Genomic DNA, 288,358 nt, shown 5'->3' on the forward strand with positions numbered 1-288,358 from the left:
GATAAAATGAAAACTATTACGCTCAATACCGCCAAAGCACACATTCTGAAAAGTCAATGTTGGATAACACCATGGTTAACTGAGAAGGTGTTTGAGCTGGCAATAAAGTAATTCAGAGTGAAAGAGAATGGCTTGGAGATGGAGAGAATATAAGGAATTGAGCAGATAGTATGGAACTTGAGAATTATAAAGAGAGTAATAATATAAAAAGTATTTCATAGTGGTGAGACTTCTCACTCACCAAAAGATTTTCCCTGCAATCAAACATAATAAAAGATCAAGATGCCAGAGTCCTCACTGAGGGGATGATATTAAATGCAGATGGAGAGTTTACTGTGCCAATCTGTATGCCTCAGTAAAGCCAGTCATATTACAGGACAATAGAAAAGAAAGTACAAAGCCCAGCCATCAATCCTGCAAGAAAAAGTGGTAAATGCTATTATGAAAATGAAACCTGGAATAGCACCAGGGGAAGAGAATGTGTCTGCAGAACTTAAAAAAGCGATTGATGAGCATGATGCTGATCTTAGGTGGAAAATTTGTAATGATGTATGGATAACTAGAAATTGGCTGGAGGACTGTACAAAGCAAATATTTCTGTCCTTACCGAAGAAGGGAGACACAACGGAGTTTAGTATAGACTCTGCATATGAGCAAAGTTCTGCTCTACATCATCCAGGATTGCATGGAACAAAGGATAGAAGCAGAACTACCTCCCCAATAAGTTGGTTTGTTAGAAGAGCCAAGGTACATGTGACCAAATCACAAATATCCAACCATCCATTGATCATGTGCTTCACTGACTACTCAGAATCATTTGATACCTTCCCACACGTCTGTCTTTGGTGGATAATGGCAGACATGGGGGTTCCAAAGCAGTTCATTGAACTTACCGTAAGTCTTGACCACCAACAACCTTCACATTATTTAGGATAAAATGTGAGATCAAAGTGAACCTTGTTATTTATGGTTCCCATCATGGAGAAATTTGCCTCATTAACCTGATAAGATGCAAAGGAACAGGGTAGATAATAATTGCATTGTTTATAACAAAGAACTTCTCTTTTCACATTTTAATCAAAAAAAATTGGCAACTAGCTACTCACAGATTCACTGATATTAATGACAGAATTCAGCCTTTCCAAACATTTCTGACATGTTTATTAAAATTCTTTTCATCATTTTAATAGCTAAAATATTCCCTATAGTTAATTAAGTTGCAAGCAGCAGCATAAAGTAGCATATTGAACTCATCTATTGTTGCAGACTGGGGGAAAGAATGAAAATATGTAATCAAACTACAGTTTGTATAAACTAAAGATAATCATACATTAACAAAAGACATATTGTTGTATATAATGTGTACACATACTAACACATTGGTAAACTTTTTTGCTCAATTAAAATTCCTCAGTTCAACATTTATTGAAACCATTCTGAACTCATCCCTTTTATTTTAGTGTATGTGGGATCCTAAAGGATCTAAATGCCAACTAATATCTGACCCTGTGCACAAAAGAGGAGAGTGGTAAGAACTTCCTTTGCTGCATTCCCCTGTGAATGAGGCAAATATCAGAGGAGAAGAAGGGAACCAGGCCTGCTGTTGTGGGCATGTATTCCCACATGTATTCCGGAGTGTATCCCTGAAACATAAAGCTTCCTCAAGCTCCCTTTGGGGGTGGGGAGGCTCCACATTATCCCCAACCTAGGCCTGTATGTAATGGGCACCATCTGGCCCGAAGTACAGGTGAAATGGAGCATTTACAAGATGCAAACCCTGCACCCGCCAATCTCAAATTACACGTGTGAGTTATTCCATTGGTTAGTAGTTGCATGACACGGTTTTTCTTCTCTGGGTCAGAGTGCAAGCACTTTTTGCATGAGCACTTGGGTGTGCCAATGTAAATGCTGTTTTTTCCAAAATTCATGCAAGTGTCTCTGAAATTCTTTTTCTACAAATATTTGTGGACATACAACTCAATTGCATGAATGCACATGAAAAGGAAAACAAATGGAGTGGAACATGGCCAGAGTTAAATCATTTAAACAACTTGAGTGAATACTCACAGAACATGTTTTTCAGTATTTGCTCAAGGGTGTTATTGAGTGGTACCAGGGAGCATTGCTGCTCTTCATCTGCTTTAGAGCAATCTCAGAATTACATTGAAGTATGACCCGCACACCTGATTTTCAAAGAGCACATATTATTTACTGAGAGTCAGATTCTGCTTGGCCCTTATGAAGAGGCCCAGTAGGTGTAGAGAGTGTAGGAGCCCTTCCTCTCCTTGTCTGGCCTGCATAAAGGCTAGACTGGAGAGCACAGGAGCTGAGCCATCCCTGCTTCCATGGTGGAGCATGGAACTCCAAAGGGGTCCTGGATGGTTAGACAGGAGGCAAGGCCATGGCTCTACCGACTCTAATGTGATAGGTTCTGACTGATCTGGGAAGGAATAAGCTACCTCCCACAAAAGGTGTAAGGGCAGGCACATACAGTCTGTGTGCCCTGGGCTTCAGTAGACACACTGTCTCCTGGTCAGTGTAATGAAAGGTACCGGGGCTCAAGAAATTGTTTTACTTTCATAATTGACGCGGAAAGCCAAGAGGTGCCGAGACTATGAACTGCCAAGCCTAGAGGTGCCGGGGCTGAGCACTGCTCCTAGTGTTGTCCCTGGGGCTCTGCAGCTCCACACAGTCCCTTATTGTGGGATGTGCCTAATACCGTGTTTCTCAAATGCAGCTACCATGGCTGCATGCAGCCACCAGAGGCTTTTCTTGTGGCCACAGCCCCCTGGGCAGTGATGGGGGAGGGAAGCAGTGGCCCCTCCCAGGGGCTGCCAGCAGAGGTTGGGTTCTGCCCTCCTCTGGAGCCACAAATGCCAGAGGAGCAGGCAGCTGGTGAGTTCCCCACCTTCCCAGGAATGGTGGAGCTCAAGCTTCCAGCTTCAGCCCTCGGGTGGCAGGCACCATGCCCCAGCAGCAGCACTTCAGGTGCCATCTCCCAGCCGGGGAGCTTTTAGCTCCAGCTCCAGGCTCCCCCACACACCCATTGCCTGTGGCCCCCCACTGCCTCCCTACACACTTTTCCATCCACAGCTTAATTGGTTCCCTGGCTTGCTAGGGCTGTGTAAGTCTGCTGTGAAAAGTGATATTTGTATGTTTTGTTTTCCCTAAAGTTAATAAAGTATTTTAGGAAAAATTGTCAGAGCGGCCACCAGCAAGAATTGGTGCCTGCACTCTAAGGCCACCAAAAAATTTCTTGTGAGAACCCTTGGCCTAGCATGTATGATCATGCCTAAGTGGTCAGTTACAGATTACTAGGATAATATGTGCAGTAGCTCCTTTTCAAAACCCAATTTCTTGTCCCGTTTTTAGGTTTGTTTGGGTTTTTAATGCCCAAACCTCACAATGTGGGATAACAGACTACAAAAAATACAGTCTACAAAAGTAACACAACACAAGAAATCACGTGAAACCACATAACATATTTGTAATTTGTTATACTTTCTCTGACAAAACAGCTTATAAAATGTAATAGTTTAAAAAACATCATTCATTGGCAGAAATCTAGTCTTTTATACTAAGCTTAGCCGGGAGGGAATTTTTAAAGACAAGTTACTACCCCTTTAAAAATAGTGTTTACAAAGAAAGGCACTATAATAATGGAATAATGTAACAGGATGCATATTAGCCAGCTCAGCTTTAGAAATATTTGAAATATGTAAATCTTTCAAGCACATACTGATATAACATATTTCTAAATAATGTCCTAGTGTACAATAAAGGGTGGTTTAAAGCTAACTGCATGGCATAGTTTATTTGGAATTTAGTCTCAGATTGCTACAATGCACTTTTGCCTATCCCAGGAAAGTTGCATATGCTGTCCATATTACGAACTGTAAGCATATACCACACCTGAGCATACCCTAAGAACCATACAACACAATATGTTGCTTCTTATTGGCAGTTTTTTTTTAAATAATAGGAGGCGATGAACTGGTGTAATTTCTGTAAATTGATTTAATGTTCTTTTAAAATGTGCATTGTGTAGTGTTTGTTTATGATCTCTCACTAGCATACACTGCACATCCTTTAGTAGCACCTTCCAAAGAAAAAATGTTGGGTTCTAGAGCACCTCAGGATGTAAGATGGAGCCAAGGCCCCCTTATTCCAGGAGTGTTAAGACAAAGAGCTATCTAAGATATTTCATATTACATTGATTTCAGATTTGCTGTTTGTGGAGATCCCTGTTAGCCACTAAAATCTGAATTAAATAAACTGTTACTGAAAATTAGCTTTCGCTATGTTCTTGAGCTTCTGTCTGACCTCATTAAAATACGTGGGGTCAGGCTCAGCATTGAATCAAAGTGACTGCCTCTTCACTAAGACTTTTAGGAAAATCTCCCAAGCAACAATGGGAGGGGTAGTATAGTCCAGCAGCCTGCTTTTTTATCATTGTGTTATCTAATATTGGTTACAACACATGCTTTTCGGTTCCTATCAAGCTAAGCTAATTTCAAACCAATGACTTTCAGGTGACCCTTGCCTGACCTATTGTATCATCCACTCCCTGTTTTCAGATGTTTTGAAGACTGTGATTACATGTGAGAGTAAAATATTAGATCTTAGTGCTTTAACAACAACAAATCTAATTAAAAACACTAACATAAAATGGCAATCCCTGGAGGATTATATCATTTATGATCAAGCTGCAGAATCTGTTTTTCACAATGAGAACTGTGCTCTAGGAGCAATACTAATATTAATGTAGAGTAGCCTTTATCCAGCTAATACACACCTGTTAATGTAAGCGGGGGAATGGTCCCGCTATTGTGGGGAACTTTCCTGGCTTCTGCACTACCCCGGTGAAGTAGGCTAGCGAAAGGATCTGAGTCCTCGCTCCCACTCCCTTTACCCAGAGGCCTCCCTGCCCTTGAGGACTCCCCTTCCACTCTCCTGTCTGGCAGAGTCCTCGTAACCCCAACAAGGCTGGGCCCAGGATTCCTGAGGGGCTCGACCCCCAACCCTGCTGTGGTCACCTAGGTCAGGGGCTAGGGTGTCCCCACTCCGGGGTACTCTCTCTGCACTGGGCACCTCCCTGACCCACTGATTATTCCATACAATTTAAAGCAAATACAAGTTATTTAATTAACAATTAATCTAAATAAAAGAATAAGGAAAAATGGGAAAGGTTAAAGGGAACATCACAAACAGTGTTTCTGGACATCAGGGCACTTCACAGTCTGTTCCTTGTAGGTCCCAGGTTTCCTTCTCAGGCCCTGGCTGTGCTGCAGGGATGCTGCGGGTTGGACACTTGCAATGGTGGTGGCCACACACCTCTGGGCTTTGAGTGGTGGGACCCTTCTTCCCAGCGTCAGCCCCCCAGCCGTCAGGTTAAGGTCCCCCTCCCAGTCTGACCTGCAAGGACCTTGGCTAGGGGTGTCTTTCTGTGCTGGGCCCTTTGGCTGGCCCCACTTGCTCACCACACCTGGCTCTGTGTCTGCAGCTCTGCTCCCAGCACAGGATCTGCTCTCCCTGGCCTGCGTTTCTGGCTCTGTGGCTGCGTCTCTGCTCCCAGCACAGGATCTGCTCTCCTTGGGCTGTGTCTCTGGCTCCTCTGGATCTGGCACGGTTCTGCTCTCCAGCTCAGCTTGGGCCCCTGCCTTCTCCTTAGCTCGGCCCCACTCAGTCTGACCCAGGCAATTCCAACTCACACGGAGGACGGGACCCACCCTGGCCTCCTGTCATGCTGCCCACCCTGTCAATCAGGCTGACCTGGAGCATTGGCCTCTCGCCATTGTTCCTGGGGACTGTCAGTCTCAGGGTCCTGATTTCCCATCGACCCCTCCCCTTTTAGTGCTGGGAGCTAGCCAATCAAAACACCCCCACTGAATGTTAATAAGGGGCAACAGTCCCCTTACATTAACATTAACAGAAGTTAAATATGCTCATTGATTAGGGAATACATCCTTTACAGTGTAATAGTGTAATTTCCTTCCATCTCCAACTTTATAGTTTCCAAATGCATCTGACTCAATTAGAAAGGAATTTCATACAGCAAATAAAAACATCAACTTTATACCTGATACAAATGCTTAAAATATGTCATTTGGGCCCTGATCCAAATCCCTTTGAAGTTAATGGAAGGACTTCCACTTACGCGAGTGGGCTTTGAATCAGGGTCTTGAAGGACTAGACGAAAAAAACAATGATAGAAAAAAAGGGTTAAGGCAAAAAGGTACATAAGAAAAGATGAAAGAAGGAAGAAGTGTTAAACTCACTCAATTTCATACCACTTACTGTGACTCCATCAGGACCTTTAACCAATTAAACTAATTAAAAGTAAGAGTTTCTCTTGATCATGAGCCATTAAATGACAGAGAGAATCTATGAATGCTGACCAAGAGTTTCAATAAAGTTCGGCTTCTAAATCCAGTTGTCTAATACTCAAAAGTGTTTAGCACTCAGATGCTCCCGTTGACTTTAGTCAGTAACATGTATGAGGTGCCTATTAGCTTCTAGGACTGTACCCAGGAGTGCAATGCTGAAGAACTATAATAAGTCACAACTGCAAAGAAGAGTTAAACACTTTTTCAAATGTTATACCATTCTTTAGTTGGGTCTCTTTTTACTGATCACTTTCTCCTTCCAACTATTATCATTTAAATACATTTTAATGGTTCTTCAATAGCAATAGTTATAGTAGCATTTCATTTTCTAATCAGCTTTCTTCCCTTCTTCACTACATACTAAGACACCTATTACATTAAACTTCACTCATTTTTTTTAAGCCCCACAATTTGAAATGTCAAAGAATATGTGCTCCACATAGAGAATAAACTGTGTAATGAATCTGAAAATAAAACTTTTAATCACAACTGGCCTTTTTGAATATAGTACTAGTAGGAGACATCTTACTAAGACTAGGATGTCTTTTGTGATGCTGGTTGGGTAGGGGCATTACTAAATGTAAGAGGTTGTAAGTAAGTGCTAATCTATGTAAAAACTGGTAACGAAATTAGATTAATGGTTAGGCCACTATTTTCAAAGCAAAGTATATTGAGCAGCATGAATACATTTTTATGGCCCTTTCTGAAATGCCTCCATGTAGAAAGCTTGGTGATCGCCTGTCTTGGTGCCTTTCCAAATACGTGATTTGTACACATCTATCAATTTATGTTCATAACTTAGGCTTCTGCAAAACATATGTGACCAACTTTGTGCATCTAACCTTGACATTCTGACCCATTAAAACGTATTCACTCCTCATTGCAGTTCCAATTTCAAAGTTTTAATTCTGTTCCTAGATATTTCTCTCTTTCCCAGTCTCTGACTGCTATGTACCAATTCTATGTCTGGGCTGCATGTAGGAGTAGGATTTTATATTTGTATTAGAGGTTATAATGATTGACGGCTATAATAACATAGTATGTATTAATGTATGATTTGATTTCATCTTGCCAGCCTCCCTTTTTGATTTCAAGGCAGGAATAGACCAGAATAGTCATTATGGCTGATTATGGTCACCTTTTGTTTTAGGATAAGATTTCATTACAGTATTTGCTGTAAGGTCTTGCTTCTTGTATGCATTGCAAACTAAGGGTATGTCTACACTACGGGATTAATCCGAATTTATATAATTCGAATTTGGAAAACAGATTGTATAAAGTCGAATGTATGCAACCACACTAAGCACATTAATTCGGCGGTGTGCGTCCATGTACCAGGGCTAGCGTCGATTTCCGGAGCGTTGCACTGTGGGTAGCTATCCCATAGCTATCCCATAGTTCCCGCAGTCTTCTCCGCCCATTGGAATTCTGGGTTGAGATCCCAATGCCTGATGGGCCTGATGGGTGGTTCTCGGTATATCCTCCCCCCCTCTCCAGGAAGCAACGGCAGACAACCGTTTTGTGCCTTTTTCCTGGGTGAACAGTGCAGATGCCATACCACGGCAAGCATGGAGCCCGCTCAGCTCAAGACAGCAGTCATGAACATTGTAAATACCTCGCGCCTTATCGTGCAGTTTATGCTGAACAAGAACCTGGAAAACCAGGCGGGAGGAGCAGGCTACGGCAGTGCGGCGGCGAGAGTGATGAGGATATGGACATGGAATTCTATCGAACCGCAGGACCAGGTGCTTTGGAGATCATGCTGTTAATGGGGCAGGTTATAGCTGTGGAACGCCGATTCTGGGCCAGGAAACAAGCACAGACTGGTGGGACCGCATAGTGTTGCAGGTGTGGGATGATTCCCAGTGGCTGCAAAACTTCTGCCTGCGTAAGGGCACTTTCTTGGAACTTTGTGACTTGCTTTCCCCTGCCCTGAAGCGCCAGAATACCAAGATGAGAGCAGCCCTCACAGTTGAGAAGCGAGTGGCAATAGCCCTGTGGAAGCTTGCAACGCCAGACAGTTACCGGTCAGTCAGGAATCAATTTGGAATGGGCAAATCTGCTGTGGGGGCTGCTGTGATGCAAGTAGCCAAAGCAATCACTGAGGTGCTGCTACGAAAACTAGTGACTCTGGGAGATGTGCAGGTCATAGTGGATGGCTTTGCTGCAATGGGATTCCCTAACTGTGGTGGGGTGATAGATGGAACCCACATCCCTATCTTGGCACCAGAGCACCAGGATACCCAGTACACAAACCGCAAGGGTTACTTTTCAATGGTGCTGCAAGCACTTGTGGATCACAAGGGACGTTTCACCAACATCAACATGGGCTGGCCGGGAAGGGTTCATGATGCTCACGTCTTCAGGAACACTACTCTGTTTAAAGGGCTGCAGCAAGGGACTTACTTCCTGGACCAGAAAATAACCTTTGGGGATGTTGAAATGCCAATAGTTATTCTTGGGGACCCAGCCTACCCCTTAATGCCATGGCTCATGAAGCCATACACAGGCAGCCTGGACAGGAGTCAGGAGCTGTTCAACTACAGGCTGAGCAAGTGCAGAATGGTGGTAGAATGTGCATTTGGCCATTTAAAATGTCGCTGGCGATCGCTACTGACTCGCTCTGACCTCAGCCAAAGAAATCTCCCCATTGTTATTTCTGCTTGCTGTGTGCTCCACAATCTCTGTGAAAGTAAGGGGGAGACCTTTATGGCAGGGTGGGAGGCTGAGGCAAATCACCTGGCTGCTGATTACGCTCAGCCAGACACCAGGGTGATTAGAAGAGCACACCAGGAAGCGCTGTGCATCAGAGAAGCTTTGAAAACCAGTTTCATGACTGGCCAGGCTACAGTGTGAAATTTCTGCTTGTTTCTCCTTCATGAAAACCTGCGCCCTTTATTGACTCATTCATTCTCTGTAAGGAATCCACCCTCCCCGTTCCCCCAGCTTTCTTTCAAAGGAAATAAAGTCACTATTGTTTAAAAATCATGTATTCTTTATTAAGTGATTATAAACATAGGGGGAGAACCAACAAGGTAATCTGGGTGAGGTTTGGGAGGAGGATAGGAGGGAAGTAAAAGGCCACTGAACAAATTCAATATACCGGTAATGACAGCCTTTTGGTTGGGCTGTCCACTGGGGTGGAGTGGGAGGGTGCACGGAGCCTCCCCCCCCCGCGTTCTTACAAGTCTGGGTGAGGAGGATATGGAACATGGTGAGGGGGGAGGGAGGTTATACAGCGGCTGCAGCGGCACTCTGTCATCCTGCTGCCGTTCCTGAAGCTCCACCAGACGCCGGAGCATGTCCGTTTGCTCACGCAGCAGCCCCAGCATTGCAGCCTGCCACCTCTCATCTCGAGCGTCCCTCATGACCTCACGTTCACTGACATCTTTCCTAAATTTAGATACAGTGTCCTTCCACTCATTCAAATGAGCTCTTTCATTGCGGGTGCATTCCATTATATCCGTGAACATGTCGTCTCGCATCCTCTTTCTACGCCGCCTTATCTGAGATAGCCTTCGGGACGGAGGAGGGAGGCTTGAAAAATTTGCAGCTGCTGGAGGGAGGGTTGAAAAAAAGGAGAGAAGTTTTTAAAATGATACATTTTACAGAACAATGCTTATACTCTTTCATGGTGAAAAACACTATTCACATTACATAGCACATGTGATTTCAGTACGAGGTCGCATTTTCCATATTGAGTGCCTGTGGCTTTGGTGTTAGAGATCACAGACGCAGGTCCGGGCAACAGAATTCAGCTTGCATGCAGCCATGATAAGCCATTGTCTTTCGGCTCCTGCGCCCTCCTTTCCCACATACCAAGCAAAGCCTGTTGACTGCTGCGGTTTTCCTGTTAACCTTCAGCAGCAGAAAACAAACTAACCCACCACCCCATCCAATTCTCTGGGATGATCGCTTTATCCCTCCCCCCACCGCGTGGCATGTATCAGGGAAGATCCCTGCAGAAACCAAACTAACCACCCTGCCCCCCCCTCCCGCCATGAATTCTCTGGGATGATCGCTGTACCCCTCCCCCCACCGCGTGACTGGTAACAGGGAAGATCCCTGCTAGCCAAATGCGAAAGGGCCAATTCCCCCCGCTGCTCTTGGCTAACTGCAGGGAAGGATTTCTTTTCAGCCACAGGCAAACAGCCCAGTAGGAACGGCCACCTCTGTCCCCTTAATTAAGTTCCTGTATTTCAACCAGGTTACCATGAGCGATATCACTCTCCTGAGGATTACACAGCAAGATAAAGAACAGATGTTGCTTGAATGCCAGCAAACACCGAGACCATACACTGCCAGGCTTTGTCAGGTAATGATACCAGATCACTTGCTGCAAGCATGGCGTGGTCAAGTGTCCTACCATGGAGGACGGAATAAGGCTGCACTGCCCAGAAACCTTGTGGCCAGGCTTTTGGAGTACCTCCAGGAGAGCTTCATGGAGATGTCCCTGGAGGATTTCCGCTCCATCCCCAGACACGTTAACAGACTTTTCTAGTAGCTATACTGGCCGCGAATGCATCCCAAGTCCTCAGGGCACACTAATCATTAAAAAACGCTTGCTTTTAAAACAAGTTTGATATTTTAAAAGGTAAACTCACCTGAGGTCCCTTCCATGGGGTCATGGTCTTGGATACTGGCTTGGGAGGGTTGGGAGGGTACTTCAGTCAGGCTGAGAAAAAGATCCTGGCTGTTGGGGAGAACAGAGTGCTGGGTGCTCTCTGCAAGCTCATCCTCCTCCTCCTCCTCCTCTTCCCCATCCACAGAATCCTCAGGTGTAGCTGATGAGACTATCCCCGACCCGGAATCCACGGTCACAGGTGGGGTAGTGGTGGCGGCCCCCCCTAGAATTGCATGCAGCTCGGCGTAGAAGTGGCATGTCCGTGGCTCTGACCCGGAGCGACCGTTTGCCTCCTTTGATAGGCTTCTCTGAGCTCCTTGACTTTCACGCAGCACTGATCTGAGTCCCTATTGTGGCCTCTCTCCATCATGCCCTTGGAGATTTTTTCAAAAGTTTTGGCATTTCGTCTTTTCGAACGAAGTTCTGCTAGCACTGAATCCTCTCCCCATATAGCGATCAGATCCAGTACTCCCGTACGGTCCATGCTGGTGCTCTTTTTCGATTATCGGCCTGCATGGTTACCTGTGCTGATGAGCTGAGCTATCTGTGGTCACCTGTGCTCTCCACGCTGGGCAAACAGGAAATGAAATTCAAATTTTCCTGGGGCTTTTCCTGTCTACCTGGCCAGTGCATGCGCGTTCAGATTGCTGTCCAGAGCGGTCACAATGGTGCACTCTGGGACAGCTCCCGGAGGCCAATACCATCGAATTGCGGCCACACTAACCCTAATTCGAAATGACAAAATCGATTTTGGCGCTACTCCGCTCATCGGGGTGGAGTACAGAAATCGATTTTAAGAGCCCTTTATTTCGAAATAAATGGCTCCGTTGTGTGGACGGGTGCAGGGTTAATTCGATTTAACGCTGCTAAATCCGAATTAAAGTCATAGTGTAGACCAGGCCTAAGGTGTAAGGTTCTTCTGTGAGGTTCTTTTGTAATCTCTTTAGTAACCATATAATCCTTTCCAAAATGTTATTTTTGCAAGTATTTTTGTAAGTTTTGCAGCCACTGGGGATCCTATCTGAAGATCTCTGTAAAACACTGTTTGTGTGAATGAAGAATGTATGTATCAGGAAAAGATATGGTTTGAAGGCCATTGTTATAGCGAGATGGTCAAGGAAGAAGGAGTGAAGAGACTTAACGACACCAGAGAACCATCAACGCCCATCCATAATGAAGGAAGGGCAGATTGACAACCCTGAGGTGGAGGCTGGCACCCCTAAAGACAAAACAATTGATTAAATTGAAACCAGGACAGGATGACCCTCTCGGAGGTGTTTTGGAATGTTAACATCAAAAGATAACACCAATTAAGGAATAACCGATCACAAACTGACATAGCAAAATCTATAGACTTCAACAGAGAAAAAAGATACAAGAACAGGGTGCGTGGCCATGGAACTTTGGGTTCATTTTGCCACAACTCCAGGAGCATCGGATCGCGACCAACAGAGCCTGGACCAATCTGGCTGGCCACTAGATTGATCCAGACTCTGGACTGGCAACTATAAACATTAATTGGCAGGACTGTGTGCATGGTTTGTGTGCGTGTGTGTGTGTGTGACTGAAAAGCATATGCTAACTGCTGTATTCTCAATAAGTGCGGCGTATTGCTTTTTTCCCTGAAAAAGATCCCATGTGCTTCTTATAAGTATAACATGCATATATTTAAATTTTTGTATCTTGACTGTGATTTTTTCTTGAGCTCTTTCAAAATATGTTGAAGAATTTTCATCCTGCATTATAAATAATAAAATACACCCAACCGTGTATGTACACCGAGCTGTAATTTGATTTCAAGCTTCTTTGAGGGGTAACTCCCTCAAAACTGTACTCCCATGATTTATCATGTCTAAGCTCATGAAACTCATTAATAGACCTAGGATTATATTGTTTTATATGCTGTGTACATGCAAGACTGAATTAATTGGGCAAATTAGGATTTTGCTTAAATAGTACTTAAGCAGTTACAAAGATTTAATAATTAGATACATTGCTTTATTTAGTGTGATTTCTTAGTTGGCTAAATTAACCTATCACTGTATGTCTTTGCTTGCAGACAAATCATTTGACAGGGTGGAATGGAAATATTATTTCAGGTTTTGAAACAGTTCAATTTTTGTCCATCCTTTATTAAGGGCTTGATTCAAAGTAATCAAAGTCAATGGAAAGACTCTTATTTGGATCAGATCCTAAATGAGCTGATTTGTTTTACTGAAGCATATCTGCTAAAACTATCTGTAATGGTAAAATAACTCTGAGCAATAAAGTTGGCACATGGAACATAATAAAACTGTGTATTGTCTCCTTGGGTCTCTATTATGGCTATTGCAATAAAATTGAATCCAGCTATCAAAGAAGAGTAACATAAAAAGATGTATTAAGTAGATGACATATTGTTACTAATGAATGATCCAGGGTAATCTGTCAAAGATTTGATGAAAATTGTAGAAGATTTTGGACCACTCTAAGGCTACAAAATAAACTGGACCAAAAGTAAGATGTTCTCATTCTCATAGTATTGCCTCGGTGCAATAATGAATGCATATAAATGTTGTTAGCTCCACAAGAGAATGATGTATGTATATACTGTTCAGTAAAAGACTGCAAAATATTTTATCAAACAAATATATCTACTTTTCACAAAAACTTACCTATGTGCAGGAACTATAGATATATTTATGGGAGAAAACTCAAATAATAAAAATGGTAGTAGGACTGTGAATTTATTAAGTTCTTGCTATGTTACCCTTAATATTTTCATATTCACATTCTAAAGCAATAAATAATATTGTATGAATATTCTTACTGGATTGTAAGAAACCCTAGTAGATGTTAAAAGCTGTTACATATTCGGTGCCTGGATCCCGTGTTTATTGGTATGGTATAAGAACCTGAAAAAAACCTTCATCTTATAATTCAGTGGACCTAGGCTCCCATTTTTAAAATATATTACTTAACACTAGGTAAAGGGTACATATCATATTAACAGTGTGCAAAAGTGAAAATACAATAAGATGAGAGACAGCAGAATCACAATGAGCTTATACTTTTTCTATATTACCATTATCTGTAAGAGCTTCAGCCAGGTCTACACTACAAAGTTAGGTCAACATAAGTCACCTTGCATCGACCTAGTTGTGCAAGTGTCTACATTCAAATTTGTCTTCTGCCAATGTAAGCACCCCACTATGGTGACACAGTAACACCACCTTCTCAAATGGAGTTAAGCCATGGTAAAGGTACTGTGATCAATGCAGTGCAAGGGTAGATACTGCGCAACCTATATTGACCCTAGAAAAACAAGGTGGGTGAGGTAATACCTTTTCTTGGATCATCATCTCTTGGTGGGAGACAAAAGGTTTCAAGCTGAGGGCTGGTCTACACTGGGAATTTACATGGGCAGAGCTACATCTCTCAGGGGTGAAAAATACACACCCGGAGAGACATAGCTATGCCAACCTAACCCCCGGTGTGGACAGTACTAGGTTGACAGAAGAATTCTCAGGGACGTAAATTATCTACTCCGATGGGAGAACCCCCAGTGTAATGTATATACTGAGGTCCTACAGCTGCGCTGCTGTAAGAGTTTAAGTGTAGACATACCCTTACATAGAGCTCTTCTTCAGGTCTGGGAAGTGTCATGGCTAAATATAAGGTGGGACAGATTGTTTTGCATAAGTAGTTAACATATCTAAAAGAACCATTTAAGGTGAAATGGCCAGCTAACACCTCTCCAGTCATATGAGTGAAAGAGGAAAAAAAGGCTAATATCTGGGGCCATCATGGCTACCGAAACACTGCATATAACAATGGAAGATACTGAATTTTGCTGTCTGAAATGGAAATTTCACAACATGAAGAAAAAGGAAGCAAAACTTATCAGTGACATCTATTTCCCCAGCAAATGTGAGAAACAAAACATGATCCCCAGAGTTCTTACCATGTATAACCCTCTGACCACTACATGCAACTGCAAACATGCTGAACTGACACTCTGCAGAAGGATGTCAAAAAAAACTGAGGAGTTAATTATTGTACCTCACATACTCCAGAAGGAGCCACATGTTCCCACACATTGAAAGAAAAAAAATCAGGAAACTAACCAGGAAATCATGCAAGAAACCCGGAACAACTAACAAAAAAACCTTATGAGAGCCATCCAACACAAAAACAGAAAGTGGAACCAACTACAACAACTCCACAACCCACAGAACACCACCTCTGAGAGAAATCGTGGAAGCATGACTCACCATATGAATACTACACAACACCCTGACATCATCAATTTATCAAGACTGACCCTACCCAGAGCTGAATTATCTGTACTCTCCAAGGGACAGAATTTCTGCCCCACCACAGAACCTGACACTATATTAATATGTGGAGATCTAAAAGAATTCTTCCACTGACTTCCCCTCAAATAATTTTTTCACAACAATGATACATCACACACATTTACCATGTCCCCACTGACGGTCACAAGAAAAAAATCATCTGACTGGATACCCCACAATGGACAACACTATATTTTTGATCATTGCACTGATTGCTTCAGGAAAAAAATTGACTGTGAAATCCTTAACAAACATCACTTCCACCACAGTCTCTCTAACACCAAAAGGACATCTATACATTCCCTGAAATCCAACCACAATCCAGTAGTGATCAATCCAGCAAAGGGGGCACCATCACAGTCCTCATCCATGACTATGTTAACAAGGCCAACTGACAACTCTCCAACACCATCTACTATAAAGCTCAAACAAGACCCCATGCCACAATTTAACCTGGAATTTAAGGATATCATCTTCTTCCCCAAACAACTCCAAGAGAAACTTTCCATCTCATCCCCCATGAACCCACCCCAGATACCTTCTACATGCTTCTCAAAATACACAAACCAAGGAACATATCTATCCATGCAACTCTAAGGCCTGGTCTACACTACGGGTTTAGGTCGAATTTAGCAGAGTTAAATCGAATTAAGCCTGGACACGTCCACACGACGAAGCCCTTTTTTTTTACTTAAAGGGCCCTTTAAACCGGTTTCTTTACTCCAACTCCGACGAGGGGATTAGTGCTAAAATCAGCCTTTGCGGGTCGGATTTGGGGTAGTGTGGACGGAATTCGACGTTATTGGCCTCTGGGAGCTATCCCACAGTGCTTCATTGTGACCGCTCTGGACAGCACTCTCAACTCAGATGCACTAACCAGGTAGACAGGAAAAGCTCTGCGAACATTTGAATTTCATTTCCTGTTTGCCCAGTGTGGAGAGCACAGGTGACCACGCAGAGCTCATCAGAACAGGTAACCATGATGGAGTCCCAGGATCGCAAAAGAGCTCCAGCATGGACCGAACGGGAGGTACGGGATCTGCTCGCCATATGGAGAGACGAATCAGTGCTGGCTGAACTCCGTAGCAGTAAACGAAATGGCAAAATATTAGAAAAAGTCTCAAAGGCCATGAAGAACAGAGGCCATAACAAGGACGCACAGAAGTGCCGCGTGAAAATTAAGGAGCTAAGGAAAGCCTACCACAAAGCCAGAGAGGCAAACAGAAGGTCCGGGGCAGAGCCACAAACATGCCGCTTCTACGCTGAGCTTCATGCCATGCTAGGGGGTGCAGCCACCACTACCCCAACTGTGTGCTTTGACTCCATCAATGGAGAATCACGCAACAGGGAAGCGGGTTCGGGGTACAAGGAAAATGATGATGAAGACAATGAAGGAAGGAAGCAAGGAAGCGGAGAAACCGGTTTCCCCAACAGCCAGGATATGTTTATCACCCTGGACCTGGAACCAGTAACCCCTGAACTCACCCAAGGCGTGCTCCCAGACCCTGAGGGCACACAACGGACCTCTGGTGAGTGTACCTTTGTAAATATTACACATGGTTTAAAAGCAAGCGTGTTTAATGTTTAACGATTAATTTGCCCTGACAATCGCGGCCAGTACAGCTACTGGAAAAGTCTGTTAACGTGTATGGCGATGGAGCAGAAATCCTCCAGGGACATCTCCAGAAAGCTCTCCTTCATGTACTCCCAAAGCCTTTGCAAAAGGTTTCTGGGGAGGGCTGCCTTATCCCGTCTGCCATGGTAGGACACTTTACCACGCCAGGCCAGTAGCACGTAGTCTGGAATGATTGCATAACAAAGCATGGCAGCGTATGGTCCTGGTGTTTGCTGGCATGCAGACAACATCCATTCCTTATCTCCCTTTGTTATCCTCAGGAGAGTGATATCATTCATGGTCACCTGGTTGAAATGGGGTGATTTTATTAAGGGGACATTCAGAGGTGCCCGTTCCTACTCGGCTGAACAGAAATGTTCCCTGCTGTTAGCCAGGCGGTAGGGGGGAGGGGTGAAGTGATCGTCCCAGAGAATTGGGTGTGGGGGTTAGTTGGGTTTGTGCTGCATGTTAACCCGGAAACCGCAGCCCCTCCTTTTACATTGCAAACCCATTTTAAATGGCCAACCCAACGGGTGCTTGGTATGGGAAATGAGGGCGCTACTGTTTGAAACCATTCCCACCATGTTAAGAAGGTTAAAAAAGCCAAAAGACTGTGGCTTACCATGGCTACCTGCAAGCCAAAATCTGTTGCCTGGCACTGCGTGAGTGATCTCTCACACCAAACCGACAAGCCCTCAATATAAGAGGAAAAACGTAACCTTGTAACGAAAGCACATGTGCTGTGTAATGTGAACAGAAAAATTTAACGTGTACCCATTGTTCTCTAAAATGTGTCTTTTTTAACCACCTCTCCCTTCTCCTCCACCAGTTGCAAATGTTTCTCCTTCGCAGAGGCTACTGAGAAAGGAGAAAGGAGAAGGAGAAAACGGCGGACTTGGGATGATATGTTCTCGGAGCTCCAGATGTCCTCCCATGCTGACAGAGCACAGCAGAATGCATGGAGGCAGTCAATGTCAGAGTGCAAAAAAGCACAATATGAACGAGAGGAGAGGTGGCAGGCTGAATCGCGGGCTGAAGAGAGCAAGTGGCAGGCTGAAGAGGATAGGTGGCGTCAGCTTGCTGACAGAAGGCAAGAGTCGATGCTCCGGCTGCTGGAGAATCAAACTGATATGCTCCAGCATATGGTTGAGCTGCAGGAAAGGCAGCAGGAGCAGAGACTGCTGCTACAGCCTCTGTGTAACCAACAGCCCTCCTCCCCAAATTCCATAGCCTCCTCACCCAGATGCCCAAGAACGCAGTGGGGGGGCCTCCGGCCACCCAGCCACTCCACCCCAGATGATTGCCCAAGCATCAGAAGGCTGGCTTTCAATAAGAGTTAAAGTTTTAAAGTTTTAAAGTTTTAAACTGCAGTGTGTCCTTGTCCTTCCCTCCTCCCCCATCCCACCCGGCACGTCCCTCCTCCCCCACCCCTCCCAGGCTACCTTGGCAGTTATCCCTCTAGTTGTGTGATGAATTAATAAAGAATGCATGAATGTGAAGTAACAATGACTTTATTGCCTCTGCAAGCGGTGCTCGAAGGGAGGAGGGGAGGGTGCTTAGCTTACAGGGAAGTAGAGTGAACCGGGGGGGGGAGGGTTCATCAAGGAGAAACAAACAGAACTTTCACACCATAGCCTGGCCAGTCACAAAACTCGTTTTCAAAGCTTCTTTGATGCGCACCGTGCCCTGCTGTACTATTCTAACCGCCCTGGTGTCTGGCTGTGCATAATCAGCGGCCAGGCAATTTGCCTCAACCTCCCACCCCGCCATAAATGTCTCCCCCTTACTCTCACAGATATTGTGGAGTGCACAGCAAGCAGCAATAACAATTGGAATATTGGCTTCTCTAAGGTCTATCCAAGTCAGTAAACTGCACCAGCGCGCTTTTAAACGTCCAAATGCACATTCTACCACCATTCAGCACTTGCTCAGCCTATAGTTGAACAGGTCCAGGCTGCCTGTGTACGGCTTCATGAGCCATGGCATTAAGGGATAGGCTGGGTCCCCAAGGATAACGATAGGCATTTCAACATCCCCAACTGTTATTTTCTGGTCCGGGAAGAAAGTCCCTTCCTCCAGCTTTTGAAACAGAACAGAGTTCCTGAAGACGCGAGCATCATGTACCTTTCCCAGCCATCCCTCGTTGATGTTAGTGAAACATCCCTTGTGATCCACCAGGACTTGCAGCAGCATTGAAAAGTACCCCTTGCGATTTATGTACTCGGTGGCTTGGTGCTCTGGTGACAAGATAGGGATATGGGTTCCGTCTATCACCCCACCACAGTTTGGGAATCCCATTGCAGCAAAGCCATCCACTATGACCTGCATGTTTCCCAGAGTCACTACCCTTGATATCAGCAGGTCTTTGATTGCATTGGCTACTTGGATCACAGCAGCCCCCACAGTAGATTTGACCACTCCAAATTGATTCCCAACTGACTGGTAGCTGTCTGGCGTTGCAAGCTTCCACAGGGCCATCGCCACTAGCTTCTCAACTGTGAGGGCTGCTCTCATCCTGGTATTCTGGTGCTTCAGGGCAGGGGAAAGCAAATCACAAAGTTCCATGAAAGTGCCCTTACGCATGCGAAAGTTTCGCAGCCACTGGGAATCGTCCCATACCTGCAACACGATGCAGTCCCACCAGTCTGTGCTTGTTTCCCGGGCCCAGAATCGGCATTCCACAGCATGAACCTGCCCCAGTAACACCATGATTTGCACATTGCTGGGGCCTGTACTTTGTGAGAGGTCTATGTCCATGTCAATTTCCTCATCACTCTCATCACTGTGCTGCAATCGCCTCCTCGCCTAGTTTTGCTTTGGCATGTTCTGGCTCTGCATATACTCCAGGACAATGCGTGTGGTGTTCATAGTGCTCATAATTGCCACAGTGATCTGAGCAGGCTCCATGATCCCCGTGCTACGGCATCTGGGCTGAAAAAAGGCACGAAACTATTGTCTGACGGAGGGAGGGAGGGAGAGAGGGGCGAGTGACGACATGGCTTACAGGGAATTAAAATCAACAAAGGTGGCTGTGCATCAGGGAGAGTAACAAACAACTGTCACACAGAATGGCCCCCCCAAAGATTGAACTCAAAACCCTGGGTTTAGCAGGCTGTTGATTTCACGGAGGGAGGGGGAAGCAAATGAATACAGAACAAATCTGGTCCATCTATTTTTTACATCTTAAGCTGGCAGCAGATGGTGCAGCATGACTGATAGCCATCGGCATCTTCTGGGTGCTTGGCAGAAAATGCTGTATTACGACTGCTAGCCATCATCGTCAAGATGGTTCAATGGGACTGTCGGCCGGACTGAGTCTCCAGGAGACAAAACATGTCTGCCCAGGTGCCTCTGATTGAACTCACTGAGGAATATGATGATGATGGATATCAATCATAATACACCATCCACTGCCAAAAGGCAAGGAGCTGCTGCTGTGTAGCAATGCAGCCCCACGTCTGCCAGCACCCAGATAGCCGATGATGGCTACCAGTCATACTGCACCGTCTACTGCCAAAAGGCAATTAGCTGCTGCTGTGTAGCAATGCAGTACCACATCTGCCGGCACCCAGATGACATATGGTGATGGTGAGCTGAGCTGAGCTGAGCGGGCTCCATGCTTGCCATTGTATGTTGTCTGCACAGGTAACCCAGGTAAAAAGGCGTGAATCGATTGTCTGCCATTGCTCTGATGGAGGGGGAGGGGCCTGACGACATGTACCCAGAACCCCCCGCGACACTGTTTTGCATCATCAGGCATTGGGATCTCAACCCAGAATTCCAATGGGTGGTGGAGACTGTGGGAATTGTGGGATAGCTACCCACAGTGCAACGCTCCGGAAGTTGACGCTAGCCTCGGTACTGTGGACACGGTCTGCCGACTTAATGCACTTAGAGCATTTTATGTGGGGACACACACAATCGACAGTATAAAACCGATTTCTATAAAACCGGCTTCTATAAATTCGACCTAATTTCGTAGTGTAGACATACCCTGAATGAGGAAATAGTAGGACTCATAGAAACCATCCTCAAACCACTCTGTATCCACAAAAACAATGAAGAGTCCAGTGGCACCTTAGAGACTAACAGATTTGTTTGGGCATATGCTTTTGTGGGTAAAAAACCCACTTCTTCAGATGCAAGGAGTAAAAATTACAGATGCAGGCATTATTATACTGACATATGAAGAGAAGGGACTTACCTAACAAGCTGAGAACGAATGTTGACAGGGCCACTTCAATCTGGGTGGATGTAGTCCACTCCCAATAATTGATGAGGAGATGTCAATGCCAGGAGAGGGAAAGTTGCTTTTGTAGTGAGCCAGCCACTCCCAGTCCCTATTCAAGCCCAAACTAATGGTGTTAAATTTGCAAATGAATTTTAGTTCTGCAGTTTCTCTTTGAAGTCTGTTTTTGAAGTTTTTTTGTTCAAGAATAGTTACTTTTAAATCTGTTATAGAATGTCCAGGGAGATTGAAGTGTTCTCCTACTGGCTTTTGTATCTTACTATTCCTGATGTCCGATTTGTGTCCATTTATCCTTTTACTTAGAGACTGTCTTGTTTGGCCAATGTACATGACAGAGGGGCATTGCTGGCACATGATGGCATATATCACATTAGTAGATGTGCAGGTGAATGAGTCCCTGATGGTGTGGCTGATGTGGTTGGGTCCTCTGATGGTGTCGCTAGAATAGATATGGGAACAGAGTAGGGACTCTCAGGATTGTCTACAATATAGAGACTACACTGGCTTAGCTACTTCAGGATAGCTATGCTGGCATAACTCCACAGCATAGGTACAGCCTACACTGATAGAAGGGGTTTTTCCATCAGTGCAGGAACATCACCTCCCTGAAGCATTCTTCCATCAACATAGCTGCATCTATATCAAGGGTTAGGTCGACATCGCTATGGAGCTCAGGTGACCAATGTACACCTTCACCAATGTAACTACATTAGCCTAACTTTTAAGTCTACACCAAACATCAGTCCCAAACATTTGGCTCTGTGAGTGAACTTGTACATGACCCCAGTGGTCTGTGGCTCTTTAGATGGGTTTCTAAGGGCATGCATCCCAAACTAGGGATTTCGTCAGCTTCATGTCAAAGAAGAACACATTTTTTTCAAAGCAGTTTTAAAATGTTTTCACCCAGTCCACACCGGCTACTAAATTTAAGCACAGTTTCTTTATTCAGTTTGAATCCCAAGGCAGGCAGGCTTTTCCCCTGCCCATTCCCTGTTTCCCAACCCAGCTTCCAAAAGTCCCTCACCAGCACATACAATGGAGATATCACACCATGCTTCTTTGAGTTTCTGACAACTTGAAAAAGTCATAGACAGACACTTTTATTTTCCTGATCAATGATACTGTACCTCAGAACAAGCCGTGCTGCACTATGAGCTGATCTGTGCCATAAAAATGCATGCATGATATATATATATATTTCTATTCTGAGCACAGAGGATGAAATAATTCTGCACCATGTCCCATTTTTGTGGTCTTAAGGCATACTGTTGTTTTGCAAGCAAAACAGTAGATCTTTCATTTGCCAGTGACATTCCACAAAGTGTTTATAATTCAGTGTTAGCTTATCAGCCGTCCAATCTCCCACTCTAGGGAATGTGTCAACCATCAAAAGGAGTGGAGGAGGTGTGCTGAATGCTAATGGCTTCCATTTCATCAGACTCACTTTCTTAAGGGCATTTAATCAATGAGGACAAGTAGTAGGCAGATTTTTAAATAAATGTGTCACTTTAGGTTAATCCACAGTATTTGTTTATGCGATTCCCCAAATATGTTCCTCTGCTGCTCAACTGAATTTATAACCTGTAAATCAAAACATGTTACAAGTAGATTTAAACTACCCCCTGAGCAATAATTTTATTTGACCTACTAGTATCTAAGACATCCAGAAGCTTCAGGTCCAAGGGTGTTTAATGTCAATGAGGCATACGTAGAATGGTTTCAAGCAAACTCTTTCCCAAGTGAGTAACATTGTTTTCTGGCCAGCTTATTTTTAAGAGACCATTTTTAATTTAAAAAAGATATCAAAACATTAACCAGATGTTGAAATACTGTAAGCATTGCATATAAGTGTAATTTATTATATATTATTTAAGAATTAAGGTAACTATGTGATAGCACAATGTACCAAACTAAAATGCTATGTTCTTTTGACACTACAAACACACTTGCCTACATATACATAAATGGAGAAGGGTGTATTTTTATATACATATATGGGCAATGTTTGGAGACATGTTAATTGTCTCCAAATTAAAATATATGATTTGTTTTGCCTTCTGGCTAATAAATATATTAATTAGAGGCTATCATGGTGAGAATGTAATTTATGCAAAGTTATTATAAAACAAAGTTTCTATTATCATGTATAAGTATATACAGGACTTTGTTTACTCCATGAGAAGCGGGACCTAAATTAACGGCAGGTGCTGTTACTCTGATGTAGTTATACTGGTGTTGCACTGAGGAAAACCACTGTACCAGTGACTTACACTTGTTTACACTAGAGATTTGCACTGGGGTGTAAATATTACATTGGAGTGCAATATTGGTGTAGCAATTTCTGCTATCGAGATCAGTATGTGTGACACAGCAAAGAGCACTTATGAAAGGCTGCTTGTGTTACCTAATATAAACCATTTGAGTGAAGGCAACCAACCAGAATATAGCTATCCCGCTCATGTGAAAAGTTCTTATTGATTGCTGAGAGTGCTTCACACAGAGAGAACAGTAACCAAAATACCCTGCATATACTATATATAAAACCAACAAAAATAGACGATTTTAGGATATGTCTACAGATACACTATGGAGCATTGTTAGGGTTGTAAGGTCGACTTCTGGTGCAATCCTTCAGGGCCAGAATTGCTCTGTTTCAGAGCTATTCAGCACAAGAATACACAAGTCATAGGTGAACCTATAAACATACATAATGGGTGCTTTCAAATGTATATTCATGTGCTAATTTGCAGTACAATTCAGCTCTTTCCAGTTCAAGGACAAATTAAATTATTCTTGTGCAGCCTGTTAGTAATTAGCTTCCTGAAACAGCAATCTATTTTTTTCCTCCTAATATGCAGGAGTCTTTGAAAATAGTAGGTAAAACCTCCATAGTCCCTTTAAGAAGGGTCTTTAATATGGATCTCAAAAGTCACGTAAATCAAACCATTTTGTAAACTATGTCTCAACCTTTTTACACATATCTCCATGTTAGCTTTAACATCATTATGTCCCATTGTGATGAAAATGGACTTTCTGTATCCTGTGATAATGAAAATAGCCACTTTATGCAGTTTCTGCCTGCAATTATCCAGGCTTTTCTCAGACTCTAGAGAAATCTAAGCTAATTGCTTTGGGACTTTTGCTACATTTCCATAAATTCTTTGTTAATTTTTTATGAGAAACTGTTATTTCAGTTGGCCTTAAAGTTCCCATTGTATTCAATAATGTAAAGAAGTCATTATGAAAACATAACCAATTCACCAGTGCTTCCATCAAAGCTGCACTCTTTTATCTACATGTATTCTCAGGTGAGGCTGAGAAACCCTTCATCCAAACCCTTCAATGTCTCTTTTTTATTGTGATGCAAGCTTTTCTTCATCTGAGCTTACTCAAAGCAAATCTAAAAGTGGTTCTATGTGGTGCTCGACCTTGTCATTATAGGACATGAAATGAGTTTGCTTTATCTGACAGTTTGCTTTGGAATTGCTTTTATACCTACTCATCAAGCCAAAGACAAAGAACTCAGTTTTAAATGACACGGTAGAAACAACGAGGCACATTTCCCAGGGAATGCTCTGCAACTTGTGATGTTGTATTTGATTTATTGATTGTTTAAAACTGAAAGCCAGAGTTTCCATGGACTCTGAACAACAACAAAAATGAATCTGAATCCATTTTAGAGTACTTTGTTTTATTTTGTTTGCTTTTTTCAGAAGATTTATAATACAAACCAAGGACCCAATCCTTCAAGGTGCTGAGTACTTCTGGGAGATGCCATTTACTTTATATTGCAGGATTGGACAGGACACTTCTGTAGGTATTTCTATGTCATGTTTCTTTCAAAAGTACAACAGTAATTAATCTGTTTTTTTTCTAGTCTTTTACTATTATATTATTAATATGTAAACTCCCATCAGACAATAAGAAATACTTTATTTTGAAAGGGTTTAATAGTGATATGCCGTTTGTCGTAAACTCCTGCAATATGAACAGCTCTGAATATCAATAAATTGGCTGCAATCAATCAAGCACTTTCCTTTCAAACAATTTATGAATTAGAAAATGAGAACTGTCTAGAGCTCTGATCAGGTCATTTTACTATGCAAATAGCTGTCAATATCTTCCTCTGAGAGGTGCAGTGTAGCAGGTTTTGAATGAATTCCAAGGACAAGATCTTCTATTGGCATCAATCAGCATATTTCCATTGACTTTAATGGCGCTATGGCAATTTACATGAGCCATAGATCTGGGCCTTACTAAGTCTATAAGTGATCTGTGGACTGCTCTGATATCACTGGGACTCTATTTTAAAAATCCCCAGGCCAACAACTGTACTTGGCCTCCCTCCCTAGCAGTCCCAAAAGACAACAAATTATAACAACAACAAACCAACCAACCATAGGCATACAATATATATTAAAAATAAGATAATTATTCTCCCATTAAAACAGAATCCCTGCATCTTTCATACAGTATCACAGATGTTCATCTCCATATAGAGCTTTTTATTCTGATCACAAAATATTGTCCTTTGGTAATATATCTACCCGCTCCAACCTTTAAGCAATGTCTGCAATTAGTAAATGCAAGAGCTACTTATCCAATGATTGTTTTCCTGCAAGCTGCAATAGTAGAAAACTACACTTCTAAGATCTAAAGAGGGTTTTTTAAAAACGGGGGAAAGAGTGTTCTCGCCAATTAGGTAATATGATTTATGAATCCCTAAAACACATTTTCAGCTGATATTAATATTAGCTTTTCTAATTTAGCATTGAATCATTTAGTAGCTTCTCTTCCCCCAAAGCACTGTCAATTTATGAGTTGCTGAAAGGACCAAGATATTCCTATTAGCTGTGAGCAAACCTCAAAAGGCTTGAAGGTTTGACTCAGAGAAGCACTCAAAAAATCCCAATGCTTATCTTAAGCTTTTCTGAATCTCTTTGGTCTAGAAATGAGATTGGAAATCATGTGTGATCAGGCCTCTCTTATGCACATTCTAGTTCTTCCTAAATTTGATGGGAAAGAAATACAAAAAGTACAACATTTTTTGTGGTATTTTGGTGCCTCAGATTGGTTTTCTGAGCAAAGTCAGGAAGCATGAGGTCATGGAGAAATTAAAAAAAATATATGTTAACCAGAATTTTCTAGAACTTCAAAAAAAGTGTAATGCTGGGCCTGGTTTCAGTTTAATGAAAAGACTCAGGTTTCCTTTTGTTTTGTTGTTACTTGTTTTCCTATCCTGATTACTGTTCATTTACGGCCCTACTTTGACACCCTTCTCGGGATCAGTATTACCTTACTCCCCAAGGAATCCCACTGAAGTTAATGGAGTGTTTATTTGCAGAGTATAGCATTACTCAGCATGTGTGAGGGCGGCAGAATCTGGTCCCTTAAATGAGATGCACTCCTTTTTGCTCTAATTGCCATCTGCATTACAGACAGGAATAGATTCAGGATCTCTATGAGATAGTGACTGCATTAGCTTTGCTTTCCTAAAATTTCCCACCATTGCTGGTGCAGTTCCACTATTGGTAACAAGGCAGAAGCAATATTGTAGACTGGCTGCTATTGTTTTAACTACAAAGTTGTTTAACTCTGGACTGGAAAAGTCTATAGTAGATATGACTGCATTATCTCAATAACTGAAAACATCATATCAGCACTTTATCCCTGGTGGGAAAATGATGACTTTACTGCTGGGCCAAGTTTCTCTACAACATGTCTTCCCTTCAAAATCTGTTTCAAATGGTAAACTCAGCTTAATTTGTGGGAAAGGTGAAGTGGAGTTCTTGGACAGGGATATGAAATTCATGGCAATAGGCCTGGACTGTCATACATGAGGCAGGACCTTTGAACTCATATCAGGGATCAGAAGTAAGTCATGTGGAGTGAGAAAATGGACTGGATAGTTGTCTACAGGTTCTGGGGGCAATGAGATTTGAGGGGATGGAATTGTATTTAGGAGGTGCTGAAGGAGAGGGGTGGAAATTGAATTTGGTGGAATGCTGGCAGCCAGGTTACCCATGTAGGGAAGATTTGTGTGTGTGTGTAGGATTTATGGTAGGAACGAGTGTGGGGTTTGGCAAGTACTGAAAAAGGAATCAGAAGGTGCAAGGATAAGGTGTGTGTGAAAGTCTTTATGTCTGGGTTAAGAGAATACTACCACCCATTTTTTCTAATATGGACACTGCTTAAAGTAACATATGAAAGTTGACTTTGAACTTCTGGGAACTTACTGAATGGTTTGATTATGCTTGCGGAAGCAATCAGTTCTGTTTTGTTTGCTTTGCAAGTGATAATTGCAGAAGGCTTTATCACTATTAGCCTCCTTACCTAATGAAAAATTCTATTCATACCCCTTCACGTCCACCAGACCAGGTTTGTTTTACCAATCCATATGCTCACAACTACACAAATGGGCTAAATAAATCCTACTCAGTTTAAAGATGCTGATGAGAGAGCTTTCTATAAGAGTTCTAAAGCAAAGTGGGATGTTCATTTGCATTTCAATGCTTTTCCAGCTTCTAGGTATTTCATAGCCAATCTTGTGATTTTGGGGAGTCTGACTCATGATTTTCCAATGGTGAGGGTGGCAACACTGAGAAGTTAAGGATTATTATTTAGCATTTACATTACAGTAGGTTTGGGGTAGGGGTGGGAATCAGAATCGGGACCCCTGTGTGCCAGGTGCAGCACGACACCTAATGCCTTGTCTTGATCTTGCAAACCAAGATACATGGAACGTAGGCTGGGTGGGGAGAAGTCTATGTAACTCATGCAGTGGTTGTGTTGAGTCTGAACTTTTGATGAGCTTAAACTTAACCCAGACTTGATGTCTGTCTGAACTTTTAATCAAAGCTCTGACCTGCGAACTACTCATGACACCCCCCTCCCCTTAAGTAGTCATCTCCCCTTTTCTCTTTCTGAATTTACATTTTAACCTGTTTTATCCTGTAGAATCTTGATTGATTATACATGACCATTATGATCTGTTAATCACTTTGTTTACTTCTGTGTATAAATATTGATGCTCACCCCTAATAAACTTGCCACACTTACTCTGAAGCTTTTCAAGCTAAGGATAGTGTGAGCCCGTTGATCAACGAATTGGTGTCTGGTCTCTGACAGATTGTGAGCCCCATACCAACTCCGCACGAACTCGGGTGCTGGAGAGGTGAGTGAGGACTTGCTTTTTACCTAACAATTTGGGGGCTCGTCCGGGATTTCCTTCTGGTGCGGTGCCTCTGTCCAGTGGTCAGACCACTCATATACGAATTGGCAGGCGCCACGGGAGATTTCTCCCAGCCAATTCAATATTGAGGGGTCGTGTACTGGACAGCAGGGTAAACGCCAGTTGGAGGGCTCCTGTCAGACACCATGGGTCAAGGGACTAGCGTGCCTCTTGAGAGTCCGTTGGGGATTGTAAATAAGTTATGGAACGAAGGGAAACTCCCAGTACAGACAGGAATGTCTAGGAGGAAGCTGTACACACTGTGTGTAAAGAATTGGACTGGGTATACCGCGGTATTGGCCGACCCGGAGATGAGGTGGCCTTCGTATGGCTCTTTCGAACAGGCTGCCTTAAGAGGAGTAAGGAGCCAGATCGAAAAAGACCATCCGGGACAGTTATGTTACTGGTTTTGTTGGGACACAGCAGCAGAGCTGTGGAAATCTTTAAAAATTATGGCAGTCAGGTATTCTCCCGAGAGTGAACCCCCCTCCATGTTATTTCGATGAAGGGTGTAAACCACGGCGTGTTTTGACTCGTCAGTTGGTCCCCACTGCACCTGCCCCTATTCCTCCGCAGGGGGACTCTCTCCAGGGCGCAGAGGGGAATCTGCAGGACTCCAGATCGGAATCTCTGCAGAGGAATAAGGGGGAAATGGAAGGGCACACCTCGGGAGGAGTAATTACTAGGCAAAAGATCAAGCAGATGCAGCAGGTTGCATACCCCTCCCCTGGGGACGCCCAGAGGGTCCGGTCACATCCGCAGATACTTACACCAGGGACGAATACATCCCTGCACCACCAGCTCAGCCCGTTCCCCAGGCCTGGATCAACTACGGGCAACAGCAGCAGCTGCAGCAAACTCAGCCTCCTCAATGACGGTACCCCGGGGGCGAAGGCAAACAATGTGATGGTCTTATTTCCTTAATGTCTTTAGCCGGCTCCTTCCTCACTTTCTCCCCTCCCAGCAAAGAGCCTCGTCTAACCCTTTCAGTTCAGGGACTGCCTGTCTCCTTCCTCAATGATACTGGAGCTACTTTCTCTCTTTTAAATCATGCCCCCTCTCCCTGGCTATCCTCTGAGGTTAAAACTGCAACTGGGGTGGAGGGCAACCCACAGTCTCTGGGACTCACTTTGCCTCTAAATGTTATTTATGCTGATAAATGTTTTTCTCACCATTTTCTTTTTTCCCCAGCTTGTCTGATCCCTTTGATGGGCCGGGATTTACTCTGTAAGCTTGAGGCTACTTTAACCTGCACTCCTGAAGGGGTAGGATTATTGATGACAGTGTTAGGAGATTCGGCCCCAACTCAGGGTAATTGGGAACCCCCCCCCCTCCCCTGACCTCACTGACTTGCCTTTAACCCTCTGGGGAATTTCTGACACTGATGTTGGCCTGCTCCTTTCGGCAGAGCCAGTAAGGATTCAAGTGAAGCCCTCCTTAACCCCCCCGTCAGTCCCTCAATACCCCCTGTCGCTGGAAGCCCGGGAGGGCATCCGCCCCATTATCGAGGGATTCATTGCACAAAAGCTAGTCCGCCCTCAGCGCACTCCCTGTAACACCCCTATACTGCCTGTCAAAAAGCCTCCTAAAAAGGATGGAGACCCTATTCGTTGGCGCTTTGTACAGGATCTACGGGTTGTTAATCAGTAGGTGGTCCCTCTTCATGCAGTAGTTCCTGATCCAGCTAGTATCATCAGCCAAATCCCCTGGGATGCTGAGTGGTTCACTGTTATTGACTTAAAATCAGCCTTTTTCAGCATTCCTGTGCACCCAGACTCTCAGTATCTCTTTGGTTTCACCTGGGAGGGACAAAGTTATGTCTGGCAACGACTTCCTCAAGGCTACAGAGACAGCCCCATGATTTTCAGCCAATGCCTCCGCCACGACTTGGAAGGCTTCACCAGTCCGCAGGGATCCACGTTAGTCCTATACGTAGATGACATCCTATTAGGTAACCGCGAAGAAGCTGCCCTCCGCATCGATGGTAAGACACTTTTATTATACCTACACACCAGAGGCCACAAGATAGACCCTAACAAGATTCAGTGGGTCTCACAGAAGGTCCGATATCTGGGCTTCCTGTTAACCCCAGAGGGGAGACAAATGGACCCAGTCCGCATAAAGACTATCCAAAACTGCCCTCTGCCAAACACCAAGAAACAACTTCGAGGTTTCTTAGAATTAATTGGCTTCTGTCACCCCTGGTTGCCGTCCTGCGGGGAGTTAAGCAAACCGCTCCACTGACTCACTGCTAACCTTGCTCCTGACCCTTTGCAGTGGTCCCCGGACACAATCCAAGCCTTTCAGTTACTCAAGGACAGTGTGGCCTCCTCCATGTCTCTCCGACTTACAGCAACCCTTTCACCTTTTTTGTCCACGAGAGGGGCGGAATTGCTAGTGGCGTCCTTACCCAGCTGAGCGGGCCCCACCATTTCCCGCTTGCTTTTTACTCTCAGCAGATCGACCCTGTCGCTCAGGGAACCCCATCCTGCACCCGGACTCTGGCAGCAGCTGCCCTGCTGATCACAAAGGCAAAGAGCCTGACCCTGGGTCATTTTACCACGGTTTGGACCTCTCATGCCTTGTCAGCCCTTCTGCGTAGGGGCACAACCCAAGTCTTTTCGGCCCATTGTCAGCAACAGCTAGAGGCCGAACTCTTAAAAGACACTAACCTAATTTTTGAAAGGTGTGGGCCCCTTAATCCAGCTACCTTGCTTCCTGACCTGCCAGTCCTCCAGGATCAGCACGACTGTTTATAGCATCTTACAAATAAGGGACCTGGCTTATGCCGGATGGCTGAGCCTGCCTCCCTCGCTCCACATACCCCGTGGCAGTTAACTGGCACCATGATAAGGGGGGTCACTACGGCACGCACGCCCTTGTGGACACCATCGCTCACTTTTGGTATGCTCCAGGCATTCAACCCTACTGCCTGTTAATAGTGAAAGCATGCAGCACATGTCAGCGTAATGGACCTGCTCCGCCTCTTAACAAAATTAAGGGTGGAAGACCTCCGCCTGCTGCTCCATTTCAACATCTTCAAATTGACTTTGCAGATATGCCAAAGGCTTTTGGGAAAAAGCACCTCCTTGTTTTGGTTTGCCCTCTGACTTCCTGGGTCGAAGCTTTTCCTACTGCTAATTGTACTGCTGCCACAGTGGCGAAGATTCTCCTTAGAGACATTGTACCCCGTTTTGGCATCCCTCTCGTGCTTGACTCAGATCGCGGACCTCACTTTACTGGTCATGTCCTTGGCCGTTTAGAACAAGGACTGGGCATTTCACACTCCTTTCATACACCCTACCACCCCCAGTCTGGCGGGAAAGTTGAGCGTATGAATAGGGAGCTTAAGTTTACATTGGCTAAATACTGTCAGGAAACAGGGTTAAAGTGGCCTCAGGTACTTCCCTTGGTCCTGTTTCACCTTCGTACTCGCCCAACCCATGTATTGGAATTATCCCCCTTTGAACTGCTCTATGGACACCCCCCTTTCAAAGGCGGGGTGCTACCACGTGCTGATGTTTCACTATTGGGAGGGGATCATATGACCGCGTGCCAGTTTCTCTCCCTACGGGCTCGCCTCCGTACCCTTTGGAAAGCCTCGCAGTTTTCCCAGACCGTGCCGCTGGAAGAACAGATCCACCTGTTCCAACCAGGGGACTTCGTCTGGGCCAAAAAGTTCGTTCGTGGCGACACCCTCCAGCCGAGGTTTACTGGACCCCACCAGGTTCTTTTAACAACCCAGACTGCAGTGTTCCTGGAAGGACGCAAATCCTGGATCCACCACTCCCACGTCAAGCCAGCCGTAGTGGACCACAGTGACGGACCAGCAGCTCTTGCCACCACTGAGGACACTGCCTCCGACCAGTGGACCAGCTTACCTCTTTCAGACATCAGACTTAAATTGACTCGGCAAAAATGAGAGGACCTTTTATTCTGACAACTGTATGTTTTTTATTATGTCTTTTTAGTTTATTTTCTACTTATGAAGATAATGCTTTTATTAGATATTCCCATGAGGTTAAAACTCGTATTTTAGGAAATAGAAGTAATTGCTGGGTATGTACTCAATTTCCAGTAAATGCAGAACAGGGACTACTAGAATCTTTAACCAATGAAACTGCGACCCTATTTGAGAATCAGGCCGGGGAAATGTCCCAGCTGCGCCAGTTAGCTTTGCAAAACCACATGGCTTTAGACATAATGTTAGCAGCCCAGGGAGGAACTTGTGCCCTCATAAATGAAGAATGCTGTGTTTTTGTAAATGACACCTACACTGACACTTTTCAATGTACCAAACATCTAAGGGAAATGGCTAAGAACTACTCCTCTGGCCAGCCACCTTATAATTGGTGGGGAGCCTTATGAAATTGGCTGCCTGGATTTGGGTGGGTTAAAAAAAACTCTTGGTGGGTATTGTTGGGGCCGTAGTAATTCTTATAATACTGTGTTGCTGTATTCAGTGTGTCCCCTCCCTCATAGACTCATGTGGGTCAGTTTATTCTTTTCCTACTTCAGCCAAGGGCCTTACTCTCTTCGAGTTGGCCCAGGCTGAAATTGCCAAGCGGCCCTTGGCTCCTTAAAATGGGGTGTAGCTTTTGGTAAATAGTTATCCCAAAGCTACAAATGGAGGAATGTTGAGTCTCAACTTTTGATGAGCTTAAACTTAACCCAGACTTGATGTCTGTCTGAACTTTTAATCAAAGCTCTGACCTGCGAACTACTCATGACACCCCCCTCCCCTTAAGTAGTCATCTCCCCTTTTCTCTTTCTGAATTTACATTTTAACCTGTTTTATCCTGTAGAATCTTGATTGATTATACATGACCATTATGATCTGTTAATCACTTTGTTTACTTCTGTGTATAAATATTGATGCTCACCCCTAATAAACTTGCCACACTTACTCTGAAGCTTTTCAAGCTAAGGATAGTGTGAGCCCGTTGATCAACGAATTGGTGTCTGGTCTCTGACATATTGTGAGCCCCATACCAACTCCGCACGAACTCGGGTGCTGGAGAGGTGAGTGAGGATTTGCTTTTTACCTAACAGTTGATATACGTGTGACCTCAAATATTACTAACCTCCCTCCCCTCCCCCAAAAAACAAACAATCAAACAAAAAACCAACCAAAAAACCCACCCCCCGAAGAGACCCACAGTCTGGAAAGCATTTGTTCCTCAGACTGTTGAAAAGACTCACAGCTTTTTAAACTACTGTCTGAGCTCTAGGAACAAAATAAAATGTTTGTGTAGGCTACTGAATGCACTCTGTTCTTTTTCCTTTTCTTTGCTACAATATCTAACTCAATTAAGCTAGAGTTAGACAAATAATTCCCTGAACTTTTCAAAGGAATAAACGCACCTACACACACAAATAGTAATAAAAAAGGCAGACTTGGATTTTCTGCTCAAGATCAGAATCACAGGTGTTTGGATGCAGTTCATTTGAACATAAATCCAGAAGCTTCTTCAGGGAATACATGTCAAAGAAGAGCATTTGGGCTATTCTTTGAATGGTTAGCAGGCCCTAAACCTGACCACCAAAATAAATGCAAAAAGACCTTTTATTTCCTGAAGGTTCATTCTTTCCTGATTGGCTAAGTGCATGGAAAAATCCCTTGCCACACACAGAGTACCTACTGTTCTATAAGTGTAGTGTTATCACATTCCAAATCTGTTAGTGCTCTGGGAAGACAACTGGGTCACTGAAAGCTATTAGGAAGATAAACTTCATGTGCCTTAAAAAAAAAAAGAAGAAGAAAACAGACAGTGAAGGTTTGACTATTAAAGTTCATTACGCATTATGCAGTTCTTTACTTCGAGAGAGAATCTCACAGATAAGCAAAGTTACAATAACAATGCATAACATTGCTTTATATGGTGCTTCTTTTGTGAATACCCTGTGGCTAGGGCATTTGAATCCCAGACTACATAGAAATGAAGTGCATGTGTATCAGCTTGTTCTTCATTGCTCACGTTCTTCTTTGTGTTGACTAGAAATTTTCAGTACTACCATGCAAGAGGGTGCTTTACTCAAAGATACTCCGTTATGTTAAACAGACAGTATTGTCATTATTTATCTGCCATGGTCGACCGTGGATGCAGCCCTGTTGATTTTATTAAAGGGGCTGTCAGGATCTATAATTCACACATCATTAACCACTTCATTAAGACTACAGCTGCCCCGTGAGCCCTAAACTTGTAGCCGTTTCAAGACAATACAAGTAAATGCTCACTAGCTGAGACATGCAGGCATATCCAGTGACTTGTTCACTCCATAGTTTAAAGGAAGTACTGTTTTCTAGGAAATGCTTTTCCAAACTATTGAGCTTAAATGTGTAAAACATGTTCACTTGAAATTGATTTGATTTAAGTTAAAAGCATTACTTTGCAATGAGGTGCGCACTCTCACATCAATCAAAACAAAGGCAATAACAAACCTAAATGTACAATTATTTAAGTATTTGCATATGTCTTAGACTTTCTTTTCTGCAATATGAAGCAGTCTGTACCACTGAAACATGAAGGTGAATTCTAAAGGACACAAACAATTATACTCCTTTAAAAAGAATTTTAGATGAAGTATGACTTATACAGAAATATTTTCTTTCTCCCATATCTGCTTCTTTTCCCAAAATTCCTGCTCCTATTTTCACCTATTTCATGTTTTTTTCCTCTTTTCCCCTCTATACATCTTTTCCTAGTGTCTTCTAAGCAAGACATGAACCCCGTAACATTTGTGTTCAGATTGAGTTTTGAACTCACAATATTTGCATGAAATTGAAAGCAAGCAAAATTGCTTTTAACCCCCTTCTCCAATTATTTAAGGTCTGGTTATGAAACCTTTGCATCAGTGAGCCCTGACAGGAAAAGATCCTCTGACTTTAAGGGGGCTCTTGGTAGGAATGAGTGCCCATCATTATGAATAATGGTTCCATAATCAGGTGTAATTTTTATGAAGTAACTGTATATCTTATGATTAATGTCAAATGACATATTAAAACATAACCAGACACAGGCTTTTGGGTTAAACCTCTTTATTTCTGATACTCGCAAATATAAACCTGAACCAAACATACTACTGGACAAAATACTGCTTCGCCACTGTTAGCATCCTATTTAGCTTCAGAGGCTCTTTGGTTTTCAAAAAGGCCCTTATAAAATTATTCTAGCTTTATTGTTTTGAACACAATGTCTTACCATTGATTCACTATGGTTTTGGGAACCATTACTGTAGAATAGTGCAGTGTTTCAGTGGTTCTATAAGGGTGTCCATGCCCTTACTCCCATCTATCGCTTTGTCTGCACTACAAATACAGGTATGGTTGTGTCTCCACCTTGTTATAATATGGTTTGATTTTGCTTGTGTAGATCAGACTAAATCATGTTACAATCATTATTAGTATTAATTATTATTATTTGTATTACCATAGTGCCTAGGAGCCCTAGTGATGGACCAGGACTCCACTGTGCTATAATAAAAGTAATATATTACAGCACAGAGTGTAGACATGGTCTGAAACTAGTTTACTGTCTGCTCCACAGTATTCTTCATATCCAGCCTTGGCAACCTCATTGTCCCTTCTTTGTGAACTTTCACAGATGGGGGTTGCTCTGTCTTTTGTGCTGCCCCATCTGTGTGAACCTCTCTCCTTCTTTGGAGTTAGAGAGTCACTTCCCCCCATTAAATGTTACCTGGGAGTCACTTTCTCTGCAAAGTGTTTTATGATACTCTGTTTGAAGGATGTTAAATAAAATGAATAGTACTGTACTGTATTATTTTATACTAACCTAGGAGCACCATGAAAAGTGTAATTGATTGATGTTATGCCAAAAGTCCATTTGAATTGTGCTAAGTTAATTCATTGTAGCTTTGCTGGCAATTTGAATAGTATATTCATAAAGCAAGTCTCTGGGTAAACATACTATCGGGAAAGATACAGTATATTCCTTTGAGCTAAGATGTGAATCTCTATTGACATTTTGGTAGAAAAGTAAGTCAAAATTTTATTTTAAAAAGGTGGGTTTTTTTCCTTTTCTGCATTTACCTAGAGATATGTACAGATAGCTATCTGCTCAATCATGTTAGATTCTTTCAAGGTTAAATCCCAAGTCTCCATGGGAATGTATTATTCTCTCTGTTAGAAAATGTCAGTCTTTAGCAGAATGTTCTAATCAGGAAAAAATCTTTTGCTGACAGCACAATGCTGATAACTAGTTTTGCTAGGGCTGGCAGTTTGCATATAAGTTGCCAATTACAATATATTTTTCCTATGATTCATTGGATGGTGGTGCTAAAAATTGTGGTTGGTGCAAAGATATTATTAACCTTCATTTACTATTGCAGTTTTCCAGCCTTTGTCCTTAGTCCTGTACAATCACATGTTAAACAACACAGGACAACGCTGGCCTTTGTGAAAGGGAAATGAATAAAGAACTCCATGTTTTTTTCTATAATCACCTTTTGGTGAGTATTTGTGTTCTCAACAGTAAACGTGCTGGTCATAAAATGAACTGGACAGTCATGTACAAACTGAGTGGATTGTCATTGTGCAACCAGCTAGAGGCCAGTGACCTGTCAGTTACCCCATCCTTGAGGAAGAGTGTTCTTGTCTAGAAGTGAAACACTAGATGTTTCTATCCTGGACAGAATGGTGGCTTTTGCTTACATTCCTGTTTTTTTCTGGGAAATTAGCCCGACTTGTCCATGTTCATTTCATTTACAAAACTTGTGCTTCAAACTGTGAACTCTAAAAGAAAGGACAAACCAATCTGAGCAAATGGGGTTCCTACACAGCACAGTTAACACATACTGTTTAAGTTCAAAATTTACTCCCTTCCTTTATTCACAAGCTAACAAAAAATGAATATAAATTCCAGCCCAACCATTTTCCTCAGGTTTGGTTGTTATTTTGTTTCCCCCTTTAGGATGTTCAGGTCCAGAACCTAAAAGTCAAAAGGATGATATCCATGGTGAATTAATGAGCTACACCTGCCACATGAAATGAGCAGAGCTTAATTACATATATCTGCAGGGTACCAACACCAGCTACCTGGGTGGATCAACAGTAAAATATTCATTAAAAATCCATTCTGTTTTCTGACTGGCCATACTGAAGATCCTGCAACCCTTACTACATCTCTAACAGCCTCATATGCATATTGAAAAAAAGGAAAGACAAAATGAATACCTCTGGAACTCAGAAGATTTATTATCTCTGTGGACATTAAAATTACTGAGTACAATTAGCCTCAGTAAGTCCAACTCCATAGCAGTGAGGAAATGCCGTAACTCATGTAGGGACTTTGTAATGCATTGGGGTTATCAGTACATAAAAAATAGTCCCCGTCTCAGGTTATCCTGTGACTCGTATCCACAATGAACATACTTTATTTGATCCAAGTTATGGATGGAAGACCTGCTGAACTTAATATATAATGGAAATAGCACCACCATATCTCCATTATCATACCCCACTGGTTAATGACACACACAGAATATCTGTCTGGCAGCACTTGTAGTATTAGAGGTCCAGTAGTATTATACAATAAGGTTTCAGGTTTCAGAGTGGTAGCCGTGTTAGTCTGTATCAGCAAAAAGAATGAGGAGTACTTGTGGCACTTCAGAGACTAACAAATTTATTTGGGCATAAGCTTTCGTGGGCTAAAACCCACTTCATCAGATACATGAAGTGGAAAATACAGAAGGAAGATATATATAGAGAGAGAACATGAAAAAATTCCTTCACAAAAAAGGGCCCCATTCTCAGGTAAATCATAAATAGTGGATCCTTGTAGTAGCCTAACCTTCTCCGAAATAGTTACAGGCAAATGTAGGAACTGAGGGACCCAAAATCTCACAATGCTTATGCCCAGCAGGTACAATTAATCCTGCCCTGTCCTTATCTATTACACAGGAATTGAGGGATCCAAAATCTCAAAACACTTACTCACAGCAACTTAACATTTCAAAAGCACTAATGGTACCCAGGAGTCTACATCTCATTTTCAAAAGTGACCTAGGAACACATGAAAATTTTCACTTTATGAAAATTTTACTCAGCCTCTATAGTACCATGTACAGCTGACCGAAGGGTGACAGCTCTGTCTTGTGGCACCTTTCAAGTTTTCCAATGTTTTTCCCTCATTGGTGGCAGATTGACTACACCTTTTCTAAACTCAATCTGGATTCCTTTTTGTGAACCTGGTGCATTATAAGATTTGGGGTGAACTTGATGATGGTGATGCCTTGCTGATCCATGTGTAATTGTTTGGGATGTGTTTCTTTATTTCTGTGTGTATATAGTATTTTATAACACTGTTCATATATTTTAAATGTGATTTTATGGTGAATAGAGGTGATTTTCATGTCTCTCCTTCTCTCTCCACCCCAGACCCAAAATCTTTTCCAATAAAACTTTCATGGAAACCAATATGTTTCATCAAAAATATTCTGACCAGCTCTAGTAGAGTCTGGGCTAGTCACATATGCTAGTCAACATGCAGACATAATGTGAGTAAAAGATAGAGGGTCAGATCCTCAATGCCTCTTGAGTCCACTTTGTTCCACTCCAGCACTTCAAAGGGACTTAAAACTTCTAAGGCAGCAACTGAAGATTCTCCTAATGCAGGGAAAATCTTCAGATGGTGTGGGGCTGGCATACTTCCTCTGCTTCACCTTCAATTCCTAAGCAGAGGGAACACTGGTTGGGGATGTATCAGTGATGGGGCAGGAACACACTATGCACAGACGGTCTTGATTACTGGATCATTTCCTTTTGGTGGCAGATACCAGTCCTCAGGTTAGAGTATCCTTGAAGGTCAGAGTGGCGGAAACCATTCTTGGGTTCATAGACTACAGGTCTTTTGCACTTGGATTCTAATACATTGTGGCCCAAATTTGGGTTTGTGAGTATACAGAATTTGCATGTGCACAATGTATTCATGAATACCGATCAGAGATTTACATATGCATAATGCACTGCACACACATGTATATATCTGAAAATAGTTTGGAGTACTCACTTTTTAAAATGTTGTCCTCTATCATAAGACTGACCTTATTGGGTCATACCAATGGTCCACCTGGCTCCGTATCCTGTCTTCCAACAGTGGCTAATGCCAGGTGCTTCAGAGGGAATGAACAGAACAGGCAATCGCACAGCAATCCATCCCCTGTCATCCACTCCCATCTTCTAGCAAGTCAGAGGCTAGGGACCCCAGTGCAGGGAGTTACATCCCTCACCATCTTGGCTATGAACCATTGATGGACCTATCCTCCATGAACTTATCTAATTGTTTTTTAACCCAGTTACACTTTTGGCCTTCACAACATCCCCTGGTAACGAGTTCCACTGTGCGTTGCATGAAGAAGTACTTCCTTTTGTTTGTTTTAAACCTGCTGCATATTAATTTCATTGAGTGACTCCTGGTTCTAGTGTTATGTGAAGGGGTAAATAACACTTCCTTATTTAGTTTCTCCACACCAGTCATGATTTTATAGACCTCTATCATATCCCTCCTTAGTCGTCTCTTTTCCAAGCTGAAAAGCCCCAGCATTATTAAATTCTCCTCATATGGAAGCTGTTCCATACCCCTAATCATTTTTGTTGCCCTTTTCTGAACCTTTTCAAATTTCAATACATATATTTTTGAGATGGGGTGACCACATCTGCACGCAGTATTCAAGAGGTGGGCATACCATGGATTTATATAGAGGCAATGTGATATTTTCTGTCTTATTATCTATCCCTTTCTTAATGATTCCCAACGTTCTGTTAGCTTTTTTGATTGCCGCTGCACATTGAGTGGATGTTTTCAGAGAACTATCCACAATGACGCCAAGATCTCTTTCTTGGGTGGTAACAGCTAATTTAGATCCCATCATTTTGTATATATAGTTGGGATTAAGTTTTCCAATGCCCATTACTTTGCATTTATCAACCTTAACTTGTGGCTTAACCTTATTGGAGTGCGATTAAATATTAAAATTTCTAATTAATAACAAAAAATGCTGAGCAAAACTCCATAAAATACTAGGTAGACTTTAGAGAAGGGAAGTTGCCATTGGCTTAAAAAATGTTTTTTTGTCTTGGAAGTAATGTCAAGGCAACTAATCCAATATGATCATGATAAAGAAAGCTGATAATGTATTGTAGCAGAGTGCTGTATGGACTTATCAAACCAAGTATGTCTCGTAAATTGTGTAGAAAGTGATCATTTCAGAATTATGTAAGCATTTCTTTTTATCAGGAGGTGATCTACATCTCTAAGGCTGTAATATGTCTGCAAAAGAACTTCAGGGCAGACTTTTAAAGGTATTTAAGCATTGCTGCACTCAGTGTTTCAATGCCTAACTGACTTAGGAGCAGTGTTTTCAAAAGTAACTTAGGTCCAGATCCTCAAACGAATTTAGGCACCTAACTTCCACTGATTTAAAATGGGAGTTAGGCCTTGGCTACACTTGCAGATGTACAGCGCTGTGAGTTCAACCTGACTTCGTGCAGCTGAGTAGGGAAAGCGCTGCAGTCTGTCCACACTGACAGCTGCCCAGCGCACTGTCGTGGCCACATTTGCGGCAATTGCAGCGCTATTGGGAGCGGTGCATTATGGGCAGCTATCCCACAGAGCACCTTTTCCCATTCTGGCACCGTGGGTTGTGGGAAGGGGGCGTGGGTGCGGGGGATTCTGGGTCCTGTCCCAATGCCCCATGATACATCGCTTCGCATCCCAGAAATCCCTTTGTTTCCATCCACCTTTGGCGCCATCTTTCAACGGTTTCTGTGCAGCGTGATCTGTCTGCGGGAAATGGAGTCCGAACTGCTGAGGCATATGCTGACAAGTCTCGCCAGCACGTCACGTTTGGCTGTCGAACTATTCCTTAAGTTCCAGAGTGACAGTGACAGTGAGGGTGAGGAGTCCGACGATGCTATCGAGCCGCGTAACGTGTACGACACGAAATTGCTTGTGGCATTCACAGACATGCTCAGCACCATGGAACGCCGCTTTTGGGCTCGGGAAACAAGCACCGAGTGGTGGGATAACATTGTCATGGAAGTCTGGGATGACGAGCAATGGCTGCAGAACTTTCGGATGAGAAAAGCCACTTTCATGGGACTGTGTGAGGAGCTTGCCCCCTCCCTGCGGCGCAAGGACACGAGATTGAGAGCTGCCTTGCCAGTGGAGAAGCGGGTGGTGTGACGGGTTGGATCACAGAAACCCCCTTGGGAGCTGCCATTTGATGTGCAAAGACTACCTCTGCTCCTGTTTTCCCTGCCAGGTCAGGACTCCAGCACCCTGTCTTGCTGAGCCAGACACTCCCGTCTGCTCCAACACAGACCCAGGGTCTGAATCACTTGTCCCAAAGCTGCAAGTTTACCTGAAAACAGCTCACAGAAGTGTGCTTGTCTTTAGCACTCAGATGCCCAACTCCCAATGGGGTCTAAACCCAGATAAATCCGTTTTACCCTGCATAAAGCTTATGCAGAGTAAACTCATAAATTGTTCACTCTCTATGACACTGATAGAGAGATATGCACAGTTGTTTGCTCCCCCAGGTATTAATACATACTCTGAGTAAATTACTAAATAAAAAGTGATTTTATTAAATACAGACAGTAGGATTTAAGTGGTTCCAAGTAGTAACAGACAGAACAAAGTAAGTCACCAAGTATAAGAAAATAAAATGCGCAAATCTATGTCTAATCAAACTAAATGCAGATAAGTTCCTCACCAGTTCCAGAATGTTCCCTTTTACAGGCTAATCTCCTTTTAGCCTGGGTCCAGCAATCACTCACACCCCCTGTAGTTACTGTCGTTTGTTCCAGTTTCCTTCAAGTATCCTAGGGGGGTGGAAAGGCTCCTTCCTTAGCCAGCTGAAGACAAAATGGAGAGGTCTCCCACGGGTTTAAATAGACTCTCTCTTGTGGGAGACCCCCCCTCCTCCCTCCTATGCAAAGTCCAGCTCCAAGATGGAGTTCTGGAGTCACCTGGGCAAGTCACATGCCCCTGCATGACTCAGTCTTTACAGGCCGAAGCCATTGTCCACATGGTATCTTGCATGTCTCCAGGAAGACTTCTTATGTGGATTGGAGCATTCCAAGATGCATTGTTCCCCAAGTGTTTCCTGATCAGGTACTTAACCTGGCGAATTCCTTCCTAAAGAAGCTGACCAAATGCCTCACAAAGCTTACTTAGAAACCAAGCAGGCATACAGCCCATATTCTTAACCTCAAGTAGAATATGATATATATGTACAAATAGGATGAATAGATATAGTAGACCATAACCTTTACGGAGATATGTTACATGGCACAGGCAGCACAAAACATATTCCAGTTATATCATACATACATTTATAAACACCCCCCCCCCATAAAGCCTTATGGGGTATGCTGTCACAGGTGGCTATTGCAATCTGGAAGCTGGCAACTCCAGACAGCTACCGGTTGGTCACAAACCAGTTTGGAGTGGGAAAGTCGACCGTTGGAATCGTGTTGATGCAAGTTTGCAAGGCCATTAATCGCATCCTATTCAGAAGAACCATGACTCTGGGTAATGTGCAGGAAATAGTGGATGGCTTTGCACAAATGGGGTTCCCTAACTGTGGAGGGGCGATAGATGGGACGCACATTCCTATTCTGGCACCACCCCACCTAGGATCCGAGTACGTTAATTGGAAGGTGTATTTCTCTATGGTTCTCCAGGCACTTGTGGATCACCATGGACATTTCATTGACATTAACACAGACTGGCCCGGAAAGGTGCATGATGCACACATCTTTCGGAACACTTGGCTGTTCAGGAAGATGCAGGCTGGGACTTTTTTCCCAGAGCGGAATATCGCGGTGGGGGAAGTTGAAATGCCCATTGTGATCCTTGGAGATCCTGCTTACCCATTAATGCCGTGGCTCATGAAACCCTACACAGGGAGCCTTGACAGCAGCAAGGAATGGTTCAACTACAGGCTGAGCCGGTGCCGAATGACTGTGGAGTGTGCCTTTGGCCATTTAAAGGGCAGCTGGCGATCTCTGTATGGGAAGCTGGACTTGGCCGAAAACGGCATCCCCGCGGTTATATTCACATGCTGTGCCATCCATAATATTTGTGAATGGAAGGGTGAAAGCTTCACTCAGGCATGGACCTCCGAGGTTCAACACCTGGAGGCTGAATTTGCACAGCCAGAGAGCAGGGCTATTACACTGGTCTACAATTTTTGAGAAGTCGTCTGCTTCAGAGATAAAATGTGCTATTTATTATGTATTTTGATGTGCTGAATTCAAATATGACAATTAAAACAACTGATTGGCTACTGTTCCTAAGATATTTAAGTTTTTACATTTTATGTCTATGAATATTGTGTAGATAGTAGAGTTTTAATCATAAATTGTAAACCTAGGTCTTTTCATGTGTTTATGGTTGCTTTACATTATAATATTTCACCTGTCCTGTTTATGTAACACTTTAAAAATCAGCAAAAGGATTATATAAATAAAATTTATTATGAAACAAAAAACTATTATGTACATAGTTTAGTCCTATTCAGTGTCTACTCGGTGCTTCTTGGCTTGTCTCTTGTATTCATTAAATGGAGCATCTCTTGTCACTGTCCAGCAATAGTCTACAAGCATTGATGAGCTCCATTTGCCTTAATAGCGTTTCTCCATTGTTGCAATGTCCTGGTGAAATCGCTCGCCGTACTGGTCGCTCACTGCTCCGCAGTTCGGTGGAAAAAAAATCTAGATGAGAGTGCAAAAAATGTATCTTTAGTGACATGTTGCAACCAAGGCTTTTGTATGCCTTGAGGAGGTTTTCCACCAACAACCTGTAGTTGTCTGCCTTGTTGTTTCTGAGAAAATTTATTGCCACTAACTGGAAGGCTTTCCATGCCGGCTTTTCCTTGTCACGCAGTGCATGGTCAAATGCATCATCTCGAAGAAGTTCACGAATCTGAGGACCAACAAAGACACCTTCCTTTATCTTAGCTTCACTTAACCTTGGAAATTTTCCACGGAGGTACTTGAAAGCTGCTTGTGTTTTGTCAATGGCCTTGACAAAGTTCTTCATCAGACCCAGCTTGATGTGTAAGGGTAGTAACAAAATCTTCCTTGATTCAACAAGTGGTGGATGCTGAACACTTTTCCTCCCAGGCTCCAATGACTGTCGGAGTGGCCAATCTTTCTTGATGTAGTGGGAATTTCTTGCACAACTATCCCATTCACAGAGAAAACAGCAGTACTTTGTGTATCCAGTCTGCAGACCAAGCAAGAGAGCAACAACCTTCAAATCGCCACAAAGCTGCCACTGATGTTGGTCATAGTTTATGCACCTCAAAAGTTGTTTCATGTTGTCATAGGTTTCCTTCATATGGACTGCATGACCAACTGGAATTGATGGCAAAACATTGCCATTATGCAGTAAAACAGCTCGTCTTCGATGAATCAATGAACAGTCTCCACTCATCTGGATCGTGAACGATGTTGAGGGCTGCCATCACACCATCGATGTTGTTGCAGGCTACAAGATCACCTTCCATGAAGAAGAATGGGACAAGATCCTTTTGACGGTCACGGAACATGGAAACCCTAACATCACTTGCCAGGAGATTCCACTGCTGTAGTCTGGAGCCCAACAGCTCTGCCTTACTCTTGGGTAGTTCCAAATCCCTGACAAGGTCATTCAGTTCACCTTGTGTTATGAGGTGTGGTTCAGAGGAGGAGGATGGGAGAAAATGTGGGTCCTGTGACATTGATGGTTCAGGACCAGAAGTTTCATCCTCTTCCTCTTCCTCGTCTGACTCAAGTGAGAATGATTCTTGTGCATCAGGAACCGGCAGTCCTTCTCCATGGGGTACTGGGCGTATAGTTGATGGAATGTTTGGATAACGCACAGTCCACTTTTTCTTCTTTGACACACCTTTCCCAACTGGAGGCACCATGCAGAAGTAACAATTGCTGGTATGATCTGTTGGCTCTCTCCAAATCATTGGCACTGCAAAAGGCATAGATTTCCTTTTCCTGTTCAACCACTGGTGAAGCACAAGTGTTGCAGCATATGTGTGGGGCCCACCTCTTGTCCTGATCTCCAATTTTGCAGCCAAAATAAAGGTGATAGGCTTTCTTAACCATAGTGGTTATACTGCGCTTTTGTGATGCAAAAGTCACTTCACCACAAACATAGCAGAAGTTATCTGCACTGTTCACACAAGCACGAGGCATCTCTGCTCACTTTGGCTAAACAGAAATATGTCCCTTTGCAAAATCAAACACGGACAAATAAGAGAGCACAACACTGTATGATTTCTAGAGCTGATATAGGGCAATTTTTTCAGCAGAGTGATGTAAGCTTCGTTATGATTGCATCATCCATGACTTCTAGGAATAACATGATGCAATTCATATCATGTATGACGCAATACCAGCTTCAGATTGTATCATTCATTGTTTTGCCTAAAAAGCAAGTACTGTCCAAACCCAGTCATAGATTTATTCATAGATCCAGTCAAAGATGTATTTTAGTCATTTCTGGTGTAAATTGAGATCCCTTCCCCTTATAACTCACTTATCCTCTGCCATTCCCAAGTCAAGGGTCGTATATACTGACCCAATAGCATATCTTGAAAACTAGAGACAATCAACAATTTTAAGCATAATTTTCGTTCTCAGTGACCCAGAATTAGTAAAGTTTGACTACATTTATTTCAGAAGCATTTTGGCTCTAGAGCAGTGTTACAGGGGCCCAGCGCGGGGCTGCAAGGATTAGGGATGCCTTGAGGGAGCAATTTGAGGCTGAAAACCAGCAGTGATATCTGGTGCCCTGAACGGGAGTGAAGTGCAGTAGTTCCAATCTTTAGGAATCAGTGTCTGCTTAGCAGACAAGCAGACTTGCAGTGCCTGTTTATTTCCTGGGCTAAGGAGTCTTTTACTTTATGCAATAATAAAGAATGTTTTCAAAGCCAAAGAATCCATTTATTGAAAAGAAAAAAAAACATATTTATTGAAAGGAAACAAGGGGGTGGAGTGGGGAACAGTGCAATCACAGATTCGTGTATGTCCTGTCTGGTGTGCTGTGCAGTGAGTGCTGCACTTTAGGGCAGCTATACTGCATGGGGGTTGAGTGCAGAGGGTAAGGGTCGTGGTCTTCAGGGTTGGGTGGTGAAGATACTGGTGTTGGAGGCAGCGGGTGGCGTGAAGAACACGGAAGTTGGGGAAAGTGGGTTGGAGGTGACAGTAGGGCACAACGGAAAGAGTTTTGGGACAAGGGCTGTAGGGGGGGTGGCGTTTGCGTTTTCGGCACTGCTCCTCTTTCTGCATGGCTACCAGCTCCTGGATAGCATCTGCTTGGCGCTCCAGGATGCTGATGAGACTATCAGTGCTTTGCTGCCGGTGCACAGTGCTTTGCCGCCGGTGCGCTGCGTTTTCCTGGCGGATCCTGCTTTCTCTCTCCCTCCAGTCCTGTGCCTTCTCGTTCTCTTTAATAGATTGCCGCATCACTTCTTGCAGCATATCTTCTTTGCTTTTTCGCGGTCTCTTCCTGAGTCTTTGCAGTCTCTGAGCAGGCGATAAGAGGGACGGCTGAGGTCTCAAGGTTGATGCAGCTGTATAGGCAAAATGCAACATTTAACAGAGGCAGCATTGTTTATATCAGACAGAGTAATGATTCCCCCCGCACTTAAGGAGTAGACAACACACAGGGTCTACACAATAGCATAATTTTCCCGTCTGAAACAGAGCACACATATCCCACGGGAGCCTCAAAATGGTGAGTAAGGGGGACTGATTGTTTCAGGGCTGCACTGTCCTCTGGGTTTCTGTGCCTTGGGGAGAGCCAACAGCTTCAGGGGGCACCTACACTGAACACTGTCCCAACATTTTCCACAGGAGTTCGTCCTGGACGATATCTCGCTGCTGAGGGTGACCTGGGAAGCAAGGGAGGGTCTTCTACTGCAATGCAGCTTCCGCCCTGGCCCATATGCAGCTTGCCTGTGTGCAGCAATGGTCCCGCCGTCCCTTGTGGCACAGTGGCACGGACGCGTTAGCCCGGCTGGGACAAGGACCACGGTAGCTCTCCCGATAAACCTGCACAAGCGCATTGCACACGTTCTGGATGAGACATTCAAGGAGATTACCGAGGCTGATTACCATGATGTGATAAACCACATCAATGCACTATTCCGCATCTAGGCATGCATGCCTAACCCTCCTCTCCCAAAGAGCCCGCACCGAAAAAATTCCTTCCCGAAAAAAAAACCCGCTTACCGGAAACCTGCTCTTCTGTTTGTCCTCCACCAAGTACCGGCCACGGTGACTGGCTACCATCCTCCTGGCTCGAGAAGAGCTCCTGGCTGCATGGCTCCAGAGATTCCGGGGTGTCTCCATCCGGCCCACCACCATCACTCCCGTTTTCCTCCTACTCCTCCTCTTCCTCCTCCCCCCCCCACACCGGCTCTGAAGTGTCCATGGTGGTGCTCGGAGTGGAGGTGGGGTTAACCCCAAGTATCGTATCCAGCTCCTTGTAGAATCTGCAGGTCATGGTGGGAGCACCCGAGCGGCCGTTTGCGTCGTGGGCTTTGCGGTAGGCACTCCGCAGCTCCTTGACTTTAATCCTGCACTGCAGGGCATCCTGGTCATGGCCCCTTTCCATCATGTCCTTTGATACCTTCTCGAAGGTATCGTAATTCCTACGGCTGGAGCGCAGCTGGGACTGGACAGCTTCCTCCCCCCAAACACTGATGAGGTCCAGCAACTCGCCATTGCTCCATGCTGGGGCTCGCTTGGCGCGTGGAGGCATGGTAACCTGGAAAGATTTGCTGATAGCACTCCACGCCATGCCGGGCTGAGCAAACAGGAAGGGGATTTTTAAAATTCCCGGGGAATGTAAAGGGTTGGTCACATGGTTGGTTACTTGAGTCCAGGGCAGTAGAGTTTGAACTGATGACCAGAGTGGCTAGAACAGGCATTGTGGGATACTGCTGAATAATTCTGGAGGCCATTCACAGCTCATTGGGCGGCCACACTGGCGCCGCAGCGCTGCAGCGGCAGCGCAATACTTGCTATTCCTCTCGGAGAGGTGGAGTACATGCAGCGCTGCAACCAAGGAGATACAGCGCTGCAAATGCCTTGCCAGTGTGGACGGGGCATGAGTTACAGCGCTGGGGGCGGCTTTACAGCGCTGCAACTCGCAAGTGTAGCCAGGGCCTTAGACTCCTAAATACCTTTGAGAATTTGGGCCCAAGTGCCATGGACTTTCAATGAGACTTAGGAACCTAATTGCCTTATTGAAAAGCCAGTGGCCAATGGGACCAGAATGTGGGTCCTTCTCCCTCCATTTCCACATGTTCCACCACTGAATGAAAGGAGAAGCACTGCTAAACAATCTCAGGAACCTCTGAAGAGCTTTGCTTTGATTTCTGCACAATACAGTCTCTCAAATATGATAAGAAATTACTTCTTAGCAAGGTCTTTAAGATACTGAAAGAAATGTATCTTGTATTCCATTAGTTTAATTATGACACAGTTAAACAGACTCGAAGGATTTCAGTCCTGTAAACATTTGCCCACAAGAGACATGTAAGCCCTGGCAGTAGCTCTTAATCACATTCCTCAGTCAGGTGTCAAACAGAGCCAAGGCACAAACACACATGCAAGTTTTGTTTAGAGTACCTCAGAAAACCAGCCAAGTGGCAAATTTGGACATCTGTGCTAGACTGTGGCCGTACTGTTTTTTCAGACTAATCTGTCAAGATAACCATTTCCCCATTCTCTTAAACAAACACAGACTTCCTTGTTTAAACACCATAACAGGTCTAACAGAACACACAGCTTTTAATCATTTCTGTGTTAAGTACACTAGTGAGAGACTGAGAAAGGAATGAAAATATCTTAAATGTAAACTGGTTGATTTTGCTCCATTGTAAATCACTGAGAATAGAGGAGACAAACCTAAAATTCTAGATGGACTGTAAATAATCTTTGTAAGAGAAAAAAGACTTTAAAAATTGGTGTCTGAGAAGACATCAGCTTTTTTGTGTCTTCTAACTGGAAGAGCAACTGAACTCAGTTCAACTCCCAAAGAATAATTGAAGTAATGAGTGTGGTTTTCTCATTTTTCATTCAATAAAGAGTATCTTTTCCTATAGTTTTAGTAGAAGATTCCTTACTAGCATAAGAATAAAAGAATGGTGATACTGGGTCAGACCAGTGATTCCTCTAGTGCTGACAGTGGTCAGTGCTTCAGAGGGAATGAACAGAACAGGGCAATTTCAAGTAATCCATAGCAGTAGGAGGTTTAGGGACTCCCAGTGCATGGGGTTGCATCCCTGACCATCTTGGCCTCTAGCCATTGATGGACCTATCATCCATGACCTTATCTAGTTCCTTTTTGAGCCCAGTATTACTTTTGGCCTTCACAGCATCCTATGGCAGTAAGTTCCACAGCTTGTGCATCGTGTGAAAAAAATACTTCCTTTTGCTTTAAACCTGCTGCCTATTAATTTAATAAGGTGAACTCTAATGTGATGCTGTATGATTGAAATGTGACCATTTATGAATTAATATTGCCACTGTTAGACAATTGCAACAAATCTTGTACAAAGTAGATCATGGTAGGTATCAATGGAAAAGTTAGAATCTATCAAATATGATTATCCTGTTTGTATGCATGTATCATCTTTGTATCTAAAGTTATGAATATTGACGACGTACCAGTATTTCAAATGTGTTTGCTCCTGGGATAACACCCACAAGGTAGTTTACATCCAGTCTAGCCAGCACATTGTGGATTGACCATTCAAGTTGATGACACATTAAGGAACATAATGAGCTATAGAAGAAGCTTGCCCCTGCCCAGTGAGTCTTCCTGTGGATGCTTTAGCCAGAATATGGGTAATGGCTGCTCCTATGAGTCATCAAAGCATGCAAGGGCATGGGACTAGTTTATGTGACCCTGGACTCCATCTTGTGTCTGTAATTTTCCACAAACTAAGATTGAGAACATTCCCTCCACATGGGAGAAGGTATAAAAGACTCTGGAAGCATCTCTATTTTACCTCTTTCCTGCTCAGATCTTTGGACTATGAACTTACACTAAAAGGAGCATTCCAACCAATGGACTGAGGACCTTCCAATCTTTTGGATATTACCAGAGACTTTACAAGCCAGCGGACTGTATATCGCTGCTACAAACCTGATTCAAGAACTTAGCAAGGATTGTATGTATATGATTTTTTTAACCATTTTAATGCTCTTCACATTCTCTTCTCTTATAAATAAACCTTTAGATATTAGATACTAAAGTATTGGCAACAGCATAATTATGGGTAAGATCCAAGTTATATATTCACCTGGCTATGTGGCTGATCTCTTGGGATTAGAAGGACTCTTTGATTAAATTGGTTTTAAATAACCACTCATCATTAAGTCTAATGTCTGAGTGGTGAAACAAGGCCTGGAGTGCCTTAAGAGATTGTAGTTTGGACTTCTTGTTAACCAGTGTGGTAAGGCAGAAGTTTACTTTTGATTCTGGCTTTGTATATCTAATAATAGAATAACCACCAGTTTGGGATAAGTATTTCTCAACAGTTCATCCTGAATTTGGCATCCTCAGCTGTGACCCACTGAGGCACAGCGAAACGTAGTACTTGTATTATTTGGAAAGGGTAAATAACATTCCCCAATTCACCATCTCCTTACCATTTATGATTTCATAGACCTTTATCGTATCCCCTCTTTGTCATCTCTTGGCTAAACTGAACAGTCCCAGTATTTTTAATCTCTCATCATATCGAAGCTGTTCCATACCCCTAATAATTTGTGTTGGCCTTCTCTGGATCTTTTCTAACTGTGAGATGGGGTGACCACAGCTTTCAGCTTCCAAGACAACTGGGTCTGAGCAGTGGCCAGACACACTCTTTAGTTCTGACCTCTCAGGCCACTCCCAGAGTGAAGACACCCTGTCTGATACCCCCTTCTTGGGATGTGGAATCCTGCAGTCCAGGTGTCCTAAACCCTAAGACCCATACTGAACCCCCAAAATCTCCCAAGTAGTTTATGCATGTTCCCCCAGAGCTCCACTCTCAGGGACACTTCCATTTAGATTTTAACTGTTTAGAGACCATGTGACAGTTAAAGCAAAGAAACTTCTTAAACACATACACACACTTTACTCTTAGTCCTTGTCTTCATGGTGAATCAGTGCACAGCAAACCAGCGTGTGAATTTATAGTGCACCAGCTTGCTGCTCATTAATTTGCTATGTGTACCCTGTTATGTGCAATAAAAGTCCCAGAGTGCAGCTTAGCGCCCACATGGTGAATTAGTGTGTGGCAAGCTGGACTGCTGTAGATCCACAACCTGGCTTGACACACACTAACTCACCATGTAGACAAGACATGCAAATCTATGCAAAACCAACAAACACCTATATACTGTCCTCCTGAATCTATGCTCACCTTCTCTGTGAGTGCTCAGGCCCAGTATATGTGTGAAGCAGGTAGGCCTCTCCTTTCCTTTTCTTCCTGCAGTCCTTCTGCTTCCTGGCAATGTTTAGCCAGTGAGAGACAGCAGGTCTGGTGTCAAATCCCATGTCAGGTGACTAATGTCCCAGACTCCTGGAGAGAAACTGAGAGAACCAGCTTCCTTTAGCCTAGTCCTTCTTCTTTAACACGTCCATGGTTCTCATAGGGAAGATTTGTTCAAAGTTGATGAGTCCTTGATGTTGCTAACATTTAAGATCTGATACCTAGGCACCTCTCCTCCTAATAGAAAAGTAAGATGCAGTCCAACACAACAGTTACAGTTTATGGTGAAGGATATAATTAAGGTTACACTCAAAATGGAGGCTGAACTACAATATGTCCCAGGAAATCTGTAAGGGTGCCCAGTACACACTGCCAGATGTCCAGTGTGGTGGACTTAGGATCATCCAAAATGTCCATTTTTGTTGTACCTCACAGGTGGCAACAGCAACCCTACTTGGGTGTTGGGACTGAAAGGTGGGTTGGGAAGCAGCTCATTACTGGCAATGAGGCCAGTGGTTAGTCATGGTGGGCAGGAGCAAACAGATCAAAACAAGATGGATGAAGAACTGAAGTCTGGCTAGGGGATCTGCAGGCCAGTACATGATTGCCTCTGGGAGGGAGTTTCCCTGGCACTATACTGAGGAAAGCCCACCTTTGTACTACTGGACTGGACTGCCCTTACTAGCTGAGTGACAAACTGTTGCTTATCTTTAGCTTGTAATCAAAAGTAATCTTGCCTGAGGTATTGCAAATATTATTTCTAGCAGCCCTTGTAAAGAAAACCTAACTGTTACTGAAGTGTGTGAGCATTCTTGGGGACCCATCAAGGGCTAAAGCTTGAAGAGCCCACTGCTGGGAGCACTGAAGGCTACCAGAATATTACCAAACAACACCTAGAGATTGGTGTACCACAACATCAGTAGCAACACCCTGCAGTGAGGTCAGTTACATTATAGAGAGCCTGGGTTGCCTCTTCTGCCCTCATGTTGGCTTTCTTAATTTGAGCTCCCATTGTGTTTCCTGTTTTGTGAACAGAGGCAACAGTGCCAGCCCTGAAAATGATGAGAGGATTGGCTTTGTTGGCCCTAAAGGCCAGGCTGGGAGGCTGTAGTTAGGACCAAATGAATATGCTGTTATTTTTTAAAAGAAAAAACATCATGACCCATTTTACTTTCTAGTCATCAGTTATATTTTGAAAGTTTTCTTTACAGTGAACTGGGCTTTTCCTTTAATAAAACACTTGGGCCTTGAAATTTAAAATGGCCCAATATTGGGGGGAACCTCAGTCTGGGGAAGAGCAACCTGGGAAAAAATAGAATAGGGTAACCATCAACACTAATTATATCAACTCCTTTCTATTGTTCAGTATGCCAAGTAATCTCAACTACTCTGTCTGTCTGTGTAGAAGGTCCAATAATACAAATGTTGAGGTGCAGGGATCATTATTTCTAATCTAAAGAGTAATGAGATTTTAGAGAAAATTCACTCTTTAGGAGCTGCAGACCTCTGGATATTGGCATGTTTTTCAGGCTTTGGCTACATGTCATCAAAGCAAATTCTATAGGCTGGGAGAAAAAAATTAAATAAATATAATTCTTATACTTTCCTCTTTTAAACAGAATGAATTACAACATATATGTTCCAATGTTACCCCATGCGTACCTAGGTCCTTTCTGGCTGCGAAGTCTGTGACTCTATTAATTACATAAAGCTATATAGTTTAGCATATCTTTAAAAAATATACTGTATTTGCAATTTCCCTACCTATCTTTGGGCCTTTTATAGACCCCATCATCATAGTGTCTTCCAAAATAAATTAGATCTGTACTGAGAAGTCTCTAGGGGATTTCATTGAGTCTTCTGTTATTCTTTCTTCCTTGGTGCTAGAAGCTCTGAAGCATATATATTTATACAGCGTTTCAAAATGCCTTTTAATCATTTGTAATGAATCTTAAAAAAACTTCTGCATTGCAAAAACCAGGTTCAGATTGGCTTCAATACTTGTCCCCATATATTGGGCAATGAGCGGTTTAGTTAACAATTTTATAAGCTACAAATACTGAGACGGTTTATTAGCCACAGTTTGGAGGAATTACAATTTTGGGAATGGGTTAGAGATTCCAGAATCCAGAAATTAGTAAACATTGAGGTTATAGGATTAAAGGATTTCATCACAAAGAGAATATTGTCCAGGAGATTTAAATGTCAGCCATTTATTAGGGAGAATAGATGTGACCATCCCCAGCATTTACAATAAAGGAAGCTTTGTTAAAGGTATGTTTAAAGGGGTTATGCTGAGGAGTTCAGGGGAAGAGAAAATGGATGATATGATTCTGCAACCAAAAATGGACAAGGACAGAGGCAGGAGGCATCAGACCAGACCAAGCAGGCATGAAGGTAGTATGATGAGGAAGTATGAATAACAAGGAATGAGATTGCGGAGAACTTGGAAGCTAATTTTCTGAGGAATAGCCAGAAAAACAGAAAGTTGGCTGAAGGCATAAAAAGGCAATGTTGACTTCAATGGGAATTGGATTGGGACCATTCTACATGGCCATTCATTAGAATTAAACAACTTCTTACTTTTTACAAGATAGGAAAAAAGAGATGAGTTCAGGGAGAGACATTATTCTTTACATAACTAAAAACAAACAAACAAAAATCATCGTTAGAACCAAATCTTCACCTTAAGCTCCTTACTGCTGTGTATACTGGCTCAGTGCTGAACTGACCGATCATGGCTGGGTTGAAAGGAGCCCAGAAGGATTCTCTGCACAGTTCGTGTTTGGAACCTATGAAGAGCTGAGGCAGCTAAGTACAGTGGGGGTGGAAAGCTAAGGCAAGTAAGTTCCTCAGTTCCTAGATAGCTCACTGCAAGTCTGATCAGAGGCTACTGCATACCTAAGGCTGCAGCAGGAATCCTCATGGAGCTATCTGGAAGAGGAAGGCAAGAAACCCAAGATGGGAATTATAAATATTTTTTAAATGTACTTACCTGCTCAAAGGCAACTAAGGGTCTGATGGTGCCGCTCTGTCCTTTCCCTAGTGTTCTCTTATATTTGTTTCCATTCTAATTGAGTTTGTGTGTATACCATCACATGGTATCTTAGTGCCTTCCAATGCATTAAGCAATGTGACTAGCATCTGTCATGTGTGGTTCTTGCTCTAATTTGGTTCCCGTGTGTGTGTGTGTGTACCAGGATGAAGAAGTGCTTTGACCTTATACCTTAAGATCTTTGTCTTGATGGGCACTGTCCCTTACCAGAACCCCTTTAAAACAACATATTTCCAGTGCACTAAAACACAAAATGTAACAGAATGTTCATTTGATAAACTCCATAGATTTGATACCTGGATACATTTTCTGTGAAGCCAACTAAATGTCTCGTAAAACAACTGAACCTTATAATGAATATTTGTTGAAGGAAGAGTAGATTGTGTAGAAGAAAACTACTGTGAAAGACTAAGGTTATTTCTTGACTGTATTTCTAGTGTAGTACATTTCTCCTCTTATTGATAGGCATGATAGTTCCATCTTTAAGCACTGCTTACCAGTCTACAGAGTGTAAATTTATGCCAGGCCTTGCCAGGGCTGAGCCCCGGCACCTCTAGGCTTGCTTTATCAGTTATGAATATAAGAAAATTGTTTAAGCCCCAGCAGCTAATTGCTTGAGCCCCAACACCTCCTTCATTACAAATTAAGCACTGTTGGTAAGACAAACGTCAAGGAAAGGGTTGCAATGTTTTGGGGTTTTTTTGAGAAATGTCCGCTGAAGATATGTGCATATGATACTGATTCAAGTGACATGCTGGCAGGATCAATATAGTTTTCTGAATACTTAGTTTATCAGAGTCGTAAATAATTAATTCAAAATGGGTCCTTTTAAAAGACAATTTGCTAAGCCATCAAGTGAAACAACTACAATACACCAATTAAATCTTTAGTGAGGGGCATGATAGAAAGAGATTTATTTTATTAATTGTTAAATAAAAAATACAGTAATAAAATCATTTTTCAGTTCATTTGCATAATTCTCTTTGCAAATATTTGTGACTATGGAAAACAAAGGAGGACTAAGAGTTGTTTTTTTCCAAAAATAGTTATTTGTTTTTTAAAAAGAAAAGAGATATTTCCTATCTAAAAAAGATGGTAAATTAATGTATTACTCATTTCACAATGATTTACATATTGTTCAATAATTAATGTGCTGCTTGTGCTAAAGTGGTAATATAGAGAAAAACTGATTCAAAGGCAATTAGTAGCATTAGTTGAAAGTTTTGCTTTGGGGACTTTTATTATTTAGAAACTATCTTTTATCATTAATTTAAACTAGATAACTTAGGTTTAAGCTAATGCTGCTGCAGCTGGGCCCTGAATTTCAAACTGCAATCTATTCTTTTAACCAGTTTTACAAATCACATATAATAATTCCAAAATGGTCATGTGCACTCAAGGTACGCTCTGGGTGTGCACACATTTTTAACCTCACCCCACCTCGCTATTGTAACTAAGATATAAAGGAAGAATGCAAAGCCTTGTCATTGTCTCACATGCCAATCCAAGGAAGAGGCAAAGGTTAAGACTGAGGAAAATGAGACAGACAACCCTGTGTGGGCAAGAGAAAGATGTGCTGTTCTGTGGGGACCAACTCCCCTCACATAAATGGAAGAAAGGCCCACGAATGAGATCATTTTTACTTCCTTTGCTCACATGCTAATGGGGGCATTCTTTCCTTTAGTTAAAGCAGGTCATCCATGCACCAGGGTTCAGTGTTGCATTGTACAGTGTTTCCGAACTCCTGGTGACTGTGCTGTGACTCAGGTCTGAAGTACGTGACACAAGCATGCTTTTCCTTACTTTGCAGTGAATGTATAAGGGCCTGGTAGTCAGAATCCGCCTTTTGTTTCCAGTGAAATCTTAAGTTAAAACTTGGCAACCAATGTGGTAGATAGCAAACATGGTAAGTGGATTTGATTTTAAAACAGAATACTTCTTCAGGGCTTATTAAAATGGTATTTGTGTGTGCTCTGGCCTCACTGATAGCAAATCAAATTTTAATGGGGAGTAGTTCTGGCTTTCAGGAGTGCCAGCTGTTGCATACCAGCCCCAGTGATAAGATTTCACAGCGACATTCTTTCTGTTTGTCTATCTTATTAAAAGGCAAAGTCAGCTCTGCCATAAGTGGGAGCAACTCCTGTTAATTTTTATGGGAATGGCACCAGGCCTGAATTTGATTCATTAGGCCAAATTCATCCCTCCCATAGGCCTCGTCTACACTTAAAAGTTAGTCTGCTATATGTTCAGGGGTGTGAAAAAAAATCTACAACCATGACAACAATAACTATGTTGACCTAACCCCCAGTGTAGATGCAGCTATGGCAATGGAAGGATGCTTTTTTTAGCATAGCTATCATCACTTGGGGAAGTGGTTTCCCTTCAGTGATGAACCCACTATTTTCCTCCTCCCCACATCGGTGTAGGCTGCATCTACACTACAGAATTACGCTGGCATAGGTATGGTGACGTAGCTATGCTGCTATAGTCTCGGTAGTGTAGACATACCCTTACACCAGTGTATTTGTATTGAATTCCCTGCCATTACTCAGGATTTGAACTGATTAAGTGAGGGCAGAGCCTCTGGCACTGTGAGTGTAAATCTGTGTAATTTACATGCTTGAAGGACAGATGGGTGGGGTTGTAATAGGATAAGCAACCAATGGAAAGGGGTAAGAAAGTACAAAATAAAGTAGGACAATTTACAGTTTTATCCTACATCTTCTTTCAACTTCCTTCTGGTCATATCTCCTTCTACAACCCACCTCTTCCACCTTCTCACTGTGTGTGATACATTAACATAGTCATTTTAATTTCATTAACGTAAGGGTCTGCACGGGTAGCAGGTGTGCCTGAAGGGAGATTGGAGTGGATGCAAAAAACATACAAGCACCAGTCCCAAGGAGCCCTTCATTCACACCAAACTGGGCAATGCTACCTGGGGAGAGGAAGACTTGTCAGGGTAATGTGCTGGAGACTTAGACCACGTCTACTTTAGGATAAAAGGTGTATTTTAACATAGATTAACTAACCCATGCTATCAAGTATCAGGGGGTAGCCGTGTTAGTCTGTATCTACAAAAACAACAAGGAGTCTGGTGGCACCTTAAAGACTAACAGATTTATTTGGGCATAAGCTTTCGTGCATCTGAAGAAGTGAGGTTTTTACCCACGAAAGCTTATGCCCAAATAAATCTGTTAGTCTTTAAGGTGCCACCAGACTCCTTGTTGTTTTTAACCCATGCTAACATCCTTATTGTAGACAAGGCAATAATAGTTTTAATATCTCGAGGTAAACCCTAAGTGGGGAGCCTAGGGCTCACCTTGAAAAGCTACAACTTCCTTTGTCTACAATAGGCTTTTAACAGGTTAGTTAACTAACGTGTGTTAAAAACACACCTTTTGTTCTAGCCAGACAAGGCCCTATTGTAAAGCTTGCCTCCCCCGATGGAATCCCCAATAGCAATTGCAAGTTACACAGTACCTGCTCTCAAATGGAGGTGATCCCTTATTCTACTGCAGCAGTCCCTGCTGGCTAAGGGGGATCATTATACCAATGGTGATGGATCCAGTCCATTGAATCAAATTCTACCCTGGCAGAAGTGTGACTCCAACTGAAGCCAGTGGAACCTGGGTTTGTTTGTACTGGGGCTTACTTTAGTCCATTGATTTATATGAATGTTCTTCCACATCTAAAAAAAATTGTACCTGGTAATGAGATTCTTTAATCCCCACCAATACAACACCAAAAAAAATCCATCAGCCTCTACATGAGTGAAAAAGTAAATTACTACAACATGTGCCTCTTGAAAATGTAACGTGAAATTCAGCTGTGTGAAAATATCCAAAACATGATGACAGTTTAGAACAAACTATGCTGACTTAAACACAAATCTGAAAATAGTATTTTTAAAAGTACTGAAATATCCCTAACCATGAAATTAAATCTAACCTTAAGCTTTTTAATGAGATTTCATTCAAGCAAACTTGCCTCAGATATAATTTTCTCCTCATTTTCAAAAGAAGCCTTTACAGACACAGTATCATATAACAAAAACAGTGTGAGAGACTTAAATCCTGGTGAAATGAATACATTAGTCAGGCTAGGTCAGGTTTAGCAATAACACTGTCAAGGACAGCCTGTGCTTGTCTTATTTTTCTCATTGTCCAGATTTGCTTGAAGTTGTCTTGTATTAATAGTACTGATATCTATACAAATGGGATAAGACAATACACAGGAGTCTTATTAGGATCTCTGAAATGTATAAATCCAAAGGTAAATATTCAGCTGCATGGCTAAATTATTACATGTGACTTTTGTAATTTTTATTAGTTAATGGACCAAATTCTGGTGGGTGCCTTTAGACAGACATGATTTCTTGCCACACAGGAACACATGCTACAAATGCAGCACTAATGTGAACCAGCACTAATGTGAACCAGGATGAAACCAGCTATGTGCACACATGCACAAGACTCTCCTGTGATCTATTCCTCCTAGGAATAGGGAAAATTTGAATGGGGAAAAAAATATTGCTAGGTGACAGAATCTGTGTATAGAGATGTAGACCATCCTCCCAAATTTTATGCCACAGGCAGTCATGTTCTTCCACATTTCCTGTAATTAAGTGAAACTTGTGTTTTTTTAAGAATGTCAACATAGGGTTGGCCAGCATCCACTCAGTGTTTGTCTACACTGCATTGTAAGCAGCAGCGGCACCAAGCACCAGCGCTCCAAGTGCAAGCCTGGGGCGGCAAGCCGCAGAGGGTGCCCTGCCAGTTCCTGTGAGGGCGACAGTCAGGCAGCCTTCGGCGGCATGCCTGCGGGAGGTCCGCCAGTCCCGCGGATTCGGCGGCAATTTGGTGGCAGGTACGCTGAAGCTACGGGACCGGAGGACCTACCGCAGGCATGCCGCCGAATCCGCGGGACCGGGGACCTCCTGCAGGCTTGCCGCCGAAGGCAGCCTGCCTGCTGTGCTTGGGGCGGCAAAAAAGCTAGAGCCACCCCTGAATGTAAGTGCAGGGTTAGTGGGACTTGAGTCAGCTGACCCTGGGTTAGAAAACCCAGAGCTTGAGCATTTACACTCATTGTTAACCCTATCTTAAGAATTTTCTACCCAAACCTGGGGCTCTGGTGGCAACACTACAGTAAAAAGACTCAAGTCAAACCAGCCATATCCCAGACTCCCTACTGCCCTCCCGAAATGTGGCCACTTCAGTGGAAAAATTGACTGTCCACCCTGCACAACACAGGAAGTTTGAACAGTCCACCAACACATCCTGCTGAGCAGTCATTTTGGTCCATGCACTCTCAGCTACTGGAGCCAGCAACCTAGAGGACGTGCCTTTTGAAGAACTCTTGCTTGAGCTTTCACTCCTGTATCAAGAAATGGGCAGAGCTTCCATGAACCACTGATGGCCATTTCAGTGGCATTTTCCGACCCACCAAAGGCACCTGACAGAGTTTATGAAGGAGCAGAGGGAGGAATAAGAGTACACAGGCATGGCTGGCTTGAACTGGCTAATGCTGCTCAAGACAATCGGTATAGCCTCTGATGCCCCCTATGTAGGCCAACAATTCTGATGCAGAGTCACAAGCAGACTGGTGGGATCACAATCATATGGTCCTGGAATGGGTCCAGAACTTTTGCATGAAGAAAGTTAAATTTCTGGAGCTTTGTGTGCCACTTGCCCTGACCCTCCAGCCGTAAAGATACACACATGAAGGCGCCATTGCTGGTCCAAAAATGGGTTGCTATAACAGTTTGGAAGCTTGCTACCGCAGACTGCTACAGGTCCATTGCCAAGCAGTTTGGTGTTGGAAAATTGACTGTTGGTAAAGTGATGGCAGAGGTTTCTGAGGCAATCAAGCATGTGATTTACCCCAAGATGGCGGGCACACAAGAAATTCCTGAAGGCTGGCTTTGAGAGAATGAAGTTTTTGAACTGTGTTAGGTCATTGATGGGACTCGTGCCCATAGTTTGCCCTACTTAAGGAGCACATGAGAACTTAACCACAAAGGGTATTAACGCCATTGTTATGAAGGCCCTCCTGGACCAGAGAGACCGATTTATGAATATCAGTGTGAGTTGCATGATGCCAGGTTTTTTCACTGATCAGAAGTCTACATTCACAGACAGGCTGGGTCACTATTCCCACCAAAAGACATTGTCATAAATGGAGTTACAGTCCCCACCATCAATCTGGGGGGCCCTGTGTACTCCCTTTTGCCTTGTTTTATGAAACTGTACCCTGATCTATGAGGCCCTGGCAATAAATGGTATAATTACACTCACAGCAGGTGTGGAATGGTTGCTGAATGTGCTTTTGGCAGATTGAAATCCAGCTGGTGATGTATACAGACTTATTTGGATGCCAATGTCATCAAAGCTATGTGCATTAATGTGGCTTGCTATGCTATTCACAATCTTTGTGAAGCCAGAGGTGAGCCATTTCCCCCTGAATGGACCTATGACAGTGAGGGGCTGGTGAATCGGAACATTCAGCCAGAAAGTGCACCTACCATAGCTGGAGCTGGATGCACCTGGCATCAGAAGACAGGGATGCCTTGCACATTATGGACTTGCATGACCCAATGGAAGAGGGGGGATAATACTTTGGAGAATGTGCTTGTGGGGTTGGTGATGGGGCTCATTGGTTGTGGGGGTTTTCAGTATCTGGGCAGGGTTGGGGAATAGTTTGCCATGCAATGTACTTATGAATGACTTGACCACTTTTGAATGGGGTAGGAGAGGGTTAGAGTGATTTAGGGAATGGACTGATGTAACTAACTGTAGAGAGGAATAGTGTTTGCTTACAAATTCCTAATTGACTCTGGCCCATCTGTTTTCCTTTATTATTTTAAATATACATTGTATGATGCAATGCAGTGATAGCAATAAACTTTCTTGATTAAAATAAAAAGCTTTATTTATAAACATGTATTACAAAAGTACAACATTCACCCATTGCTAGGCAGGCGCCCTGCCATTGCCAAAACACCAGTAACAACAGAACCTTACAGAAAAATAAATAAATACATAAATGAAAAGGTGCATGAACAAGTGCAAATAGTGAAATCATGTGCAGGACAGAAACCCTCAACTGTTGCACGTTCCCTGCCCCCCCCCCCCAGCTCCTCCATTCTCTTCTTTTCCTATTTGATGAGCTTTTGATGCTGAGGCAGGCCAGTGCAGGCATCCACAGAGGGGGGTCAGTATGGAGGTTTTCAAGAGGCAAAGTTGCCCTGCCTAGTTGCTCATGGGCCCTAATTGTATGGGCCATCCAGCCATGGAATTTTCCAGGCTATTGCTGACAACATCACAGGGTACTGTGCAGGGGACTCAGGCCATGATGTGGATGATGCAGCAGGAGCTGGTATTCTAGTGGCCACTAGTGATATAAGTCACTCAAACAGTTCTTTCTGCTGACTCCATTCTCTTCCCTTAGCAGCTGTTCCTGTTCCAGGAACTGTGAAGCAAGTGCCTCTCCCGTGCTGAAACCCTGTCCTCAAGCTATGCAACCAAGCTGAACCTTTCCTCTTGCCTGCAAACACGCCTTTCCTCTAGCCTTAAATCTCTGTCTTTGATACTGGATGTGCTTGTTGGCCTTATTCAGAACCTCAACCATAAGTTCATCCTTGGAAACACTTCCTCTTGGAACAGTCCATGAAGGTACTTTGGCCCAGGCTTTGGGGTGGGGAGAGGGGCTGTGGAGGTGCTGTAGGCTGTAGAGGCTGAGGGGCCTGGAATAGGATGAGACACAGACTGCTATTGTCTCAAATAGCTCACGGCAGGAGCACAGAAAAAAATCCTTGTGGAATTTCAAGCGCATAAAATGATACTTCAGTATACTGTGAGAGGGATGCTTCAGTGCACAAAGCCTGGTTAACTGAAGTGAAAGCAGTGCAGAGACAATGGTAAGTTAAAAATTCAGAGCTGTTTTTGGATTTCTAAAAACTGCAGAACTACGTGGTGGCGGAGTGTCATCAAGGACTGTGCTACAAAAACTTTTTTCTATCATTTCAGGACTTCCACATTTTGGCGGACATAACAAAGGATGCCCCAGTGGCAAAGGGAGATGTTATTCCAAACTGACAGTGAGAAACCAACAGTGTATGCAACCAAAGTATTCAAATGTGTAGTTACTGAACAGCACATCTATGAGTGGAATGGACTGGTCAGCTACCGACGTAGCCCTGGAAAATACGCCCTTCCCCGAATCAACAGAATGGTGCATTAGCTGCCTCATGGCTTAGACTGTTATGGCTGCATGCAAACACTCAGAACTCACAGCCTTCCTCCTCCGCTGCCCCCTCCAGCACATTTCTCGACAAAATTTCAAAGCCCGGTCATATTTGGGACGAATGATTTTGTCACTTTTGGATTGAAGGGATTACCTTTAATTGAAATGGAGTAGATTTGTAAATAAAACATATTTCCACCTTCCTCCCACTCCACAGTTTGCAGTTTCCAAGCATCCCAATAGACCATTGAGTGGCTACAGAGTGGCATATTTACAAGCATGGCAATATCAGGTTATTATTTTTAAGAAACAGGAATGGCCTTAGCAAAAATCTGCACCTTTCCAGTCAAAATTCACTTTCAAGGCAATTTTTACTGTTTGCATTTCCTGGTCGGCATTTTGAACTCCACATGGTGCGGGAGGAAGCCAAGTCACTGGCATACAATCTGCCTTTTTGGATAAACACTGCTAGTCAGGGCTTTTAATAACTTTTGCATTGGTTCATAGAGCAGGAATTCCACCCATTACTATATCAAAAACCACTAAAATGGAGCCAGAAACTTACCAGGTTCCATGGTGGGTTGTTCCTTAGGGAGGCATCAAACAGCTCCTCAGAGTATGGCCCCAGGATGTGCTTCTTCTGCACCTGCTCCAAAGTGTCCTCTGGGACCCCTTTAAATAACTGTCACTTCATTGTCCTCACTTGGGACCTGCTGCTGGATTATGGGGCCAGCAAGTCACCATCCTGAACTGACCAGGTTATCGTGCACCACCATCGTGCTCAGTACAGTGCCCAGTACTTGGTCAAAATCCTCATAAATGGGCATGATGTCGGGAAGCTGCTTGAGGTGTGTTTCTGGTCCCTGGTTTTCCTGTACTCCTTCTTAATCCACTCCCTGCACTGATCACTGGTCTGGGAAATTTGTAACTTGATCATTCCTGATAGTAGACACAAAAAGTAATTCTTCCGCTCTACTCTGCGCTGATTAGGCCTCAGCTGGAGTATTGTGTCCAGTACTGAGCGCCACATTTCAGGAAAGATGTGGACAAATTAGAGAAAGTTCAAAGAAGAGCAACAAAAATGATTAACGGTCTAGAAAACATGACCTATGAGGGAAGACTGAAAAAATTGGGTTTGTTTAGTCTGTAAAAGAAAAGACTGAAAGGGGACATGAGAACAGTTTTCAAGTACATGAAAGTTTGTTACAAGAATAAGGGAGGTAAATTGTTCTTGTTAACCTCTGAGGATAGGACGAAAAGCAATGAGTTTAAATTGCAGCAAAGGAAGATTCAGTTGGATATTAGAAAAAACTTCCTAACTGTCAGAGTGGTTAAGCACTAAAAAAAATTGACTAGGGAGGTTGTGAAATCACTATCATTGGAGGTTTTTAAGAGCAGTTAGACAAACACTTTTTAGGAATGGTCTAGATAATACTTAGTCCTGCCATGAGTTCAGGGGCCTGAACTAGATGACCTCTCAAGGTCTATTCCAATCCTATTATTCTATGATTATATATACATAAATCATTATGTGATCTTATATATACACAGTAGAACTTCAGCGTTATGAACACCTTGGATTCCCAAGGTGTTCATAACTCTGAAATGTTCATAACTCTGAAGAAAAAGTTATGGTTGTTCTTTCAAAAGTTTACAAATGAACATTTACTTCATACAGCTTTTAAACTTTAGTATGCAGAAGAAAAATGCCACTTGCCCTTTTTTTAGTAGTTTATGTTTAACACTACTGTACTGTATTTGCTTTTTTTATTTTTATTTATTTATTTTAATTTTTTTTGGTCTCTGACGCTGTCTGATTGTGTACATCCAGTTCCAAATGCGGTAAATGGTTGACTGGTCAGTTCATAGCGCTGGTGTTCATAGCTCTGAGGTTCTACAGTATATATAAAATAAGATATGGTTTCTATTAATATTTTTTGTTATTGGAAGTTAATTTTGCTCTTAAAAGTATATGTGCATGTACTAATTCGTGGTATATGTGTGTATTTTCAGATTTTTTCATGTCTGATCTCTTTTCTTTTGTTTTTTTTTTCATTGCAAGGTCAGAAGCTGTAAGCACATTTTTCTGTTCCTGATTAGGTAGGGGTGGCATTTTGCCTAATTCAAGGATGTATTCCTTTACACTTTGAAAGCAGATTATTAGTTGCCAAACTCTTATCAAAGTCAGTGGGAGTTGTATGACTAAAACCTTGTGCTACCCTTTGAAAATATATCCTTCTTCTTCTTTACTGATGGGGCTAACCTTCTTTGATGTCCCAGCCTGCCATAGCTTCTGAGCTGATGTGCAATGCACCAGCTTCGAAGTTGCATACCCCATATTTGGAGCAGTACCTGAAATGCTGTTTGTCACATCCACCCATTACATTGCCTTTCATTCAACATCAATCAAAATGGTTAATTTGATAGCCAATTATCTGATCCTGCTGAGCGCTCTCTGAGCCTGCAAAATGCCTCCTCAGTTGACTTCATTTGGAGCTGGGAACTCCTTACCTTGCAGAAGGTTCTGGTCACATCATAGGATTGAGCATTAGAATCTAAATCCAAGGTTATGGTTGTGAAGGAGGAGATGTCAGAGAGATTCTCATGGTCATGCTAATATCTCCAGCCTTGGCAGAAGCAGACCGTTTACAGTATCCTTGAACATCTTCCTTGTGTTAGAGTAACATCAGCTCAATATTTTGAATAACTCAAACCAAAATTAAAGTGTAAAAAAGAGATCTTCAATAACATGGCAAAGAGGATGGCAGAGATGGGTTAGACCAAAGCGCTGGGACCAGACTTCAGAAAAGTTTAGATACAAGCTTAGTTGCTGAGTGCCAGCTCTAGTTAGAAGGTTTTGTTATATCTTGCTAATTAAATTGAATTAAAGTAACTCTCATGCCCATGCACTTTCAAGCAAGGGTTGGATATTTCTCTCCTCTCTGTTTTAACTGAAGGATCAAACCAGAAGAACAAATAACTTGTGCCTAAAATTAGATTAACAAAATGGCCCATGTGAATGGGAGCTGTGAGAGTTCAGCATCACTTATGTAGCAGGTCACTTATTTAGGTGCTTTAATATGAACGTAGGTGCATAGAATCATAGAATATTAGGGTTGGAAGAGACCTCAGGTCATCTAGTGCAATCTCCTGCTCAAAGCAGGACCAGCACCAACTAAATGATCCCAGCCAGGGCTTGGTCAAGCCAGGCCTTAAAAACCTCTAAGGATGGAGATTCCACCACCTCCCTAGGTAACCCATTCCAGTGCTTCACCACCCTACTAGTGAAATAGTGGTTCCTAATATCTAACCTAGACCTCTTGCATTACAACTTGAGACCGTTGCTTCTTGTTCTGTCATCTGCCACCACAAGAACAGCCTAGCTCCATCCTCTTTGGAACCCCCCTTCAGGTAGTTGAAAGCAGCTATCAAATCCCACCTCACTCTTCTCTTCTGCAGACTAAATAACCCCAGTTCCCTCAGCCTCTCTCATAAGTCATGTGCCCCAGCCCCCTAGTCATTTTCGTTGCATAGCTTTAGACCCCTACATTTGAAAATATGGGCCTAAATTTCTGGATTGATCTCTTATATGCCATGATTCAGTTTATATCAGATTTTTAGAGCACAATTTTAAAATCCTAAAAAGAGATGTTCAGTGTAAAATCCACTGGCACAGCCTCAATTACAGGTATGTAAACTCAGCAGTGTATTACAGATATGTTCTCCGGCTGATGTTTCTTAACACTGAATGGACCTGTGCATAAAAGGAAAAAAAGATCCCAGCAGCCTCACCAACCTAACCTGAACATTAGATTATTCACTTTCCCAACTAATCAATAATTGTTATAATTAAAATTGATAGCTGCAAAGAACATGATAAAAGGCTGCTGCCAGAATACTGATTGTGTATTTGGCTTGAAAAGATAGGCAGTAGTGTGAAACACTTATTTTCCAATTTGCTTGTAGCTGTGTGCAAATTGCTTTAGCTGTATACAGCTGATTTAGACCTTGCCTGGAGGTACACTAGATTAATTGGGAGCCACACATTCATTGCTTACAGAATAGACATGGTAATGGGTGAAATTTGTTAGTGCCAGTAATAAAATAACTATGTAATTCTGTTTTTTTAAGTTGTCCTTTCATTATTCTTTCAGGATGGGGGGAAAAAAACAATTAGAACCTTTCAGACAATTGAGATTGCTTTCAAGTCTTTATGTAAAACCCAATGTGACTTTGGTCAATATTTTATGCAAGCAAACATTAGTGTGAATATGGTATTGATTTTTTTTCAAAAACGAAAAGCACTTCAGTGTACATAAGAGGGATTTTTGTCCTTGTTGTGACTGAACTTTAGATAATGAAACCATTATGTTGTAACTACCATTGTCTTTTGAAAATTACTCTTTGTTCTCTTTTGTGTCTTAACTACCTTATTATTAAACAGTAGACAAATTCATCATTGCTTGTGGGCAACCGAAAGTTTTTTTTAAAAGTATAGTTGTAGATTTTCTTAAATGCAGTCTCTCCCTTATTCGTGTGTATATGTAACAAAGACACCTAAATCCCACAGCAAAATACATTTTCAATATGCACGACTGAAACCCCAGGGAATATGTGAGCCATTTTAATTGGAAGGCACTTTACATTATGGAGCCCCAGAACAAACATGTAAGGCTAAATTTGCATATATGCTTGCCTGAATGGCACCTGCAAAATTTGTGTCTGTACCAGCTGCATCCACGTAATCCAATTTTACATGCAAAATATTAAATTGTGTCAAACTGGACACACAGTTACCTATCTCTATAATAGGCTGATCCAAAGTTATGGATAAAAAATGTCCTGAACTCTGCGGGATTTAGGAGACAAAAACCAGATTTTCACCTAATGACCCAACTTTATTCCCCTTGTTATTCACATGTGCACAGTAAAAGTATATTAATAGCACCGATTATCTTAGTTCAGTGAGCCAAATTCATATCTAAGGGCATGTCTACACTTACAGCTAAATTGTCACTGCTGCAGTCGATGCAGCAGTGTCGATTTAGCAGGCATGGTGAAGACCCGCTAAGTCGACGGCAGAGCTCTCTCTTGTTGACTTCTGTACTCCAGCTCCCCGAGAAGCGTGTTAACACAGCGCGGTGTAGACACTGCGACAAGTCAACCTAAGTAACTGAAGTAGCGTAACTTAGGTCGACTTACAGCTTTAGTGTAGACCAGCCTTTAGTTACACCAGTGTAATCCCACCTTTCTTAAAGGAGTTTTTCCTACTATAATAAACAGCAGAGTTTGACCTATTATTTTCAGTGACTTCCAACTGATTATGTTAACTCCTGCTGAACCTTCCTTCCCTTTGGAGCAATGAATTACTACTCCAAACATTGGATTAGGTCCTAAGATGACATAAAGGGAACTACGGCCATTTACACAAGCTGAGGATCCAACAAACAAATATCTGTCTCTGATAAAGAAAACCGTAGAACTAAGCAACTCATTTTGAAGCGGGATGATTCTGAATTAGCATAGCAGAAACTGGAGGCAAGAATAAGCATTAAATTAATATGTTACAATAAATGGAGGGGAGAGGCCTATCACGCCATTGATTGCTAAGCAATCTTTTCATTGGGGAGTTCTGTTTAAAAAAATCAATGGCATGATATGGCCCAGCATTACTTAAAGATTTACTCATTTAGGCTCAGCTGCAGCAGCGACAGGCAGGGCAAGGATACAAAAAGCCTCCCTCCTCCACCCGCGTGCAATGAATAAGTACAGCCAGAATCCCTGCTTTCACACACACACCCCCAGCCCAGGATCTGCTATATCCTACTGTACCCTGGGAAACAAAGCAGCCAAAAGGGAGCAGAGAGGAGGTAGGGCCAAGCCCCCATAACCAGCTGGTTAAGAAGCAGGTTAACCAGAATGCTGTATTCTCTTAGTGAGCTGCCCCTAGAGCAATGAGGTTTCACGATGCTCTCAGTGTGATCCAGTACCTAAAAGGCACAACTGAGCCCACAGAGCATGATCCAGCTCCCATGAAAGTAAATTACAAAACTTCTCTGATTTTCAGTGCTCCATACAAAAAGGAAATAATTTGGCCCCCAAAGTTACTTCTACCCTTAGTAAGATGATCTTTTTGTAGCTGGGCATGCTAACCATCAAATCCAAGTAAACCATAGTATCTAGACCAGTGGTTCTCAAACTTTTTTTTCGTGGACCACTTGAAAATTGCTTAAAGATCTTTCCAAATGTTGTTTGTACCGTTAGCTAACTATTGTAAAGCACTTTGGATAAAAGCACTATATAGGAAAAAAAAATTAACTTTTTTTTGTTCTACAAATAAAAGCACACAGCTCATATTTTAATATCAGTAGTCTTACCTTTCTAATGTGATGGATGTGTCCTCTCTCCTCTGCCTCTCTCCTCTGCCTCAAGCTGGGGCTGGGAAGGAGGGAGGTCTTTCCCCTGCCACAGCAGCCCCCGAGCTGGGGCTGGGAAGGAGGCCGTCTCTCCTTGGCAGCCGCAGCCCTGAAGCTGGGGAAAGTTGCCTCTTTCTCTGGCTGCCGCAGCCCTGCACATCCAAAATTCACCCCACGCCCTCTTCTCACCCCACTGACCCCTCCCACCTACCCCCATTCCTCCCAAGGCCACCACCTCCCCTTACATGTGTGTCTTCTCCAGGGTCCAGGCACCTAATTAGTGGAGCCCCATCTACACGACTCCACTAATTAGGTGGGTGGCCCTTCATTCTCTTGTGTGCAGCCACCCAGGCGTGCACCTTATAGGGAACTATCTGTGGACCACCTGAATGGAGTTCGCGGACCAATGGTGGTCCACGGACCACAGTTTGAGAACCTCTGATCTAGACACTTACATAAAGTATCACACTAGAGAGAGGTGGAAAATAAGCAGAAAACTCTGAATTTATACAGCAGCTCCTTAACAGTTGGGCAGATTTTTCAACCAGAGAATTCCAGGACATTTTTATACAGCACTTCATGTTTATTATCCAAGCAGAGTTTTATTTAAAGTACATAAAGACAAAATCACTTTTCCCCTTTTACACTTAGCTAATGCTACTCAAGAAAGTGTGTTGCTGAAGAACATAACCTGCAGTGAATTCATAGAGATTCGCAATATATACATCCTTCTATTAGAAAGGTAGCCTGAAAATAGACCCATGCTAAAAGAATCCGTACAACTCTGCTCACAAATCAAAAAAGAAAAGCAGAAATCACTTACTGTATATTTCACAAAAACAATGTTTAAAACTTTTTTCCCCCCAGGATTTAAATTGGCTTTCAAAGAGTCTTTATTTCCTTATGTTTAACTGGAATTGCTATGCCATTTACTTTCATGAACAAATAATGTAACGCTACACTGGAAAAAATAAATAAGCACTATTCTAGCATCAGCAAACTCAAATAATGGAAATCATATAATTAAGGTACAATGTTATATAATTCAAAATGCTTGGAAATGGTGTTGAAAGGACTATATGCATGAATCCACTGATATAGAACTGCATGTATTAGCTCGGTGTTTAAAGGTTCATTCACCTGTAATAAAAACTGCTTCTGAAAGTCCCCAATGCACATTTATATAGTATTATGGTGGAAATAACAAGTTTTCTGAGTGATTAACACCTTTAGACTGTAAGTAATAATTATCTTTGCTAAATCCTAAAGTTTGCTAACGTATCAGAACATTTAAGAAGTTTCAGAGTCGCCACTGATGTTGAAAGAATAACTTAGCGCATTCTGCATAAAAATTACTAACAACCATCATGAGGATTTTAATGGGGTCTAGCATCCCATCACTGCACATGTTAATGGCTTTCTGTGTGCATCAATGGTCCTTAAAGAGTCAAATAAGAAAGTGAAACATTCACTATCTTTGTAGTTTTTCCATAATGAAGCAGATTCAACTTGTAAAGATTGTATACACAAAAAGGGGTCATTTGCTGCTCTCACTGGGGCCAATGAGAGTTGCAAAGTGAATCAAGGGAATGGTCCAAAGTTGGAATGAGCAATTAGTGCACGAACTAATAGGTAATAGGGTACCCCATTTTCCCAAAGCTCAGTGAAAATACGTATCTGCAATATTTTTCATTTCCTGTATCGAAAGAAAATGAAAAAGGATGAAGTAAAAGTACAATGAAATGCATAGGCTTCCTCGATGTTAAACTAACACAGATAGTTTACTGTACTTACCTAGAGTCGTACCTCTCTGCTGTCTGATGCAGTCATCTTAGGTTGCTGGTTAACAAGTAATAGAAACATAGAAAGGCTCCAACAAACAAAACAAAACAAACAAACTATGTTTGTTTGTCTGGGCGGGTGAGTGTTTCCCCCACATTATCTCCTCTCTTCATTAATTCTTTGGAGTTTCAGCCTTCACATAGCTGAGACAGAAGTGTATATTGTGCCTGACTGTTGATGCTTGGCAGCATGGCCACTTCCTGGCTTTGGAAGATGTCAACCATGCTTACTCCTTCTAGCAGTTCACAGTTGCAAAGCATGCAAGATGTTAGTCCCTCAAAGTGTTAAAGCCAAAGGAAGGCCACAGAGAAGGAAGAACAGATTAATCCTCAGTGGAGGGAAAAAAATGAATGGCTTTGGCTGCTAGCCTCTCTTACAGCCTAAAGACTGTAATGAAACCCTGTCATTAATCATCTTTTAAACAGCTGCTTACTCTATATCAATCAGTGTAATTCATTCTGGTTACTTACGGACACTCATTCTTAAGCCACACTAAATCAGAATCACCAATAGTGTGAATGTACAAGATCTATTTTGCTGTAGAAGCGTTAAAGGCAAAGGCTGCAAATCAATGGCACATTTCAATACAAAACCAATTGAAATTTTAATGTAGAAGTAATACGACACTTATTTAAGTGGTCAAGAATTCTGTATTTGAAGGACACCGCCCTCCCCAAGGAATACACCCTTTTTTCCCCATTTCTCGATTAAGTTAATTTGAACTATGTCAGCACTACAAGCTTTCCACATACGTTTAGGACCAGATGATAAGAGCAGCCCAAAGATGAGTAATGTATAGTAAAATCAATAAACCTTATTACTAGCCACTAAGGGGGCTGATTTTATGTCCATAAAAGTAAAACAATTATAGCAACATTAATGGCAGATTCATCAAAGTAATATAACAAATTCAAGTATGCTTGTCTGTTGGGAATCTTTAATCCACCCATGTGCATTTAGTATCCACTAAGCAAGAAAAATGGTACCCACTTCATATACAAGCTCTGACCTCTGGCAGTGCAAGTTGTCATCAGAATAAAGAATGAGAGTTCAAACACCCCTGTATTTGCTGATGAATGTATCAGTGGTATGCAATCAAGGATAAAATTGACACCCAAAATAACCTGGCTAACCATCTGTTTCTTTCATGCATTAATTAGTGTCCTTTTATTATCATCTTGTACGCTACTTACTGAGGTGGAACAAAACTATCGGACAATCATAGAATCATGGAAATGGAAGGGATCTTGAAAGGTCATCTAGTCCAATCCCCTGAATTCATGGCAGGACTAAGTATTATCTAGACCATTCCTGACAGCTGTTTGTCTAATCTGCTCTTAAAAATCTCCAGTGATGGAGATTCCACAACCTCCCTAGGCAATTTATTCCAGTGCTTAACCTCTCTGTCAGGAAGTTTTTCCTAATGTCCAACCTAAACCTCCTTTGCTGCAATTTAAGCCCATTGCTTCTTGTTAATGCAATAACATGTACAACATGTTCTTGAGTAGTATGGGTAGGAACATTTAAAATAAAGGTGGGCTAGTTCTGTCCACAGGTACACACAATCAACTCCACACAGTGGGGCTGCACAGGTTAAATCCAAAGCAAAGTTTGGCTAGTGTTTCTAGTGCACACAGGCAGTCATTTCTCAGCTGAAGGTATTAGTGGTTTAAGTATCAGAAAGATCACTCAGGGGTACTAGGGACCTGATCCAAAGCCTACTGAAGTCAATGGAAAGACCTCCTTTAACTGCAGTTTTGGCTCAGGCCCTATGTGCCCAAAAGGAAGAAGGGGTAAGGTGAAAATGGAACAGGTTGGGCATGGAGGGTGTGGATTCATGCTTCACCTTATTCAAGGATAGCATAGCTGCCAAACTGGTGAGTACTGCCTGGGAACCAAGCCAAAAGTCCTTCTGGGGACACTGGCAGCTGTATAGTGCCTCCAGAGTCTGTCAAACATACCTATTGGTAACTAGGACACAATCTCTTTCTAAGCTGGGCAGAGGAAAGCAAGATGAGACAGACGCCAAAAAGTACAAAAACAACTTTTTTTTTTTATTCTGATTGCCAAATTATTTAAGGCAGGTATAAAAATGAAAGCATTCAATATACATTTTACATAAAATAAACTAGATTACAGCATAAAACAAGTAACCAGGCAATGGCATTAAAGTCTCTCTTCTAAAACTGGATAATTGTAAACATTAAAAAAAAGACTGCAGGACTATTCAAGTAATAGAACAATCACAGATGTCTTCTGGTATGCAGGCTATTGGGTTATTTGCCATTCAAGATTATCAAAAAAAGACATTTCATTATTCACAGATACTCATTATTTCCCCATTTAAAATCTATACATTATGTACAACACAGTTTTTGTGGTACTGGCAACCCCATGCCTTCCAAATGTATATTTTTCACAATACACAATTACAATGAAACAGTGAGTACAGTAACATTTTACACTGATGCATCTTAACAGGAGCCACCAAATAGACATCTAAATTGTACCAAAGTGTCATCATCACAGTTAGCCTCTCTGAGGGCTTGTGGGCAATATTAGAAGGGTATGCAAGGATCAGGCACACTGATACATAATATTATTTATTTACAATTAAAAAGCAAAAAGAAAAGAAAAACGGCCTTTTGTGGTTAACATTTTTCTAAACAAGACAAATACATTTTTCCTTTATTGTGTGGTTTGCAACTTAGCAGCAGACCCTGTGTGCGAGCCTGGTTACCGATACAAAAAAAGTAAAGAATATATATATATTTATATATATATATGCGCATATATATATATATATATAAAAAAACAGAAGTCTAATTACAGCAACATTTGTTACTCTGTGATAAAATCTGCAATTTACAAAAATGAAATGACTGGTTTTTGCCTGCCATTAAGGCATTTCAAAATAACACCATGGAACTGATGTCTGTAATAAAGCGCTTCCTCATGTGATCCAGTCACATGACAATGTACATTTCCAAACTCCTCATTCTCTAAAAAAACAAAAACAAAAAAAGAGGTTTTAGTATGATATCCTTTTCCATCATTTAACTCTGAACTCTTGAAATGCACAAAAACTATGAAACTAACCACATCTAGTTAGTAATTGCCAACCCCAGCCTCCTGCTCCAAACCATGAGATTTTAATAAATTGAGAGGGGGAGAGGAATAGTGTGTCTCTTCTAGTTTCTGAACCTTTAGGGTGCACTCGGGTCATGTGCTCAGGCACTTCTCTGCAACACTGAGTGCTAAAAACTTGCTTTTTATTCAAATGAAAGCTGAGATTCTCATGTAATCACTTGCCTCTGGGGGGTTGCGACTTTAAGAAAAACAGCATATATCACGGGACTTGTGATAAAATCATGGAAGTTGTTAATTTTACTGCATAAGATTTATCCTGGAGGTGTTGGTGGAGACTCCACTGTTAAGGCAGAGTTGAGCTTTTCACTTAAGACAGAATTTTTATTATATATAAGGTTTTCATTTCCTTTAGAGGTTGAAAAGTAAATTCTATTTAAAAGCAGGTAAATAGTTTAAAGGCAAATATATTTGATTCCTAGGTAACTTTAAAATAATATAATCTTTAATGCACCTTCTAAAAATATTTTATTTCCAATAAAAGTATCTGCAAATCAGGAAGCCAGATATACTTGTACTTATACATAAGAGCAGAAGTTTACTCAACTTTAGATGGATCTACTCCAAAATTAATCCCTTACTTGCCTTTTATGAAAACATTTTGAATCCTAATTATATACTTTATAATAGATTGTTTTACTTTAATAGTACCAAGAGGTAAAGCATAGTCTCTGAAAATCTCAGACGACAGGCAGTCTATTTCATTGATTAATTATCTACATTATGATTATAGTATGAGCGTCAAAGACAAGTGTCTTGTTAGGAAGAATAGAGCTACAATTAACTAAAAAAACCCTATAACCCCTCCCCTCTCAATAAAAGCTGCTGTCTATAGGGATGCAGACCTCTAGTCTTAGAAACCTATAATTTGCTTCCTCCCTCCCTATTAAGATGTCTATGTAAGTATAATTTAAGGTTTACAAGATATTTACCTTCTTTGTGCAGGAAACATACCAGATGCAGATGCCTGAGCAGCCACCTGCTGAGTGGCAACAAGGGCAGCAGAGGTCAACCCTGAAGGAAAGAAGAAACAAAAGACTGTGCATATACTTCTGGATTTTATGGTGTTCAGAGAGACAAGTATAGTCGTCAGTGCAAAAACCATAAATAGCAGCCAATCACTTTTTGCAGGATGCATATATCAAATATTTCAGGCAAGAGAGATAAGACAATTTGCCTGGTCTGATCAATGTGCCTTAATAGAATGTACTGAATTCTCCTTAATAGGCATTTTACAAGAAAATATGGCATTCTACCTTACTGTGTTTCTTTCCAAGCACTACACTGCATGGTGCTAAACGGTTTGTATGAATTCCTGAATCCGAAGCTCAGTCGAAATAATGGGTAACAGGAAACAACAAGAATCAAAAGTCACAGTGAATTACAAAAACGAATACTAGCTGCTTGGAATACAATACTTCCATAGTAACTTATTTTTAAATTTCTCCCACTGAATGAGCATAATGCATCCCATAAGGCGTATGGAATCACTGAATCAATTTTAGAAATATTTAAGACTTTTGCATAGGAAAATGACTCTAAGGCACTGAGAGAACACAATGAATTAATGTCATTTTAGCTACAAACTGTACTCATGTGTACTTCACTGCAGGAGGAAATCTTTTAATTCTGCTAGAACTGTGTCAGAAAAGGAAGAAAAAATGGTGTAAATCAAGGGGAAATTAATAATCTTTCATGCATCTCTTCTTGTGGTTCTTTTTCCTTGACTGCAACAATATGTGCTGTATTCACCTAAATAAAAACAGATCATGTGCTATTTGAGAAGCTGTAGCTGTGACAATCTCAAGGTTGACTGCAGAGTCTCTGCTGTACGTAAAATTGGTTCAAAATTAAAAGCTTTTCTCTTTGCCATGCTCTCTCCATTGTTTACACAAGACTAATTGTGTAAAAAGGTTTATTTTTTTACCTCTTTCTAATCAGTTACTGTCAGTTTTTATTATGGTTGAAAATACTCATTTGAATGATATCCTAGCTGACAAGTAAAAATTTAATAATTTACTGGCAATCAGTGGTGAGTTCTAAAACAGTATTACTCAAGCATGAAGCTGTAGTGTAATTTGGTGTTACCAGCTTAGTCCTTGCTGCGTGTTTTCAAGCTTTCTCCCTAGATATAAACTATTTTTTCTGGTTTCCGTAAAACATGGGTTTCTATTAAAATAGCTTCACATCATACTTGTAACATCAATTAAACAACTTTAAAAGACACGTAGATCCTACAGTCAGAAGCCACAGCTCACCTTGAAATGGGTCATATTGCCCGGGTATAAGTGGGTAGCCCATTCCAACGTGTGTGTGGTGGTGTGTATGAAGGTGCCGCTGGCTAAAGGGGGAGTGGCGATCTCGCTCCCTCTCTGCTTCCCGCTCACGCTCAGCTGTAGATTTTTCCACAGGCTGACAATAAAAAGGTAAAAGAAATAGTATATAATATTTTTTAAATTGAGAATATCACAACCAATACACTGACTCTGTGTATTTAGCAATGGACATTTAAACACAAACTATGAGATTGATTCTCCAGTACACTGGAGTGGATTTGCCTTGCTCCCCAGAATACAAAGCTGCCCTAAAGCTGGTGTAGCCATATTCTCAGGATAAAGGGATCCTCAGGCATCACATAGCAGCCACAAACCACCTCTTCTCCCACCAAATCTGCAAGGGGGGTGGGGGAGGGATGGCCTAGGCTCCCTTATGCCAGGCTGGTTCCCGGCTGCTCTAACAGCCTATTTGAGCTGGTGGCAGCTGGTGTAAATCAGTCCTTGGACTTCTTTCATTTGCACTGGGAACTGAACCAACTCTCAGGATCAGAGAGCTATTTCAAAACTATCTTTAGGGTCAGCAACTTGCTTTCATCAATTAAAACTTTTACCCTCTTATCTGAAGGCAAAGTAACACTGTTTACTCTGACATGGAAGTCTCCAAAACAGGATTTTAGTAATTTGCTATTCAGAAGATAACAGCTCTGCAGCAAATATATTGAAGGGATATTATCAAATCCCATAGTTCAACTTTTTAATCTCATTATCTGTTTTCAAACAGGAGCTTCTTGGTAAACTGTAATAAAGCATACCATGTACCAAGAGCTATCTCTGAATCTGGATTTCCATATGAATCTACTACTTCTATTAGAAAGTATATTAGCAAGAAACCTGTTATACTTGTCACTTCCAGTATATGCCAGGGAAGCACCCTGATTTTAAATTACTTTTGATTTAAATGCTGATATAAAAAACATCTTGAATTCATAGCTTGACTATGCACATTTTTGGATGATGTTCTCTGCCCTTTCTCTACCCAACCCCAAATGTATTGCTGTTCAAGAACAACAGATAAGCCTTACGGCAGGGGACTTGCTGCGGTACTGGTTGGCATGCTGCTGGAGCAAATCCAGTGCTTTAGATTCAGTGGTTGATTTTGCGTTGATGCTAGGGCTGGTATTGACTTTCTCCGCCTCTTCTCTCCCTGACATCTTCCCATAAACAGGATAATGAAATCCTGGCGAGAGATAGGCCCCTGCAGATAAACAATAAATGCCACGTCAAGTTACTGTTTTTACATTTGGTTATACCAATGTAGGGTGGAGAGATTCCTATACAGTGGATTAAATCAAAAATGGATCATGTGACTATAAAATTGTATCTTTGTTCTTCCATTTTTTCAGCTAATTCACCCTGATGAATGGAGGTTATAAAGAGGGTTGAGCTTACAGACATTTCAGACATTTATGGGTCCTCTTAAGTGAAAGGAATAGTAACTATAATGGTTCTGACAGTAAGTGCTTAGAATATTTTTATAGGCAATAAACTATCTGTCAGTCTAACAGCAACAGCAGCCTGTCAGGGGTTGTGGAAACTGTAACTGGGAACTCTGACAGTTCATAAAAGGAACATCTTGTATTAAATCAGTTTAATCTGCAGAACTTTCCCTAGCATAAGAACAAGCAAAACAAATGTCATTCGTGAAGCTGCTAACAGCCAATATTAAAATGTAGGTTTTACTGCACTGTTAGTGTGTAAATCTTTACTAGTGTACAATGCCAGTTACAGAACACGTACCAGGATAGCTGTGCATTAGAACAGGAGAGACTGCACGGTATGCAGGATGGTTGGGATCATACATCTGTGGGTAAGGATAAGCGTGCAAGTACTGTATATATGACTGATGCTGACTCATTGGTGAGGAAACGGCCACTCTAGCACCCCGAGAGTCCTTCCAATTTACAGGAGTCTTTCGATCATCGTTTTTGATCTTGCTCTCCTCCAATGACTGGGAATCAGAACGCTTGACCTCTTTCGGTTCCTCTTTAATGCTTGTTAATGAGACAGGAAGGTTGGATATGGAACCTTCCTTATTAGGTGTTTTTCTAGGGCTGTCTTCTTTTAGTTTTTTCTCCCGATCAAGTTCTTCTGATTTTTGCTGATCAAGGTATTTAGGCTGGTAGACATAATGATGCCATGTTCTTGAATCTGCGTCCTGATACGAGGAAGAAATACATTTTGTTCTAAATGCACATTGTGAAACAAGATAGTTATTGATATTTGTCATACTTCTGTAGATGTCTTTTTTTATAGAAGTGTTAACAACACACCCAGATTATGTATATTATAGGACAGACATGCTTCTTATAGGTTCAATATACTTTTAAGCTCAAACTCCAGCCAACATTACAATGTAATAGCAATAAACGTCTATCATAATCTGATTGAATTATTTCATTTTATATCCTTTCCCATGCCTTTAACTAGTTTAATCACAAATTACATACATATTAATTTTAACACCTATGTGATCATACTATACATGTATTTTGATTAATGGCCATAGAGAGATTTTCCTATCTGTGAACTACAACATTGCTAATGCTACGTCAAAGGACTTTGATAACCTGCAATGATGAACCTGAAAAATGGATCTTGCTGGAAAGGTGCTTACCTTGGCCTTGATCCTGCCAACATTTGTATACTTGAGTAACTCTGTGCATTACAGTCCCACTCAACTCAGTGGGACTGTTCACATGGGTAAAGTTATAAAATCACTGTTCACAGGATTGAAGTCAGGGTTTGAGAAATGTGTGTAGAATATGTCTAACTATTATAAAACAGTTTATAAACATGTTAAAGAGTGGGTATGTGGTTTCTTTACAGGGTTACATAAAACAGCACTATCTTTACTGAATAGCAAAAGAACATTATTTTTTTATGAGATGTACAAGGGCTAATTACTATTATATTACTTTAATGGTCAATGTTCACAGCATAAGAAATAGTAATAGGTAAACTGGATTAGCTTTGGTTCAGATACTCATCATTGTCCATAGAAATCTTCTCCTATCCAGACTTGAACTATCCCACTTTCCTTCTCATTCCATGACCCTCAGCCTTACTTTGAAAGATGGCTTATTAAGATGAAATCTGGAATGTGTCAAATGCCAGAGCATGAGGATATTCAGTGTGGGAGCACTGGATCACAGCAAAGAAACAGTAACATGTCTTGGTAGGGGTATGGATTGGAAGGCTGTCTAAGATGTGGGAAGACCAGGAGGAGCCAGAGTGGTAAAACCATCGTTGACTTCAGTGGGGCCAGGATTTTACCCATTGTGTGGGCCCACAGAGGTCAGGAGCTTACTGAGGACAGATAGGGAAGGATGTCCCCTTCACAATTTTGAAAAGGTCATGCTGGATTAGGATAAAGAGTTGAGCATCAAAGAATCTGCTCGCCCTTCTTTAGCAAATGTCAGCTGTCATTAAAAAACAAAACAAAACCAAAAAAACCCCAAGCCATTTTTCAAATCTACTTTGCACTTCATTCATAGCGAAAGGTGCTATTTCTTGAAATTTCACTCTGCTGCACTAAGCAGAATGACTGAAATTTACATTTAAGAGTTTTAATTTTACTTGTTTCTATATGAAAACATGAATTCTGATAATTAAGATTAAAAAATTTCTAATTAATTTCTTAAACCTGGATTCTGTCACCTCTACTCATGCTTGGTTTCCCCTCTTTCAAAAGCCACACTGAAAGCAATAGATCTACTCAAGGAATAAGGTACTACTCAATGTCAGAAAGGGTGGCAGAGTTTGACCCTTTAGGTAAGATAGAAAAATACAACAAAATCGTGTCAGTAAAACCTTAAGAATAATTCAAGATTATCCGTGTTCAAGTTCCAGTGGCCTCACCTGTTTAAATCTTGTGGTAGGATCTACTCCTGTCTGTTTCATTGAGTCCATAACAGATTTCATTTCCACAGCCTCCTTTATAAGCTGATGGTTTTCCATTTGTTTGGCTTTGAAACTATCAGACTGAAGCTGCTGCTGATGACTGGAAAGAATCTGTGATTTGCTTGTCTCTTCAGCTTTGCTGGGGACTGATGACCCTATTTTAGTGTTATTTTTGCTTGTCTCTGGAACTGAAGGAGCCTTTGAGATAGTAGCAGAGGGGATATTTTTCTGCTTGTTGTCATCCTTTCCTAGTTCCTTCAGTGAAGGTTCGCTCTTCCTTTCACAGTCTCTCCCAGTTTGTGCCATTTTCTGCTCTGCCAGTCTCTGGTCCTCATAATATTTTTCATACTGCTGCCTATAGGCAGGGTTAGAGGCCATTAAGGACTTTTGGTCCATGTAAAGCCCATAGGCATACTGTCCATAATAAAGTGACTGGGCAAGTGCAGGATGTCTCTGAGTTATTACTGACTGATGCTGAGGCTGTAAATTAATGGAATTAGTATCATTTTTCTTGGAATCTGATGCTTCTGTCTTGTCTTTCTTTTCAGCCTCTTCCTCGGCCTCCTTTTTGATCTTCAGTCCCTGTGAGGTACTGCTGTTCCCAGCTGCAGGGGTGCTGACTTGTCCAGAGTGCATGTAACTTGGAGAATAATAAGGATCGTAGCCATGGTAATAGGGAGAATGGGACTCTTTTACTTGTGATGATTGTGCTGTGATTGAAGAATGTCCTTTTACAACACTTTCCTTATTAGAAATAATATCTGAAGGAGAGCTGGCCTTTGACCTCATGTCCTCTGACCTGCTATCAGAACCACCATCATCTGCAGCATCAGAAATATCAGAGTAAGCTGGGCTGTTGGTTTTAGCAGCTGCACTATCTGCACCATTTTGTGTCAACACATGCAGTGGCGCCAAAGAAGATTGTCCATTCACCAAAGTGCTGCATTCCATTCTGGAGGCACTCCCTATAGAAGGGCTGGGTGCATTGTCTGTGAAAGTGTAAACCTTATCCGCTTCAGCTTTAATACTTGCCATCCTGCTCTCTTGAGACTCTGACAGTCCATTAGCTAACACTTCATTCTTGTTGAGATGGTCCTTTAAAAAATGTCCAGATAAATCTTTCCCAGACCCTTTTGAATCCTCTAGCTTTCCCAGCTTAGAATCCATTTTAGGACTTCCAGTCTCTTTGCTTTCTTTGTCCTTCAGCTTTCTCTTCTCCTTTTTCTTTTTGTCTTTGAGTGATGTGAGAGCTGGGTTTACAGTGCTTGGCTCTCCCATAATTGTGGGCTTTGGTTGAATAGGTTTTAACGGAGGGCTCTTTGGTGTAGCCTGAACAACAGTGGTTGTGAGTGAGGGCAATCCTGGTATTGTCCCTGTAGTGGTGGTTGTAAAGGCTGTAGTGGGTATAGCTATTAATTGGGGAGGAGTAGGAGCTGGAGCTGGGGCAATGGGCCTGGCTGTTTTAAGTTTTGACAGATTTTTATCCACTTTGCAAGTATTGGCTTTTTTGCCCTTGTCTTTATCTCCCACATTTTTCTTGTCTACTAATCCTTCAGCTTCCAGTTTGGGCATTTCAGAGGCCAAACTGCCATCTGCTACTGAACAATTGTCCAGTGTGGCTGCCATATTAGAAATTACAGGAAGGCTGTTCAATTCACTGTTTGGGCCCTTCTTTTTACCAGAATTCTTGCCAGTTTTAGAACTGATGATTGAAGTTGGGCCATTATTGGTCAACTCCCTTTTCCCCTTGGGTGTCCCAGGGGTATTAAGAGGGCAAGGAGATGTTGGTGCTTTTAGCTGATCAAAACTTGATATACTTGTGCTTGGCTCACTGCATTCAAGGGCCACATTACTTAATGCTTCCTCACAGTCTGAAATTTTATCTTCACTGTCAGGCTCAAACTCCAATTTGTTTTCTGGATCTAAATGTGCATGAGCCTGGTGGTAACGCAGTCCATTAATGTGCTTGTACTTTTTGTTGCAATTGGGGTGAGGGCAATCAATCAATACTGGAGAAGAGCAGCCTTGGTCCAAAAAAGTAGTCTCAAGTTTCCCCTGTGGGGTGGTTGGAGTGCTTCTAGAATTGGTGCGAATGCGCTTTCCAGATTTATTGTCCTCTGAACTGGAGTTCAAGTCTAGCTCCATTGGAGGCTTATTTTTCCTCTTATTCGTGGATGAGGGGCTGGCTTTGACATCGTCCACTGCACAATTTGGAGGTGTCCTGCGTCCACTTGAATTAAGGCTGCCTCGCCTCCCCTTCCCATTGGCACCACCCCTGTTCTTGTTCTGCAGTCCTCTTGACTCTGTAAAGCTAACATCATTTCCAGGTGCAGCTGCAGCAGACCTTGCTCGCTTTCCTCTCCCCCGACCTCCTCGCATTTCCAGGTCACTTGTTGGCGACTCACAAAACCTAAGTTAAGAAGAGCAGATGTCAGAACAGAGACTAAAACATCACCACCAGACACCATCAGCTATTTCAACCATTAACTGATATTTCAAATATCAGAACGACACGGCTTCATGTAACAGAATCTGCAATGCTGTTAGAGGAAAGGTGCTCTTTCAAATAGGAACGTCATGAAAGAAAAAAACATTTGCTTCAGGAATATTACTGACAAAGAGAAAAAAAGTATTTCTTAGTGTCCAAGAAAATATTTTAAAATAAACTCAATTTCAGTTTAATTTCAGATATTTTTTCAGTAACATAACAATTAGGAAATACAAATTGCCAGCTCAACGTCTGCATTTTGCAGTGTGTAAGAGAATTACTCATTTCTCTTCTGAATGGTTTCATTTATATACAGTTGTTCTTTATTAATCTCTGTACAGTTTCTTGCCAAAGATTTTTGGGGGGGAGGGGAGAGGAGGGGAAAGAGTAGAGAAAACACAGTCCCAGAATGACTGCCTACCTGGGAGGGGCCCAATCATGCTTTGTACAATCCAGCAGGGTCCCGACATAAGTCTTGTTCCGCCATGTAACATTTACCACTAGGACACCTGTAGGAGGAAGAGAAACAAAATATTATCACAGTTACAACAACTTTAAAAAAAAAAAAAAAAAAAAACGAACAGAGCCCCATTCTTATTTGCTTTCAAAAGCTGTGGTCTACACTCTTCCTCTTTTCTGGTTTCAGTGACCTCAAGTTAAAAACCACAGGAAAGAGTGTGTGTGTGCGTGTGTGATCAAGATACAGCTGACAGAAGGAAATGGTTTTTGCCATGTCCTGCTGTAAAACGGCAACATTCACCTCTTAATTTTGCTATTACTGCACATAATTGCTTTCATTTGGCAGGCAGCCAGCATAAACTGAGCACCAGTTACCAGTGCTTAAATCAGTAGGTGACTCAGAAGAATGTGCTTTGTTTTCAACAATACTATAGTAGTGATATTATTTATTTGAAATGACCAATATCCAAATCACCACACACACAAGTTTTGTTAGATAGGGATATCTACAAACCCTCCATATTATTTGCATTCTCTTTCTCATTGTGAGCCTTCCATTAACCTGGCCTCCAACCTAAATTGAGGCATTTAGGAAGACAAATAATAATAATAAAAAAACCCCAATGTGCTGTTTCAATGTTAATGTCTTCATCGTTTAAAGCCTTGCTTTAAAAATACTTCTGTTAACATTTAAATAAATCCGCACAATAAATGCAGGCTTAAAATTTTGTTTTATCTGAAAAATCAATGTATTATTAAGTATGCACTGTTGGGGCTTCTTTTAAAAAAAATTAATGGAGGGTGTCATTCAAACTCATTCAGATTTCTCTCAACACTTTTTCACAGAGAGACAATTTATAATCATGTTTGTGGACTAGTCAACATAATTACCCCTTTAATTCATTAGATACTGTAGATAAACATAAGGTAATATTCTGAATCAGTTATCATTTCTCTTTAGAATGCATGCTGAAAAGATTAATTTCACCTAGGCAGAAGAAGAGGCATGGTGCAAAATGTTAGCAGATTCACAGAAATTAATTTTAAAGAACTAATATTTTAACTAAAACTACACACACAAATCTTATGGTTTGTATTTCTCTACACTCTCCTTGTTCTAGCTAGATCTAGCTTTCCTACAATGGAAAGAATAATGGCACTGTGCCAAATACGTTTCTAGCCTGTCTGCTTGCTTTGTGTTACCAGAGTGATTTCTAATTTTACACTAAAACTATCCCACTCTGAAGCACCAATGTAAAGTAAACATGTAACCTCCAGCTTATTTCCTTAGGGCCCTTTTAACAGCAGGAAAATATTTGAAGTGCTGTTAGCTAAAGTACTAGGGAAGAAGGGATTTCCTTGAAAATTCTCAATAGCAGATTTGAAAATGGTTCCCCATATGGTTTTAAGTTGCTATTATTATAAGTTGACAGTAAAATACCATATATTGTGGTAACATGGTCTAAAAGACAAAAAATAAATCACTCTTCAACCAAGGTTAAAAACAGGCTCCCAGGGTATAAAAGATCAGGCTAAAATTCCTATTAAGACAATCAGTTAAATTAAATTTATTTTTTTATCATCTATGCTTTGACATTAACAAAATGGAATAGCTGGGGACATACATTTTATCCCGACCCCCTTAAAATAAAAAACAAACACCTGACAAAGCTGGTGTGTGTGTGTGTGTGTGTGTGTGTGTGTGTGTGATGTTTTTCTCATCATTTGCTCTCTAGGGCATCGTGTGTGGTGTCAGAGACCTTTCCAGCTGCTTAAAATTCTTCAGCATGTCAGCTATATTTACAGCACTGGAATATATTTGTATTGCCAGAAGGTTACTGCATTTTAGCTTTAGATGCAATAGGCTGAATCACTGTGTTTCAAAGTCTCTGATGTAGCACAAATGTATAATTAAAATTGCTTGAAAGGAAACATGAAAGAAACAACAAACCCTCCATTCTTAGAGTAATAAAATTAAAACCAGGAAAAGTCTGCACAGACACTTAACATTTGTCTGCAGTGAAAGGCTTTTGTTATTGCATTCCCCTAAGGGTTTCACGTTTCCAGCAAAAGCAGGCTTTGGATTGGCCAACTCCTGCTGCGAACATTACTATCTGATTGGCTGGGCTGAGCACTGCAGCACAGCCACAAAAAGCAAGTGCCTCAGATAAATGAGCTTCAAAGGGGAAAAATGATGCAACACCACAGAACAGAGCAGTGAGTAAGTGAGAGGGTGACTGACTGAGTGAGAGAGACTGTATATGCAGAAACTGTTTTATCGGGCAGGAATAATCCCAACAATGAGAGAGGCTTGCCTAATGCTTCTTGACTCTGTAAATCAAACACTGGTTTGTTTGCACTAACTAGGCTTGTCAATGTGACGAAAAGGTTACTGTCTGCTAAACTGCGTTGTGTTTATACACTGAGACTCATGTCATTGAACTGTTTAAGATAGCATTCAAACCTATTCAAAACTGTAAGAACTGAATTTGCTCACAGGAAAACAGGATTAAGAAAAGGATTATTTTAAAAAAAAGAATTAATCATTAATCATCTGGCACTGTTTAAGGCAGGGTAAGATTTTATAAATACTGGCCTAAATAAAGCTGATACCTCCAAATAGTAAACCATTCCAATCTGTTATCATTTATAGAAGCTTTAGTTGAGTGGTCAATAAAACCAGAGCAATATTATATTGTGATTGATAAAAAAAAACAAATAAATGAGGTAGTTTCATCTTCAAGAAGGAGGAGGGGAGAGAGAGTGGTTATACCCTTTGAGGAATCTCATCCATCTACAAGGCTCCTCTGCATAGGAGCTTTATAATTGCAGACTGATACTCCTCTATAAAAATATCTATTTATAACCGTGTCTGTAAAAATTGAGCAAACATATCAAGAGTTGCTTTCATATAAATCCCTGTGTGGATTGCTCTCATATAGAGAAATGTACATTCAGACCATATATGCCACTAGAGCCAAATGAGAATGGCAAGTTTTGGCTTTGGGAAAATAAATGGTATAGCATTTTACTCAAGTGCTGAAATCATTTAACATTTTGTGATCCCTGGACCTACTCAAGTGAATGGGCAAAAACTTAAAAGAAGGAAGAAAGTGCCATATGATGAAAATTAATGATTTTCACTGGAAAATTTGGTTTCTGCAAACTAGAAGCTCCAAACTAAATGTCAACTCTAAATTTCTGAACCATGGGGATACATTAAAATACTATTTCAATGGTAATGTTAATGCTTTCATCTAATTTTGTTCTAATGACCATAACCCTCAGAGTGGAAATCATAGATCTTTCCCATCTTTAAAATTCTTTTATGCTATCTAGCCCATCTCTCTCTGCTACTACAGAATTGTTCCCTGAAGTACATTTTCAGTATGTTGTCCAGTCTTGTTCTAAATGTACAAAGCAACTGGGCTTCTACGTCTTCTCTTGGGAGATTATGCCAAAGCATTAGAACTCTCTCTGTATTTTCCTAATATTCTGTCTAAATTTAACCTTAGTTAAATTCATTTTGTTACTTCTTGGTAAAACCACATGTATCATCCTAAATGATTCTTCTCCCTCTTTGGTGTTTATAGACTTGTATACCATTATATTTCCCTGTACTTAATAATGTTAAATATATATAGTTTTTATATTGTGTATATATAGAGTATGTGTATGTTACATGTAAAAAAAAAAAAAAAGAAAAAAAAGCACAGAGACAGGCATCAGAAGTAGGCACAAGCACAGAATAATTGAAATCAATAAGTAATTCAATAATTCTTAGAAGACATTCAAATGACCTTCAAGTATAAGAAAGTCAATGCTGTACATTTAAAATAATAATGTGTCAAGCAAACAGGAGTAAGTTTCCTTATAAATCAGTTCTACTAACATCCTACTCATTTTTGTTGGTCATTTCTAAGGCATCAATCCTTAACTTTAAGCATGTATATAGTCTCACTTCAATGGGACTGCTCACATGCTTAAGTTAACGATGTGCTTACGTTTTTTTGCTGGAATTGGGTCTAAAGTTCCTTTTAATTTGACAATATCTTTTTGGTAACAACATGCCCAGAATGAAACAGAATGATCTAGGTCACCTCTGAGACACATCTGTAGAAAGGAAGCCTTCGCTCTCTACTCTTTAAGAAAGGTTATGGAAGAGGATGAATTCTCATTCCTTCATGTACAGAATACAGAATCTCTTTAGCCACAGGGAAGTCCTCTAAGAATGTGCAGTGAAGGAAGCACTTTTAATCAACTAAAATTATAACAGACATGGTTTGAGTGAACAGAAACAACATGGGATTTTAGGAATGCCTCATAAGGAGACATACAACTGGAAGGCTCACTGCAGCAGAGCTCTGGAAGATGAAAATGGATGTGATCAAAACACTGGATAGCTAGAAAAAAAATGACTTGTTGACTCTAGTTAAGATGTATCATAATTGGCTCCTTTAGTCCAAATCTTTATCCTGGCACACAACTCAAGTAACAGAGCTACATAACCGGGAATTCACTGGGGATTGAGGGGGAAGGGATCTTCTTGCCAGGTTTCAGAAGCATTACATGGCCAGTAACCTCTAATCTTGCTGCATCTGAATCCACATGGAGCGTACCTGCAGATCCACTGGCCCTTCCCTGATCTCACCCACAAAACTCCCCCGTTTGCTGAGAGCCCATGTGCTTTAGTGTTTACAGACTCTTGTGTGGTTCTTCACATCCTGACAGATGCTGCTTCCTGTTCAGAAGAAACTCAATTGACAGAGATGAAAAAAATGTCTGTGTGCACATCTCATGAGTCATAGAACTACTACAAATTACGCCACTCTGTGAATGCTTTCGCTAGGTATTATCAGATAAATGGTTTGGCCTGTCTGGAATTGTGGATGGAAAGCTGGTGAAGACAAACTGTTAGAGGTGTGTCACAGTATCTCACCTTAGGTGTGTGCCAAGGTATAGGAAACAGCTGTAAAAAATGGTTACCTACCTTTCCATAACTGTTGTTCTTCAAGATGTGTTGCACATGTCCATTTCACTTTAGGTATGTGCATGCCTCGTGCACAGTTGTCAGAGATTTATCCCCCAGCAGTACCTGTCGGGACAGCATGAGTGCCCTCTGGTGCCTTGCACCATTGCAAGCAGATATAAAGGGCCCTGCTGCCCCTGAACCCACTCAGTTCCTTCCTAACAGAAATACTCCGATAGAGAGGGGAAGGAGGACAGGTTGTGGAATGGACACGTGTAACACTATCTTTTAAGAACCACAGTTACAGAAAGGTAGGTAACTGTTTATAGTTCTCCAAGTGATAAGCACATGTCCACTCCACTGTAGATGACTCACAAGCAGTTCGAACTGGAGATGGGTGTGAAGTCTATTTGAACAGGGATTGCAGCACCACCTGTCCAAATCTGGCATCATCTCTAGATTAATGTGAGATGTCATAGTGAAAGGCAAATGTATGGATTGATGACCAGGTTACCACCCAACAAATGTCCAGTATGAGTACACAAGCCAGAAAGGCTATGGAAGTTGCCTGCGACCTGACTGAGTGAGCCACCACTTTGGCTGATATTGCCCCTCAGGGTAATCAGTAGCTTAAATGCATACAGCTGGAAATCCAGGAAGAGATCCTCTGGGTGGATACTGCATGGCCCTTTACTCTTCTGAAACAGCAACAAAGAGCTGAGACAAAGACTTAAAAGGCCTACCGATCAAAGTAAAAAAAAACAAGGTTCTTCTAACATATGAAGTATGGAACTTTTCTTTATTCAAATGAAGCTTTGGAAAGAAAGTCAGTAAATAAACTGCTTGATTAATGTGAAAATCGGAAATCATTTAATTTTGGGTGTGAGGTCGAAGGAAAATGGTGTCCCTAAAGAAAATTGTATAGGGAGGCTCCTGTACTCTCCTAACTGAGGTTATAGCAACCAAGAAAGCCACCTTCATAGACAGGTGCAACAGAGAACAAGTCACTAGTGGCTCAAAGGGTGAATCCGTCAACCTTCGTAGAACTAAATTTAAACTCCACTGTGGAGGGTATAATCTGAGCAAACATTTTAGAAATCTGAGGGACATTGAGGTTTGAAAAAATTGATCAGTTACACACGGGAGGGTAGAAGGTTGAGTTAGTTCCATTAGAGTCTGGTGGCTAAGTGCTAACCCTTGTTTCAGAAACAAAAAATAGTCTAAGATACAGCAAACTGGAGCCTGAGCTGAAGGGATGCCTCTTAAAAAGGAACAAATGGACAATCTCTTCCATTTAGCAAGATAAGTAGACTCAGCTGAAAGCTTCCTATTATTTAGAAAAACTTTCTGCATCGCCTTAGAGAAAAACTCATTCTGAGGTTGTCAGCCATAAAACTTCCACACTGTCAGGAGGAGGTCCTGAATTTGTAATGAAGAGACAGCTGTGGAGCTCTGACGGATAGGGCTAGTAGAGTTGAAAACTAATGCTGATGGGGCCATGCTGGGACTATTAGAATAAGGTAAGCAGAATATTTCTTGACTTTGGACGTGACTTTGGGAAGGAGTGGAACTGGAGAGAAAGCATACAGCAGACCTTGTGACCAGGGTAGGAGGAAAGCATCTGTCAGTGAACCCGGGCTGTGATCCCCTTGCGAACAAAAAAGATAACATTTTTGTTTGCTATTGTTGCAAACAGGTCCACTTGGGAAGTTCCTCACCACTGGAAAATGGATGTGAACACATGTGGATGAAGAGATCACTTGTGGTGACCTGTGAATGACCTGATCAGGTGGTCTGCCAGAGTATTTTGAACTCTCAGAAGGTAAACAGCTCTCAGGTTGATGGGATTGGTAGCAAAGCCCCGGCCTTTGTAGATCCAGAGCTGCCCTAATAAATTCTGTTCTTTGAAAGGCAAAAGGATAGATTTCTTTGTATTGATTAGGAGCCCCAGAGAGTGTCAAAAGTGGACTGAATAGTGGCTAGGGTTGAATAGTACCAGAGACCTGGCACACCCTCTTAGTAGCCAGTCATCCAAGTAGGGGAACATATGGACTCCCAACTTTTGCAGGAATACCACTACTACAGCCATGCATTTTGTGAATAGGCTAGGGCAGGAATTGGCAACCTTTGGCACGTGGCCTGTCAGGGAAATCCGCTGGCAGGCCGGGATGATTTGTTTACCTGCAGCGTACAGAGGTTCGGCCAATCGCAGCTCCCATTGGCCGTGGTTCGCCGTTCCAGCCAATGGGGGCTGCAGGAAGCGGCGTGGGCCAAGGGATGTGTTGGCCGCCGCTTCCCGCTGAAAGGCAATACTGCAGATTGGTTGTGGAATCTGTTGATCACAAATCTGAGAAACTGTCTGTTAATCTCCATGTGAGAAGCAGCACCGCTTTAAGTTAAGAGCAACGTACCAGTCCCCAGGATCTAAGGAAGGGGTAATAGACACTAGAGCAGGAGTAGGCAACCTATGGCACTCGTGCCAAAGGCGGCACGTGAGTGGATTTTCAGTGGCACTCACACTGCCCGGGTCCTGGCCACCAGTCCGGGGGGCTCTGCATTTTAATTTAATTTTAAATGAAGCTTCTTAAACATTTTAAAAACCTTATTTACTTTACATACAACAATAGTTTAGTTATATATTATAGACTTTTAGAAAAAGACCTTCTAAAAACGTTAAAATGTATTACTGGCACACAAAACCTTAAATTAGAGTGAATAAATGAAGATTCAGCACACCACTTCTGAAAGGTTGCTGACCTCAGCACTAGAGTAATCATACAGCCTTTTGTTTTCCTTGTTTAGCTGCCTTAGATCTAAAATAGGCCTCAGAGCACCCCTCCCTCTCCTACTCTCCCTCCCTCGCCCCACACGCTTTGCCTTCAGAATTAGGAAGTAACAGGAATAAAATCCCTTCCACTGAATGACATGGGAGCTTCTTGTATGGCCCCCATGAGAAGGCGAGACTGGACCTCCTGATGTAGGATGCTCTCATGAGAGTGATCCCTGAAAAAAGACAGGGAAGGAGGTAGAAAGGGGGGACAGAAATAAATTGAAGCGTGTATTCCAGTTCCACCGTGCTTAAGACTCACTGACCCATGGCAATGCGTGTCAGAACACTTAGGAAGTGGGATAGACAATTGGCAAAAATTGGGGTGGAAAGAGATGGTTATCTGGTGAGTGGTAGACTGCTCTCAATCAACAGGTCGAAATGATTGTTTATAGAGGACCCAGTTTGCCTATAAGAACTGGTAGCTGCAGAAGAGGAGGAAGGAGGAGGATGCCTCTTGTAACTTCTGCTCCTTTTTTTGGACAGGTCTTGGGAATGCGGCATGAAGGACTGAAACCATTGGGACTGCTGTGAGAGCAACAGCTTTCTTTTTGTTGCTGGTATATAGCTCTCCAGAGACTTAAGGGTCTCCCTTGAATCCTTAAGACTATGAAGCCTCTCATTGGTCTTATTGGAAAAGAGCAAGGGACCGTCAAATGGGAGGGCTTGGATGGTTTGTTGCTCCTCTGGGGGAAGACCTGATGACTGCAGCCAAGATGAGCATCACATAATGATGGCGAAAGCCATAGCTCGAGCCACAGAGTCCACTGCATCCAGGCTTGCTTGCAATGATGTTTTGGAAATTAATTTCCCCATCTCCTCCATAGCACTGAACTCCTGCTTTGCCTCATCAGGGGGCTTGTCTTTGAACATCACGATACTATCCTGCAGGCTGAAATCGTAGAGACCCGGCAGAGCCTCTGGGTTCAGGATCCTCAACTATAAAATTCCTCTGGAATAAAGCTTTCCGCTTTATCAAATGGGTCCCCCTTGTTTGTTTACACAGACCATTGCTGCCATTTTCTATGAATACCAACAAATTTTGCCCCTTGATATGCGGAAGGAACTCCACCCAAGCTAAACAGATGGTTCAATGCTCCCTTGATATTTATATGGAGACATAGATCCTGAGGCAACCAAGGTCTAGCTTTTTTGCTTCTTTTCTTTTCAGGGTAGAGTCCTGGTATCTCCTCCTCTCTTTCTGTTAGCAGCAGCAACTACCAGGGACCCTGGATGAGGTTGGTTATAGAAGCGCTCAAATCCCTTTTCCATCCTTTTAGCAGTGGGAGGCAGGGAAGATGAGGTTCGCCATAAAACCTTGACAGGTTCCAGCTTAGCCTCATTAATAGGGACAGCTACCCTAAACAGTCCTGCAGAGGCTAAAATGTCCATGGGCCTGAATGACCTTTGCTGCACCTCATATGGGTGGAAATACAGAGCTACAGCCACCCCCTCAACAAGTCTTGATGAGCTACTTGCTGTCTGGTCACCCTACATGCGCCTCTCACAGATACCACTCATTGGATACCAAATAGCAGGCCTGAAATTTATTGGCTACTGAATATAAATCTAGATAATAAAATATGTAACACAATTTTGGTGGGGGAAAAGTCTATGTTACTTCAGCAGTGATTTAAAAACAAAATCAGTAAAAGTAAATATCATAGCAGTGCTATATATGCTAAGCATTACAATACATATACACTAAATTCTTTCTTGGTGTTAACTACACTGTATACAACTCAGGAGACCGGTTGTGACATTAGTAAAAGAGAGAAAGCATAAATACTGTCTACACTGTTCACCACAAGGATTTCAACTGGGCACTGGGGATCACCAAGGTAATGGTGGCAGTAGGGAGGGAGTAATTCTTCTCCCCCAGACTGTAGATTAGGAATGGTGCCACCTCAAGCATAATGCTCTGAGTACCTTCAGAAACCCTTGCAGTCACCCCAACAACCCTGCAATGGAAAGGACTAGACCGGGGTAGGCAACCTATGGCACGTGTGCCGAAGGTGGCATGTGAGCTGATTTTCAGTGGCACTCACACTGCCTGGGTCCTGGCCACCGGTCCGGGGGGCTCTGCATCTTAATTTAATTTTAAATGAAGCTTCTTAAACATTTTAAAAACCTTATTTACTTTACATACAACAATAGTTTAGTTATATACACCTCTACCCCTATATAATGCTGTCCTTGGGAGCCAAATTTTTTTACCGCGTTATAGGTGAAACCGTGTTATATTGAACTTGCTTTGATCTGCCAGAGTGCGCAGCCCCCCCCACCAGCACTGCTTTACTGCGTTATATCCGAATTCGTGTTATATCGGGGTAGAAGTGTATTATAGACTTATAGAAAGAGACCTTCTAAAAACGTTAAAATGTATTACTGGCATGCGAAACCTTAAATTAGAGTGAATAAATGAAGACTCGGCACACCACTTCTGAAAGGTTGCCGACCCCCGGACTAGACAATACACCTCTACCCTGATATAACGCGATCTGATATAACATGAATTTGGATATAAAGCAGTAAAGCAGTGCTCGGGGGAAGAGGGGTCTGCGCACTCTGTCAGATCAAAGCAAGTTTGATATAATGCGGTTTCACCTATAACACGGTAAGATTTTTTGGCTCCCGAGGACAGTGTTATATCGGGGTAGAGGTGTACATGTAAGGTTACGAGAATACATTATTTGCTTTTATAGTTCTGTTAATAAATCATAATAAACTTAAGCCAAGATTTGTTGATGCCAGTGCTCAAAAGTTTGAAAATTAGGTCACTTATTTAGGTTCAGAGTTAACAATTTAGGAGCCTAACTTTAGGCCCCAATTATTGAAAATCATGACTTTATAAAATATGTCATACTTTCAAAGCACTGCACAAGTAGCCACTAAATCAATTATAATAGGAGAGCAATTAAATGCTCACCGGGGATATAGATCACAGCAACTCGGAGCAGAGGGATAGCTCAGTGGTTTGAGCATTGGCCAGTTAAACCCAGGGTTGTGAATTCAATTCTTGAGAGGGCCATTTAGGGAACTGGGGTAAAAATCTGATTGGTCCTGCTTTGAGCAGGGGGTTGGACTAGATGGCCTCCTGAGGTCCCTTCCAACCTGATATTCTATGATTCTAACTACCAGAGAAATGCTAGTTTACTTATGAGATCAACTCTACCTATCTTCCTAAATAACTCAAGGGCTGGATTATAGGGCCAAATTCTCTGCTGGTGTGAATGGGTGCAGCATTGATGCCACTAGTGCTGTTTACTTCGGCAGAGAATTTCGCCAGTAAAATTAAGTCAGGAGGTTTACACAAATATCTTCCAAAGGTGAGAACCATTTTTTTCAATCAAATGCCTAAACATGGGTTAAGTGGAGTTCTACTTGCTTAAAATATCTATCTGAATGATAATCAAGCCTAATTGCTTTGGCATGCTGGTGTACCGTGGAGACTTTTCCACTTTCAGACAGTTTTTGCTCACTCGAAGCCACAGAGAAAAACTTCCAGACAGTAAGTACTGCACTTCTTTTTTGTCATTGTGTCCCAAACAAAGTCAAATTGGAGAGACTTTTATACCAAAGCTTTTCTGATTTAGCAGCTCTTGACTGTCGAGAGACCAATCGCAGGACTTCGAAATGGCATATCACCACATTGTCACTTGACGCGCACACACACAATCGTACAAAATCAATTCTGAATATCTTCACTATCGGTGAATTTGTAAATGTGTACACAAATCAAATTCAAATTGGTATTTGGCCCCTCTCTGATGAATATACATAACACAGATACATCTAAGATTGCCATAATTTGGGCTAACTGTCAGCCATGAAATAAATTGCTGCCCAAGGATTAAACTAGCTTTATTCTACACTTGTGACCATCAAGTAAGTTCCGCTCATACCTATTTGACATAATTGTGTTCACAGTAACTAAAGTATTTCAAGTGTCAAAAAGTATGGGAAGGAGAGGAGAAGGAAAAGCCATAATTTAGGAGACTAAGACTCATATATGGTCTGAACTTTTTATTGTCACTCATTTTGGAGGACCAGTATAACTCCTGTGCTCTATAACCAGTCAACCCAGACTGGTATTAAAAATTTTATACCACAGCATCATCCATCATATAACCCTCCATCTATCCATCCATGTACAACAAAAACAAAAACCCTTAAACATTTTCATATTATATTTTCAAAGCTAATTGTACACTATTTTTTTCGTGTTCCATGACTTCCAAGTATTTTTTCAATAGCCTAAAAGCCACAGGAAATGCTTACAAATCTACACTGAAGAGTGAATTTGTGTTATAGTGATCCAGAAACTCTTATATTTTTCACTAGTTTTATCATGTAATACACGTAACACCACTTAAGAATCTCACCAGCTACAGCAGGTACATATGTTGCAGAAATCAAGATCAACAAGTTTGGAACTGTAATGATTGTCAGGTGACAGAAAATGCAAGATGGGGGATTTCCGCCCCCGAGAGCCCTACTGCTGGTTCGAATGTTTGAAGAGTCACTTTACTCACATCCTGTAATCAAACCATCTGGAACACAGATCTGTGATTAGTCACCCTGAACATTGGGCTTTATCTGAACAAATGTACAGCAATGGAGCAGAGGAGATAGGGCAGCATTAACAAAGAGAACCGTAATGAAACACTTTATGCCTTAGTGCGCTGCTGCTACAGTCATAAACCTTTGAAACACATCACTCTAGTGTTAATGTACTACTTTATGAAAGCACAGTGATCTTAAAGATTAAAGGTCTGAAGAAGGACTAAACATTTCTGGTTTAGATAGTGTTGCCCTGTCAATGGCTAGGGTAGATTGGCATTACTCTATCCACATTAATTTATAGCCTCATCAACAAGGTACCAGACTCAATTCATTTTCATGTGATTTCCAGTAGGTTTTGAATAATGTCAGTTTACATTTGCCAGGTGTTTAATCCAAATACTGTGCCTTTTTTATTTCTCCCTTAACTATGAAGTCATCACCACAAGTTACTTAAAACAACAAGCATCTTGACTTGAAATGATTTGTTATTCATTTGGCTAGTTGCAACATTTACACAACAAAGATTATTTCTTGTAGCTATTGTTTCTGGCCATCAAGAAGACAACCTTTTTATCCCATGTAAAAAAAACTCACAAAAAACTAAAGATTTCTCCCAAAGCGCACAGAATAAGCATTGAAAACCATAACTGAAGAAAGCCCGTTTCCCCATGGGCCCGCATGCTTTAATTCACAAAAGAACACACAGCCACTTCCATCACTGTCACATCCCCTGCAGCCTTTGTTCTGAAGCCTGATGAGCTGTATTGATTTGGGAAAATCGTTGAGCTTCTTGGAAAACTAGACTCTAGCTTATTCACCACCATCTATTTCTTTCTCATGAAGACAGTTGGTCAATATTCAGTTGACTGGTCAGCCAAAAGAAGCTCTTGCTGCTTTTCTTTTTCTTGCCTCCCTAGTAACATTATCCTTTCCCAGCTCTAGAATAAAATACAACAGCATGTTAGAAAGGCTTGTTGCTAAGGGTGATATGAAATGGTAATGTCTGCGTGCACAAAGCAACCACCTAAATGCTAATGTTAGTGTAGTTTTAGAAGCTAGTACAGTGTAAAAGCCAAGCCCTAGTATACCTTATCGACTTTTCTGTATTATATTTTCACTGTAGGTTTCCGTTAAATAATTTTTAAAATATGCCTTGCTTAAAGTATAAGTGAACTCTATTATTCTATTTCCACCATCTACATGAGAGTGGATAATTAGGATCTTCTGCATTATCAGTTAATTAAGGGCAAAATCCTGCATTCTTTTCTTAGGCAGCAAAAGACTTAATGAAGAGTGAGAGTTACCCGCAACAGGCACTGCAGATTGGCCCAAAATGATTGGTAGACTTAATGCAAACTGAATAATTCCACGAAAATATGAGCCACTTGGAAGAATGGTTTCCAAAACTATGAAGCCACAGCCACCAACAAAGATAGTTGTTTCTTCTGTCAAACTGACCTGAAAATGGTTAGATCTTCCCAGAATTAGGAAAGATTTTGATCAATTGCTGCTACGCTCTTGCATTTGTTTACAAACATTAGTCCACCCTTTGCATAGTTTACAGGGAAAAGTGCAATTAACATCACTCTAAACTAACTACTATTATCTGACCTCCAGAGTACAACTAGAGATTTATTGTTTTTAATCTCTATCTTTTCCTTGGTCAGAGCAACTGACCCACTTCACTGTTCTTCTAAAGTTTGAAAACAAAGCTGCAGACCTAAGGTTTCGGTGCCAACTGAAATATACTTAGTTGAAAAATCTTTTAATATCTGCATATTCTGAACAAGATCAAATCTGTTTCAGAAAAAAAGTTAATTATTTTTTCTCCAGCAGCACTTTTTGTTCTTTAACTACAATAATCACAATTTGTTATTCATATTCTCGAACATTAAAAAAAAGTCATATGGTAACAATTTTGGTATGGAAAAGGAAACGCTCTTTTGTAATCTCCCAAATGTACCACTTGTTTCTCAAGGAGAGTTATTTTGGTCAATGGCTTTCCACACTATGTTATTGCTTTGTGGAACACATGGCCAGTCTTCTGCATTATACTACAGAGGAAAGAAAAAAAAATCCACTGTCTTTGCTTATACTCCCAGCACCACATGTCACTTGAGATAAGCAACAGAATGCAAGGCCTTTCAACTCATCTGTCACACTCACTTCCTGCAGTCTATATTAATTACAGGAGCTCTTCAGCTAGTTACTCCTCCCTCAAATTCTTTCACCTTAAAAACCAAGTAAACAGAAAAGCAAAACAAGATTAGAGGAAAAATAGCAATAGTGTTTAAATCAAAATAACGTAAGACACACACTGTCAGGCACTCAGGAGTCCTTTAACAATTATCTGCCTCCTTCCTATTCTCTCTCAGATGTCAGATCACAAAAGCGCTGTTTTCAGCAGTAAACTATTAAGAAACAGCTGAAGAAATAGGGAAGCTCATTATTTAAAAAAAAAAACTGCCAAAAGAGCTCATAGTAATAAATAAATAAACAAATAGCTAGCTAGCATTAACACACATCAACAGAACTTTATTTTCTGGCTCTAAGTTGTGCCTCTGTAGGAAAAACGCACTGGAAGTGTAAATGCAAAAAAACACCAAACAACAATAAAACTTCAAGTGTCTTCAGTGATTAGTCCCCTATTGCTATCTATGGTGATAAAGGGTTGCCATGTGTGAACACTGGCACAATTATTTGTCGAAAGTGTGGAACAATTAATGAAACATAAGCCAGCAGAGAACAGGAGTGAAGGAAACGGAGTTTGGGGGAAGAGAGGGGTAAGGATACAAACAAACAAAACCCCCACAAAAACCAAATCTGGACTGCAAATACCAAAATACAGTGGGAACAGGCTGACAGTTCAGCTCAACCTCAAAAAGCTGCTGATGATCCATGTATCTCGTTGGGACCAAAAAACAGAGCCTGATATAAATTATGATGCTTTATTTAAAGTCAAAACGTTTATTTGCTTTTGTGCCAGCTTTGGAGCCTTTTCATCTCTAGGTACCAGGCCCAAGAGAGCACACATTCCTATAGCTCTGTTTGCAGCCAGCTGTGGCTTCACTAAATCATAAAGCCTCCTAACAAGCCATTCTTTACAAAGGCCAACAGCAGTTACTAGACATGATCACTTCTCTATTATTTCACTCACTGGAATTTAAAACAGCAGCTGAAAATACTGAAAGTCACTGAACTGCATTCTACCAGCGTGCGTGTCTGCATTAAGTTTCACATATCGTTTAAAGGCTTCATTGTCCTCAGTCTGGGGAAAGGGTAAGTAATGGGGAAAAACACCTGAGCCAGATGCGCTCAAGACAAACGGGGATAGAGTTTGTATGGGATTTCTTTTACATGAGTCTCTAAGGAGTTCCTATTACAGTTAATAAAAGACCAGTTCCCTATTTTTATTTGTCATGAGGCTTTGGCCCACATCTTACATGTCTGTGTGGGTGAAATCTTTCAAGCTCTTCAGGCAGTAACATCACATAATGAAATGTCACAGTAAAATAACCAAAGCTAGGAAATGATGAACTCTAGCTAAGAACAGTCAACAATAAAATGTACACTAGAATTACCTTAATAATTTCCAGTTACAATGGTTCCAGTATTACAATGATTCACAGTGTTAGCCTCCTAACACTGCGAATCATTGTAACTGGAAATTATTAACATTACTCATCTTCCAGTTTGCTGTTTTACTCCCCCAACACCACTCCCCCACACCCTCTTCAGATTTATTAATTCCGATTAGTACAAGATAAACATCTCTCACCAAGAACCTACTAAGCTTGACCTGTTCCATCTCCTGGACTATCTAGAAAAAGGGGAGTGGGAGGCTTGTGAATTTGAGGACATCCCTTATGTAAAATTCCTTACAACCACCAGCTCAGTTTGGAATTTGAAGCAGTTATTGCAAGCCTAATGATGCAACAGCCAGCAGTTGAACACCACACAAAAGCTTTACCTGAAATCTATTTCTCCACGTTCTAGACTACCAAAAAAAAAAAAAAACAACAAGCAAGCAAACAAACAACTAAAAACACACACACACACACACACACACACACACACACACAAACTAAATATTATGGACTACCATGAATCCAGTAACCAAGCTCTCAAGAAGGGCTCTAGGAAAAAATAAAGATGGTTAAATGCTAAATAATCTTTACAGTTCCCCTCTGACAAACCAGTTTTTCTAGAAAATAATAGTGGTTTTCTTGCCACCTTCCCCTACTGTCCACATTCCAAAATTCTTGTCTTTTAGTAGGGGAAAAGAAGCCCAACACAGTTACAAGTATTTCAATAATATGCTTAGAGACCAGCTTTTTTCTGTAAACAAGCCTAATGAAGTGTGACTAATAGTGTTCTCCTTGAGCAGAGGAAAGGCAAAAAGGGCCTTTGTTAGCATTTACTGAAGCAAAGTAGGCATTTTGCTGGGGCAGAACAAAAGTTAGCTAGTTATTGACTGATCAACCTCAGTAGGTGTTATAATCCAGTTCAACTTTTTTCTTTAAATTACCCCACAAGTGGGTGAAAGTGGTACTCTCTGATTAACCAGTTGGCTTATCCTAGCTGTTCACCAATATTGATGGAATGCAGTGGGAAGCTATCAGTAAATCAATTTCCCCTTAGTGATCAGTACACTTTGAGGTAAGTATCTCTTCTTTTGACTGTGATTGCATGGACAGTTTTCTTAACACTCCCCTTTGTGCAGAGTATCCCAATTTCTCCATTTATTAGTAAAAGACAGGCTAGCTTTCCTTGACCTGCTGTCCATACAACTACTACTTGTAGTTGTACTCTGCTTGTAAAGCTGATCCACCTTTGACTTTCATAGATTTAGAAACAAAACTGTGTTAGACACTGAGCACAGGACAATCATACCCAAAATTTCAGCAGAGTCTTATAGTTTATGTGTTAGTTGCCCTAATATAATCAGCTGAAAAACTCCACAGACCATGTGAGCTGGGAAGCTTTGCCCAGATAACCCTACATTTCTCTCGCTCTCTCTCCTGTGAAAATGTCACTGACACTATGATAGAAGCATGTTTCAGCATTAATGAAAACTTGCTTGGCTTCAGCAAGAGCAGGAAGAGGCTGAACTTTCAGCCATGACTTAATTCTCACCTTGGTCAGACAAACAAAGTCAAGATAAAACTTGCCTTACTTAAGAATCTATGCACTAATTTCTGTATAAATTATTGGCTGAACTTTGGCCTCATCTGAAACACTGGCCCCTCAGGCTGATAAGCTATGACCCCAGGTGGCACATCAAGTCCTCTCAGTTGAGGCAGGAACATTATTGCTTTGCACAGGGGACTGCAGCGTGAGAGCCAATCAATCAAGCTCCTTGACAGTTTTTACAGCCTCCTAACATTAGGCCTAAGTCAAACTCCACAGATCCTATTGTTCACATTATTATCTTTTTTTCTCTGCTCTGATGAAGTTAGGGCAAGTCCAAGGCTTCAATGAGAAAGAAGGCTATTATGAGTAGCTCAGAGTTTATTGACTCTGATCTGTGGAACAATGGCCAGGAAAGTAACACATTCTTAATTGCTAATAATAGTCGGTAAAAATAATCTCTTAGATACATCCTCTCATGAAGGGATAGTAATATAAACAAGTCAGACATCTCTTCTGATAAGTCTCCATTTATTACACAGCACATTCCATACACTAACCATGCACACAAATAAAGACTATAAGCTTTCAATCAGCTACACTGACTTGCTGTAAAAATACTGAATGTTTAACAGAATATACCTAACACACACACACACACACACACACACAAAACCCCCCAAAAAACACAAAACCCTATAGAGACTAAAAATAGAATATGACTAAAAAAGCAAATGTATGTCACATTATGCTAGGTAAACAACAGACAAAAGGATATTTTTTTTCTGTTAAGACTTGTGCATTTTAAGTTCTATACTATCCTTTGCTCAAAATGATGTGGGGAAAAACAGTTTAGGAATGATTTGATGGTGTTGTTATTTCCTTCTAACATTCTTCATGAAGGTCTAGATGTCTTTTTCAGATTAAAACACTTTCAACTCTTATATGGAAGTAACTGAATTTGTAGTTGAAGCACATTATGCACTAATATTCATTATTTTTGAGTACCAGTCTGTCACTCTAGCTGTATGTACAAATCTTATTACCAACAGGCTGTAGTAATGATGCATCACAGTTAAATCCTGTATGTGACCCCCTTTTGTGTAAGGATTTCAGTCTTCCTTTACAAAACTCTAATTTCTATTGCTGGGGAGGATTCATCTGTAAATGAAAAATTGGAAAATATACTTTCTTTTCTTCTCATCAAATTTAGAGCTGGAACTCCAAAAATAATAATTAAAAAAGGGTTGTTCTGGTACGAATTAAACTCTTGATCATAAGGATAGAAATCAGATGAAGTAATTCTATGAATCAATTCTGCTGGATGCTGAAGAAACAGAAGAAACAGAATAGCTCATTTTTATCTTTAACTGTAGCGTTAGATGATTCTACCGTAAAATCTCCATACTTTAGGAAAGGATTATGTCATTTTAAATTCTAAAAAATTCTAATGTGTTTTCAGACAGTGCCAAACACAGAATTTAACAATTATTTAGAAAAACATCCGAATAAATTGACCACAGTCAATGAAGCCCTAGCCTTTTTAAAAGAAGCATAACAGAAATTGGAATAAGGCAGGCCTTTCTAATTATTGATGTAATTATTGTAAATAATGATGTTGTTTTGTGTGTGTGTGTTTTTAAAGAGAAATAAGAGTGTTAACAAAAAAAAAAAAAAAACACGCATCAAGAAGGAAGCTTCTCTTATCAATTTTCAGCTGAGGGATAAAGCATTCAATGTGAGTGCTATGTTTTAATGGATGCTCCATAAAGCAAGTAACATACAAGTTAGAGGAATGAACATTTTTGCTGATCTTTCCAAAATAAAAACCTATTTTAGTTTAACAAAACAAAAAGACTGTTGAGGTGCATTTGTCTCTCACCTGATGTATATGCACTAAGTACAGCCCACAACCCACCTACCCACAGCAGCTCCAGACAGTTAGCCTCACCCACAGCTCCTTGCAATTTAATGAACAGTCATATCCAACAAATCTCTTTCCAACAGCCTGACAATAGTTATTCTCTTAGACTCTGGGCCCAAAAGAGAGATTTGTCATTGCTTAAATAAATTTTACAGATGTAATAGATAAAGGCAATAAAGAAAACAGGGCTTTTATAAAACAAAAGTCGACAGAGCAGAAAGCTATTCCTCTATAATGTGCATGTCTGTGTGTGTGCGCACACGTGTGCTTGTGTGTACCAAAGGGAAATAGACAATGAAGGTTAGGAAGCATGAAATGACAGCATTCTTTGCCTTTCAGGGAACGTAAATTTTATTTGCAGAATGTAAATCTTGAAGCCATGGTTTTCAATCTGCATGTGTGATCACCAGAAATTGATTTCAAGGAGATTTAAAAGTATGTAACTTATTATTCAGAAATGCAAATCCCATCCAACACATTCATTACTGTAAAACAGAAAAATCTAGGTGACATTTGAGGACTCTGTTTACATATTGCAGTTTTTCAGGCACATACAGGTTATCAAGCTTTCAGTTAAAATTAAGCCTGCCTACACTAAGGGACAAAATGTATATGTTCAGTTGGGTTTAAGTCAGTTTAATTCTGCTAAAGGATAATACAGTTAAATTCAACCAGCTTTAGAACACATTTTTAAAAACACTATTTAAACATGGTTATGCCCCATCCACAATGACCAGCAGAACATAGTTTAAAACTGCTTCAGCAAACATGGTACACCCTAGTGAGGATGAAGTGCTATTGGAAATGTGTAAATATAGCTCTTGTCTTCAACATGTGACTTCTGAGTCTCCACAGTGACATTCTTAGTACAAACTGTAATGTAAACTTCAAAGTTTACTACTAATCCCAGAAGCTAGAAGAAGGAATTAACTTCAGAAATCCAAAACAATGTGTTCCTTCAACATAGTAGGTCTGCCTGGTATTCAATATCTCTGACGCTAATTGCTGCTTCTTCCAACAGGAAAAAAAAAAAAAAAATCTACTCTGGAACACAGATGAGCTTCTTGATTTGCCTGCACTTAAAACACAAAGAAAAACGGGTTCATTTTGATCTCAATAATTTTTACAAAGCAATACAAAACTTTGTAGTACATGCTGAGTGTTTTGTTTCACTTCCTTGTCACATAAATTGACAAAAAGAGTTTTCTTCCCCAAAATGCTTTCTCCAAACTAACTCAATTTTACACTAAAAAGCAGGGCCGGCTCCAGGCACCATCTTAACAAGCAGGTGCCTTGGGGCGGCCAAGGGAGAGGGGCAGCACCTGCAGCAATTCGGGGGCGGCAGGCCCCTCACTTCCTCTAGGAGCGAAGGACCTGCTGCTGAACTGCCGCCGCCAATCGCGCCTTTCCCCCCCCCCCCCCCAATTGTAGCCGCCCATCGCGATCACGGCTTTTTTTTTTTTTTTTTTTTTTGTGCTTGGGGCGGCAGAAATACTGGAGCCGGCCCTGCTAAAAAGTACCTTTGCTGAATACATAAAAAACTGAAATCAATAGCCCTCAAAGACTAAATTCTCATTTCCATTCCCCATTCTCAAAGATTTTTAAAGTATGGTGAGGTAGTATCTACACTTCTTCTTATACTTGGACATATTTCTGAATGAATTTCTGAATTAATAGTAGTTCAGTCTAATTATCTTTAAAAGACTGAAATCATGTTTTTTAAACTGAGTAAGTTTAGGAAGATCATGCCAGCACAATCTCTATTTCTAGACAACTGTTTGGAATCCTGAAAGTTCTGCCTATATTTTCAATTTTTGAGATTCTAGGATAGGAGCATAAGAAAAAAAAAATGTATTGTGATATGTTTGGGTAGGTACAAGGAATGGTAAACACTTCAGACAGATTAATTATATGTCTTTACTGAATGATTTATTGTCATTTAAGTTTTCCCTGACCACACAAGGAAAGCGGCTTTTGACAAACCATGATTTGTTCCCTCACGGCAAACCCCATGATGCATTCATTTTCTGACCTCTCTCCAAATATAAAATTGCAGCTCACTCCCTACATGATCATCTTTGTCAGAACAACTTCCACTCAGACAGCAGCTAATCCACTGCAGCTAATGGTTTCTGTCAGGAAGGAAGCCAAGGAGATGATGCTATCATTATGCTATATAGAATCTTCCACATATCTCCTGGGTAGCTCTCCTTTCATCGAACGCAGGGTGATAGATCAAGCGCATAAGGAAACTATTTTTCTTAACAATAAAACGAGCAAACACATTTCTCCCTACTCGTCAATATATTTACACATGGTAGCTAATCACAAGAAGAGCGTTTTGCACCCCTCTCCTTCATCTTGGTCCTCCTATTATGGCTGCCAAAAAATCCTAAAGCGATATGCCTATCATGTCTACCTTGCCTTATAGAAAGCAGCCTCTGTAAGTGTTTCAGCAAACAAGACCCCTTAGGTGGCTTTTCTGAAGCTACAGAATCATAGAAGAAAAAGAAGAAGAAGAAGAAGAATTAGCCAGTAAGAAATACAGTAACTTGTTTTCTCTGTAATTTAGTTGCTTAGGAAGGATGATGATCCTGGGCAACTGGTATGTAAAGAAGCCTTCAAACCAATAGGTGGTAGGTGGTTTTCTCAGGCATGTAGCCTTCAAGGTAGTGCAGAATGTCTTCATCCCAAATTTTAGTGATTTCACTGATTTTACCGTTTCAAGTGCAATATTGAGCCTTGCTAACCCACTCTAATAATTTTGGGACTCACAAAACAGTAGGAGTCAGATTGTCGGGATACCATTCTTTAGGAGAAAAATGAGGAGCCCGGGGGCACCTTAAAGACTAACAGATTTATTTGGGCTCTGTTAGTCTTTAAGGTGCCACCGGACTCCTTGTTGTTTTTGTGGATACAGACTAACACAGCTACCCCTCTCATTCTTTAAGAGAAGAGAAATGTGAGAAATGGCCACTTTTGCTGCAGGAGGGAATTCAGAGACCTCCACATGTCTTTTGCTTTGCACAGAAAGAGCCAGCTTGTTTGTAGCAATTTCCTGAAAAGCCTGGAGTCTCTGAAAAGGAGACTCTGGTCATTCTCAGCTCTAACAAAGTCATCCCATTGGCCAGATCTAGGGGCTTTGAAAGTCATAACAGAGTTTCCTGCGTTAGAGGCCCTGATTCCAAGAGGACTTGATACAGTCAACAGTGGGCTGTGGTACTGAGGTTACTGATGGCAAAGACATTTGACAGAACCCTTGAAATCCAAAGGAATTTGGATTTCAGACATCCATTCAATAGCTGCCATGACATGTGTTGAAAATTGCCTGCCCCAAACTCAACATTTTTTCTAACTGTACCGCCCTCTCTTTCCCGTCTGGTGGATGCATTAGAAGCATAGTTGAATCCAAGGATAAGTCAGGCTATCATTACTTGAGGATCTCTTTTCTTTGGGGCTTTTGGATTAATAAATTATTCATATTCTAAAAGGAAACACTTCTAGAGAGATTTGGGGTTTCTGTACTGACTCTGAGCAAATTTGCCCTTTCCGTTGACAGAGATTCTGAAGAGAGAAAGAAATAGAATCCTTTACAGTGAGTTTGCATCTAAGTTTCTTGGGGTGGCAGAGGAAGCAAATATGCACGAAGCCCACTCCCTGGCCAGCTGTGGATCAGTTTCAGGATGGGAGATTATGTGGTGTGCCAACCCATAAAGTCATGTGAACAATTTAAACCTGACTAACCCAGACAATGGACATCAGTGGCCCAGGGCTGTCATACTTGATGAATAAAGGAATTCTTCTTGTCACTAATTCTTGGTGCTTAGATACCAAAGTTCTTCATGCCTCAGAAATACTACAGATTTACAGACAGATTAATGCTGGTTTTTCAGGTACCTGGAAGGATGTTTGCCTCATGATTTGCATTTGGGATAGGTCTGCCAGAAATGATTACTCAGTATAGCTATATGTGCTGCTTCTTTGATCCTGATAGTGGATGTAATAAATGACTGCAGAAGGAACCAAAGGATTCCATGATGAAAAGGAAGAGTTTTGCTGCACCGAGCATGTTTCATTCTTCTCTCTCTCCATGGTGCTGGAACTTGGAGAAAGTAATACTAAGAGAAAACAAGATGGTGACTGAGACCCACCATGAGCTGCCTTGACATGAGACAGGAAATAACTGAAGGAACAAGAAGCGTGGAAAGAGCTGGAGTACATAAAAACCTCATCATATGATTGACTGCCACTTGCCTTACTGATGTAGAGAGAGAACACCTATTGGCCTCAGTAAAACATACTAGGTTACGTCTGAGAGACCTTGGAGGGAAATGTTTTCTCTGGTCCAATCAAGACTCAAAATGCAGCCAACACAACTAAAAGAACAGACAAACACCAACAAATACTGCTGGTGCTTTCCAAAAATATCCAGTTGGAGATAGTCTGACAAGCTAAAGGAGAACAATAAATTCCACTCATCCTGCCAAATGAAAACTAACAGCCATCTTCACTGAGCCTAGATTAGTATTATTTATGTGCTTTGCTCAGAATCAGCAGTTCATTTCTTAGATATTAATATGGGCTGCCATGTTTACAGCTCTGCCTTCTTCTACCATTTATAACATAACTCGAAAAGGTTATTTTACTTTATTGAGAAGGGTGGATAACTGGGGAAGAGTCCTTCAAAATTTATGAGACACGTACTAACTTGATGCTGGCATGAAAGATGATGGCCCGATCAGGGGCCAGGCGCAGCATTCTAGTAGAAATACCAGCACCCTCTCCCTTCCCAACAGCCACAGGGAAAGGACAGATGGGCTGTTCATCAGTGTGTTGCGCACAGAAAGCGGGGTCTTATTTTTCCTATCAGCCGCTGGCTAGTAGAGTAGATATTCTGACTGGTAGGTATCTAGTATAATTTTCATGCTCTGACTTTTAGCAGTCTTTACACCTAGCCTTTAAGTATTATAAGCCAAACTCTCTTGTCACACCCTCTAGGAGGGTTACTGAATGTCAGGCCAACTGCAGACTAGTATTCAGCAAAACAACATGCTTATACCTAACATAAAACAGACCACTCCATTTGGATTCTACTGGAATTTACAGAAAAAGAGGGAAGTGATGGAGAAAAGCACACATTCAACATTACATCTTTTAGATTTTTTTTTTTAGACTTTTTTTTTTTTTTGGTAAGCACACTGGACAAAATGCTGGCCCTCAGAAAGAAGTCACCATGGCAAATAGTGTGGGGCCAAAGTCTAGTAAACACATTTATTACCTTCTATCAGTGTGACTAATGTAAGAATGAGAAATCCTTTGTTGTAATTTGTGGTCCACATTAATCTATTAAGAATTTTTAGCCATATCTTTCCCATTCTATTTAGTTCACAATAGTGTCATTCTTACATGCATGCAACCTCCCCTCCACCAATGTTGTTTTAAATGTGACTAGTTTTAGGTCTAAAAAAAAAAATAATAATTAAGGATTACATACTAACTTTACAGCGATTCCTTGTATGACAAAGGAAAGTGGAATAAACCAACTTCAGTTTATCACAGGGCCTTCTTAGTTCAGAAAATTCATCTAGATCTAAATTAACTTTATTTTTGTTTATTGCAGTCACATGGTAATGAATGCTTTGCAAAAGAAATCTATGAAAAGCAGATTTACAACTTCACATTTTAACATGCACTTTAAATACTGTGATAATTCTTGATACTCTTCTACCACTGTACTTTCCTTCATCTTGTTTGATTACAGAAGACAAGGGTCTAAATAGATCATGGGGCAATATAATGATTAATTAATTAAGCCCTACTAGAGGCAGGGAGATTTATTAGTCACCTCTCCACTAAAGTATGTTTCCTGCAGGTGTGCATCTCTGGCTGAGCTGGAGTACAACTTCTGTCTTCACCATAATCACCCTATATTAGAACTGCAGTTAACCCTTTTTCACTGAGTTTATCAAAGAGCTTTTCCTTTAAAGGACTGAAGGGGAAAGACTGTTGGCTTTACTGCACTGCTTAACCACAAAACCCTCTTGTGAGGTCTTCAAAAATAACAATTCAGCAAAAAGTGAGAGTGTTGCAGCCACTGAGTCAGTCCCTATAAGCCCTTTTCTAAAAGACAGCTTTCAATGAATCCATTTTCAATGTTTTTTTCAGTTATTTTTATATAGAAACTTCCCTCCCACACCCGCTTTCTCTTTGGAAATTTGGTAACCATAGTTTCTGTATCCTGCTGAGACTTGATATGTAGAGCTGTATTCTACCTGCTATTAAGCTGCTGATAGCAGTGTTTCTGTTGCAATTTATGAGAAATGTCAGTTGAAGGCAGAGAGTATTGTACACACTATATTTTCCCAGCTGGATACCTCCGTGAATGGAAAGCAAAAACATGAGTACACATGCACTGTAGATTTGAGGGGGGAAATGAACAAAAACACTGCAGGTTAGATCTGCTGGGTGGTCTAAACCCACCATAGGGTAAACACATGAATGGGAAGATGCAACTAAGATTATCAAGAAACAGTGGAGACATCCAACACATTGATGCAAAATCACCTCTTCTACGATCCATTATCACCCCCCATCTTTTTACACATTCTGCTTATCTGCTTGTATTTACAACATAAATTTGTTTGTCTGGCTGACCTAATCTTCAGGGTTTTGTTTAACGTTTTAGTATGAAGACAGACATTTTAATCCTAAATGCAGGCATCTGCTTCCATATTAATCTCACTTTTTTATAAAACGAGTACTGAGTTGCTAGCCCCAGGAAACATGACCACTTTTCTACTCCCCCTTCAAGATCAATTTTGCCTACTTTTGTTTTGTCAATCTGTTTGCTAACGAAAATATTTTAGCCTTTCCTGGCAAACAAATATCCCCTGTAAAAGCTCTTGGTTTCCTCATCACACAAAGGAGGCAGTTGAAGGTAATAGTCCTGACAGCACAGTGAGATGGAAGCCCAATTCAACAAAGACTGGATGAAGAAATAATGAGTCAATGTCTGCTATATCTGTCTTCTGGAAATATGGACCTATAATCTTTTCCCCCACAAGTATTGGGGATTACAGTAGAAAACACTGACAAATGATTATTATCTAAACATTGTCAATCTGAACCAGATTCAAAGTTCTGTGGTCCAGGTTTTGCCTCTCCAGAGATTATTATATTAGACTAAATGTTTTAAGGCAAATGAATTGATCAAGTTCCGTGGTTTGTGCTTACCGTACAGTCCACAATATATGAAAACATTCAGTTGTCTGAGAGAAAACTACTCCAGATGTGAAACTTTATAGTAAAGGAGAGACAGATGATTACAAAAGCAGAATCATTTACTTAAAAACACGTGTTTCTCAAAGAACTTGTGTGCCTTACCAAAAAGCTGTCAATTCCTACCACAAATTTGTAGTAGTAGAAACTGGCTCCAAATTTGCAATTAGTCTTTGTCAGTTCCCAAATCACCCTCTCTATCAGAAACACAAAACTGAAATAATGAAAGTCCAAAAGCTGCTAAACTTAAAATGCTCATAGTCAAACTGAGGATAGAGCCAATTACCATTTAAATAACAATGTGAAACTCTTTGAAGGAAGGGCCTTCTGATCTCAAAGATTCAAATGCTGAACGATGAGAATCTGCGTGCTTTAGATTTCCAGGGAAAAAACTATAGAAAGGAACTATAACCCAAGCTGTCTGTCATATGCTAAATTCCTAGCATATTTTAGTGTTGAAACGTAGGGCTCTTGGCTTGTTCTTAATGGCAATTTCATTGTCAATACCCTAGTTATCAAATGTTTATTGCTTTTTAAACAGGTTTTGGGAGGAGGGGAATTAGCAAATATTAAGGGTGAATAAAGTTAGGTTCATTAACATCTTCTTGCTCACCCCAAAGTTTCATGAGGGAGTCACTCTTGCTTTTTGTGCCAATTTTACACATTTAATGTTTTGTTTTATTTCATATTCATAAAATACAGATGGTCAAATAGAATTACAAGTTTATGGCAGAAACAATGATCCCAACCCTTTTGAGGAGGAGGAGAATCAAACAATAAAACTGTGGTGTACTGTAGCTCTGAATGCTGTCATTTTTGTATTTCTTTTCTGAAAAAAAACATGAACAGTTGATGCCCTTGAAAACTACTCTAGCCTTTGACAGCTTATGGAGTTTGCTGATGTCACGCCTGGTAATTGACACAATGCAAGGTCTGCATGGCACATTGCTACAACATTTGTTTTACAAGTGCACATTTCACAGGAAACCAAGGATTAATTTTCCCAAGACTTACAGACATACACTTCCAAAAAGAGAAAAATAAAACTGTTACATATCCATACAAATCAAAAGTCATAGAATGGTGGCAGGCAGCCAACCGAACTATTTCAGGTCTGCTTTCCCATCTGCTTGGCCTGTTAACTATTGTAAAATACAAGCAAATTGCTTTTTCTCCAACTAATTCTCAGAAGAACTCCTTAGAAAGCAGATTTCATGATACAACTTTAATAAAACAGGATGCCTTATGATGATCAATAAACCTTCTAGCACTGAATAAGTTAGGAAAACCATCTCAACAATGAATAGCAAGAAAAACTGTTCCCTTCCTCCGCCATTAAAAAGGCATTGTGCCAAGAAGCTACCGCAGACCAGGAAACAGTTTTATCTTGATCCCTCTGCTAGCAAACTGAAAGTTATTATCAATTCATAGTAAATTACAGCACCAATATACATTATTTAATTTACTACAAGTTTTTAATTTATAGATTAAAAATAAAGTCTTGCATAGCTGTAGGCAACTTAGCACTGCATCAATATACAGTAATTAATTTACTACAGGTTCTTAATTCATAGATTAAAAAATAATTTGCCTAGAAGCATTTTCAACAGCTGCCCATAAATCAGCCCCTTCTGCTTGTAAAGTTGAACTCTAGAGTTATTGTGTCTATTGTGCATTTTAAGGTTCAAAGCAAGAATTATTATTGCATTCATTTATAGCCAAGAATGTATTCCAGCAATGAAATTTACTCTTCAAGGCTGACCCAAGCTTTACCATTGGACTGACTAAACAAATTAATTGCTCAATAATATGCTATCTCCCTTTTCTAAAGACCATTTTTGGTAAGCATATCTAGGATTATGACCAATGGTATGTAATAGCACAAATTCTAAAAATGTAAACACTTGCTATCTACAAACAATGCCAAATTGTGAATAATGGGAGTATGAACAAACCTCCCAGGATACAGTTGGGTTCTAAAAAATGTTTGAATTATAGGGTTATAAAATGAGTTTGTGGAAATGGGGGGACGGGACAGAAAATGCACTGTAGACTAAAGCAAAGGTATTATTTGCAGAATGCCCCTATGTGAAATATGCAAGGTATAAATAATGTCGCCAACACAAGGTGAACAGGAGTACTTGTGGCACCTTAGAGACTAACAAATTTATTAGAGCATATAAGCTTTCGTGGACTACAGCCCACTTCTTCGGATGCATATAGAATGGAACATATAATGAGGAGATATATATACACACATACAGAGAGCATAAACAGGTGGGAGTTGTCTTACCAACTCTGAGAGGCCAATTAATTAAGAGAAAAAAAAAAAAAAACTTTTGAAGTGATAATCAAGCTAGCCGAGTACAGACAGTGTGATAAGAAGTGTGAGAGTACTTACAAGGGGAGATAGAGTCAACGTTTGTAATGGCTCAGCCATTCCCAGTCCTTATTCAAACCGGAGTTGATTGTGTCTAGTTTGCATATCAATTCTAGCTCTGCAGTCTCTCTTTGGAGTCTGTTTTTGAAGTTTTTCTGTTGTAATATAGCCACCCGCAGGTCTGTCACTGAATGACCAGACAGGTTAAAGCGTTCACCCACTGGTTTTTGAGTATTTTGATTCCTGATGTCAGATTTGTGTCCATTAATTCTTTTGCGTAGAGACTGTCCGGTTTGGCCAATGTACATGGCAGAGGGGCATTGCTGGCACATGATGGCATATATCACATTGGTAGATGTGCAGATATATGGTATATATGGTAGATGAATTTGTTAGTCTCTAAGGTGCCACAAGTACTCCTGTTCTTCTTTTTGCGGATACAGACTAACACGGCTGTTACTCTGAAACACAAGGTGATAGTTCTGTCGCCTCTCCATACCCAGGAACTGAATTTTCCCCTCTTTCTGTGTGAGGTTTTGTTATTAGACACAAGCTAAGTGTGTTTTCATAATATACCATCAAGTCAGAATAGTCCTTATACAACTTCTCCATGTCCTTCAGAATGAGGACTCTGGTACAGCAAATTCAGTAAACATTTCAGCCTTTCCTAGCTACATTAATCCAATGCAACTAGACTGACGATTAAGGAGCAGGGAAACAATTACACTGTGTGCTACTGCCAAGGATGCAAAGACTCTAAATCTCCTTGAAGCTGAAAACAAATTAGCAGTTTTCCTTGTATCAAGCTGTCTGTCCAAATGGAGGCTGCTTTTCACAACGACATTACTAACTGTGCTCCTCTCAGATAACGCTTTAGGGATACAAAAACATTTTCTCTAGCTTATTTCCTGTCATTTCTTGTCTAGACCAACAGAATAGTTTGTAACCCAATCATCACCTTCACCCCTGGAGCAACACCAGGCTGGGAATTCCTACCTCCTCTGAAAAAGCCCCCCACTTCGTTTCTACTAATCTAATAAGGACACTTGGTCTGGCAGAATTAAGATAAGAATGAAGAAATGGGTTAACTTAGTTTCCTGTTTCATAAAAATACACCATCAATGGAAAAATCCAGACCTCTGAGAGTAATCATTTGTCACCTTTTACTTTAATCTCTATCTCAAGAAGAGACTGTCTACCTATTCTTGTGGGAAAACCTCCAGGCTGAAATCAGGAAATAAATGACTGAAATGTTTCACTAACTCATTTCTGTTGTTAATAGAGAAGAGTTAGCAGTAAGATAGCACAGTCATTCAAAACATTGGTTAGACGTCATGCTGGGGCCCACTGCTTCATCATGCTGGAGCTCACTGCTTCTCTAGTCAGCAGTTTGAAACATATCTCAGTTTAACAAAACAGAACCTTCGTCTGCCGGGGAAAGAAAAAGTTAAAGATACCAACTGGAGCAGCTCCTCAGATGGAATAATAGGCCTCTGAGACACTACTGTCAAGTAAGATATGAGAGTTTTGCTGCAGATGTCCATAGTAAATTTGCAAATGGGCTAGTTTGTTGGAAAGTGCCCCGTGCAGTGTGAAAGGCTCATATTGGATTGGGAAAAGCAGGGTGGGGATGCTTTCGGACTTGTGGTGGTGGTGGCATTTGTGCGGAGAACTATTTTGCTCTCTTTGGCTTTTTCCACATTAGAACGAATTAAGGAGCAGTGTTTCAGCTTTGTTCCAGTTAATATGGTTTCGAACAAATCTTGGCTAGCCAGCATGGTTACAAAGAAACTGGTAAAAAACGTATTGAAAAACCATGATGTTTATCTCCCATCTTAACTAGCTTCTTGCTATAAAAGAAGTGAAGCCCAGTTGCATAGTTGTAAACTTTCAGCAAGTTTAGCAAGGGACAGTTACCCAAATAAGCTACATTTCTGAGGCTGTGACTGGAAAGTTCAGCGATTGGAAGGTTACACGGCCATTCTGATGTGCTTACAAACATTAAATTCTTAATAGTCACAACACTCCTGGGAGGCTGGGTGGATCCCCTTTATACACTAAAGAAAAAACAGGCAAAGAGAGGTTTAAGCAAATACTTCCAAGCTTGGATGTACACAGTTAAGTATGCAGGTCTATATTTTAGCACCAAGTCAATGGAAGCTTCTGGTTCTCAACATCTCAGTATTTAGATGCCTAACATCAAGGACCCAAGTTTGGAAATACTGACCTATGTGATAAGTCTTTTGTTCTCAGCATCATGTAGCACACTGCCCATGGTGTCTCTTACTCTACTGATTTGCCACTTCTTATGCTCATATGCAGGCAGAGGAAGGTTGTAGAGGCTCCACTGCCACCAGCAGTAGCTTGGGCACAAATGCTCCCTGCAGATGTGAACTGATCTGGAGTTTTCATTAAAAAAATGCAAGGGCCCAGATCCATGATTCTTCTAGACTCCAGACACCAGTCCTGGAAAATAATTTGTGAACCAACTTGTGAACTTTATGAAAAAAATCAATGACAAGCTTTCAAACTTCCCAAGGAAAAGAGTTTGGAAAAAACACTCGTTTAATTAAATCTGAGATTCTCCTTTATATTTCTAGGTCCTCCAAATGGAGGTTGCACAGATGCACTGAAAAGGCTAGCTCTATTTGAATGGAAGCTCCCTTTACACAAAAGCATATGAACGAGTCTGGTGGTAAAGTCAATCTCAGCAAGGGAAAGCAAGCAGTAAACCCTAATAAAACCTCCTATCTAAGGGCAGAAATTTTAAAGTAAAATTTTAAGCACCAGATTAATTGAAGATTTTTCTGGACTTGTCTTTGCTTGTAACCATTGTTTCAATGTTAAGCACAAGATATGGAATCACTATCTATTGACAATTAACTTCAGCTCAGTTTTATGAATGGAGATCTTCATGCTACTGATAAAGTCTCCCTTTTTTGTACAGCTTGACCTACTTCTGCTGAAATGAAAACAAACAAACAAAATACATCCTACAGCTGCTTTTGAATTAGTCAAACTACTTAAATACAGAAAAACATAATGCAATGCGTTCTGTCATTATCTCTCTCTGACCTTCCCTGAAAAGCGACTATTTAGCAAATAAGTCACACACATTAAAAAGAATGGCAGCTACAAACGGTATGGGAAAAGAGATTTTAAAAATACTTTTTTCCCTTTATTAAAAAATGGAAACTTGAGGACAACTTCCTCATTTCTGTATTTACATTCACTTAAAAAAAATCTATATGAGATTCAAAAGTCTGCATCAAGGTAAAAGTTAAAAGAAAATACAAACAAACCCTCTGAGTTTTGATGTAAATAAAAAACCTTCAAAGCTGGTTAATGCTTTTTTAGAACAAAGGATTAGAAAGAATTTTAGTCATACTGGAAAGAACTGTGGATTAATCAGATTTTATGTAGTGGTTTTTTTTCACAAATCTAGAGGAGTTTAGGATAACAGACTTGATGAACCTTGACTGAAGTTTCCATTGCAACGTTAATTTTATGAGTGAAATTGTAGAATGGGTTGCTTGTGATGGTAGGGGACAGGGCTCAACAGCCCCAAGGCTCACTTCCAGTGTATGTCTTTTGTTTGTAAAGGTCATGCTTCAGGGTTTCAGCCAGCCACTAGCCGGGCTCAGGAAGGGCTTCCACCCTCTTATCCCTCAGGTAATCTGGGAAAGTTATTTTTATCTCCTTCTGAAGCATCAGGGATGGCCACAGCTGGAGATGAGACATGGGGGGGGGGGGGGGGGGGGGGTTGGGCTTTGAGGCCGCACCCGAGTATTCTCTCTCTCTCTCTCTCTCTCAGGTGCTTGGCTGGCTGGTTTCTGCTCACATACTCAGGATCTAATTAGGTGGGGTGAGGAAGGAATTTCCCCCCAGGTCATATTGGCGGTGACCTTGGGAGTTTTTCACCTTCCTCTGCAGTGTATGGGTGTGGGTCACTTGCCAGGATTGTCTGGGTATATTTCACTGAGTCATTCCTCTGCTATTGTAGGGGCACTTCTCTGCCTGTGTCACTTAATGCTCTAGTCTCCTGTGGGCTGTAATACTTTGGTCTCATTTCAGTTGTTGGGTTTAGTGTGCAGGTGCAGGGTGATGTTGGTGTCCTGCGATATACAGGAGGTGAGACTGGATGATCTAATGGTCCCTTCTGGCCTTAAACTCTATGACTGACTAATAAAACTAGACCCAGTTTTTCAATCCAAATCAAAGCAAGCCGTTTCCCTTGAAATTTTCTTCAGTTGATATTCTCTCTTTCTCCACCCCATTCACCTTTTTTACACTCCCTCTTTCAGAACAAAAACATAATCTGAAGGCCAAAGATTCATCATTATTTTAAAATTCTGAACTGAGTTGTCCCTCGTGGTCTTTGGATATTCTTTTGTCAGCAGTAGCGGTTCCTGCCAAGTAGCAGTTACTACCAGATTCATTATTAATATGCCCTAAAGCTTAAAAAAAATTCAATAGCTAGTTGCCGCTAATTCTAAAATATTAGGGGCCAAACTCTGTTCACTTCACTGCATGCAAAGCAGTCGCTATCCTGACAGCAAGTTTTGGCTACATGGCAACAACAACAACAACAAAAAAGGGGGGGGGGGGGGAGAAAAAAAACAACAAAAGGAAAAGTTCCTATTCTCTAGTGCAGAGGTTCTCAAACTGTGGTCCACGGACCACCAATGGGCCGCGAGTTCCATTCAGGTGTCCACGGATAGTTCCCTCTAAGGTGCACACCTGGGCGGCTGCACACGAGAAAATGAAGGGCCACCCACCTAATTAGTGAAGGCGCACAAGCGGGGCTCCACTAATTAGATGCCTGGACCCTGGAGAAGACACACATGTAAGGGGAGGTGGTGGCTTTGGGGGGAAATAGGGGGTAGGTGGGAGGGGGCAGTGGGGTGAGAAGAGGGGGTGGGGGAAATTTGGGACGTGCAGGGCTGCGGGGCCAGAAAAAAAGGCGATTTTCCCCAGCTCCAAGTCTGCGGCTGCTGGGGAGATACGGCCCTCCTTCCCAGCCTCAGCTCTGTAGCTGCTGTGGCAGGGGAGACCCCCTCCTTCCCAGACCCAGCTCGAGGTCTGCCGCAGCAGGGGAGAGGACACATCCATCACATTAGAAAGGTAAGACCACTGATATTAAAATATGAGTTGTGTGCTTTATTTGTAGAACAAACAAAAAAAATTTTACGAAGGTTTTTTTTTATATGGTGCTTTTATCCAAAGTGCTTTACAATAGTTAGCTAACGATACAAACAACATTAAGTGATCTACCGAGACCCTCAGCAATTTTCAAGTGGTCTGCAAAAAAATAAAAAGTTTGAGAACCACTGCCTGTATGATCTACATACTAATTCATATTAGTAATAAGGGGAACCAAATTTGTTTCTCCCTCCCCCATTGCCTACTGTAACCCAACACCAACAGCATAACATGCATTTCAGAAGAGATTAAACGTTCCTAAAGGTAGCCGAGATAGTTGAAACACTTGCAAAAAATACTGTATAGTAGTGGTGATAATAAGTAATTTTTAAAGAAGTTGTTTAATCTCTGTAACAAGTTAGATGCATATGGTACTTCAGCTATGTTTCATTCCTCTCTTTGATAATATTCATTAGTTTAAAAAATACCCATGCACGTTAAAAATATATTCTTGCTTTGCAGTCACTCTGCCCTGATGGCCTGCTATAAACATGAATAGAACATGCAGTGAGTACTTTATAATGAAATGGTGTCAATCGTAAAAAACTGCTGCTGTGTGATTTTGCTTTAGAATACTGACTGGCTTCTTGGTCTTAAAGGAACTGCTGTGTTCATAACCTCATTGGTGGAGCAGGCTCAGTTTCATGCTCAAATAGCTCCAAGCCAATGTTTCCAATCTCAATCATCCTCCTTCCTCTTTCTAGGCACCCTCCCCACCCCCATATGTTTGTTTGAACAAGGAATAATTTTCTATGTATGTATGAGCAGAGCAGGGAGTCTTGCACTGCAGCAGTCTTGCAAGAAGCAGGTTTTTATGTAACTATTGTCTGTAATTTGCTAGCTTTTCACATTCTGTGCCTTGGGTTATACCCATTTAGCTGCACTTAATCTTTTCACTGAGCTGTGAAAAGTGGCATTTGCTGGTTCCCTTTAAAGAAGCTGGCCTTTACTGCCCTTGCTAAATAAGACACCTTAGATATTCTTGGTCAGCTATTTCAAATACAGTCAGTAAAAACTGCGGCTATGCTCTGCTTAGCGTTACATCTGCATCAGTCAATATGAATCATATGAATATGAATCAGTATGGATACACAACCTGCATATTAAACAATGTCATATGGATTTCTTTCTCTAGTATAAATTGGCTGAAGGAGAATGAGAATGCTAATGAGAAGCAATATTTTGAAGTTGAATTTAATGTATTTAGCAATAATGTGGCTACGCATGTTTCTTAAATACTTTTCCCTTAAAGGTGACTAGTCAAGTTTAAAAAAAAAAAAAAAAGCCACTGCACTTGTGTGCGGTTGGGTTTTTGGGGAGGTTTTGGAGTGAGGAGGGATTTATTTATTTATTTATTAATATAGCACAAGAAGAAAGCATGAAAGGTTTTTTCCTTTTAAAAAAAATGTTCATTAGGTATTCAGGTCTTGTCTAACATGTACAATGGTATAGTAACTAGAAAAATAGCCTTGTGATGATATTACAAGACTCAACAGACTGAAACCTGGGCAACCGAGAGGAGAAAGGAATTTTAACTGGCTGCTTAAAATTTGTATTGACTTTTTTGTTTTTAACACTAATTTAATTTTAATGACTGAGTATTTAGAAAAGCACATCTTTGTTAGAGACTCAACACCCATAATGAAATTATGAGAGGTCAAAATACACAGTTCTGGTACACACAGAAGGGCTCTTCCTGCTACTTCAGGGAAAACCAACTTGACATTTTGGCCATTTCTATGGTTAAAAAACTCAAGCAGAAAAAGCAAATTAAAAAGGGAATTTTAAAGAAAAATACACCACCACACAAGAAAAAAGGGCACAAACACAGTTTTTAAAAAATGGAGGTCATCTTTAACAAAGAAAGAAAGAGATGGGGAAAAAAAGTAATTTAAGGAAAACCATGCATTTTTATAACAACCCATCAAGTGGTTCAGCTTGGAAAATGTACTATGTTACTGAAACACCTTAAACTATGCTGTTAAATCAATTTATTTACACCCATGATGTGCACTAATTTTTAGTCAATAACAAATACCAGCAATGGGGGCAATGCTAATGACCGCATTAACCAGATGTCACACAACAGAAACCAATTTTGGCTTTATAAATGGCCTGGATGGCTCTCAATTTTGGTATGCAAAGTTATATCATCACACACTAAGATGCGATGGGCTCTACAGTTAGTCCTGTTTCAAATCGCTGCTGGGGGAATTAAATTGCGGGCCATATGCGATATGGCTAAAGTGTACGGCACCACCACTATTCTCTGCTTCCTAGGCAATACTGTCTCATTCTTTCCATTTGTTTGTATCCATCTGTTATCTGTCTTATATTTAGATTGTAAACTCTTACGGACAAGGACTGTCTTTTTGTTCTGTGTTTGTACAACACCTGGCACAATGGGATCCTGGTCCAATACTGTGGCTTTTAGGTGCTACAAGAATACATATAATAAATAACAAAATTATCCCGCTCTAACAGATCTTCCAGGCTTTGCCTTTAAACATCAGAACACTGCACATCTATCTCCCACTGAATTAATAATTTTATACTGAAAATTGGGAATAAGCATCACAGTATTGATGAGGAAGAGCAAGGAAAGCTTGGGGTATTCAGTAACTTGGCATTGTGCATCACTGAGAAAAGACTGCAGTTAAAGAGACACAGTACTGGGATATTTTGATTATCACTTCAAAAGTTTTTTCTCTTACTTAATTGGCCTCTCAGAGTTGGTAAGATGACTCCCACCTTTTCATGCTCTCTCTATGTGTATCTATCTATCTATCTCTCTCCTCAATATATGTTCCATTCTATGCATCCGAAGAAGTGGGCTGTAGCCCACGAAAGCTTATGCTCAAATAAATTTGTTAGTCTCTAAGGTGCCACAAATACTCCTGTTCTTTTCACTGTTGACTTAACTGCCCTTCTGGTCTATTGTTCTTACACGGAACCTAAGCAGGGCCGTCCCTACCCATACGCAAAGTATGCACCTGCGTAGGGCACCAGGAAATTTAGGGCACCAAATTTCCTGGTGCCCTACGCAGTTGCATGCTGCTTCAGCCTCTGCTCTGCCTCTTCCACATGGCCGCCGCCCCAGCCCCGCCTCTTCCCACCCCTGCTCCGCCCCAGCCCTGCCCCCACTCCACCCTTTCCCCAAAGCCCCTGCCCCTGCTCCACCTCTTCCTGCCCCTGCTCCACCCCCACTCCAGCCAGCCCTTCCCTGAGGACTGCAGGAGGGGTCAGGCTCCCTGCACTCACCAGCGGCAGGAAGTAGAGCGACCTGGCCCCAGCCTGCTCTGCTCCCCTGGCCGGCGAGGAGCCAGGGGAGCAGAGCAGGCTGGGGGCGGGTCACTCCACTTGGGGGCCGGCCCCTCCCCCACCCCACCCCCAGAGGCCTGGGACCAGCTCTCCCCTGCATGGAGGTCTGGGGCCCTACACAGCCCCATCGCGCGGGGGGAGGGGGAGCAGGGCTGTGTAGGGCACCAAAATGGCTAGGGACGGCCCTGCACCTAAGATTCCTCTAACAAAGAGATCAGAGAAACAAAAACTTATTTTTCTTTATTTTTTGCATTTGATTACTTGGGCATACGACAGTACTTTCAGTATCATGAGTTTCACTGTTCCACTGTAGTCAAGTTTCCTCTGTATTTGTGAGTTTTTCACATGTGGGTCTTGCACACAGAAAATAAGAGAAAACAATTTTTGGAAATTGCTAAGGGGATACAGGGGCAGGTAAACAACTTTTACATTATATATATATTTCAACTGAATAGATTTCAAATTGATTGTGTCCCTTTAAATACGGTTGTAAAACCAAAGCCATGTGGGAAGGGAATTCTCAGTCTCAGTTCTGTATAGTAACTATATTTTTCAAAACTGTACCTACAATCAAAAGAGTTGGATGGGGAAGTTGGAAAAGCCTTCTATAATAGATTTGGGAATGCCTATATGTGAATGAAGGTGTTTTCTTATGTGCTCTTCTGCAAAGTTATGGCAGAACTGGCTGCAGAATAAACATGGAAAAATATTTAGCCCAATTCCCTATTCGCAGACCCCATTTCATCTCTAAAGAACCAGTATAATGAAATGAAAACAAACCTCAGATTCCTAGGGTTTAAATTTGAGAACAAATCTCAATTATAAAGAGAGCATGCCAACGCTGACAACAGAACTCTTTTCAAAAATACAATTCATTTCTCCATTATTTATTATATAATGACAAAAACAAATTGTACCCAAATTCCACAAAGAGGAAGACTGTCAATCCAGCAATGTGAAAACTTGAACACCACATGTCGACAGCTTGTTCTGTACACAAAGGCAGCAAGGTGACTGATGGTTGTTTCCTGATCCATTTTCAGGCAAACAAGTAATCATCAGTGTAAGTACTTCTCACAGTGAAGGGCTGACTCCACTACTAGATGCAGGACCAAAAGCAGGACATAACCCAGGGCAACTGACTGTGAGAAACAAAATAATAAAAACAACCTCTAAGCAGTTTAGAAAGTTGGTAAGTGGTTTTCCCTTTCTCTTGGTGATTTTTATTTCCTCCAAGCAGTATGAACCAAGAAGCCCAGTGCCTTTTTGCACTCTTTAGAAGCATTTTAACAGAAGTCAATTAAAGCTTTCAAGGTTAACCTTATTTCTAAATTTAAAAATACTCCCTCTTAACAGTTGTTTCCAAGGGAAAATGCCCAATATTAGATACAAACAAAACAAAACCACATTGCTGTTTATCAGTGATTCTTAATGTTCCTATAATTGTAGTTTATAGTATTATAGTATCAAATATCCATATCAGCTGCCAAGTTTCAGGTTGAGTTGCCTATAAATTATTCCTCATACCACTACTAAAAAGTAGCCCCACCAGTTCCTCCTCTTTTCTTTTTCCTCCACAACAATTAAAAACACATTGAAAACATTCCAAGTCCCAGCCAAACAATAAGATTATGCAGATGGGAACAGTAAATGCCTACAGTACACATGTGTGCAAACTGAACACCCTTAGACCATTTAAGAAATACCCATATGATAATCATCATTTGGTAAAAATTATATTTGGTGAAATCACAGCCACATTTAGTTACAAAGACCCATTATAAAATGTGACAGATTTCAATTGTCTGCTTCCCACATCCTAAAATTGAAACAGTCAGAGGAAAAAATGGTCTTATGTTTGAAATCTTCTTATCAAACTGACTGGATTGATTGGCCTGGGATAAATGAAAAATAGGATAACAACAACTCTCTCTTTGTATCAGCCACAATATTGCTTGAAATCCGATGTGGTTTTTTGCTTTGGACTGGCTACCCTAAAAACTAGACTTATAAAACCACAGCCTTCTTACGACCTAGACAAAGAACAAATGCAGTAGTACATGCAGAATGTGACATTTTGTATAATGATCCTAAAAGGGAACCAGTTATTTCAAATATTAGCCATCTTCAAAACATTAATTCCCAAGTATACTTCCCCTTGTCTAGAAAAGTATGTATTAGACTTAGCAAAGAACTCCAAATAAAATATCAACTCATCTCCTTTACCAACTGTAACTGTTCTCATTATAGCTGTAACCGCCACATCCTCTCTGTATTTGCATTCCCACAGCTAGTGTTTGAAAGCTCCTCAGCGAGCACATTTGGTTCATAGTTCCCACATGCAGAAGGATGTAGGATGTGCAGACATCCTACAAGCACATGCTGATCATTAAACAACTCATTTTACCAAATGGCTATATCACACACAAAATTATTCAAATTTCTCATAATTTCTGACCTTTGCCAAGTTCTTACACCTTAGTCTGTTACAACTCTTTTATCGTGCCCTGAAAAAGCCACATTGTAGGTTTTTATTTTTTGTAATGGGCTTTGAAGCAAAGGGGAAAGAAAGCTGAAAAAACATAAGAGGCCAGGGCGACAAAATCCAAAATTCAACTGTGCATTATAAGCAATGGACCAGAGTCTGATCTCAGTTATACTGGTGAAAATTCAGAATAACTTCATTGACTTCAATGGAGTTCCTCTAGATTTAAAGCAGTAGTGCAAAAGGTCAGGCTTTGACCTAATTAAAAGTCAAAATCATAACTAGAGAAAATAGATACCTGATAATAAACCCAACGTTAAAATTAAATAAAAGGCCCATGTGCACCCTGCATTCATAAAAGGATTGTGACAAATTTCAGCACACATGGATTCATGCAAACTATAATATAGACCTTCTATGGAAATGTGAAATTTGAGCAAATTTGAAAACGGCTAAATACATGCGTGCACCTGTGCTCTAAATGTCAAAACTAAAATATAAAGGAAAGTTAATCATCTGTAGGCAATTTTTCATAATACACTGTTGTGCTGGTACACTGTTTTGGGAAAGGGTAAGAGAATAACCAAACATCCAGATATAGTAATCATATATTCCATTAAGCAAGGTCTGATTTTCTTTTTTTTTTCCCCTAGAGCGAACCATACAAATTATCTTACTCCTTTCACGCAATTTAGGCTCAAGCTACACTACCATTGTTGAGTTGCTAGTATTATATAGAGCATAACATTATTATTAATTATCATTATTCTAGCAGTATCCACAATCTGTTAGGCACTAACATGAAGATGCTGCCTCTGCCCTGGAGAATTTACATGTAAGAGCCTGATTCTCTACTTCCTTGCACTGCATGTAGTCATTTATCCCTGCAACCCTATCACATAATATCCGTAAACCCGTATTAAGATTCATAGGCATTCAAAACTATTTCACAATTTCATTGCTTCCTTAATTGTTTTAGAAGAGTGTTTTATGCAGGATGAAGAGAGATTAATGATATTTGGGCATTAATTTTTAATAAACAACAAGTGCTTTAAACTGGTAGAGCACTGAGAGAATGCAGATGGAATGTCATCCTTGCAAGTGTGCTTGAACTTTATAAAATACCATATTTCTGGCCCTAGACCTTTAACAAGGAGGGCTTCTTAAAGTCATTGGGGGTCAGAAGTTTAGTTTATTCAGCAAGAATAACACTATTAAGAGCTACTGCTCTTTCATGTCACCACAGTTAACACCCACACATTTCAACACTGGTTAATGCAGACCAGTAAAGGGAAGGTTGGAGCTGCTAAGGACAGCCATCTCTGCTGGAATATTCTAAAACAGAATTTACACTATGCTTTACAAACAATCTAAAAGGATCAATCTGCCTTATGAATCTGTTGTAGACATACACAGAGAGAAAGATGGATGGATGAGAGCATATAAAAGCAGGTAAATCTGACTCGCTATATTGATTTTTCAGAGGACACTGTAGAGCACTTTGTTGAGCTCTTATATATCATGGCAAAGGACCAAATGCCATTGTACATATATCTCAAGGATGTCAGGATATATTATCAACTGATGCACTGTTGTATTATTTCATTATGTACTTTTATAAATAATCTGGTTTTCATTGCAGAGGAAGTTAAAACCACTACAAACTGAATAAACTCAAAACAAACAGGAGACAATACTCACAATAGGATCTTTTAGTAGCTTTTAGCCATAATTTGGGAAATACCTTATTATTAGTTATTACATCAAAACTTGCAATGGTTTGAAGTACACATACAGTATTTCTATACAGAAGCTTCCCGACTTACGCAAGCATTCCGTTCCAGAACGCCTTGTGTAAGGCAAATTTTGTGTAAGTCGGGAACATATCTCCGACAATTACACGCGTCTCCCCCGCCCCCCCCCCCCAAAAAAAAGCTTACAGAACTTTTTCCATAAGTCGGGTTTGCGTAACCCAGGGAGCGTCAGTAATTAACAACAGGAAGCTCAAATTTTAATAATGAGCTTTTAAAAACCAAAACGGAAACATCTGCATATCGCAGCATAATCTTCTCTCTATTTACTTCATTCTAAATCACCAGCCAATCAACATCTCATATTCCCCAAAGCTCTACAGCACTCCTATATGACCAAGTACCATCTAAGGATATTGGAGAAATCAGACTGGGTTAGCTAGCACTTCTGCAACCAATGGAACATTCCTTTTAAAACAAAAATATTTTCTCCTTAAAACAGGTTTCAAACAAGCAAAAGACAAATAATTGATAACATAACATAGGAATAATTTTAATACGGGTCTTTGGAATAGCTTTTATTATATAAACATGCAGTATTGATCAAGGTGCCTGGGTACCAGAATTGCTCCGTTTTATAGTTTTCACTTGTACCACTCATAGGAGCACACTCATAATATACATACCCCTCAAGAAAGACACAAAATAAAACTCTATTTTGCTAATGAGTTCTTAATATTATGATTAACTACATCATTAATTGAACATTCACTCTTATACAAAGTCAGTTAACACAACACTTTAACAATAATGTTTTTAAGGATATGAACAGGCACAGGGCATGGCTACACTGGAAACTTAAAAGCGCTGTCGCGGGAACGCTCCCGCGGCAGCGTTTTGAAGTGCGAGTGTGGTTGTGCACGAGCGCTGGGAGAGCTCTCCCCCAGCGCCCCTGGTAATGCACCTCCACAAGGGGATTAGCTCCCAGCGCTCAGAGCCTGTTTACACTAGTGCCCTTAAAGCGCTCAGACTTGCTGCACTCAGGAGGGTGATTTTTTACCCCCCTGAGCCAGCAAGTTAGAGCGCTATAAAATGTAAGTCTAGACAAGCCCTCAGTAACATTTATAAAACTGTGACAGACACTGCAGGTGATGGGAGTTGAATAGTCTTGAACCACCTCAGACAGGTACCACAAGGTAAGTCCCCTAATATACCTATCTAATATAGAAGCCTAATGAAAAAAACAAAACAAACAAACACAATTTACCTTCTTCGGTTTCATGCCACACAATCCCTTCCAAGTTCACACTGGTCCCAGGCTCACAGGGTCCAAGGCATTCGGGTTCTGTTACTACTCCAACCTCGCAAGTATTTACACCCACTGAACGAGTCCGTACCAAAAGCTGTTCAACTGGTGCAGCAATATTGGATGAAGAGGAGGAAAAGTAGGAAGGCAGAATCTGAGGCGTGATACTGCTGGAAATCGGAGGTGGAGGTGCAGGCACTGTAAACAGGGGGTCAACCTGAAAACAACAGACAAACTTACTATAATGGTGCTGAGATATTTTTTTTTTAAATCAGTTTGCTTAGAATTGTATCAACTTTAGAGTACATAGGTATTTAGTATATCATAGGATGATTTCAGTCTTGCACTCTCCATTTTTTTTACACGGATCCCACATGCTGCATATGAAAAAATTATAGAAAATCTGTCTTGCTAAACAAGACAAAACACTGAAGTTCTAAAAGAATATTCCCTGCAGCCTTAGACTACTAGCATGAAATAAAAAAAGAATTAAAGCCACTGTTTTTCTTGCCTCTGGCAGAAGACTGATTTGTGGATGGAAATTAGTTTTGCAAAATGGGAAGAGCATTTTTCTTCCTTAAGAAAAACATTTATGAAGACAGTACAAAGACATAGAAATGCCATGTTCTTCTGTACACCATACTGCACTGATGTACATGGAACAACTCAAATACCCTATGCCATGAAACATGATCTCTTGTCACTCAAGCTTTTAAAACACATTAGACTCATCCAGCTGATAACACTCGGACACAATTCTATCTACTATCTACGCACTTACAATATCAGAGATTATGACTTTTTAAACAATCACAACTATCCCGCTAATTTATAAGGCTTATCAACTCATACATTTTAGAAGAATGAAATTAGTTAGACAGTTACACTATATGCCGATTTAAAAACAGCACCACATTTTTGCAGTTAATTATACCTGTGCAACAGGAGATTTTTCTGCATGTGGGGCTTGATCCTGCAAGGTGCTGAGCATTTTGGTCTAACCTAGCAAAGTCCTTAGTCATGTGATGGGAATTTGTTTTAGTTTTCCATTCTGCATGCTCAGTCATATATTCACCCTTAAGCATTTCAAAGCTCAGTACTTTACCGTGGACATAATGTTCTCTTCGTCACATAAAAACGGAAATAAAAGAGGAGGAAATGAGCTCCCAGTTAAACAGCTGAACCAGGCATCCTGTCAGCTTTTTGTTTATGTCAAGTAAACAATCCTGTATACAGTTGTACATTAAAAGGATAAACTAATGTTCATTTGGTACATCTGAGCCAAGACTCAACCAAGAAACACTTCACCCATTTGAATGTTAAAAGTTTCTGCTTTCAAACTTGTAATAAAATTTCTTTACCTCTATGTTCCTTCACTGTTCTGCATCCCTGATAGTAAAGGCATTTACAAGTTACATCCCTATATGTTTTGATTTATGTTTCATGTAAATGCAGCTTAAAGCAGATCAAAGTTCACATTGATGGTTACTCTTTTAAAGCCAAGTTGACAAATGTACAGAGAGGGAGGGAGATTACAGAGCACATGCTAATATCTATATTCTTTATATCCCAGAATTTTCATGATGAGAAAAATCTAATGAAAATATGAAATGACAAAAAACTTCTCAAAATTGTAATTTGTTCCACTCTAACAACAAAGACAGCCAATTTCTCGTTTAAGCACCATTCATACAATTGAAAATTGACACTCTCTAGCTGTGCACACAACTCTGAATATATATGTAAGCACTGAAATTATTTCCTTAAAAATCACTTATTCTTCATCTTAATTGTTCATAAACAAATAGGAAGGAAATTATGATTGCAAGAGCACGAACAAGATGAAATGTAAAGATAACTGTTGGATTCTCATCTCAGTTACACTGGGGTAAGTGATGTAATTGAGATCAGATTCTTGTCCAACATACTTATGACATTAGGACTAACAACATTTCTGAGCTAAAAATAATGGACCAAACTTCTGAAAAGCATAGTCTAAATTTTTACCCACAATTCTGCATGTATAAATTTTTTGCATGTAATTGCATTTCTCAACATGTGTTAGTTATGTATATGTAAAATGCATTTGCAGGTACAAGCAGCATATGTAATGGTCTGACCTACATGCACAAAAGCAATTTGCACACATTTTTTTTTTTTTTTTTACTATTATACACTATTTAGTTTCTTGCAGTAATGGTTTAAAAATTAATTTTGTTTCATACAAGATAACATTACACATGGAGAAAAAAAAAATCAAAGAATGCAAATATTACAGCAATTTGTAAAACTGAAGGCCTGATTCTCCATTTCATTACGCCATGTTTACACCAGGGTGAGTCTACTGACTTCGATGGAGTTATTGTGGCATAAAAATGATGTGATACAGTACAGAATCAGAGCCTAGCATCCTTACACTTATCCTTCTGCCATCAAAGTTGCAGAGGTAGGCAATAATAAAAGAAAGCTTTGCAGCATGGGCTGAAGCAGGCAGCTGAAATACCAGCTGACTCCCCAACAGCTGATCATTGCAAGATTTTCCTGAACTAAATATGAAATAAAAGAATACCTATGTATTTACAGCATTCAAGAGACACTGATTCTGTGCTACACAGATCCTGACAGTAGCTTGCTAGCAGAGAATTCCCTGGTGGTGGGGAACTACTAGCTGAGATAGAGCACATGGAACTGGCTCCTGTCATGGCAACCCTTGCCATCCGAGTGTAGCTCTGCATGGTAAATCTCCACTCCTAGTATAAGATGCCTTAGGGATCATATACCATTGACATAAAGTAGAGGAACTCCTAAGATGCTCTAACTCACGCTGGCACAGAACCAGAAAGTCATAACTGGCACAGGCAAGACTCTACTTATTTCCCTCCTAAGCTGTGTGCTGCAGAGGACAATTTGAGCCCTGTGCCTTTATAAAATTAAAAAAATGCTAAATGAATTGCCGGACTGATGATTTGCAGCGGGGAAAATTCCTGTGTCATAGATGACATCATTTTTCTATAGGATAGAGTTACCATATCTCATAAATAAAAAAAGAGGACCCTCCACGGGCCCTGGCCCCGCCCATTTCCCCACCCCCTAGCCCCGCCCCCACTCCTCCCCTTCCCCACCCTAACTCCGCCCCCTCCTTCCTCCCACTCCCAGCCAGGGGGAAAGGGCTGCCCCAGCCCTACCAGCTTCAGGGTTTGCCAGGCAGCCCCCAGACCCTGCGCCCCCAGCCGGTGCTTCCCCAGCACAGCTGGAGCCCGGGAGGGGAAGCGCCCAGCCAGGGGCGCAGGGTCTGGAGGCTGCCCGGCAAACTGTGAAGCCGGTAGTGCTCGGGCTTTGGGCAGCCCCTATGCCTCCGGACCCTGCGCCCCCAGCCGGGCACTTCCCCTCCCGGGCTCCGGCGGCGCAGGGTACGGAGGCACGGGGGCTGCCCGAAGCCGGTAGCGCTCGGGCAGCCCGGCTCTTAAACAGAGCCGAAGAGTCGGGGAGGAGCAGAGCCGCCATTTTCCCGGACATGTTCGGCTTTTTGGCAATTCCCCCCGGACGGGGGTTTGACTGCCGAAAAGCCGGACATGTCCGGGAAAAGGAGGACGTATGGTAACCCTACTATAGGATGTACTCATCACAAAGAGAGGAGAAACACTAAATATTTGCTTCTGCAGAGCTAGAAACAAAAGGACATATGTGACAGTGTACCCCATAAGGCTTTATGGGGAGGGGGTGCTTATAAATGTATGTATGACATAACTGGAATATGTTTTGTGCTGCCTGTGCCATGTAACATATCTCCGTAAAGGTTATGGTCTACTATATCTATTCATCCTATTTGTACATATAGATCATTTTCTACTCGAGGTTAAGAATATGTGCTGTATGCTTGCCTGATTTCTAAGTAAGCTTTGTGAGGCATTTGGTCAGCTTCTTTAGGAAGGAATTCGCCAGGTTAAGTACCTGATCAGGAGACACTTGAGGAACAATACATCTTGGAATGCTCCAATCCACATGAGAAGTCTTCCTGGAGACATGCAAGAGGCCATGTGGACAATGGCGTGGGCCTGCAAAGACTGAGTCATGCAGGGGCATGTGACTTGCCCAGGTGACTCCAAAACTCCATCTTGGAGCTGGACTTTGCATAGGAGGGAGGAGGGGGGTCTCCACCCACAAGAGAGAGTCTATTTAAACCCAGGGGAGACCCCTCCATTTTGTCTTCAGCTGGCTAAAGAAGGAGCCTCTCCACCCCCCGCCCCCCAGGATACTTGAAGGAGACTGAAACAAAGGACAGTAACTACAGGGGGTGTGAGTGATTGCTGGACCCAGGCTAAAAGGAGATTAGCCTGTAAAAGGGAGCACTCTGGAACTGGTGAGGAAATTATCTGTATTCAGTTTGATTAGGCATAGATTTGCGCATTTTATTTTGTTTTGCTTGGTGACTTACTTTGTTCTGTCTGTTACTACTTTGAACCACTTAAATCCTACTGTCTGTATTTAATAAAATCACTTTCTGTTTAGTAATTTACTCAGAGTATGTATTAATACCTGGGGAAGCAAACAACTGTGAATATCTCTCTATCAGTGTTATAGAGGGCGAACAATTTATGAGTTTGCCCTGCATAAGCTTTATGCAGGGTAAAACGGATTTATCTGGGTTTAGACCCCACTGGGAGTTGGGCATCTGAGTGCCAAAGACAAGCACACTACTGTGAGCTGTTTTCAGATAAACTTGCAGCTTTGGGACAAGTGATTCAGACCCTGGATCTGTGTCTGGAGCCAAACAGGAGTGTCTGGCTCAGCAAGACAGGGTGCTGGAGTTCTGAGCTGGCAGGGAAAACAGGAGCAGGGGTAGTCTTTGCACATCTGGTGGCAGCTCCCAAGGGGGTTTCTGTGATCCAACCCGTCACAACATATTTTAAATGGACAAAGACAATATGGCAGACTTTGTAATACTTTGGAAATGGGAAAAACAAACAATTGAAAGGGAAAGAAGTGCATATTTGATACTGTTCCCCTTTAGCTATTGTTATAAATAGTTTTATTCAGTTTTAGTTTCTCTCCACTTACTAATAAATATTTAGATTTTATTGTTACAAATACAATTCAGCCATAAGGAACCAGGAGGAGGGGGGGGGGGAAGCTGCAGTGAATATTACAGTAAAAGGAAAAAGATTGCTCTGTGGAATTAATATAAAAATAAATCATTAGTAGAGAGAAAGATTTTACTGTCCTTCTGAGTTTGTGCCTGAAGTGAACATTTCCTCACTCATAATAAAAGTTGTGTGTAGCTTCACTAGTGCTCCAGCTTCCAATATTTTAAAATTATTTAAAAAAATTGCTTGATAATCATAAAGTGATAGTTCTCAGTGATCATTGTGGTGTCACAAGTGTTTTTTTATGAATGCTCAAAAGGGAACTGGTGTAATCTATTAGAGTTAAAAAGAGAGGCAGGAAGGCCGCCATCTCCAGTGGAAAAAAGGCACATAAGTTTCACATCTGGTGGTGGCAGTCTGTCAACCTGAGGAAAGTTAACGTCAAGAACAGACGCTCTGCCGTTTCTCACTGTTATTTTTGCATGATTATTCCCAGGTGCTGGTACATGCTGAGCAGTAGCCTTGCTATTTATCACACAAGAGATTCCAAGGGGCGGTGGGAGTTGAAACACAGGAAGGTTATTTACACAGATCGTAGCTCTTAATGTACATAATCAAAGGGCTTAAAAAAAAATCTACAGAAATATTAAAGCAATATTTTCTACATTCACCTTATTTCAAGGGCTTTTGAGAGCTGATTAATAATGAAGGCTACAAAACTGGAGTGTTGTTTGTGGCAGCTTTCCATTACAGAAAGTTTGATTGTATCAAGCAGTGGTGGTTCTCAGGACTAGAAAGCTGACTGCAAATGAAGAATGTCTGCCAATGAAGGGATAGTAAGTGCTCCAGTGAGCACATCTCCATCTGAAGATGACAAAAAGATGGCTGCACTATGGATGCGTTGGTGACTGTATTTGGGTGGGAGAGTTTTAAGAGAGAAGAAATGTCATCTTAAGTGGAAACATGTGAGGATCTTAATGTATGCAGATTTCCTTCCATTTCTCATTAGTTTTATTTTAGATACTGAAATTAAGCTCTGTGCATGACAGCCAGTCTTTCTGATGCAGTCACTAATCTCTAGAAGTACAGTCTTGGAACTTTAAAATTCTGCCTCTCCTACAGGTAGGTTTCCTGACCTGCAGGGTGGATTCCATTGAACAACACTGAGTTCCTGTAAAAAAAGATAAGGCCTTCTGTCCTGAAGGAAGGAAGCATGTCTCCAAGGGCCTCACTACACTTTTGGAAAACCCATGCTGATGAAAAAAATAATCTGGACTGTACACAAACCTATGGATCCTGGGGTTGTGGTGACTGAAAAGTGATTTAGAATTTTGTTCTAATAAAAATGTTCTGACCTTTTCAGAGACTGTAAATAGATTACTTTAAATTATTAAATATGTCTTTGCTGTTACCTGGATATTTAGTTTATTTATTTAAACGTATTAAATATTTTTAAAAGGTATCTTGCTGAAACTCTAGATGTTCTTGACACAAATTGCAAAAGCAGGATAAATTATTAGCAGCCATAAAATAGCCAAGAAACCTTCAACTATCAGCCCTGGTCCAGCAAAACACATAAGCAGGTTCATACTATAAGTATTTAAATAGTCTCACTGAAGTCATGACAACCGTCTTGCTGAATTAGGATCCACAGATCATGCCCCCCCCCACACACACACACACTTTTGAAAAAGGCTGAGTGAATAGATGTCCTTTGGAGAATGCTCTGAAGATCAACAGAACTGAACTATTTCGGACCAAGGTAGAGAAGTAGGTTCCAAGCTGAAAGCCCTTTACGGAGAACACTCTGCCACCAAACCTCCTCTTCTAAATCATAATGAATCTAGCTTGAGCACTTCTAGCTAATGCGGTCTTGGGATGCATTAGGCGAGGTATTTCTAGTAGGGATAAGGAGGTGCTGGTTCCGTTATACAAGGCACTGGTGAGACCTCATTTGGAGTACTGTGTGCAGTTCTGGTTTCCCATGTTTAAAAAGGATGAAGATCAAACTGGAACGGGTACAGAGAAGGGCCACTAGGATGATCCAAAGAATGGAAAATCTGTCGTATGAAAGGAGACTCGAGGAGCTCGGTTTGTTTACCTTAACCAAAAGAAGGCTGAGGGGGGATATGATTGCTCTCTTTAAATATATCAGAGGGATAAATACCAGGGAGGGAGAGGAATTATTTCAGCTCAGTACTAATGTGGACACAAGAACAAATGGATATAAACTGGCCGTCGGGAAGTTTAGGCTTGAAATTAGACGAAGGTTTCTAACCATCATAGGGGTGAAGTTTTGGAACAGTTCAGAGGGAAACAGTGGGGGCGAAAGACCTCTCTGGCTTTAAGATTAAGCTTGATAAGTTTATGGAGGGGATGGTTTGATGGGATAAAGTGATTTTAGTCAATAGGTCAATAACGTGCCATCGCTGGTAATTAGTAACAATGGTCAATGATGGGATATTAAAAGTTAGAGAACTTTTTCCAGAGTGTCTGGCTAGAGAATCTTGCCCGCATGCTCAGGGTTCAGCTGATCGCCATATTTGGGGTCGGGAAGGAATTTTCCTCCAGGGTAGATTGGCAGAGGCCCTGGAGGTTTTTCGCCTTCCTCCGCAGCATGGGGCAAGGGTCGCTTGCTGGAGGATTCTCAGCGATTTGAAGTCTTTAAAACATGATTTGGGGACTTCAACAGCTGAGTCAAGGGAGAGAATTCTTCCAGGAATGGATGGGTCAGCTTTTGTGGCTTGCATCATGTGGGAGATCAGACTAGATGATCATAATGGTCCCTTCTGACCTTAGAGTCTATGAGTCTAGTGATAACTGCAGCAGCATTGCGGGGGGAAAGAGACATTTTTTTCAGGCACAAAAGGTACCAAGACATTTTATGGGTCATTTTATGGCATGCCTGGAAATGAAAGCATCACCCTTCCCAAAACACACCCTTCATTTTAATTAAAAAAAGGCCCGTAAGGAGGACTGCAATGTACAAGAAAATGCCAGCGGCATTCACCTTTTTTTACAGATTTATGAGCTCACGTTTAATGAAACCACTGGTTCTCAAGTAGGGTTGGGGGAGCTCGAAAAATCTGTCCTTCAAGCAAGCTCTCCTTTTCTCCAAGTGGCTTTCCAAGATTTCCAAGGCCAAGCAGAGATTAATTTGGTTTTACTTTAAAGTATGCCTGTCCTCCCTCAACGGAGCACTGAAACAAAGGCCCTAGAAGGCCTGATTCTAATCCCATTGTAAATCAGAAACTATTGAAATTAATGGAATTAAATTATGGGAAAACAAGTGTGAGAGGAGAAACTGACCAAGAATTTATGGATACAGATCTAAAAACCAATGCTCTCCTTATTCTCCCACTTAACGAAACTGACCATATGAAATAATTCCTTCACAGAAGAATAATCTCAGGCTCATCTGAAAAATCTCAATTTAATTTCAGTTCCCATATCTCATACTTAAATAACTATCAGCCTTGTAACTCTCAATAATCCATCCAAATTTACTGGTCTGACACAATAGCTCAACAGAATCGGGTACCAAATAACCAAATGTAAAGTGCAGCTGCTTTTTCAATCATTTTGAAAGCTTTGGTCACTACTCAACTGCAGTGCTATCTAAAGACAATGTAAAACAAACCAATATTCTTCTCAACATTGAGAAAAATGTCAGAGCAGCATGAAATATGAAATACTTAGGACGGAAGAATCCATGCACTGCTACAGACTAGGGACCGAGAGGCTAGGCAGCAGTTCTGCAGAAAAGAACCTAGGGGTTTACAGTGGACGAGAAGCTGGATATGAGTCAACAGTATGCCCTTGTTGCCAAGAAGGCTAATGGCATTTTGGGCTGTATAAGTAGGAGCATTGCCAGCAGATCTAGGGACGTGATCATTCCCCTCTATTCGGCACTGGTGAGGCCTCATCTGCAGTTTTGGGCCCCACACTATATGAAGGATGTGGAAAATTGGAAAGAGTCCAGCGGAGGGCAACAAAAATGATTAGGGGGCTGGAGTACATGGTTTATGAGGAGAGGCTGAGGGAACTGGGATTATTTAGTCTGCAGAAGAGAAGAATGAGGTGGGATTTGATAGCTGCTTTCAATTACCTGAAAGGAGGTTCCAAAGAGGATGGATCTAGACCAGAGGTCAGCAACCTTTCAGAAGTGGTGTGCTGAGTCTTCATTTATTCACTCTAATTTAAGGTTTTGCGTGCCAGGAAACATTTTAACCTTTTTAGAAGGTCTCTTTCTATAAGTCTATAATATAACTAAACTATTGTTGTATGTAAAGTAAATAAGGTTTTTAAAATGTTTAAGAATCTTCATTTAAAATTAAATTAAAATGCAGAGCTCCCCGGCCTCGTGGCCAAGGTCCAGACAGTGTGAGTGCCACTGAAAGTCAGCTCGCGTGCCACCTTCATGCCATAGGTTGCCTACCCCTGATCTAGACTGTTCTCAGTGATACCAGATGACAAAACAAGGAGTAATGGTATCAAGTTGCAGTGGGGGAGATTTAGGTTGGATATTAGGAAAAACTTTTTCACTAGGAGGGTGGTGAAACACTGGAATGGCTTACCTAGGGAGGTGGTGGAATCTCTTTCCTTAGAAGTTTTTAAGGTCAGGCTTAACAAAGCCCTGGCTGGGATGATTTAGTTGGGGATTAGGTCCTGCTTTGAGCAGGGAGTTGGATTAGATGACCTCCTGAGGTACCTTCCAACCCTGATATTCTATGATTCTATGTATGGGAAATATAAAGAAATCTTTTGTAAGCGACATATGCTGCTTAAAATCCTCAGTGCTGTACAAGTTTGATATTGTACAAAAAGGGTCAATTTCCCCTATCTTAAAGATTTACTGTAACAGTCCAACAGCTGGGTTATAGTTCCTCCCAGGTGGCAAATAGATACAATACACAAAAGTATTTTGATGATAACATATCCTCATATATATATATATATATATAAGGCTCTAACTGTCTCTCAGATTTGAGATGAACACTTCAAAAATTGTTCCATAGAAACTGGACTGAAAACATAGGAAACCAACTATGTTAATGATAATTCACAACACGAACTAAAACCTTTCAATAAATTCTAATGCAGAAATGAACTTGAAAAATAGATGCTAATCTACAACACTGCAAGACCTGTAGAGAAGATCTTGGGGGGGGGAGGGGAGAAGAAAGAAAAGAAAAATTAACAGGCAATGGTAAAAAAAAATCCTCTTCTTTCTTTGATCTTCTATACAAGTCCAGATGCTTGGGCTTCCCAAAGCAGCTCACTCCTTTTTAGGATGGGACAGATTAGCATTTGACAGCTGCCTGCAATATTCTGCTGCCAAAGACTGCATCTGCAGAAGCCTGTTTGTCAACTCCAATGTTTGGCAGAGGCATGGGATGATGGCCAGATGGCCACCTTGCCAATTTCTAATAAAGATACTTCTCCTGTCCCAACCAAAGAAAATCCCATTGATTGGGATGAGTACCCCTTAAAAGTCTCTGTCACAACCTTTCTCCACGGTAACATAAGCTTTCCTGATCCACTTCAAAATGGTCACTTCAGGCTGCCTGACTCTTCTTTAGACCTTAGTGCAAAATAAACAAACAGTCTCTGAAACTCCCTAAATCTAAGGATATGTCTTCACTACCAACATTAAAGCACTGCCGCAGCAGCGCTTTAACATGGCTACGTAGTCACGGCACCAGCGCTGGGAAAGCCATTAAAAAAAAAAAAAAAAATCCATCCCCACAAGGGGACTGGCTCCCAGCACCAGTGCACTGTCTACACTGTCACTTTACAGCGCTGAAACTTGCATCGCTCGGGGGGTGAGGGGGAGGGGATGTTTTTTCACACCCCTGAGCAAGAAAGTTTCAGCGCTGTGAAGTGCCAGTGTAGACAAGCCCTCTGGAGACAGCAAGACAATGAGTCTACCTTTCTTTTTACTGTTTGGGTTTGGGTGTATAAAATAAACTCCTGTTTCATATGGAAGTCTGATGATATCTTGAGTCTGCATTATGGAGAGTTCTAAGCACAAGCTTGTCCCAGTGAAGGATCAGTTACGGTTCTTTGCCAGAAGGTGCCTGGAGTTCTGTAATCACTCCAGATAAGCATTCCACAACAAGGAAAATAAATGTACATAGATATTTTCCTCAGAGGTCTGAAGAAGGAGCCTTCAGGATGCTAATCGCCAAGTTCAAGTGCCATTCAGGGACCACGCAATGCACTACTAGATTCAGTTTATGAAAAGTCTTCAGAAAGCTGGAATAAATCAGGGTCCCTGCCTATGGAAATGCTGCTGTCCAGCCACTGAAAGCTGCTACTGCTGATGATTGAACCTTGAAGCAGCTGGTACTTAACTCCACGTCCAGCCTAGCTTGTAGAAACTCCAGATCTCTGGTACTGTGACATGGAGTGAATACGTCCTTGCTCTGTCACATCACCAACATAAGGTTTTCCAATCTCAGGTACATATGTGAAGATGATGGCACCAGGATAGTAATAACCTTACCTGATAAGCTTGTCTTCTTCAGGTTTTCACTCTCAATATCCAGGGTTACAGAGCAAATCACCAGAGATCTTCAAGGCAAATAGGCCGTTGGCACACTAGTTCTCTTACTGGAAGTCAAATCCGTTACTCACTGACATGATTGCTGTATCCTGGGACAGAGGTCTCTTCAGCCAGTACAGAGCCAGTGAAGATGCTCTATGACTCAGTAATCGCTCACAGATTCATAGACTTTAAGGCCATATGGAACCATTATGACCATCTAGTGACCTCCTGAATATTGCAGGCCACAGAACCTCAGCCACCCACTCCTATAACAGACCCCCTAACCTCTGGCTGAGTTAGTGAAGTCCTCAAATCATGATTTAAAAAGACTTCAAGTTACAGAAAATCCACAATTTACACTAGTTTAAACCTACAGTGATCCGCGCCCCATGCCACAGAGGAAGGCGATCCCCCCCCCACCTCCACCCCCACCCCACCCCGGGTGTCTGCCAATCTGATCCAGGAGGAAATTCCTTCCCAACCCCAAATATGGCGATCAGTTAGACCCTGAGCATGTGAGCAAGACCCATCAGCCAGACACCTGGGAAAGAATTCTCTGCAGTCACTCAGAGCTCTTTCCATCAGCAGCTGATGGAGATATTTGCTGCTAGTAGTAGCAGATTGCCTACAATGGCATGTAGCCAGTCTCACCATACTATCTCTCTACAGGATCCTTTACTGGGGTAATGATGTAAGTGAGGTTGAAGCCTCATAGGATAGCTACAGAATCTATTTTAAATCTGCTCTGGCCTCCTTAGCATCCACTAAATGCATCTGTACTTTTCTGTTATTTCTGGGCATCATCGGGTCAACTTGTGGTCTGTGCCCCACTTTTTCCCACATTCAGTCAAACACTGTGATTTAGCTCCTAGTCTCCTCGATTCAGATGTGTCGTCAATTCAGGTGCATCGTGTTATTTTTATTTCCTGCAATGTGGATTGCCAAAACGAGGGTTCTATACCGTTGGACATTTCATGACTCCATGTGCTCCCCCGATGTATGCCACAAACTTCGCATTGTCTGACTAGATCCTTACAGATGAGACTTTCAATATGTTCTGAAAATGCTATGTCTTGTTGTCTGGTGTATTTATGGATCACTTACTTTCTTTTCGTGCCCATTGGCAGTGTCCTAATTAAAAGCTAGATATTATTATTATATATTATTATAAAAGCTAGATATTAGTATTGTCATTATGTAAATCATGACACATACTCATAAAACCACCACATGACAAAATAAAGTACAACAAAAAATGTCCTCTCTGTTTTCTTTCACAATCTGGTAGTTCTAATCTTGAAAAGGGATTTGTATAATTACTATCCCACTATAAACTTGAATAACCATAGTTGAAAACAAATAGATAACAAAATACTCTTTTTTTCCCCCAATACAGTTTGCAGTATTTAAGGAACCTTAAATTATCATAATGATCAAATTCTGCTTTCAGTTACACTGGTGTAGATCCATAGTAACTCAACTGAGGTACAACAGAAAGCAGAATTTGGCCCACTGTGTTTGTTTTAATTGGCAGGGAGGAAGTTAGTTTTTCAAGAGATTTTTAAGGGGCATAAAAAACTTTTGAAAATAATCCAAGCGCAGTGAAGATTTTGAACTGGAAAATAATATATGTGAGAAAGAAACTGCTAATAACCATTCCTCTCCAAGATGTTTATTTTCTCCCTCTTTCTAAATTGTATTTTGTGCTGACGAAAAGTGCCATACTGATAGCCCTAATCCACAAAGATAGCTACACACACCAATGAAAGCTTCCCCACATTTACCTATCAGTATGCCTCAACTCTGAGCTAGAAGAACTTTTGGGGGGGGAGAACGACACCTGAGATTCTGTTCCCTTTTAATTCTTTTTCTCTCTGATGTAAATACCAATAAGGCTGTCAATTAATGCCAGGTGTAATTATAGTTTTATATGAAGACCATCTGTCCACTAGTAACTAAGATCACCAGATCATTTGTTTATAGGTCACTGAACAGACAGCTGATCGCCAAAGCTTTTCCTCACTATGCTGAATTCAAAGCAGTGGCCTGTCCTAGAGTAAAGGCATTGGAACCCATTAACCCAGTAGTTCTCAACCTGAAGCCCAATCAGCAAATAGCTACAGCCCAATCATGTGACCTCCTCATGGCCACACGGCTAGTATATATATTGCGTGGACATGGCCCATATATATTGCGTGGACATGGCCCACATAACACACAGAGAGCTGCATATGTGGCGCACAGTGGTAATTAGGTTGAGAAACACTGCATTAACCCATGCCACCCAGTCTCTTTCTCAAACATGTTCCATATTTCTAATGTTTTGCTTTTTCACTGATACTGTCAAGGTGCTTATACAACCTCATCCCTATAAAATCTAAGCATCCAAGTATTTCTGGAGTTTATGCTTGCAACATTCCTGTTAGGGCATTATTATCTCCACTTTTCAGATGCAGAACTGAGGCACAGGAAGCCTGTGGTAGAGCCAGAAATTTAACCCAGATCTCCTAAAGCTCAATCCAGTAATTTAACCACACAAAAAATCCTTCCTCCTTTCTTGCATTACTTCATGGACTATTTTTATCAAACAGTGTGATAAAAACTAATGCAAATGGAACACCCGTCTTCCCCACATAAGAAAAGTCCTGTTTTGGGTAATTAATTATATTGTAAATTTCTTGTACAATACGCCATCATCCCATGCACCTTTTATTTCCTTCTCTCCCTTTTTCTATTTAGCTCACTCTGTGATCAATCCATTACAAGAACAACAACAAAAACACTTATTTACACTTGGTAGAAATTCAAATACTTTGCCCAAGTGAAATGAAAAATAAACATAATCCTAACTGTCATAAAATCATGAAATGCCTCTGGCAGTTCTATCAAAGTATGTAGACCTCCAGACCCTTTGAAGAAATGAAACTGCAGTTTATCAAGTGTGATTTATAAGCAACACTGATTTAGCTAGGAGATAACACTGCTGTCTAATCATTAGTAGTCAGACAACAGCCATGTGAACACATCAATTATGGGCCACTGCCAAAAGCCCTTGAGATCCTGGAGATTAACAGCCAATCCTCTGTTTTACAAGCTCACATCAAAAAGAATATTAATAAGAGGAGGGGCAACGTGAAAGCTTGTCAGAGTAATTCAGCCACTAAAACAAGGCTTTTTTTTTTTTTTTTTTTCCTTTTTTGCTCTGCCTTGAACAGGTCCATGAAAGAAGCTGGCATAAGCTACAAAGTGAGGAGCTGTCAATTTCTCAGAAAATGTTTTTCATTAACATATGAGAAGTTGCAAATGGCCACAAAAGCTCTGTTTGGTGTATAATGGCGACAACTTCTAAGTCCCTATCTTTAATGCATCCATTATACAAGAGCAATCATCATTCAAATATTTGCAAATTAACATCCATACACAGAAGCACTCACTGGCTTTTCCCTTCCCTCAAAATCAGAGATACTTGTAATCATAAACAAATTAGTCAGTCTCGAAGACATCCATCTAATAGACCTGACAAGTGAATTAAAATAACTACGAATGCTAATAAATAGTCATCTCCATATTCATTTTTTTTCTTCAAATGAAACAAAACATGGCACTTGGCTACTTGTGGAAAAATCCCATGATTGTTCCTTTCTTATTGAATTTTCTCTTATCCAGGGGTGGCTGAGGAAGCCCGACTAGATGTCTATTCTCATTATCATGTAAGGGAGGTGCATCGAGAGAAGAATACACCTCCAAAGGGAGAAGTAATACAACATTTATTCTTTCACAAAAATGTAAACATTCCCTGTGAGACAAGTTTCAACTGCACATTACTGGCACTTAAATAAACTAACAGCAACAATAATACTGTAATAGGCACACTCTTACAGCTTGATCCACTGAAGTCAGTCGGACCTTGTCTAGACTAGGATAAAAGGTGTTGTTTTAAATAAAATGTGTTAGCTAAACCCTAAGGTTCATTTCAACCAGCTAATCCATTTTAGGCTTTGTCTTCACTATGGAAAAAAGGTGCGTTCTTAACTCAAGCTAGCTAGAGTTACATGAGTTAGCGGGTTTCAGAGTAGCAGCTGCGTTAGTCTGTATTCGCAAAAAGAACAGGAGTACTTGTGGCACCTTAGAGACTAACAAATTTATTTGAGCATAATCAATTGAGATGATCTATCATCAGCAGGATGAAAAGCTGATGATAGCTCATCTCAATTGATTGGCTTCTTACAGTTGGTATGGCTACTCCCACCTTTTCATGTTCTCTGTATGTATAAATACTGCATCTTCTTTCTGTGTGTTCCATTCTATCCATCCGATGAAGTGGGCTGTAGCCCACGAAAGCTTATGCTCAAATAAATTTGTTAGTCTCTAAAGTACCACAAGTACTCCTGTTCTTTGAGTTAGCGGGTCAACTTAAACTCAACCTGCTAACTCACGTGTAAAACTACAAACTGGCTTTTCACTATAATTGTATCCTAATTTAATTAATCTGAGTTAGCAAACTCAAATAAGATTTATTTATTTTTTTGCAGTAAGGACAAGACCTTAAAATACAACTTGCCCACCTACACTCAGATTTTACAGTCTTTTAGTTAAAATGTGCTAGCCAACTTTATTTATTTATTTATTTAATACCTGTTATCCCAGTCTAGACAATGCCTGGGAATATTTCCATGGGAACTGGATTGGGCTCTAGTGCTAGGAGTTCTCTTACAATCCCTTCCAAAAGTCATCAGGACCCCTCCAAAAAATAATACATTTTTACTTCGGAAAGTTTATTGTTGCCTTTGTTTCTATATAAGCCACCCATTTTAATATTTAGCTGTTTATTTTAAAGACAATATCTTTGGGAGAATATCTTTAAGTCAGTTATATTTACAGTGGCAACTCTGCTTGTGTTACTTCTGCTCTGATAAAAATCAGAAATGGTTCAAGCATCATGCACCTGCTAATGACAAAAATGCCTTCTCATAGTGGTCAGAAATATATATATTTTTTTAATTTATGCTTGTTTCAAACTTGTAATTTAACAACAATCTGCCTCAAAGGATAAAATCACCCAAAATCTGAAAATAATTGTTAATAAATGAAAAACCTTAATATTGAACCAATAAAGTTTCCTATACAGCTAGTGTGGCTATGTAATTGACATCATAACATCACATTAGGGTCCATGACACTTAAATTGTACTGTATTAGAGCTTATTTTATCAATTAACAAGCAAAATTGGGTCCAGAATACAATAGCCAAACTATAGAATGACTGCTGGTTTTCTCCAAATCTCCATAAATTCAGCCTCTACTAGAACCAAAACAAGTGACACGTTAAGAGCCAGATAATGGCTGGCCCTTGCATGGATTTGGGAAGGTACAAGAAGCCTTCCCTCCCTCACATGGTGAACCCAGTACAGGGATCAACCACAGTTGCAATCCCTGCGATCTCTTCAGCCAGTACCACTTGGGGTGCAGGGCTGGTATTACTTGGGATACAAAAGGGATGGGAAGATGGTATTGCCTCATAACTCCCTCTCCGGCACCTTCAAGGAGCAGTGGGAGATGTCCAGGGTTCTCTGCTCCGTGTCCCCGTCAGGTTCCCTTTGTTTAGCCCTGTGATCTCACTCCCATTCCTGTTATATCTTTAGTTGCCCCCGCAATCATTTGGAATCCCGGACCTGTGGATCCTCCCCTTAGGCTGGGGGGAGGTCTTTTAGCAGTGCGCGGGCTCTGCCTGCCCACTTCCTGGATCCCAACACGACTACTTTACTATAGCCATCTGGCCTTACCCCATCATGGTATAGACATCTGAGAGGTTAAGCAGATTCCTCCACTGATTTCCTCTTGTTGCCCCTATTACCCAATTGTAACTCCCTCTCCTAAGCAGGAGAGCTGACTGGCTGCAGAGGGGAGTGCAGCTGGGCAATGCAGCTTCACCCCACCCCGAACACAGGGTAATTATGACCCTAAAACTAACTGATTGAACAATTGATAAATTGTTAATACTACCCATAACTCTGTCACCCATTGTGTCCAAGAAGATTTCTAGAACAGGATACATTCATCTGCCATCTGGTTTTTGTTTAGTTGTTTGGGACAAAAAAACCAACTTCTTTACTTTCTCTAATGATAACTGTTTTCAAGTTTGAATGAACTAATCCAAATGAAGAAAAAATACTGAATATTTAAAAATTGATCTCAATGGGTGTATTCATTTGAATTAGTTTAGCAGAATTGAGCTCTCAATGTATAGCAAATCAGAAATAGAATATTTATCCATTTTTACAATAACGTTAAAATTAGGGAGGAGATTTTCCAATAGTGACCAATAATTTTGGGTTCTTCAATTTTTGTGTGCCCAGCCTTCTGATATTTAGAAAGTGTTGAGCACTCACCCTCAGCTGTCTCAAGTTGGGCAACCAAAAGTTGAAGTCCCTTAAATCATTAATCACTACTAAAAAACTTGGTCTAAGAACATGAAAAATGGATTTAGGACCTAGTCCTTTGGAGTCAATGGAAAGATTCTTATTGACTTCAGTGGGCTTTGGATCAAGCCCTTTTATGCTCCACCAACTCCATTCTTTAACAAATTTAGACTCTCATACCAACCAATAAAAATGAAGTCTTTATCAAAGTAACTAGGGGTGAAAAAAGACTAAAATCAATCATTTCAATCAATCCACTGCAATTCTTCATAGGGTGTGTGTATGTATATATAACTCTTTTAGAGGTAAATGCATTTTATGTATAATGAAGAATCAAAGTTATGTAAAAATTCACTGTATTGTAAAACTGAAGTGCATTATAAATCAAATGTAAATCATAATGAGAAGCTAATGAAATTATATGGTCCCAAAACACAGAGACCATGATGGTGCATAGTTTCAGAATCCTTGTCTCAGACAATCCCAGTTACTCCTTTTCACATTCTCTATTAGCAAGTAGCTGATATGTAGGTTTTCAGCACCAATTGTGCTAGGCATTTAACACTTATTTGATTTAAGTCAGTGTTAATGCCTTCGCCAGTCACACTTTTTTATAGTTCTACAAAATACTGTGCTGTAAAAATTAAACTGCTGTTGATTATACCTCTGCTTCCTTATACTTGCCTACTTATTGCATGGACTCTTCAATTAGTTAAAGCAAATACTGTACTACAATAAAGCATATACAAATGTACATTGGGTCTGACAGCACTTCCGAAGATATAAGGCAGAGAGTATATTATTTCAAAAACAGCTGTGCTGTTTTCAGATAATAGAAAGAATGATACATTTATTATTCTATTTGGAGCAGAGGGGGTAATTAGGTATAAGACCACGGATACTGTCAAGCTTAAAATCAAACAGCCTTCCTTGTATTATTATTAGCATCTTAGATTATTTAAACTGGAAGAATTTTTAAACAGGGTGGATAAAAATCAATGATTTAAAAAAAAAATTTAATGGATTTTTTTTTATTTAAATTGGGTTTTTTTGATAAAATGCTTTTTGACAGAAAAAACCTATCAAAGATAGTTTTAATTAAGATACATTATAGCTCAAAGATATCTCATCATGGAATAGGGATTATAAACTCTAATTCTATAGTATGAGACACTATATTCATATAATCTTTAAGAAAAGTTTTGTAAATGAGTTCCAATAGTTCATGGATTAGGGACCCAATCTTATGGAGTTCCAGGGACTTCTGTATAGATTATTTAGGTTAATCTTTCTATCTATCCAATGGGACTCAGTGTTCAGTCTAGAAGATACCATCAAAGATGCTTAGGCCTTGGCTACACTTGCGAGTTACAGCGCTGTAAAGCCGCCCCCAGCGCTGAAACTCACTGCCCGTCCACACTGGCAAGGCATTTGCAGCGCTGTATCTCCGTGGTTGCAGCGCTGCATGTACTCCACCTCCCCGAGAGGAATAGCGAGTATTGCGCTGCCGCTGCAGCGCTGCAGCACCAGTGTGGTCGCCCAATGCACTGTGAATGGCCTCCAGAATTATTCGGCAGTATCCCACAATGCCTGTTCTAGCCACTCTGGTCATCAGTTCAAACTCTACTGCCCTGGACTCAGGTAACCAACCATGTGACCGACCCTTTACATTCCCCGGGAATTTTAAAAATCCCCTTCCTGTTTGCTCAGCCCGGCGTGGCATGGAGTGCTATCAGCGAATCTTTCCAGGTGACCATGCCTCCATGCGCCAAGCGAGCCCCAGCATGGAGCAATGGCGAGTTGCTGGACCTCATCAGTGTTTGGGGGAAGGAAGCTGTACAGTCCCAGCTGTGCGCCAGCCGTAGGAATTATGATACCTTCAGGAAGGTATCAAAGGACATGATGGAAAGGGGCCATGACCGGGACGCACTGCAGTACAGGATTAAAATCAAGGAGCTGCGGAGTGACTACCGCAAAGCCCGCGACGCAAACGGCCGCTCAGGTACTCCCCCCCCCGACCTGCCGATTCTACAAAGTGCTGGATGCGATACTTGGGGTTAACCCCACCTCCACTCCGAGCACCACCATGGACACTTCAGAGCCGGGGGGGGGGGGGAGGGGAAGAGGAGGAGGAAAACAGGAGAGATGGTGGTGGGCCGAATGGAGACACCCCAGAATCCCTGGAGCCATGCAGCCAGGAGCTCTTCTCTAGCCAGGAGGAAGGTATTCAGTCGCAGCGGCCTTGGTGGAGGACAAACAGAAGAGCAGGTTCCCGGTAAGCATTTTTTGGGGGGGAGGGGGGGAAGCAATTTTTTCAGTGCGGGCTCTTTGGGAGAGGAGGGTTAGGCATGCATGCCTAGATGCGGAATAGTGCATTGATGTGGTTTATCACATCGCAGTAATCTGCCTCGGTAATCTCCTCGAATGTTTCATCCAAAACGTGTGCAATGCGCTTGCGCAGGTTTATTGGGAGAGCCACCATGGTCCTTGTCCCAGCCAGGCTAACGCGTCCACGCCACTGTGCCGCGAGGGGCGGCGGGACCATTGCGGCACACAGGCAAGCTGCATATGGGCCAGGGCAGAAGCCGCATTGCAGTAGAAGACCCTCCCTTGCTTCCCAGGTCACCCTCAGCAGCGAGATATTGTCCAGGATGAACTCCTGTGGAAAATGTTGGGACAGTGTTCAGTGTAGGTGCCCCCTGAAGCTGTTGGCTCTCCCCAACAGAAACCCAGAGGACAGTGCAGCCCTGAAACAATCAGTCCCCCTTACTCACCATTTTGAGGCTCCCGTGGGATATGTGTGCTCTGTTTCAGACGGGAAAATTATGCTATTGTGTAGACCCTGTGTGTTGTCTACTCCTTAAGTGCGGGGAGAATCATTACTCTGTCTGGTATAAACAATGCTGCCTCTGTTAAATGTTGCATTTTGCCTATACAGCTGCATCAACCTTGAGACCTCAGCCATCCCTCTTATCGCCTGCTCAGAGACTGCAAAGACTCAGGAAGAGACCGCGAAAAAGTAAAGAAGACATGCTGCAAGAAGTGATGCGGCAATCTATTAAAGAGAATGAGAAAGCACAAAACTGGAGGGAGAGAGAAAGCAGGATCTGCCAGGAAAACGCAGCGCACCGGCGGCAAAGCACTGTGCACCGGCAGCAAAGCACTGATAGGCTCATCAGCATCCTGGAGCGCCAAGCAGATGCTATCCAGGAGCTGGTGGCCATGCAGAAAGAGGAGCAGTACCGCAAACGCCACGCCCCCCCACAGCCCTTGTCCCAAAACTCTTTCCGTTGTGCCCCACTGTCACCTCCAACCCACCTTCCGTGTTCTTCACGCCACCTGCTGCCTCCAAAACCAGTATCTTCACCACCCAGCCCTGAAAACCACGACCCTTACCCTCTGCACTCAACCCCCATCACCATGCAGTATAGCTGTCCTGAAGTGCAGCACTCACTGCACAGCACACCAGACAGGACATACACGAATCTGTGATTGTACTGTTCCCCACTCCACCCCCTTGTTTCTTTTCAATAAATGGATTCTTTGGCTTTGAAAACATTCTTTATTATTGCATAAAGTAAAAGACTCCTTAGCCCAGGAAATAAACAGGCACTGCAAATCTGCTTGTCTGCTTCGCAGACACTGATCCTAAAGATTGGAACTACTGCACTTCACTCCCGTGCAGGGCACCAGATATCACTGCTGGTTTTCAGCCTCAAATTGCTCCCTCAAGGCATCCCTAATCCTTGCAGCCCCGTGCTGGGCCCCTGTAATAGCCCTGCTCTCTGGCTGTGCAAATTCAGCCTCCAGGTGTTGAACCCGGAGGTCCATGCCTGAGTGAAGCTTTCACCCTTCGCTTCACAAATATTATGGAGGGCACAGCATGCGGATATAACCGCTGGGATGCTGTTTTCGGCCAAGTCCAGCTTCCCATACATAAATCACCAGCGCCCCTATAAACTGCCAAAGGCACACGCCACAGTCATTCGGCACCGGCTCAGCCTGTAGTTGAACCGTTCCTTGTTGCTGTCAAGACTCCCTGTGTAGGGTTTCATGAGCCACGGCATTAACTGGTAAGCGGGATCTCCAAGGATCACAATGGGCATTTCAACTTCCCCTACTGTGATCTTCCGCTCTGGGAAAAAAGTCCCGGCCTGCATCTTCCTGAACAGCCAAGTGTTCCGAAAGATGCGTGCATCGTGCACCTTTCCGGGCCAGCCTGTGTTAATGTCAATGAAATGCCCACGGTGATCCACAAGTGCCTGGAGAACCATAGAGAAATACCCCTTCCAATTAACGTACTCGGATCCTAGGTGGGGTGGTGCCAGAATAGGAATGTGTGTCCCATCTATCACCCCTCCACAGTTAGGGAACCACACTTGTGCAAAGCCATCCACTATTTCCTGCACGTTACCCAGAGTCACGGTTCTTCTGAGTAGGGTGCGATTAATGGCCATGCAAACTTGCATCAACACAATTCCAGCGGTCCACTTTCCCACTCCAAACTGGTTTGCGACCGACCGGTAGCTGTCTGGAGTTGCCAGCTTCCAGACTGCAATAGCCACCTGCTTCTCCACCGGCAGGGCAGCTCTCAATCTCGTGTCCTTGCGCCGCAAGCTCCTCACACAGTCCCATGAAAGTGGCTTTTCTCATCCGAAAGTTCTGCAGCCACTGCTCGTCATCCCAGACTTCCATGACGATGTGATCCCACCACTCGGTGCTTGCTTCCCGAGCCCAAAAGTGGCATTCCACAGTGCTGAGCATGTCCGTCAATGCCACAAGCAATTTCGTGTCGTATGCGTTACGCGACTCGAAAGCATCGTCGGACTCCTCACTCTCACTATCACTTTGGATCTTAAAGAATAGTTCGACAGCCAAACGTGACGTGCTGGCAAGACTCGTCAGCATACGCCTCAGCAGTTTGGGCTCCATTTCCCGCAGACAAATCGCGCTGCACAGAAACCGTTGAAAGATGGCGCCAAAGGTGAACGGAAACAAAGGGATTTCTGGGATGCGAAGCAATGCATCACGAGCGTTGGGACAGGACCCAGAATGCCCGCACCCATGCCCCTTCCCACGGCGCCACAATGGGAAAAGGTGCTCTGTGGGATAGCTGCCCATAATTCACTGCTCCCAATAGCGCTGCAATTGCCGCAAATGTGGCCACGACAGTGTGCTGGGCAGCTGTCAATGTGGACAGACTGCAGCGCTTTCCCTATTCAGCTGCACGAAGTCAGGTTTAACTCACAGCGCTGTACATCTGCAAGTGTAGCCAAGGCCTTAGTTTTGCAGTTCTCAAACTGTGGATTTGTGTCTCCAGAGATAACATGATTGTTAACAGCAAAAATGTTTTTAAATAAATAGTATATAGAGGTGAGAAACAACAGACCTCAACCCTATTGTTCCTCTGCAAATTTGTGTACACAGAGTCAATCCCTCACCTCTCTCTAAAAGTGCAAAGTTTCAAAAGTTCAATGAATACAAGATTGTTGGGGGCGGAATAGATCTGGACAAAGAGAAGAAGTCTGGAGACAAATGTGAGAAGGGAGGGACAGGCAGTAGAAACAAAGGTGAAACTGTTGAGCAGCATATTCCAGAAGTCTTGAGGTCTTTCTGAGCATAGCCTTCATTGATTTGAGATCTACCATACATTCTCTCACTAAAAGGGAAAACCTATAATGGTAGCAGGCCGTAAGACAGACCCAGTTTGGGAATATTTTAATGACGTTCCTCTACCTGTGAGTAAGACAGACATGTGTGCAAAATGCAAACAGTACAACAAAGAAATGCAAGGCCTGGTTGCCTGAATGAAACATCATGAGAAGAGTTCCTTCTCAGGAGGAAGCTGCGTTGAAGATGATGAAAGGAACATGTCTGAACATGTAGGATTTTCAGGTTGGTAAACATTTTTATTTCATACTTTTTTCTTAAGGATTGCCTGTCTTCCTTCTGGACTATTCTTGAATTCTCATGTTTGAGCAAAAAATATACTCTATGGTTGCTACTCTATGGTACTATCATTTTAGATGTAGTTGTGATAAAAAATAAATAGCTGAAATAGGCAGATCTTCCTTTTAAAATTTCACCTTTAAAGTAGTACTGAGTGTCAGTGAATGCAATGAGTAATACTAAATGAGCAGTATGGTAATAATTAAATAACTGCATTGATTTATTTTGTTTAGGAGAATCGATCCTCAACATACAGGATTCTGAAGACTATCCACCTTCAAGATCACCATCATTTTCTACAGCTTGGAAGTTATCTGCCAATGACAGTGTTTCAGTCACATCACGTATGTCACATAGCCAAAGTATATCACCTGTAGCAAAAAGGAAAAAAAATCTCCATCATCCAGAAACAACCACAGATAAGTTTGTGATAAGAACCAGCAGATTACAAAAAGAGGTAATTGATGAAAAAATTGCCCAGTTTGTTTATGCAACAAACTCTCCTTTCTGTATGATTGAGAACCCATACATCATTAACATGGTTCAGTCATTGAGACCAGGATACAGTCCACCCAACAGAGCAGATGTTGCAGGCAAATTGCTGAATAAAGCGTATGAAAGAGAAATTGAGCAGTGTGCAAAAGGTCTAGAGGATGCAATTGTTAACCTGAGTCTTGATGTGTGGAGCAATGTCCACAATGATCCTGTTGTATGTGCTTGTGTGACAACAGAAGAAGGGAATGTCTTCCTTTACAGAAACAATTGATACATCAGGAAACGCTAGGGTTACCATATTTTGTGCCTCCAAAAGGAGGACACTCCACGGGGCCCTGGCCCCGCCCCCTCCCCCGCCCCAACTCCGCCCCCTCCTCAAAGTCTCTGCCCCCTCCCCTGCTTCCCGCGAACATTTAATTCACGGGAAGCCTGAGCAGGTAAGGGAGGGTGTGGGGGGAGAAGGTGCGGCCCAGGCTGGCCCCCCCGGCGGCTCCAGCCTGGGTCGGCTCGGGCCCTGGGGTGCCGGCCCTGGCCCCCGGCCGACCACCCCCGGCCTGCCCAGCACTGCCGGCCGGCCCCCGGAGGGGCATTGCTGTGAAAAAAAATTCAAATGACTAGTATGCAGCTTGGTCACAGACAGTGCTGCAAATTTAGAAGAGAGTCCCAAGCAAATAGCGTACGGTTGCAGTGCTCATTTGATTCACCTCCTAGCCAAAGACTTCAGTGTTCTAGAAATAAAGGCTAAAGTTGTTGAAATTGCAAAATACTTCCGGAAAAGCCACTTTGCAGCAGCTGCTCTGAAAAAAAGTGGGAGGAACCAAGCTAACTCTCCCACAAGACGTGCGATGGAACTCAGAAGTGGACTGTTTTGATCACTATATCAAGAACTGGCCTAATCTGATGACAGTTTGTGAACAAAATCGTGAAAAAATAGATGGCACTGTCACAGCCAAAGTTCTCAACATTGGGCTTAAGAGAAATGTTGAACACATGCTGAGTACCCTGAAGCCTATTTCTGTAGGCCTAAATAAATGCAGGGAAATAGCTGTTTTATTGCTGACACTGTTGAAATTTGGAAGGAACTGAGTGAGATCTTAAAAAGAGAAATATGCAATGACAGAGGTAAATTAAAAGCATTAAAATAACAAATGAGACAAGCATTATCTCCAGCTCATTTTCTTGCAAATATTCTCAATACTCGGTACCAGGGTCAAACCTTAACTGCTGAAGAAGAGGAGTTGGCTATGACATGGACATCCAGCAATCATCTCTCCATAATGCCAACTATAATAAACTTCAGAGTTAAGGGTGAACCATTCAAGAAATATATGTTTGCTAATGATGTTTTAAAGGAAGTAACACCAGTGAACTGGTGGAAGTCACTTAAGCACTTGGATTCTGAGACTGTTGAAATGATAATCTCACTTTTAACAGCAGTAGTTTCTTCTGCCGGTGTAGAAAGAATATTTTCTTCCTTTGGACTAATTCATTCCAAATTGAGAAATCGTTTGTAACCTGAAAAAGCAGGAAAGCTTGTTTTTCTTTTCCACATTATGAATAAACAGGAAACTGAAGGTGAAGACGACTGAGTTAGCTGCAGAAGCCAATATTTTAAGTTTCTCATGTTGACCTCGCTGACATAGTCGATTTTTTTTTTAATATTTCATTGAACTAATTTAGTTAACAATTTTAACAACAAAAAACCTATTTTAAAAAACTTGAATGTTTAACTAAATTCAAAAATTCATATGCTTGTTTTGTTAAAATATTATAGGTTTGCTGTCTAAGAAAAAAATCCAGAATACATAACGTCAGGGCCGCCCTTACGGAAAGTACGCAGCTGCGTAGGGCACCAGGAAATTTGGGGCACCAAATTTCCTGGTGCCCTGCGCAGCTGCATGCTGCCCCTGCCCGGCCCCAGCCCCGCCCTCACTCCCTTGAGCGCTGCAGCAGGGCCGGGCCTGCACTCACCAGCGGAGGGAAGTGAAGTGACCCAGCCCCAACACCAGTGAATGCTGGGGCCCCACACAACCCTCCCACCCACGGGGGGACTGCGTAGGGCCCCAGAATTGCTAGGGACGTTCCTGCATAACATTGTTGGTTTTAGTTAAATAAAACAATTTAAATGTCTGTCTGGTTATGTTCTCCTCCTAATACAACATAGCAAGAAATCCTCCAAATATTAATGATTAACCTGTTGAATTGGATATATTTATGAAGTCATTGGGAGGTGAACTATCTGCTTCAATTACTTTTGGCAAATGAAATAACCAAACAATCATTCATTTTCTGATATAGCTGTAAAACTAATCTGAAAAGTTTTCAAAATAAAGCACTTTAAAATGTATAGTGTGTACCTTCTAAAAATGAAACCTACATCTATCTCTGAGTTGTGAAGAATATGTATTAAGGTTATAACAACCAACAAGAATGCACTTTGATGTAGAAATCCATGATTAAATCGAGTCTTCCTGACTAGTGATTTAAATCATTATTTAAATCAACTTGATTTAAATCAAATCCACCCTGATTTTTAAAGTTGAATTTGCTTTTTATTATTATTTACTTTTTGTATTTTATTCAATTTGGACTCTAAAATAGACTAGTCCATTTAATTTGTGTGTGTGATCTTTGACTATAGCTAGTACTGGATATATAATTTTATACAATGCTACTAAACCTTAATGTAATTCCCACATGAATAAATCCTGCTAGTGCTTTTAGCAGAAAACATAAGCTTTACCTCCTTCTTTTTTCCAATTTTTTTTCACCACTGTTGCCAACATTGGTTCAGCTCCACCAGTATTACCCATTTTAGGAGCCCTAACAGAGATAGGCTACTCGCTGCTGCCAGTCATCTAGCATCATGTCATCTAATCCCACTTGGAGCAAATATGTTAGGGGTCAGTGTTGCTAACACCAGTGGGACTGAATCAATGTTAATATTGGAAAAGTTCTGAAACATTGCCTAAGGTGCAGACAAGGTTTGTTTATCTAATATGGCCTTATATGTCATAGCTGTATTGGGAACAAAGGCCCTTCTTAAAAATGTTAATCGAGAATCATTATAATTAATGGTTGTGCAGACAAGACTGGATGGGGAACCTCTATGAAGCATAATGCTTACTATCCATGCCTATTGAGGACTGCGAAATTGAGTAAGGCAGACCCAAAATGGTTGGAGTAGATGGGTAAATAGACTTCTGGAATATGGTGTTGGGGGTGATGGGGCTTTTCATAAACAAAAGGAACCTAATAACAATACTTCGCTCTTATACAGTAACCTAGTTTTCCTATAACAAAAAAATACTTTGGAAAACTCTGCTTTACAGAGATCTCTTTGATCTGGATACACACACCGTGCTGGGATACTGAATGGCAGAGATAATTAACAGCCAGCTATTCTCCACTAGGCAAAGTTTTCATTTTCTTTCCAATGTACTAAGTAACTAAGTTGAGAGAGTCCAATTAGCTATACTTTTTACAACAATTAGTCTTGCTGCATTAGTATTTCTGAAAAACATTTGTTTTTCTCCTATTCAGGAGTGAAATAACAGGTTGTACACTTTGCTTGACATCCACAAATCAAACTCTGTGGAAATGTTTCTACTGTGTCCTGGAAATATATCTGTTGGTCTTAATTTTGGACCTAAATTAATCTAACAGTACTCCTTTAACCACAAGAACTCTCTACCTCAATTTTTCTGTCTGTAAAATGGGTGGTGTGTGATTTAAAACAGATTTTCAAAAGAGCTCAAAAACCACAACTGAGACCAGAATTTCAAAATAGCTCAGTTCCTATTTAAGTACCAAATCAAGTTGCCAGATTTTCAAAAGAGCAAAGCCTATTTACTGCTAGGGTCTTTTGCAAATCTGCCCATAAATCTGGTTGCCATTGTGTGTATTAAGCACTTAAAAATCCAGCCCTGAGCTCTTCCGCAAATCTACTCCTTTATGTTTATGAAGTGCTTTGGGATTATTGGAAGAAATGAACTAAACAAGTGAAAAGAGTTATTTTAAAATAATTTTTTTATGGCTGAGTCCTATAGTCCTAATTCAGACAAAAACCTGTTGACTTCAATGAAAGTTTTGCTTGAATAAGGACAGACAAAGGAATCTGGAATTTTGCCCTTCATTGTATTTCAGTAAATTCCTCCCACTTTGCACAGAGACCATTTCTTGGCTTGCCTCTTTCCTTCCCTGTCAACAAAGGTAAATCTTTCACTGTTCTCTTGGTTCTGAAATGAAAACAAAAACAGAGCTGGAGATGGATGTCACTGCATAAAGTGGGGCAAATTAAGCTATGTTTCCTTCTCCTCCAGAACAAGGACTCAGCTCAGTTACATACAGCACAACAGCACAACAGAGCAGAATGTATTGGCTTTTTCTATTACGCTCACATTTGCATGAAAAGGAGCAGTCAAACAAAAATTAAGCACTTAAACAGCTTTAAAAGCACTCGTTCAGAATACTGTACTTCAGCAAAACGTTCATTGTTATTCAGTGCTTGGCAAATGACATTGCCATCAAATACCAGCAGAAGAACCGTGAAGAGTAAATGCTATCTGAAAAAGAGGCTTGTACTTATGCAGTGCTAATGACCATCTAAAAGAGCGATTCTGCATGGTTACATCCTCTTTTAGATTCACAGCTGCAGTTTCACAAGAGCAGCCATACATCATAATCTGCAGCCATTTTAGGCTATCCTTGTGCTTTAAAGAACAATATGGGCAGTAAAGAACTGCTAAACTGTGAACTAAAGTTCCCAGTCAATACCAAGTCTATTTTAATAGAAATGATTGGGGAGGAAATATGTAAATGTTATTACAAACAACAGATAGCAGGAACAAATGAAAGGCAGTGAAAGGACTTCCCTATAGCTAGCTTTGCTAATATACTCCTTTATTAGGTTTTAATTTCTAGTTAAGTATAGCACAAACACAGAGTAGTGTATTAATTGTATGAGATCAGATAGTTATATTAAAATATATAATACACACATTTTAATTAATGTCATGATTTTGATTATTTAATCACATGTTTATCTATCTAAAATGATGCCATTTATTAACTGATATACAGTGACTTTTTCAGAGGTTAAAATTTTAGAAACGGAACATTATTTCATTGTACTTTGAAACAGTTCCACAATCAAAGCCAAACATATGGGCAAAAATCTTAACATTCACTAAATCAGTCACAGACTTTGTGGGCAAGCTGAAAAAGTAACTGCTATATTCAGTGCTGAGATTTACAGCCACACCCACCACAGCAAATAATCTCAATTATATACACACATTCAAGCCCAAGTAAAATGGAGGCAACTATAGCTCACCGCACAACAGATTTTTATGGCTTCTTATTACATTTCTTTAGTTCTTGAACTGGGTTAAGACAATAAAACAGCCTGACAGTTCTTTCAACATTTACTCTCCAGGTGAATGACTACAGGAAAGATCACATGTCAGTCCAGGTCACTTAAACTAGCTGTGGTTTCCACAGTCCTAAAAATGACATCAGTCGTCACTGTGGTAACTTTCAGGATACTTTTTTGTATACATTTGGAAGAGGAAGTTCTAGAATAGAGAGATGGGCTGGTGCCAGTTTAAACTGTCAGAGTTCAGCTGGAGGTTAACTATAACCAGGGAAAGAATGTGTTTTGCTTTTGGCTCATAGTTCTAAAGAGAATCATTGGTGATATACATAGCTAATGCTTCTTGTAAACCCCAGTGAGATGAAAGCAGCTTGGAGTCCAGGTTACTAGAGGCACAATCATCTATATGAAAATGTTGAAGTACTGAAGAGAAACGAACTCTTCTGTAATTAGTTCATACCATATGTTCCTCTCCAGTGTGAAAACACACTGAGGGAAACAAATTAATTCAAAGTGTCCCTGGGCTTGAAAGGGCAGCTGTGATGCTGCATCCTTAGTCTGCAGGAGTGGCAACAGCATGTTGGGGTAGGGTCAGAAAAAGCCACAGAATTAGACAGTCACAAGGAGGACCATTGTACAGTGTCCCCTGTCCTGCCCCCAGCAATTAGCCACCGTCTGCATTCTATGGCTTAAATGGTCTTCGTTCCCAAAGGATGTGTTCCTACTTTGGAATATCTAAAGTGTGTTAGCTACAGGGCTGTAAAATCCTAGTAGAGACAAGGCACATAGTGAAGACCTAGCCTATGGCTCTGAAGGAGCTCAGATGAGGAGTTAATGCTGCTCTAAGCAGTATTTACGCATATCTCATACAGATTTTAGTTTGTGAAGGAAGGAAACAAGCTGCTTAAAGTGGCTCATTCCTCCCCCTGACAGTACCCCTTTCTCCATATGGCCCATTGTGGAAGGGACAGAGAAAGCTGTATAGAAAGAGAAAAGAGAATATCCCATATTCTCTCCCTTTTCCTTCCACACGCCCCACCATAATTATTTTGACAGTTGTGTCCCACCCAATCCTCATCTGATGAAAGTCTGCTATAGATGGATGATGTAGGGAATGTACTCTCCTTGATTCTCTGAAGAACACAGCCTGTGCTGCAAAGTGTCACCATCGTAGGGTTGCCAGGTTAATCAGTCACATAATGGATTGCTATACACTGTTGGTACTTATATGGTCCCCATTATCATCCTATGTAAGGTTTCAGAGTAGCAGCCGTGTTAGTCTGTATCCGCAAAAAGAAGAACAGGAGTACTTGTGGCACCTTAGAGACTAACAAATTTATTAGAGCATAAGCTTTCGTGGACTACAGCCGTGGGCCCACGGCTGTAGTCCACGAAAGCTTATGCTCTAATAAATTTGTTAGTCTCTAAGGTGCCACAAGTACTCCTGTTCATCCTATGTAAGTGGCTCACAACCTTTAATAGATCTATCCTCACAACACACCTGTGAAGTAGGGAAGTACTATTATTTCCATTTTAAAGATAGGAAAAAGAGTCACACTCAGACTTGCCTAAGATCACACAGGAAGTTTGTGGCAGAGCAGGGAATTAAAAGGGACATTCTGAGATCTCGACTAGCACCCTAGCTATTGGACAAACCAACCTTCCTCTCCTTGTTGCTAACTCAATTAGGGTACACTTACACTGAACCTGGATGTGAGCCTCCCAGCCTGAGGAGACACACTCACACTTGCGGTGCTTGAGCTAGCATACTAAAGATATTAGCATGGTCATGGCTGAATTGGTGGAGGCTCAGGCTAGCCACCCAAGCTCGGATTGATCCAACCCCATAGTTAATGTGAGCAAGAGATACAGTTTTACAAACATGTAATTTAAATATAATTTAGAATAGAGAGTTTCAATTAATCTCAAAACAACAAAGATCCCCTCTCCTGTTCATAACTTGACTTCTCAGAGAAAAATCATTACGCATTTAGCCATGACTAAAATGAAACAGCCTATTTATGCAAAAAAAGATTTCTGTACAAGAAACTGTTGGCACTCAGTTTTACGCTTCAGTGGACTTTCTCAAGGTCAAAAATGGAAAATACGAGAATGAATAAATTTAGCGTTGCAACCTTATTCACAGAAGTTGTCTCTCCTCATATGAGTAACCCCAGCGTCATTACTTGTGTATGGGCAACTCTCTCTTTTTCACTCACACACACAGAGCTCTCTCATGCACTCTCACACACAGTTCTCTCTCTCACACATGTGCACACACACGTTTTGCTATAGTCGTACCTTCAACTCAGCAATTGAAAATCACCAAAGCTTCATCGCCTATGTGATATTTACCATGTGAGTTATTTTGGTGGTTTAAATCACTCCTTTCAACTTCTGGAGGTAATGCTAAATTCACAAGGGTTTTCTTGGAAGGATTACAATTTGTTAATCACAGTTTCAAGACAACAAAAAAAACTTTAAAGCTGCTATAATTGTCATCATCATCATCATCCACTTTTATCTTAATGAACTGGTTCTATGTCAGCAACTTCCCCTGTTTTTCTCAGCTATTTTACCAGCCCTTTGGCTCCCACAGTAAACCAAAGCTGAGTACATAATGAATTTCCAAAAATCCGTAGGTCAAGTAACTTAAAAGAGCTAAAACCTGCTCCCATTGAAATCAAGAGCAAAACTTCCTTTGACTTCACTGGGCCCTATATCCAAGGGAATATTTCTTATTTTTCCCTCTTTGTCTCTCCCAGACAGAAATATACAAGATTAACTTTTATGTATCATCACTTAAGACACATGGTATTATTAATAAAACAAACATACATTTGTACATACTTTATTTGTTAGAAATTAAACATAAGCCTGGGATGAATTTGAGCCATTAGAAGTTAATAGAAGCCTTGCAGATGCATGCAAAGGACGAACTTTGCCCTCTGAGTTTAAGAAACTATGCCTTATATCTTCAGTAATAGCATTTTACCGTGTAGCATGATGAAAATCCATTTGCATATTGTTGGAAGCATCAGTAACAACAAATGCTATTAAAAATATATAACTGGATGCAAAATACATCATCACTTTGAGGACCTCCTTGCAAAAACAAACTGAAAAAATCCCCATTCAGTCACAGGCTATCATGGTAACTTGCCAGTAATATCATACACATTTAAAAGTACAATGTGAACAAGATCACAATACCAGAACATAAAGTAAGGTAAGGTTCCTTAAGGGTCACTTAGAATACTGCTTTCAATCATTTAACATATGATGTCAACGCTCCTTGTAGCGAGTACATATCAGATAACAGACTGTAGTTTTAATGTTCCAGAAGAAAATATCCCTTCCATTGCCAAGGAAAAAAACCTAGGATTTATACCCATATACAAATATGCATATAATTATGCCACACATAACAGATCATTTCTCAGATTACATTTAGGGCTCAATTCTGTTCCTAGTGAGTCAGTGGTTATGTTGCGAATGCTTCCAAGATCAATCCCTAAATGCAATTTGAAAAATGGCCTGTGATTTGGAGTATAACTTAATGTCTTTTGGGGTATGTCGGCTCTTAATTTTATATATATATATATATATATATAGGTGGAAGCTAATATTGAAAACACCATCTTAATAGGAAGCCTCTTGTTCATACCTTAATCCTGTAGTAGACTAAAATTTTGTTAAGTACAAGTACTTCTTTAATAACACACATCACTATTTCCCTTATGTGTTTATTTGTAACAGAATTGAGAAGGAAAATGTTTAAAATTATAACAATAGACAGAATTCCATTAAGAAGATTATGTTAAGTGAAAGTTAAGGTTGCATAACTAAGCTCTCAAAAGTCAGGAAATGCCACAATTAAGGTCACATGTACAACTTTTTCTCCTTGCAAGTATACATTACAATAAATATTTCAATTATATCTCAAATGCAACAGACTACGATACATTTTTTCTATATCTTAGACCTTGTCGGCACACAAACTTGCACTAGTTTAATTAACACAGTTTAACTAAACTCATGCAAACCCCTGCATGGACTCTATTTCAGTTTAAAAGGTCGTATTTAAAATTAAGATAAATCGGAATCAGGTTTAAACAGAAATAAGAGTTCCCATACAACCTTTTGCACCAGTTAAAGTCAACTGGTTTAAAATAAACAAGCCCTTATGTGTAACATCTTCTAGTACTGAATACCACACCAAGTTTGGTGGACAAACAGAATCCATAAAACTGATTTTTATGGAACAGTGACACCAGCTAAGGCTTCAGCACAGTTTTTTTAAGGTTGAAATTTTCAAAGCTGTATGAGAGATCTGAATGCCCAATTCAATTCCCTTAGTGGTAGCTTTGAAAATCCCACCCTAAAAGTACACAGTAAAATGTATTTACACAACATGCTACAGATTAAGAACAACAACTGAAAGTACCAGTCAAAATTTGTTGAAATATTTGGATCAACTAAAGCCCTAATCCTGTAAACAGGCCTGAACAGAGAGCCCCAGTGAAGCTGTCTGGCTGCAAAGATCATGACCATGCAGATCTGATTGCTGGACTGGGGCTTAAATTATCTGAAAAGTCAATTGTTTCATCCTCCAAATTGTAGCCAAGGAATTGTGTACTGTGGGTACACATGGAGGCAAATTAGTTTACTGTCTCCCTAATTCAATGCCTACCTCAGGCAACATCTTCACTGTTAAAGAAGATGTATTATTTACTTCAGCTTAACTACCTCCCTGCCAGCAGGTCACCAGACTACTGTGAAGGAATCAACCCCTTTGTCCTCAGGTGTTTTAAGCTTCCCTGGGTCTCAGCACGCTGCAGAATGTCAGCTCTCTTGTGGTAAAAACACAATGAAGAAAAAGCACTTGAGTTTTACTGTGAGGATGGGCAAGGTGTATAGCGCTGACCTTGCCTAGTTTAGTGCTTGGTAAAACTAAAACCACCTTATCTTCACTGTGTTTTTACCTCAGCATAGCTCACACATGCTAATTACTCCAAGGTTTAAAAAAAAAATCCTTCTTAAATGGTGGAGACATCGCTTTATAAAACTCTTCATGAAAGAGGTATTAACTACACTCCTTTAGTAAAAGTTTCATTATGCAGCTAATTTAGCCATGCTCACATGTGCAACACTGCTTCCCTTCATTCTGAATGTTGCTAAAAAAAATTCATACCACCTACTCTACACATGCCCAAAGTGTGTTTTTCAAAAGGCTCATAAGTCAGTCAAATCAGAACAATTTTCATTGAAACACTCAGTGATATTTTTCAATAAGGGCTAGCCTACTGAGCTGATTTATCACTAGGGCTGTTTTAAAAAAGGATGCTTAAAAAAAGAGGAAGGGGTCTTTTTCTAATCCACTCTCCTCATACTCAAAAGTAGCTAACTCGTTTTTTTGCTGAAAGTATCCATGATGGTGGGGCTGAGGAGGAAAATTTCAGCTCAAAATGTGAACGTTTTGTAACTGAAAAAAACAGGTGTTTAGAATGGAAACATTAAGCAATCTTTAATATAGAGAGGTTAATACCACTTTTGTTATAATGCTTTCTTGCTTTTGATCTTTAAACCAAATGAGTCATGAAAATGATATCCTGAAATTCACAAGCCACCAGTCAACTGGTCTTTTTTTAAAAAAATGTATAGCAATAAAGCAATAACCACAGGCCTTTCTGACCACTAGCACTGGCCACTAATGAATTACGATATTGAAACAAAGACCCATTTACACAACTCTTTTTTTTTTTTTTTTTTTTTTTAAAGCTTCTGTGAGCAGGCCAAATTGCATTTCAGGCAGACAGGTTAAAGAGAATGTATTATGTTTGTTCAGATTAGCAAAGGCATTTCTCTCCCCCCCCCGCCCCCCTTTTAAATTCAGGCAAACAAAAGAGGCAAGTTCTTCTTGCCAACAACTGGTGCCCCTTAGCTGGAAGTAGCTCGAGTTGTCAGGTTCCTGTCAGACTGCAAAGGCATACCGACACTTCCCTTCCCCCACCCTTTTGTTGTTTTTAAATATGTGCACTTTGCTCAGCGGTCCTCACCATTAAACAATTCATTTTTTCCTTGCCTTTTCTAGTTTAGGAGGGGGTAAAAATAGCAGAACATGGTCACAAAATATAAAGCCAGACATTCATTTCCTGTACCTCAGTGTCTCATTCTTTCACCTCCTTGTCCATAGGATTTGGCTACCAAATAGGTCTTAATCTGTAAACAAATGATTTGCTCTACAATTAAACCATTCATTTCTTTTTCCTTTCTGTGGCTGCTTGGCTGCTGTCCAATGCGGAGGTTCATAGGTTCTTCTGTTATTTAGTGCTCATGATGGTTAAAAGGCAATAAGCTCATTTAGAGTTTATAAAACTATAAGCCATCAACAAAAGCATTTAATGCTTCTCAGAAGCATCGTGGCTTTTGCCTGCAAAATTAATAATATTTTGAAATGTGCTGGCCCTGATTATTCACTTTGGATTTCTTTAAGTCAGTTATTGTATATTGTAAATACATGCATTCCACTTGAATTTTAATTGTCTGTGCACTTTCTTCTTAACAACCGACAAATCATAGTAAATGAAATTCATCCTGGAATTAGTATTGAAGCTCAGAGACTTTTGATGTTTCATTTTTAAAAAAATGTTGCTGAGCTTTCACAATGTGTGTAAATATTGTTTCCTCATAAAAAGGTGATGTGCATCATTGGAGGTTAGTGGAGTAAACAAAATAAAAAAAAATTATGTTAGGTTTCCAATCTTTATCTCAGAGCTTTATGATCCAAGAGAAACTGAGTAATATCAAGGTCATCTTCCTTTGCCTCTATTTTAACCATTTCCTGGTGAATGAAAATCAGTTCTCCAAAGATTTTGCATGAGCCCAAAGATATTGCATATATGTGTGTATCTACATTCATGTTTATATGAACGGACAGAAAAGAGAGTGTGACGGTTATATGCTAATACATAAGCGTAATGTAGCTAATGAAATGTAATTATTTTTTACATTTTCCTGTCCATAAATAATAGAATTGTTGATAGTGTACCAATAGCTAAATTTACAGGTGCAAATCTCATTTAGAAATGACAGGTACTTAGCAATATCAACTTCGGCAATTTACTTTCAGTGAAATTCTGCAAGCCTATTTAAAGTCTATTACAGCTGCTGACATCAATCTGCCAAGCTGTAGAGTGCTAAGCTCTACTAAAGATTTGCACCTATAAATTTAGCTACCGGTATACTTGAGTTAAATACACAGCATTTCTCCAGATATGCTACTAGAGATATAATACAGTGAGGTGGAAATGCAATATGGTGGGAATGTCAATGGGAGTTTTGCCTAAACAAGGTCTGCACGTTCAGGTCCTCTAGAGTTTTAGGTTCCTGTGTTTTAAGGTCTAGTTCTGTAAGTCTTTATGGCACTATTTCCTACTCATCCAAGTGGTCCTATTATAATGGTAGTAGTCCTAACTGAACTACTCACATGAGTATAAGTACTGCTGTCAGAAAAGTTTGCAGGATCACGTCCTATCCATTACAATATACATTTAAAAGGAACACACTCACATTTTAATTAGCCATATCTATTCTAATCTTGCCAACACCAGGAAATAAGATGAATCTAAGACTCTTCCTCCACCAATCAAATAATTAATCTTAGTTGACAGATGGAAGAAGAGTAGAAAATAAGCATTTTCTTTTTCCTGCACATTATCTTAAATCAGCAGAAAAAAAAAAAGATTTCTGTGGTGTTGGTGATCCCCACAGGATTGGAATTCTTATATTTTGAATTGGCAAGATAATTATAAATGAGGAGATAAAACTAGAGCAATTTCTTTTTATATCTTCTCCATATGTACTACATTTTCAATAATCTCAGAAAGCTGGGAAGGTTTATGGGTAGGTTTTTAAAAAATTCAGAGGGCATCTTTAAATCTATGCAAAATATTAGAGTTTGAGGAAAACCGTAAACCTTGCAAGTCACTTGAAAACAGTTGGCAACTTTTCCTCCGAAAGTAAATCCAAGGGCTCAAAAAATAAATATTCAAGAGCATTAATTTGTTTCTAGATGTGTGCGTGCAAGTAAAACAGCAGTCATAATGTGGAAATTTCAGTCACATTTTGCAACTAATTGGAAGCAGATTAGAATTCTGCCTCAGGGGAACATTGTCAAACTAGAAGCTGGAGCAAATGAAGAAAGAGGTGAAAGCATCGTGAAGAGCTGACAGATTTACAGTGCTCAAGGCAATAAACGGGTACTAGATGAAAATGAATGTGCTTCACTGTACTGCATGCAGTTCTCGCAGTCATATCAGCAATAACAGCATAGAGCTATGAAACTATTATTTTCAGCGGAGTGGGTAGAAAAGGAAAGTGTAAGAGTGCAAAGTATATATTCAGACAATGTAAAAATCACACAACAGTTGTCAGAGACATAAATCAAATTATTAACTTAAGGTCCTAGTCTCAAATTTATATGCATGTTGAGTAGTATTTACTAATGCAAGTAATCCCAGGGACAACTAATGCGGGAAACTGCTACTCAACGTGAGTAAGGATTGCAGACTCAACATGATCAAGAGTTGCAGAATCAGGCTCTTCATGGAAAAAAATAAGAGCAGATTTTTTTCAAAAAAATACTAGCAATGACAAGATAACCTGGGGACAGATAAATCAGAGTTCCCAAATGTCAGTGGGAGAAAATGTATTTAAAAGTGAGGGGAATAGAGGGGAAGAAAAAAAAAAAAAATACACCAATTATGGTGGATAGTATAGCAATGGTGTAATGGAAACAGCTGCCTGCCTTCTACTTCAGTGTCTGGCATCTGCTGAAGCATCATGGGAAAGGCTGATGAAGGATTTGGACAAAGAATGTAAATGTACACAACTGGCCAAAAGTAGCTGGATTCTGAAAAGCTTAGTTGCTATATTTTTTTAAACAATAGCATGTTTTTATATTTTGTTTTATTTTTTAACAGCAACAAGCAATATTATCCTAGTTATATCAAATTATACCTTCATACCAGCTAAAAAAGAGTAGGGAATCTGAATTTCTTTTTCTATAGTAATTGATAATGTGAAGCAATAACATATATGTTATGTTCAAATTATGACCAAAATGAAATATTTTTTCTCAAAGTCCAGATCTCAGCACAATTTAATCTTCATGTGTACATCACATAACATTCGATCAAGGGAGAATTAGTAAATTAACACTCAAATATACTCCAGGTGTATCTTTCATATATCTTCAGGGAAAAAAATAAACTAACAACTTCTTAGATATTTGGCCAATCGTATGTAAAACTTCCAACATCACCACTGATTCCTGTTGAGAAAAGGGGTCAATTTCTGATTTGTTTGTGTATCTAATTTTCACTCTTTGTTGCTAAGATATAGATCTAATTTCGTTTTCCTCCCCCAAAAAGAAAAACAGACAAAGACATGAAACCCAGAAACACACAACTACTGCTGATGCTCTACAGTTATAAGCTTATAATAAAGCCCAGATTTGATAGTATTATCCATGTACTGTGGCAAACCACACACAAATAAACAGTTCTCCATGAAAAATAAAAACCCAAAGACCAAACCCTTCCAATTCAAACATTATTGTTGCTTTTAACATGAGCCATCCATAAAAATCAGCCAAGGAGTTGACAGGAAATCCAAAAATAATTTGGTCTGGCCCTCTACACTGCGTGAAAGGAGGTTACAAGTTGCTTGTGACTCTTCCAAAGAGGTGGAAGAAACAGCAAAAAAAATACAAAATCTAAGTTTATTTAGCAAACACCTATCGTAGTACTGCTCTGACAGACTCAAAACATTTTCTAGCATAGGTCATTATAGCATAGCTGAAATATCACTGAAGGTAGTTTTTGAGTGGATTGTGCTTTTGGATAGGAAAGAACTTAAACAAAACCTCTGAATTAAGTCAATGGCTAATGTGAAAGACTAACAGTGTGCAAAATTAAACTGTATAGTGTGAACAGCTAAAGAGGCCAGATGTGCGTCAAGCTTTCCTGGGAAACTGATCCTAAACTTGGGAGCTTTCTTTAATCAAAAGGATGAAAGAAGGTGACTTCTAGGAGTTTACAAAAGTGTGACCAATTGGAGCTTAGTCTTCTGTTGCTAATTGAAGCATAAAAAAAGAGCCAGTTTCTTAGAACCAACTACAAACATATACGTTTTATATTCCATTGCCACATGATAAAAACCAGAATCAAGCTAACTAGTAGAAAGTTGACTGGCAACCAAAGACCAAACTATTATTTCAAACTGTCATGGGAAGGCAATAAAATTGCTACCAGCTCTCCTCAAGTTACCCTTCAATAAAAAGAAGCCATCAGGGAAATAAGAGGAAAAGAAAACACATCAAAACCTTTAAAGTTCCTTTAAGTAAAATTATACTTCTGTGGCACAATGCCATTTACTTCCTGGTTAACATAATGAGACAATACTACAACCTGAACATCAGCTTTTTAAAATTACTAATCAAAATACAAAATATAATCAATACTGTATATTTTCATCTGTTCTTTTAACTGTAAAAGCTGCATTCACATGTTGTGATTGGAATATACTTAAAATGTCTCTGTGGGCACATATTTCTTATGTTACTAGTTGACTGTGAAGGTTCCCAGGAGGCAGAAAGCACAGTTGTCAAGCAGGGATAGTTCCTGTGAATAATAATATTCAGACTGAGATGACATAAAAATTAGAAAAAAGTTAAATGAAAAAGATCAAGAACAATTTCATTGTTTGCAATAATTATTTTTTCCACACAACTGTCTGTAGTCATGAGTCAGAAAGGATTTCTTGTAAAGGATTCAAAATTCACCTAAGCATTGCTTTTTTGTTTTTAAAATTTACTAGGAAAAATAACCTCAAAATTTAAATGGACACTAGCTTTGGTTTGTAGAGTTTCTGAAGACATTGTGTATGCAAAGTGCTGGAAAAGGTGAAATCTTTCTTTTCAGGTTTAGTAGTATTTGCCTACCTAGATTAAATAAGAATACTAATATTATTAAACTTCTCTCACACTAAAGCATAATGTATTTTTAATCACAGTGTTGACCCAGGATTTTAGCACTCATAAGGGACACAGACACCAAGACTGTGCAGCCTGAAGTGTAAATCCAAGCAAGACAGACATCACAATTCACCACATGCGTCCATAAGTTATCTGATCTATTCCCAAAAGGTATTTTAATCAAAATTCAACAGCCATAGGAGAAAAGTGCCAATCTCCCCTCTTGATTTTTCTTTCAATTTTCTCTTCTACAAAAACAAAATTAAAAAAAAAATACAAACAACTCAATTGTCAGTCACGCCACTCTGAATAGTTTTACAACCTTTCTTTCAAGTGTAAATGCTTTGTTCCAATTGCCAAGACCATTTAGTCTGAATTAAAGAGAAACTGCAACAGAGTGATTAGTGCAACCTCAGCTATAGCACAGAGCAGTTCTAGGCTAGTCTTTATAGTTCAAGTAGCAATTCATTGCTTGCACTCAACTGCTGATTTTTCATAGGTAAGATTGAAGAATACATCGGATTTAAAATTTGAATGCTTCAGATGAAGATTTACACTGGCATGTTCTGAAACTACCAATAGGACACATTTATCAACTATTTTGTTCTAAATGTATTTTTCAATGTAGTGAAAATGGCTTAGAAGTTTGACAAGCCCTGAAACCTTAAAACCGTTTTAAAACCCTTAACAAGTAAATATAACAATGCTGACCTGAGATTTTGACCATAAATAGGCCGAATCCTCAAGTGGTGTAAGGGAATCAATAGAGCTACACCATCTAAGGATCTGGCCTGATGTTTCTAATTTAAGGGGAAAAGGCACAAATAAGAACCAGGACAATCTCACCAACCCTTCATAGAAATGTAGTGATGTGTTGAGGATTCTGGCTAGTATAACTGTATGTTATGACATTATATAAGTATTGTGTAAAGCTTGTATTGTGCTTAATGGATTAAGTACAGAATAACCTGACACTCCCATTTGATAAATCTCTCTACAGACTTTGTCCAACAGGAATTATCCCAGCTAGAGGGCAAGAGATAATCTGAAGTACTACAAAAACTTGATTATACTCATGGAGACCAATTGAGTACCATGGAACAAGTAAGGAAGATGCATTATTGCCTACTGCTTGAGCTATGCAAGGGAGTAAAACAGAGCAATAGAGATTATTCAATAACTTTATTTAGAGGGCCAGTATGCAGCTGCCTAAATAGCTGTGAAAGAAATCTAGCCTGCCCGTGGGATGGTGGAAACTCCTGCATGTATACAGAGTTGTTGTGTCGGTCCCAGGACCTGAAGAAGAGCTCTGTTTAAACTCGAAAGCTTGTCTCCCTCACCAACAGAGCTTGGTCCAATAAAAGATATTACCTCCCCCACTTTGTGTAACTCCTGCATGTTATTTTGCTCAAACTAATCATTTGTCCACGTGTGAGCCTTGATGGGTTGTGTCAGAGTCTGGTAGGAATCTTGAGTAAGGTCTGATAAGCATCAGTATAGTGCATGCTTAGATGCCACATGCACCAGTAACACCATGCCAAACACAGTATGCAAGATGAAAAATTATATACAGTTAGGGCTTGAGTTACAAAGAACGTACATGCACAGTATCTAGGCATTACTTACACAATACGCTTAATTTCATATTTTCAGCCTCTTATCTCCATATTTCTTTATAGTATTCACTCTAACCTTCTGATGTAACCCTTCCTGAGTCAATTCCTGCAACTTTTACCTCACACATGTAGTCCCTACTTATATTCATAGCCTCAGTGGCTTCAAGGGAAATAAAGATTACATGATAGATAGGGTTCCCATATTTCCACAATCAAAAAAGAGGACACCGGGAGGAGGGGGAAGCCCCGCCCTAGCCCTGCCCCTGCCCCCATCCACTCCCTCCCACTTCCCACCCCCTGACTACCCCCTCAGAACCCCAACCCCCCCTGCTTCTTGTCTCCTGACTGCCCCTTGCTGAGAACCCCCCAGGACCCTACCTGTCCCCTGACTGCCCCAACCCTTATCCACTCACATGGGTGGCAGGGTTGTAGAAATTTTGGTGGTGCCCAGAACCCACCCCTCCCCACCTGCCTAAGGCTCTGGGAGGGGGAGGTTGGGTAGGGGGAGGAGGTCTGGGGTGCAGGTCCTGGTCTGGGGATTAGGGTGCAGGAGGGGTGCAGGGTGCAGGTTCTGGGATAGAGTTTGGGTGCTGGATGCAGGCTCCGGGCTGGGGCAGGGGGTGGGTGTGCAGGCTCTGAGATGGAGTTTGGGGGTGGGAGGCAGTGCAGGCTTTGGGAGGGAGTGTGGGGGGGGTGGGGGTTTGGGAGGGATTTTGGGGATAGGAGGGGATGCAGGGGTGAGGACTGTAGGTCTGAGGATGAGGGGTTCATGATGCAGGAGGGGGCTCAGGGATGGAGCAGAGGATTAGGGTGTGGGGGGATGAGGGCTGGGGCTGAGGGATTTGGGGCATTGGAGAGGCTCAGGGCTAGGATGGAAGGGCAGGGTAAGGGCAGCCTGTCTTCCCATTAGTGGATGGGGGCACTAGGACCCGGGGGCAGCAGAGAGCAGTTGCTGCTGGCTCTGGCAGTACAAGCAGACAAGGGAGAGGCAGGGCGGGAGGATCCACGGGGGGGGCGCAACGCGTGGAGGGGGGGTGGCAGGTGGAGGCCGGGGACCCATCCAACACTCCCCCACTCCCTGACTGCCCTCCCCCACCAGACTCCCCTTATCATTCTAGCTCCACGTGTTTGAAAAACACGCTGCCCGGTGGGTCGGTTTGTGTGTTACACAGGGCTGCAGACGGGGGGGGGGGGCAGGGGAGGGTTCTGGCTGCTGGAGGCCAATGGGAGTGGGTCAATCGGCCCAGCCACCCAATCAGCAGCTGCACTCTGCATGGAATGGAGGGAGGGAGGCGGGCGAGGGAGAAAAAATCCCCAGACATTTTAACCTTGTTAGCAATTCCTCCCGGACGGGTTATTTAGAGACGCAAAAGCCGGACACGTCCGGGGAAATACAGACGGATGGTAACCCTATGATAGAGGACTATATTTGGATCACTTCCATCCTTGCTCAAGCATGGGCACCAGAAAAACGATGGCTTGTGTCTTCTGATTTCCCACCTCTACTTCTCATAGGATTTTGCCGAGTGCTCCTGGAGCACAGCGCATACTTCATTTCTCAACTCGATCTCCAAATGACTGAGATTTCTGTGTAACAATTTAAATAAGTATAGTATACGTTCTGTGACCTGCCAACCTGCAGCATGCTCTCTTTTTGATCTCAGAAACTGAAGCAAGTTGGAAGTGCACAGGAGATGCATTAGAACCAGCCAGGCACTGTAAACTTTCAAATAGAATAGATTTGCCTTTGCTTCACAGAACACACTTACCTTCTCAATGGAAGTGGTGAGCAAGAGGCCTGCTCCTAGAGATAAGGAGCAGACCTATCCATTCTTGAGTGACATCAAGCTCGCAGCTTTCTAACCGGTACTATTAAGTTCCATCACCCCATAAACACCTTTCAAGTCTTGTCCTTTTTCATAGAGAAATGCAGTTTATACCAACCTAATAAATATATACGTTTTACAAAACACAGAATAAATCCTGCTCCCACGGAAGTCAATGTAACTTTTTGCCTGAATAAAAGAAGCAGCATTTGGCCTCATATCTACTTTTACAAATACAAATCACAAGGATAACACAGTCCAAATGCAGAACATAATGTTTAACATCCAAAAGACATGTTCAATTAATGGAAAGCAGGCCACAGATTCTCATATAGATGTCAATATTATACAGCCTAGAGCTGGCATCTTTTAAAAACTAGATCACACATTTCTTAACAAAAAAAACACACTAGTTTTAGCATGCAAAGAAACTAGGAGTTTCAGAATTGATTTAAGTGCTTGTTGATAAAATACTTTCCAATTATCATGGCCCTCATAGGAAAAGCAGGAATGCATTATGTGTTAATGATCACAACCAGGGGTCCATGCTTTACTCTTTTGTCAGAACTATAGCAGATCCTCCCCGCAGCTTCACCATTAACATGTCTGTTTCCTGTCAGCCCACTCAGAGATAATGTCATTTATCTCAGGGCGGCACAAGACCAGTCATTAGCTTCAATAAAAGACCTCAAACAAAAGCCGAATGATGTTTTATCCAGGGCTCATAGTCTGCGGCCAAGAATCTTATTGCCAACAGTTCAGAACTTAAAGGTATCTTTAAAAAAAAAAATCCAGCTATCAACAATTTTAGGACACTTATTTGAACAGCAAAGTCTCTGCATGGAAATTTTTGGTTAATGGTTTTATCACATACAATTAGGTAACTGATAGGAGCTTACTAAATTTACCGTTTTCCCTCATTGGAGAAAATTGATAGAATAATTCAGGTTCTAGATAAACAATAAGATCTTTGAAAAAATGGCCATCATTGTGTTTGCCTGCGGGAGCTGATTCAGTATACTAAATTCTTCAGTGACTGAACTTCTGGAAATGTCTTTAAATAAAAGTGGAATTGGTTAAAATATACGTACGAACATGTGTTTTCGCAGTCTTGCTTGTATTATTGCAATTCAGAAAGTTTCTATAAAGTTCCAGGTGAACTTTTTAAAATAATTTTTAAAAAGCAAGAGTCAAAATATGAGTAAATCTCAGCTATTCAATTCTTGTCTTTATGTTGAAAACTAGGAACAGATGGTACTTTCCATGTTACTTGACTCTGGTTATTGAACACCTCTGTGGTTACGGGAGAATTTTGCTTAGCACTTTTAACATACATTTCATTTATTGGACTATAAAATGCTACTTTGGAAAAACAAAGTCTTTATATAACTCTAATTAAAACAATCTTGCAGCGAAACCATTTAACATGGAGAACATGCTTAACCTCATGACATCTGGACAATCAATCCTTTTCTTTTTAATGGGTATTTATGAAGTTATTAAAATTGTAAAATTACTGATGTCCTAAGTGAAATATAATTTGCCTGTAGTTCAGAATAACCTCATCACCTTCAATACTTTGTGATATAAACATTCTAGACCACCTTCAATTGTTTTAATGCTACTTTAGCCTTGCACAGGAATTCAATAGCAAAGCGGGTCATACATATTCTCAGAGGTCAGCAAGTTCACACAGAAAGCTTTCCTCAGCCAAAGGGCAACACCTCTTCACCCAGCTTAGAAAGCACTGTCACACTACTAGACAGCACTACAGCACGTTAGAACCTTGAGCTGTGCTTATTGTTAGACACCCATAGTCATCAATGATTTTAACAGCCAAATCCCTTATGTAGCTTTCAAAACAGTTTGCTATCAAACAACAATGGACATTGTTCTTTAATTACAGCAAGTGACCTTTCTGCCCTTTTATTTCACATTGAATAGACTACACCCAAGAAGTAGTGTTTGTAACGCACAAAATATATGGAAAGCATATCTCTATAAACTCATTAATCAGAACATGTTCTTCAGCAATTTACAAGCACTTATAAAATGTGCATAGAATTCCCTGATTAAGTGTAAAACCAACAGCTATACGAGAAGAATAAAATAAATGATACTAGCCACATGTGGGTTAATTCACTGAAGACAATGTTCAGATGTGAAATACCGTCTTAATGAAAGCCAATAAACCAATACAGGAGAAGTAAATTCCATTCTGGAATATTACCAGATTTATTAATTTTAAAGATAGAAGACAGCTAAAATGTTGCTGTAGACTTTCTGTATTTCTCCCCACCCCCCCTAAACAAACAGAAAGTTTTCATAATCCATGCTTAGTATTCCCATGTTTTAGGGTCTGTTGTGAGCTCACACACACACACAATAAACAAAAACTAGGACATAATACTACTGATAATCTGAACATTTCTCAGTGTAAGAGCAATTAAAATTACAGAAGTGTAATATGGGTGAAGAGTACATGTTGACCAACATTTACGGAATAATTGTGCTTAAAAAAAATTAAAGGGTGGAGAAAGGGGCAGGTTTTAACACCCAAAATCTTAGGAGTGGTTAGCCTACCTGTCAAATCTACCTATTCAGACATGTCACTGGTGGCTTAACCACAAAATGGGCTTCATGAATATAGCTCAAACATTTTAGAATTATAGCATACTTTGACTTTATCCACATATTAGGGGAGTGGCGACTTTTACAACATACTTGTGGTTTCTGCATAAAAGAGCCAGCAGAACACAGTCATTGATTTAATTAGACTTCATGAAATCCAATTTATCATGTTTTACATGACTTTCTGCAGTAAGGAAACAGAATAAACAGACCAAAAATAGACATTTGAGCATACTGTGAAAATTAAACAGTGACTGCAACTCTTGGGAATCTGCTCCAAGCTTTTAACAAAGAGTAAACAAACACAATAAAATATCCTCCAACACTATACAAATTTAAAACCTGAGTTTCTTTGTGGGCATTAACTAATTTGTATCTGACAAGACATTATTCAAATTTACGAGACAACTCATTCATAAACATTAAAACAACTGGAAATTGATTTTAACAGCCAGGCTTGAAAATTATATAGTTATCTACGGTCACAATGGTGCTTTTTGGGCATGTCACATCTATAGATACACCATAGTGTGTATAGCCAAAGCAGAAAAAAGGATTCAATCTTAAATCCTTAAAAAAATTCTCTTGAATGATTTGCAAGTCTTTTTTAAAACTGAAGTTTCATTGATAGCATAGGCTAGATCTAAAATTGCAACCAATGTCTGCAGAGAGTTCTATTTTCAGATGCCAAGTAGGAGACGTTCTTTAAAGAAATTGCTCTCTGGAGTGAAACACTAAGGGATGTTGTTTAAAACAGTAAGCCAGCACACCAGCGTGATAGACAATGGCCAGCACTGCAGGACTCTAACGTGTGAAGCCTATATTAAAGTCACTGTGTGCCAACAGCAGTGGGTGTTAGTGGAATTGCAAGCGCCGAGAATTCTATAAAGCCAAGAGCTGGAAAATAAGGTGTACCTTTGGCTCAAAACTACTCCTAACATGTTTGTTCTTAATTTACCTATTATCCCATTTACATTACACTGACTGAAGATTACTTGCATGTATATGAATTCATTCTTCATACAATTTCCTGTGAGACTAGAGTGAAAAGAACACAAAAACTGAGAAACCACACTACTCTCTAATCTCTGTTGCCATGACAGCAAGCCTTTGAGATACTGAAATGTTCAGATTGCCAGCTAAACAAAATTGTTGAATGTGAACATTTGGCTGAAAGATTAAAAGGCTAAGGGGGTTGCAAAAGGGCAGTACCTCCCACATTCCAGGCAGCCACTGAATCCAATCAAATGGCTCTGACTCTTTAACCACAACCATTGTGAAGACTGGATTAGGGCAATTTAGCTAGATAGTTAAAGCAGATTAGAGAACTGCAATTTGAAGACTACTGGTAACAAAAGTAAATGCCTACTATATGTACTAAATTAGTAAAAAGACCATGGGATTTTAGCACACCTTTCAGAGTGATCAGAGTGCAAATTTACACCTGTGAATTAACTAAAGCAACCTACTTTCTCTCATCTGTATTTAGAAAAGTCAAACAAACAGATTCAAGAGGATCTCCTCCTTGTATGAGGAGCAAATGTGAATTTCACATTTGTAGGTATTTTTTCACTTTTAAGATAATATATCTAGAGGTCAATTTGAATTATCTATCTTTACATTTTCTTAACATATTTAATGTCACAACCCCCAAAATCTAATCCTATCAATAGCCCAAGAGTTTGTTGAAGCATTACACAATCTTAAACATCAGCAATGACACACAAAAAGAGGCTCATAATGCATTGTAAATAGCATAAATTTTCCCAAGGACTTCACTCCATCTGGACTCTGGTAAACAATTCTGTACACTTAATACCAGCCAGAAAGTTTTCCCATCACTTAGAAGTCAGTCAGGGAAGTTGTAAAGGCAAGTAATTTAAGACCAATTCCAGAAAATCATGCCACAAGCTAATACCCTTAAGGGTTTTTTTTGGAGGGGGGAGGTGTCTTTGAGAAGGTGTCTTTGTTTAACCCAACCTGTAGAATTCATTTGACTCTTAATTATGGACCAACAATAGCCCCCTAGATCCTAGAGAAGAAACCTTCTGCCCTCTGGATAGAACAATTGCTGCAGACACTAGAACCTGCCTGAACGAGCAATAACAATAGCCAAGAAAACCAGCTCTCTCCCCACCCTCCCCTAACAATACAAGGCCATTTATTCTTAGAGAGAGCATCCTTTATGCATTAACAGAAAGGAAGGGAGGGGGAGAAACACACACACACCACTTGATTTCTTTCACACATTTCAACCACTCAGCAAACAAGAAGTTCACAGCCAAGAACGTATAGGGCTCAGATAAGAAAGACTGCCCTGACAGGAGAAAACTGTTCCCCCACATATGAGAGAAAGATATTTTGTACATATATCATAGTACAAGGAGAACTCCCCTCCCCCAACTCCCTTCCTCCAGGCCAATTATTACAGGCACTAAGTGTCTTCTGGCTCAGTGCTCCCCATTCCCCACGCCAGCTTCCGAGGCCTCTTGGCTGCTGAAAACACAAGAGCCCCCCAATACTCAAAAGACCCTAGACTAGAGTAGATGGAAGAGCCAAAGTATCTGCGGATACATCTCTCCTCCCTGTCTCAATCTAAAGAGAAGGGTGTGGAGAAAGGATGTGAATTTCCTTCCACTTTGGCAGAAGGAACATCCGCTTTTATACTAGAGTGCACAATAAAAAGGATAGTAAACAAAACCCAGGCAGCTAGGTCTGAGCCACACAAACAAGCCTCCAGTCTGCAAACACGTGTCCTCGGGGGTTGCAAACATCACTTCGGATTGTTACACTAATAACAGCCCCATCAGGAAGGGTCATTTTGAATTCTCCTTTAAAATAAACAAAGGAGGAGACACGACAACACGAAACATACGTTTGGCCACATTTGGGAAACAGTAGGGATGGGGGGAGAGAGAGAGAAATTAAAGACAAGACGAAAATAAAGCTCCAACGTAGCAATTTCTGTCCGGGAGTGGGGTTTGTACACAGTTTATATGTATATCACAAACGCATAACACCAATAACAGGAGCTAGGAACACAGCTGCGGGAAGTTTGTAATAAACACATGGGGGGAAATAGCTGGGGGAAGAAGAGCTTGTCCTACCTTTTCTGTTTTCAATTTCTTGATTCGCCTGTGGTTCTCCTCCTCCTCCTCTTCCTTCTTTACCAAAATAGAGTTCCCCATTAACCCTGAATCCGGGGTGCTTTTGCTCACCTCCCCCACCGTGGAGGAGGCGCAGTGGAAGGGGCTGTTGCTCCCACCACCGCCTCCCTTGGCCCCGAAGCCATACAGGTGCCCAGAGGGAGCTTGGCTGCTGCCACCCCCACCGTTGGGGTGGCCCTGCTGCAGGTCATGCTGCTTGTCCTTCCTGGATTTCCCCGCATCCTTATCCCGCTTGGAGCCTCTGCTGCCCTGGGTTTTACCTGGTTTCTCTTCTTTGTTTTTCCCGCAAGAGGCAATAGGGTTGTTGTTGCTGGTGTTGTTATTATTGCCGTTTGGGTTGCTGTTCACACTTTGACCCAGTGCTGAATTCATGCCAGTTGCCTCTCCAGGGCGCCCTTGGACTTCCTGCCTCTTGCCAGCACTGCTGATCTCAGGAATCCCATACAAGGCAGCAGAAGGCAGAGATTTATTAGCATCCTTAGAAGTTTTACTCCTTTTCACTTTTGATTTGCTAGTCTCTTTGTGAGAGGAATTCCCCTGGGGGGCAGGGGGCTGAACAGAAGCAAATTTTAGGCCATCAGCTAAGGCTGAGGTAGCATTAGCCCCACTGGAAGCCAGACCCCCACAATCCTTGGAGCTGGTACTGCTGCTGGTGGTGGTATTGGTGGAATTATTCATCTCAAATTTCTGTCTGTCCTTCTCCAAATCGGCGTCCAAATCGATTATTAAATTTCCAACCCCGATTTCCCAATCATCGCCACTGTCATAAGTATCAACCGCGTTTGGATCCACACCTTTGCATGCAGTGGAAGTGTTCACTGACATCCTGAAGATGAGATCTCTAGAATAAAAATCCGATGAACTTTCCTTTGGAGATGAGGGGACATTCGTTTATCTCCGTTGGGCTTTTCTTTTTAAATTATTATTTATTTAACTCTTCTTATCTTCCTCCCCCTGGTATGTCTAGGTTTATACCCTGAAGTCCAGGTCCACCTTTTCCTGTGAGGAGGGGAAAAGTGGAATATTTCTTGTCTGGATATTACCAGAATATAATACGATTAATATAGGGGGCAAAAGAGAGGGGGAGCAAGATCATTCAATATTTCCACGTTTTATTTTGTTTTAAAAGTTGTTAAATAGGAGGCAATTGCTTGTGATTATTTTATAGTGAACAGCTTGAATCTAGTTGTACCCCAACATCCATGATCACTCTTAAAAAGTCATGTATCCCAAAAAATAAAAAAAACCCACCCTAACTACATGATTTAAATCCACAAAGTCAGGGACATACAAAGTTAGGGCTGGTGACTAGCTGTTGGAGCACATGTGTAATATAAGCTCCTGGACCACCACTTAGACACAAAAGGGAGAAAGGAAGGACACAGCTTCACTCCTCACTGCATTCCTTGGATTTTGTGGCTTTACACCAGACCCTTGAAGTTTTGTGACTTTTCTATACTATCTTTTACACCAATTTTACTGGGGGGGGGGGATGAAGCCTGTTTTTCATGAACCCATTAAAAATCAACAACCTATACTTTAAATGGTGCATTTACTTAAGAAATATCCAACTCCATGGGTAAAAAGTGTCTTTTCTTTTTAAAATATACCCAAGATAATTCTAAAAGCAGTTTTAATGCACTCCTAGGTTACACAATTGCTCAGTCTGTTAAATATGGTATTACTGACTGTACAGGAAACTGATTAAGACATACACTTTAAGTGATCTGCACCAAGGTGGCCTCAATGACCGCAAATGAGTGTGTGTTTGACAAAGCTTAGTTAAAACAATTTTTAAAGGGATCTATTCCTTTTACAGTTGACTGTCTCAATATTTATACATATATAGGCATATTGCTTACCTTTAATCCTTTATCATTTTTAATTAAACCAGCAAATGCTGTTCCCATTCGACTCAGCAACAACTGTGTGCCTCATTTTACTTAAAGAGCAAAGTGATCAAGAAGTAGAAAACAAATAACATCTCAGCCAGTATAATCGCTCAAAAATATATCTCCCCCCATTTTGGCACACGGATCAGGAGTCCTTTATTTGTGTTGGTTTTCCTCCTTTCTTAAAAATGTTGTTCCTCAACTTTACAAGCTGGAAGATAATATTTCACATTCAAAACAGGAGCATCAAGGACCACGGTTTTTTGTTTGTTTGTTTTTCTTAACAAGCACCGAGATGTAATAATAATAATTTTCAAATGTTTTCCAACTTCATATTCCGTCTTCAACTCCAGACTTCAGAGCCATCCTGATCAGTAAGTAATGATCCCATGAAACAAACCTACAGGCGTCCGGTTGTTACAAGACAGAATGTGCTAACATCGGGATAAATTAGTGAAAGGGAGGAAGGAAAAAAAGAAGAAAGGACTGAAAATCTGGGCTGGATTCCGCCTGTTAGTCAGGAAGTGGCATTTTTTTCGCCGGTCCTGACAGATCTGATTTCTTGAACTAACTTAAGGGGGGAAAGGAAGGAGGGGGGGAGGATGAGGAGGGAAAGGGGGGGCGGAGAAGAGGGAGGGGGAAATCAGTGTTCTGATAATCCAGTTATCAGAACATTTCGTGGGAGTGGAGGAAAGAGTGTGTTTTAAAATTAAGTAAATCTTCCCAAGGGTATGATCTGGGGATTTTTTCCCCTTTTTCTTTTGTATGTTGTAAGAAAATAGCATCTAAACTGCGGGGAGAGGGAGGGAGAATCCGGGAGCTCAGGCTAATCAGTCATGTTGCAAGTAATTCAGTAATTAGAGACCAAAAAGATAAAATAGACTTTTGTTTTTTGCAGGACAGATTTTTTTCCTTATTGTTTCAGCAAACGTTGCATCGTCTTTTTATTTATTACCCCTAATGCCTTCATCCCCTTTTTGCCTTTAAGTCAGATTGTCTCGGAATTTGGCTTAGTATTTTTAATTAGCTGGCGTTTGGAAGCTAAAAGCTGTAATGAATTGTTGATGGATAGGAAAGGAGAGTTGGTTTGCTGGAAATGTTAGGGCAGGAGGGGGGATGGGCGAGTTACCAACAACCAACCATCTAAAAGGAGCGATTTTGTTACAGTTCAAGCCTTTCTCATCACGTGACGATCAAGGGCTCAATTGGTTGTCGTGAGAACAAAAATGGGTGACAAGCGTATCAAGAAAATACTGATCTGGTCTTTAGGAAAAAAACTTAAGGTCTGTTTCTCTCCCTCCCCCTTCTGCTGTTGGCACAGCTACAAGTTATGAATGTGAAACATTTCTCTCTGCGAACTGGGTCTCTGAAGTTAGGAATGAGTGAAATGTACTGAACACCATGGCAAAGCATATGCTTTAGAGAAACACCTATAAAACCTTTCCTCGAGTTATCTGCAATTTGTAGTAGTTTAGAGACACGGGATGGGGAGGTTATTTCAAGGTTTTAATGTCTTCGTATATAAAACATAACTAAACATTTGATATCTTCCAAGTTAGTCTCCATTCTAAACCCACGGTAGATTCTGTTTGGGGGATGGCTGGCTTGGGGGCTGGGGGGGGGGAGAGGAGGGGAGGGAAGAAACGGTCGCTGCACCACAACATATGGGCGTCACTATCCCCTAATTTAGCATTACATTATTGGTATTAACATGTGACAGAAGCAAAAAAAAAAAAACCCTCCTGCTCCACTAAGCTATTTTTGTACCCCTAAGGTCCTATTAACAAGTTGTTTGCTCATTTTTAAGGGGATTGGGTGGAGAGAGAGAAAAAATATGCTGGCTGGCCTGTAGTTGTGTCACTTTGATTTTCCCCCTTGGTTAGTTTAAAAAAAACCAAAAAGGTAAAAACGCCCCCCTCCCCCAGCCGAGTGCACCGTCAAGTATGATTTGTGTGAGAGGCTACAATGCTTTCACCCTCACCTTCATATCCCTTAGATAACTCAGCCTACTCGTGGTTTTTTGTTTGTTGTTTTAAAACACAAATAACTAGTTCCTTATTTCAATGCACAAAACTCATAATACTCCCCTTTGCATGAAAAAATCCCCTCTAAGTGCTATAGACACACCACGCAACCGTACTTACGATCTGTATTGGATCGAGTTGACCTTTTCCTTCTAACTGCATTGAGTGTGTTTTTGTTGCAGCCGCTTTTTATTTTTGGAAAAAAAAATCTAATTTCTTCAACAGATTTATTGTGTTTGGAAGAAAAGAGCACCAGATTTCATGAACCTTCCTTTTTAAAACAAAATTAAAAAAATAAAAATCCCCCTACACACATATACACACACACACACTACACAACAAGCTGGCTTTACTGCAATAGTGAGCAGCAAAAATCAGAACTGGAGAAGGGAGAGTGTGAAGCAAGCACAGACTCTGTACCTGAAAGGGACTTTTCTTTGTTCCCAATGCCCTTTCCCATCTGCCCAATCAAAGACCAGCTTTTATGAAACCGGGCTCTCTGATTGGCTAGCTGCTCCTCTCGGCTTCCGAAGGGGGTGAAAGGGAGAAACACACGCATACATACATAGAAGCCTTGTATTTTGCAATCCTCAAACTACATTTAGTGCTACAGCAGGCAGCCTCCTGCTGCAGCAACATACAAATCATGTTTCCCATTTCAATTACAGCATTATCCTATATAACATTTTATGTCAAGACAACCAAATAGGGAGGCGAGCAGCCCAGCCAAGCCTCACACAGTGGGAGGAGAATTTCCTCATTTTCTTTTTAATTTAATTTCAAGGCAGTTTTCAAAGCAATGATGGATGATTTTTCTGTTTCAAAGAGGCAAATTAAAATCTCACTCCGTTTTTATATGCCCCCTCATTCAAAATTGTAACATTTTGACACGAAACCGAGAGAGAGAGGCTGTTAGATGAGTGCGATCATTTTCATGTTTAGTGAAGGAGAAAAGCAAACAATGTCTTAAGAAGGGGAGGCTCAGCAAAGAACAGAACTGGATTCCATTCCTCCCCCTCACCCATCCCTGCGTTAGAGGGACACTCAAGGTACTGCAGCGTGTTCGGTTTGTCCTTATTCCTCAGCCTAACGCTTGTCCCTTCCTCAGAGTTTATTTCATGTTCATTTTTACAATATGACTAACAGGAGACAGTGCGGTTTCTCTGTTGTTGAAAAAAACACGTAACCCTTTTGTTTCTAGTTTCCTGATTTACTGCTGCAAGCACTGAACTGTGAATGCAAGCGACCATATAACTACCACGTGAACAACACCCTTTCACAAGAATCAGTAACACAAATCTTTTCTAGCCGGCTTTGTCTTGCATCAAAAAAAAGAGAAAAAAATCTTAATCAGTTCTTTTGTTTAGGCTTAGATCCAAATGTGCTTTAAAATGTATTTGAATTTATTAAAAAACTTGAGTACGTTCCTTATGCTGCTTAAACTGATCGGCTTGCCAGGCATAGCCCCACCCCCACCCACTCTGTACAGAACAATTTCTACATGGAAGCGACCCAACAAACATGAATATCTTGTCGAGAATTGAATTAACTATAGGACGAAAGGCTGATAACCCAGATAATGTGTCTCTGCGGTCACATATCATGAGGTTCATGGGGTCTAGCATGAAAATAATAGTTTGTATGGGTAATTTAATATTAAAGTCTATTAACTACCATGGAGTCTGGCTAACTGTGCGCTTTTATTTTTCATTTATGTCTCATTTCAAATCCTCTGTGTGTGTATTTGTGTGTGTAAAGTATCTCACTCTGAAAATCAATATTGGACTTTTCTGTTGAATAGCTAATTGAAAATTTTGTCCAAATCATAGTTTCCGGGAAGAAGTTAAAGCACGACATTTGTAAAACTGCATACAAATGACAGTGTGACAAGATACGCTTTTGGACTTTGGCCAACTGAGCAAATTATGTGCATTAGTGCTTATATGGTCGACACTTAACATCAAAAGGATGTTTAATAGAGTATTTTCGGATGAATAAACATTTTAGAACCTGCTCGTTTCAGAAGTAACAGTTAAAGAAACATTTGGTTGAATAAAAATCACTTCTGATTTAGTTGTCTTACCAAAACACTAGACAGCCTCTGTCTGTTCTTTAAAGCCAAACTGGAGTTGATGCTGCAATAAACAACATTTTCCATTCTTCGCTGTGGCGAGTGCATACGTCTTTCCCCTCTGGCCGCATAGTGAATCACAACACATCTGAATTATTGCTAATGTATCATATAAATGAGATCGTCTTTAAATGTAATGAAAGCTATATTTTAATGACCGTAAGCTACAATAATGGGTCGTTTCTCCTGTTCTCCTTTCCCCAGCTATACTGAAATTTGTTGGGGGTAAAGAGTACACATCACGCCATATGTTGTTTGGATAGCAATACTTAAAACTGCATGGAAGGAACGAGGTATGCTCCCCTGCCTTTTCTTTTAAAACATATCGCCTTTTGGTGCCAATAGAGACGGGTCTAATTTGCGCAGATAAGGTAATTGCCAGCAAGGCCCTTGATGGCATTAAACATTTTAAATTGTTTTTAAAAATACCAGTTTGCGTACACTGTAAGTAGGAAAAGGCATTTAAGGACAATGTAAAAGAATCAGTTGAGAATACTTCTTGGGGGTGAGAAGCGGGATTCTTGAGCATGGTTGTTATGTACGCAGGGTTATGCTGTGTGGACTCTTCTTTTTAGTCAGCCCTCCCGCACAGGCAATCTCACGATACACAACACTGTGCCAACAAAGTAAGTGCTTGCAAAGAGCCTACTTCCAAAGAAGCAGTGCAATGCAAATCAGTATAAACACTGAAGAATACACAGCTACTTCTACCTTATAGGTCCTATAAATTGCTATACACATCATAACTGTTGTGGATACTGTGGCATGGTTGTGAAATAGAGTGAGGAATGAAAATTTATTTTAATGATTTAACTTTGTGCTAGTGAAGCTTTTAAAATCAGCAACATCGAGGCTACTCCCCCTCCCCCGAAACTACTTAACGCAGATCACTGTTGCTGGGTTTTTTACAATATGTGTTTTACAGATTTAGGTAATAGCCCTGATTTTTCAAAATCGACCTCTGTTTAGACACGTTTCACTTTGGGCTGTTTCTTGTCTGCAAAATTACAGTCATTTGCACGTTATTATTACAGTGAGTAGGAGACAGATTGTATTTAGCATTGGGTGGGGGAAGGGTTATTATGGGAAGTGATCTGCTACCGTCAGCACATAATTTCAGGCTGAAGAAAATTGCTTCTGAATGGCTGGTCTGTGAGGTAGCCAAGGAATGGTCACTGGGAAAGATTGCAAAAATGCGCCCACTGCTTTATCTGAATTAGTCAACCATTCTACATTTTTAAAAGGACGGTCTATTGAACAGATGTTTGTGCAACTGAAGCAGACATTATATAGATGAAATAGCGTCACCTTACCCCGCAGTTCATATGGGGGGGGGGGAAGAAATACGTATAACTACATGGTTTGTGTCGTTTATAGACTGATTATTAAGAAGCTTTTTCGAAAGGAACAATTACACCGATCCCATTGCCAGGGTTGCTGTATCTTCAGCACTCTCACATGATGAGTGGTTGCAGAAAGATTGCTCAAAACAACTCCTTTCTGAAGGGGAAAATGTCCTTCATCCTAAAAGAATCTAACGCTCTCTGTATGAATGAACATTCAGAGATTTTTCCACCTTCATTAATTTCTGCCTGTCTCCCAATTGAATTACAATTTTGTATTCCTGCACATTTTAAAAGACCCGCACGAGGCCAATAAACTAGTGATGTTTGTCTGAAATAGCACAACCTTTTCTAATTAAAGCAATTGTAGACTGCTATGAATCTTGAAGAAAACCTCACTCTATTTAAGAGGCCAGGCATATGCATCAAATTTGCTAAGCAAATTTACCAGCAAAAATCTATTTTTAGCAAAAAGAATTATAGGTTATTTTGTGAAACCCTTTGGCTGTTTGAAACCTATTTCTTGAGAACAAATGTTTCCTTTTTTGCCCCCAAAACTGCTTTTTAAGAAGATGAATTGGTGCAATCAGAGAATATTTAACAAGCAACAGAAAGTTGTGTTGCCTATCTTCTCAGCAAAGCTCCTCTTTTTCTTTCCTTTAAAGGCTGAAGTGAGCCTGGAGTCCGGCAGCCAATCATCATTATGGAAATATGCTTTTAAGCCTTCTCATTGGCTGATACTCAGGCCAGTATATTCAGTTAGCAGCAATACAGCCGAGTCTGCACACCGACCTCAGCCTGGTTTATGCCTTTTGTGGAGGAGAGAGTCAGGTCATCTTATTTTTCACATTCCCTGCTCTACAAAGCATTCTTTGTAAACAAGCAGTTAACCATGGAGAAACATATTAGCTATGTGCAAATATATTCCCACTGGGAAGATGTTAGTGTTTTTGTAACACTAGTCCCTCAGAAATGTCTGATTTTTAAAAAATTGTATTTTTAAAAATTATTTTTTTTAAATGTTTGAATCTTAATTTCAGCCTGGTTTTTATTGTCTTATTTTATTGTTTAAAAATAAGAGAGTCCCCAACTGTTGCTCTTTGTTTCTGATTTGTAAAAGGACTGTGCAGGATTTTTTTTAACTAAGGGAGCTGAGAGGTGTATATGTGGTGACAGTGTCAATGCTAAAAGTACCATAGCAGCAGTAACTAAACCAGCATTTCTTCTTTTAACCTGGCATCCATTTTCCTGTTAATTAATTTACTAGTGGAATTAGGTAAAAGTAGAATGCAATGTTGTTGTATATAACTAGAGTTAGCCATTATACACTTAGCAAATAGTTCATAAACAGACTTACACAGAGTATATTTTACTGAAAGAGAGTATTAGCTAGGTTATCCCCTATTCCTTTAGAACAGTCTTTAAATTTCACCTGAATAAGCATAAGGTATCTCAGTTTAATGTCTAATCTAAAGGTCTAATTGTGTAGGATGCAGGTAGGTATTGCTGTGCATTGTATATGACCACAAATCACCTCAATGGAGTTTAAAGAGGGCAACAAAAATTATCAGGGGCTATGCATCTGTGATAGACAAGAGTACACTTAAGAGTCGGGGGCTGAAAATAATAGAGAACAATTCAGCTGAAGATCAGGAAAAAAATCCTGCCAGTGAGATGTATTAATCTATGGAATCACGTCTCAAAGGAAGTTGTTAAATCCCATTGCTTGGGACTTTAAAACTAGGTTGGACAAAACACTAGAAAAATATTCTGTAGGGAGCAATCCCATGCTGGCAATGAAATGGACTGAATGATCTAATAAGCCTTTCTCATTTCTAACTTCTGTGATTCTATGAAATCCTGCAGTAGAATTTGAGCTACTGACCTTTTGACCCAGATATGAGGGATCCAGCGATATAGATACTCCCTTTTTCAAATAATTTTAAAACTATATTAGTGTATTTTGTAAGTATTCAGCTAATTTTAAAAATACATTCTATTTACCCAGGAGATTGTGCATGATAAAGAAAAAATTTTAAATGTACATTAGACTTTTCTTATAGATCTAATACATTATGTAACCAATTTTTGTATAGCATCTTTCATACAAAACATCACAATGCTTCATAGTGAATTACAGTCTGTAATACACGTGATGTATGAACGTACAATATTTTATACAGGTAGTATTCATAGTTATTGTAGTGCTAAGGTGAAGAAGCATACAAAGGCCAATGGGTGAGTGCCACATTTTAGATTTTCAGGGAGAACAAATGAGCATGGGGAAATGAAACTAAGGTGTAGGGAATAGGATTAGATTGTTTTATTAGAGGGAAGTCTAGAAGTCATAGGCCAGGGAGAGAGATGAGTTTTGAATTGGAATTTGCAGAGTGGTGGTCAATTAGGCATAGGGAATCTATACTAGAAAATGAGGGAGAGGGATGTGTTGTGCAATGTAAAAAGAGGGCAGACAGAAATCTGACACTGAGTGACCTGAAGGAATGGGACAGGCAATGGAAAGAGATACAATCTGATAGTACATATTCGGAATAAGATCACAGTGACTAGGAGGCAGAGTGTGTACTAAAATTTGAAATGAAGAGTGAATTGGTGAAAGTTTCTGAGTATGAAGGTAATGGGTTCTTACCACTGAGTAGGCGGGAGAAGATGAGCTGCTACATTTTAGACAGAACAAAGTTTGGAGAGTTGTGACAGTGGAATTTCAGCAAAGAAGTTATCAGAATGTGTTTAGAAAGTAACAACTGGCAGCCTGACAGGCCTAATAAGTTGGGGGGAAGTAGGGATGGGAGAAACTCAGAATCAAGATGAATACCTGAGTTCCTGATAGCAGGGGTGAATGACATTAGAAGCAATCTACTAGAGGCTACTATATGAGCCTCGTGAACAGGCAACCATGCCTTCCTCTCTGCTCCACTCTTCTTACTGGTCATCTGCTGGCTCCCTTGCTACAATGGGACAAGGAGTAGAGAAACACAGGGACAGAGGACTGTGGGAGAGAAATGGGAGACGGGAGACTGGACCATTGCAAGAAGAGAATTGTCTGAAAAGGTGGGGAGAGAAAAGATAATATGGCAGACAATGCAGAGGGGGGAAAACAACAAGAGATAGGAGAGATTGGAACCAAGAGAGGGAAAGGGAGGAAAGAAATGGCGCGGGTACAAAAAGAGGAAGAATGATCTTGTGGTTAATGCACAGCACTAGGAGTCAGAACTCCAGAAGGTTACTTTCCTATTTCTCCAACTGATTTGCTGTATGGTCTTGGGAACATCCTGTCACCTCCCCATGCCTCCTTGTTTTTAAAATGGGAACAAGACAATAATACTGACCTATATCTCAGATAGGTAAAAGTACCTTAAGATCCTCACTTGAGAGTATTAGCATTAATTTGCTATTCTTACGCTATGTCTAGACTGCAGAGCCTCTGATGGCATAGCCCCTAAGTGTAGATGCAGCATATGGCAACAGAAGGGGTTTTTCTACCAGTGTGGGAACACCAAGAAACTCTCTGAAAAGCCATCTTCTGTCAGCAGAGCTACACCTCTTCTGGGGTTTTTGTCAGCATAGCTATGGGCTTGTCTACACTTACATTTTATAGTGCCCTAACTTGCTGGCTCAGGGGCATGAAAAATCACCCCCCTGAGCGCAGCAAGTCTGAGCGCTTTAAACCGCTAGTGTAAACAGGCCCTGAGCGCTGGGAGCCAATCCCCTCGTGGAGGTGGATTACCAGGAGCCCTGGGAGCGAGACCTCTCTCCCAGCACTCACGCGCGACCACACTTCACAGCGCTGCCGCAGGAGCATTCCCGCAACAGCGCTTTGAAGTTTCCAGTGTAGCCATGCCCTATGTCACTAGGGAATGTGCTTTTTTTCCCCACACATCTGACTGATGTAGCTATGCCAGTATAAATTTTAAGTGTATATCAGGCCTTAGTTAGGGGAAGAAAGGCTGAATCTGAAAAAAGCTTGTTCATTCCATACACTCCTTACGCCACTTAGAGTTTTGCAGCTATGCATTGATAAAGCTGGGGGAAAAAACCTAGCCTGGAGTATTGTGTCCAGTTCTGGGCATCAAATTTTAAGAAAGACCTTGAGAAATTGGAGAGAGTCCAGAGGAGAACAACAAAAATAATAAAAAAGTGTTAAGAAGCAGGACATAGGCAGTCTGGCCTAGTAGGCAGAACAGGAGTCAAGTACAGTGTGCAGAACACACGTCCAGGTCAGGGACTGGAAATGACGGTCAGATCCAGAGTCAGCTGCCAAATACCAGAGCCAGGGGTTGAGCCAAAGTCAGAACCATGAATCAAAATTGATGATTGGGGCTGGGGTCAGCGACCAAATGCCAGAGGCAGTGGTCAGACCCAGGTTTGGTAGCCAATGGTGAGGAGTGAGGCAAAAGAGCAGGAACTGGAGAAGAGGCAAGGATTAGCAGCAAGGGCAGAAGCAGAGCAGGAATAGGGTCAGATGTGGATTGCAGGAGGCAGACAAGACCAGGGTCAGATGCAGTGGCAGGCAGTCTATATAGTTGTTTAGATGGCCTACCGTGTTAGTTAGTGGCTGCAGGGGTTGGGGGCTCCGATAAGCCTGACCTTGCAGGACTGGCAAGATGCTACTTTGCCCATCTCCATTGCTGGTGACAAGGGAGTGTCAGAGAAACATAGTCCCCCCCCCCCCCGGTTCTAGACCTGCACCCTCAGATCTTCACAAAAAGGTTTAGAAAACCTGACCTATGAGGAAAGGTTAAGAAAACTGGGTATGCTTAACCTTGAGAAAAGAAGAAATATAATATATGGAGATATACCTATCTCATAGAGCTGGAAGGGACCCTGAAAGGTCATTGAGTCCAGCTCCCTGTCTTCACTAGCAGGATCTAGTATTGATTTTTGCCCTAGATCCCTAAGTGGCCCCCTCAAGGACTAAACTCACAACCCCGGGTTTAGCAGGCCAATGCTCAAGCCACTGAGCTATCCCTCCCCTGACTGAATGGGTCCTGATAATAGTTTCCAAAGATGTTAATGGCGGTTGTAAAGAGGCTGGTGATCAGTTGTTCTGCATGTCTACTGAAGGTAGCACAAGTGGTGATCAGCTTACTGTAGAGCAGAGGTTTTCAAACTGTGGTCTGTGGACCACCATTGGGCCGTGAGCTCCATTTGGGTGGTCCGCGGATAGTTCTCTCTAAGGTACACACCTAGGTGGCTGTACACGAGAGAATGAAGGGCCACCCGCCTAATTAGTGGAGCCGCGCCAGGCAGGGCTCCATTAATTAGGTGACTGGACCCTGGAGAAGATGCACATATAAGGTGCGGTGGTGGCCTTGGGGGGAATAGGAGGTAGGTGGGAGGGGGCGAGAGGAATTTGGGACATGCAGGCTGCAGTGGCCAGAGAAAGGCGACTTTCCCCAGCTCCAGGGCTGTGGCTGCTGGGGAGAGACTCCCCTACTTCCCAGCCTTAGCTCTGTGGCTGCTGTGGCAGGAGAGAGACCCCGCTCCTTCCCAGCCCCAACTTGGCGGCTGCCGCAGTGAGGGAGACGCCTCTCCTTCCCCGCCCCAGCTTGGGGGCTGCCACAAAGAGAGAGCATATCCATTGCATTAGAAAGGTAAGACTACTGATATTAAAATATGAGCTGTGTGCTTTTATTTGTAGAACAAAAAAAAATGTATTAAGGTTTTTTTTATATTGTGCTTTTATCCAAAGCGCTTTACAATAGTTAGCTAATGGTACAAACAATATTTGGAAAGATCATTGAGTGGTCTGCCGAGACCCTCAGCAATTTTCAAGTGGTCTGTGAAAAAAAACATTTGAGAACCATTGATCTACAGCAAAGGAGTTTTAGGTCAGATATTAGGAAAAATGTTCTAGCTATAAGGATAGTTATGTACTGGAATAGGTTACCAAGGGAGGTTGTGGAATATCAGTCATTGGAGGTTTTAAAGAACAGGTTAGACAAACACCTGTCAGGGATGGTCTAGGTATACATGGTCCTGCCTCAGTGCAGGGAAATGGACTAGATGACTACTTGAGTGACTACAGACCTCTATTTAATTGATTCTATGAAAACTAGAAGAAGAAGGTGTCTAAGACCCCAGCAAATTCTTCCTAGTGGTCAAGGTGGTGGCTCTATTTCTCTTATTCTATCTCTGTTAATGTTTTTAGATTGTAAATTCTTTGGGGCAGGGATTGTCTTTTCATTATATATATATATGGCACCTAGCACAATAGAGACCTAATCCTTAGTTAAAGCCTTTATACTCTACCACAATATAAATAATCAATCATCATAATTAATTATCATTTTTATGAGGAAAGAAGGATAGACTTGAGTTAACTTTGGGTAAGTTATTTAGGCCCTCATTTTAAAACAGTATGTACTATTGTGTATGCATCCAATTTGCATAAACAGAATACCTAGTCTGTTTACAATCTGATTTGCATACACATATTCCAGACTTGCATGCACATTTCTGCCATTGTGCATGCATGATCGGGAGCATTGGTGTGTGTATGTGTGTGTGTGTGTGTGTGTGTGTGTGTGTGTGTGTGTGTGTGTGTGTGCATCTTTACAGACATATTTTGAAAAATGTGGGTCTCACCATCTCAACTGCTGTCCTCTTCTGTAAATTGGGGTAATAATGATTTACCTACCTTATGTGGATGGTTTGAGGTTAGAGTTTATAAAGCATGTTGAGTTCAAGTGTAATGTAGTTATGAATACCCAGCTACTACAGGGAAAGTGCCATAAAAATTGTGTTTTAAATAATAATATAGAGAATGGACCATTCCCTCAGGTATGGAAGGCAACTTCTGCAGGTGGATCTGCTGCCTTCCATATGGAAGAGAGATTCAGCTGCCTCAACAGCACCACTTCTGGAGTTGCATTAAGGAAGTGAGAGGGATGTAGCCAGGAGAATCATTCCCATGGGAAATCTGCACAAGCCCAGGCTGAATTACCTTTTGTATGAAACCACTCTGTCCTGTGGAACTCTTTCACGGGGCAGGATCTCTGGGACAGCCACCTGTGTTTTCCCAGCAGCTGAAAGGATGCAGGTGAGGAACAAAGATCCCTATAACTGTTGACAGCCCTAGCTTAAATTTCTTATGCCAAGTTTTAGCCTGGAGCAAAGTTTTATGACCCCTAAACATTGTTGTGTTTTTGTTTTGTTTGGTTAGTTGTTTTTAACGGTGATACGAAGAGATATCTTTAACTATAGTGGTATTAAAAGGAGGTACTAAAATAATTTAATTTTAAGAAATTACTACAGATGCAAATATGTCCTTTGTGAAATATGTCTAGCCATAAATCTAATTTCTTTGCTTAATATATATCTGTTTAGTAAAGGATCTGACAAAAAAAAAAAAAAAAAAACCCAACAAAACAGATAATTGGTAAGCCTCAATTTGTTTTGTTGGTGAAAAACCATTCCTGTGGTGTCAAAATCAAGGTTGTATCAAATGCAGATTGGTATTCCAGTTCAAAATGGCAAATTCTTTTCAAACTATTTAATGCAATGGCCTTATACTAGCATAAATCATTTGTGCCTTTATATACATAGGTTGGGACATTTGGAGAAAAAATCTAAAATCCCCCCCACACACACACCAATTGCATTATATACCCACTATTCTTGTGTGTCCTATACATTAAAACTGGATTACAGTTCAGCTATCTTGATACTTCTTTCTACCTGTTGGTTTGCAGAAATACATCACAAATTTCTAAAAGGCAAAAAATAAATGAATGGCACGCCAATACATGATTGCTCTTCTAGATTCTGATAGCCAAGCTCGTGTTGAATAGTTCCTTACTTTGTCAGTAGTCCCCTTGATTTCAGTGCAAGGAAGTGTGGCAGAATCTGACCCTAAGAGGAAAAAGATGAGGAACCAACTATTACTTGCATAACGTTTAAACATGTTCAAATAGTGGCCATAAAATTGCAAAGGCATATTGCTATTAAAAAAAACCAAGTTTATCATACATAACATCACAACTAATATTGCAGATGATTATTTCTATTTTTGTTTTCTAAAAGGTGCTTATGGAGAACCTGGGGAAGATGTGATTGTATTCCTTTTATTTCTCCCCATTTTCACCTTATTAAAAGGAGAAACTATGCATCTGAAAAGAAAAACATGAAGAGGAGACCCCAGTGCCTTTACTTTGGAGTGCTGAGAGATGGAGAATGAAAAAGCCATTGGTCTCAGTTTTACTACCACAATGGCCTTTTATGAGAGGGATTAGATACGCCTAGAACTGGTGCAGCATTCATCGCTGCCCTGGACAACAATCTGGAAAAAAAGACAATAAAAATCAGTTTGTTGTAAGGTTAAATCACCGCAGACTTGCTAGATTGGCTTTTCAGATAGTTTTTTGTTTGAGAAAGGAGAAAAAAAAGAAAAATATGTCTTAAAAGCTGATTTCTCTCTCTCTCTCTCTTCCCCCCTTCAAGATGTAGCATTCAGAAAACATGTTGAGCAAGTTGAGGCATTAAAAAGATCAGTCTTTGGCTGTTGAATGAAAGACTATTGTGCGTGTGACTCACATACTAAATGAAAATCTGCCTTCAAAGCCTATTTTACTGCCTAATTATATATACACAAAATGTAGCTGTCTGTTTCAATCAAATCATAGGAAAAGGAATAAAACTCCTCTTAACATGCAATTTTCATGGTTTGTCATAACCTTAGAACACACACTGCTAATGCAAAAGGAGGAAGTACAGCTGCAAGGTCCAGATAAGGCTCCAGTAATTGTTTTTCTTTTAATTATTACTTTATAAATACATTATACCTCCTACTCAGAATAACGAAAATTAGTGTCCTCTGTTTTTTTTAAAGATTTTTCCTTTTTCAGAGATAGCTCATTGATATGCATTTCAGGAGCAGCCAGCAGCCATAAAAACTAATTTTAAGTAACCTATGTAATAAAAAAAGCCTTCAGGAGGACTTTAGGGATTCAAGCATCCCAAAATCTATGTATTGAATGGAATGTTCCTATCCATGGCACCAAATATAAAGGGGAAATGTTCTGCAAATATACAATAATAGTTTGCAATCATCTTTCTTGGAAAATTTCAAGCTGTAGAACATGTGCAAACCTTTTCTTTAAATAGTGACAAAAACATGTTAAATTTCCTTAAATTATTTCAATTCTTCTCATTCGTGTTTGAAAGGGATGTGGTTTAAGTATATTAAAAAAGCTAATTATTTTTTTCATCCTCTAATATACACGTCTTTTTTAGAATAACCTAAACTGTAACATTTAATAGGCCATTACTAATTTACATCCTCTCACAGATACAAATCATTAAAATGAAATGATGTTTTAATGGCTTACTCAATATATATCTAATTGCAGCTTAAAAGTTTCCAACTTCGAATATGGCATGGCACTTGATGTCTCATGAAGAGACTCTAAGGTGCTTATACTGAACTTGTTATTGACTTCAGAGGAGTACTCCTGAAAATAAGCAGTGGAAAATAATCAGGCCTTAAGTGTTCCATTCACAAACAAATAAGTTTTTACTCTTGGCACCTGGCACTGGCATTATACACTGAAAAAGATGCTTAAATTGAAAACTGGGTGGTGTCCATTAATGACGGAATTAAATAATGGACCTAACATGTCTAATGTGTAATATACTTGCATTCATCCAGAAAAACCTTTTTTGGCATCCTCTCCCACCATCCAATGAAAATGTAGCAGCTTGGGCTACAACATGGAGACTGGGGAACATTTGGTATTTTAAAATGACTTACACATTCTCTCTCTTTTTTAATTGGGTGTGCCTTCTTTCTGGACTCTCTTCTTCTTTCAGGATTTTTTTTTTTTTTTTGGTCAGAAATAGTAGCATTGCCAACTCTGGCTTGGTAGGGCAGAGCTCAGAAGATGTACATTGTTAGATTTCACCTCTGAATTGAAGAGGTGAGGTGTGGAATTTTTAAACAAGCAGTCCCTCTCCCAAAACATTAATTAGTTATTTAAATTAAATAGGTGTTAACAAAAGAGCAAATTTCAAACCATTTGATTAGAAATTCCTTCCTTTCCCAGTTGCTCAACTTTCACTGTCTTGTGACATCATCATTTTGCTCTCTCTCCACTTGCCATTCTCCCATCCCAAAGAAAAACTGGAACAAACAGAATCTGAACTTCTAAGTAAAAATAAAGCAGATTTTTTAAATTTTATGAATTTATTTATTGTTAAAATAAAAATAAAATAAAATTGGCCTTCCTTATTGTAGTCAGACATTAGCACCATTGTAGTTAAGATATCCCTGATATCACCCAGGGATTTATCTCAGCTAGTGTCCAGTGCCCATTAGGTCTTTGGGGAAAGAATACTTTAAAAGTTTTTCAAGATTAAAAAAAAAGTTGGATCTACATTATGACTCAAGCCCATTTGTCAAGCCAGAGAAAGTCATTGGCATATGTACAGCAAGATTGGAGCTGTCACAAGCCAGTATTTGGTGATATCTCAGAGTAAGTGGGTAGTAGCTCAAGGATACATGCTGTGGCTACTAAACCCAAACAGCTCCTAGGTACTGTAAGTTTGAGTCATGCCTTGGGAAACTTTCTGAGAATGTGTGTTGTGCACATTAGTTGCATTCTGCAGGGGCTTCTTTGGAAGTTTTGCCCTGAGAGCAGAGTTTAATATTTCAGAGTACCCTAAAATTTGCATGCATACTCTGATTTTACTGTAGGGTATTATCAAGGAAAACAGCATTAATGAACTAGAGGGAAGATGAAAGACTCCAATAAGTAGCAGCGCTAAGGTAATGTAAGCATGCTGCATGCTTTTCACCTATTTCCTGAATAGTGGTACCGAGCGTGATCAAAGAAAGCAGGTAGCTTCCACTTTCATCAATGTGATCAAAGGGGTTACTGAATAGAGCTGGGCAGAAAGATTACAATTACAAACAGTTTTTTGTTTGAACTTTCTAATTAGTCAAAGTTACGATGTACTGCACAGAAAGCTTGATTTTTGTCAAAGTTCCTCCAGAAACCAGGCAAGATTCCAACAGAAACCTGCATTGTTCCCTGCCAACTCAACTACTGGCTCCTCAGAAGCCCATGGTTTGAGGATATACAGCACCCCACCATGTGGATTATTTTGGGACTGGGGAACCCAGGGCTTTCAGGGTCTATGACTCTGGGATAGCCCACCAGATGAACTGCCTCAGAGTCATGGACCCCTTGACTTCCAGGGTCTGCAGCTCCAGGACAGCCCCTCCCATAAAACTGCCCTAAAGCCAGAGATCAATCCCCTTTCTCAGGGAATTTCAAATGGGTGGCCTGTGGTAGATATTGACTAATGCAGCACCGCGATACTGTCACCAATCAAAACAATACCTTATGTTATCATAAAAAATAAACAAAGAAAACAAATTTCACTTTTCTACAATAATTCATCCAATCCAATTTACCAAACCCAGTGTTCATACCTATCAATTGTATCTGTCAAAGTGCTGTAGTTCCTTGAAAAAAGGGGTGTGAAGGAGAGGTCAAACACTGTACACTGGAAAAAATGTCAGTCACATGGCCCTTTTTAAAAACAGACAGCAATCTCAAATGATATTTTCCTTTACAAACTTCTACAGAAAAATCAAACAGTGGACAAAATACAATACACGTTTAAAAGTGATATCATAATCCAAAAGAGTTTTTGTAGATCTTTTTCAACCCCATTAAAATGGAAATCTTGGTGTAACCTTAACTGGTGGCACTGCTACCATAATATTACTATGCCACATTAGGCCAGGGATAGTGTTAGTGGTTCAAGTTGAGGTAATCGGGCAAGATATAAGTCTCATTATATTTCATGTTTTTTAGAGACTTAAATGCAGGTTCACTTGAAGGGTATGAGCCATTGCCAGTCAACTTTAACTCTATGTTAATTAACTTTTGGGGTAATGAATGAAGGGGGAGGAGGCCCATAGCTATTTTCCCTCCCTTTGAAGCTCATCTTTAAGCTTTCTCGAAATATCATCAAAACATAGTTTACTGCAGACCATTGTGCCAGCCACAGTGACCACAGTTGATGGCATCAGACCAGGCAAGTAGTGAAGTTCCCAGATCGGGAATCCTGTGAATCCACTAATCTCTGGGGCAGCCTTGTGGGCAGTGCCAACAGGGTCAAGGCATGCACCCCTTCACACATCAATGGAGAGTTTGCGAGCCCAGTCTGCTGGGGTGTTTTTGTGCATCCCACTGTCAGAGGACAAGGAGCTCCCTAATATCTAGCAGTGAGTTTCAGATGACCAAACCAGTTCAGTGTATCTCAACTCACTAATGTCATAACCTATATCCCATAGGTGTCATGTAAGGAATCATCATAAAAACTAACACACTGATCTTTATTCTTATATATACAGTAATTACCCAAAGAACTGTACAGTTGCACTGGAAATGTGGGACTAAAATGGTCCACACCAAACAAGTCTGGGTAGTTGATAAACAGATTTTATTCAGAGGAAAGGAAAGGCCGATGCCTCCATCAAGGTGCAATTACAATCAATTCATTATTCATTTGTATACCAGAGATTGTAGGAACAGATCAATTGCATTGTAGCAATCACCAGCAAAGGTGGGTGGGGGGTAGGGGATGAATCAGCATGGAGCCTTATCCTTCGGACCTCATGCTACTGTACTCAGTATGAACTAATGAACTTTAGCTGGAGGTACTCTTCAGACGAATACATTTCAAAGGTTCACTGGACTATAAAAGAGAGGGGCAAAGAACTCCTGGGGTTCTCCTTCACCTTAGGAGGCAAAGAAGCAAGTGATTTGATCTCTGTGATAGATCCTGGCCAATAAAAGCTGGAAAGGACTCTCTGGGTAAAAGAAGCCATCTAGAAAAAAAGACTATCTTGCTAGATTAAGTTTTAGTGTTTTAGATGAGTGTTTTCACTTTCATGTTTTGAAACCATTTCTACCTTTATTTCTTTTAGTTGGTGTTAACTTATGGCTTTTTGTTAATAAACTTTTTACTATATACCAACTCAGTACTGTATTTAAAGGGACGGGTATGTATACCTCAATTAAGTTAATAAACTGTAATGTACTGACTCTTTAAAAGAGCAGTTAACTTAATGTCATGTGTGAATGCGTACTGGTAGGGGCTGTGCATTGAAGAGAAACATCTCTGAGGAGTTCGGGGGCCTGGAGTTCACTGATTCTTACCTGCTAGGCGAGGTTCAGGTCAGGAGAGCCTTGAGAAGTTTGTTGGTGAGGAAGAGAGACTGGTGTGGCAAGAAGCTGACACAATTTAATCTAGCTAAGGCAGAGAAATAACACAGTGGTTTGTAGCTCTGGGTGCTTCCAGCAGTGTATTACAGCTACTTTTGAATGTAATGATCAATTGAAAGAAGAACAGGTCCCTGCAAGATTGATATTTTGCATAAAGTCAAACCACTTCATGCTCAGGATTTAGCGCTGACAGTTCATATGGAATGCTTCTAGTCATTCCAAGTCTGCCTGCAAGAGGGTCCAGGTTTCTGACCCATATAGCAATACAAGTAGCACACAGGTTTGATAGATCCTGAACTTTGTCTCAGTGCAAAGACTTTTTTGCATTCATAACCGAGACATGGACTTCATGTAGGAGGCAGCAAGACCTGTTTGTTTGCTGCCACCATTCAGATAATGCTTTCAGCATAGGAGATGAACTTGTCAATTCTCTCTCTGGTTCTCTACCATACCTGCACCAAGGGTTCTGGTGGCCCAACTCTGAGATTCTGAACCGTGGTCTGCTGTCATGTGATGTTCCACTCAATAGTGCAGGCAGTATCTTGGAGACCTTGGAGAGCGGGGCTGAAATTCTCCACAAGCAAGACAGTGTCATCAGCGTAGTCTTGGTCAGCGAAGACTTCTTGACCAACCTCGATTCAGACATGTGGAAGGACAAGTCCTAATACCCAGTCGATAGCTGAACAGAATAGTGCCAGGGCGAGAATGCATCCCTGCGCACACTTGAGGCTGTGTAGAAATATGGCAAGAGCTCATGGCAAGAGCCCAAGCTTTCCTCAAATAGAGTGCTGGAAAAACATGATGTTCTTTTTTTAATATCTGGGATATTTAGCTATTAGGGTTAGAGTTAGTGTGGTTTCTTTTTGCATCATGGTTTTCATATAAAAGTCCTTAGTAATAAAACATGAGAAAAGAGAATACAATGTACTATGCATACAGATTTGTTCTAACATTCAATTACTGGAGTAAGTGTGAAAGGTTCTAAACTGGCAGCTCAGGAGATGAAATCCCTTTAGTACTTTATATTTCTTTTGCTCTTTCCATGAAGAGCTCAAAAGACTTCGCAAATAATTAGTCAATCCTCAGAATATCCCTGTGAAGTATGATGCAGCCCCTAGATGCCACAGACACAGGTACCTTTGATATAAACATGGAGATGATAATACCTAGCCATTGTTCAGCAGGGCAAGCTAAGGCAACTTGCTGTTAAGTCCACACAGGAAGTCTGGCAGAGCCATGAATGATCTTTGGACTCTGCCACTTTATAGCAAAACAAGGAAAAGTAGAAGCAAAATAAAATGTTGTGTATTGTATGCCTCTAGCTGAAATTTGTGTCCAAGATGAAGATTCAGATGATTAAAGTTTAATTTCAAAATTTAAATTAAACTTGCATTTAAAAAATAAAACAAGTCTGTAGCCCCTTTTCTTAGAGAGATAGATGTCAGAATGCATCCTGATCATAAGGGAACCCTGTCAATGGGAAATCCCAGAACTTTTCTACCAACGGCTTGTGGGAAGATGTGGAGGACCAAGACAAGTCTCCTAGAGCTTGTAAATGGCATTGATGAACCTCCTGAAGCTTGCTAAGTTGTCTCCCCTACTCCCTGCAGACCTGAAGTGCCCAACGGGTAGTGTGTGTGTAGGGGCAGGGAGGGGGAAGAGAAGAGAATGCTCCCTATTCTCAGCCAGTTTGCTCTTCCTCGGTATCTCCTGAAATCCTCTGACATTTCTCATGGCAGCAAGACTACCCTTTGACAAGCCACAGAACATTCATCAGGTGGAAAAGAAATGGAACCGCTAGTGTTTCCCCACAGCCTTCTACTGCACCAAGCTGCTCCATTTAGCCCTTTCAGATGCTTGCAGCCATTTCCAATGCACTGGCAGTTTAGTGTGATGAACATGGGGAGAAAAGGATCTCTGATAGGAGAAATGGGGGCATGAGCCTATGTTCTTTGCCTAACGGGCATGAAGGCTACCAGGAGAGGTCCTAGTGTGGAGAAGCCACTCAGTTGCACCTCAGGGGACGAACTACCACTTTTCTGCCTTCTCTACACAACAAATTTCCTGTAGTTCACAGTAACAGGCCTCCACTATGATGACTCACAGGAGGATCATTAGTTGCAAGAGCCAGGGCAGCACTAGTGCTTATCCCTGCTTTCTCCTGAAGCATTGAGTTGCTAGTAACCTCTCCCATTCTCCCCCATATAACCACCTGCCAAAAGCCCACTTCCCTCACCATGCACCTCATAGCTCCACTCCTTTCAAGCTACTAGGTTTCACAGGTGAGGCGATTAGAAACATAAGGATCACTGAGCATTGGAGGTGCCTCAATATGTCTCCTAAAGCTTGTAGAGCTTGGCAATGGTGACCCTGACAAGGTTTAGGAGACTCATGAGACTTGATGCACTTACCCAAGGTCTGCAGGAAATGGGCTTCTCTCCTAAGGACCTTAGGAGTATGCATCAGTGAGGCACTTCTGCCCACCTCAGGAAGTAAGGGGGAAATACTTCATGTAGCACCTCGCGGCATAGGGCTCTTAATGAGGATGAAGGAATGATTCCCATCAGCAGGCTGGCTGCCTGATCAGGAATTTATAAAGTATGTGTACTGCATTTCACCATACGGTATGAGGGTAAATATGTACTGTATGTAACCTGTAAAGCAGGCCATAAAGTAGCAGAACCATTAGACAATGTAGAATAAGGCAGTTCTAGGTTTTGGGGTTACTGATGCAGAAGGGAATAAGAGTATCTGATTTTCTCAGGGCATTGCAAAGGGGCAGAATTAAGGTAGTTTGGTTACCTTAGCTTTATTTCCACAGTTAGTTTTCTTTTAAGTTTAATATTAACTCTATATTTTAAAAGAATTATAAACCCAGGAAATTCAATGTTCTTTAAATGTAATAAATTTTCATTGCAAAAATATATGCATGCAAATTTAGTGTTACTTTTGTTGGACTGAGATTCAGATGGGTCTAACAAATATTTATTAAGGCAAAACACTCATCAAGTAGTGATCACTTACTTACAAGTGGGAAGCTCATACAGGACAATCTCATCCCACAGTTGTCTCCAGCTTCAACCTCTCTTTGTTACAAACAAACAAATCCAACCTATTTATAACTCTTATTATCTTGTCTTGTACATACGTATTAGTCTAATTTCCATGAGAACTCTCCTCCCCTGACAGTATACGTTTAGTGTTAATTCAGATCGATTTTCCATTCCTTTATTTATTTATTTATTTGTTTATTTATTTTTGTTCTCACAAATGATTATTCTGCAATTTCTTACACGTACAATGCTTACACTGTTAAATGTTATCAGAACAGACTCTTAAAATCCACAGCAGGCTTCTGTCAGGCCTAAATATGCCTTTGCTCTCAACAGCGTTAGCAATGTTTTGTTTTTGTTTGTTTTTACTCTTTTATGAAAACCTACCACACTAAATATAAACAAACCTTTAATAGAGAATGGGCACAGAAATTGTTACTCTATCATTTACAACATAAATATGTAGTTTAAAATGCATATTTTATGCCTCAGTGAGACAACTACTCTGAATTATGTCTGTTTGAAATATGAAGCATTACATTGTTAATATGTGTGCATACAAAAAGAATAAAGAGTGTATAAGCAATAACTGATTTTTAAGTGTCCATTAGACAGTATTAGTGTTGGTATGTTTTAAAATACCATATGGTCCTAGTATCTGTTTTTATTTTCAAAACTCAACAACCTATTTTTGTTACATAAAAAAGCACAATGTGTTTTTAAAATGCATTTTATTTTTACTCATATATTCAAGGAGTAAGCAAAAGAAAAAAATCATTCTCAAAAACGAAGAATGTTTGTCTAAAGATTTTAGTTAAAAACTCAGAAATGGAAAACACTGCCAAACTCTTAAATATAGATGAGCTGACACCAGCGTAGTAGAAAAATCCCAAATCATGCCAAGTGCTTGCTGTAGCAGTGCTAACATATTTTGTTACAGTGCTCTCAGTCTTTTACCAAATGTCTAATTTCAAATCCGTTTCACGTGCTTTCCTTGCAGGGTTTAATGTATGTGATTAATCTTGACTCGCCTTAATACTGCTAGGAATGTGGCAATGACCTCAGCTACACTGGCAAAGTGATTAATGTTACATGAACTGGGATATTTTTTACTCTGGATGCTGAATAAACACAGACATGCAGTATTCAGTTACAGACCTTTGCTCAATTGAAAATGTACCATGGTTTCAAAGAGTAATGTTTCAGATGCAATAAACAACGTTAGAGGAAACATGGTTCTTGTTAAAGAAAATGCTGTTTCAGGCTAAAGTCCCAGTGATCATAAAAAATATATGATGCAATAAACAAAATGAACCATAGGCAAGACAGGTCCATCGATGACTAACCACTGATTGAATTTTCCAACACTCCTGGACATTCTGTGAGATAAACTATTCACAAAAGGTCCTTGTTAAATATAAGGTTGTCATTTCTTTTTTATTTTTATAGTGAGGTCCAAGAACTGTATGATTTTCCACTATTGGATGTTTGTGTTTTTGAATTTTTTATGATGTGGGAAGACAGGCAAACAGTTGCTATGATTGTCAAATGTCTTAAATCAAGTAGAGAAAATGCAATAAAACACAGTTTCCATGGCAATGCATTGTAACCTAGTACTTCTGGATTATGAGCCAGCCCAGCTCACATCTATGATCATTATTTGTTGACAGGCATAAATTGAGCCTAAAAGCATTAATTTCAGAGGTAAAATGGGAATGTTGAGCTAAGTTATAATAATGTTTAAATATATCCAAGGTAGTGGCAGCAAATCAACATTAGTTATGTAGCTATTTAAACAATGTTAATAAACTAAATGAAATCACTATTCTATTTACAAGCCTTCCAGGGAAGATGGTATTAAGGAATATATACATCTCCAAGACTGCAAACAGTAATTGACATATTCTATGCTACTAAAAGAAATACAATAGGAGCAATTATACAGCGAAAATGTACAAGACATTTTCATCAAATAACGTGATTCTGATTTGTGATCGTTTGACAAAAACCTGGAAAGAAGAACAAATATAATATACACAAATGCATCTTCCTATTTTGTGCAACATCAACCACCATGCTTTTTAAGATACAAGACAATAAAAGAAAAAAAAATAGATGATCTGCTTTAGCTTTGTTGGCAGCAACTGTATTACAGAAAATACACATGCACCTATCTACATCATTGCACAATTCATGATACAAGTGATTGATCTGATTTGTTTTCACAACTTGTTAATCATTTGCCACATCAATCAACAGCGATAAGTGATTTGTTTAGAAGTTGTTTCTCACTACTACTATCAATCATTCTAAAGAATTTTTGTTTGTTGGAGTCTTTAAGTTTAGATCTTATGCCCCTCCTGTAAGAAGTGCAGTTGTTAAGTGAACCCCAACCCTCCCACTCCACCAGGCTCCAACCCAGGGCCCTAAGAGAAACAAGTATCAGGCACTCTGGAGTACCCCCAGAACTGGGTCATTGTCTGTCATCACTCTCCCCCACCATCCTCAAGTCCAATATAAAATAGCAAAAAGACTAGCCAACTAAACCTCCAGCCTCAACTGGGCTCAGCAGACAGTCTTCTTTCTCACAGGGAAGCTTCCTCCCCAACTTCTCTCTTCTAAGCTGAGTTGCTCCCCTTTAAGCTTCCAGATGGAGCATGGTCTGCAGATCTGGAGGGGCAGGACTACTTAGGCCCAGTATTGTCCTTTATATATGATTGTCTCTCATTCCAATGAAATGAAATTGGAAAGTCACTTTTTGAAGTTCATGCACATTCCTAGACATTTTTCTGGATACTTGAAGGAGAAAGTCTATGCAATAAGGAGTTTTGGAAAAGCTCAGATGAGCAAACAATTTACAGATATTTTTGAAATTATGGAAAAATTATGAGTTGGCTAAACATGCTTGCTAATAGTTTCAGCAACTCATAGAGTGATGAGCAGTTCTTGAACAATAACTCCAATGTAGTAGGCACAAACTGACATTTAAACAGCAGAAGCATGCAGATCTTTTCATTTCACCAGTCCCCCAGCAGTAGCTCTCTGAGACAGGATGAGGGAGTTGAGATTAATTATCTTCATTCTAATATATTAACATTCAGAACATGTCCTTATTGCACATTCTAGACAGGTAAGATAACAGCAATAGAAAACAATGCAGATGTAGCATCTTTACAGTCAAACTATGTTGCAGCATTTTTTACCACCTATTACTCTTTGTTCTAAAGGCACTGTTCACTAATCAAAGCTGTCTCTTTCAGACAGAATTAGAATTGTTGGGAAATTTTTTGACAAAACATTTTTTTAGGAGGTGGGGGGGAGGGAATGTTCAGAAAATGCAGATTTATCAAAACAGAAACGTTTTGCAGAAAGGTAATGAAAATGTCAGGAAAGTGGCTCATGTCCAGGATGAACTTTCTGGTAAAATAAGAGAGGAAGCCTCTAGAATAGCTAATGGCCAGTGGTTCGGGCCTTCACTGGTGGTGATATGAAAGACCTAAGTTCAAGTGCCTGCTCAAACTTAAACATGTATCTTCTTTGGCGCGTGCACTAACCACCAAGTTATAGAGTCAGTCTCTATCTCAATCTATCCTGTGGAAGCTGCTTCACTTTGTATAAAAAAGTAGATATTAATTGAACTAAGGAGAGTGACTTCATAATCTAGACATGGAAGATGCAGGTTCAAGTCCTTGATTTGAATCAAGCAGAAAGGGTCTTGAACTTGGGTCTCCCATATCCTGGTGAGTGCCCTGACTGCTGGGATTTGGTTATTCTGGAGTCTCTTTCATGAAAAATTTCAAAGCAAAATAAATATCAAAACCTCAATTTTTTTGAAAAAGCCTAGACTGAATAAGCACACAACTTGGGTTGTTTCTCATATTTGATTAGCTGTCTATCTTAGGTATTAGGTAGCCTTTCAACTTGGTATATATGCACCAAACATAATGTAAAAAGCACAAAAACTTCTGAGGGATGTTTTCCTCTCTCCACTTTCCACAGCTGAGGTCCCCTTGCTCAGAAAGTTCTGCCGTAATGCTTGAAGCTTATACTGGACCTCTTCAGCTACACCAGTGTTTCCCAAACTTGGGATGCCGCTTGTTTAGGGAAAGCCCCTGGTGGGCCAGGCCGGTTTGTTTACCTGCCCCGTCCGCAGGTCCGGCCGATCGTGGTTCCCAGTGGCCACGGTTCGCTGCTCCAGGCCAATGGGAGCTGCAGGAAGCAGCGCGGGCTGAGGGATGTGCTGGCCGCTGCTTCCAGCAGCTCCCATTGGTCTGGAGCAGCGAACCGCGGCCAGTGGGAGCCGTGATCGGCCAGACCAGTGGACGGGGCAGGTAAACAAACCAGCCCGGCCTGATAGGGGCTTTCCCTACACAACCGGCGTCCCAAGTTTGGGAAACACTGAGCTACACCATAACTGTGTAGGTCATTTGTTTGTAATAAGTTTGCTAATGAAAAGGTGGCCTTAGAGATAATCCAGTTCTGGCTCATTCAGGGCCAAGAGTTTGTGTTTCACTTTGGTTTGAAATTGACCTCTGTGTCATGTTCTTTTCTGAAACGTGGAATACTAGACAAAGACAGACACCACTGTAATTTACAAGACACTATTAGGTGCTCAGATACTATAATGAAGAACACAGTACAAAAACCTTGATAGATCTTCTCAATCATCTTGCCAAGAAAAGGGAGGCTGAACATGGGAGAGCCATAATTGGTGAATCTGTTGGCACCAAGGGTAGGCTTCTTCAAAACTGCTCAGACTCCTGTCATCTTTAGGGTAGTCAGTGGCTTGCATTGTTTGAAACAGGCACTTATGATTGCAGTTTTGCGGCTCAGATGGTTTTTTTGCTGGTCTTCATCAGTCATGGCAAGAGCAGGGGGAGGGGTAGCTTCATTGTTGGTAGGTAGGATGTTCCTTGAGATTCTAGTGCTTCTTTCTGGATGACTGACCCAAATACTATCAGAAACAGAATGTTGGGTACTTTTATTGATTAAAGACCCATTTTCCTTGTTCCATCAAGTCTCTGTTGATTTTGTCCACAAAATAGACAAACAGGGCCTGATTCACTACTATTTTGCTCCAGTTTATCCATTAGTGTAGTTCCTTCAAAATCAATAGACTTTCACTAGTATAAAACTGGAATAATACAAAATTAAACCAGGTAAAGAAGGAACCACTCTTGCCCTTGTTGGAAATCCTCATTCAAATATATTAGTGGCACAGATCAGGTTCAGAGACCAGTGCAAGGTTGCATAGTTTGTGTTACTTAGGCAAAATACCATATAGCCAGTATATCTATCCTGCTGGGCAAATGATATGTAGAAAGAAAATATGTTTATGTAAGTTTTAAAGAAAGCCAGAATAGACCCCATAGGGGAGTATTTAGACTAAAGGGGTTGTTACAATTTATCATGTAAATGTGTATTTAGGGACGTAAATGCTGATTATAGATGCAAAAGACTAACAGAGCCATTGATCTATACTGTAAATCCTTCTTTTCTTTCAAATTATTTACACATGACTATGGACTTTAATGGCTCCGTGTTTTCCTGGTTCTATCTGCAATGTGCATGCTCAAACTGGGCACTAAAAATAATTGTAAAATGTTTTAAAACAGAATTACTACACACATGAAGTATCCAATCTTCTGAACAAATTCTCTGCATGTATAAATGGATGCAGCTCTGTTGATTTAACAAGCCCGTCAAAGTTGAATGGCAAGATTCCAAACACCAGGTTAAAATTTGACCTCCTGCATCCTGGTCATTAACATTTTTTCTCCAATATAAAAATAATTGATCTGGATTATGAGAAAATTTTGGATTAAGGACTAATTTATGCTGAGTTACAGACGTACAAACAGAATATGACATCATTTAACTCTGGGTGTTTTCCCTTCCTTAACAATCTAAGACAGGGATGGGAAAACTTTTTGGCCCGAGGGCCACATCTGGGTATGGAAATTGTATGCCGGGCCATGAATGCTCACAAAATTAGGGGTTGGGGTGTGGGAGGAGGTGAGGGCTCCAGCTGGGAGTTCTGGACTCTGGGGTAGGGCCAGAAATGAGGAGTTCAGGTTGCAGGAGGGTGCTCCAGGCAGGAACCGAGGGGTTTGGAGGGCGGGAGAGGGAACAGGGCTGGGGCATGAGGTTGGGGCGCAGGAGGGGATCAGGGGTGCACGCTCTGGGTAGTGCTTACCTCAAGCAGCTTCCAAAAGGAGCAGCATGTCCCTCCCCTCCGGCTCCTAAGTGGAGGCATGGCCTGGTGGCTCTGTGCGCTGTCCTGTCCGCAGTCGCCGCCCCTGCAGCTCCCATTGGCTGCGGTTCCCAGCCAATGGGAGCTGCAGGAGCAGCACTTGGATTGGGGGCACCTTGTGTCCTACGTGTGGGAGCCAGAGGAGGGACATGCCGCTGCTTCCGGGAGTCGCGCGGAGTGGCGCAAGCCCCTGACCCCACACCCTGGCAGGAGTTTGAGGGCCAGATTAAAACATCTGGAAAGCCAGATGTGGCCCCCAGGCTGTAGTTTGCCCACCCCTGATCTAAGAGAACACACAGAAGAAATTAATGGGTTGACACTCATTTTTTGTGTTTTTATTAAAATGCTCATAATGTCGGTTATGCTTATTTGCAAGGCTGGATTAATCTTTTGTGGTCCTGATGCCAAACATATTTGTGGGTCCCCATGGGATTGTGGGGAGTTGGTCCCCAAGCGAGGCAGGGGCTGGAGGCAAGAGCACAGCAGGATGAGGATTAGGGGTGTCAGTCCACAAAGCGAGGCAGGGGCCAGGGGCAAGCACAGCGTGGCGGGAGTGGGGTCAGTCCCTGGAGTGAGGCAGGAAGTAGGGGCCAGGGGCAAGCACAGAAGGGTAGGTGGGGGGATAGGATCCAAAGGGAAAATGAGATACTGCATGGGGCTAGCTTGAGCCCTGCCCCTCGCCTAAGACCTACCCCTCTCCCTATGTGGGGCTAGCCTGAGCCACTTGCCTGAGCCCTGTCTGCCCCCCGCGCAAGGCTGGGGCTGGTGTCACTGTCCGCCCAAGCCCTGCCTGAGCCCTGCAATCCCTCCCCCTCCACACACAGAGCTGGCATCGCTGCTCGCCCCCTCCGCACATTCCTCTGCACCCCACTTTTTTGGCCAAAGTGGGCATTTGTCCCATTCACTCTTGGACAGGACAAATGCGCACTTTTGTGAAAAAAGTCGTGATGTCCTGGACAGGGCTTAAAAAAGGGACTGTCCCAGCCAAAACAGAATGTATGGTCACCCTACCCTGGGGCAGCGCAGAGCCAGTACCTACCTCTCTCCACCGGAGCCGGGTCCTTGGGAGCCAGTTCGCTCTCTCTCCAGCTGAGCTGCAGATCCTCCAGACACCAGCAACTGCTCTTCCCACCCTCCTGGTGAGCAGGCTGATTGTGGTTACTCCTGTAACCAGACTTTTTGGTCGAAAACCGGATACCTGGGCAACAATGGCCCTGGAACAGATGGGCCAGGGGGCCATGGCCCCTTCACTTTTAAAAATGCCCTCTCACTTTTTTCCAGTGTTAAGGGTGAGCAATGGGATGAGGGGGTGGAGAGGAGCGAGCAGTGGGCAGGGCCTCCGGGAAAGAGGCAGAGCGGGGGTGGGAAGAGGTGGAGTGAGAGCAGGGCCTCAGTGGAAGAGGTGGAACAGGGCGGGAAGAGATGGAGTGGGTTCGTGGCCTTGAGGGAGGGGTAGAGCTGGGAGCAGGGCAACAGTCCAGACGCTGGTCACCCCCCCACTTCTAGAGAGCTTCCGGCACTCCTACCTGGCATCCATAATGGGCCCCTTTCAAGTGTGGGCCCGGTGCGATGGCACCATTGGCACCATTGTAGAAGCTGGTGCTGCTTATTTATCTATTACTGTGTTCCCTACCCTTGTGTTTAAGAAAGAACCACAAATGCTTTGTTAAATAGTCTAAAACACTGTCCCCAGTTGCAATATTGCTTCAGAAATGGTGCTGTAATCTCCTGGGTGCAACCAACACTCTGCCTCCTGAACGAGTGCTGGAGGCCATCCCAAGAAAATCTGCTCACCACCCTCTCCCAAAGCCTAGAAAGCACAATGCCAGGTGACAGCCATTTGAACAATGCAACTGGTTCCTGTGCAGCTCTGCTTCATAAAAGACACAGTAAATAACCCTTAAATCTAATGGCATTTACTCTAATTCAAGTATAACTATTGACTTATGCATATTAAAATGTTACACTGACAGCTTATGTTTTTATTAGTATTTTTTTTTTTTGTATTTTTTGCTCAATGCTTGAGTATTTTTCACTCTGATATAATTAATTGGTTCTAGGATTGGGAAGGTAAGTTAACATATCTGCCCATCTGTTAGAGAGAACACTTTATTCTTTAAATAGAGCTTTGTAGAATGCAGCAGAATCTGCCATATTCAACCCATGGTATTTAATTCTCCTATCCTAATTTTGAAAAAAATATCCCTACTACCACCTTGAAAAAGAAGTTAAGATTCTATTCAGATTAGTTGGGAGAAGGAAAGGCTGTATTGCTGTTGTGCCCTTGTTCAACCTCCTCTTATCATTAGTAATTCTATTCCATTCTTATCTGATTATGCAGGGATACATTAACTCACTGGCAAATGAATACACTATGGAAAAAACTCCCTCAAATGCAAATGGAGCAGGAGTTGCTGATATTGAACACAAGGAAGCTTCTTATACTCCTACTTGTCTGCTGACAGGGAGCCTTTCCAGCCCCTATAACAAAATCTGCCCTTCCCCCTCAAACAAAAACCCTGTTCCAACAAGTATTAAGGAAATTATGGCTTCCTCCTCTGTTAAAAAAGAAATTTGATACTCAGTAACCTCTTAACATTCAAATGTATTGCCTACCTGACATTACATTTTTAAAATGCCAAATTTCAACCTTTAAAATGAAGCAAAGAGCAAACACTGATAACATGTACACCTTGGGCCCAATGCTGTAAACTGTAGGATTAAATTCAATGGGAGTTACAGGGTCTTCAGCGTCTCTCAGAATTAGGCCCAATAAAAATTAAAGGCACTCAGCACCTTGCAGGATCAGGCTGTGTATTAGCAAAAAACAAAGGCTCCAAAATTTCTTCACTTGGTTATCTCAGAGTTTACATTGTGGTGATCTTTCCTACACTAGCTATACAAAAGATAAAAAAGCACCTTACACGTTTAAAGTACAGATTGTGCTTGGCTTTTGTGAATAATTCTAGTCAAAACACAAAGTAATAGAAAGGGATTAGAGGAGCGTCTAAAGAAACCTCACAAAAATGTGTGCATTAGAAAACTACCTCATATTTTTTTCAATTTTGCTTTTATTCTAATCTTATTTTGGACTAAACTAAGTCCTGACAAAGGCTTAATAGACAGCAACTGCAATGCTGTATAAGAACTAAGCTGAATCATCAAAGTAGCACTTTATTTTAGATACCATTGCTTTCAGGGTGACCTCATCAGATCGTAGCAAAATGACCTTGATTGGTATTTTTAAACAGAACTAGGACCTACTTGAACAGAAAAGCATACAGCCAGGTGCAAATTTAAAGAAAAACACAGTTTTGCATATACCTAACTTACACACCCACAAGGCTTGATTCACATGCAAGTCAAGGATTAATCTTGTGTGCATCAGGTATTGCATGCAGACAAATTCATATGTAATGTTCAGTGTGCATGTATGTTTAGGTTTGCATGTACACACAGCTACGTATGCACTCCGTGTATGTATCAGGTGCTTGAACTTTTGAAAATTTGCAACTAACAGTTTGATTTGCTGCACAAGTACCATACAGTGGGCAAAAAAACACCACAGACACAGCAGGAAGCACACAAACACATGCCACACTATCATCCCAACACAAGACTTAAAAGAATGGGGCATAGGGGAGGAAGAAGAAGTTCAGAATGTAAATGTTTTAAGTTTCTTTCAAAGGTTTGTATAAGGAAACCTGTTTTACTGGTTTCTAGATGATGAGCTTTTTTACTGAAAACAATTATTTTCTATTTTACAGATGTTGTGTCAAGTTACTGATATGTTCTTTTATCTGACGTTGATTTACTTTACATCATCCTTTAGCTGAAGACGGTGAAAACTAAGAACTTACACAGTATGAACTTACAACTTATTTAATACTTTGACTCCACAGGGCTCAAATACCTTTGAGCCATTTGTCTCATGGGGTTAGTTGGCTTAACCTTTTTAGATTTCTCCAAACAAACTAACTTGAGCTGCAGCAAGTTGTTTGCCAGAGATTTGAACTCTAGAGAAAAACACCCCAAAAACACCCCCCCCCCCCATACCACAGCACACAAAGGCTCTGTAGGTGTCTAAGAGAAAAACATGTTTTTACTCTTCTGTTTGCTTGTCAGACTCATGTTCACCTTTCTTTCATTCTCATTATGCCAATGGCCTGTGCGAAATATGTGTTTGGACTACGATCCCACTCTAGTGTTATCTCAAGAGGCTCCAACATTAGATGTAGGGGACATAGAAAAAAGTAACTTAAAAAAAGAAAAGATCAAATTAAGGAGCTTCCTCAGTATTAGTTTCTATCTTAAAATAATGATTCCTGGTGAAACTATGCCTTTGAGCTGTGAAACAACTCTTAATGAATTCAATAGTAGCTGTATGAAGGGATCAAACACAGTATATGGCCCTGTATTTGGAACATTTAGGCTCTTTAGACCTGTTACTTTAAAATATGGCCTCTTTCACTTTGACACAGCACTAATGCTTTCATAGCAACAAAGAAACAGCAATGGGCTAACCATATTGTAAAGCCATACATCTAGGAACAAAGAAGGAAAGTCATCCTTGGGGGTGCGGGGGAGGGGATTCTATCCTGGGAAGCATTGACTCTGAAAAAGTCATGGCATGCATGGTGGATAATCAGCTGAACATGGGCACCCGTGTAACACTGTGGCCAAAGGGCAATGCAATCCCTCGATGCATAAACCCAGCAATATAGAATAAGAGTAGGTTATATTACCTCTTGTGTTTGGCACTGGTGCAACTACTGCTGGAATGCTGTCTCCAGTTCTGAAGTCCACAGTGCAAGCAGGATATTGATACGCTGGATAGGGTTTGGAGAAGAGCCACAAGAAGGATTGGGAAACATGCCTTGTAGTGAAAGGCTCAAGGAGCGGGATCTGTTTAGCTTAACGAAGAGAAGGTTAAAGGATGACTTGGTCACAGTCTATAAGTACCTATATGGGGAACAAAGATTGATAAAGGAGGGCTCTTCAATATAGCAAACAAAGTTGAAGCTAGACAAATTCTGATTAGAAATAAGGTGCACATTTTTAACAGAGAAGGTAATTAACCATTGGAATATTTTACAAGGGTTGAGTTGGATTCTCCATCACTGAAAATTTTTAAATTGGATGTCTTTCTAAAAGATGTGCTCTAATTCAAGCAAGAATTAATTTAGGGAAATCTTATGGCCTGTGATATCCAGAAAGTCAGAATAGATGATCACAGGGATCCCTTCTGACCTTATAATCTATTAATCTATGAATAGTGAAAGGTCTAATTTCTTCCTTCTTTTCTGAAAAAGATAATTTAATGCCCATGACACCTGGCTGGTTGCCACCTGTGACATAAGTATTTTATTTGTCTACAGAAGAAGTCCACCATGACAAACTTCCCTGTATAGCTGCCAAGTCTTGTGCAGTTCCAAATGTAACGTTTATGCAAATTATGTAATAAACTAATCTGAAAACAATCATAGACTTCAGCTTTTGGCCTATATACTCTGCCCAAGCAGTGATGGGGATAGGACATGGAGTTGCATAAAACTTGGCAGTGATGGCTGGGGTGTGTGAGTAGGTGAAAATGAGGTTGATGGGGGTGCTGAGGTAGGTGACGGGTTTTGTCTGGGCATGTTTATGAGATCTCTGCGGGATGATGTTTCCCTGGGTGGCTGAATCTGGCTAGGGAGACTTGGGGGGCCTATTTTGAAACCCCTCATCTTCTGAACCTGTCACAGCTGCTGCCATTGCCAGCTCCTCCCAGCAGCTCCTTCCTTACTGTGATCAAGCAACGGGAGCAGCGAGAGGAGAGGCAGATCAGCCACATGGCTGTGTGCATAGCAAGTACTCCTGAAGTCCCTTGGTGGCCTAGAGGAGCAACTACTGCTGCAGCCCAGCACGATGCGTGAGGATCAAGCTGGTCTTGGAAATGCATGACAGGGCTGCCAGATACATGAGTGACACATGAGATATGAAGGTCTTGGCAGCACCTCGTTCCTGCCAATGTGTCAAGAAGCTTTCATCCCTAGTAGTGAGAGAATAGTTTAGTTTCCATGGCTCATCTGGTCCTGCTCAGTTGGAGGAAACTAGTAACATGGGTGTTTATTTGTCTAAATTTTGGTAGTGATTTTCATGATGTAGATACTTGCTACCAGGAACTGAATTGAGATCACCAACTCATTTTGTATGTGGTACAAGATAGCCATCAAACAGTAATGACTCTCAGATACTATCAACCAGGTTGGTTGGTATAGGTTAAATTTAAACATGAAGTCTCTGTGTTCTTATTTAAATATTTATTTTGAAGGCTGAGCTTAAAAGGGAGACATTTTGTACAGTCAATGTCCTTCAACAAATTCTTCCAAGTCTCCAAACCTATTCTCAGGTCAAATTAGACATCTTACTCTTGCCTGGATCAGAGCAGGAAAAGTTATATTCACTGTTCTAATAAATCATTTCAGATAATGAAACAAATGTCTATGGCTGCAAACTCAAGAGGGTTTAGGATTTAATTTAAATACACAGAAAGAGTATGTTCACCATGCAGTTCCCTCGCACCTCCAAAAATAATCTAGCAAGATTTTATGGTGTATATTTTCTGATTTAGCACAAATGCAGTAACTGAATAATTAACCCATTTTCTCTTAGAAAACTATTTTTAACTAATCCTTATACATAGACAATTTCTCCATTACCGAGAGAACTTTTTAATGACTGCCATATTCCACTGCAGGAAATTGGTTACTGTACTCCTCTTCTTTGTATGCTTCACTGTTACTTTTCAGTTCAGGTGTATGATACAAAGCCTTATTAATGAAGCAGCAATCTGTGATCAGCATCTGAAAGCTCTTTATATGCTGTGCTAACAATGTTTTGATATACTCCCTGCCCCCCTCCTTTTCCTTAGCTGCCGGAGCTGTTTGGCCATGTCTGACTTCCTGATGATGAAGCCTTGCTGGCAGGTTGCCCAGATTGCTGCTCTCCTGTAGATTCCAGTCTCTCTTCAGGAGTTGCCTGCCTTCAGCATAATGGGCAACATTGAAAGCAGCAAGGCGTTCGGTCGACAAGGTCAGAGTGCCTTTCATTCCTGCAATAATCAACCAGTGTAGCTCTTCCTCAGACCTGGGGAGAGAGAAGATAGAGGTCAAAAGAGCAATTACATTTCACATTGACTCCAGGAAAGGCTTGGAACACAAAAACTGGGGGAAAAAACCACACACACATACACACACACAAACAGCACAGAGCTTCTCTCTTTTACATTTCTTTTCTGGTCATTATTAATAAAACAGTACAGCAACCATGTCCATTATGAACATTATAACAAGAAGAACCATTTTCCTCCAGTGGATGACATCTGTCTTCTCAGACATTTAGCACTGTCAGCATATTGCAAAGGCATGTAAATGAGATACAATGTATAGCCAGATACAGTGAGCAAAAACTATTAATTATGTTAAAGAATGTTAACCCTACCAGACTGTCGAACAAGCAATTGTGTTAATTTCAGTCTGTAATCAGTCCCTTAATTAGCATAACTTTATTTATTTAGCATTAAGACAACAATTTAGAGAATATAATTTAGTTGGAAATGTCAGTAATTTTCTGCTGGCATATTGTTGTTACAAAGTTACCTTTATTTGACCGTACAGCTGCCAGGCCTAATTACTTTAATGGTATTAATTGTACTGACCATTTTGGTGGTGTAGTTTGTAATTGCTATTACTGCATAGTTGGGATCACTGCAAAATGTGTCATGTTCGCTCCAGTCACCTTCCATTGTTTCCTTGTATATCTTTTAAAGCAGAGCCTGCCAATGGTTTATAAAAAAAAAATCCTCCCCATAAAGAATAAATTAGAGCCAGCCCTTTATACAGAAGAAGCTGTAAATTCTAATGGTAATATAGCTTGATATTAGAAAAATGTAATGATCTATTTACTCATTGCCCTTCCCTAGTTTTATGAAAGCTGAATTAGCTCAGTGTTGACAAAGGATTAAGAAACTTGGTAGTGACATTCTTTATAGTCAACAAAACCTCCCTCATTCCACATTTCACACTGAAGGCAGTCACTTCAAGAATATTCACTCTTTGTTTTCAGCTGTAAAATGCAAACAGCTTTATTCCATGGGTTTCAATTAAACAAAATGTGAATACAATGTCTCTATCCCACGGAACATCTGGTATTAGGCACTACTCTGCTGAAAACACTATCTCACCAAAGAATTGAAAGAGGTATTATTTTATCAGCCACAATGAGCAAACAAGGTTTCCCCCTCCCCCGCACATAGTATTACTGCTAAAAAGCAGGAGGAAAAAATCTGCAGAATTTGGCTCAATCTCTTTTTAGAAACTATAGGAAATACAGTACAATTAGCACTCAAAGTTTAAGAATCTCAAATAAATATGGTTTTAAAGGGCCAAAACCTAAAGTACTTACTGAGACAAAACTCACGGACACCAATTAAGGATGAGCCAAAACTGAATAAGGACTGCAGGATCTGGCACAGAGGCTGTGTACACAATGGGCAAAATTCCCACCAGTTTTAACACCGCTTCAGCCACTTTGGCATTTGCAATTGTGGGAACTATACTGAAGACTATATTCCAGCTGTGGTGACTGGAACTATTTTAGTGAATCTTGCTGAGACAGGAGTCTAATCAAATTGGTGGTATAAACTTTTCTAGCCACCACTGCTTTATTTATGGGTCCCAGTGGTTCAAAGACTTATTTTGTTTGAACCAATGGGAATTTGGGGATAAATTTCACCAGCAAGGACAAAGCCTAGTGTAGTTTTCTGGTGTGTTATAATGAAAACTTCGATTCTTCCTGCTCTTTCTTTAAATACAAGCAGACCATATTGACATAAAACACAGATCACATGAAAGAAAATATGCACTAAAAATATGGTACAGGAAATAATCCTACACTAATAAGGAGCTGGGTAAAATGGCCATATTGAGAGAGACAGAGATAATATAATATAATATAATATAATTAATTGTGTTTACTCTTATTTCTATTATAAAAAGATACCTGATCCTTTCGGGACTTCTGTCTACAGAATACATTGACTGTGTAAGATGCACAGGTGCTCAGATGCCCCAGTGATATGTTTAGTATGTAAGAACCTAGCTAGATAGAAACAAACAGAAATACTATTGGAAAACTTGCTGTTTCAAATAGATATATTGATTGTTCACCCCATCTTTACTTTACTTTGCAAAGGAAGAAATGCAGTCATAAATGATTTTGATTTTGTATGGATAGCCTTATTAAACTAGGTGACTAAGGCAGGTGCTGTTGCTGAACTAAAAAGAGGCTATTGTATTAAAAGAGGGACTTAATCAAATGACCTCGTCACATGCAAAGAGATGAGAAATAATACATAAAGGGAAATACATGTAACTATCACCTCTAGTGAATTATTTACAAATCAATATTAACTGGGCCCTTTCTCATCAGAGTTACAGAATTTGTATGTTAGGCTAAATTCATAAGACAAAAGAATCTATGGACTCCTATTGTGTCAGGTAAGACAATCATAACTTAGTGAAGATACTGACATACATCCATAATCTCCAGAATTTTCATTTCTAAATTAACGAATTAATGATAATCTATGCAAAACATGAATAAATGAATGCACTGAAGAGGTTTGATAAGACACTATAACTGTCACATGGATGTATTTAGGCCAAGCTTTTCAAAGGTGACTTGTGACCGTGGATGTCTCAATTTTTGGTTGTCTAACCAGAGATGCCTTTAATGGGCCTGATTTTCAGAAAGTGCTCAACACCAATTTCTAAAAATCAAGCTCCTTTAATATGTCTCAAGTTTCTGTCCCAGAATGACAAGTTACTTTTGTAAATCATGGTCTTAATGTACAAAGACTCAACAGAGGCTATTGGTATGACGTACCTGATAAGGAACAAGTTCAGTGACCATTTTCCCCAGTAGTATTTTTGGAAGGCAAGAATTGCGCAAGATATGATGAGGAATTATTTTACAAAGGCAATTCCCTAATAATACCACCTTGCTATTGTATAATGCTTTTCACCATTAGATCCCAAAGCACTTTAACAAAGGAAGTAAGTCATTATTCTCATGTCATGGATGAGGCAAAATGACTTGCCACTAAGGAGGCCAGTAGCAGAGCCAGGAATAGGATCCAGGTCTCTTGAACCCTAGTCCAGTGCTCTGTTCACAAGGCCACACTGCTGCACTTTGCTGGTGCATGGAGATTAGATAGAGCAATGAATAGCCGTATATAGAACTTTGCAGAGCGGAAAATGTATTGTTCATTTTTATGCACCAGTCTCTATAGATTCTCTACAATGAAGCCCATTTAAATTGAAAGCTTCAACAATCACAAACTTCCCACATAGCACACAGAGAACAGTTAAAAATAATGGACCTGCTCCCACTGAAGTCAGGGACAAAAACTCACATCAACTTCATTCGGAGTCAGATCAAGACCAATATTCTATAAGATTTGCTCTGTTTATGTATATATGGAAATATATGCAATATAGAATGTATGGAAATGCCAGAGAGTAAAATATGGCAATTAAATACTCGATAAAGGAATAAATCTGTCAAGATAAGCATTAGAAATGGAGTTCTTCAAAAAGTGTTAAACATCTTGACCCAAATCTGCATTAATTTTGCAACTCAATTTTTATTTTTCAAACATGTCTCTTTCATTTTTTTTCAGGTACCAATCCAGAGTTCTGGGGGCCTCATAAAATGTCAAGCTAATCATTAGAAAATCTAACATTTTTCAGTAAAATACCTTGATTCTTCAAATTGCCAATTACACATTTTCCCAGCTAGTAGACTGTCTCACAAAACCCTGAAGGCACACTGCTTAACAATACCATGCCATAAAATCCAACCTAAATCATCCTTCCGTCTCCAGCTCCTTCAGCTATAAACTTCCAACCTCTCTAACCGACTGCAATATAAGGACTTTACAGCATGCCAGAAGAGTAGTAATATTCAGTGGACAAAGAAAGAAGACAAAAGTTGGCCTTTGTGGCTGATTTTTATCAAACTATGACTAGCTATGGAACAATTACCAAATTAAATCCATTCAAAATGACTCCAGAAAGCAGTGCCTAAAATCTGCATGTGAATGATCCCTAAATTTCCAATGATATCTTTCCAACAACATCCTAGTCTTTTTTAATTGGCAAGGAAATCTGCTTTAAAAGAAGCTGTCATCAATCCTGGCTCTCATGGTTGTAATTCAAAGAGACCCACTACGTCTGATCACTAAGGGCTGGTCTACACTTAGTCCGGACTTCGGACTAAGGTACGCAAATTCAGCTACGTTAATAACGTAGCTGAATTCGAAGTACCTTACTCCGGACTTACCGCGGTCCAGACGCGGCCGGAAGTCTCCCCCCGTCGACGCCGCGTACTCCTCTCGGCGAGCTGGAGTACCGGCGTCGATTGTGAGCACTTCCGGGATCGATCCGGGATCGATTTATCGCGTCTTAACCAGACGCGATAAATCGATCCCAGAACATCGATGGCGTGCCTCCGGACCAGCCGGTAAGTGAAGACTAGGCCTTAGAAAAGACTGTAACTTCTAAGAGCACACCTCAGGAAGCATTATAATAAACAACATAATCTCACACTGATCTGTCTCTGACATCTCTAGAATACAGGATCAGCAGCCCAACTGCCATCAACAACACGTGGATTGAAATAGAAATGACCTATTCAGCAACATGCATATTTGAAAAAGTGCCAGACTTATTAGTTAGGAAGTGCATCAAAATTATTATTTTGGTGTCTAAATTCACAGTTTATTATCTCAGGATTTCCGCAATGAAATAAATACCAGAATCAAAAGACAGTGTGGGCAAGTCATTTCACCTCTCTGTGTCACAGTTTCCCCATCTGTAAAATGGAGTTAATTATGTTTATACCGCCTTTTGAGATCTACTGATGAAAATGCTATATAAAACTAGATATTGTATTATTATCAGCAAAGGAGGGAAATTTCAGTATATATTCTGTGTAACTGCAGATTAGCATATAGCTAGATTAATCTATACAGTCTGTGTTGATTTTAAGGTTGCTAAATTCATGAACTTTAAGGTTACTAATCTTTAATATTAAGATTATGTTACTTAAATTAAAAAGTAGACATCTCCAGGAACATTATAATTAAGACAGCTTTGTGTTGCTTAGTTACTTTAATGGAAAACAAAAGTGAAAGTTTGTTAACGAATTTCCCTATTTTGCTTTGTTTTCAAAGAATAGCATATCGTTTCGTAAACACTGTTATAAAGGCAACAAGAGCTGCTAGTGATCTTACGAAGTCAACAGGGAACAGTGCCCCAATTCTTATATCACCAAGTATACATATCCCAAATATATGGAATTTAGAAAGTCCACAGAGGTTCTAATTTATCAGTAGCAGCAATGAAACAGGGGAGCCCTGAGGCAAAATGAGAAAGCTGGGGCATGACAGGGAGTTAAGAGGGAGAAGGCCACAGATACATAAGGAAAGGTATTCTTTTTTATTCCATATAAAACTGAAAACATAAATAGCCAAGAGTTGGGAAGCAAGGGATCTGAAAAGCTGAAGTGCCCAGTAGGATCCTCTGCTCTCTGCTCCCCTTCCTGATTCCTGCAACACAGCCCTCCCACGCTTCACATCTTCTCCTTTGTCCTTACGTTCCCTTTCTTCATGCCTATTCACCCTAATAAGTAGCATTTGTGAAGACATTCTAAAGTATACATGACCTTAGCAACTATAAAACTTAAGAATTCTAGGAGGAATGTTCTAATACATACTTTATAAAGTGTGCATTGGAGCACTGTCCCTCTAGATTTCCTTATCACACAGTAGCTCCTGACAAATGTAGAAAGTTCACACTGGTTCAGGCCAAAGGAGCCAGGATCTTGCCTTCCTCTGATTTCCAATGCCTTGCAGAGCTAAAGGTGGAAATTTTCAAAGGCACAGTGGGAGTCAGACACCCAAAGTCAATAAAATAACTCCCTTTGTGTCTTTGGAAAAATCTCCCCCTAAAAGGGACCAAGGATCCCTGCCTTCCATTGACTCTCAATAAATTAAATAAATAAATTAAATTAAATGATGTCTCCTAAACTTTCCTCTCATGAAATGTAGTTTATTCTGCTGCTTTGGTTGGTGGTCATGCAGTGAAACTTATGACAATTATTATATCACAATTTATTCTTCATTCAGTATTCTTGTATACGTGGCTGTCAATGAGATGTTTCCAACAGTGAGTAAATTCATCCACCAACTTCAAACCTCCTCCACTGGGTGTGTGAAAGCAGGTGTCATTGAAACATTTTATCTGATGGTATGTAAGTTTCTGCATCTGCTTTAGTCTGCTCATTCAGTGTGTGCATGAGAAGATAGGTGTTACTAGAAAAGCTATCCAATGGCGTGATTCTCTCCCTTCCTTCAGTGACTTAAATGCTGGCTTCTTGTGCACTAGTTAGAATAATTTTACCTTTTTATTTACTTTTTTTTTCAGTAGCCTGTGCAAAAGTCTGTGACGGACATTATTTAACAAATAGTTATAGTTGAGTTATAATTTGACTCAGTTTTCAATATGCGTGGGGCACAAAGAAATGTTCATACACTTCAGAAGAATTCCTTCAGATCAAGGTAATTTTGAAAAGTCTCCTACTGGAAAAGTATTTGCTCAATTTCCTTCAGGGATTTACTTGTAACTTTCCAGTAAATTGAATCATTATCCTAAGAGTAAGTGATATAATTTTGGTTTGATCCATATTTGTTCTTTAGCCTAACAAATGGATGTAAACCTCACTTTAACTTAAAAAGTCAATCCAACTTTAACTCTGGAGGTACTATAATACTAATGACTCTATAAATCTTTCTCCTTTCACTGTTCTTCCATTCCCTTTCATTCTGGATATTTTTAGCCTCTTCACTCTATAAGGCTTTGATGACCTCTTTAGCATCCCTTTAAGTTTCCTGCTTTGCTCCCTTAGCTCTTTCTTCTTGAGTAAATGTCTTGTGAAGCAGCCCTCAGGACTCTCATGAGTCTACAATTAATTTTGGCTCTGTCATTGCTTCCCTGGTTTGTTAGTACTCCTGTGATGGACTCGCCTACACTCTTACTCCTCTACTGCTCCTCTTATAGATGAGTGAGACATGTGCTATTGGGTTACTAGGATGTATTGTTATCACATTACTCCAAACTAGTCAAAACACGTGAAATTATCACCACTATTTTACCCATCAGTATGGTCTTGGGTGTAATCACAATTTACTGAATTGCTTACATAGCTCCTTATCCTATTCCCTAAATCTCCTTTTGATTTCAGTGAGAGCAGCATTAGGCCAGTATATTCTCAACACACTTTTCTGCACTATACTCACTTTACTTGTTTGTCCATAGCAGATCCAATACTGTAGCTCTTATATCACTTGAGGAAGTTCACGTCAACACATGAGTAAGGGGCAGGCTACAGGATTAGTCCCTATTTCTCTCTGTGTCTTGATGAATCTCTATCAGCAGTTGTAAATAAAAAAAACTTGGGGTAGATTGATCCCTGTTTTGGGCACAGGGCTCCTGGCAGCAGAAAGTCCATTGGGAAGGAACTGTGTCTACAGTGGTGCCACAAGTCTAGTGCAGCCCCAGAAGTAGTGGTACTGGCCAAGGAGAAAGTGTGGTTAACGTGGCCAGAAGATGCTCTGTTTTAGTCTCTCGTCACTGTAGCTTCCCCACCAGGGACCTGGGGGAGACACCAATGGAAATTAAAGATGAGCCTCTAGTTGTGTAAGCCCCTAACAAGGGTGGCAGTGGGGCAGAGAAGTGCAACTCTAGGAAAATACCTTTAGCTAAAATGTTCAAAAAGTGCTTAAGTGACTTAGGAGCATAAGTCCCATTTTCAAAATTGTCTTACATGCTTAGGAACCTATGTCCCATTGAGTTTCAATGAGTCACTTAAGCACTTTTGAAAATGTTACCCTTTGACTACAAGAAATACAATTATGGTGCTATTTATATGTCTAGTCCCACTCTGATTACTCCTATGTTATTGCAGAAAGTTATCTTCCAGAATGAATGCTAGTATCACTCCTAATAAGTTCAGAAGGAAGAATCAGTTTTGTATGTAGACATGCTCTCTGCTAAGTATATGAAGAACTGTGGGCAAGCAGATAAAAGTCTCTTTTGGCCTTAGCTAGGACTGTTATTATCAGTTTGCTTATAAGCAGATAGAATATGCATAGGCATTCATATTGCTTATACCACTGGGAGACAGTAGGCTGCCATTATCAGCAAAGTTATTTCTTTGGCTCATGTGGCATTATCAAGAGCAACGGTCAATGGACAACAAATCATAATAAACACAAGGAGGCTTTATAGAATGATAATGTCCACCTTGTTCACAAACACTCACAGGCTTTTAAATTACCACAGGATTTTTTTTTTTTAAATACTTTTTGTGCCCATTGTGAAAGTTTCAAATATGAATGGTGAGAATCTGACAATGGTTTTAGTCATACCTTGTCTTCCACACCTTTGAAACCAAGAAGAGGAGGCCTAAATCAATCTGCAGGGAAACGGAAATCTATACTAAATTATTATCCAATTTCAGTGGAGAATCTGTAGGCATTCTACATAACTAATCTATCTTTCCAGCTCATTACTAGCCAAACCATTTGTATGCTAAACAAAAAACGGTAGTGCCCAGAAGTCATGGTGCAAAAAGATTAAAGACAGAGATGAAGAAAGGAAGGACCTTTTTCCTTGTACCAATATGCAGACAGAAAAACACAACAAGGAAAACAGTGAACAGATGGAGAGGAGTAAACAAGGAAGCAAAAAACAATAAATAAAAAAACCTCCACAAGGCAGAGCCTGGTCTAGGTTTCAAGAACCAGTCTAAAAATATTTGATAGAAAGTTGCTTACATAGGACATGTGTCTCATGGTTGTCTTGTGAGAAAGTAGTGCTGTTGAACTATGGGTTCCTGCCTAACAAGGGTCCTACTGCAATAGATTCACTGCATCTAATTTACAGGTATGCAAAAAGAAAAATGTGCGTGCTGGGCAAAACTAGCATGTCATACTGCAACCAGCAGTTCCTTTGGAGTTCTGGGGTTAACCACAGAGTAGTAGTAAAAACAGTTACAAAGCTAGAGTTTTATAACAAACAGTGTTCATTGACGTTTCAGGCCTGAGTTTGAAAAGGTCACATGTGAATTAGAGCATGAAAAATGTGCATTCAATTGCTTGTCTAATTTATTTGCCCAGTTACCATGATTGCATGTGTAAATTGGGTCTTTATGCATACACTTGGCCAGCTAGATGCATAATTCGCCATTTGCACCTGCAAATACTTAGCTTACCTGCACAATGGCTTTAACTGAATACAAATTTGCACATGCAATTGTGTGTCGGACTCTTTAAAGATCTGGAGCCAGAGCAACGGAGCTATCCCTATTTAGGCCAGTTGAGGATCTGACCTACAATGAAAGAATAATTATTGTTCGTTAATAGAATTCATTGGTTTAGAGCTAGGAGTCTGAAGAAAAGGAGGCAGGAAAAGAGAAAGAAACTGGCAAGAGTGAGACAGCAGGAACTGGGAGCAGAGAGTCAATATGTTTTTCCTATAAATGACAAACAATATTCTACTGAAATGGCTGTTTTATTAGAAATGGAGTCTGTCTCTTCTTTCTGCACCAATAGTATCTTAGGTCTCAAATGCTACAGACATCAATAGACTATATGGTGAAAGCTTACACACACACACACACACACACACACACACACGCAAACCCCTCCCCAATATGATTGCAGTTGTACACAGGGCCGGCTTTAGGCCAATTCCACCAATTCCCCCGAATCGGGCCCCGCGCCTAAGAGGTCCCCGCGCCCAGTGGCAGGGCCGCCGGGGTGGGGGCAAGTGGCCGAGAATCCCTTCCCTGACTAGAGGCTCCTTTTTAATTTTTACTCACCCGGCAGCGCTCCGGGTCTTCGGCGGCACTTCAGCGGCGGGTCCTTCACTCGCTCTGGGTCTTCGGCAGCACTTCGGCAGCAGGTCCTTCAGTGCCACCAAAGACCCGGAGCGAGTGAAGGACAAATCGCCGAAGACTACGAGTGCCGCCCGGTGAGAACAAGCCCCACATGTTTTTTTTTTTTTTTTTTTTTTCAGTCATCCCTGCCGGGGCCCCGTCAAAACTGTTCGAATCGGGCCCCGCACTTCCTAAAGCCGGCTCTGGTTGTACATATGACAAAATGAACCCTTTTGGTTGTCAGAGCTATTTTATTCAGAGGATAATATTGTTTGGAACTTTTGGGGTATGAGGTACGAAGATGGTTTAATGGAATTTTCAAAGCAGTATCTGCAAACCCAAGAAAAGTCTCACTTTTTACTAGCAGCTCTTGGCAAATTTTGGGCCTGACCCTCAGAGGCTCCCACATAGTGCTCATTGCGCTTTTGATTGCAAAAACAGCTGTTTTATTTAGTGAAACATTATAGCTTCTCTCTCTAAGCCTAGGCTTTCTTTAAAATTAAACAACAGGAGCCATGCTTTTCAGCAGATGCTTTGTGCATGTGCCAAATTTTTGTGCACACCTGTTTACAAATGCAAAACCTAAATTTGTGTGCCTAGCTTCACACTTTGCATATTCCTGCTTGGGTAGGCATATGTGAGTGTTCACATGCACCACTGGATGTGTAGGTGTATGATATACAGGTGTACTAATGGGAGCCCACTGAAAATTTGGGACTATGGGCGAGATCAGTTGTGGGTAACCTGTGGCCGTGGGCCGCACGCCTCCAGTCAGGGTAATCCGCTGGCGGGCCATGAGACAGTTTGTTTACATTGACCGTCCGCAGGCATGGCCGCCCGCAGCTCACAGTGGTCACAGTTCGCTGTTCCCAGCCAATGGGAGCTGTAGGAAGCGGCGGCCACCACGTCCCTGCAGCCCACGGTGCTTCCCATAGCTCCCATTGGCCGGGAACGGCAAACCGTGACCACTGGGAGCTGTGGGCGGCCATGTCTGAGGACAGTCAATGTAAACAAACTGTCTCGTGGCCCGCCAGCTGATTACCCTGGTGGGCCGCAATTTGCCTGCCACTGGGCTAGATTCTGCCTCATGCTAAGACTGCTTAAGCAGTGTGATGAAGATTCAACACTGGGCTAACAGACCAGCTGAGTATTCCACCATGTGGCCTAAAGCTGTTGTGCCTGGCTGTATGCCACCAACCCAATCCTGGGCCCTTGGCATAGGGAGCATATAAGGGCATGCATGGGATTATGTGCTCCAGTGATTCTCATAAGCATGACAGCTCTGTTAACAACTTGGCCCCGGCAGTCTGAGGGATCAATTTGGGTTGGGTGGGGGGACTAGACAAAGCTGGCTCACAGCTATCTTTGTTCCCACACCTTGAGTCCAGCACCACATGGCACTCAGCTGAATCCAAGACTCAAAATAGTTAGTAAATGATAGAAGGTGCTTAACTTTAAATTTTTAAACATTTTAAACACTATTTTGCAGTTTGCAAAATAATTGTGTAAAATTCACAAAAACAGCTCTGGTCTTGGGATTTTCATGTTGCTTTTGTAAAGTGAGTTCCATGTGATGTTTTGTTAGAAATAGAAGCTCAGATCATGGCCATATGATTAAACAGCTTTTTTCCTCTCTCTAACAAAACATCACATGAGACTCGTTTTACAAAAGTCACATTAAAAGCCCAGGTTTTGCTCCAGTAGATAAAAACACTTTGCAGGATTAACCACTTACTGGGATGATCAACCAGTGCAGCAGAGAGGTGATCGAACAAATGGAAATCAGTACAGTTATTTATTAATACCTTCCTTAGTCCAACCCTGTAGTGAAAGTGTACAGTGAGCATTAGTGGGTGGATCTAAGCCCTCAGACAAGCAGTGCAGGATTTAGGAGACACCACAATGAGGCAGGGGAGAACAATAAAAACTGGAAGAGTCCTAAGGAGCATAATACACTTAAAAATGTTTAAATGTTTTCTATAGACGCCTGGAGCCCCGAAGAAAATTTTCTCTCCCTTGGATTTTGCAAACATTTCAGTTGCTCCATATTTTTACCAGCTCTGAAACTTTCATCAAATTCCACTACAATGGCAAAATGTTTCTAGTTCTCCCTTGTCCCAATTTTGAGAACAGTACAGTGAAGGTTTTTTTCCACCTCTTAACTGGCCCTTGCTAGAGCCTTGGTGCAAAGCGCCCTGAAATCCCAATGAGCTCCTGGAAGCACTCATCAGCTTTTGGCATTTTGTCAACAGTTAAAAAATACTCTGTAAAAACAACTGATATTAAACCAAGAAACATAAAAACTCCAGAGAACGTTCTTATAATTACGTTGTCTGAACCTGCAGTAAAGCCATAGAGTTGGTTGGGAATTTGTTGATAAACTTTTTTTTTTTGGTTCAGAAAATGCTGATTCATCAAAAAGTGTTCTCAGGCCCAGATGAACTTTCTGGTCAAAGTCAGAGAGAGACACCCACATTCATAAAAACCAATAGGCCAGAGGTTAGGGCACTCACCTGGGATATGGGAGACCCAGGTTCAAGTTCTTGTACAAAATTAGAGGGACTTGCAGCTGGGTGTCCCACCAGGTGAGTGGACTAACTAGTGCATTGTTGGCTCCTGTGGGTTTCTCGCGTGTTTTTTCATGAAAAGTTTTGAAAGGTCTCATTTTCATGTGGGATGAAACCAAATGTTGAAACCTTGACATTTTTCATGAAACAGAATTTTTGTTTTCCAGCCAGCCCTACAATGCCACATGCTTTATCTTAAAGTGGCTTTGATTTCCCTTTCATGTTATGGTTGATTCTGAATAGCACTCTCAAACACTGCCCACTGGGGCATTGGCTTCTACAGAGAACAAAAAACCACTCCTTTACCCCAGGCTTGATCTCTTGCCTTGGTGGGCCATTGTGAGACATTGAGAGGCACTCATTCCAATAAAGGTCACGTTGTTTGTGGGATAACTACGTGTTTAGCCTGCAAGACTGCATTTTAAACTTGGGAAGCTTAATTCCAAACTGCTAACAATCCAGATTTTCATACTCATTATCCACAGATGTTTTCTTTTGGCACAGCCATTAAGGATGTATGAGTAAATGTCATAATTTAATAATTTATACCATTTTAATTTCCACCCCCAACATTTCTGCAGAAAATGAGCACTGTGGCATCATCAACTGATATGCTAGTTCCCTAAAATTCTGCCAAGCCAACATGTTCTGATATAAGAAAAGGCTGCTGAAATACCCAATTGAGAGGTGGGGTTTTTTTTAGTATAAGTAAACCAAAACAAAACCAATTTTAATATTTACTGTCTGTTCAGTCTTCCCATTCTTACCAAACCAGATGAATTGGTTAATTTACGTATAAATGTTTTAACTAACAAATCCATGGAGCCATGCTGGGCAGGGTAGTTAGAGTAAATGTACTACCTATAAACATAAAGTAGCAGACATGTTTGTTGTGTAAATAACAAGGTCACTGGCTGTTCAGCTGTAGGAGAAAACTTGATTAAGACTGGTGATAATCTTTTGAAAGGTAGTAATTTATCTCCATTTGTAGAGTATTATCTTTGTTCTACAGCAATCACAGAGAGCAAGGTTAACAAATATTCCATGATGAATTTTTGAAAGCTTTAGTCAGATCTTGTTCTCTTAAACCCTTCCAAGGGACTGTCAAAGGCAACAAAATAAAGTGTCAGATTTGTACAGGGTCTTACTTAATGGCCTTTATCTGAGAAAGTCACTACCTTTACTTAAGCAATTTCTCTTGTGCTCCACAGTGAAGACAATCTTTTAGCATTGCTCATGTGGGAGAGATTAGCCTCAAAGACTGATCTTACTGAAACAAGAAGTTATGAGATTCAAAACATGCAGAGAGATGATGTAAACCACATGATGATTGTCTGTTACTACTAATTGCCTGTGAATTGCCAATATACTGTGTTTGTAAATAAATATTATAATTATAAGCACATGTTATATAGAAAGGGGGTCCTGCTTACAAAACATATTTACACTCATATTTTAAATAAACGGTCATCTCAAATGATCATTTCATAAATCTGAGCCAAGGTGCATATTTTCTGTTGTTCATAAAAATCATACAGTAGTTCTATAAAAGCAAATCCTTCACATGGTGTATATGCTCTGCGAGTCCATACTCTCAGAAAAAGACATTTCTAGCTGTTATGCAAAGATCTTCAGTCTTGTAAAAAAATATAGTAATTGTTCTGAAGGGCTGATGCATGCAAGGCTGTGCTTGGGGCTGGAGTGCCATTATCAGTACCACTTTATTCTTGCTATTTTTTTGACCATATAACCTTTACTTTAAGGAAAGTACAGGTATGAGTAGCAGAAAAACAATTTTCCAAATACTGCGTATTTCCTCAATTACATTCATTTTACGATGTCTGTTTCGCTGCAATGTGATTAAATGCTCTCCAACCGCATTAGACTACATCACTGGATTTCGGGGAATGCATGAAAATGGTTCTGAATTTATTTAACATAAAGAAACAATTTCACGTGAAAAAACCATGAAATTTAGCAGAAAGATTTAATCTGAAGTTAAACAAGATTCCCCATATTCTATTGCTACTTGCCTTTCACAGCCTGTTCCTCTTCCTTTATTTTTTCAGGATCCAGATACCAGTGTATGGATTACATTTTACTAGTCGTGGCAACTGACTCCTTGGCAAGCTCTGGCGCCAGTTGTTACAGCAGCTTTGCAGTTGCCATTGGGTCTGTCTGAGGATTACACTGTTGAGAGTCTGCCTAGGCCATTTTGTACTCAGACAGCATTTTCCTCTGGCTCACTTTTGATTGACAATTCCATTATGGATATCTTGTGGAATTACTGGGAAAGGATTACGGACCGAAGAGAGAGAAAAAAAAGAAGATTAGCACACATGATACATATACATCCACACATCAAGGATCAAGCCTGCGAAAGGAAAGGTGGATGTAATAACACTGATTGTATTTAATTTACATTCCCCGAAAGTCAGGAATCTAAGCTCAGAGGAGTTGAGAATAAAAAGGCATGTGTTGCAATATATATACACTGTGCATTCATTTTCACAAAGGCAAGCGCAGAAGAGAGAAATGAGGGGGAGAAAGAACTGTTAGGGCTAGGATTTCCCATCCTGATTTGTCTTCTTTTTTGTCTGTTACTGCTAAAATATTTGGCAGAGGAAAGTGTAATTCCTTTCAAGTATTTTGACCCAAGTCATAATAATAACGGTTAACAAGTGAGACAACAGGAACAGAGGAAGATTACATTAGTGTTGTGCTTGGCCTTACCTCCACCCCATTAGCTTTCCAAAATCCTGTTAACTGAAGTTCATTTCTAATACAAGAAAAGACTGAACATTGTTGCAGCATTAATTAGCTCAGGCTCTTTAGCCTTCATGTATAACAACATTTTTTCTTTAAAGATCATAGAATATATTAGGGTTTGAAGAGACCTCAGGAGGTCATTCAGTCCAATCCCCTGCTCAAAGCAGGACCAACACCAACTAAATCATCCCAGCCAGGGCTTGGTCAAGCTGGGCCTTAAATACCTCTAAAGATTGAGATTCCACCACCTCCCTAGGTTACCCATTCCAGTGCTTCACCACCCTCCTAGTGAAATAGTGTTTCCTAATATCCAACCTAGACCTCTTGCATTACAACTTGAGACCATTGCTTCTTGTTCTGTCATCTGCCACTACTGAGAACAGCCTAGCTCCATCCCGTTTGGAACCCCCTTTCAGGTAGTTGAAGGTTTCTATCAAATCCCCCCTCACTCTTCTCTTCTGAAGACTAAATAACCCCAGTTCCCTCAGCCTCTCCTTGTAAGTCATGGGCCCCAGCCCCCAATCATTTTTGTTGCTCTCTCCAATTTGTCCACCTCTCTTCTGTAGTGGGGGGACCAAAACTTGACACGATACTCCAAGTGTGGCCTCACCAGTGACGAATAGAGGAGAATAATCACTTCCCTCGATCTGCTGGCAATACTCCTACTAATATAGCCCAATATGCTGTTGGCCTTCTTGGCAACACTGCTGACTCATATCCAGCTTCTTGTCCACTATAATCCCCAGGTCTTTTCTGCAGAACTGCTGCTTAGCCAGTCGGTTCCGAGCCTGCACTTGTCCTTGTTGAACCTCGTCAGATTTCTTTTGGACCAATCCTCCAATTTGTCTAGGTCATTCTGGACCCTATCCCTATCCTCCAGCATATCTACCTCTCCCTCCAGCTTAGTGTCATCCGTGAAGTTGCTGAGGGACAATTAATCCCATCATCCAGATCATTAATAAAGATATTGAACAAAACCGGCCCCAGGACCGACCCCTGGGGCACTCCACTTGATACCAGCTGCCAACTAGACATCGAGACGTTGATCCCTACCTGTTGAGCCCGACAATCTAGCCAGCTTTGTATCCACTTTATAGTCCATTCCTCCAACCAATACTTCTTTAATTTGCTGGCAAGAATACTGTGGGAGACCGTATCAAAAGCTTTGCTAAAGTCAAGATATATCACATCCACCGCTTTCCCTATATCCACAGAGCCAGTTATCTCATCATAGAAGGCAATCAGGTTGGTCAGGCATGACTTGCCCTTGGTGAATCCATGTTGACTGTTCCTGATCACCTTCCTCTCTTCCAACCGCTTCAAAATGGATTGCTTGAGGACCTGCTCCATGATTTTGCCGGGGACTGAAGTGAGGCTGACCAGTCTGTAGTTCCCCGGGTTCTCTTTCTTCCCTTTTTCAAATATGGGCACTATATTTGCCTTTTTCCAGTTGTCCGGGACCTCCCCCAATCGCCACAAATTTTCAAAGATAATGGCCAGTGGCTCTGCAATCACATCAGCCAACTCATCACCCTTGGATGCATTAGATCTGGAGTAATCATTTCACAAACATTGAGTAATCATTTCATGAACAGAGCCATAAATCATATTTTAATGCTGTTAAAAATCATGGAGAAAAGGGGAATGGATAGCTAAGGGATAGGTAATGGGAGACAGAGTATTTCTCCTGAAGGGTAGGTCACCAGTTCAAATCTACCAAGCGGGTTAGTGTCTACAAGTTGTTGCCATCTGATAGCTGCTCACAAACATATGTAAAATGATTTGGTGGTCTCACTCATGTTTCTGTGGACCACATGGACACATCACAAAAATAACATCAGACTGGCTTTGTGATGGCAGTCCCAGAAGAGAGGAAAACTGTGACATAGGTACACAGAGTATTTCTGTCCTCTGGTGGGTCTACCTGGCCAGGTTGGGTTGCAACTATATGGGAAAATTTGTACTTCCACATGCCATGTCATTCTCAGCATAGGTTTAACAGAGGAGTACATCTCTATGATGTGCATCCAGAAACTTTCACAAGCAATTAGGTGACTTAATGTGTCATTTGGAATAATAGGTGCTACCACTAAGTTACAGCTGCAAAATATGTGCAGATGAGCAAGTACACACTTGCATGTGCAAAACTGGAAATTGTGCACTTGTAAAAGTGCTTGCATATGCAAACTGCCTGTTTCCTTGTATAATTACTTGGTTTGCGTGTGATAATGTATATTTGCACTCACAGATGCATAGGTCCACATGTGCATATGTACATTTTGCAGGCCAGTTTAGGTGGTGGTGTTTGTAAACTTAGCTTTCATGGTGATCCTGTGACTGGCATTTCAGAGTCAGTGCTTGACAAAGGAGAGAAGGTCTCTGCACTGGTACAAAGAGTTCCCTGAAATGGAAACATTTGCTCTTGCCGTCTTTTGCTTCTCTCCTTCCCCAGGGAAATATGCTAAAAAGAGAGGAAAGGGCAAGTGAAACAATTAGTGGAGAAAACACTTTTTGAGGAAGAGGAAAGCTAAGCAGGAAATCTCTGCAGTCCCTCATTTTAATATTGCTGGTGCTCTAGCCAGTTCCAGTCAACACTCTCTCCCTCACCAGGGAACCGCATAGACCGTAAACTCCATGAAGGGTTCCATGGCATAAACTGTCTTGTGTGCCTGGATGCTGACATGAAAACTTTGCGGGATCTGGTGGGAGTGGATTTGCAGCCTGGACAATGACCATGGCTATAACTCCTGTGGAGGAACTGAAGTCGTCTGCGTCCTGTGCATGGCACAATGATAAAGGCTGCATGTCTTTTCACAGAGGTCACGGATTCTGTGACTTTCCATAACCTCTGTGATGTTTGCAGCAGCCGGTGCAGCTGGCTTAGGGGCTGCCCCCCTGGACCAGCAGCAGTTTGGGTGTGAGAAGGGGCTCAGGGCTGGAGCAGGGGGCTGGGGTGTGGGGCGGCGCTTACCTGGGGGGAGACTCCCCGGAAGTGGCCAGTGTGACCCTGCAAGTCCTGATCTAGGTGGAGGGGCCAGCAGGCTCTGCGCTCTGTCCCAGCTTACAGGCACCGCCCATGCAGCTCCCATTGATTGTGGCTCCCAGCCAATGGGAGCTGCGGAACTGGAGCTCGGCGGGGGCAGCATCAGAGCACGCAGCACATCTGCACGCAGCATTCAAGATGTGGATTTATATAGAGACAATATGATATTTTCTGTGTTAGTATCAATTCCTTTCTTTTCTGTTTGGTTTATAAATGATTACACTTTTTTTCCCTTTTTTGTCTGTTTCTTCATCAAATGATCCGCTTCTTCCACTAGGAGTTCTAATGTTTGTATTCTTGCTTTCCTAGAGTATTGTGTGCCATTATTCTGTGAAGCAGGGTGACAGCCATTTTGTACACATTCTCAAGAAAGCACCACTAATTGATTACACCAAATCCAGTTGCCATGAAACAGATTATATCACAAACCAGGCCGTCATCACCACAAACTAAATGCCAAGGCCCCTTATAAGCATTGACTAGTGTTGCCTAGTGGAAGAGGAGTTAACGCTTTGTAAGTCTACAAGTTCTCCTACGTCTCTGCATCACAGCTGTGCTTATACAATAAAGTCTGCTAATATTGTTTCATGACCTATGCTTGCCTGTTTTAAATAAAATGCTTATTGGTGTAAGAATATGTGATAGATGCATTAATGATGTACAGAAGTATATCAGCTATGGTTAGAAACTATCCTTCTTCATATATTTATTGTATTTATAGGCATTTCTGTGGCACTCATCACCAAATTATCAGTGACTCCTCAGAAACACCAATGAAGTTAGCAAAAGTTTGTACCTATGAAAGGAAGGGAGGACTTCCTCCAGATCATGCTAGGAGCCTGTGCCAGAATGGGAACTGAACCCCAGCTTTCCTATGTCCCAGCCCAGTGCCTTGAACCAGGGATTCTCAACCAGGGGTAAATGTACCGCTAAGGGTACGCAGAAGTCTTCCAGGGGGCACATCAACTCATCTAGATATTTGCCTAGTTTTAGAGCGGGCTACATAAAAAGCTCAAACAAAGTCAGTACAAACTAAAATTTCATACGGACAATGACTTGTTTATACTGTTCTATATACTATACATGCAACGAATCAGACACTGAATGGGATACAGTAGTCTGGAAAGGCTGAGAACCACTTGCCTTAAACTAAACACTGTCTTTCTTTTCTGCAAAGGAAGATGATACTACTGCAGCTAAACTCAATTAATTTTATCCATTTAATGTTATGTTTATATTAGGTAAAATTAATACAATTCAATATTAGTAAAAGCAAAAGCTATAACTATTAATGGTGAAGGAGGAAAAAGGAGGAGCATGTAACATAACCATATACTTTAATGCTTGTTCCCAAAAGTTAGTGATCTTATATTTGTCTCAGATGTCCTGCCTTTCTTTCTCTGCAATTGGAGCAAGTGTTATTTTACATCAGAGGGGTAGCCATCTGCTCAAGAAACTCCTTGCTATAGCACAGGAACAAATCTGCACAGGCACACCCCTAGGCACACAACCAGGGGTATTCTATCTGCTACCCAAGATCCATATACCTGGAAACCCTGGATGCCCCATCATCTCAGGCATTGGCACTCTTACAGCAGGATTATCTGGCTATTTGGACTCTCTCCTCAGACCCACCTCTACTAGCACTCTTAGCTATCTTCAAGACACCACTGACTTCCTGAAGAAACTACAATGCATTGGTTATCTTCCTGAAAACACCATCCTGACCACCATGGATGTAGAAGCTCTTTACAACAATATTCCACACAAGGCTGTACTTCAAGCTGTCAGGAACAGTGTCCCTGATACCTGGTGGATGAACTTTGTCCTCACTCACAACCATTTCAGATTTGGGGACAACTTATACCTTCAAGTCAGCGGCACTGCTATGGGTACCCGCATGGACCCACAGTCCGCCAACATTTTTATGGCTGACTTAGAACAACGCTTCTTCAGCTCTCGTCTCCTAGCACCCCTTCTCTACTTGCACTACATTGATGACATCTGCATCATATGGACCCACAGGAAGGAGGCCCTTGAAGAATTCCACCAGAATTTCAACAATTTCCACCCCACCATCAACCTCAGCCTGGACCAGTCAACACAAGAGATCCACTTCCTGGACACTACAGTGCAAATAAGTGATGGTCACATAAACACCACCCTATACCGGAAGCCTACTGACCGCTATACTTACCTACATGCCTCCAGCTTCCATGCAGGACACATCACATGATCCACTGTCTATAGCCAAGCCCTAAGATACAACCGAATTTGCTCCAATCCCTCAGACAGAGACAAACACCTACAAGATCTTTATCAAGCATCCTTAAAACTACAATACCCACCTGGGGAAGTGAGGAAACAGATTGACAGAGCAAAATGGGTACCCAGAAGTCACCTACTACAGGCCCAACAAGGAAAATAACAGAACACCACTGGCCATCACGTACAGCCCCCAGCTAAAACTCTCCAGCACATCATCAACGCTCTACAACCTATCCTGGAAAACAATCCCTCACTCTCACAAACCTCGGGAGGCAGGCCAGTCCTCACTTACAGAGAGCCCCTGAACCTGAAGCAAATACTAACCAGCAACTACATACCACACCACCAAAACACTAAAACAAACCCCGTTGCTTACTCTGTCCCCATATTTACTATAGTGACACCATCAGAGGACCCAACCACATCAGTCACACCATCAGGGACACATTCACCTGCACATCTACTAATGTTATATATGCCATCATGTGCCAGCAATGCCCTTCTGCCATGTACATTGGCCAAACCAGACAGTCTCTACGTAAAAGAATAAATGGACACAAATCAGACATCAGGAATGGTAACATACAAAAGCCAGTAGGAGAAAACTGCAATCTCCCTGGACATTCTATAACAAATTTAAAAGTAGCCATACTTGAACAAAAAAACATAAAAAACAGACTTCAAAGAGAACCCGCAGAGCTACAATTCATTTGCAAACTTAACACCATTAATTTGGGCTTGAATAGGGACTGGGAGTGGCTGGCTCACTACAAAAACAATTTTCCCTCTCTTGGTATTGTCACCTCCTCATCAATTATTGGGAGTGGACCACATCCATCCTGATTGAATTGTCAGCACTGGTTCTCCACTTGTAAGGTAACTCCCTTCTCTTCATGTGTCAGTATATTTATGCCTGCATTTGTAATTTTCACTCCATGCATCTGAAGAAGTGGGCTTTTTACCCATGAAAGCTTATGCCCAAATAAATCTGTTAGTCTTTAAGATGCCACTGGACTCATCGTTGTTTTTGTTATTTTACAGTTTTTCTCCAGCATGGTTTTTGCTGTGTTTTTCTCACATGGTAAAAAAAAAAGTTATTTAGAACTTTGAAATAAGTGTGTTTTAGGGCCCATCCTCAGGCTTTACTCAAATAAAGCTTCTTCAGACCTATTTAAGTCCTGCAGGTTCAGGCCTTTATTTCTAGGGAAGAAAGAATTTAAAACACAGGATTATTTAAATGCAAGGGATGAAAAAGGGTAGCTAAATTATAATTTAGTGTTAACAATTTTGTTTATGACAAACTTTATATTATCTCATCCAACAAATATAGTATTTCAAGCAGATTTTTCATTAAGAATTAAAGCGTGCCATTGTTGAGTGGAAAGATCTTAATGGTCATTTGGTTTAAGGAAAGATTCTCTGAAAAGAATTGATCAACTGCCAGAAGCTGCTTGCAAAGACAAATTGCTCACAATTGATTGTTTAGAGAGAAAATACTAATTTTTGTTTGTGAAACAAATCTGTATGCCATCAGACTAGCTTGAGTACCCAGAATGTTGTGGTCTGAAATTACTGATAGATACGTTAATTTGCACCTTTCAGCATAGAGGATAGGTCCATCAATGGCTATTATTCAGGATGGGCAGGGATGGTGTCCCTAGCCTCTGTTTGCCAGAAGTTGGGAATGGGTGATGGGATGGATCACTTAATGATTGCCTGTTCTGTTCATTCCCTCTGAGGCACTTGGCATTGGCCACTGTCGGAAAACAGGATACTGGGCTAGATGGACCTTTGGTCTGACCCAGTATGGCCGTTCTTATGTTCTCTCTTGAAACCTCCCCTCATAAACAGTAGACAAAGGCAGTCCAGTCTATGTCTCCCTAAGGCCTTGTCTACACTACAGAGTTTTGTCGACAAAAGTTATGTCAACACTCAAAAAGTGCTATAAGAAAGATCAGTATTGCATGTTTACACTGAATCCCTCTGTCAGCAGAGCACATCCACACTTGGGGCACAAGCATCGACAGTGTGAGCAGTGCACTGTGGGTACCTACCCCACAGTCTAGCTCGACACCTCCTGCCGCTAGGTCTTGTGGGAAGGTGGAGCGGATCGCGGCACATCTTGGGACCGGGCTCAAGGTCCCATGATGCATTGCTTTCTGTCCCAGCATTCCATGGGGTTCCAGCTTTCTTTCACAGCATTTTTCAACGGCCCTTGTTGGCTTTGCACCCCAGCATCTTTGTGATAAGGGATGGATCCAGCACTACTCTCCTATGCTGTCATAACTGTCATGAAGACATTGCAGATGGCAGTGCAGTTAATCACAAAGTTACTAACCAAAGAAGACTCCCAGTTGTCTGACATGCTGTGTGATATGGATCGGAGCAAATTTAGATTGCTTTTGGCATTGACAGAACAGCTGCAGAGGGTGGACAGTCACTTTTGGGCTCAGGAAACAAGCACTGAATGGTGGGACTATATTGTCATGCAGGTATGGGATGATGAGCAGTGGCTACAGAACTTTCAGATGTGGAAAGCCACCTTCCTGGAACTGTGTGCGGAGTTCACCCCAGCACTGCAGCACAGGGACACCAGAATGAGAGCTGCCCTATCGGTGGAGAAGCATGTGGCAATTGCTGTGTGGAAGCTGGTGACTCCAGGCTGCTACAGTTGGTCGCAAATCAATTTGGAGTTGGGAAGTCGACTGTTGGGGCTTCTTTAATGCAAGTGTGTAGAGCAATTAATCTCATCCTGCTACGAAGGACCATGACTCTGGGAAATGTACGTGAAATAGTGGATGGCTTTCCAGAAATGGGTTTCACTAACTGTGGAGGAGCAATAGATGGCATATATATCCCAATTTTGGCACCAGACCACTTTGCGATGGAGTACATCAGTGGGAAGGGATACTTCTTCATGGTGTTGCAGGCGCTTGTGGATCACTGTGGAGTTTCACTGACATCAATGTGGGGTGGTCCAGGAAGGTGCATGACGCACACATCTTCAGGAACAACAGCCTGTATAGAAAGCTACAAGTGGAAACTTTCTTTCCAGATCAGAAGATTTCAGTGGAGAATGTTGAAATGCCCATAGTCATCCTGGGAACCCAGCCTACCTCTTGCAGCCGTGGTTCATGAACAAGGCTGCAAGTCTGTTCACAATGCAGTACCTCCTGGGACATGTCTTCTTTTCTCCGTCTTGGGGGCTTTCTTATCTGACGTAGACACTCCCCCGGTACTGTGTGTGGGGTGTTCCTGAAGGTCACATCTGCTGAAGCAGAAGGAACAATGCACAGAAGCATGATTGTTAAGTTCATGCACAGAATTGAAACATTTCAGTAAAATACACCTTTTGTAACATAACAATCACTTTCTCACTGACCCTTGGCAAGCACACATTTCTGTGAACACCCAAAGCATGGTGAGTGTTGGCGGTGCAGCCAACTAGGGAAAAAAATTCTAAAATTTTCCCACACTTTTCCACAGGCGGGGGTCATTGTAGCAGATATCTCACTGCTGAGGGTAAACAGGGAAACGAGGGTACATCTACTACATACTTGTGGCTTCCGCTCTGGTCCCTATGCTGCTCGCCTGTGTGCCGCTTTGGTCGATAAGTGATTGCCGAATAGCATGGGAAAGTTTCCTACAATGGGGGAAGGAACAAAGCAGCTCTGCCAAGGAACCTTTGGCAGAGAATTGCCGAGTACCTCCAGGAAACTTTTCTAGAGATCTTTCTCGAGGATTCCTGTGAGAACACCCTGCATCAACACCCTGTTCCACCGTTCTGATTAGCTGCACAGGGAAATGTCCAGCTCACAGAAACACAGCCAGCCTCCCACATTTCTATACCCTGAACCCACCTCCGCACTACACAAACCGCAGCCACTTACCAGGCATCTCCTTTCCTTCTTGCTCACCAGAGAGCAACTGCTGAGACTGGCTATATACCTCTGGAGTGGTGAACAGTTCCTGGATGCCTGCCCCACTAAGTGACCCCACCGGGAGCTCCACATCATTGTCTAACTCCACCTCTTCATCAATGACTTTGTCTTCCAGATTAGGTCCTCCTTCTGCTGCCTCCAGGCCCGCCTAAGTATCCACGGGGCTCTTGGCGGTGGAGGTGGGGTCACCATCGAGGATAACATCCAGCTCCTTATAGAACCAGCAGGTCTTAGGTACAGCACCGGAGTGACAGTTTGCCTCCCTTGCCTTATGATACGCCTGCCTCAGATCCTTTATCTTTGCTCTGCACTGAAGTGTGTCCCGACGATAGCCCTTTTTGCACAAGCCTCGAGAAATCTGCCAGTAGGTATCAAAATTCCTATGGCTCAAGCTCAAACTCAACGCTTATTCATTCTATATCATTTCAGCCTCTGCATTTCTTGCAGCAACTGCTAAAAAATGTGGTATTATGCCTTTGAGGGACAATGAAGATGTTTTATATTATAATCAAGTAAATACTTGAGTTTTATAATAGGAAAAATGCTACTAACCATTTTAACCAGCAGGACCTAACTGGACTTTTAAACAAACAATGTAAAATAATAATTATTTTTAAAATCTTATATCATGGTACAAATTAGACAAGGAAAACATCACTACTATGTTATTACACCACTTATACAGTATAAAAATCGAAAGCTTCCTCATTATAGCAGTAATGATGGTAATTTGAACCTAAAGAAACTTACTTTATGGCAGATTGTAACTGATAAAGCATTGTAGTGCCATGCAGTTTCTTTTCTTTTCTGCCTCAATAATAATTTGAATTTGATACTAGTTTTTTGTTTTTTTGTTTTTTTTAAGTGGGCAAATGTGTATAATCAGCTTGCCATAAAAGAAGGCCAAATCAGTCCACCATTAATTCATTGTTGTCAGAAGACGCTCTCCCGTCGACTCCCCTTACTCTTCTCGATCTGTTGGAATACAGGAGTCGACAGGAGAGCGATCGGCAGTCGAGTTAGCGGGTCTTCATTAGACTCGCTAAATCGACTGCCGATGTATCGATCGCCTCAGCATCGATCCTCCTGTAAGTGTAGACAAGCCCTAAGTATTTAGTAAAGACAAGAATAAAACCTCTGATGTTCTAGTGAAAAGGATTCACACTACTGTACTTCTGGGCAACAATTATTGTAATTTTGCTGGATATTTGTCCTTTACATTTTTTCTTAAAGTTTTTAATCTTATTATTTTAAATGTTTAAGCACCATTCTCCAGCAAACAGAATGTGTAGGAAACATGGGTCAGTTGTATCTACAAGCCAGTCTACATCCAGGCTTGCATTAGGACTACAGGCACTACACCCAAGTTTATTTTTACATAACGCTGCTTTGACACTTTCAAGTCAGCAACAAACATCAACCACCAGTTTAGTGACTGCACCAGAATCATTTTCCTCTTTGAAGGGTTAAATCTTTGCAGTGCTTTGTCACAAGGCAGCGCACAAGCATAATACTAGTGAAAGCACCTTCAGATAGGTATTCTTCTCATTCAAAGGAATAGCACCACAGATTCAGAAGCAGATTTTATTTTTTCTTGACAGTGATTTTATACCTTCTTGGAAAGCATAAGAAATCTCTAAATTTATGACTTTTTTGTACGAGTTTTGGATTTTACAAAAGAAATTATAGTTAATCTAAGAGTAGTTATAGCATGCACAAAAACTTATTTATATTTCCTGAGTGTTTTAGGCCATTTTCTCTTAGTTCTGAAACACTGAAAGTAGGCAAAATATCTAGAGTGTATTATCTTTATTTTAAAACTGTAATTAAGAAACGCAAAGACATGCCTGATAGCTAAGACAAATTCTGCACTCTTTTACTCCAGTGTACATGCAGAGTAACTCCATTTGAAGTCAATGAAATGACCCTTTGGCCCATTTTATATCACAGGGTGTATTTAAGATTGGGGCTATATAATAATCACACAGCTCAACTACAAATGAAAATTAGCAACAACATGCAGATACACTTTGATATATGGGCACGGTTTATATGAATCAGAGCAGGTTCATCTGAAAGCCAAATATAACAAAACTTGGTGTGTTCTAAAAGGTTTTTTTTATTATTACTGAAGCAGTATTGATATTTTCTGAATAGAAATATATATTTTTTTGGTTAACTCTCCCTCCTCTCTGGCTTTTACAAGCTTTGTCAGCCTGACAAAGAGCTTGTGATTCTTCTGCTGGGGGAAAGGAGTTGAGAGAATTGCAGAAGAGTGAACATTACTCAAAAAATATGGGCAAGAATTGAGAAAGGAACCCTTGAGTGCAATGAAACTTATCATCTTGTCTTGTCAGATGGAAGTATTAGGCTGATGAGAAGGGCAATTTATTTCAGCTTCTAGTACTTCTAAAGAAAACTGCTCCCCCTGCCCCTCCATGAGTAATAATCTCTTTTCCTGCAGCTGAATAATGGCAAAGAAGTGAGAACAGTAAAAGAGGACCCTGATCTATGTAAATATTATTTCCCTTTCTTTCTTTCTTTCTTTCTTTTTTTTTTTACTAGATCTGACAGACCCAGCTATAAACAGTAAGCTTTCTAATTTGGTCCATCACCATTTCTCAGCAAGTTAAACAGGTCTCTGTGACTAGGGTAGATAAGCATGACAGAGAAAGAGACTTTATAAACAGAGACAGAAAAAAATACAAGTTCATATCTGGGTCAGTGAACAATTGCTGATGTCTGGGAAACAATGTCAATGAAGAGCAGCACTTGATGTTGCTTTAAAAATAAAATAATGTGATAAAGGACTGATCTTACTCTCATTGAAGTCAGTGAGACTCTTTCCACTGAATTTAATGGTAGTTGGATCAGACCTGGATTATTTGCCTAATATACACCATAAATCTAGCTATATATTAGTATCACAGAACACCAGATAAACCATCATAGTAGAAAATCAGAGTAAACTTGGAGTAAGACGAAAAAGAAATAAAAAAAAGGAGTGTATTATTGACAGAAGAGCTGAGTGAACTTATTTTTCTCCTATTACCATATGCAGAAATTTTCTGTAGTGCTCAGTAGAAAAGCGTACTGATCAGCAGCCCTGCATCTCATGGTGCTCATTCATTTTTAGCGTCCCATTCAAAAAATTGTACACAAAGAAAAAAAAAATGTAGAGCCACATTTTCAAAGCCCAGCATAATAGGTATTCCTGCAAAATCATATGCATACTGGCACACTCACTACACTGCATTGGCAAACACAAAGTAGAATTGACATGTGAACATGTGGAAATTGCTATCACAGGTCCTTGTCTGGTGTGTACAAATGCAGTGTTTTCTGGGTGCAATGTGCATATTTGCTGTTATGTTGGACTTTGTGGCCTTAAATCCACTTACTGCTTCCCCATCCCCTCTCCATGAATACATAGGATCTGAAATGTAGTGGAAATGCTGTGGTTTCACTGGCATGAAGTATGCCAATGTCCCTGCCAGGGGGCCAGGCTGTGCTGCTCAGTGGCTCCATGCACAATAATACTGGGGTGGGGGTGGGGAGAAGGGCTTGAGGGTAAGCAGGGGGTAGACAGTATTATCCATGACTTTAGACAAAGCACATCTGCCAGCCAAATTCCCTCATCAGGGAATTGGGGCTCAGTGGTCTCAGAGGCTGCTGCAATCAGTGGAGTGCAGCTGCGGTCACAGAGTAGCAGTGCAAGTGCTCCAGGGTCTGGGGTTTGGAAAATGCCTCCCTCCTCAAACCTTGTGGTCCTGGAGAACTCCCACGCAAAGCTACTTTATTTGATTTTTATGATGGGAAGGAGGATTTCTCCCTTTTTATCAGATGTATGGTTTGCTGCAGGATGTAAACCAGAGTTTACCCTTAGATTCTCCACACAAAATTCCTATTAACATGCTGCCCAGGCGGTTTCCCTTGGATTTGCTGAAGCTTCTCCTGGCAGCAATTGGACCCTCTTCAGGGAGAATGGCTTTACATGTAGAGAAATGCTGATCTACCTCATCTGAGGATGTGGTGTCCAAATGAGTGGCACATGAACTATCTGGGCACCTCTGCCAACTTATTCGCCTCATGTGCTCCCACACTGATGAACGCCCTCTTCTTGTGCTGACATGACTGCTCTGGCTACATTTTCTTCAGTTTTGTTTTCCTGACAAAGTCCAAAATCTCATCGCTAATGAGGAGGCCATCGTGAAATCACTGATGAACCATGTGCTGCTGGTAAATGATGCCACGGAACACTTTTAGCACAGTGTGCGATTTGATATTTCTTTCATATTCTTCTTGTATTTATTTTCATTTCTCCTAGTGCTGCAATGATGAAACTAGTTATTACAGCTTGGATGCTTAAGAAGTTTGATGACACTGAAGGAAAGACAAACACTCATTAAGTGGAAGAAAGTCAGTGACTTACATTGGACCTCGCTCATTATTCTGATAAGTGCTTGGTATATTGGCCAGTAAAAAACACATTATTGTTCATATCAACTATATCTGCTTAGTATCCTGTTGACTGACTTGTCAAATATTGGTTTGCAGTGTTGTTGTAGACTTGTTGGTCCCAGGCTATTAGAGAAGCAAGGTAGGTGAGGTAATATCTTTTATTGGAGTAATTTCTTCTGAAGGGACCTGAAGAAGAGCTTTGTGTAACTCAAAAACTTGTCTCTCTCACCCACAGATATTTGTCCAATAAAAGATATTACCTCACCCTCCTTGTCTTTCTAGTGTCAAATATTTGTTAGAATGGCAAGTTAGGGACAACGCCAATCAGCCTCGGACTCGTGCCTCCTTGTACCACTTTCACATGTCCCCACAGCTTATTGAACAAAATGACAGACCACTTGAAGTTCATGGACATGTGGGCACATGCATTCTATTTCCAAACATTTAAAATGGGTGCTTTGGTTTGCTGGTTCATATCTCACTACTTGCAGAAAAGATATCCTCATGACAAAGAGCACCATTTCAATTGGAACACTTTTTGGCAGTCTTATAAAAAGGAAAAAAGAGAGAACCTGAATTATCTTCTCTATGCTAGAGTAGTAAAGGGATGCTTACATTGTTGCAACCCAGGCACCACCTATTCTCAGGGCCAAATTAAGATATTGTGCAGCTGTGGGCATATCCCACATGGTAGCCTGTCTGGGTCCAAAGGCCCCACCTTAGCAGGTTTCAGAGATAGGATGAAAGGGGTGGTTCACACTTCTTGGAGCTATTGTTTCAGACTGTCTGCAGACTCAAGCATGCATCAGTAATTCTTGGGACACCTTTTTAAGTTTTCTTTGCATACATGACAATCAGAAACATAGTGTTTGTCTAAAAAAAAAAAACCAAAAAAAAAGAGCTGAGCTTCTGATCTCTTTATGTGACTCCAGAAGCTGCGGCTGTCAGCATAGGCCTATAGTGCTCATGCCTTAATCCACCCCTGCCTACTCTACAGTTTAACAAATGTCTGAGACTGTTTTGTAATGAAAATTTATCCCATGATATGGTGCCCATTGGGCACCAGCAGACCAGGTATGCAGCATCTCAGATCAGTGATCCACTGAAATAACAAATAGACATTTTTATTGGATGCATATATAAATACAGGCCCCTTAATAGTGAAGTGCCTAAAAATGCAAAAACTTTCAAGGTCTTCTGCCAGGACCCCTATCCCTGACTCCAGCAAAAGGCAATAGTGACTTCTGCCTCAAGCTGTGCCGTTATCGGATTAAAATTAGAAGCCCAGAAGGAGCAGTTTCCAACAGTGCAAGAACCCACTGTGTAGTTCTTTAATAATCATGGAACACTGACAGAGGTCAGGGCAAAAATGAACCATGCAGAGAGTTAATAGCAGAGAAAGGAGAAACAGTGTGTTATCAACTGGCAACAAGGAGCAAGTAATGGGGTACCAGGGAAAAGAGGAGAAGAGAAAGAAACCATTCCAGAAAAGAGAGGAGAGGAAATTAGTAACAGAAGTACTAGGAGATGGGGAAAGAAAAGAGGAACAAGGGAAGAAACCAGGGAGGAATGACCAAAAGGGAAAGAAACATCTTGAGATGGACAGAACCAGGAGGGAGAAAGAATGGCTGAAAGAAACCACGATGAAGAAAAGGACAAGGAATGGGACTAAGGAGGGACAGAGACTAAGGAGGAAAAGACAGAGACCAGAGTGAAGATGTTAGAACAAAAGGAGTGAAAGAATGGGAGAAAGAGATGTGTGCGAGAGTTAAGAGAGAAATAACAAATAGACATTTTTATTGGACGCATATACTAATATCATTTGGATAAATACAGGCCCCATAATAGCCTAGTGCCTAAAAGTGCAAAAACTTCCAAGGACTCCAGCCAGGACCCCTATCCCTGACTCCAGCGAAAGGCAATAGTGACTTCTGCCCCAAGCTGTGATGTTATCTGATTAAAATAGATAATTGTTGCAACCACTGTTATATAATTGCAACAAATCTTGTACAAAATATGGGATGTAAGATGTCTATGGAAAGGTTATGATTTGTTTAATATGATTATGCTATTTGTATGCATGTATCATTTTTGATTTCAAGTTATGAGTATTGGCTCTACACCTAGATTTCAAATGTTTGCTCCAGGGGTAACGCCCACACGGTATTTAGCCTGCACGTCTTGGAGGATCTATTCAAATTAAGTGGCTCATCAAGAAACACTTAACTGACAATGGAGTATGCGAGACACCCATCTACACTTAATGGACTGTCCTGCAAACGTACTGTCTGGAGTATAGGTAATGATTTAGAATCATAGAATATCAGGGTTGGAAGGGACCTCAGGAGGTCATCTAGTCCAATCCGCTGCTCAAAGCAGGACCAATTTCCTGCTGTGACTAAGCAAAATTATGCATGGACATGTATCTTGCCCATGTGACTCCAAACACCATCTTGTTTACTGTAATTTTCCATAGTAAGAACAATGGGATTCTTTCCACATGGCAGAAGATATAAAAGGCCCTGGAAACACCTCAATTTTGCCTCTTTTCTGCTCAAGCCTCTGGACTATGGACTTATATTAATGGGAGCATTCTAACCAAGGGACTGAGGTCCTTCCAATGATTTGGAAGCAACCAGAGACTTAACAAGCCAGCAGTTTATTCCATCACTGCTACAAGCCTGAACCAAGAACTTTGCAATTACTGTATGTCTTTGATTCCTTTAACCAATTGTAACTCTCACCTTTCTTTCTTTTTATTAATACAGCTTTAGATTTTAGATACTAAAGGATTGGCATCAGCATGATTTTTGGGTAAGATCTAAGTTATATATTGACCTGGGTGCGTGTCTGGCCCTTTGGGATCAGAAGAACCTTTTATTTGAAGAGACTGGTTTCAAAAAAACCACTCATATCTAAGTCTAGTGTTTTTGGTGGTAATACAAGGACTGGAATGCCTAAGGAAACTGCTTCTATGACTTGTTAGACAGTGTGGTGAAACAAAAGTTTACTTTTGTTGCTGGTTTGGTATGTCCCATGGGGGATTAGCCACCAGTCTTGGGGTGTATCTGCCCTATTTCTCAGCAGTTTGTCCTGAATTTGGCACTCTCAGTTGTGGCCCACTGAGGCACAGTTACACAAACCTTATTCCATTCCATTTGGAACTTTTCAAAACTCTTCAGGTATACTGCTTCATGGGTAAGCACAAGACTTCAGTTTCTAATGTAGTCCATCATGAGCAAGAAATTAACTTAAACAATCATGAATCAGTTTCATACATATTAATAATATCTAAATAATAGCCTAGTAGATTTTCTATTTCTCACACTGTATCAGGTGGTCTTGATAGCACAATTAGGATGCTTTAAAACTATATACTTTTCATTAAAGATTTTAGGTGTATTTGAAATTTAATTAAATCATTGTGAAGTTGCAGTCTTCATTAGGTCTTCTTACAATGGTGGAGGAATATTGCTATATAAATAACAGATATTCGGCAATATACTCATAGGTGTTTGATCTGCTACTTAATGAACTGGGAGACAAAGACTCACGGAGACCTTTTTAATATGCTGTATAGTAACATATTTCAGAGGCTTGTCAAAAAAATCAATAATTGTTTACCATCTTGCTAATTAAACTATTGTTGAAAAATCAGAGGAGTTATACTAACTTTAAGTGTTAAATAATCAGGCTGCTGGTAGGATGGAGTATTCAGATCTTCACTAATTTTTGAGCTGCCTTTATTTAAAATTATTTCCCCTCTCTGTTAAACCAATTGGCACTGCTTCGGCAAAATTAACCCAGAATCCACCCATTCATTGACATCACTGATACTCGGGTGAAATCCTGACCCCTTGGACATCAATGGGAGTTTTTCTATTGACTTCAAAGGAGCCAGGATTTCACACCAAATGTCTAAGGCAACTCATAGTATCAGTGACAGAAGATACAGTTCTGAAAGATGTTGAGCCCTTCAACTGATGTTGAAATTAAGAATGATGCATTTTGGGACATCTTTTGGGGTATTTTGGGAACGATGCATTTTGGAAAAATCAGGAAATGATGAGAAAAAGAAGAAGGCAATAGGGGCACGCATCATACAAATCAGGAATTCATTTTACTTTTAGTTCTTTAGTTCAACCATTTAATTTACCCTCGTATCTTATTTTTCACAAGTAAATCTTCCTGGTTATATTATTATTTAAATTATGATAGCCCTTAACGTCCTCAGCTGAGGTCAAAGCCCCATTATACTAGATGCTATACAAATACATTGTAAGAGACAGTCCTTACTCCAAAGTGCTTACAATCTAAATTGACACGAGAGAGGAACTAAGCAGGGCTGGTCAGAATTTTTTGAAATTTGTAATTAGGATTAATTTTTGTTGACATTTCAAATTACGCGCCTTTATGGGTATGAGAGAATGTACCCATGTGCACAGCCTAAAGACTATTGTCATAATCTTTCTACAAAGTGTGCCTTGTGAGATGTCATTTAAAAACTCAATTTGCTGATCAATAATATCATGTCAAAATGCACATAGCAGCAGTACATGTGAAGTTAAAAACATAAACTGAGATTATGATCAAAAGTATGTTTTCCAGAGAAGTCTGGGGAGTGCCCAAATTGGCTCCTCAGAGACAAAGGGCGAGCTGAGGCCTCAGCCAGGTGTAAACAAGGCTGATGGACCATTACCTGCTAAATGGCCATTCTTTGGCAGGAAAAGGGGCAGGGGCAAAGATTTAAAAATTTTATTAAGATGATGTTAAAAAAAATAGTGAACAGAGTTTGAGCATAGAAGTTTCTGGTTATCAGGGAATAACATACAGATTATAGAGGGGGCAAATTTTGGTTTAAGATAAAGTGGCATGAGGAATACATAATCTGCAATATCCCTGATTGGGGGTAAAAGGTTGATGGGTCAAAGTATAGACATTAAGATATGAGGGTATTAAGTTCATAAAGTGGCTATCTTCGGGTGTGGATTATAATGAGTGGATATGATGATGAGGATGGATTGACCCTCATTTGGTGATATTTAATGTTCAGGGAGTTTATGGTTCCAGTTCATATGATCCAACGGAGAAGGTCATTTAGTCCCTTTCTCGTAGTGGGAGAACGATGTCACTCTGGCTCATGCCTCCTGGTACTGTCGGTGGCTGGTGATGTACTTGATATAGATGTCCCTGGACCATCGGATGGTGTCTGAGACCATGAGGCGCCGCATGAGACGTGCGTAGCGTCGACCGATCCCGCAGGTCCGCAGCACACGCTCGTTGCAGGGGTCCCAGGCGCCCAGGGCTCAAACAATCAGGGCGTCCATCTGCACCTCATAGCCCTTCGCTCTCAGGGTGTCAGCCAGGGGGGCGTACTTTTCCAGCTTACGAGCTCGGGCTTCGCGAAATGCTGGGATCCTGTTCTCAAAGGAGACCGTGACGTCGACGAGGATGATCTTTTTCTGGGCCTTGTCAGTGATGACCACGTCAGGACGTAGCTGGCTGTCAGTACCGGCGATGGTGCAGTTCACGGAGATCTCCCCCAGGCGTGGCGTGATGGCTTTCACCAGGCGGTTCTGGATGGCGTTGTGGCGCAGCTGCCAGGCTCTGGAGTGGGGTTTGCAGCTGCACAGGACATGGGGCAGGTCTCGTTGGGGTAGCCACACTTCCTGCAATGCTTGTCTCGGTTCCCATGGTGGACGGCTCCATTGAGCGGGACACAGTTGAGCTGGGCACGGTGGATGAACCGCCAGTCAGCGAAACGGGTGAAGCCGCCCCCATCGAGGAAGTGGTTGCTGGCGTCCCACTTGCTGGTCAACTCAAAGACTTTACCCGGGTCCGGTTTACGCTTCAGGGTTTCCACGTACAGCGAGCGGATGGCGGCCTTCCGAGTCCTCTCCAGCAAGCCCCTGGCCGTCGGGATAACGATGGTGTTGTCATCGGACCTGATCTGCGGCACCCGGATTCCCAGCTCCTGGGGCTCCTCGCACCACTCCCAGAGGCAGCTGATGTGCTTCCCCAGGTGACGTGTGGCGTTGCGAGTGCGGGACCACAGTGAAGCGATGTCACGCCCGTCCCGTCCGAATTCCCCATCCAGGGAGCCGCTCAGGAAGGTGGCGATGTCGATCCGCTTCTCTGTCGCATCACGCAAGGCGTTCGCCGCAATGTTCCTCACCGTGGTGTCGGGACATGTCAGCAGACGGAAGGCGTGGGTGATCATTGTGACGTCGCACAGGTCACCCATGCAGGGGACGTTGGTGCCGCCGTGCCTGTGGGCGATGTAGACCAGCTCGTTGCTGGCTCTCTGGGGAAGGAACAGCCACTTCTTCACCAGCTTCCGGATGATCTTGTCTGCCTTGTTGAGGGGCACCTTCGCCACGGCGGATCCCCTTAGGGTGAACGAGATGCGTGGTATCAGGAAGGTGTTCAGGGCATTTATCTTCTGCCACGGTGCCAGCAGGGAAGCATCAATCTTGGCAGCGTCCTGCAAGATCTCCTGGATGGTGTCCTCGGGTGTCTGCCGGATATGGAACCCTGTTGACGTGCCCAGGTGCCGATATGCCTGCCCTTCTGCCAGGGGGATGACAGACTCACCCTGGATCTGGAACCCCGTTGTCTGCACCAAGTCCCTTTTGCTGCCGTCAATGTGCAGAGTTGATCTACATCTCAATAAAGAAACAGCATGGAGTTCCCTTCCACACAGACCGCCTTGCTCCCAGCTGGAAATGCTTCTCAAAGGGGGAACCAGACTATAAAAAGAAGAGGCAGACATCCCTCCTCTCTCTACCCATTGATTCACTGCACCAGAAGAGGCAAAAGAAGCTGCCATTGAACTGGAGAAGGGGTCCTGACCTAAGAAGTTTGGTCAGTAACTACTGAAAATATGTAATGAGAAAACCTTGCATTGAATTTAACATAGTTTGTTAAGATAGGCACCAGTTGCATTTTATCTTTAGGTTTCTGGTAACCATGTCTGATTTGAATTGAAGTGTAGGAAACTCCATTTGGGGTGGTAAGTTATGTGCCTATTACTTCTATTAAAGCAATAACAGACTTTATATAATTTGTATTGTCCAGGAGAGGGCTGGGAAGTACAGACATTTCGGTGGGGGGGACATGAGAATCTAGGACTGGGGATATGCTGGGGTCACCCTGCAATAAAACTCAGGCTGATAAGTGCCAAGGTGTGGCTGGTTGGCTGCAGTGTACACACAGACATAGGTGGGAGTGACTTAGGGTATGTCTACACTAGGAAATTAGGTCGAATTTATAGAAGCAGGTTTTATTGAAATCGGTTGTATACAGCCGATTGTGTGTGTCCCCACATAAAATGCTCTAAGTGCATTAAGTCGGCGGACCGCGTCCACAGTACCACGGCTAGCATCGACTTCTGGAGCGTTGCACTATGGGTAGCTATCCCACAGTTCCCGCAGTCTCAACCGCCCATTGGAATTCTGGGTTGAGATCCCAATGCCTGAATGATGCAAACCAGTGTCGCGGGGGGTTCTGGGTACATGTCGTCAGGCCCCTCCCCCTCTGTCAGAGCAACGGCAGACAATCGATTCGTGCCTTTTTACCTGGGTTACCTGTGCAGACAACATACCATGCCAAGCATGGAGCCCGCTCAGCTCAGCTCAGCGTCACCATATGTCATCTGGTGCCAGCAGACGTGGTACTGCATTGCTACACAGCAGCAGCTAATTGCCTTTTGGCAGTAGATGGTGCAGTATGACTGGTAGCCTTCATCGGCGATCTGGGTGCTGGCAGACGTGGGGCTGCATTGCTACACAGCAGCAGCCCCTTACCTTTTGGCAGTAGATGGTGTATTATGACTGGTTCGATCAGATGATGGCTGAAACTCCGTATGTTCCCCAGTCATATTCTGCTGCCTTCCCAATGATTATGGCGGATATCAGTCGTAGTACACTATTTTCTGCCAAACACCCAGAAGATGCCGAGGGTATCAGTCATGCTGCACCGTTGGCTGCCAGCTTAAGATGTAAAAAATAGATTTGTTAGGTATTCATTTGCTTCCCCCTCCCTCTGTGAAATCAACAGCCTGCTAAACCCAGGGTTTTGAGTTCAATCTTTGGGGGGGCCATTCTGTGTGACAGTTTGTGTTTCTCCCTGATGCACAGCCACCTTTGTTGATTTTAATTCCCTGTACCTGTACGCCATGTCATCACTCGCCCCTCCCTCCCTCCGTCAGACAATAGTTTCGTGCCTTTTTTCAGACCAGACGCCATAGCACTAGGATCATGGAGCCCACTCAGATCACTGTGGCAATTATGAGCACTATGAACACCACGCGCATTGTCCTGGAGTATTTGCAGAGCGAGGACATGCCAAAGCAAAACAAGGACCAGCCGATGAGGCAGCGTGGCAACAAGAGCGATGAGGAAATTGACATGGACATGGACATAGACCTCTCACAAAGTACAGGCCCCAGCAATGTGCAAATCATGGTGTTACTGGGGCAGGTTCATGCTGTGGAACGCCGATTCTGGGCCCAGGAAACAAGCACAGACTGGTGGGACCGCATCATGTTGCAGGTGTGGGACGATTCCCAGTGGCTGCGAAACTGTCACATGCGTAAGGGCACTTCCATGGAACTTTGTGACTTGCTTTCCCCTGCCCTGAAGCACCAGAATACCAGGAAGAGAGCAGCCCTCACAGTTGAGAAGTAAGTGGCGATAGCCTTGTGGAAGCTTGCAACGCCAGACAGCTACCGGTCAGTCGGGAATCAATTTGGAGTGGGCAAATCTACTGTGGGGGCTGCTGTGATCCAAGTTGCCAGGGCAATCAAAGATCTGGTGATATCAAGGGTAGTGACTCTGGGAAACATGCAGGCCATAGAGGATGGCTTTGCTGCAATGGGATTCCCAAACTGTGGTGGGGCGATAGACGGAACCCATATCCCTATCTTGTCACTGGAGCACCAAGCCACCGAGTACATAAACCGCAAGGGGTACTTTTCAATGCTGCTGCAAGCCCTGGTGGATCACAAGGGATGTTTCACCAACATCAACATGGGATGGCCGGAAAAGGTACATGATGCTCGCGTCTTCAGGCACTCTGGTCTGTTTCGAAAGCTGGAGGAAGGACTTTCTTCCCGGACCAGAAAATAACAGTTGGGGATGTTGAAATGCCTATCGTGATCCTTGGGGACCCAGCTTACCCCTTAATGCCATGGCTCATGAAGCCGTACACAGGCAGCCTGGACAGTAGTCAGGACCTGTTCAACTACAGGCTGAGCAAGTGCAGAATGGTGGTGGAATGTGCATTTGGACGTTTAAAAGCGCGCTGATGCAGCTTACTGACTCGCTCAGACCTCAGCGAAAAGAATATCCCCATTGTTATTGCTGCTTGCTGTGCGCTCCACAATATCCGTGAGAGTAAGGTGGAGACGTTTATGGCGGGGTGGGAGGTTAAGGCAAATCGCCTGGCCGCTGATTACACGCAGCCAGACACCAGGGCGGTTAGAAGAGCACAACAGGGTGCGTTGCGCATCAGAGAAGCTCTGAAAATGAGTTTTGTGACTGGCCAGGCTACGGTGTGAAACTGCTGTTTGTTTCTCCTTGATGAACCCTCCGCCCCCCCCCCACCAGGTTCACTCTACTTCCCTGTAAATCAACCACCCCACCCTCCCCATCCACCTTTGAGCACGGCTTGCAGAGGCAATAAAGTCATTGTTACTACACATTCATGCATTCTTTATTAATTCATCACACAACTAGGGGGATAATTGCCAAGGTAGCCCGGGATGGGTGGGGGAGGAGGGAAGGAAAAGGACACACTGCAGTTTAAAACTTTAACTCTTATTGAAGGCCAGCCTTCTGATGCTCAGGCAATCATCTGGGGTGGAGTGACTGGGTGGCCAGAGGCCCCCCCACCATGTTCTTGGGCGTCTGGGTGAGGAGGCTATGGAACGTTTGGAGGAGGACTGTTGGTTACACAGGGGCTGTAGCGGCGGTCTCTGCTCCTGCTGCCTTTCCTGCAGCTCAACTATACGCTGGAGCATATCAGTTTGATGCTCCAGCAGCCGGAGCATCGACTCTTGCCTTCTGTCTGCAAGCTGATGCCACCTATCATCTTCAGCCCGCCACTTGCTCTGTTCATCCTGCGATTCAGCCCGCCACCGCTCCTCTCGTTCATATTGTGCTTTTCTGTACTCTGACATTGACTGCCTCCACACATTCTGCTGTGCTCTGTCAGCGTGGGAGGACATCTGGAGCTCCGAGAACATATCATCACGAGTCCGCCGTTTTCTCCTTCTAATCTTCGCTAGCCTCTGCGAATTAGAAACATTTGCAGCTGGTGGAGGAGAAGGGAGAGGTGGTTAAAAAAGACATTTTAGAGAACAATGGGTACACTCTTTCATGTTAAATTTTGCTGTTCACACTAGACAGCACATGTGCTTTCGTTACAAGGTTGCATTTTTCCTCTTATATTGAGGGCCTGCCGGTTTGGTGTGAGAGATCACTCACGCAGTGCCAGGCAACAGATTTCGGCTTGCAGGCAGCCATGGTAAGCCACAGTCTTTTTGCTTTTTTAACCTTCTTAACATGTGGGAATGGTTTCAAACAATAGCGCCCTCATTTCCCATACCAAGCACCCCTTGGGTTGGCCATTTAAAATGGGTTTGCAATGTAAAAGGAGGGGCTGCGGTTTCCGGGTTAACATGTAGCACAAACCCAATTACCGCCCCCCACCCACCCACAATTCTCTGGGATGATCAGTTCCCCCCCCCCCCCCACCGCGTGGCTAACAGCGGGGAACATTTCTGTTCAGCCAAGCAGGAATGGGCACCTCTGAATGTCCCCTTAATAAAATCACCCCATTTCAACCAGGTGACCATGAATGATATCACTTTCCTGAGGATAACAAAGAGAGATAAGGAATGGATGTTGTCTGCATGCCAGCAAACACCGGGACCATTCACTGCCATGCTTTGTTATGCAATGATTCCAGACTATGTGCTACTGGCCTGGCATGGTAAAGTGTCCTATCATGGCGGATGGTATAAGGCAGCCCTCCCCAGAAACCTTTTACAAAGGCTTTGGGAGTATATGAAGGAGAGCTTTCCGGAGATGTCCCTGGAGGATTTCCACTCCATCCCCATACATGTTAACAGACTTTTCCAGACTGGCCGCGATTGCCAGGGCAAATTAATCATTAATCATTAAACACGCTTGCTTTTAAACCATGTGTAATAGTTACAAAGGTAAATTCACCAGAGGTCCCCTGTGTGACCTCAGGGTCCGGGAGCACGCCTTGGGTGAGTTCGGGGGTTACTGGTTCCAGGTCCAGGGTGATAAACATATCCTGGCTGTTGGGAAAACCAGTTTCTCTGCTTCCTTGCTGCTGTGAGCTATCTACATTATCTTCATCCTCATCTTCCTCGTACCCCAAACCCGCTTCCCTGTTGCGTGTTTCTCCATTGACGGAGTCATAGAACACGGTTGGGGTAGTGGTGGCTGCACCCCCTAGGATTGCATGCAGCTCCGCGTAGAAGCGGCATGTTTGCGGCTCTGCCCCGGAGTCTTCCGTTTGCCTCTCTGGCTTTGTGGTAGGCTTGCCTTAGCTCCTTAATTTTCACATGGCACTGCTGTGCGTCCCTGTTATAGCTCTGTCCTTCATGGGCTTTGAGACCTTTTCTAATATTTTGCCATTTCGTTTACTGCTACGGAGTTCAGCCAGCACTGATTCATCTCTGCATATGGTGAGCAGATCCCGTACCTCCCGTTCGGTCCATGCTGGAGCTCTTTTGCGATCCTGGGATTCCATCATGGTTACCTGTGCTGATGAACTCTGCGTGGTCATCTGTACTCTCCTTGCTGGGCAAACAGGAAATGAAATTCAAAAGTTCGCGGGGCTATTCCTCTCTACCTGGTCAGTGCATCTGAGTTGAGAGTGCTGTCCAGAGCGGTCACAATGAAGCACTGTGGGATAGCTCCCGGAGGCCAATAATGTCGAATTCCATCCACACTACCCCAGTTCCGACCCACAAAGGCCAATTTTAGCACTAATCCCCTCGTCGGAGGTGGAGTAAAGAAACCAGTTTAAAGGGCCCTTTAAGTCGAAAAAAAGGGCTTCGTCGTGTGAACGTGTCCAGGCTTAATTCGAATTAACGCTGCTAAATTCAACCTAAACTCGTAGTGTAGACCAGGCCTTAGAAGCTGGAGGCTGTTTGTGAGCAGTCCAGACTGGAGGCTCCAGCAGTAAAGCAGGGGTGACACAGCTACTCATTAGTCTGGATTGTACCCTGGGTATGACAATGGGTGAACAATTTCATGGAAATTTTGTCCAGTTTTTTGAGCAGCTAAAGATGTGGTGGAAACATTTTGAAATTCACAATTCACAGCATTTTCACAAACATTTAATCCTGATTTTTTTGACCAGCTCCAAAAAGCAAGTACTATCATTTTATAGATGAAGCACTAACACAGAGACAGACTGAAAGACTTTCCCAGGAGACAATATCACCCCAATATCACACCATATCACCCATGGTTGAACACTTTTGACAAAGCAATCGAGCCATATCTAACCTATCAGTCCTCATTCTTAAAGGAAACCTACACAGCACTCTCAAAAGATGAGCCTGGGAGCCTAAATTCATGACTTTACTAGACACTAAAAATCATGGTCTTAATAAAGACACCGAGAGTATGACGTATTACAATAATCTGTAACAGAGTAACCCCCTTTTATCCTATGACTACAGGGGTGTTAATGGGCTACTTCACCTTGAATGGTACCTTAGAATATGTGCTAACTACTTATGTTAAATAATCTGTTCCACCTTCTATTTAGGTCCTGTCTACACTGGCAAGTTTTTGCGCAGTAAAGCAGCTTTCTGCGCTGTAACTTTTGATGTGTACACACTGCCAAGCCACTTAGTGCGCAGAAACTGCGCAGTTGTAGCGCTCTAAAAAAACCCCACCCCATCGAGAGGCCAACAGTTTTCTGTGGCGGAGCTACAGCACTGCGGTGCCAGTGTAGACACTGTGCCAATTACAGCACTGCGATTGGCCTCCGGGAAGTGTCCCATAATGCCTGTTCTCACCTCTCTGGTCATTGGTTTGAACTTTCCTGCCCTGCCCTCAGATGACCAACCATCATCCCCACCCTGTACATTACTTTGCAAATTTGAAAGTCCCCTTCCTGTTTGCTCGGTGATGTGTGCAGTGGCCTCAGCACATTTTTGCAGGTGGCCATGCCCGCTCCATGCACCAGGCGATCCCCCGCTTGGAGCAATGCTGAGCTGCTGGACCTCATCAGCATTTGGAGAGAGGAAGCTGTGCAGTCCCAGCTGCGCTCCAACTGTAGGAATTATGATGCCTACGAACAGATTTCACGATGCATGATAGAAAGGGGCCATGACCGGGACACACTGCAGTGTAGGGTAAAAGTGAAGGAGCTGCAGAATGCCTACCACAAGGCGCAAGAGGCAAACCACTGTTCCGGTGCTGCGCCCATGAGCTGCCAGTTCTACAAAGAGCTGGACGTGATACTCAAGGGCGACCCCCACCTCGAAGGCCCCTGTGGATACTTTGTTGGCTCACGTGCCAGTCGAGAGAGGACCGAGCCAGGAGGAGGAAATCTTGGACGAAGACGGGGAGGGGGACCGAGAGGCAGAGGATGACTCAGAGACCAGAGATGCATGCAGCCAGAAGCACTTTTCTACTCTGGAGGAGCATAGCCAGTCACAGTTGTCAGATCTTGGCGAAGAGCAAACAGGAGAGGAGGTCCCTGGTAAGTGGATCTGATTTTGTGAATTGCTGAAGCGAGTTGTTGGGGGCAGGAGAATTGCAGAAAGCAGGCTTGTCTTCCACTGCATGACTAGTCTGAGTGGTGGAACAGGCTGTTGATAGACTTTCTCACTTCATGGGAATCTAGATCTCCAGGAAACTCTCATGGAGATACTGGGCAATCTGCTGCCGCCGGTTCCTCGGCATAGCTGCTTTGTTTCTTGCCCCATTAACGGTAACTTTCCCGCGCCACTGTGTCGTCACGGGGGGTGGGAAAGGGGGACCATTGCTGCACACAGGCAAGCCACATAGGGGCCAGAACGGAACTGGCCTGTGTTCCAAAAGATGCATGCATCATGTACCTATCCGGACCAGCCTGCGTTAATGTCTGTGAAACGCCCACGGTGATCCATAAGCACCTGGAGAACTATTGAGAAATACGCCTTGTGATTAATGTACTCGGTGGTTAGGTGGTCTGATGCCAGAATTGGAATGTGCGTGCCATCTATCGCTCCTCTGCAGTTAGGAAAGCCCATTTGTGCAAAGCCATCCACAATGTCACGCACACTGCCCAGAGTCACAGTCTTTCGGAGCAGGATGCGATTAATGGCCCTGCAACTTCCATCAACATGACTCCAACGGTCGACTTTCCCACTCCAAACTGGTTAGTGACTGATCAGTAGCAGTCTGGAGTAGCCAGCTTCCACAGTGCAATCGCCACACGCTTCTCCGATGACAGGGCAGCTCTCATTCTAATGCCCTTGCGCTGCAGGGCTGGGGCGAGCTCATCACACAGTCCCATGAATGTGGCTTTCCTCATCTGAAAGTTCTGCAGCCATTGCTCGTCATCCCAGACGTGCATCACAATGTGATCCCACCACTCGGTGCTTGTTTCCCGAGCCCAAATGTGGCTTTCCACTGTGGTCAGCACCTTCATGAATGCCACAAGCAATCTCGTGTCATAGCTACTATGCATGGCGAAATCAATGTCATACTCCTCTTGCCTTTGTAGTTTAAGGAATAACTCCACTGCCACTGGTGACGTGTTGGTCAGAGCGAGCAGCATACTGGTCAGCAGTTTGGGATCCATTCCTGCAGCCCGAAGAGGCAGGGAGCGCAGTACACAAACTGTTGAAAGATGGTGCCAAATGCAGACGGAAGCACAGAGACTGCTGGGATGCGAAGCAATGCATCATGGGGCATTGGGACAGGGCCCAGGATGCCCTGCAACCCCCTCCGCCTTCCCACAAGTCTTAGCGGCAAAAGAGAAAGAGATGCTCTGTGGGATAGTTGCCCAGAGTGCATCGCTCCTAATAGCGTTGCAAGTGCCGCAAGTGTGAACACGCTATTGTGCCAGCAGCTGTCAGTGTGAACACACAACAGCGGTTTTCCTTCTGCAGTCTTTGAGCGGCACTATAACTGCCAGTGCTGTAACTTTGCCAGTGTAGATGTGCCCTTAGTTGTGACACTCGGAGTACCTTTCCTAGACCTGAAGAAGAGCTCTGTGTAGCTCAAAAGCTTGTCTCTCTCACCAACAGCAGTTGGTCCAATAAAAGATATTACCTCACCCACTTTGTCTCGCTAAAATCTTGGGACTGACATGGCTACAACAACACTGCATACAGGACCTTCCTAAAGTCAACCAGGAAATCTGTGAAAGAGCAAGGAACCAAACCCAGATCTCCTGTCACATGTCTGAACTGCAAGACCATATATTTGTAAAGTATATATCTAAAATGAATTACTAATGCTCTGATTTCTAAGGCATGCAGAAAAATCTCACCACTCCCATTGAGAGCTGTATCTGTTCTTCAGTAAACAAGATCAGGTGCTACATTGTACATACAAAACAAACGGGGGAAAAATGTGGCGATCACTCACCAATCAGTGCAGTTTTTTTTTCACTTTTTCTTATTCCTTTCATTTGAAAATAATACTTTTCTACGGTAAAAATGAAATGCTGTTCTTGCAGCATCTCAGTCTTCCCTTTTAAGTTTACCATTTCTGACTTAAGAAGTAAAGAGCCATTCTATGGTCAAGGAACTAATAGCAGCTGGGGTAATATTTAATGCTGACGTTTCTATTCTACTAATTCAATGGCTTGACAGCCTTGTCTCATAGGTGACTGACTGTTATTATGCAGTGCTATTAAAAAGGCACCTAACTTGTAGAATCTTCTTTGCAGCACATAATGTTTCAGTTTCTATTATTGTTTGAAACATGCAACTTGAGTTCAAATGGGGTTCTGCAACCAGATGGAAATCTTAGCGCTAAGAACGAACTGTCTCTAATCCAGGGCCTCTTCTGCCACTCTTTCTCTCTTTCCTTTTCTGTCCACAAAGCTCACAGCCAGATAACACTTTCCTGCTGCAAAATTTTTTAAGTCACCCGACAGCTCCAGCAAATGAAAGCTGTCATAGTTTTTGGATGAGAAAATCAACTGCAGCTCACACAGATCTATGAGCTGATAGGAGTTAATTGACAGCTTGCAGGATTTGGTCTCCAGGCAGAGTACAGGGAACGGGAGCCCTGTGGGTTTCATTTGGGCAGAGATAAAGCAGGTTTTTATTCAGTGCTCATAGAGAGAGCATAATTAACCTTTTAGAAGTTTAAGAATGATCAAATTGTTATTCATTTTTGCAAATGAGAAACAAGAGCTTCTTTTTCTGCCGGGAAAATGCCAGTGCAGATTTCAAGGTCACTCTATGATCTTCTTTGAGTGAAAAGATAGAAATTAAAGAAAAAAAATGAAGATTGAGAAATGTCACCACAAAAAAATTCATCAGGTTATAAATTGTTCTTTGTTAACATTAAATACTTAGCTAACATTTACAGTACATTCACATTGGCCTCATTGGACTCTAAAGGTGATTAAGGTTTTCCATTGTTATTGAAAAAATGAAATTTGGTACCAGCTGGTGTCTTTTATGTTCTTGATATAACATATTGTAATTCTTTTTAAAGGAGGTAATAGACGGTTAGATAAGACATATGAGAATCTTTAAAGATACACAATATGGCATTTTCAGTAGGTTGTAACTTCCTGGAATGAATGTATGAATACAAATGTACAAATGTTAAACATTTTGTGCAGCAAATAAAAAATATTTTAAAGTACAAGACTTTTATTAACAGCTACCCTAATAAAGGAATAAATTTCTAATAACTGCTACCATGATGTCCTGTATGTTCCTGGAAGAAAAGAAAACTCTCTGGTCTTTCTGCCTACTCATTGGGCCTTGACAAAAGTCTCATTGATGTCAGGAAGATATAGACTCAAGTTAGCCATACTTTAGTTTTCATTTTGACAAAACACCAAATACTGAATTTGGCTTTTCTAGTGATATAACTACCCTGTGTCTGGTTTTTATTGTTTGTTCCCTCACTCCCCACAGCCAACAGAAGACAGGACATTTGACAATGCATTGGTTCCCCCACTTGCCCTTGACATTATCAAGCAAAAATAATCTTCTGTTTTTCTCTTGAACTAATTCTTGCCCTGTTTCTAAGATAGTTGTTTTAATTTCTCTCACTAATATCTAAATAAACACATCTGTTTTACATACTGCCTAGCAGAGAATAGTGAATCAGACACCTATGTTGCCAAAATAAACATAAAAGCAAGCTAGCATTTAGTACTGGAAATCTACACATAGGAGCAGTCAGTAAATCCATCCTTTGCATTCTCCTCTGATTCACTCCCACCTCCAACCCTGGCCTACACACCTCTTTCCCGCCCAAAGAGGCTGAGTGCCCATCACAGGGGTACATTAGAGGAGGGTCCTTCCTCCCTTCTCTGGAAGGGAAGTTCCTACTGACTTCTTACCACCCAAGCAGCATCTCTGCTGCAGTAGTGAGCTGAAGTATAGGGTCTAAAATCCCTTGCATAGGTGCACAGTCTCCTGGGTCATGCATGGTAGGTGCTTCATGTAGGAAAAACTGTTCCTTCTACACTAATTTTTTTTTTCTGGGCTTGGGAGAGGGATGCTCTGTGAATGACAAAGTTTGGGAAATCCTTCTCTAGCCAGAAGCTCTTTACTATGAACGGGGTAAACAAATTTGTTAAAGAAAACAATTTGGGGAGGACTGAGTAGTCACAAAGTTTACAACATGACTTACAAGAATGCTTTCCTTTTGCACATAGAAATATTATCTTATCTTGTTTTGCTTGAAGTAAATCTTTATTGTTACAGTAGATCAGGGAAAAATTGTTTTAGCTCCCTAAAACCAACATGCGAGGACAAGACATTCTTGGCATAGTTGTTGTTTACGTAACCTGCTTTTTACACCATATTTTTGCTCTGGTAAACATTTTGTCATCCCTTTGATTTAGGCAGGTCTCATGATAAACCGATACCCTTGTTAATGGTAAAGAAAGTGTTGAGACAGTAATCCTCTAAAGCTAACTTTTATCCCTAAATTATATTTAATAATAATAGATAAAGGAGAATACAAAAAGAACATGTTTTTGCTGTTACCACCTTCCTGTAATACGATCATTTTTGTTCTATTGCTTCTTTTGATGGACTATTTCTTAGTCGATAGACTATCAAAAACTGCATGCAAAAGAATGCATGGAATAATCCAGGAAGTAAAAGGATTGCAAAAGATCTTTGCGCTTGAACTGAAAGTATCTGTTCTTCTCTAGTCCAGATAAATATTAAAAGAAACTAACCAAACAAAATCTTATGCTTGCATGTTGACATAGTTCTACAGGCTCCTTCTTAATATATGGCAGTAAAACATGCTTGACCCAGAGAAAGCCTGCATAACTCTTCAGCCTGAGTGCCCATGGAGTCATGAAGGAAAAATACCTCTGATGAGAAAGGTGATGAGGTCTGGAAGACTCATTGGGTGCATGATTTTTTTGGTGAATTAGTCACACTCCAGTCACATGTGGCAGGAAATAGGAGGAATCTGCACCACTACCACTGTCATCCAGTTAAATGTTCGAATGTACATTTTAGCAGAACAAGTCTAAAGCCTGTCACATCTGTTTTTTTTTTTAAATAATAATAATGAGCTAGCTTATATCTTCAAACTTGCAGCAGGCCTTCAGGTTTTTTTTATTTAAAAAAAACGTATTTAGTTTTTACAATATGAAAATTATAGACAGAGTGACATTTAAACCTTTGCTTTTCATAGCATTTCACACTTACACCATTTTAAAAGACAGCTATTAACATTTTCAAAAATCTTTCAGAAACCAAATGTTCTAACACACAGAATTCCAATTATACTGTGTAAGAGGGTTATCAACCATTCTTCTACAAGAATACTTTGAAGTGCTTGGTATTAAACCAAAAGCTAAAATGTCAGTTGCACATAGACAATAAATTAGGGTGTATAAAATCATGTAAGATTTATTTAATATTACAATTTTGACCTTTAGATTGCTTTAACCATAGATTGCATAAGTTTTTCTCTCTCTTGCCTTCTTTCTTTATCTGGGTAATCTTACTTGAATGTTAAACAAAGGTTGTGTGGCAAGTTATGCAAAGTAATGTAAACCATTCATGATGTTTGTACGTTCCTCCTTCTGCATGAGGGTAATACAGTAATGGGCAGCATCTTATATTTTCAGCTGAAATGTACTCTGAATTGCTCAGAGTGCAAAATTCTGGTAAACACGTTTTTTAAAATTCCCAGGCCATTTCTGTTTACACCTTAGCCTCAGTTTTCAGTACAGATCTCCAAACAATGCCAGTTCTTAGGCTTGAAGTGTGACACTAGAAACATATGTAGATACCTTAAGCCTCCAAGCAGGTAAACTTAATTGGATATTATGACAGAGCTTGTGGAGAGTGAGCAGAGCAAAGGAATCAAGGGTGCCAGAGAGCATGGCGTGGAGGGAGTCAACTATTGTGTCAGTGGAAGAGTGGGCTAGGAGGAGAGGGTGGCAGGAGACAGATGAATAACAGACATTGATGAATTGGAAGTCACAGAAGATTGGGTGGCAGGGCGAGGTGCAGGAGGCAAGCAGGTAATGCCAAAGGGGATGTGATGATTGCCAGAAAAGAGGAATTCAGTGACGGAGGGATCAGAGAGAGCAGTGTTTGGTGAAGGTTGAGTGAGTGGATTTTTTGGGCACATATGAAACATAAAAAAGGCTAGGAATGACTGCATTTAAAATCCATTCACATTAAACGATATGGTATCATGCAAGGTGTGACGTTGTGCAGTCTATATGGTTTTATAAAAACTTGATAATAAGTCAATATAATGTAACTGAGCTGGTTTTAGAGAAAATACGGTAATAAGTGACTGTAACGTAACTGGGATATGCTTCATGCAAAAGGTCTCTTGTAAGGTATCATTACAAAGCTTATAATCTACTGAGTATGATCATCTGATTTGTATAAATGTACCACTCTTGTATCTAAAACTAGAAATATAAAATGTAACTCTGAGGGCCTATTGTAATTGTGTAAAGTGTGGACCATTAATGATGGTTTGGAATCTTGATGACTCCCATTGTCTGCAGATGGCTGTATTTACCTGTGAGTCTTCCTGTATATGTGTGTGCTGGCAAGTGAGTAATGAAGTCTTGCAGTGACATGTGATCATGTCACCTGAACTGGAATCCATCTTTAACCTGGTGCTTTTCCAGTGAGGGGGGGTGGAAACCCAGAGAGACAAAGAGTTCCCGCCTTATGCAAAAGATATATAAAGGGGGGAAGAGAAGAGAGAGGGAGAGAAGCCATCATGAAGAATCCCCTAGCTACCACCTGAGCTGCAACAAGGGCTGTACCAGGGGAAAGAATTGTGCCCAGGCCTGGAAAGTGTCCAGTCTGAGAAAAACTTACTGAAACATCTCTGAGGGTGAGATTATCTGTATTTAGTTTCATTAGGCATAGATTTGCGCATTTTATTTTATTTTGCTTGGTGACTTACTTTGTTCTGTCTGTTACTACTTTGAACCACTTAAATCCTACTGTCTGTATTTAATAAAATCACTTTTTATTTAGTAATTCACTCAGAGTATGTATTAATACCTGGGGGAGCAAACAGCTGTGCATATCTCTCTATCAGTGTTATAGAGGGCGAACAATTTATGAGTTTGCCCTGCATAAGCTTTATGCAGGGTAAAACGGATTTATCTGGGTTTAGACCCCATTGGGAGTTGGGCATCTGAGTGCTAAAGACAAGCACGCTACTGCGAGCTGTTTTCAGGTAAACTTGCAGCTTTGGGACAAGTGATTCAGACCCTGGGTCTGTGTCTGGAGCCAGACGGGAGTGTCTGGCTCAGCAAGACAGGGTGCTGGAGTCCTGAGCTGGCAGGGAAAACAGAAGCAGGGGTAGTCTTTGCACATTGGGTGGCAGCTCCCAAGGGGGTCTCTGTGATCCAACCCATCACACAAGGAAACAGGGGTAGAGGATAGATTAAACAGTCTTTTACCAGATTCTTATTCAGCAGGTTACCACCAAATAACAGAAACTCCAATATTGGACACAGAATCCAAAGCCTCAACTTGTCTCTGGCTGAACCTTGAAGAATCCTCGCAAATTTCAGCAATCAGAAAAGTCATAAAAGCAATTAGGGAAGGAAATAAATGTACTAAAGAAACTACAAACAATACCCACAACGTTCTAGCACTGCTGAAGCAAGATGCTAAAATGTATGGTAAATCTAATTGACATGATGGAGAAATACTTGGCATTGTACACAGATATTAGAATCTATCAGCCTAAAAACTATTAAAAGATGCTTTCTCCTCCCAGGACATGGTAGATGCTCTTGAGAACAGTTCCTAGTGAAAAAATGTCAGGCTTGTAGCCCTGCTGGAGGGAATGGAAGGAGCAGATGCAGAAAACTATTCTGAAGTTCTACTCAAAATGATTCTGCAAGGAGCTGCACATTGAGCTTATGGTAAAATGAGGTAAAATGTTAAGATTAACCAGAGATGAGACATTAAATGCAACTCCATGTTCATTTCATTTTTACCCAGACTGCAGTTTAGAGATTCAAAGAGGTCACTGTTTTTCTGGATGTGAAGAAAGTCCTGAGAGATCAAAATATTCACTATGGCACAGCATGCTTTTTGATGTGAAGCTGAGAGGTAAGATATATTAAATGGGAACGTTCTGTTTTTTGTCCATCCAGGAGCAGCCTTAAATTTCAATGAATCTCTCCAGAGCCACAACACTATTTCATCTAATGCACCTTCACAGAAAGAACTTTAAACAGAAAAATTGGTGTTACAAGCAGCTAAATACAAGTTTAATCTGAATGGCTCCACAGCACAAGATAGTGGGCTGCCTCTTCAATGCAGGAACAAACTTGAAAATGTGTGTATTTTTCTCCCTTAACATGGCTATGCCAATGTATGTAAGACTAGCCCTCTCTTCCCCCACGCTCCCTTCTCCACTTCCCCATACAATATGAGGGAACAAAATGTATCATATTCTTCAGTTATTATTAATATGATCTGTTTAAAGAGAGCATCCTCAGATAATGTGATTTTGCAGCCATACTAATGGCCACATAATTGATCTTTTTGGCAAGATGTCATATAAATCTCTTTTTGCACTTCATAAATCCACCGAAGTGGCCACTTTCATGCCATCTTCCAGTTCCTCAGCATCTCTGTTTGTCATTTTGCCTTCCTTCTATGCTCTCCTTAAAGCAGCAGGCAACAAAATATTGTTCTTCCAAGATTAGGACAGCAGTAAAGATAAGAGCCACCTGCTACCAGAGCCAAAGGTAGGAGGGAAGAAAGGCTGAAGAGCTGTCTTGTTGGAAGCAAGGTTTCTAGGAAGAGGCAGTGCCACAAAGACCTCCTAAACACCACAGGAGGAGAGCTCTTCTGCATCTTCCTATAAGCCTTCTGGCCCCCACAAGTCCTTGTTTCAGTCCCTTTCAGTTTCTGATTCTGCTGCATGCTGTCTGCTCCCCAGCCAACCAGAGAGTCTAAGAAGTCTTCTCTCCTGTATAGTCCTGATAAGCTCTACCATGAAAATAAATAACTGTACTGGTCACATATTTTCACAATGTGCATTTTTAGAAATATTTAAATATAACTGAAGTTTATTGTAGAATTTTGTATTCTATCTATTGTATTATATTGTCATATAATTCCCACTTACCTCAGAATTCATGTAGCTCTGCTGCATAAAACACAAGGATTTGTCACATATTTTTGGTATAATTTGAAGCATAGTGTACGGGGCATCTTATGATAACACTCACTAATGGGCATAATACATTCTTCCCTGAGTTGTTAAACTGAGCTAGCACTACGTATGGTATATTTGCAGGAATGGGCCCTCAATCCTGTAGTCTTTGAATTTTTAAGGTTTTAAGAGAAGTTGATTTGGTGAGATTTATAGGATAGAAGAATTTAGAGGTTCTTAATGCTATTTGGCATGTTTATTTACAGTGTTTTTTTTTTTAATTGAAAGCTACTGATTTGCACAGCACATTGAGCTAAATAAATAAAAGTAACAATTTCATCTTGGACTTTATACATGTTTCAGTTTAATAGATTGAGCATTTTTAAGTTCTAGAGTCTAAAGGACAGCATTGTTTCCTGGATGCCAATGATGATGTTTGAATTAAAGGGCACTTGGAGTTTTCCTATGTCTAATCATTTCCTCAGATAATCCCAGAGATTGGAGATAACTAAAACTAGTCAGAAGCTATTCCTCTGCCTTTTCAAGCCAAATAATACTTGTATCACTGTGATTAGTGATAATAAAATATAGGTATTGAGTTATAATTTAGAAGCATGAATTATTGGTACCATTTTATAATCAGGACATTCATGCATTAAAAGAAGAAAGCTTGTAATGATTATGAGCTATTTCTTCAAATACTGTAGTCTAGGTACGTACTATTTAATATATACTTCCCTGTTTTTGTGAGGAAATTAAAGATATTTATTTTATAACTGTACAGGGAATTTAATGAAGTGGTCTGAAAATAGGTTCAGTTACAATAAATAGATAATGGTATAAAAGGGAAGAGAACAGAGTGGACAGAAATAATGAAAATTAGCTCTTATCTAAAGGCATTTGAGTAGTTGGCCTAGCTTTATTAATCTATTCAGATGAGCTGGAGATAGATAACCAGTTTTCCTTTTCGTTGTTAGATACCTTACCTGATATTTCCACATATGAATAATTGATCTGCATGTGCAACCGCAATAATTGTGTACAAATTACATTTGCAATTGCGCTCACATTTTTGGCTTTTCATGTTTTGAATATCAAGATCACAAACTACATATAATGATCACTTCCTGCCTCACTGAAATACAACCACTTTTGAGCAAAATGGTATAGCACAATAATACATAACAGTTTAGGGCCTGAGCCTTGAAGGATTTATGCGTATGTCTAAATCAGTGTAATATTAGGCCCGGGGCCCTAGGATACTAAATGAAGAACAATGTATTTAATGAAACTACAAAGGGAATTTAGATAAAGAGAATATAATTACTCTCAAATCTGTACTTATAGCCACCTACTAATCATGATTGTACTGACCACTAAATTCTCAGTCCCTAAGAATCTTTCGCATTATAAATAACCTGTGTAATTTATACACCTGCTGACCTGTTTGCCATACATAATGCAATATATATAAGCATCTTGATAAGACGGACAAAATACAAAGGTTTTTGATTACCCCCAAATGATTAAGAATCAAAGACAGAAGTGCCAGCTCTCACAATTTAATTGCAAGTCTTGTAACGTTTTTAAAATTTCCTGTGATCTCCTGATTTCTGCTATCAAACATGCAAATGTTACCCTTAGTCAAAATCTTTCCTGTTACAATCAGTTGGTCTGAAGCCATCAAGCAGCCTCAGTCAAGAGGACTGTCATTTCCCTATAGCTGCACACATGAAAAAAAAAAAAATGGCCACAATCCCCCCCCCTTTATTTTCCATGGGAATGAATCCAGGCAGCTCTTAGGGAAGATACCTACCCCTTGTCCTATGGTTTCGAGACTAGATGGGAAACTATGGGGAGTAATGGGAACTGGGGAACGAAGGGGAATGTGGAGAGCAAGAGTAAGACTGAGGGGATGTAGGCTAGGATAATTATGGGGTGAAGGCCAGAGGAGACTGAGGGTAACAAATGAATGAGGCATGCAGGAAGGAGGCGGAGGAGATTTCAAGGAAATGTGGGGAGAATATTGAGGGGGCAATGAAGTGGGAAGTAGGAAAGGGAATAAGAGATGCAAGAGGAGATTAAGTAGTGCAAAGTAATGGGGTGACAAAGAAGAATATGAGGAGTAAGAAACTTGTGGGGAAAGGGTGGAGAAAATATAGAGGGCAGTTGAACATAGAGAACATGTATATGGGTGAACTAGATAGTGTGGGCCAGCATAAAGGTTGAATGTGAATGAGGCAGAAAGTAGATGGCAAGAGCAGGGGGAAATAATAGTATTAAGGGAAGGGGATAGAGAGGAATATAATTGCAGCTACCCACAGACCTCAGGGGATAAGAGAAGGTAAGTGGGGTTCCCCATCCAAGCAGCCATTGGATTGGACTGTATTTGTGTGTGTGCTTGTATTTAAAAGTTGAACTTTGAACCTGAAATGATTGCATACAAATTTGGGGAGCTTCTTCCTCCTTTTCATGTCCTCATTCTGTTTCCTGCCACATTTGTGTACATGCAATTATTACACTCTGCCAGGTCACTGGAGGAGCATTTGTGCTCAAGCAGTTGGCATTGCAGGAGATGCTTCATATTTTGAGGCTTTCTGCTGCAGTCACAGGAATTGGGGCCAGTGATGTAGCTAGTTGATCATCATGACTCTAGACCTGCTGACTTCAGTGTAGAGTTGATTAACACAATATTGGTGTGACGATGTTAGGGGTTTAACAGTAGCAAGAAAACTTTGTCATGACTTCAATTGACTCAACATTGGTGCTATATCATATAGCTTATGTCTTGGATCTGTACATTGCCTTGTGAGCTCGACTCTACTAGCAAATTCTCAATGTATATCAGGAGGAGCAATAACTGCAAGGATGTTGACATGGGTAGATTTAAGGCATCTTGTACTGTAGTGGCTGGTGGTGTTAAGTACAGGATCTAGCTTCTTTGTATGAGAGGATCGTGCCGCCACTGCATAGGTGTATTCAGATGAGTAGCAAAGTGTCAGTGCTGTTGATCACTGAGTGGATGGGTCTGTATCCCACTTTGATATAACCAGCTTGCTGAGATTGTTGTTTCGTATGCTAACCTTGGCTTTAGTTTTCTTGATATGAGAGTGTGTGGTTGAGAGTACCACTGAGACATGCAGGAATTATGGAATGAGAAAGTTTTGTCTCAAGCCAGCTGCTTTGAGTTCACATTTGTCTAAGCTGTTAAGTGCAGTCACCACAGTACTTTCCAATATGCCAGACTCCTTGTGCTCTGTGATGATGCACAGATCATCTGTGTCAATAAAGGACCTTGTGCTAAGCTAGTTCAGCTGATCATTTTTGTAGATGTTGAGTAATGTAGATGCTAAGACATTAGTTCAAAGGTCATCACTAGCAGCTCCATTTGCCACAAAAGCTCACAAAGAATCTTCTGTTCTCCAGCATGGTCTATATTAGCTTTGTGAGGTGGTAGCTCTTCATTACCATTAGTACTTTGGCAAAGAGCTCATAATGATTGACTGTATTGCAGGCAGCTCAGAGATCAACTGACACCACTCCCATCAGGGCCAGCTCTACTGTTTTTGCCGCCGCAAGCAGTGCGCCGAATTGCCACTGTGGACGGCGGGGGCAATCCGTGTGCTGTTAGGGCAGCACTTGTGTTTCCGCGGTGGTGGCAGTTCGGCGGCAGCTTCTGTCTTCAGCCGGAAGACAGAAGCCGCCGAATTGCCGTCGCGGGCAGCTGAATATAGAAGCTGCCGCCGAATTGCCGCTGCCGTGGAAAAGGCGTGTGCTGCCCTAAGGGCACACGGACTGCCCCCGTCATCCGTGGCGGTAATTCGGCGCCCTGCTCGGGGGGACAAAAACACACAAAGTGCCGCCCCTTGCAGATTGCCACCCCACCCACCTGCTTGGAATGCTGGTGCCTGGAGCCGGCCCTGACTCCCATAATCAATCCCCTTTCACATTCATCTTTGATATGTTGTGTCAGATTTGGAAGCTGTCCAGTACAATCCAGGTGAAAGCCAGCCTGTTTGTTGATAAGAAGTGGTTTGGTAACTAGTGTAAGGCAATATAATAATAGTTCTCAAACAATTTTAAAATATCACACAGGAGTCAGATCGACAGACTCAAAAATCAGATCGCTACTTTTAAAAAAAAATCCACATTTTTTTTTTTTTAAAATCTCATGATGGTAGAGGTCTGACTCATGATTTTTGAGCCTTTGGAGCTATAAATGGCTAACATAGCTCTGAAACATTGGATCAGTGCTTCCAATTCATAATGGCCCATAGGAAGTATAAAGGATTGAGTGTTGCACATTACATAAATGAAAACATTTTATTACAAATTCTAAGAAACAAGGAAGAGTGAAACCTGCGTTGACCTGTTATAACAGCTAAAATAGGATCGGCCTCTCATTGTAGTTGTTAGTAACAGTTTTCATTGTATCTGACTTGGAATACGGCCAGGACACTGAGGTTACCAGGCCTACTCATGTGAAATACGCTGTGGGATTTTAATGACCACGAGTGATTAGAACTTTAGTTTTATAGCTCATCCAAATGATGTCTTAATATATAGAACAACCGGTATGGGTGGAGCATGCACCCATAGTATTTTAAACTTGTCAGTAGATTCTAGATTGTCAGTGGTTTCTTTGGGACATCTCCCCATACCCCTCTTTTTTAACCAGCTGGAAAAGTTAACTGTCAGTAATCGGAAGTAAAACCACTATGGCAACCTCTTGCTTATCAGTCTTCATTTTAACATATTTTATCTAAAAATCACACCACTATGAACAGATGGAAGTTGATACTGGCTCATTTCATGTTTTAATTGTAATTGTATGGTTCTGTGCTGAAAAAGGCCAACCGATAATTGGACACTGCACATTTCTGCATTTCTGCATTTCTTTCTTTCTTTCATAATCACATGCTTTCAGAACTGAAAACTGCAAATAAGATAGACTGAAGTGGAAATCACTTAACATCAATCTTGTACTTTCTGCTTTAAAAACAGCCCTTTCAGCTTATGTCTGTATTTACAGAATCACCAGTAGACCAGTCCCTTTAATGAGCTGTAACTGAGAGCAGATTCACAGGGAACATCAAGTACTTTTTAAAAATTCAGCCCAGTACCAAAAGTATTTGATCTTCTATTGCTAGGGTATGGGTGTTGTAAACAGAAATGAAATGCACTGAGTATTCAGTGTTGACTAGATGGCTTCACCCCACACGGCGTTTAAATATTCTTAGAGTCATACTCGGCATAATAATCAACTGCAGGTCAAACAAACGTGTGTGTGTATTTATGTTCATATTTTGCATTCTTCATGGTTTTTCTTCTTAGCAGGATAATTTTCATTTTTAACAGGCACACCGAAGATTAACAAAACTCTTGTGCTAATATAATCCCTTTCACAAACAGGTTATTTCTAGAGTATTCGTCAATTTTACATGCAGGCAAACAAATAGTATGCAAATAATATACACAGCTGTCTCCTATCTCGAATGGAAGAGTATATTTTCTTCTAAATGTGATTTAGTTTGATAAATGTGAGGATACGCTGCAACAAGACACTTTAGGCTATGCAAAATACACTACTGGAGCTATGTTTAGTCATGGCATGGCAAATCCACTTATGAGTCTCCTGAGACAGCCCCACTGGGCTAGAATAACAGCTCCATTATTCCAAGTTTCATGTCTATCACCCTACTTATTAGCATAGTTTTGAAGATAAACAATGGTGTTAGTTCTCTCTCTGCGTACTCCTACTTATTCATTATCAAATTACATTGCAATATTTATTTAGACGACTCTCACTTAGATCAAGCATACTAAATTCTACAAACATAACTTTTCCAGAAATGAGATTATTTTCAGTACACTGCTTTAAAATCTATCTTTAATACTGACTTTAAGTTGTTTTAGAAATAGGCTTTAGAAGTGTTTTACAGCGGGGGAGGGTGGAGAGTAGAGCTTGATCAAAAGCTCATGGAAGTCAGTGAAAAGACTCCCAATGATTTCAGTGAGTTTTGGATCAGACCTACAGGGTCCATTTCAGGAAAAGCACTTAAGCACATACTTCTGTTCATCCCTATTCAGGAAAGCACTTAAACACATACTTAACTTTAAGCATATACTTGAAGACAATGACTTTAGTACATGCTCAACCCCAACCCCTCAACACCAACACTCTCTACTCACCCCATAGTCCATCAACAACTCATTTGCCAGCCTCTCACCCACTACCCCAGGAACCTTTCTGGCCACTGACTGGCACCCCTCCCAGCTAAGTGCTCCACTCTCCACCTGGGCTAGGGTGGTTCCTCACAATCCCAGCTGCCCAGCAACTCCACTTGCTCCCATCACCTACCCCACACTCACACAACACAGGCCAAATTTGAGTGATGAGGGGCATTGCAACCTGGTGCAAGGGATCCACAGTGCCACACCAGTTTGGTTTGGTTGCCCCTCTGTCATGATGGAGGGATGGCCGGGACAAACCTGAGCAGCACTGCTACCCCTGTGCGTCCAGTCACACCACCACTCAAATTTGGGCCAGACACTCCTGTGTCTGATGGAGGGATGGCCAAATTTGAGTGAGTGGCATTGCGACCATGTGTGCCAGGTGAAGTGCCAGAGTACCACTTCATCTGGCTGGGCCCCCATAACCTCATGGGCCCTGGCATGACTGCACCATATACACGATTGTATCTAGTCCATTGTAGTCCTCCGCACTAACTAGAAGGAAATCTCAAACACCTTGTTTAATTGCTCTCTATTTATAAAAACGCTACATAAAAAAGGGTGGGGGCAAGGACTAAAATGGGCATGTCCAAGGAGAGAAGTCTTAAACATGATCTGCAACATGCAAACAAGGCTCTTAGCTACATCTTACTCTGGCTTCTGAGCATTCGTAATTTGGTGGCTGCATTAATGCAAGCTTTGGTTGTCCTGTTCTGCTCACCTCTTTTTACTTTGCGCTCAAACATGCAATACTGAATCCCTGCTCTGTACAGAATCAACTCCTTTTTAACTAACACCTTTATTTTCCAGGAAGGCACTACTTAGCCAATTTATACATTAAAATTTAAGTAGTACAAGCTGTTAATCCTCTATATGTATCAACACAAGGATCTTTGGTTTAAACAATCTAAAACCTCCTTCTTCCTACTGACATGCTTTACATAAAGTGAGTCCTACTCTGTGTATGTATGTATGTATGAATGAATATGCCATAGCCTTGGGTAAATAGAGAGAGAGAGAGATGTGACAGTGATCTTAAATAATGGAGTATGTCCCATGCAAAAAGATCATTTTCTGGAGAAGTTTCCTTTGAAAGGCTGATGTGTAATCACTTATCTTGCCTTTGTAGGAAGAGCCCTGTTTTCATAAGCAGTTTTAAAGTTCCAGGAATGGCTTCCACTTCTCCATCTGATCCAGAAAGCAGAGGTTGAAACAAGGAATTTCTTTTGGTCAGACTCTAGTGTTTTTTCTTGCTCTCTCCTTGCTGTTTTTAGCTATGTCCAACCAGGACTGCATAGTAAGGTTTAGTTAAGAAGACTCTGAGCCAGCCTAATTTTATTCACTCCTGTCTTTGCTTGAACATTTATAAATTAACAGCATTTGATGATATTCCATGGTTTATGTGCAAAGTTGGCACATGGGGAAATTGAAGATCACAGTGAAGCTACTGTCAGCTGTCATTTTACATTGATATATTTTACTGTAATTACTACTTTTTTAAACTGGCATACATTGTAAATTACAAGATTATTTCAAGTTCTGAAGATGTACTACATTCTGACTCTGAAGTTTTAGAAGAAATTATTTCTTTTTACCACTTTACTCTAAATCTCAAGGCTCCTAGAAAGGAAAACTATACTACACTTTAACATGTCTTGGGATTTAAATTAATCTATGCAAGGCATTTCCATTTCTAACTTTGGATCTCTGCACATTTATAGTATTTGGAAGCTCTTTCTCCTCACCACATCCCCATCTGTTTATCACCAATATAATATTTTTGGAAGATGGATCACATCATACATTATTAGGCTTCTGTTTAACATGCAGCATTAGCAGAAGTACAAATTTGATACCTTGTACTTTTGTAACCTTATGTTTACAGTACAGCACCATGCCTTTTTAGTGCTGCCTTGGAAATCAGATTGGATAAGTCTGGGAATACAGTTTCACATTGTGCATAATCCTCATTCTGCAACTGAAGAAAATCAATGAGGGTGAAGCATTGATCTTCTTGCAGAGTGCAAATGCAGTTAGCTCTGAAACACTCTGCGGGGGATTTTGTTATTCAAGTCATTCGATTGCACAACATGTTTGCTAACCAAGTTCTTATAATGCAGTACCTTACTAGCCTAAGCTATTAAATAAATAAATAAAAGGTCCCTTTTGGAAGAAGAAAAAGGCTTTGCATATGCACTTTCTACTACTACTTGTATGTTTGCTCAAGGCTAAACCGGATTGCCTTTTCTTCAAATGACATTTCACAATGTCACCAAATATACTGTGTATGAAAGTCTCACAGAAGGAAGTGTGAATATGAATCACTCCAGGAAAATATTATCTTCCACTTTGATGGATTTTATGTTATTCTATACTGGTTAGTCAATTTGTTTTCTTTTTTTATTAAAGTAGTAAATGGGGCCAAGTGTTATCTGAAGGGCCCACAACAGATAGATAGATAGATAGATAGATAGATAGATAGATAGATAGATAGATATGAGCTATATTTCATTCTTGTCAGTGAACGTATTTTTATACGTACAGCCACCCAACTGCAGGAAATAAAGTATTTTAAAAGTGATTTCAGAGGATTCATTTAGTGCTGTCATAATACAGTGTTTTCTTTAATGAAAATTTATATCATTTCGCCTGGATTGAAACAGTGGAATGAATTTATATTGAAAGATGGAAGGGGACTGATACATTGTGTAGTAAACACTGACTGGTACTTGACAATAAACAGGCCCTGACCTGGTTAAGTATAGTATGACATCATTAAATATATCCACTCTGAGTTCAGAATTTCCATGTTAAAACCATCTTATAAATGTAGTGTAATTGAATCAGGTGGCATTTGCAATAGGACATAACACTTGCAGATCAACTTTTTATGCCGGTACAATATTAGGCTGTTTCTCAGAATATTAGCATGATTAAGATAACAGAGCCTGCTTTTAAAACATATTTGAAGCAGGCAGCAGCTCCAGTGGAGTGGTGGAGGTAGGAGACAAGCTCTCTGCTTCGTTTTATTAGTTTAAGGATTCAAAATTTTGAAGTTGGTCCCATAAAAGATATTACCTCACCCACCTTGTCTCTCTAATATCCTGGGACTGACATGGCTACAACATCGCAAACATGAAATAAATAGGTAACATTTACTGGAGCAGTGAGAAAAATATAGGAAAGGTAGTAGACAGGGACAGAAAGAATTGCAGTAAAACGTGTCATTTGACAGCTTGATAAATACACATTATATTTATTATTACCATGATTTTGTAGTCTTAACACACTTAAAGAGACATATCCAACAAAACAGAAGTATTTCAGCAGGTCCAGATTAATACAGGGGCTTTAGGGACTGCAGCAGGGCTTAGGCAGGCTGCATGCGTGCCGTGGCCCCACGCTGCTCCCAGAAGCAGCTGGATGCTGGCACATCTCTGTGGCCCCTGGCTGGGGGGGTGGCATTTGCAGGCGCAGGCAGAGCATGGAGACACACTGTCCCCTTCCCCCCAGCTTCTGGGAACAGTGTGGGGCCACGGCATGTAGCCTGCCTGAGCCCTGCTGCGCTGACTGCCGGGAGCCACCTGTGGTAAGTGCCTCCTAGTTGGAGCCTGCACCTCACACCCCCTCCTGCACCCAAACTCCCTGCCAGACCCCACACTCCTCCTGCACCCCAAGCTCCTGGCCCAGGTCAGAACCCCCTCCTGCACCTAAACTCCCTCCCAGAAAGAAACTAATATAACAGCTGTTCTAAGGTAAAAAGTAGGCTATTTTGAATTAACTTAACTATATTCTACACGTTTTATTTTAAGATTGAAATGTAACCACAGAACGGCTTTATGTTAATTCAAAGTTTAGTATAGTGTTAATAGCCTCGATGCCATAATTGTGATCATTTTGTTTTAAATTAGGAAAAAGACTTGGATACAGGGGCCCCACAAAATCTAATAGCCCTGGGCCCACAGGAGAGTTAGATAAAATATATAAACTGAATCCTCTAGCCAGTCAGTATTACTTGGGGTTCAGATGGCAGCAAGCCTTGTGTCTTCAGTGAAGAACTGCACTGCATCAGATACAATTATAATAAATAATCATAACAATATGCAGAACTCAACTATTACACACTCAGGAATATAATATACAATACCAGTTAGTAGGCAACAGAAAATAGCCTAGTTTTTTTAGCTTCCTTTTATATTGGTAGATTAAGCCCATATAGTTAAAGAAGTGGATTAATTTTAGAAGTTTTGCTGTTAAGTAATTATCCAGTTATTTGCAGAATAGGAATGTAAACATAAGGCATCTCTTCCAAGTAATAAATGTGTAACAATGTATTTCATAACAGCCTTCAGAGCACCCACCACACTGTTGGTACAATATAAATTAATAATAAATATTACTAATATTTAACAAGATTGTACTTTTTATTCCTTTTTGTTAGTATTGCTTTAGCAAACGAAGAGAAGGATTGAAGTAACCTGGCTTAATTTTATGCATCCCATTTTTCAAAAGGCTCACTTCTCGGATGTTATGGTGATGATGGCATCCATGTAAGTAGACAGAAGGATAGATACTACAAACTGACCGTAAGAGCCTACCTTATTTAACACAGTTGATCAAACATAATGAGATGCACCTTGTCCCTCAGCAACCTCATTCAGCCTCATGGATTCAACGACCACCTCACAACCTCTTTTCAGTCTTGACTCTTCAATTTCCTCTATGACTTTCCTTTCAGGATGTCCCAACAGCAACTGAAACTTAAAATGGCAAAACTGGACTTTACATCTTTCTCCTCTTCCTCTCGTCTCTATTATTGATATCAGTTCACTCATTCTGTCTTTCCTTCGGGGGCAACCTTCATTTTGACTTCTCTCCCTTTCCTTTCATCCATTGATACACTGGCTACATCCAAAGGATTTTCCTCCACACCTTCTCCAAATACTCTTCTGCATTCCCAGCACCAAAATCCTTGTGCGGGTCTGGGTTCTCCCTCGCCTTGAGTATTACATTTCTAAAGAGGAGGAGGTTTTGTTACCATCTTTAGTTGATCCAAAACAGTGCTGCAAAAATCAGCTATCTAGTCCACTATTATGACTATATCCAGACCTCAACACATTCTATGTAAAAGAAACTCTTCATCCCTATCTTCAAGGACCTATACAACTAACCTCCTGCTTACCTTCTGCTCTTGTCACTCCCCTTTCACCCTATCCAAGCCACTTCACGTTCTTCTCCTACTTTCATTACATGCCTTCTACTACAATAGGCATAGTTTGATTTCTATATTTTGGGAGACTGCTCCGGTCAGGCCAATGGGGCTGTGTGTGGGGAGGCAAATTCCATGCCTGCCCAAGGCTTGCAGTTTGGGGGGCAACACCATCCCACCCCCCCATACTACACCCATGCTTCTACACCTAGAACCCACTTCCTGATCCAGTCTGCCATGCCTCCCTGGTCTTCATTTTCAAGTCCCAACATTAAAAACACACTGCTTCCAAAGGCTTATAAAAACACAGCTCTGTCCTTTAAGAGGTGCAATAAAAACAGGCAATATGCCATTTAATAAATAAATAAAACACATTTTGGCATTAACAAGATGTATGCTAATTTCACTGCCCAGTCACTTGTTTGTTGTCACATTCCCACCCCATCCTTTGTCTATTCAGATTGTCTGTTTCAAACTGGTGAAATGAAACAATGCGTGTGCCTTCATCAAGAACTGACTACAGAAGCCTATGTTGTATATTTCCATTTCATGTCCTTGCTGAAACCAGGAAATATAGAGGGACAGCTTTTTTAAAAAACATATTTAATTTTCCAAATTAAGCGATATTTTTGTTTTGTTATTATTGAGTTTGACTGAAGTTCAAACTTTTTTTTACATTATCCACCTCTCTGTGTCCTTGTATTTTTTATATGTATATAATGTTATAGGTTTTCCTCAAAATTAAATGGGACTCATCATTCCAGTCTGACCCAGCTTTCCCACCTTGTGGCATAGTTTGCCCATAGAGCCCCTATTTGATTTTCCCTTTGCCCAGGGTATCAACAAGTCTAAACAGATTGTTAAGTGCTAAAGAGTACCTCCTTGTGGAGGGTCTCATTTATTAACAATTTCTGCCCCTAGTGTTAAGCCTCTTGCCCCTACCAGGGTAATGTCCTTCTTTGGAGCCTGGGGAGGTCCATCCACTGTGACTCTTCTTCAGAGACAATGAGTGATCCTAACCAGGCTGGGCTTGCAGCCAGTGTCTGGAGCCCACTGGCTGAGACCAGGCCCTCTTTGATGCCTGCTGGCTACAGACCTTGTCTAGGAGGCTGGCTCCCAGGAGAGCTCAGCTTCTAGGGTCCCTCGCTCACTCTACTGGCTCAGGCTTCTCTATGAGCTCCTCTCCACAGGAGCCTCTTTTCTCCCTTTGGAGTTTCCTGTAAATGAGCGTGGATAACCTTTATTAGATCCAGGTGCTTGTCTACTAATCGGCCATCTGGGGCAGTCACTTACCTCCAGGTGGGGCCTTCATAAGCCAGTCACCGGCAGAGTGAGCCCTAACTCCCCATAAAAAGCTGCTCCCCCATGATAGAGACAATATGCTGTTTTCTTTTAAAACAAACAAAACAAAAACATGCCAGTATATCAGCACTCATCAGCATGCCTACTAGAGTAGGTTTAATTATTCATTGTGAATAAATTATCTGACTGTAGCTCTTTTTACTGTTTGAGAATCATTTGAAAACTGATCCTGATTTCTACAAAATATCCTTTATGCAACCAAATTTTAGCCAGCAGCTTGTTTGCAAACTATTCACTTAAACTATTTGCTATTCGTGGCTTGTGCCAGGTCACCAAGTTAACACTTTATTGATTCTGTTTCCTGATAGGATGAGTGAAACTGTTTAAACTGGAAATTAACTAATATAATGAATGACAACTAATGAATAATACTCTTTCAGTACAAATTTTCAGATGAAGAATTTGTGCGCTTAAATTCATGATGTTTCTGGGACACATGAGCATTTTCATTAATAAACTGGTTGCTCATCCAAATAATCACAGACAATAATTAATATGATCATATAAATAACAGTCAAATGAACTTATCTTATAGTTTTGAATGTGAACATATTCTTAAAGCACTTTTTTCCATTGTTGGATCAACTCTAATCCTTAAAGTGATAAACCAATTTACTTACAACTGCAGGAGAAAAAACTGGAGTCAGCCTGGAAAAAAACGTACTCACTCAAGTAGCAACGGAACTATTCATTAATGTAGAAATTTGCAGGATCTCGCCCTTGGTAATAAAACAAATGCAAGTTTCATGCTTCCAAGGCCTAGTCCACACTAACCTGGTCCACACTAACGTTAATAACGTAGCTGAAGTCGAAGTACCTTAGTTCGAACTTACCACGGGTCCAGACGTGGCAGGCAGGCTCCCCTGGCAATGCCGCGTACTCCTCTCGCCGAGCACTTCCGGGATCAATCCCAGAAGATCGATTGCTTACCGCCGGACCCGGAGGTAAGTATAGACCTACCCTAAGGGTTATATATAAACAGCACTAAGAAATATTTTTTAAGATAATGAAAAAATACCCTGACAGTTTCCTATGAGTAACATTTTCTGCATACTGTGGAATTTAAATCTCATTATTGTTACAATGGACAGGAAGAATTATAAGTTATCTTTGAATTCTTCATTTACCACTACAGGAAACAGAGACAGGAAACTCAGAGTAATCAGAACTCTCCTTTTCTATTCCAATAAGGCAGTCTTGCACAGAAATCCAGTCTTGACATCTCCTCCCTCCTCTTTGGACAGTGGGCAGTGCTGCCACTCAAGTTCAACTTCCTGTGATGTCACATTACGAGACTGCAGGGAAAGGAGGGAAGTCAGGAGCTGATATTTTATACATTTCTAATGTAGCAGGCAAACAGAAAAAAAGTATGTACATATATTAATTATGCCCTTTTTACATATCACGTAAAGTAATCATACCCTCTTGGACCATTCTAAAGCAGTGATGAAAGGCAGAATGACATTTTTTGTTTATTTGCTTTGTAAGTGACCTTAAAGAATTACCTTGATGGATTCCTAACAAAAATCCTAAATCAATGTGAGTTCTGTTTGCAGAGGGCCTGACAGGATAGGGACCAAAGCAGATTAAACTTCCTATCATGCAGAGCCCCATTTCCACCCAAGAGTGATATTCACCAAAGCCAGTGTTAAATTGGGATACCCACAACGGGTGGGTAGTACCACCACAGAAATAATAAACTTGTGACAATTTGAGACTATAGGAGCTACAGTATGTTTACAGACTACTAGCTGAAAATGAAATATTTATGGCTTTTGTTTTACATATGCCACAATGACTCATCGCCTAAATTTCTATTAGCCAAAAATATTTGCAGTATTTCTTCTTCCAAATAAGAGCAGAGCTCTGTGGTGTAGCCCAGAATGTCCTTGCTTGAACACAATCAATGTCATATACTTAATCTAGTCTTGAACTTCATGACTATGCAGTCACCTGTCATGGATGCTTATAGACATAACAGGATTACAGGTCTAAATCTTATATATTGTCGTTTTTGAACTTCAAGGTGTTATAGAAGCATAGCGTATGCTTCTTCGGGTGAACTCTCTGCTGCAGCAGTCTCCCTTTAGAACACAGATTTGATCTAAGTCTGTGGTTCTTGCTGAGATACGCATTACATCATTGTCTATTTTCAGCTTGTTACATTAATCAAAACCTATCCCATTTATTAAACTGCTTCCTGCAGCTCAGGCATTTGAAATGCAGAGTGCCAGCAAGCTGCTGCTAGGCACCGTGAAGGAAAGAGGTGGGGTAGATTTGAGTAATGTACAAATTGAATTTCAAGTGACTGAGCAGCCTCTTTATCTCTTGGTGACACAACCAGTGATTGTGGCAGTATTCTTAAAGGAAATGAAACCCAGAGCCATGGTTCAATCATTGGGTAGTAACTATAGCTCTTCCCAGTTGTCTTTCCGGAACTGCTGATGAGTGTGACCTTTGCAAAAATGCACAAAGCCTTGATTTCTGCACGGCTAACCTTTACAAGCTGGAACCCTCCTGTGGAACCTAACTGCAACAGAGGGATGCTTCCAAATAACACACACACACACACACACACACACACACACACACACACACACATTTTGTGAAGTGTGTATATTTTATTAAACAAAAATACTTTGGATAAAGCAACAGAGGGTCCTGTGGCACCTTTGAGACTAACAGAAGTATTGGGAGCATAAGCTTTTGTGGGTAAGAACCTCACTTCTTCAGATACCCACGAAAGCTTATGCTCCCAATACTTCTGTTAGTCTCAAAGGTGCCACAGGACCCTCTGTTGCTTTTTACAGATTCAGACTAACACGGCTACCCCTCTGATACTTTGGATAAAGACATTTAACAGTTGCCTATTTCTCTGTTTTGAGCTTTTGCATTCTTCTCTCTTTTCACAGGTAACAATCCGTCCAAAAGTCCAACACCAGAAATGCATCTCAGAATCATTTTCTGTACTTAAGAACTTACCGAAGCAAGAACTCAGCAAAATAGAAGTTAAAGTTTATCTAAACATCGCCCCTGTTCATGCCTCTGAGCTCATAGTGGAGGTCATACCTCCATGCAGGGATTNTATTGGGAGCATAAGCTTTCGTGGGTAAGAACCTCACTTCTTCAGATACCCACGAAAGCTTATGCTCCCAATACTTCTGTTAGTCTCAAAGGTGCCACAGGACCCTCTGTTGCTTTTTACAGATTCAGACTAACACGGCTACCCCTCTGATACTTTGGATAAAGACATTTAACAGTTGCCTATTTCTCTGTTTTGAGCTTTTGCATTCTTCTCTCTTTTCACAGGTAACAATCCGTCCAAAAGTCCAACACCAGAAATGCATCTCAGAATCATTTTCTGTACTTAAGAACTTACCGAAGCAAGAACTCAGCAAAATAGAAGTTAAAGTTTATCTAAACATTGGCCCTGTTCATGCCTCTGAGCTCATAGTGGAGGTCATACCTCCATGCAGGGATTTCCCTCACCATGCAGGAAGGTGGCTCAGCCATCTTCATGGCTGTATCCTCCCTTGTTACCTGTCAGCTCTGTGCTCTTGGGGAACCAGGGTGCAGTATCCAGCCTGTCTGACTCACGAAGGACCCCCGCCCCCGCCTCCGCTTGAACCAAAACCGATCAGAAGAAAGACTTACAAAAAGCAATGAAAAGACAGTGGGAGACACAGCTAAACCTCTCCGGACAAGGGTGATGGGATTAAGAAAACTCCCCTAGCCTCATTTGCATTGAAGATGGGACAGGGAGGCCTCTCCATCAGCATACACAATGGAGAACAGAGATTCCAAGGCAAGAACCACACTGAACTCTGGGACCAGAAAGGCAGGGAAGCACTGCATGATGGGGGATCTCTGCTCCAGATGTTAATGAACCCACGCCTGCCTAAACCCAGCTCAGTAGTTTATGAGACTAATTCTAGTAATAAGTCCCTTATTGGTATCCAAAATACTGAAGCTGCCTAATTGCATTGTGAGCTCCCTGAAAGGAACACCACCCATAGCCAGGAATGATCAGCTTCTATTGTCTAACCTGAACAAAACAACTTTGGTATACTCCTTTGAGCCATCAGTTTACCCATAAACAAATCTAGTGTTCTCCCTTGAACCATTATTGTTTCTCTAAAAAAAAAAAAAAAAAACCCTACCCATGCTCAAATAAGTGTTCTGATGTCTGGATCCAAAATCTTCATCAGTTCCATTGGGACTTCATCTTCTCCTGGCTGATTGTGTTGGGGGGCTTTGTCTGTGTTTAACACTCCAGAACCTTAGCTACCGGTTTAAGCTTCACGGAGTGGTGAGAACCCAACACCCTCTCTCTCCCCCCTCCATTTTTTTCTACTCTAGGTACAGCTTTCTAACCCTGACTTGTGTGATCAGGTATAGTTTTCTAAACCTGACTTTTGTAATCAGATTTAAGCTAGATTTAATATTATAACTGTTTTGTTTGTTTGGCTCTCCTTGTATGATTATTATGTGGCAATAAATAACTTTGACGGTTAAGCTGGTTGCTTCCCTCCCCACCCCCCTTTTGTGTTTTTGGCTTCCCCATTTGCTTTGCAGCAAAGCTCTTCTTACCTAAGCTAAAGATCCCTGTAGCGCCCAAAAATCCTGTGCATTTTCCTCATCAGGTGGGTTACTACCAGAACAATTGTAACCTGAAAGTGGGAATAGGGACATGTTGAACCTGTGGCATAGGAGGGTGGCAGCATGGAAGTGCTGCTCAACCCAGCCTGCTGAGTCCAAGGGCATATAAGGGTGACAGCTTGGAAGTGCTGCTCGACCCAGCCTGCTGAGTCCAGGGACATATAAGGGGTCAGCTTGGGAGTGGTGATTGACTCAGTCCGCTCAGACACGCTCTGTTAATGTGAATGTGTGTGTTCGTCTGATTCTGGGACTGGAGGAACCAAGCCCTGAGGAACCTAGGTCCTGCAGGATAGCTCCATTGGGAGGGAACTTGCAGAAAGGAGAAGTAGAGCTCCGTATGAAAACACAAGTGACACAAGCAGTACATTGATAGAATTACTGAACAATCCCCCCCACCCCCAAGATTAACCCTAATAAATGAGCATACCCCAGAGGAATGGGCAAATCTGGTAACACTCTGCACCTGAACACCATGGAAAGCTCTCTGTGAATCCACAATTCCACCTGAGGGAAGGAATAAGTGACGCAGGAGTGGATAACTTACCATTCCCTCACATTAGCCCTACAGGACTCAGGGAAGAAATTGAACTCAACCAGTGGCTGTATTACATTTCTAATGCCCTGTCCATGGAGGGGGTCCAGGGAGCTATGATGACTGGGAGCAGAGGGGAACACTGGAGACCCAAAGCTGCTGAAAAGGGAACATGCCTCTACAGCTCCCAGGCAATTCACTAGGTTTGGCTATGAGTTCCTCAGAAAGTTCCACAGCAGGGAAAGAAACAAAATATATTGCCCCCACCTCATACCCCAGTGGAGTGGCTTGGGAGACATCTCTGAGGGGGAACCTTGTGAAGATTTTATTCCCCTCCCATGGATTTTCTTATGAGAAGGGGGTGACTGGGCCAACTGCTGTTTGGAAGGCTGTAAATATAACATAGCACAAAAGGGCAAAACAATATTATTTTCATTGTAATTTGTCTAGGATGGCTATTCTCAACCTACTGAAGGCTTCTAAATTAGGTTGGATTAGTGTGACCAAATGCACCTCTGTATTCACACCCTATTCACTACTGTAATACGCTTTGTACAAAATATGCCTTATGAGGTATCATTTGAAAACTAGTAACTCACTGGTCAATATCATCATGCTGAAATGTATGTAGCCATGTTATATGTAAAGTTATGAATTCCCCTGAATGATGTTGGTAGCACATGTTCAAACCCACAAAACTCCAGTGAGGAAGGAGTGGTTAAGCATGTCTATCTTAAACAAAGGAATGTGTGTTTACTTCAGTTTATATATAAGTAGTAAACAAGGTCCTTGAGACAGCAAAGGAGTAGGAACAGACCTATCTGCGTTTTATCAAACAATAGCATGGACGCTCTTTCACCACAAGACTCCTTGTTTCCATCCTCACGGTGGGAGTGAACATTATCAAGGGGTAACCCTCAGGAAAATTCATTTCAAAAGGTGACTGGACTATAAAACCGAGGGGCAAAAATACACCCTAATATCTATCCCTATCCATCTCTCACCTCTCTTTCATCAAAGACGACAAAAGAAATCAGCCCTTTGGACTTGGGGGCAGATCCTGACTTGAGTATTTGGTCAGCAGTATTGCTGGGAACCTGTGGTAAGAATTTTACCTTGAATCAAGTCTAGTTTGTTAAGTTTAGTTACTAGAAAGCCTTTTAACTTCATTTCTCTTATCACCATTTCTGACTTTAAAGCCTTATACACTACTCACTTAAAATCTCTTTCTACAGAGAACAAAATCACCTTAAGTCATCTATTATTGCAACATAGTAGGGTACACAAAACGACCAAGTCTCCCCATTAAAAAATGCAATAAAGTTTGTTCCTTACTGCCCAAATATTTCCTTTTTTCTGGTTGATCATATCCCTCTTTATTTGGCCTGTAAAAACCTCCTCCCTCACATTCACAGGTGATCATTCCAGGACATTCCCTCTTCCCTGCAGCTATGAAATTCTGGCCCCATTGAAGAAGTGGGCTGTAGTCCATGAAAGCTTATGCTCTAATAAATTTGTTAGTCTCTAAGGTGCCACAAGTACTCCTGTTCTTATTGAAGGCAATAGTAGTTTTGCCACTGACTTCAGTGGTATTGGGATTTCACCCAAGGGATTTAGTGAAGGAAGACAATGAAAACTTGAATAACTTTGAAGAATGACAAGGCCTGCATGAAAAGAAGTCTCATATGAAGGGTACAGAATGGATAACCATCTTATGATCTAAGTTTTCATTTTGCATTCATTTACCACTGTATTTCAGAAACTTAAATGTAGGTAGCAAGATATTATTTCGGATTTTTGTTTCTCTGTGCAAATTGAAACTGTGTCGCAATTTCTTCCCAGTTATAGTGACTCATTGCTTTGCAGTGCTTTCTTTAAAACCATGTCCCGAAGATACATTAGTAACTGTAAGAGCAACTTTGTTCTAGCTTTCAAAGTGAAGCCACATGCTTAGACCTCAGTAGGAAAGTAACTTTAATTCATTCTGGATGACCTTTTCATTGGAAAGCAAAACACTGCCCTCAGGCTATTTAGAAAGGTTAGATGTACCTTTTTCCTTTTACTGTTATGAGGCATATATTTATTAGTGCTCTCTAGTGTTTTTCTTATACCATCAGCAGCTCAGTCTTAAAAACAAAACAAAGCAAAACTCCACAACCCTTTGTAGCTCATTAACTGGTTCCAGGCTCTAGCTTGTAAGGTTCAAGTGTAAAACTTTTAGTCATGACAAAATAGGGTCATTGCTATGATTCAGCAAACAAAGATTCATTAAAGACTCAACACTCCTTCTTATTCTTTAGAACTTGTTTGGTTCAGCTAAAATAGCCAATTTAAACACGCTCTAGTGAAATGGTATTATATTCACTGCTTGTCATCTCTGCCAGTATGGAATCTTGATCTGGAGATGTGGGATTTAGCACCCAGGGGACAATGTTAATTACAAGCTAAGGAAATCATGGTTCTGCATGCAGATTGGTGAAAAGTCTTTATTAACTGTTTGGAAATAGTTAATTCTTCATTAGACAGAACACTGAACCAGAGGCTGCTGTCTATGAACCATTGATTAGAGTTTATGGCAGCAATAACCTCCCTGAAAAACATTTGTTACCATACTTAATGAGCAGATTTTAGACCATTAACCTTCCTTGGGAGGTCAACCAACAAAATGGATGTTAACTGCTTGTAACAACCAATATCTCTGAAATTACTATTTAGATGCCGTTAGCATCAAATAAGCATCTTTTAAAAATATGGTATAAAATGACTTGTATATTAATAATTGACTGTCGGAAAAGGGCTCCCATATTAAACAGTATCAGCCCTATCTTTTCCGTAAAATAAGATAATACTTGGCTCTTATATAGCATTTTTCCTTTCAAAGACTCAAATTGCTTTAGGAAAATAGATACGTATAAACCCCATTTTACAGAGGATGAAGTAAAATCAGAGTTAAAATGACTTGTTCAAAGTCATACAACAAGTCCATGCCAAGATCCAAGATTACAAACTAAGGTTGAAATCCTGGCCTGTTTAAGTCAATGGGAGTTTTGTCCTTGACTTCAATGGAGTCAGGTTTTCAACCCTGGTTTTCTGACTTCCAGATCAGTGTTTTAATCACTAGACAACAAAAGTTTGCCCCTCTTTCCGGGTAATCTGAGGGGTGCTACTTCCTTACATACCACATGTGGCACAAGTATAGACTCTGTCTCTATGAGGGGCGAGTCCCAATTTCAGTAATCTGTGGCCAGCAACCAGTATAGCTGTCAATGCAAACATCTAGTGTATATGAGGAATACTGTACTACAATTTAAATTGGTAGCAATTTGCTTGAATCTAGGCTAAGCTCAACTAAGTGCAAATATGGCTTTTTGTCTCTTGGGTTTGCACTGATGCAGCTACACTGGTTGTTATTCAAGCACTGCTGAAGTCAGGGCTAATCCCCACTATAAACAAGGCCTGAGATAAAGAACAAAACATCCTGCGTCAATAACTTCTTAACTGGGATTTTTATATTGTCCCTTTCAGACTAGAAACAACCCATACTTATTTTGAAAAGAGTACTGAAATATTTCCTTCATGAACAATTCTAGAATATGAATGTGTGCAAAAATGTTGCCTATAACCTCGAGAAATGTGTGATTAGGTTACTGTAGTGTGTACTTCACTTTGGATGGCTGTAGACTTTGGGCCAGTGCCAAAATAGTGAAGCAATGCTATTATTAGCAATCCCATTGAAAGGTGACAAAACATTACGTTTCTATTTTAGAAACAATACGTTTCTATTGTGCAATGGTCTATTGCAACCAAAAGTTAAGAACCTGCGGTGGATAAATTATATTTTATGTGTACGATTTTTCTGTTGCACATAAAAGTGTTGCCAAAATATGCACAAAGGCAAAGTGCTTGAAAACAGTTAGTGGCAGTATTTTTGGGATTGAGATAAAATACAGATAGCCTCAGTTGTGCATAAGCGCCTGCTAGCTCCAACAGAGATTTAACTAATAGAGTCATATCATATATAGCACCTCTGGGATCTGCATAATGAAGCTATCCATATTTAATAATTCTCCCAAATCACAGTAATACAATAACATTTGTGACCTAATCATTTAAAATAGCTCTTCTTCAGGAGCAAAATAATAAACCAACAACACATGGGGTTGTTGGATCAATAACAACAATAATGATGCAACATGTATCAACTAAAAAGCACTATTATGATGGCAATATCTATTTACAATGAAGCACAGCATCAGTATGGATTTCTGTCATTCTAAATCATTTGCCTTTCCAAAGTCTAATTCTATAGTTTGGGA

At 41.2% G+C, this 288,358-nt stretch overlaps 1 protein-coding gene and 2 long non-coding RNA genes across 7 annotated transcripts; 2 read left to right on the plus strand and 1 right to left on the minus strand.

The window, feature by feature from the left end:
* Positions 1-73,534: 73,534 nt before the first annotated feature.
* Positions 73,535-181,453, minus strand: ZNF608 (zinc finger protein 608). 5 transcript variants are annotated; one of them, XM_034773302.1, is made up of 10 exons: positions 181,171-181,453; positions 177,075-178,133; positions 126,947-127,202; positions 83,809-83,896; positions 80,858-83,309; positions 78,737-79,154; positions 78,022-78,194; positions 76,922-77,075; positions 75,596-75,677; positions 73,535-74,518 (listed from the first exon to the last, which is right to left on the minus strand). In XM_034773302.1, the coding sequence occupies exons 2-10, from the start codon at positions 177,957-177,959 to the stop codon at positions 74,512-74,514; spliced, it is 4,515 nt and encodes a 1,504-aa protein (XP_034629193.1). In that variant the 5' UTR covers positions 177,960-178,133; positions 181,171-181,453; the 3' UTR covers positions 73,535-74,511. The 5 variants fall into 5 exon arrangements, with proteins under 5 accessions (XP_034629193.1, XP_034629192.1, XP_034629196.1 ...); XM_034773301.1 differs by lacking the exon at positions 181,171-181,453 and adding an exon at positions 178,997-179,118; XM_034773305.1 differs by lacking the exon at positions 177,075-178,133 and having other exon boundaries at positions 73,537-74,518.
* On the plus strand, positions 86,008-92,622 carry LOC117878804. The gene is made up of 3 exons (XR_004646099.1): positions 86,008-86,067; positions 90,512-90,637; positions 92,129-92,622. It is a non-coding gene; the product is annotated as an uncharacterized LOC117878804 (long non-coding RNA).
* LOC117878806 lies at positions 179,277-218,104 on the plus strand. Its single transcript, XR_004646100.1, has 3 exons — positions 179,277-179,400; positions 214,000-214,160; positions 217,810-218,104. It is a non-coding gene; the product is annotated as an uncharacterized LOC117878806 (long non-coding RNA).
* Positions 218,105-288,358: the final 70,254 nt, after the last annotated feature.

Source organism: Trachemys scripta, chromosome 6 (genome assembly GCF_013100865.1).
Source record: "Trachemys scripta elegans isolate TJP31775 chromosome 6, CAS_Tse_1.0, whole genome shotgun sequence".
NCBI lineage: Eukaryota > Metazoa > Chordata > Testudines > Emydidae > Trachemys > Trachemys scripta.

What these genes read in the sequence shown, in the direction of transcription:
- ZNF608 (XM_034773302.1), bottom strand. Translation starts at nt 177,959, where the DNA reads ATGTCAGTGAACACTTCCACTGCATGCAAAGGTGTGGATCCAAACGCG. An exon ending in GTGGCATGAAACCGAAGAAG is followed by an intron (nt 83,897 to 126,946) that starts GTAAATTGTGTT and finishes TTCCTCCTACAG; the next exon opens with GTGTCCTAGTGGTAAATGTT. An exon ending in CATGATTGGGCCCCTCCCAG is followed by an intron (nt 83,310 to 83,808) that starts GTAGGCAGTCAT and finishes TTCTTAACTTAG; the next exon opens with GTTTTGTGAGTCGCCAACAA.